The 288,358-nt window shown below is 44.0% G+C and overlaps 4 protein-coding genes across 5 annotated transcripts; 2 read left to right on the top strand and 2 right to left on the bottom strand.

Moving 5' to 3' along the window:
• Positions 1-2,562: 2,562 nt before the first annotated feature.
• LOC106571356 (lethal(3)malignant brain tumor-like protein 3) lies at positions 2,563-50,456 on the bottom strand. Its single transcript, XM_014144345.3, has 22 exons — positions 50,349-50,456; positions 48,614-48,738; positions 46,813-46,924; positions 42,333-42,498; positions 41,157-41,304; positions 40,462-40,546; positions 40,103-40,197; positions 39,696-39,800; positions 39,208-39,343; positions 38,493-38,584; positions 37,641-37,792; positions 35,612-35,688; positions 33,740-33,825; positions 33,476-33,586; positions 29,717-29,831; positions 27,390-27,492; positions 25,485-25,640; positions 25,044-25,145; positions 20,238-20,329; positions 13,870-14,030; positions 13,715-13,777; positions 2,563-10,454 (listed from the first exon to the last, which is right to left on the bottom strand). The coding sequence occupies exons 2-22, from the start codon at positions 48,719-48,721 to the stop codon at positions 10,311-10,313; spliced, it is 2,409 nt and encodes an 802-aa protein (XP_013999820.1). The 5' UTR covers positions 48,722-48,738; positions 50,349-50,456; the 3' UTR covers positions 2,563-10,310.
• A 2,632-nt stretch (positions 50,457-53,088) lies between these two features.
• tmem244 (transmembrane protein 244) lies at positions 53,089-55,687 on the top strand. The gene is made up of 6 exons (XM_014144347.3): positions 53,089-53,381; positions 53,784-53,869; positions 54,164-54,240; positions 54,374-54,499; positions 55,200-55,244; positions 55,419-55,687. The coding sequence occupies exons 1-6, from the start codon at positions 53,277-53,279 to the stop codon at positions 55,514-55,516; spliced, it is 537 nt and encodes a 178-aa protein (XP_013999822.1). The 5' UTR covers positions 53,089-53,276; the 3' UTR covers positions 55,517-55,687.
• A 2,843-nt stretch (positions 55,688-58,530) lies between these two features.
• On the top strand, positions 58,531-125,226 carry LOC106571355 (rho GTPase-activating protein 18). 2 transcript variants are annotated; one of them, XM_014144342.3, is made up of 15 exons: positions 58,531-58,798; positions 105,558-105,760; positions 111,870-112,093; positions 112,448-112,508; positions 114,309-114,475; positions 117,396-117,561; positions 118,272-118,363; positions 118,565-118,642; positions 118,882-119,041; positions 119,411-119,493; positions 119,594-119,800; positions 119,911-120,057; positions 120,543-120,670; positions 120,996-121,051; positions 122,830-125,226. In XM_014144342.3, exons 1-15 carry the CDS (start codon positions 58,659-58,661, stop codon positions 122,922-122,924), a joined length of 2,007 nt encoding a protein of 668 aa, XP_013999817.1. In that variant the 5' UTR covers positions 58,531-58,658; the 3' UTR covers positions 122,925-125,226. The 2 variants fall into 2 exon arrangements, with proteins under 2 accessions (XP_013999817.1, XP_013999818.1); XM_014144343.3 differs by lacking the exon at positions 58,531-58,798 and adding an exon at positions 105,947-105,987.
• A 2,348-nt stretch (positions 125,227-127,574) lies between these two features.
• LOC106571517 (laminin subunit alpha-2) lies at positions 127,575-284,164 on the bottom strand. Its single transcript, XM_082961482.1, is given in 64 exon segments — positions 127,575-128,443; positions 129,083-129,270; positions 129,550-129,689; positions 130,078-130,231; positions 130,455-130,615; positions 130,940-131,127; positions 131,250-131,503; positions 132,798-133,029; positions 134,965-135,133; positions 135,351-135,480; positions 137,073-137,267; positions 137,892-138,012; positions 139,196-139,202; positions 139,514-139,615; positions 143,242-143,386; positions 143,597-143,682; positions 143,685-143,758; positions 145,048-145,172; positions 145,289-145,451; positions 145,638-145,771; positions 146,550-146,694; positions 147,404-147,557; positions 149,155-149,225; positions 149,227-149,329; positions 151,257-151,373; positions 151,512-151,614; positions 152,300-152,432; positions 152,604-152,616; positions 152,619-152,766; positions 153,151-153,267; positions 153,443-153,650; positions 154,594-154,753; positions 159,916-160,052; positions 162,223-162,296; positions 163,165-163,307; positions 174,553-174,746; positions 174,904-174,990; positions 175,071-175,195; positions 176,019-176,119; positions 176,122-176,149; positions 176,799-176,916; positions 177,259-177,368; positions 177,623-177,820; positions 178,040-178,216; positions 179,641-179,784; positions 185,033-185,269; positions 187,561-187,589; positions 187,592-187,684; positions 187,971-188,145; positions 196,514-196,536; positions 213,605-213,816; positions 220,695-220,781; positions 221,437-221,564; positions 228,294-228,407; positions 266,628-266,734; positions 266,835-266,928; positions 267,086-267,105; positions 267,348-267,404; positions 267,407-267,464; positions 267,709-267,798; positions 268,355-268,534; positions 271,014-271,160; positions 271,162-271,257; positions 283,979-284,164. Coding segments are annotated over 64 exon segments (8,205 nt in total). The 3' UTR covers positions 127,575-128,247.
• Between the last annotated feature and the right edge of the window lie 4,194 nt (positions 284,165-288,358).

Raw genomic sequence — 288,358 nt, 5'->3', positions numbered from 1 at the left:
GGCCTAATCTAGGGATTTCACATGACTGGGAATACAGATATGCATCTGTTGGTCACAGATACCTAAAAAAAAGGTAGACGTGTGGATCAGAAAACCAGTGAGTATCTGGTGTGACCATTTGCCTCATGCAGCGCATATATCAGGCTGTTGATTGTGGCCTGTGGAATGTTGTCCCACTCCTCTTCAATGGCTGTGCGAAGATGCGGGATATTGGCGGGAACTGGAACATGCCGTCGTACACGTCGATCCAGTGCATCCCAAACATGCTCAATGGGAGACATGTCTGGTGAGTATGCAGGCCATGTAAGAACTGGGACATGTTCCGCTTCCAGGAATTGTGTACAAATCCTTGCGACATGAGGCCGTACATTATCATGCACTACAATGGCACTACAATGGGCCTCAGGACCTCCTCACGGTATCTCTGTGCATTCAGATTGGCATCAATAAAATGAAAGTGAAATCAGTGAAATCAGTCATTGACACACACATGGTGGCATAGCAGGAACATCGGAATGAGTTCAAATCCCAGGTGAGGACATATTAAATAATAATTACTGTATGCATAAACATACACAATGTAATCATGCATGTCAACTATGTAAGTTGATGCCGGCAGCCTCGTATAGGGATACCTGATCAGAGGATCTCCCCTTGGAGACGAAGCCATTCCCCAAACTATTTAATAAAATATCACAAGCCTGTACTCGATTGAAATGTAAGTTATGAAAGTTCAATCAGGAAGGCTGATCTGAATGCTTGTTTAACTTCATCCAGTAAGCATAACATAATTCACTTTTTTTCCTATTCTACGGGAATAGTGGGAATGAATAGAAACGTATCATCAGCATAGCACCCACCTTGTTTCTTTTCCTCTTTCCTGTTAGCCATGTGTGGAATGTCATTCACCTATTAACCTTATAGCCTATAAGCACGGCACAATAATGCACATTTCTCATGCTTGCTGTTTAAACTATGGGCTCACTCTTGTAATGATCGCCTTCCTCTCTCTCAACCAATGGGTATAAATCTTGGGATGTATTTATATATTAACTTACCCTTGTTCTCTCACTTGCTGTTTTTCAGAAAAAGTTTTTGACAACCATCCAGCTCCCCATCACCAGCAGCTATAATAACCTTAAGGCTCATCGGTGAAACTCCTTACCACCAGTGGGGGTGTTTCGATGCCAGCAGCCCCGCATAGGGCTACCTGCCATCACATCATCTGGCTCCGAGGATCATCCGTCAGAGAACAGGCCATTCCCCTAACTATTTTGTTCATTCAGTTTAAGCCTGTGCTCAATTGAAGTGGGTCTAGGGTGTTGGGCAAGGTGGAGGTGATATGGTCCTTGACTAGCCTCTCAAAGCATTTCATGATGACAGAGGTGAGTGCTATGGGGCGATAGTCATTTAGTTCAGCTTACCTTAGCTTGCTTGGGTACAGGAAGAATGGTGGACATATTGAAGCAAGTGGGGACAACAGACTGGGATAGGGAGATGTTGAATATGTCTATTAACACTCCAGCCAGCTGGTCTGCGCATGCACTGAGTACGCGGCTTGGCTTGCCGTCCAGAGCCAGCAGCCTTGAGAGGGTTAACACGCTTAAAAGTTCTGCTCACGTCAGCAACAGAGACAACATGCGTCTGAGCTATGTTGGTTTATTCATATGCATATGTTTATTCATATTCATTCATAATCTCGTAAGCCTGTGAGCTTGTTATCTTAATTAAGTGGAAAAATAGCAAAAGTCACAATAAATATTCACAAGGTAAAAATAGATGCCAGCTTCAGCCTGAAATGTCCAAAAGATGCCAACAACTGAAATGCTCTGGCTGCAGAGGTACTGGAGACAAGTGACTCACTGTTTTTCTATAGCTAGCTGCCTTTTTTTTAGGGTAATATTACATATTCCCCTTACAGCTAGTCCTCTGAACCCAAGCTAATCTAGACTCCTCCATGCTGTACACTTTCCTTAGCACCACCAAACATTGAATTGAGGTAAATCATGAGAATAATCAGGAACCATATCTGTTGCAATGCGTATTCATATTTCCCAATGCTGTTGAAAACATCTTTATGCTTTGCAGTAAATAATACATTTTATATCTGCAATATTGTGTGAGACAAAACAAATCAAAGACGACGATTCCTTAACAAAGATTTCATCTTAGAGTTGTACTTTGAGGTGATTTAGAAGAATGGAGCAGAGACACAATGATCAAACAACAGTTGTCAGATGTTGTTCATGTAATAACAAATACTAGAAAATAAAAGATTGTGTTGAACCATGCAAAAATTAAAGGTATTTACTTTCACTGCATGACAATAGAACAAGTAAATGATGTTTCCATTCTTAGGCTGATTATTCTGACAATGTGACAGGAGAAAAAAATAACACAGTGTGACAGGATGTGACAATTATTTGAAATTAGCTAAATAACAGATGCATAATATTCTGTTACTGAAGACTTCAACAAATCCAAAGTGGGTTTAGTGTACACTGAAAGTACAACTTGAGACAGCGGTAACACCTGGGACACAAGTAGACAAGGCAGCCTTAGTGTACTTCTCATTGTATTTATTTGTGAATCAATACAGGTGGAATAAAGGTTTCATCATTATTAAGCTGCAAAAATGGCACGCTCTTTTCCCATTTACATTGCATTGCATAATTCTATACACAGCAGTCTCAGTCACTGGTGTGACAAGAAAGAAAAAGCATTATTAAATCAATAAAAGCAAAACATAAACCAACATTTTCTCTTTAGGTTTCAGTAAAGCCCATTGAAAATAGAAATAGCATATTACAGTCAACTTTTTTCAAGGGCACTAAGTATGCTCTTTGAGATGATCAGCAATGTATCCATTCAATTATATTTAGTGATTGCTTTAGATGCAAGTTCTCAGTGCATTCGGAAATTATTCATACCCCTTGACTTTTTCCACATTTTGTTTCGTTACAGCCTTTTTCTATAATGGATTAGATCATTTTTTCCCGTCATCAAAAAAAAAATCTTTTTTTTTTATACATTTCAATCTATTTTTTCAATTTTCGAAATAAATATACATTCCTGCAACCCGCCTCACCCAATGTGGTACGGATCAGCTATTTTTTCAGACCTTATAACTGTAACCTCCATCAAAGGCTAGCCAGCTAATTAGCTACTAGCTATTTAGTCATTGTTAGCCTCTGCAAGCGGTCTTTACCATTAGCCCGGATAATACTTGCCAGTCTGCACAGCGCGATACCAGCCCTGATCATATCGGACTGCTCTTTTCAACTACATCACCGGATTCCTGCCACAAGCTCCGGAGCTATTGTGACTAACGCCCTTGTCCAGAAGCATGCGCCAGTTAGCCCCGAGCTAGGCCCGTCTCCCGACTAGCAAACTAAGTACACCAACTACAACACTTCTCTTGCCAATTGGCCTGGACCCTTTGTCGACACGGAGCCCCGCCGATCCAACATGACTGGACTGCTGGTCTAGTGACGTAACTCGGCCGATGTGCTCTCAACCGGCCTCTGCGTCGTGGATGTTTGGTGATGATCCATATGCTAGCCCCGGCCTGCTAGCTCCCTGAATGCCGTGTCTCCCGCTCACTCAACATAGTAATCGACTACCGAACTGCTCCTTGTCTCATCTAGTGCTGCTCATTGGACCCTATGATCACTCGGCTACACAGCCGATAACTACTGGACTGTCCATTAACACGAACCGGAACCCCCAACAGAAGCTAGCCAGCTAACTAGCCAGCTAACTAGCTACTAGTCAGTTAGCCACTGCTAGCGGTCATCAGCTAACCTTAGCCCGGTCAATTCCTGCCAGTCTGCACAGCACGATTCAACCCAGAGCATACCGGACTGCTTTTTCTCCACCAAAACTCCATATCTCCAGATTCCTACTGCAAGCTCTGAACCTTTTCACCTGGATCAGCGCAGCTAGCTAGCTGCTATCCGAGTGGCTACTCCTGGCTAACGTCTCTGTCCCGAAGCAAGCACCAGTTAGCCGGGAACTAGCCTCGTGCTAGGCCCATCTCCCGGCTAGCTGAAGAGGTCCATCAGCCACTCCTTGGGCTACAATACCTATTTTGCCAATTGGCCTGGACCCCTTTTACTGCCAACACGGAGCCCTGCCGATCCATCATGACTGGTCTGCCGATGTAACTGTCCGAGGGGGCTACAACAGACTCTTCCGCCGCGACGTCCCCCTAAGGCCCTTCTGCTAGCCCTGGACCGCTAGCTATCTGAGTCCCTATGATCACTCGGCTACGCATGCCTCTCCCTAATGTCAATATGCCTTGTCAATTGCTGTTTTGGTTAGTGATTATTATCTTATTTCACTGTAGAGCCTCCAGTCCTGCTCAATATGCCTTAGCTAGCCCTTTTGTTCCACCTCCCACACATGTGGTGACCTCACCTGGTCTAAATGATGTCTCTAGAGACAAAACATCTCTCATCGTCACTCAATGCCAAGGTTTACCTCCACTGTATTCACATCCTACCATACCTTTGTCTGTACATTATGCCTTGAATCTATTCTTCCGCGCCCAGAAACCTGCTCCTTTTACTCTCTATTCCGAACGCACTAGACGACCAGTTCTTATAGCCTTTAGCCGCACCCTTATCCTACTCCTCCTCTGTTCCTCTGGTGATGTAGAGGTTAATCCAGGCCCTGTAGCACCTACCTCCACTCCCATTCCCCAGGCGCTCTCATTTGTTGACTTCTGTAACCGTAAAAGCCTTGGTTTCATGCATGTTAACATTAGAAGCCTCCTCCCTAAGTTTGTTTTATTCACTGCTTTAGCACACTCTGCCAACCTGGATGTCCTAGCCGTGTCTGAATCGTGGCTTAGGAAGGCCACCAAAAATCCAGATATTTTCCGACAAGTTAGAACTGCCAAAGGGGGCGGAGTTGCAATCTACTGCAGTGATAGCCTGCAGAGTTCTGTCATACTATCCAGGTCTGTGCCCAAACAATTCGAGCTTCTACCTTTCCAGAAACAATTCTCTCACCGTTGCCGCTTCAGCCCCCAGCTGTGCCCTGGACACCATATGTGAATTGATTGCCCCCCATCTATCTTCAGAGCTCGTACTGTTAGGTGACCTAAACTAGGACATGCTTAACACGCCGTCCGTCCTACAATCTAAGCTAGATGCCCTCAATCTCACACAAATTATCAATGAACCAACCAGGTACAACCCCAAATCCGTAAACACGGGCACCCTCATAGATATCATCCTGACCAACCTGCCCTCTAAATACACCTCTGCTGTCTTCAACCAAGATCTCAGCGATCACTGCCTCATTGCCTGCGTCCGTAATGGGTCTACGGTCAAACAACCACACCTCATCACTGTCAAACGCTCCCTAAAACGCTTCAGCGAGCAGGCCTTTCTAATCGTCCTGGCCCGAGTATCCTGGAAGGATATTGACCTCATTCCGTCAGTAGAGGATGCCTGGTTATTCTTTAAAAGTGCCTTCCTCACCATCTTAAATAAGCATGCCCCATTCAATTTTCTTTTAAACAGGAACAGATATAGCCCTTGGTTCACTCCAGACCTGACTGCCCTTGACCAGCACAAAAACATCCTGTGGTGTACTGCATTAGCATCGAACAGCCCCCGTGATATGCAACTTTTCAGGGAAGTTAGGAACCAATATACACAGGCAGTTAGGAAAGCTGAGGCTAGCATTTTCAAACAGAAATTTGCATCCTGTAGCACAAATTCCAAAAAGTTCTGGGACACTGTAAAGTCCATGGAGAATAAGAGCACCTCCTCCCAGCTGCCCACTGCACTGAGGCTAGGAAACACTGTCACCACCGATAAATCCAGGATAATTGAGAATTTCAATAAGCATTTTTCTACGGCTGGCCATGCTTTCCACCTGGCTACCCCTACCCCGGTCAACAGCCCTGCACCCCCCACAGTAACTTGCCCAAGCCCCTACAAATCAGCCGGGCTAGACAATCTGGACCCTCTCTTTCTAAAACTATCCGCTGCAATTGTTGCAGCCCATATTACTAGCCTGGTCAACCTCTCCTTCGTATCGTCTGAGATCCCCAAAGATTGGAAAGCTGCCGCCGTCATCCCCCTCTTCAAAGGGGGAGACACTCTAGACCAAAACTGTTACAGACCTATATATACATATTCTACTCTGCCTTTCTAAGGTCTTCGAAAGCCAAGTTAACAAACAGATCACCGACCATTTCGAATCCCACCGTATCTTCTTCGCTATACAATCTGGTTTTCAAAGCTGGTCATGGGTGCACCTCAGCCACGCTCAAGGTCCTAAACGATATCATAACCGCCATCGATAAAAGACAATACTGTGCAGCCGTATTCATCGACCTGGCCAAGGCTTTCGACACTGTAAATCACCACATTCTTATCGGCAGACTCAACAGCCTTGGTTTCTCAAATGACTGCCTCGCCTGGTTCACCAACTACTTCTCAGACAGAGTTCAGTGTGTCAAATCGGAGGGCCTGTTGTTCGGACCTCTGGCAGTCTCTATGGGTGTGCCACAGGGTTAAATTCTCGGGCCGACTCTTTTCTCTGTGTACATAAATGATGTCGCTCTTGCTGCTGGTGATTCTCTGATCCACCTCTACTCAGACGACACCATTCTGTATACTTCTGGCCCTTCTTTGGATACTGTGTTAACTAACTTCCAGACGAGCTTCAATGCCATACAACTCTCCTTCCGTGGCCTCCAACTGCTCTTAAATGCAAGTAAAACTATATGCATGCTCTTCAAACAATCGCTGACCGCACCTGCCCGCCCGTCCAGCATCACTACTCTGGACAGTTCTGACTGAGAATATGTGGACAACTACAAATACCTAGGTGTCTGGTTAGACTGTAAACTCTCCTTCCAGACTCACATTAAGCATCTCCAATCCAAAATTAAATCTAGAATCGGCCTCCTATTTCGCAACAAAGCATCCTTCACTCATGCTGCCAAACATACCCTCGTAAAACTAACTATCCTACTGGTCATTTACAAATTAGCCTCCAACACTCTACTCAGCAAATTGGATGCAGTCTATCACAGTGCCATCCGTTTTGTCACCAAAGCCCCATATATTACCCACCACTGTGACCTGTATGCTCTCGTTGGCTGGCCCTCGCTTCATATTCGTCGCCAAACCCACTGGCTCCAGGTCATCTATAAGTCTTTGCTAGGTAAAGCCCTGCGTTGTCTTGGCTCACTGGTCACCATAGCAGCACCCACCCGCAGCACGCGCTCCAGCAGGTATATTTCACTGGTCACCCCCAAAGCCAATTCCTCCCTTGCTGCCTTTCCTTCCAGTTGTCTGCTGCCAATGACTTGAGTGAATTGCAAAAATCACTGAAGCTGGAGACTCATATCTCCCTCACTAACTTTAAGCATCAGCTGTCAGAGCAGCTCAAAGATCATTGCACCTGTACATAGCCCGTTTGTAAATAGCCCATCTACCCAACTACCTCACCCCCATATTGTTATTTTTTTGTTGTTGCTCCTTTGCACCCCAGTATCTCGACTTGCACATTCATCTTCTGCACACCTGTCACTCTAGTGTTAATTGCTAAATTACTTCGCTACAACGGCCTATTTATTGCCTTACCTCCCTAATCTTACCTCATTTGCACACACTGTATATAGATTTTTGCTATTGTGTTATTGACTGTACATTTGTTTATTCCATGTGTAACTCTGTGTTGTTGTTTGTGTCGCACTGCTTTGTTTTATCCTGGCCAGGTCGCAGTTGTAAATGAGAACATGTTCTCAACTGCCCTACCTGGTTAAGTAAAGGTGAAATAAAAAATAAATCTACGCACAATGCCCCATAATGACAAAGCAAAAACAGGTTTTTAGACATTTTTGCAAATGTATAATAAAACAACAACTGAAATATGACATTTACATAAATATTCAGACCCTTTACTCAGTACTTTGTTAAAGCACCTTTGGCTGTGATTACAGCCAGTCTTATTGGGTATGACGTTACAAGCTTGGCACACTTGTATTTGGGGAGTTTCTCCCATTCTTCTCTGCAGATCCTCTCAAGCGCTGTCAGATTGGATGGGGAGCGTCACTGCATAGCTATTTTCAGGTCTCTCCAGAGATGTTCGATCGGGTTCAAGTCCGGGCTCTGGCTGGGCCACTCAAGGACATTCAGAGACTTGTCCCGAAGCCACTCCTGCGTTGTCTGGGCTGTGTGCTTAGGGTCGTTGTCCTGTTAGAAGGTGAACGTTCGCCCCAGTCTGAGGTCGTGAGCGCTCTAGAGCAGGTTTTCATCAAGGATCTCTCTGTACTTTGCTCTTTTCATCTTTCCCTCGATCCTGACTAGCCTTCCATTCCCTGACGCTGAAAAACATCCCCACAGCATGATGCTGCCACCACCATGCTTCACCGTAGGGATGGTGCCAGGTTTCCTGCAGAATGTGACACTTGGCATTCAGGCCAAAGAGTTCAATCTTAGTTTCATCAGACCAGAGAAGCTTGCTTCTCATTGTCTGAGTATCCTTTAGGTGCCTCCTGGCAATCTCCAAGCGGGCTGTCATGTGCCTTTTACTGAGAAGTGGCTTCCATCTGGCCACTCTACCATAAAGGCCTGATTGGTGGAGTGCTGCAGAGATGGTTGTCTTTCTGGGATGTTCTCCCATCTTCACAGAGGAACTCTGGTGCTCTGTCAGAGTGACCATCGGGTTCTTGGTCACATCCCTGACCAAGGCACTTCTCCCCGTTTGCTCAGTTTGGCCAGGCGGCCAGCTCTAGGAAGAGTCTTGGTGGTTCCAAACTTCTTCCATTTAAGAATGATGGAGGCCACTGTGTTCTTGGGCAACTTCAATTCTGCAGAAATGTTTTGGTAACCTTCTCCAGATCTGTGCCTAGACACAATCCTGTCTCGGAGCTCTATAGACAATTCCTTCGACCTCATGGCTTGATTTTTTGCTCTGACATGCACTGTCAACTGTGGGACCTTATATGGACAGATGTGTGCCTTTCCATATCATGTCCAATCAATTGAATTTACCACAGGTGGACTCCAATCAAGTTGTACAAACATCTCAATGAGAGTCAATGGAAACAGGATGCACCTGAGCTCAATTTCGAGTCTCATAGTAAAGGGTCTGAATACTTATGTAAATAAGGTATTTCTGTTTTTTATACATTTGCAAACATTTGTAAAAACCTGTTTTCAATTTGTCATTATGGGGTATTGTGTGTAGACTGACGAGGAATCTAGACACAATCATACATTTTAGATTAAGGCTGTAACGTAACATAATGTGGAAAACGTCAAGGTGTCTGAATATCACCCGAATGCACTGTAAATAAACAATAGTGAACAACAGTCCACGTAAAGAAATACCATTGTCTATATGGACTTTTAGATTGAATTAATTCAACCAAACCCCTTCCCCGGGGTTAGTACCTTAAAGTAAACAGACACTTGTCACTGCTTCATAGGGCCTGAACAGTACTGATGAGGACATGACTGTACAATACACAGGAGAAAACAGACCAATGTGACCCATGTTGGTCTTTATACAGGTACTGTATATGGCTATCCATAAAGCATAATAGGTGAGTGCATTTACCAAAGGGAAATTAAATGCAAGGCCTGATGGCTTGTTTTACAGTCTGGTGCCTGTTAGTTTGGTGAATTAATAAAAATCCCTTTCTCCTCTCAGTTATACAGCCTTGTCCTCCAGCACCACCACCCCAGCAGTCAGACAGAAGTAACAAGGATAAAAAAGCATGAGGACTTTCTCATGAATGTATTCATTTCTCTGTGCCACTCACCTGGGGAATCACTGAGCTTCCATTCTCAGTTAGAATCTCTCTGACCTGCATGACATCAACATCCCAGAGAAAACGGAACAGCTAAAGCCCTGTGCAGATGGGACTTTCTACACGATGAAAATGTCAGAGTTGCTGATTGTGATGCACTAAAGGAAATCTGACGCATTTGTTCTACATTTCCAGTTGTAGTTTTTAGGTAGAACGAGCATCCTCGTGGCACCACCCCAACACTAATATAAAAAAAGCCTATACTGTACAATAATATTACACATAATAGAGCTGATGATTGAAAATGACATTTCTCCAATGAGTCAATCACATTAGAGATTCGCAGTATGCAATATGGCTGTCTTAAAAAAAAATATAACTTGTGCAATTCACATGTGCATTCAGTTTGCATGAGATACATCCTCTGGGAAGAAGAAGGGTTCTTTGTGCTTCACATCCTTATCTGTAGACCTCCTTCTTCTGGCTCTGCTCTGCTCAGGGTAAAAATAGTGGCCTCCGACCTTTGTTAGAGCTCATTACATGCCGATTCCTCTGCCGTCTTGAACATCAAGATGGAGTTGTAGATTTTTATGGCTGGACCCAGCTTGATGCTCATGATCCTCACTAGGTCAACCTGAGTCAACAGAAGGAAGGCTTCACCATCTATTTGCTGGACAAAAACATATGAGGGAGGGAAGAGTTAGAGAAGTCTCACGTTTGAAAATGTCCACCATCAAAGCGCTTTCCTAATGAACATTTTTGCCCAAGGAATATGTTTCACTTTCAACCTCCAAAAACATGCAGCTTAGACATAGCGGTGCATAAAGAATTAACTTCAAAGCCAAGGGTTTTTAAGGATTCTCCACCATGAGGGTAATACAAATGACCATGGCTCATTAGAGGGGGTGTTATTCAGGGGTTGAGTCATATTCTACATTTAACAAGCGGTCGTAATATCACCCGCTATTAACACTGACAGAATGGCTTAACATGAACATCATTCTATGAGAAGTTAGATTTCTTATGTTTAATTACTTGGATAATCTGTAGAGAATACCTAAATAGACCTAATTGAGTTTTTGCCTTACGCCACAGGCCTCTGGGACAATCCAATTGATCTATTAAAGGGGCAATCAGTAGATGCCTCATCCATTTTTTTACATATACATTGAAGAATATAACTTATAAATGCCTCTTGAGGTTAGTTTAAATGTTGTACCCCACCAGAAGCCAAAATATAACCTTGTTTTACTCTAATATTTGTAAATGTATATAAAGTATGGCCAAGTGAAAAGAAAAATGGTGAGGTGTGGTGGTACTTTGATTTTTGTTTTGCATAGTATAAAAATTGCAATATTTCAAGAATAAAGTTGAAATAAAATGTGGCACTATTTCGAGAATAAAGTGGTAATATTTCACACACACACACACACACACACACACACACACACACACACACACACACACACACACACACACGGTATCCCCAAAGCAATACCATTCTAACGGCCATGGTGCGTTTTCAGACTACGAAGAGACATGGAGTTGCAGGCAGACATGGCGCCCTTCGATTTTCTCTACAATGTTATCCTCAATCCCCTGCGTATGTCAACACCGTGCATAGTACATTTGAGAGAGTAACAGCTAGGTCAGCAGCCTATATGTCGAAACGAAAGGTTAGTTTACAAATGTGTGCGTAATGGCATGGTGTTTTATGTAGGCTACACTTCCAATGAAGTAGCCTCATAGGACTAGGCTTATTATCTTGTGAATGTAGGTCACAGATTGCGTGGAGAGGGATTGTGCATCCTGTCAAGCTCAAGGGCGGCCCCCAAACCCCTGTCAAGGACCTTGCCATAGAGCAGGGGGAAAGCATAAAGCCCCATCTGGATAAAGCCCCATCTGAGACAGTCATTTGACGTTCCATTGTCATAGCTTAACAGCCAACAGGCCTAGGCACTAGCCTCTCCTAGGTGAACAAGTGGTAGCCTATGTTAGCGTTATAACTGAGACAAATAGCCTATAACGGAGACGATGCTCTTGTTGTGGGATAACCTATGCATCCTTCATTCCTCCCATCATATAGGGAGACCGATAGATGAATATATTCAAACAGTGCCTCAGATGAGCTGGTTTGCGCATGTAGGAGTGGTCCTTGTGTTGCCTCTCCTCCCACAGACACTTACGTAAAACCCCTGGTTCATTGTTCATTCTTCCCGCAGCCGTTGGATAGGCACATCATTTACTTTCACTTGCCCACTGTAACATACGATTAGCCTAGGGTACTCAATCTAGTAGGTCGCTATAGTTTTATAATGGGCTGCAAAATAGTGGTTTTGTAGCGAATTTGGAGAGCAGTTTGACATGGGACATACACACGCATAGCCCACAGTCTCCAGGATCCCAAGATAATGTGTTTTATTAGGTATGCTCATGTAGCCAACTAGCGTATAGCCGTTAGAAGGATAGTTGCCATAAGGGGGAAATACTACTGTTAGTAAAGCACCATGGATAAGGTCATTAATAGTTGCCATTATGCAAAAAATGTTTTGCTAAATGTTTGCCTAGGGTACGCAGCAGAACGTTGTAGCGAATTCGGAGGTCAGACTGACATTTTTGTCATAACACTCCATGGTCGTTAGAAGAGTCTATATCTATAGTTTGAAATTGACAGGGGAAACTTGGTGTGTGAGTGTGAGCTAATAGATCATGTGCAGTGACACCTGTTTGAATGAGTGTATTAGAGCATTAGACTGATGGCCATTTGTTTGTTTTGCCCCTACTTTTTAACACACACACACACACACACACACACACACACACACACACACACACACACACACACACACACACACACACACACACACACACACACACACCTCTGTATGTAACAACATTTACATTTTAGTCATTTAGCAGACGCTCTTATCCAGAGTGACTTACAGTAGTGAATGCATACATTTCATTTTTAACTTTTTATTTATTTTTTTACATTTTTTTTCTGTACTGGCCCCCCGTGGGAAACGAACCCACAACCCTGGCGTTGCAAACACCATGCTCTACCAACTGAGCTACAGGGAAGGCCGGTTCCTCCTGAAAATAATCTGTGGCACAACCTTTTCCAGGTCCTAATACTTATAATAATTATGATTATTATGTGCTTCTTACTAAAGCCAATTCTAAAGTATAATGTCACCAGGTAATCTACAGTAACTAAGACATTTCAATGGTGGCGTGCACAGCATTAGGGAGCCAGGGAGACATGCACTTAACCAAATCCCCTACGTTAATCTTGAAATATAACAGAGACTTTATTCTAAAAATGTTTACTTTATTCGCAAAATATTGGCACCTTATTCTCTAAATATTGCCATTTCATTCTCTAAATATTGGCACTTTATTCTCAAAACATTGGCACTTTTTTTAAAGTACTAGCATGCAAAGAATAATAATTCAAGTACCATCACCGTCACTGTTTATTTGATTAATATTGTGATGCTCCAAATGTAATACATTTAAACTCTATATCTGACATGGTACAGGTGTCTTCTTTTTTTAAGTCCATAACCATGGGTGTGAGGTGTGTACTTTTGTTTCAAAGTAGATTTGTTTAGGACTGCCAAGAAACACTCTGTGTGACCCTGATTTAGCCCACTGCAGTAAAAGTTTCAACTCTGATGCAGACACAGATGTGGAGACCACAGAGCGATATTGTGGAGGTAATGCATCTGATGAAACCAAAATGGGATCTTTATAATCCCACAAGCAGACAGTAAATGGGAAGTCCTTTTCCCAGAAGTCAGTGTGTGTGGTGTGTGTGTGTGTGTGTGTGTGTGTGTGTGTGTGTGTGTGTGTGTGTGTGTGTGTGTGTGTGTATGTGTATGTATCAGTGGTCAGTGAGTTAAAAACTGTACTGTACTGAAACCGTACCTCATCTCTGAAAGTGTGCACGTGTTCGTTACAGCCTGGAAGACCTTGGATGAACTCAATCACCTGTAACACATTGAACATCATGGTTAGTACAGTTATCCAAATTACCCAGACAGTTATTTAGACTGCAAGAAACAATGTAAGTTATCCAGTACCTCCTCCACTGTCCACACAGCCACTTTGCTTGAAGTGATGCCAGCCACGGTGGGTAGCAGCTTGCTGTGCTGGTCCCAGCAGAAAGGAGTGCTGCTGGGGGATGGCGAGGTGCATGGCATGAACACTGACTGGTGAAGGGCTTCCTGTAGTGTTAGCTCTACTGTATGGAAGAGAAGAAAATAAACATACAAAACCTTGAATGAATGAACTTAATTTTAAACAGCAAGGGATCTGTTGCTGTGGCTACCTGTAGATGAACTGCTTGATATTAAATCAGCAAAAGCGATCTGATGGAAGTATCTAGAAATGCTAGAAGAAACAGAATGCAGATGCTTGATGCTCACTCCTAACCATATTAGGAACCAGGGGCAACCAGTCTAATCAGATAGTGGGTTAATGCTGACTGTTACTTTGCTCCAGGCATAAACACATCTTTGAGCATCTTCCAACGTTTATTTCCTAAAATGTATAATTGGTAGTGACAATTCAAGTGAAGTAAAATATTTGGATGTTTTGAGAGTAATTCTAAAGTTTGATGGAACATAAAGATAAATGTTGCCTCAGGAGGAACTAATCTACTGTAGCAAGAGAGGGAGGACCACTTAGAAAGGTTTCAGCCAATAGCAAAGGCCACAGTCACAAATGGATGGGTCATAACTCTTTAGTACGAATTGAATGACAGTTGTGACACAGCAACTTCATGTAACTTTACTTTGGCGGATGGATGGAGAAAACTAACAACAAAGCACTCAAGGACATTATTATTCATGTTTCAGGGAAATGGGAAGTATTTTTTGGAAGAGTCTTCACTCGCCATTCTGCTGAGTAAATACCTTTGGGACACGGAGTGTTATATATGAAAATGCATGTTAGAGAATGACCACTACTCATTAAATCTATAATATACAGTGGGGTCCAAAATTAAAATGTAATTAAATTATATTGTATGCTCCAAAAAATTGGGAAATATTTTACATTTTATTTTATATTAATACAATTGCTCAGAGAAAGAGATTCTGTATAACAAGTAATACTTTTTTCTCAAAAGGTAGGGCTCAAAATTATTGACACCCCTGTTTTCAATACCTCACCTTTCGAGGATAACGGAACTAAGCCTTTTTCTAAAATGTTTTATGAGTTGGAGAACACATTGGAAAGGATCTTAGCAGTGGCGCCTCACCCATTAAGGCGTTGGGGACGGCACCCCACTTGTGTTAAATTGTTAACAAATATATTATATATTATATCATTCATGGTTTATATTCTCTTATTTCCTCTTTCAAAAATATATTGTTTAAAACAAGCTGTTCAGTTACCTACTACTCAGCCCCTCAGTAGTGCTGAGTGATTAGTGGTTTTTGAGGTCGGTACGGTGTTGATTCGATTATTGAAAAAATAATCACGGTTTTTGATTTCGGTTTAGATTTTTTTTATACATTAAATGCATTATGAAATCGAGCTTTTTAACAGAAATTTCAAACCCCAAAATAATGAGAATTCAATTTCCAAAACATTGAAAATATTGCATTGTCTCTGTCAGGTCCACATTGGGTAGACATAAATAGGAAATTATTATGAAATACAAAAATATTTCAGTTGTGTATATAACTTAGTTTTTATTTAATAACTTAATTATTTTTCATTCCTTAAAATCATCATCGCATCTCTGCTCATGCAGTAGCAGTCTGCCAGCTAAACCTAATGTTATCTATGTGCTCCCCATACTGTACTGTCTTTAGTCATCCTATTTAGCTAGTGTAATGGTAATGATATGATTTTAATCCCTATTGAGACTTGACAAGCTATCTGCTGAGGTGAGACGTGAAGAGGGGGACTCACAAAATTTGTCTCTGACTTCCGTTTGTTTGTTTTCACTCCCGCTGTGCCGCAGATTGTTCTTTTTTGAGGGGGATTTGTAATAAAGATAATCTAACGTTTTACCTAATGATATATAAGGAGGGCATTTGCACAACATGTTTCACAACAGCACACAACAAAATTCCAGAGACATATTGAGCGACCAACTGATACCAATCACGACCACACCCAGAGACAGATGGCTGACTTAAGCCCTAGCCACACGAACTGACCACTGGTGTAAAGAACAACATTCCATGAATATCGCAAGCACCCAGACACGAATTACCAGAAATACACACACACACACACACACACACTTAGGTGTGTTGGACTCCGAGGACAAAGGACACTGCCAAGGGCCAATGGGAAGTCGACACCACCTGGAGAGTGGACCGTCCCTCCACTCATCGACCAGTCAGGAGAGCGGACCTACTAGACTCAACGTCAACACACTGTTATTTCATTGTATAAATTGGATGTACACTATGTTTCGGGGCTCTCTTCTGCTAGTTCCCTATGCGCTAAACGAAGGAGTCCGTGCACGCTCAGCCAAATATCTTTGTCTCATAATAAACTGCCTTACTATAAACTGAATCCACCTGGTACAGCGTCTTGACTTGGTCTCCTTCTCAAGTAATTGATCATCAACACTAGCCTGCCTAAGTACTGTAGCCTACAGTATGCTGCATGGCTGTCTGATTAAATAATTGTACTCGTTTTTCATAGTAGATAAGGCATACTTTCACGAACTGTCTCTGTCCCTCTCGTTGTTGTGTTCTGTACATTCCTCTATCGTGTGGATATTTAACCTAACTTGGCAGGCGTAAAAGTGTATCCATCCACAGATCTAGAGTACCAGTCAAAAGTTTGCACACACCTACTCATTCAAGGGTTTTCCTTATTTTCACTATTTTCTACATTGTAGAATAATAGTGAAGACATCAAAACTATGAAATAACACATATGGAATCATGTAGTAACCAAAAAAGTGTTAAAAAAATCTAAATCTATTTTATATTTCAGATTCTTCAAAGTAGCCACCCTTTTCCTTGATGACAGCTTTGCACACTTTTGGCATTCTTTCAACCAGCTTCATGAGGTAGTCACCTGGAATGCTTTTCCAACAGTCTTGAAGGAATTCCCACATATGCTGAGCACTTGTTGGCTGCTACAGGAATGAGTAGGTGTGTCTACTTTTGACTGGTACTGTATATATAATGATGAGATGCTCATGTCTCCGGGACCTAACAATGGGAGTCGTTGTCGAACTAAGTTGAATATTTGCTTAAATGAAAACTACAACTCCCTTAAGCCCAGCATCCCACAAAATACTTGCCTTGATTTCAGTCGTAAATTATTTAATTTCTCTCTAGCGAAACGCCGCATTGGGCTCACTAAAACCCCTGAACTAAATGGAATTAAAGAAATTGAACCAACGTCGGTCAATTAGTTGTTTAAAACCAGAAAAAACGAAATGTCGGTTAATCGCTCAGCACTACCCCTGTGATTCTGCCAGCAGCAACAGCTCCGTGTGCGCATAGGCCCGGCGAACATTGTTTGGATTGTTTTACCAGCCATTTGCTATGAGGGGGAACTGCCCCAATGAAATCACAGGACTTCATAGCATAAATTATAACAGCACAAAGTAAATGGATCGTCCTGGGGCCCTCAAATGTGGACTCAGTCAAAACTTCTGGGTCTGCTCTAGTCTCCCTCCCAATGAGTCTCCTGCACCAGACGGCTTGAGATTAGATCTGCTCTATCAGGTACAGATGGTGCTAAAACTAAAAGCAAATTGTAATTAAATAAATAATCATAACAGTCATCGGAGTCTGTCTGGGACCTGATAAACCGGACATCTACATCCAACAAGAGTCAAAGGACAGAGAGATACACTAGCTCGAACCTTCTCATCGTGGATCTGGTAGGACAAAAAAGCATGACAGTGGCTGGCCAATTCCCCCCATGGTATTCAGGTGACAGGGCGACATGTTTTGTGGACTTAAACAGCATAAAACTGGGTGTATCACAAAGCATGATCAAATGAATTAGCATGCTACAATACATTTTTAGAAACATAGAGAAATAGTTTGGTAAATGTTGGGGTCAAATTAACCAGTTATCTACCTTTGATAAGCAGCTAGCTAGCTATAGCTAGCTTGCTAGCTAGTTAGCTCCCATTCCAAATTCAAGTCTTTCTAAACTAATATCTGACTAACTCAGAAATATTAAAGTTGTTTCAGAATGAAACTAGCTAGCGCATCATGCTTTGTGACATGTTAGCTAGCGATCCCCAGTTAGATAATGTATTTTCACTTATTGCATCTGCATTCTTGTTGAGTTCTCCCAGGTGCACCCGTTAGTTCGTGAGCTGGCTGCTCGTTCTAAATAGTATCATCTAATCTGTTCAAAACAGTGGCAGCATATGCAGCATTTGTCATTCGGTTTTTGACATGCAAAAGTGAAATGTATTTATGCTGTTGTTCAAATGCACAAATCACTTATATATCTTCTCAAATAAACAATCGGTAGTTCGAAAACTTGGCATCATATTTTTGTCATGCTGCTTTGTTGACTACTCCAACGACCCCGCGCCCCTGGTATTTAGCCAATCAGCGGCCACCACTGGATCTTAGATCATTCCTCCATACAGAATCATTCCAAAGCCTTGCTATCCTTCGTCTGCGCTTATGGACTGCCCTCTTCAATTTAAATGACAGGTTTTCAATGAGTTTCAAGTCCAGAGACTGATGCAAAATGTTGATTTTCTGTTGAATTAACCATTTCCTTGTGTAATTTGATGTGTGCTCGGGGTTATTTTCTTGCTGGAAGATCCACTTGCAGCCAAGTTTCAGCCTTCTGGCAGAGGCAACCAGGTTTTTGGCTAAAATGTCCTAGTACTGGGTAAAGTTGATGATGCCTTAACCATAACAAGGGCCCCAGGACCAATGGAAGCAAAATAGCCCCATAACATCCACCACCATTTAGTAGGTAGGGGTAGGTATGTGGTATAGGGTTCTTTTCTGCTCATGCATTCTAATTGAGACTGCAAACCCACCACTGGAGCGCGTGGTTAAGGAGCTCTATTTTCATGTCATCTGACCAAAGCACCGGTTCCAATCCATGTGCCAATGCCGCTTACTAAACTCAAAAATAAATATGTTGGATGACATGAAATACAGCTATTTGGCCAAGCACACCAGGGGTGGGTTTGGCGTCGAAATGAGAATGCTGCCTAAATTTGTTTTGTGTGTAAAAAAAAGATTTTGAAAGAAATAGCGCCCCTTGTGTGCACTGCCGGTAATACCATATACCACGGTATGGTACAGTAATGGTATGAAGGTATGAAAATCTGAACCGCCCAACCCTAACGAAAACTAATTCTGTCTGTCTTTGTATTCAAATAATATTTGCTTCCAGCTTGCTAGCCTTTGATGAGTTTTGACTATAAACTTGAAATATTGTTAATTATCAGGTATTCTATTGAAATATTGAGAGCCATAGTCTGGTTTCTACACCAGAAGTTAATGGTTATCTGTAGGAGGAATGTATATGGTGGAGGCAATTAAGCTTGGAATGTATTAAGTAAAGGAAAAGCAATCACGTGTGCAGGCATTGATAAGGGTGGAGAGATGTGGTTTAGTGAGGAATGGGGGGCCGAGGTCAGGGCAGGTAAGTTTATTGCCCGCATCACTTAACTTCCTGCCTAGCAATAAAGATGTCATGTTTAGAGAGAAGGAAGAGATTCCAACCAAATTGGGGTATATATACTAACACTGGTGGAAATATGTCTTTGCCTGTTCAGTTGTTCGATCCTTTGGGTGAATAAACTTGGTTGGAGCTTTTATAGTGTCCGTTAGTTTCTTACTCTGTTATTTAGAACCTAACACCTTCTATCCCTTCAGAAGAGTGAGAACTCACAAAGACACAAAGGACCAGAGCAGAGCCTTTGATGCTCTGAAACAGGGACGTCACACAAATAACCCTGAATCCAGAGACTGTATTGTAGAAGGAGTGAGTCATTCCTATTGCTTTAAGGTTATGTTCACACTACACTTCAAGGACTGCTTTGGTATGCGGTGTAGTTTGGTTTAATTTGGAGAGGATGTGAATATTGGAATTTTGCTCAATAAATGAACTGAAACCAAAGGAGCTAGGACAAGAAACAAGATATATTATCTGTGCCAAAGACATGAACATTTACATAATTACACTGTGTAAAACTGTTTTGATAGCTTGTGCCTAGCTCTGGCAAGAGAGTAAGGGGAGAGAAATCCCAAGAGGTGTACACATTCAGCATAGTAAAAGACAGAGAAAGTGATGTAATTCTGGATTAATCTACATTACTGATTCATACTGTGAAGGAAGGCACGGGGTAAGATGAGTGGGAGGCGATAGATCAGACTATATTGGGGAAACACTGTGCAGTGATGCTCTTGATATCCTTTTAATGATAAGAAAATCTCCAGTGGGAAGAATATAATGTTACTTAGAGACAGTTCAGTACCTTTGGTTTCAATTATGCATGGCACCTCACTCTTCAACTCCTCGTCCTCCACCAGCTCCTCTACCTTCTTCTGCTTGCAAGGCCGCCCAACCCTGGAAGAGAGAAGGGGGTCAGTAGAGACACACAAACAGGTCTTGCAGGAACTGGGATCACACAATTTGGAAAAACATTTTTCATGACATACTGAGTTATTACTTAATTAATTATCACAGTACATTCCAAGATGTTCTAATACCTTCACTACTCCTGGGGTGAAAATGTAATGTAAATTGTAATCACTCCCAAATCCCAAAAATTGTTCGGTCATACTCAATCAACATGCTGCTCTGAAGAGTCTTGATAATTCATAAATAACAGGGTAATGACTTGAGCTTCTCTCTAAATTAAACTTAGCGAACACCTTCGGTCCCCTCTCTTTTCCATGTCTTCAGAAATTGTTTTGTGCATTGGACTGAAAGCAGGTTCCAACTCCTGAATAAAACACAGAGATAAAACTTGGTGCCAGTCCCCAGACAACCACTTTCTCTATGCAAATAACATTACTCAACATTTTAACAATCAACATTTTTTTATGAACATTTTAAGAATAAAGTGAAGTTTTTGGTGAATTTCATGTTAGCCTATATAAATCAAGCTGCCCACATATTCCACATATCAGTTCTCTGAAATGCCAACAGTTCTGTGGCCATGCTTGTGGAGTAGAAATACTGTACATTTATAGTGAAATGGGATTGAGTGCATATTAGTGTAAATACCTGCTGGTAATGACATTAAAGTGTTTTTACAAGAGAAACACAGCATTATGTCATTTATTTATATATTACTTTAAACCTGAGGCAAACAGTGCATGATGGATTTGGTAGTGTATGCTTGAGGAGTAATTTCTACTACTAGGCCTTACATAACCACAATGAAAGGAGGGCAACTGGAGGGCAGGCATTAGTCAGATGACAGTTTGACAAAGGTTGGGGAAGCTGATGTAGAGAGGCTTGGTAAGTAGAGCAATCTTTAATTCTACTACCGTGACTCTGCGGCTCTCTGTGTGGGCTCTCTGTGTGGCTCTGTGTGAAAATAGATAGGTGCTGATCTTAGCCCATGAACATTAAACTCTCAAGTCCAGAAAAAAGCACTTAAAGAAATAACCTAAATTGTGTATCGGTCACTTGAAGGAGGACGTGTACACTCATTATTAGGTACACCACCCCGTTCATGAAAATGGATCACTCCTACACAGTGAGTCACGTGGCCGTGGCTTGCTATATAAAGCAGGCAGACAGGCATCGAGGCATTCAGTTACTGTTCGATTGAACGTTAGAATGGGCAAAATTTGTGACCTAAACAACTTTGAGCATAATATGATCATCGGCGCCAGACACGCCGGATCCAGTTTCTCAGAAAGGTTCGTCCTGGGCTTTTCAAGCACAATAGTGTATAGGGCTGTCCCCAACAAACAAAAAGTTTAAAATCTTGGTCGACCAAGAGTCGTCTGTTCGATTGAGCGGAAAAAAATTAAACATGTATTTTTCCATATATACTGTAGACACACCCTATGTGTTTCAATAAAATCAACTAAATACACTGAACTTGTCTGATACTTTAAGAGCACTACTTGATGAAATAATTAAGACACAAATGACTCAAGAGGGAGCCTGATGGCCACGCTGTGTTAATCTTTTTTACAGCCATTTCGTTTCTTATTTGTTTCTCTGACTGAAAAGTAATGTTACCGAAATCCATTTGTTTAAAAAAAACATTCCCTATTTGCTCAACCCTTGCTCTCTTTATGTGAAACAAGTATGCATCGCATGCATGTGACCAATAGGGCCTGACCTACTGAATAGCCTATCATAATAGCCTATCATAATAGCCTAGTGGTTAGAGTGTTGGGCCAGTAGCCGAAAGGTTGCTGGATCGAATCCCTGAGCTGATGAGGTAAAAATCTGTCATTCTGAACAAGGCAGTTAACCCACTGTTCCCCGGTAGGCCATCATTGTAAATAAGAATTTGTACTTAACTGGCTTGCCTAGTTAAATAAAAAATAATAATCACATCAATAAATTGGTTATAACAAACTCTGAACGCCATAACACATGTGACAGCAAAATTGATGCAGAGGATGGGAAATAGGAACTTGAAATGGGCGAATGTTTACTGGTTGCCCAGGAGGGAAAGGGGAAGTCAGATGTATTTGACTTAGTTGTGGAAAATACTGTAGATCATGCAAGCGTGCTGTGTGAGTATTATGTGTGTGCCAAACAGATGCTGTTAGATTACAATATTATATTGTTTCTGACCATTTGGAACAGTGTAAACAACACTAAATTGTGTACCAGTGTCTGTTCTAACCAAAACACTTTTTGTATAAAGCAAAGACTTAAAACAGTTACATGCATTCGTGAATTGCGGTTTATTTATGTTTAGGCTAATTATTCAGCTCCCTTATTTTATGCTTGATTGCATATCAAAGCATGAATGATTCGTATGCTTCGTGATGACATGAACAATTATTAATTATTGATTGATACATTAGCTCAGCAGTTCCCAAACTAGGAGTTGCGACGCAATGTGGGGTCGCCTGATGTGAAAATGGGGTTGCGGGAGAAAAACATTTATATACAAAAAATACTAATATATTATAAAATCGTCTTTGTATCTCAAAATCATTGCCATATGGTTAACCTTAACAATCTAAACGAAAATTACTCAAATATAAAACATCAAATTCAACCAGAGAGTGCCCTTAGATCATGGGAAAAGGCCGCACTTGACCATTGCACTTGAATTATTCCCACAGTGAATGGCTAGGTTACACAATGAAATCACACACTATTGCAGAGACTTTGATATTACTGGCTTCAATTGATATGGTGAAAACAATGTGTGGGGAGACAGAGGCACACAAACACATCAATACCTTTGTCAGATTACATTGTTAAACAAAGAATTTATGCTATTACGAGCAATCAAGAGGAGACTGACTGAATGACTCAAAAACTGCCCAGCTTATGCTCTTACGTTAGCTGTGAGGACCGAGATGCGCATGCATTGACTTTAGGTCACTATACATGTCGGGGGATGTTATTCACAAGGACATATTTTTCTGTCTCACGATTCCTGAGAATGAAACAGCACAGGGGATGTTCAGTGTGCTGCATGGCTATATTGATGAAAAACTGATTAATCATGTGACCGAATGCATTCACGGATCACTACGGAAGAGTTTTGGTTCTTGACTCAAAGGGAATTCCCTCTGATCATGCAACTCAGAATTCCAACTCGGGAACTCAGGCCTCTTTCTAGAGCCCCAACCTTCTGACCTGAAGATCACTGACATCATGATTTGACCTAGTATTTTCAGTTCCCAGTTGTCTTGAAAGCACCATAAAACTCACAGTACCCTTTGCCAGCTCATATCTGTGTGAAGCTGGATTCGGTACTATCGTTTGCATTAAAACTAAATACCGATCCAGGTTGGATGTGACAGCAGAGATGAGGAGTTTACTGTCGACCACGCCCCCTAACTTTGAGAAGGTCAAGCTCACCCATCTCATTAGTGGTGGTGAGATAAGATAGATTATGTCAGACTAATTTGCAATTGACTGTCATACCATCACATACTTTTAATGTGGGGCTGAGTTGAATAGACCATCAGAAATACTGTTATAATGTTGACTGGCATAGCCCCAAATAAAAAAGTTAATTATAGATTTTTTTTTCACATGGTTGGGGTTTGCGAGAATTTTCAGATATCAAAATGGGGTTGTGGGCAAAAAAAGTTAGGGAACCCCTGCAGTAGCCTATATATTGAAATATAGGCCTAAGAAGGTTACGGTATTAAGACTAAACAGGAAGCGCTCTTAGGCCTACAGCTCGGTGCTGGTTATACAAGGCTGCGTGCATATTATGTGTGACTAACATGTGTTGTTAGATCACAATGTTTGGAACAGTGTAAACAACACTAAATAATTTAAAAGTAATATCAGTCAGTTCTAATGGGGGGAAAGCCTTTATTACAGCATAGCAAAGATTAAAAACAGCCACATTTGTGAAATTGCTTTATCCTACAGTTTGTGGTTGAGTGAGGCTTGGTGTTCTCAACACCAATATGCTGGTTAACTTTGCTATTATGCACATACAGAAGCAACATGCAGTACCAGTCAAAAGTTTGGACACACATTCCAGTTAATTTTTTAAAACTATTTTCTACATTGTAGAATAATAGTGAAGACATCAAAATGCATGTAGTAACCAGACAAGTGAATGAGTAGGTGTGTCCAAACATTTGACTGGTACTGTACAGGGAAAGGCACCAATTCAACGGCAAACTGAAGATTATGTTTCAGAACCGCGGACAGTGACTGCTATCCAACGCGTAATAAATGTTAAAAAATATTATATTTATTATATAAAAAAAAAAATGTGGGGGGGGGGGGGCATTTTTATTTTGTATTATATTTTACTGCCCCTTTCTCCCTAATTCTGTGATATCCAATTGCGATCCAATCACGATCTTGTCTCATCACTGCAACTCCCCAACAGGCTTGGGAGAAGTGAAGATTGAGTCATGTCTCGCAGATTTCACACAAACATCAGAAATTCACAAGCTAGTCACAACCTGTTACGTGACTAGCAAATCAGGTCCTCACAGTCCTATCAAGAGTCCAACACTGGGCCGGCAGGCAGGCAGGCCGGCAGGCAGTAATAACACAGTACAGTCACACACCACTCCACCATCAGATTTAATGCGAGGTCTGGCAGCCATTCCGGAGAGCAGGGCTATTCACATGCATTGTAAGGACCACTCACCTCCTCTTGGGCTCTGTGCCGGCGGGTTTCGCCATGCCGCTGCCAGCCATCTCACACCTGCCAGGCTTTTCCAGGTGATTTGTGTTGGCGCTTAAGTGCTTGCTAAGAAATTGTCAGAGAGAGGAATTGCTTTTAAGTTGTGCAGAAAGAACATCCATAATAAGAGAGACATGGCTGGCGGGGAACTGTTAAGAATGTTGAGTCACTTCAGACAGAAATAGATGAGGGCTGTTCACACTTATTTGGGTGTTAAGCTGCTAAAATGCTTGAAGGAATTTGGAAATTCAGTTATATTTCAAAATATGAAGCTACACAATGATAGCTTCAGCCAAACTCAGGAATGATATATTTTTCCCCCTACAACATCTGTCTCAGTCTGTCTGGGAATGTTGATTAGTTAAGAGCATTCTGAGCGTGTTCTGGTTACTAATTGGTCCTTACTCTGCAGTGAGAGCTAGAGCTGGGTGGTTCTCTGGGTTGGGTTCTGCCCGTCGGGGTCGGCCCAGTCCTCCTGACCCTGGCATCTCACCACTCAGACGGTCTGGCAGCACTGAGTCCTTGTTGATGTTGATGTCAGAGTATGGGCATCCCACCGCACTGCAAATCAGAACACGAACATTATTACAAATGACTGATTTAAGAAAAAGGACTTTGTGTAATAACAACTTCATAATAGGACTTCATTATAACTTAATAAGGTATTAATAACATATGTCACCGTCAGACAAGATATGATTTCACACATCAATGTTCTTGGGGACAGAATCAATAAAAGCAGTAATAAATAATGAGAATAAGGAAGCTGTCTCACAATGACAGCGTGTCACAGACTCTCTTTCCTGTCTAATCGGGCAAAAGATGATGTTGCCATAAAACATGTGAGTTTACACAGTTCCAAGTACTTCTGAATAGTCACTGCAGCAAACCAAAGAATTCTGAGTCGCTGGGGTTGACGTAATTAATTCCAGGGTGATGAATCTCAATTTGGAAGCATTACATTTGCTGCAGACAATAGCAGTGTGCAGACTGTGACTACCTCATTACAGTGCATTATCACCTCCCACCTGTGTAATGTACAACTTCTCATTAACTTTGGGGGAAACATACTTTAACTCCACTAAAAAGGAAATATATAAACAACATCTTTGCATATACATGGGGGTATGGATGGTTGAGTAACTGCGACCACTTACTGACGAGAGGAGAAGAGAAATTGAAGCGTTTCTCTCATTCTCCTCTAATCCCTCTCTCATTCCTCCCTGGCCACTGTCACACATTTTTATTAAAATGAGGATCTTTCCCATTATTTCCGTCCATAGCAAGCTGTGGCGCTACCTGTTTAATATGCCAGGTTAGCCCACAAATACTGATAAAGCGCCCTTCATTCCATAGATACATTTTAATAAACTATATTATGTACTCAGACTCCAAGGTTAATCAGCTTACATTACAGATACTGAACCACGATACAGTGTCCCCATTAAAAAGTGACTCTACAGCAGTATCTATGACCTCAGGTAACTATATAATGTAGGACTTAAATGTCAGAGTCATATTGCCTTTTCTGCAAATATTTTTCTGCTCACATTAGTAGATATACTACACCTGGAGGGGTATATGCTGTAAGAAAGCCAGCTGATGCAGATGCATCATTGTAGGTGTATGGAGAGTGGAGATGTGGTTTCTTAGGAGAAAAGGGAAAGAATGGTGATGAATGCTGATGGGAGAAAGTGACACTCATGCGCTTACACGGCTGTGCTTCTAGCTCCACACAGGCAATTATACAGCCTATATACAGCCTCACCTCAGGGGCATACAGGTACGTGTCGATCATGTGCAATACCAATACTGTTGACATCCAGACCTAACACAGCTGCTGTAGGCATATATTGGGTGTCTTTTGCATTACGGATGTCTATGGTACAATATCCGCTAATACATGTAACCGGTGTATCAATGAGCAAGTCTGACCATTCACCGGCCTGTAGTGATATGAAACCTGTTGGTGTTATTTGTATATATATTTTTTTTTTATTTAACCTTTATTTAACTTGGCAAATCAGTTAAGAACAAATTATTATTTACAATAACGGCCTACCCCGGCCAAACTCTACCCCGGACGACGTTGGGCCAATTGTGCGCCACCCTATGCGACTCCCAATCACGGCCGGTTGTGATACAGCCTGGAATCAAACCAGGGTCTGTAGTGACGCCTCTAGCACTGAGATGCATTGCCTTAGACCGCTCGGGAGCCCTATAAGTGTCAATTTCCAGTAGATGGTAGTTTTAATCCTGGCCAGCCAGATTGAGTGCTGTGAGAGAGAGAGAGAGAGAGAGAGAGAGCACCTGTGGTGGCCAGAGTAGCGGGCTCCTTTGATGTGGCCCACACCTTTACACCCTGGGGTGGGACATCCGCCCTGCCCTGATGACTCAAACAGCTCCTGTGGACCTGGGGATGAGGAGAGGGGGAGATATTACATTCGGATCTACAGCACCAGTCAAAGGTTTTTCTTTATTTTTACTATTTTCTACATTGCAGAATAATAGTGAAGACATCAAAACTATGAAATAACACATATGGAATCACGTAGTAAGCAAAAAAGTGTTAAACAAATCTAAATATATTTTATATTTGAGATACTTCAAAGTAGCAACCTTTTGCCTCAATGACAGCTTTGCACACTCTTGGCATTCTCTCAACCAGTTTCATGAGGCAGTTACCTGGAATGCATTTCAATTAACAGGTGTGCCTTGCTAAAAGTTAATTTGTGGCATTTATTTCCTTCTTAATGCGTTTGAGCCAATCAGTTGTGTTGTGACAAGGTAGGGTTGGTATACAGAAGATAGCCCTATTTGGTAAATAACCAAGTCCATATTATGGCAAGAACAGCTCAAATAAGCAATGAGAAACGACAGTCCATCATTACTTTAAGACATGAAGGTTAGTCAATCCTGAAAATGTCAAGAACTTTGCAGTTGCAAAAACCATCAAGCGCTATGATGAAACTGGCTCTCATGAGGACCGCCACAGGAAAGGAAGACCCAGAGTTACCTCTGCTGCAGAGAATAAGTTAATTAGTTACCAGCCTCAGAAATTGCAGCCCAAATAAATGCTTCACAGAGTTCAAGTGACAAACACATCTCAACATCAACTGTTCAGAGGAGACTGTGTAAATCAGGACACCAATAAGAAGAAGAGATTTGCTTGGGCCATGAAAAACAAGCAATGGACATTAGACCGGTGGAAATCTGTGCTTTGGTCTGATGAGTCCAAATTATAGATTTTTGGTTCCAACCGCTGTGTCTTTGTGAGACGCAAAGTAGGTGAACAGATGATCTCCGCATGTGTACTTCCCACTGTGAAGCATGGAGGAGAAGGTGTGATGTGTGGGGGTGCTTTGCTGGTGACACTGTCAGTGATTTATTTAGATTTCAAAGCACACTTAACCAGCATGGCTACCACATCATTCTGCAGCGATACGCCATCCCATCTGGTTTGCGCTTAGTGGGACTATCACAGGACTTCCAGGCTGTGTAAGGGCTATTTGACCAGGAAGGAGAGTGATGTAGTGCTGCATCAGATGACCTGGTCTCAACAATCACCTGACCTCAACCCAATTGAGATGGTTTGGGATGAGTTGGACTGCAGAGTGAAGGAAAAGCAGCCAACAAGTGCTCATTCATATGTGACAATTTCTTCAAGACTTTGGACAAAACAGGCCAGGTAAAGCTGGTTGAGAGAATGCTAAGAGTGTGCAAAGCTATCATCAAGGCCAAGGGTGGCTACTTTGAAGAATCTAAAATATCAAATATATAGATTTGTTTAACTCTTTTCTGGTTACTAGATGATTCCATGTGTTATTTCATAGTTTTGATGTCTTCACTATTATTCTACAATGTAGAAAATAGTACAAATAAAGAAAAATCATTGAATGAGTAGGTGTGTCCAAACTTTTGATTGGTACTGTACCTAGTGAGACATTATTCACAACATGACTTCAGGCAAACCATCCTAGAATAATGTTACAACATCTATTGGATTCATGTATTGCTAATGTGCAGTACAGTGTCCATATTAGGATAGCCTCAGAGTCACAAGGAGTAGGTGTCACCCTCAACTAATGAGAGCCATACAGGTAGAGAAAAAGCAGATATTTCCCTGGATCTGTCCTTATGACACGAGTGAGCTGCCATGTGATGCAGTAGCTCTCTCTCTGAGAAACCAGCTCTGTACTCTGAAATATGACGGCAGCATCGACTTCTCCACTCCACGTTTCCATGGACACCATTACACAGGGAGAAATGATCAGGAAGGGGAAGGGGAGGCAGAGGGAAGTTCATTGTTCTGCTCCCAGCATCCTCTGGGTAAAATACAGGATATTGACCACAGAGAGAGGCAGGACTCAGGAGCCATCAAACATGAGTTATTTTGAGCAATTCTTTTCACAAACAAGGCTTCAACTACTTCTTAAATATAATGACGGCAGATCAGATTAAAACAATGCAAAGATGGAACCGTCTTTTCAGGGAAAGCATATTACGCCATTTAGGATGGAATGGGATGAGCATCAATGGAGGCCTGGCTCGAAGTGTGTCTGCTAGGAACCGTAGGTCTTGAACTGAGGCAGGGAGCTGGACATGAATAGATTAGGATGAGTCATAAAGCCACTCACTGATCGGGGGCTGGAGGGGGTGGCCAGTCTTAGCACACCAGCCCGCAGGGTGGATGTCTGGACTGTCTGTGTCCACCCAGTAGTCATACTCATCCGTCCAGCCATCAAAATGGATCTAAAGGAACACACAAACCAAGGACAAACAGTCACAGTAAAATAGCTAAATATAGAAATGTGGGGAAAAGAGATTGTCAAAACCATGGTAGACATGATAAAAACATGTCTTGGAGGTAGGAAGCTGAATTAGTGATTGCACCAGTCTACCTGACAAGTATTGTCTCTGACTGAAGCCCCTGGCGCTGCCTCTTACAGCTGGCTAGCCCTGCTATCTATGTGAGGCAGACACACAACCGAGTTGATCACTATCTCTCCCTCAGTTCTGATTCACACTCCTGACAATGAGAGTGTGCTTCACAGTGTGGGGCAAACAAGAGGAGACAGGAGCACACCAGGGAGTTGTGGAAAGGCAGACCCTCCTAGTCTACAGCCTTCTTCCCTCCCTGGCTGAACACCCCTATTACAGTTGAAGACAACATGAAATATGAAGCAAGTGATGGTTTACAGAGGAACTGAGAAGGGGAAGCAGTAAGATAACGCATGTAATTGTTGAAGGACAATGAGAGCATGAAATGCATGTAGTGTTGGTTTGTGTGTGAGTGATAGTGATTGTGGGGATGGAAGGAGATTTAGAGAACACTGCCTTGGAATGGTGGTGGTGGAATGGAAGATAGAAGTCAGGACAGAGGTCCAGATCCCATCTAAAGGCTTGTATATGAATGAAGGAGTGAAAGTAGAGTACAGTTTAGGGGTTAGGATTGATTTAATATATTTGTGTGTGAGTGTGGGGGGAGGTAGATCAGCTTTAATGTTGTTGATAGGTCTTGGGTTCTATCAATTTCATTGTTTGCATAATTTCTAATTCCCCTTACTTATGTATTTTCCCCAACCTTATCGCCCCTCTCTTGACTGGAGTAAACTAACTGATAACAATACTTCAACTAGCAGCTATTTTCGCTCACATGTACGGTACATGTAGTTGAATAATTATACATCTATTCCTAATTTCCTCATTCTGCAAGTTCTGAAAGTTCACCCACAGCGGGTAAATCCACCATTCATTGTGATCTTAACTCCGACCCTCCGATGTCCACAGTCTAGCCCATCTTTCCCAGTATAATACCATTTTGTTATTTCCTTTTGCAATACATCCCTCCATTTGACTGTGATGTGTTATGAGGGTCCTGAACCTCTCTATTTGTAACATTTCTGACGATATTACCCTAAAAATAAATACTTTACAGAAGAGTAATGATATTTCACATTGACTGATCGCGTTTTTTCAGATCCCCTAACAATACAGTTTGCAGGCCCATCTGAACCCTGATATTATGACATGACAACCATTCCTGGCATAACAACCATAACAACTATTCCCCCAAAAGCGAGCTGCCAATGGACAGTACCAGAACACATGTTCTATTGAATCTGTTTCCTTGTGGCAGAGTCTGCACAATGCTGACTGTTCAATGCCCCATATATTGAGCATTCTTTTTGTAGCAAGGATTTTATATAATAGCTTAAATTGAAATGAATGCCTGCTCTTTCCATGACATAGACTGACCAGGTGAATCCAGGGGAAAAGGGGGGGTTAGTTGCTTGTGTGACATAATTTTACCGTCCTTGTTTACAATGTTCTTCATAAATATTATACCCTCCTTGTAAATGTTTTCCAAGAAAATGGTTGTTTTCTCTATCAGTACAGTGGAGTTTAGCCATATTATTTGCTGTAATATTTGATCTGCCTTTCCTGGAGGATGAAATTGAAATTGTAGCCAAATCTTTATGGCTTAATTTAAAAGGGAGGATACTTAAACAGGGATCCATTGTCAATAAACTGAAAATGTATGGTTTTAATCTGCAAAAAGGAAAAGAGCCCACTCTTAAGCATAGGATGGGCCTCTCTTAGTAACCAGTTTGGATTTAGATATCATTTTTGACTAATGGAGGCTTTAAGAGAGAGGTTTAATGCCTTAATATTGAATAGTTTTAACCTTCCAAACTCATGCTTGTTTTATAAATATGCCTGTTTAACTTTATCTGGTTTTCAATTCCAAATAAAAATAAATATTTTGTCTTGCGTGATTTGAAAAAGGATTCTCCTGGAGTCGGTAGATCCATGAATAAATATGTAAACTGAGAATGAATCAGAGAATGAATCAGGGTAATCTTCCAGTAGGTGGACAGGTAGGGGTTAGGACTTTAGAAACCTGAGGGACTGTATAGAGTAGAGATATGCTATGAAGGGTTATTTTTGCTCAATGGACAGAAGGGTTTAGACAGAGATGACTGAACAGTATAGACATAAGTAAGGCTGAGGTAAAGGCATTGACATACTGTAGGGCTGGAGAGCAGGGGAAAGAAAGACTGCTCTATGGCCCATCAGCAGGAGCAGCAGGTTAGAGAAGAGGAGAGAGGGATGAGAGAAGAAGGGGGAGGTGACACTACTGCCCTCTGCGGATAGATACCTGTCCTGCACTAATGTCCCAGCACAATGCAATCCCCTCATGACTCCCCCCAGGCAGCCGGCTGGCCACTGACACTGACCTACTGTTCACTTCAGAGTTCATGGAACGTGAAGCTTATATCTCACGGAGGAAGTCAGGTAGGTGTTCATTTGACACCACTCGGGTTCCCGAGCGGTCTAAGGCACTGCATCTCAGTGCAAGAAGCGTCACTATAGTACCTAGTTCGAATCCAGGCTGTATCACATCTGGCCGTGATTGGGAGTCCCATAGAGCGGCGCACAATTGGCCCAGCATCGTCCGGGTTTGGCCGGAGTAGGGCGTCATTGTAAATGAGAATTTGTTCTTGAATGACTTGCCTAGTTAAATAAAACAAATTACATAAAAAATGTACTGGGACAATGGGATGTGACAATGCCAGGGACTTGAATAATTTTTCGATTCATTCCCAATGCAGTACATCAGTGCATTTCACTTATTTGCCATATACAGGACACTTTCATTTCCTTCCAACTTTCTATGTGAAATTCCTTTACATTTTTTACAGATACATTTTGAAATATAGGCGCTATACAGGGCTCGGATTAGGCATATAATTCTGGAATCTAAGATTATACTCTTTCAAATCTAAAAAGTTACATACTGTAGTTCACAGTGCAGATGAGTGACGTAATGGCTAATCGTCCTGTACAGCTGAACTGAACCACACAAAACACCTGGTGAAACTCATCTCCAGGTCTGAGCTACAAACTAGTGAAGGAAGGGAGCATTCGAAGTTATTGACACAGATAGAAGTGTTGCTACAGCTGAGTGACACTGCCATTCTGAATGAATCCAGTGTGGAGTACAGATACTGTAGATACCGGTAGACACAGGGGTCAGATAGACACAGATAGATAATGATAGACACAGTGACAGGAGTCATATAAACACAGATAGATAATGATAGACACAGTGACAGGAGTCATATAAACACAGATAGATAATGATAGACACAGTGAGAGGAGTCAGATAGATCATTGTGTCTCAAAACTCTCCTTGGGGACCCCCAGACATTTCACTATTTTGTTTTAGCCCTGAACTAGCTCTCCTGATTCACCTACTCATTGGCTTGATGATTAGTTGACAAGTTGAATCAGGTGTGCTAGCTATGGAATAGATCAAACACATGGAAGGGCTGGGTGCGCGTCCTAAGGAGAGGTTTACAGTAGATAGAGACTGATGGATATGTTCTCACTTTGATCCTGTGGTCCTCAGTGTCTACCACGGTGGCCACTCTGACAAGCATGGGGTTCCTCTTGTCCACCGTCTCCAGCTTCATGAGTGGCAGGAAGGTGTGGGGGGGTTTCTGTAGAGGGAGAGGGGGGTGTGAGGCCGCATGTCATATGTCACTCTGCAGCAGGCAGACAGCCAGCTAGGCTACTCTAGTAAATTGTGTTTGGATGTGGATGGGGGGCTGCCACATCATCTTACGGCCGATGATAGAGAGAGACAGCCTCACCCCTTTGAAAGCCCTGGCAGGGGCCGGTGATGAGTTGGTCTCCTCCAGATACTTTCCCCAGGAGAAATCCTTGACACTGGGGTAACCTAGAGCAAGGGAAAAGATTGATCCAGATTGAGCATGTTATGCTATATTATGTAGTGTGTGGGCGGGCGGGTAAAGTCCCTTGTGCTATCTGGTACTCGAAACCATCTGTCTACTCCACAGTGGAATAACATCATTTATAGATCAGATCATCTGTTTGGGAACTTTTCATGTGTTTTTTACTCTAACACGGAACCCAAACCGGCTGGGCGCGAGCTCCATCGTGCGCCATCGTGCATAAATTAATTTTGTCCCCCTACACCAAACGCGATCATGACATGCAGGTTAAAATATCAAAACCAACTCTGAACCAATGACATTAATTTGGGGACAGGTCGAAAAGCATTAAACATGTATGGCAATTTAGCTAGTTAGCTTGCACTTGCTAGCTAATTTGTCCTATTTAGCTAGCTTGCTGTTGCTAGCTAATTTGTCCTGGGATATAAACATTGAGTTGTTATTTTACCTGAAATGCACAAGGTCCTCTACTCCAACAATTAATACACACATAAAACGGCCAACCGAATCATTTATAGTCATCTCTCCTCCTTCCAGGCTTTTTCATCTTTGAACTTATATGGTGATTGGCATGTACACTTTCATAGTATTACCATGACAACCGGCAAAACACTTCGTCTTTCAATCACCCACGTGGGTATAACCAATGAGGAGATGGCACGTGGGTACCTGCTTCTATAAACCAATGAGGAGATGGGAGAGGCAGGACTTGCAGCGCGATCTGCGTCACAAATAGAAAGGAGTTCTATTTTAGCCCTTGGTAACGCAGACGCTCCTTGGCGCGCGCGAGCAGTGTGGGTGCAATAATTGAATAACATACATTTCTAAATGTATTTTGCGACGCTCGCCCACACAACGTGTCCGGTCTGGTCAGCATGTAACTTGCGGTCCGTCTGGTGTTCAACCTTCCCAAGTTCTCTCACGTCACCCCGCTCCTCCGCTCTCTCCACTGGCTTCCAGTTGAAGCTCGCATCCGCTACAAGACCATGGTGATTGCCTACGGAGCTGTGAAGGGAACGGCACCTCCATACCTTCAGGCTCTGATCAGGCCCTACACCCAAACAAGGGCACTGCGTTCATCCACCTCTGGCCTGCTGGCCCCCCTACCTCTGAGGAAGCACAGTTCCCGCTCAGCCCAGTCAAAACTGTTCGCTGCTCTGGCACCCCAATGGTGGAACAAGCTCCCTCACGACGCCAGGACAGCGGAGTCAATCACCACCTTCCGGAGACACCTGAAACCCCACCTCTTTAAGGAATACCTAGGATAGGATAAAGTAATCCTTCTAACCCCCCCCCCCCCCCCCCCCCCCTTAAAAGATTTAGATGCACTATTGTAAAGTGGTTGTTCCACTGGATATCATAAGGTGAATGCACCAATTTGTAAGTCGCTCTGGATAAGAGCGTCTGCTAAATGACTTAACTGTAAAATGTAAATATCCCAGGACAAATTAGCTAGCAACAGCAAGCTAGCTAAATAGGACAAATTAGCTAGCAAGTGCAAGCTAACTAGATAAATTGCCATACATGTTTAATGCTTTTCGACCTGTCCCCAAATGAATGTCATTGGTTCAGAGTTTGTTTTGATATTTTAACCTGCGTGTCGTGATCGCGTTTGGTGTAGGGGGACAAAATACATTTATGTACAATGGCGCACGCGCAGCCAGTTTGGGTTCCGTGTATAACTGTATGGTCAGTCATCATTACACACTATATCCTGGTATCTACAGGACAAATAGTGACAATAATGATTGACAGGAGTTAGTATGTCACCTGGAGGGGTCGTGAGAATCCTGTCGTTGTCTTGACACCAGCCCACTGGGTGGATGTAGGGACTGGTTGCATCACACCTACAGAAGAGCAGGAGAAGGACAGTGGTAAAAATGCCATCAGCTCACCAATGTGAAATTTCCCCCTTTCCTATTGCGGCAGGTAGCCTAGTCATTAAGAGGGAAAGGGAATATTTAGTCAGTTACACAACTGAATGCATTCAAGCGAAATGTGTCTTCCACATTCAACCCAACCCCTCTGAATCAGAGGTGCAGGGGGCCGCCTTAATCAACGTCATCAGCACACGAGGAGCAGTTGTTGGGGGTTAACTACCTTGCTCAAGGGCAGAACAGCAGATTTTTTTATAAACTTGCCAGCTCGGGATTCAAACCAGCAACCTTTTGGTTACTGGCCTAACACTCTTAACCACTAGGCTACCTGCCATTCGGCCAGAAACTGAAAGGTTGGGTTAAATGTGGAACGCATTCAGTTGTGCAACTGACTAGGTATCCCCCTTTCCCTTTCCCCCTGTCTCCATAAACTGTTAAGACATGAAGTTTATGATATGAATCCCCACTGTTATGAGTGATTGAATGAGGATCATGTTAATGACTGAGAATACAGACAGAGGAATAGATCAATTGACAATGTGACAGAGTCTGACCCACTGTGGCGTGCATTTGGCCATGATGGCATGTTATGCAACATACACTTTGATGTATCGGGACAGTCAGGGTGAAAAACTACACTTCTCTCACAGCTTCCTACGAATACCTCTCTGCGCGACAAACATCAGTAGGACAACATTCACCCATCACTGAATGATGGAGGGCACATCATTGACCTGATGAGTAGCATTGTTTAGGTGCAACTACAGGTATTAATACTGTTATGATGCCGTTATTGCATCGGCATTGCTGGATAAATTGCAAGGGGCTTGCAAATCTGTTTAGTATATTGCAACCCTCCTTACTTGTCCAATAGGCTGTTACTGAAATATCTTTGGAGAGTTAAACTGTTTACTATTTCACCATGTACTCAACATACTGTAAAGCCAATCCCTATTGTGGTGTGCCAGTGCGGAATAATCTCAGTAGTGCAATGGGCTTTTACTAGTCCTGTATTAGTAGACCGATTTATAGATATCGTCAGCACAGGAAACCAGAAAAATCTGCATCGCCGCACTCCCCCCAGTGTCCTACTCTCTTGCCAGGCCAGGATTGAGCAGAGTGGAGTGGTTTAGCTGCTCTCTGGCCCGAGCTGTGATGTTGGAGTGGCCTGTGACTGGCTGTGATTGGCTGATGTGATATGTAGTGACACCACGTGTGAGAAAGTCATCTCCCTGGATGAGTCTGCTCCTACCTTAGCCGCTCTGGGCTCTACTCTTTCTCTAACTCCTCTCCTCCTTGACATTTATTGACGATCATCCATAATTCATCCAATACAAGCTCCTGCATCATGCAGATGGAGACTTCCTCCTGGCTGGCAATCTAAATCCACAGCTGGGAGAGGTCAAAGTGGGCACAAATCGACAGTAACGACTGTAACCACACACGCAGTTCTCAGTCAGAATGATGAAAACTGAGGGGGGAAACGGAAGCATTAAGAATTGTGAGAGCCAAACAAATGCAATAAGAAACCAATAAAAGGGGGAAAAAAATAAGACTAAATAATTGTGAGAAAAGTGATGTGCGTGCCAGTGTTAAAATAATAATTCATGGTACAGACATTTTTGTCTTCCAAATCTGAAAGCAATAATGCAGATTCAAGTGATGTAGCATGTTTGCTTGTGTAAAATATGAATAATAAACACTTTGGTAAGAGGCAATGATTTTCTCCTCTGAGACACAAACCTTCTGTTTTAATAATCTAGCACCATCTAGTGCCCAATTCTGCAACAAGCTAAACCAACACAGACTCCAAAGCAATATGATTATGATATGACATCAGTTAACACAAATCACTGCTGATGATGATACAGTGCTTTGATTTTGAGTACTGAAGGAAATGTAATCACAAAGTTAGACATTACCAGAAGTCATAGCTCTCATCCCAGTTATCAAAGTGCACCAGGAATCGACTGTCCACCATGTCTGTTACTGTGGCAACACAGATGAAGGAGGGGTTCTTCTTGTCAATGGCCTCCAGCTTCATCCCAATTCTGAATCCTAAAGGGGTGACAGTCTGGAAAATATACATAGGACAGTTACTCAGAGGCAAAGGTTACTTCATCCATAACCCTACAGATATAGGATCTTAATTTGATCACCCTGTTGCAGGATAACTTTCCTGCAATGCATGACATTTTAAACTTGCAGTGTATTCTGAAGGCTTCTGAAGTTTGTAATTTCCACTTACAAATGTCAGACTTATGAAAAAATGTATAAACCCCTACAAAAAAAGTAAATTAATTATAATCCACATAATAATTCACATTTCCTGTTGCTGCAGGATTATTTTCCTGCTGTAGAAAACTGCACCTGTACTTTAAACCCTTTAAACTGCACATGCATCTGCGTCAAATCTATGTTGAATGGGCTGATGTCAAGTACTGTACGTCAATGATTGATGTGTAGTCTTAACTAAACAGTTTTACCTAGTGGTGGTAAAACATTACTATTAAAGCAATATGAAAGTGGACACATTGAGATTTTGTGTCAGAGAATTTCGGATGGAGCAAATGCTTTTTAAATGGGATTCATCTGTTGCCGGATGAATGACAAGGGAGATGATTGACAAAAAATGAATGCAACTCGTCCGAAAATAGTTTACTTGAGTTGTACTTCTGACGGTCAAAAATGGACAATGATGTATGTCGATTTCATTTGTGTTCATGCATCTGAGTGTGTCCCCGGCCTAATCTAGGTCTGTAGGCTTCTCTTACCGTGTTCTGATTCTCAAACAGGGCCTTGGGAGCTGCCTGGGCTTTGCTCTGTTTGATGTATGACGACCAGCCAAACTCCTCATCCTTCATACCTGTCCATCCATAGAGAAATGACAAGGATTATATTCACGTTTCCATAAAGAACTGGGGGGAAATTATTTTCCTCCTAATTACATTTTGCTGGTTAAATTTCAAGTATGCTAGTAATCATACATAAAAGTCATATAAATAAAATCTTTGTGTTTTCAAAATAGTTTAGAACTGTTTTCCAGTTTTCCTGTTGCCATGGATAACCTGCTTGCACACCTGCTTGTCAAAGTATACCCACTATAACCATCCCTAAATGACATACAGATGTAGGATATTAATTTGATCACCCTGTTGCAGGAGAACTTTCCTGCAATGCAAGACATTTCAAACGTGTAGTGTATTTGAGGTAAAAAATTCTGAAGTTTGTAATTTCTACTTTGAAATGTCAGACTTGATTTTCCCTTAAAAAAATGTATCAACCCCTACAAAAATGGCCACTAATTATAATAATAATAATTCAAATTTCCTGTAATAAATCAAATACAGCAGTAAGGAAATACTAATGAGAAGAAGATGAGGAAGTCCTAAAGTAACAGTTTGAAAATATCCCATCCAAAATGACAAGCAATCCATACATTATTATCTTTTCCAGGTGGATATCTGTCAAAGGTAGCATGTCTCTTACCTTTGGGGGGGTGCAGCTTGTGTCCCGTTTTCTCACACCATCCCACAGGGTGGATGTCTGCAGAGTTGGAATTCACCCAGAAGTCATAGCAGTCCAAGTTCTTGTCAAAGTGAAGCCGTATTCGGTGTCCTGAAACCTAAACATGGAAGAAGCATTAAGCATCTTCATACCTAACATGGTAATCCTGTGTTTGCTACACAGAGATGAAGTAGCAGCATACTGACCAGACGTGCACATGATGCCAAAGTAGAAAAGTGGACATAATTCAAAACCAAACAAGCATTTATGGTCGTATAAATACTGTCATTTGCTAAATGCCATTGCATAGCAACACATACAGTACATGTTAGTGAACACAACTATTGCTATGCACTGGAACAAGAACAATGCAGACTTTGCTTCAGATCTTCCCAAAGCTGAAGATATCCATGCCATGAGTTTAGACTCCTCTGAGAGGGCAGCGATGAGGAGTCAAGGTGAGAGGTTACCTCAGCTACAGTGAGCACACAGTACATGGAGGGATGTTCTGGGTCCACACCCTCCAGCCTCATCCCCACCCGGAATCCATTCTTACTCTGGGGGAAGGCCTGGTGCTGAAAGGAAAATGGGACATATTCGTTTAAAATACATATTCCCAGACTTATGTAGAATAAATAATAAACTTAACAGTGTTGCTGTAGGCAAAGAATAATATGATTAATGAGTTGAATAAATTAACTCTAAACATGCAGGACACAATGTAGGCCTCGATGTGAAATTGCATATAAACGTTGAATGACAAAAAAAGGAGAAATAGGAAAAAACTAGAATGACTCGAAGGAAACAGAGAATGATAATGGGTTAGACCTCAGTTAATAACCAATTCTAGACAGGCCTGGGGGGTATGATAGCTCACCTCTTTGAACAGTTTAGTGGGGGCAGCGATGGCTTTGTCCTGCTCCAGATAGGAAGCCCAACACCAAGACTTCTTCTTCCCTCCATATGGAACAGCTGCCATAAATAATGATTTGATTGTAACGAGTAATACATTAAATTACATACAGTTTGTGTGTGTGCAATGGCAGTGATTATATGAATATAGTGATTTGGAAATAGCGAGAAGATTCTGTCCCAAGAGACAGTCCCAAATGGCACGCGATCCCCTATATAGTGCTCTACCTTTGATCAGGCCCCATAATGCACTACATAGGGAATAGGGTGCCATTTGGGACACAGCCCTCACAGGTATCCCTTCCACTGCCTGTTTCTACTTACTGTGTCTCAGCAGGGCTGCATCCCCCCTCCGCTTCCTCCTGCCTCGCGGAGCTCCACGCGTCGTCTTCCTGCTGTCTTTCTCCTCCTGTTTGATGCACAAACAGCAGGATTTACACACTAGAACACTATAATATTCAGGAACATTCTAATAAGACTAAGAATACTCACAAATACAGTATAGACTAGAGCAATGTGATATGTTGGTGCAGGCAATCAGGACAGTGTTTATGAGGTAGTATGGAAATCATTCTGAATTTGTGTATACATTGAAATGTTTCCATTTTGAAACATTAATGATAAATCAGAGACTATCAGCGAGTTTTCAGCACCAATCAGGTCACAGAATTTTGTGAGAGGTATTCATTTAGTATGAGTTACGACACCTTAGCAGTAAAAGACATGTAAGGCTAATGTATCATCCCTCACAATCTTGTGCAATCTGGAGTGATGCAAAAAATGTACAGACAGAGCTCTGGAACTATTTGTCTATAGCATCTTTAAATCACATAAGCAATATCTACAAAATGTGATGAAATATCAAGCAATATCAGTAAATGTCTTAATGTTGGGAGTGATTTAGTAGGTACCCAATGTCTGTAAAAGTGAGGGGGGAGCATGGATAAGAATTCCGAATAACAACATTGGTAAAAAAAACTAAAAATCCAATATTCCTTGAAGTATAAAGTAATACTGACATAGTCCTCATCATGGTCCTCAGGCAGGACCTCTGTGGTGTCCATCTTGTCAGCTAGGCTCTCCTTGTACTGCTGCAGAGGCCTCTTACAGCTGACCCCCACCACCTCCCCATTGCTCTTAGACACCTCTTTCTTCAGCTTCAGCTCACTGCAGTGGAAAGAACATAGAGTACCAGTGATTTAGAAACTAGAAGGTTTCTAAAAGGTTATGCAAAAAGGATTATCATTGTTAAAAACTTTTGTTTCAGTAATAACTCAACTGGCAAATTCTTCTGTCAAAATATCTAAAGTATGACCAGCACAAAACAGTGTTCATTCACGGCAAATAATTGAAGTCAAAAATGTAAATGAGGACCACATGTATTTCATATTCATAACGCATTGCGCCTACATTGACTTATTCCTGGTGACGGCTGCCTATGAATAATCGTATCATCATCAGCTATAAATGGTCACAATCAAAAAAAAATGTTTTATTGTAATCTAACTCAAAATATTTCTAATTAAGTGTAATTAACTATTTATTATAGGATGCATAGGCAGTATTTTCCTTTCTCTGTTGCCATGGCAGTAGTAAATCCACAGAGGGAATACCTCTTTAAGATGGAACGTTCTGTTGGCAGCTTCTCCTCCTATAAGACAATGGATACATGGGGCCCACGGCAATGCAGCACTGGCTCTCTCTCTCTCCAGCTCAGAGCATGCATTAGCATCACCACCAGTCTTTACATAAACTAACGGATCGATTATTCCTGGCTTCCACTCTGCATAGAATGGCTGGCCACAAAAACATTTTAGGAAGGAGACTCATTGATTTTTTTAAGCATATGAAGGATGTTTATAGTTGTTCATATGAGCAAATTGAGAAAGAGAAAATGTGATACCAGTAAAAACAAAAAAATCTATATTGGTGTTTCAAAATAGTTTGAACATGATAATTTGGCATCAGTGTATATCAACATTGACTATGTGAGTCTCTCACCACTATTATTTCAGTGTACTGTACATAAGGGAAAGTCATTACAAAAGGAATAATGTCAAAAGTGCAATAAACACCAGTTCAACTACCAGAAAGTAGCATAATATTTTCCCACAGCATCAGGCAGAAACTGCAGTTAGGACCAGACCAGACCCCCTGGACCCTAATAAATCTCTAGTCCTCCCCAGCCCACTCACTCCTGCTGGTCCTGCTGCAGACAGCGCTCGCTGCAGTGAAGGCAGTCAGACAGGAAGTCCACGGGGGAGCCCTTCCTCTGGCAGCGCACACACACCAGGCCTCTCTGGGCCCACTGACCCTCCTGCCTCTCCTCTTTCACCGCCACACACGCACTGTCTGAGAGGGCTGGGGAGGAGAGAGAGAGAGAGAGAGAGAGAGAGAGAGTCGCAAAGTCATCCTCACCCATCTCCTGTGTGGCTAATGAAACGTTTCTAAGCTCAGGGTAAATAAGAACAGGGTAATGGAATAATGTCAAAGGATCCTAAAAAATTGTCAAATACTCCAGTCACCCAAGTCATATGCACCGCAAGCGGTACCGGAGCGCCAAGTCTAGGACCAAAAGACAGCTTCTACCCCGAAGCCATAAGACTGCTGAACAACTAATCAAATGGCCACCTGGACTATTTACATTGACCCTCCCCTCCTTTGTTTTTACACTGCTGCTACTTGCTGTTTATTTTCTATGAATAGTCACTTTACAAATTACCTTCACTAACCTGTACCCCCGCACATTGACTCGGTACCAGTACCCCCTGTATATAGCCTCAATATTGTTATGGAAATGTTTTTTGTTACTTTTTGAATGATTTGATTTATTTTTTACTTTAGTTTATTTAGTAAATATTTTATTAACTATATTTCTTGAACTGCATTGTTGGTTAAGGGCTTGTAAGTAAGCATTTCACGGTAAGGTCTACACCTGTATTCAGCGCATGTGACAAATAAAATTTGATTTGATACCCTATTTGATATTTTTTAACAACAATATAGCCACAAGCTAAACTAACACATACACTGCTCAAAAAAATAAAGGGAACACTTAAACAACACAATGTAACTCCAAGTCAATCACACTTCTGTGAAATCAAACTGTCCACTTAGGAAGCAACACTGATTGACAATAAATTTCACATGCTGTTGTGCAAATGGAATAGACAACAGGTGGAAATTATAGGCAATTAGCAAGACACCCCCAATAAAGGAGTGGTTCTGCAGGTGGGGACAACAGACCACTTCTCAGTTCCTATGCTTCCTGGCTGATGTTTTGGTCACTTTTGAATGCTGGCGGTGCTTTCACTCTAGTGGTAGCATGAGACGGAGTCTACAACCCACACAAGTGGCTCAGGTAGTGCAGCTCATCCAGGATGGCACATCAATGCGAGCTATGGCAAGAAGGTTTGCTGTGTCTGTCAGCGTAGTGTCCAGAGCATGGAGGCGCTACCAGGAGACAGGCCAGTACATCAGGAGACGTGGAGGAGGCCGTAGGAGGGCAACAACCCAGCAGCAGGACCGCTACCTCCGCCTTTGTGCAAGGAGGAGCAGGAGAAGCACTGCCAAAGCCCTGCAAAATGACCTCCAGCAGGCCACAAATGTGAATGTGTCTGCTCAAACGGTCAGAAACAGACTCCATGAGGGTGGTATGAGGGCCTGACGTCCACAGGTGGGGGTCGTGCTTACAGCCCAACACCGTGCAGGACGTTTGGCATTTGCCAGACAACACCAATATTGGCAAATTCTCCACTGGCGCCCTGTGCTCTTCACAGATGAAAGCAGATTCACACTGAGCACGAGACAGACGTGACAGAGTCTGGAGACGCCGTGGAGAACGTTCTGCTGCATGCAACATCCTCCAGCATGACCGGTTTGGCGGTGGGTCAGTCATGGTGTGGGGTGGCATTTCTTTGGGGGGCCGCACAGCCCTCCATGTGCTCGCCAGAGGTAGCCTGACTGCCATTAGGTACCGAGATGAGATCCTCAGACCCCTTGTAAGACCATATGCTGGTGCGGTTGGCCCTGGGTTCCTCCTAATGCAAGACAATGCTAGACCTCATGTGGCTGGAGTGTGTCAGCAGTTCCTGCAAGAGGAAGGCATTGATGCTATGGACTGGCTCGCCCGTTCCCCAGACCTGAATCCAATTGAGCACATCTGGGACATCATGTCTCGCTCCATCCACCAAAGTCACGTTGCACCACAGACTGTCCAGGAGTTGGCGGATGCTTTAGTCCAGGTCTGGGAGGAGATCCCTCAGGAGACCATCCGCCACCTCATCAGGAGCATGCACAGGCGTTGTATGGAGGTCATACAGGCACGTGGAGGCCACACACACTACTGAGCCTCATTTTGACTTGTTTTAAGGACATTACATCAAAGTTGGATCAGCCTGTAGTGTGGTTTTCCACTTTAATTTTGAGTGTGACTCCAAATCCAGACCTCCATGGGTTGATAAATTGTATTTCCATTGATTATTTTTGTGTGATTTTGTTGTCAGCACATTCAACTATGTAAAGAAAAAAGTATTTAATAAGATTGTTTCTTTCATTCAGATCTAGGATGTGTTGTTTAAGTGTTCCCTTTATTTTTTTGAGCAGTATACATTAATGGCATTTAAAATGTCATCTAATCAGAAACGCTCAAATAGATAGCTGACAGCTGACCACTTTTAATGATCATGATTCATCACTTTCTTAGCTTTGAGCTCAATTTAACTGATTCTCAAACCTATAAGGTTAGACACAATTATGACAATGTAATATTCTGGAAAATGCATTTATCAGAGGTATCCTAAACTAAAAGATGAAAGCATTTTTCAGACAGCACAGTTACCTGATGTAATTACAGTGAGGGAAAAAAGTATTTGATCCCCTGCTGATTTTGTACGTTTGCCCACTGACAAAGAAATGATCAGTCTATAATTTTAATGGTAGGTTTGTTTGAATAGTGAGAGACAAAATAACAACAAAAACATCCAGAAAAACGCATGTCAAAAATGTTATAAATTGATTTGCATTTTAATGAAGGAAATAAGTATTTGACCCCTCTGCAAAACATGACTTAGTACTTGGTGGCAAAACTCTTGTTGGCAATCACAGAAGTCAGACATTTCTTGCAGATGGCCACCAGGTTTGCACACATCTCAAGAGGGATTTTGTCCCACTCCTCTTTGCAGATCTTCTCCAAGTCATTAAGGTTTCGAGGCTGACGTTTGGCAACTCAAACCTTCAGCTCCCTCCACAGATTTTCTATGGGATTAAGGTCTGGAGACTGGCTAGGCCACTCCAGGACCTTAATGTGCTTCTTCTTGAGCCACTCCTTTGTTGCCTTGGCCGTGTGTTTTGGGTCATTGTCATGCTGGAATACCCATATCCACGACCCATTTTCAATGCCCTGGCTGAGGGAAGGAGGTTCTCACCCAAGATTTGACGGTACATGGCCCCGTCCATCGTCCCTTTGATGCGGTGAAGTTGTCCTGTCCCCTTAGCAGAAAAACACCCCCAAAGCATAATGCCAAAGAGCTCCATTTTGGTCTCATCTGACCACAACACTTTCACCCAGTTGTCCTCTGAATCATTCAGATGTTCATTGGCAAACTTCAGACGGGCATGTATATGTGCTTTCTTGAGCAGGGGGACCTTGCGGGCCCTGCAGGATTTCAGTCCTTCACGGCGTAGTGTGCTACCAATTGTTTTCTTGGTGACTATGGTCCCAGCTGCCTTGAGATCATTGACAAGATCCTCCCGTGTAGTTCTGGGCTGATTCCTCACCGTTCTCATGATCATTGCAACTCCACGAGGTGAGATTTTGCATGGAGCCCCTGGCCGAGGGAGATTGACAGTTCTTTTGTGTTTCTTCCATTTATGAATAATCGCGCCAACTGTTGTCACCTTCTCACCAAGCTGCTTGGCGATGGTCTTGTAGCCCATTCCAGCCTTGTGTAGGTCTACAATCTTGTCCCTGAATCCTTGGAGAGCTCTTTGGTCTTGGCCATGGTGGAGAGTTTGGAATCTGATTGATTGATTGCTTCTGAGGACAGGTATCTTTTATACAGGTAACAAGATGAGATTAGGAGCACTCACTTTAAGAGTGTGCTCCTAATCTCAGCTCGTTACCTGTATGAAAGACACCTGGGAGCCAGAAATCTTTCTAATTGAGAGGGGGTCAAATACTTATTTCCCTCATTAAAATGCAAATCAATTTATAACATTTTTGACATGCGTTTTTCTGGATTTTTTTGTTGTTATTCTGTCTCTCACTATTCAAATAAACCTACCATTAAAATTATAGACTGATAATTTCTTTGTCAGTGGGCAAACATACAACATCAGCAGGGGATCAAATACTTTTTTCCCTCACTGTATCTGGTGTTGTGAATAGTCATAAAAACAAAGCCACCCCTACTGATGTAAAGTCGTTTCTTGAAGACTGTGTATGTGGTACGTGATTAGGTAGTGAAAACCGTCAGTTAAACATGCCTACTTGAAAGAGGAAGATGAAAGAGTAAATATATGCACATCCCACCAGGTCAGGTGCTAGAGAGACAGGTGCATATTATGTAAGATCCCAATGTGGATACAAACACTACATGTGTAGGCTTACATCTCACAAATATATCCCTGTTGGGAGCATATCAAAGTTGTGTACATTGAACCATGCCATCTTACCCTCCTGAGCAGTGGGCACTGCCCATGTAGTGGTGGCATGAGACTTCTTCACCCTCTCATCATCTCCCTCCTCCGTTAGGACCTCCAAGACTCCAAACTCATTCACCTTAAACTGATAAACATAACACACACACACACACACACACACACATACACACACACACACACGTGAGGAGTAATTATATTTATTATATTTAGATGAATACTGTGATTAGGGCAATGCGACATGGTCAGGAAAAACTAAAACGAATTAGGATTTTTACAATTTATGATGTATACAATTATATATAACATTGCATTTGTCATTACAAAAACGGCTAATTTAATTTCCTTATAATGTTTCCTTTTTCTGCTAGGTATAATACAAATATTTACAGTACCAGTCAAAAGTTTGGACACACCTACTAATTTATTTTTTTACATTGTAGAATAATAGTAAAGCCATCAAAACTATGAAATAACACATATGGAATCATGTAGTAACCAAAAAAGTGTTAAACAAATTCTTCAGAATAGCCACTCTTTGCCTTGATGACAGCTTTGCACACTCTTGGCATTCTCTCAACCAGCTTCATGAGGTAATCACCTGGAATATATTTCAATTAACAGGTGTGCCTTGTTTAAAGTTCATTTGTGGAATTTCTTTCCTTCTTAATGCGTTTGAGCCAATAAGTTGTGTTGTGACAAGGTAGGGGTGGAATATAGAAGATAGCCCTGTTTGGTAAAAGACCAAGCCCATATTATGGCAAGAACAGCTCAAATAGGCACAGTGAAATGACAGTCCATCATTATTTTAAGACATGAAGGTCAGTCAACCGGTTTCGAACGAGTTTCTTCAAGTGCAGTCGCAAAAACCATCAACCACTATGATGACTGCCACAGGAAAGGAAGACACAGAATTACCTCTGCTGCAGAGGATAAGTTCATTAGAGTTACCAGCCTCAGAAATTGCAGCCAAAATAAATGTTTCACAGAGGTCAAGAAACAGACACATCTCAACATCAACTGTTCAGAGGAGACTGCGTGAATCAGGCCTTCATGGTCGAATTGCTGCAAAGAAACCACTACTAAAGGACACCAATATGAAGAAAAGACTTGCATGGGCCAAGAAACACAAACAATGGACATTAGACTGGTGGAGTCCAAATTTGAGATTTTTAGTTCCAACCGCTAAGTCTTTGTGAGACGCAGAGTAGATGAACAGATGATCCCTGCATGTGTGGTTCCCACCGTGAAGCATGGAGGAGGAGGTGTGATGGTGTGGGGGTGCTTTGCTGGTGACACAGTCATGATTTATTTCGAATTCAAGGCACACTTAACCAGCATGGCTACTACAGCATTCTGCAGCGATACACAATCCCATCTGGTTTGAGCTTAGTGGGACTATCATTTGTTTTTTAACAGGACAATGACCCAACACACCTTCAGGCTGTGTAAGGGCTATTTGACCAAGAAGGAGAGTGGTGGAGTGCTGCATCAGATGACCTGGCCTCCACAAGCACCCGACCTCAACCCAACTGAGATGGTTTGGGATAAGTTGAACCGCAGAGTGAAGGTAAAGCAGCTAACAAGTGCTCAGCATATGTGGGAACTCCTTCAAGACTGTTGGAAAAGCATTCCAGGTGAAGCTGGTTGAGAGAATGCCAAGAGTGTGCAAAGCTTTCAATGTAGAAAATAGTTCAAATAAAGAAAAACCCTTGAATGAGTAGGTGTGTCCAAACTTTTGACTGGTACTAATATATATATATAATATATATATATATATATATATAACCTTTTTGGCTATTGTGGGGATCTGTACCTTTAGCTCACTCCCAGGTAAGGTTCCAACACCATCACTCCAGTCCATGGCACCATACACATCAAAGTCAGGGGTTACTGCATTTGTGATGTTTGTAGACTCATCCATATTAAAAATAGTGATATCTGAAATAGACAATGATAGATGAAGCCAAGCCAGACAATAAATAATGCACTGCAGAATAAATATGTCATAGGCCTACTAAATCTACATAAACTGACTTTAAAAGGCTTTTTATAACATTAGCTAACTAAAGTGCAACTTAAATGAAATGAAGAAAAACAAAGTGACGTTCCACAGAGCCGATTGGCAACAATGTTTAAAAAACATTTCAGAGCTGCTTTGCAACAATGTTTCACTATTGTCGAAACGTAACAGCGGAAGCCATGTGATTGGAACTAGATGACGTGCATCAACCACTAGAGGTCATTGCTGACAACATTAAGACGACTGCGTTTGAAACTTTCAGACCCTATTCAACAATGAAATCACTGAACAAAAAAATCGAGACGAAAATGTCTAATGTATTTTATAGAAAATATGAATTATTGATAGTTTATGCAATATGATGCATCAATATTGCTGTCTTTCAAATACAATTCCTGACATTGGGGTAGGGCAGAGGCTATCATTTATGTTTTATGTATGCGCCTATAAGCTATAGGCATTCAGGCAGTTACAGTAGCCTATATCAACAGCAAATCGTTTACAGTCATTTATGAAATTGCAATATAAAAGTAACTTCAAATTGACGCAAGCATATAATTTAATTAACAACCAAAACTATTTGAAGGATTACTCCTATCTGCTAAGCGTGAAAATTGCATCGTATGCGGGAATACTTTTTTGAATGATCCAAAAATATTATTACAAAGGAAAATTCCGCATGTTGACTGTGCACATATTATTCTCCATGTGTGTTAGATTTTATCATCAGATGGTCACTACCGGTTATGAGCGTTATTCATATTTATTTCGATCTCTTTGAGTCAAATAGTTTTTATTACGTGTGGGATTAAATTATTCGGTTGGGCGCAACCAGTTCGCATTTCCTTTGTGTTCCAACTAGGAGTGTTACAGGTATGTAGTGATGTCCCTTAGCAAGACGCCCAACATGCATTGTATCAGATCTAAACACTTTTCTTTGCTCTGATACTATTTAATGTGTTTTAAAGGCAGTTTCCCAAAATGGCGGAGCTGGAATATACTCTATATAATTCTCACCGGCAGGCCTGCAGACTCGTTGCACTACAACAAAAATTATATTTAACTGCCTTGACAGGTTTTTGGAAGGAAATGGTGATATAAATATTTTAGTCCAAATCGCTTGTCAAGCGCACAGTTTCTCCTTTCCACATCCATAACCGGGAATTACACCGAAGCGCATTATTCTTGAAAGAGTACAATATACCATTATTATATACGTCTCCAAGAGACAAGAAATGTAGCGCAACATATTTTCTATCGATTGCAGTAATTTTCGACGCAACTTTTGTTACAATTTTAGAACGCAATAGATTGACGCTTTACATTAAACCTCTTCCTGGCTGATATTATTGATGACACGTCCAGTCGTTTTGTACTTTATTGCTAAGTTTTGGTCAAATTCCGTCGCAATGAACCTCTCACGAAAGTATTAGACTACACAATAGATCACTAATTACAATAAGACATAATTTCCTGGATTAACTGTTTTATCCTAAAGTACATTTGTTTTAATTTGTCTGTTTCTTACCCAAATTCTCCCACGAGTACTGACAAATTGCCCAGGCAGCCGTCAATGCGCATGAGCGTGGCTCTGAGCGAGTGCTTGCAGTGAGTGCCCCAGCTAGACTGAAGAACACATGATGGCAATATCGAAAGTTTTAGCTGGTTGAGTAACAAAATATTTATAGATTTAACCATTATTTGTCGCATAACGTTGCAATCGAAATAAAAGCACCAGCAAATGATTATTGATGCGTTGTGGATATTTGGAGAATGAAATATGCGATAATGGGAATACAAGAGCACGAATACCATGTTACTAAAAATACAACCCAGTGTGCTTGTCGACAGTGAAACGGGGTGACTTGCGAAATAGCACAAAGAACGTCAGAAAACGTTTCACTACCGACATTGTGTTGTATCCTAGTACGTAGTGCGCCATCAACACATTTTCAATTTTGTGCTTAGGTTTATAGTACGCAGCAAGCTCGTTTTCGTTGCATTTGATATACTAAAATGAATCTGTGCTTGTGAGTCCTGTGCAAGAAACCATGCAAATATTGATGTACAACGTTTCTTTATGTCATGCTATAGTTCCATTACTATATACAAATTGGCTCAACTTGATGTAGTGACATCAAAATGAAAAACACTAATAGGCTGTATCCATGGCCTACTTTTTTTAATTCAAATACCTTTATTGGACTTCTAGTTAGTTTATCTAGAGTTGTTCCAATAATAGTAGCAGTACATAATAGAATACATAACGTTAGAGTAGAATACATTATGTATGACTTTCATCAGTAATGGCAGTCTAGAGACAAATGTACAGTAACTATCTCTGCAGATTTGTAGTCAATTATGCTTATCATTACCAATGCATGCAGTTATAAAAAAAATTATGATCATGAGTATGACTACTTTTTCTATAAAATCTTTCATGCTTTGTCATCAGATTATTATGGGCTGCTTTGTGAGAGCATGTCTGGCTAATGCATACTGCATTGGGTGTTAATGCTGTTGCATATCACCATAGTGTACATTTCATTTGTTACTTATGGAGCTCAATTTCAATTCATGGAATGTGCATATTGGAATGGCATGCGGGCAAAGATTTCCTTGGGAGCCCTTTCTTGCATATGACTGAGTATTTAACTGAAGACATGCTTTGTGTTGGTGATCTGTCTCTTCTCTAATGCATGATTGGCGTCACCGCACAATCCACTCACTGTATAGAACATTAGTGATTAGTGAGTTACAGTGTCACTAATTCGCTAAAAAAAAAAGAAGCTCAAATGAGGCTGTGCTGATGATGCTGTGCTGAGGGTGATTGTCAAAAGACATACTGAAGACTGGGTTTATGACTGGGATAATGATTTAAGTGCTTAGGACTTGTTTGCTTTCCCTCAAAGTTCTGTCATGGTTTTAACAACTGTGTAGCAGGAGCCTGTTCAATGTCTCAACTCTAAACATTCAAGAATATGTCCAGTTTTACAGAGATCACATGTAGTAGCACACACACACACACACACACACACACACACACACACACACACACACACACACACACACACACACACACACACACACACACACACACACACACACACACACACACACACACACACACACACACACACACACACACACACACACACAGCAGATTCTCCAGTGTTAAATCAACACTGTAGAGTGTTACATTTAACATTGTTCCAGTGTCTATACAGTCCACACTTCTCAGTGTTAAATTAACACATTGCTAAGTGTAAAGTCTTATTGGCATATTTCCCAGTGTGCCTTTCCTATTGAGTGAATTGTAAAGTTACAACCCATGACTGTATTTGTTAGTGACAGTGACATGGTTGTTGCATTCATTCATTTTCAGTCTTATGGACTTCACCAAGTGAGATCCTAAACTAATATGTTATCATTAAATTGTAATTATTTAAGACAATACAATAAATATTTCATAATGCCTTATTTTGAGGGCCTAGTTGTAACCTAATACAGTGACCTGAAACTCATGCTGGCTTGCAAAGTGATCTGTAATTCCTATTGGAATACAGCTAGACTGTGAATATCCAACATTTGGAATGTGTATTCACCTGCAACCTGTATTCAGAATGACTGCCTGGATTGGGAAGACTAAAATATGAGACTACCTAAAGCATCTAAACTAGAACAACCATTTCAGTAACTGGTGTAATAAGTCCAAGTAACAGATTGGATTAGTTTATTTTTTTTACATTTTATATTTGAGTAGCATAAGATTAATAAATCAATCACTATACATGAAAAGCATAGATATTGAATCAAACTGTTCTAAAAACCAACCTGCAATAGAGCTCAACTCTGATTATTAATGTCAACACTCTGGTTATTTTACACCAATGAGTGTTAAATTAACACTTACAGAGTTAACTTCACTCCTGAATCAACCATAGAAAAGTTACACTGAAAAATCTACACTAGGTAACACTGGCCAATTTGCTGTGCAGTATACTGTAGATCAACTAGCCAGAGAAGCAGAGAATTCCACTCTTCTAAAGAAGTGTGTGACCTATTTACATTTAATTTACTCAGAGTCATGTCTGGCTTGCCTCCTGGTGCTCCAGCAGCTGTTACAGTATATACACCCCAACAGGCCTACACCACACATTAATAGCTTAAAAAATTATACCGTCCAGTGAATATGTATGCAGTGACATCACAGTGATGTGAAGAGAGGTTGGTTGTCACCCCACTCAGGTGTATTTCTAGCCACTGTGTGTTGGTGATGCTGTAGAAGTGGCCTGGGCCTTGGGGCGTGCTTTATCCAGCCTGGATTGAGACAGGAAGCTTTTTGCGTGTGTGTAATCCCATTAACCATTAAGACCAGCCCTCATCCCCTGGTGTGTTTGCTCTACTGTAGGCGGCCTTCTAGCGTCTCCACTGATAAAAGAAAAGGCGGCTATTCATGTTGTTGGACTACTGTTGCAGGTGTTGTGGGTATTGTGGGTCTACTCTGAAGCGCTATGGACCAACATCAGTCAAGATCAAGACCAACATCAGTGAAACATGGGTAAAGACCTTGGACTTCAGTTTTGGATACCACAGGAAATGTAGTAGTAGAGAACTACAGGAGGTGTACATGTTTACCAGTGTCTACTTAGTGTGGCACTGTGTACATAGGTCATGTGCTTCTGTAGTTTTGGCAACACAGCTCACTATTCAAGTTAGAGCATTTGGTATAGAATTCTAATACCTTTCATTGAAATGACTGAACCTATCTGAGTTCAGTTTATGTAAGTATTTCAGTCCGAAACTTTCTAAATGGCCTTCCTTTTTTGTAGATTTGTGGCAACAGCAATGATCAAATGAATCCATATTATTATGGATCATATTTGAGGTTTTATTAAGAATGACCATCTGACATTTTGAGGGTCTTGTGTGACGAAGTCTGATGTGATGTTATGTATTACAGATTGTTCTCCAGAACTTGCTGATGTGCATAATATCCTTCTATGCTGTTTACTACATAGTGGTCAGTCTCTGCATTGGTATTCTCAGGTGAGTCTAAAATAATACATCTTTTCCACAATATTAAAATGAAGTATATCCTGTCTTTCATATAGTTTCATTGTCATATGTTGTGGTACATGATTGACGTGTACTTCCTGTCTCATGAACACAGAAACTACCCACAAAAAAATGCACAGTGTCTGCATGGAACCCTCATTCTGGTTTCTGCCAAAAAGCATCACAATATGTCTCCAGTGCAACCTCACACATTTACTGTAACTACAGTTAACAGCAAATATACCATTTATGACCCAAGTTTCTCATTATTCATCATCTCTGCAGGGTACATGAGGTTGACAGCCTTTTAGCACCCTTTGACTACACAACACAGCCATCATGGCAAAGTCCAAAATACCTAGGTGAGTTGATCGAAGACTCGCTTTATTCTTGTTATTCAGTAGTTAGCAACATCACTTTTTACTACCTTGAATTCTGTGTGTTCATGTTGGTAAGCATGTTGGCTGAGGTGTGTAGTTTGTATTTCCTGCATAGTGACAGTGATCTCCATGGAGCTGACCTATCTTTTGGGAGGCCTGATATTTGCGTGGATTGTCGAGGAGTGGGTGTGGGACTACGCCATCACAGTCACACTAATCCACATCGTTCTGACGGTAGCAGGTAAGCAGCAAGAGAATGAGGCAAGGGGACAAGAATCTCATTGTCCAAGGTTTCATAAATGTATGCTTTTCTGAACAAACCTGATATCACTCAAACTATCAACGACTTGTATTTGGCATATTTACTCTTTAGTCGAAAGGTTATTACAAGTATGTACATATGGTCTAATCACTGCCTTGTGTATATGCAGCTGTTTACTTTGTGTTTAAATCTGTGTCAAGCACCATGCTTCAAGAGTCCCTCTTTCTATTGGTTAACATCAATTAATGTCGCTACTGTATAGCAACCAGTCCTATAGTGTGATGGCGTCTGTCTGTCTGGTGCTGCATGTGCTCTACAGTAAAGCCAGGTTTGATAATAGCAAACACATCAATGACTCCACATGAATCTACTTCCCACCTAAGACACACTTTTTAGTAGATGTTTTAGTACCAGTTTCAGTATCTGCTAATGAATTAGATTAAAATAACAAACAATGTCAATGTTAATCCTATCATTGATTTGCTGGGATTTCAATCTACTGTAGGTTATGTTATGCAAGGTTGTAAGGCCACTTTTGTATAAACAGGCTTGTCAGAAGAACATCATGATCATACAGTTTCACAAGCTGACAGAAAGCTTGATTTGATGTATTAGTGTATTTGATATGGTTGAATATGTGTCATATTCAATTACTATCCTGTCTGTTTCTTTCATCCAGTTATGTCTGATTTCCCGTCAACAAAACATTATTGGATTGCCCTTGGTAAGGAATCATACTTGATATCAGGCAATTTGGAGCCAATAAAAACATGATTTGTTGTTATATACACAGTATTTTGATCATCACATTAATTAGTCGTTCTACATTTATTTTGCAAGTGATTCAATACTTGATGCATTCAAATAGGTCTATCCTTTAAATCCACTTGTGTCACAGGTTCTGGATTGGTGATGATGATTTTTGGAGGCCAACTTGTAGCATACAAGCTTTTCAGGAATAATTTTGTGTATCCGGATGAGCTCCAAAATTTCTAAGAAAAACATTTAGCTTTTCTTCTACAAAATGATGGAGGATCAAATATTTTTTTATATTCAGTTTTTTTGTACTACACAACTTTGGTACTCTGTAAATCCACACATTATATTTTGCAATTAAAGGTTGTTTGGAAGGAATTGTTGAGAATATTAAACACTTCTTGCCAACAATGTTCTTGTTTTTGTGTATCTTGTTCATATCCTCCTCCATGCCATTGGAAATAATAAGGAATCATTTACTCTTTTTAGAGATGAAATAAACACAAGTGTTATTGCTGTGTTATTAACAAAGTGATACTACTGTAACAAAGTGTTATTACTGTGTTATTACTGTAACAAAGTGTTATTACTGTAACAAAGTGTTATTATTGTGTTATTACTGTAACAAAGTGTTATTACTGTGCTATTACTTTAACAAAGTGTTATTACTGTATTATTACTGCAACAAAGTGTTATTACATTGACATTTTAGTAATTTAGCAGACACTCTTATCCAGAGCAACTTACAGGAGCAATTAGGGTTAAAACAAAGTGGTATTAGTGTCTTATAACACATTACCTAATTAAAACACTAAGGAACCTTAGGGATAGCACAGTGGTGATTGTTATTAAGCCTGAGCATCTGTTGTCTGTTAAAGCCCTTGGGATTAAGCATGCTTAGAATTACTGAGGCAGTAGCGAGCAGTCAGTCAGTCGCTCCTCCTTACTATTTTGAGTGGTGTCATTTTAGTACTGAAGCGCACATCCACCTCTTGAACGGGTCAGTCTGCTGATCATTACAGTCTGCAATACTGACCCTAGTCACAGTTGTAATCCCAGTGACCCCACATTTACACAGACACACCCCAGACAGTGAAGTAAATCAAAGACTGGAAGTCAACTAAAAGAATTGAAAAGCTACAACAGGAAGTATATCTACCCATAATATGGTTGATCTGCTAAATGTTAGTAATTTAGCAGTCACTCTTATCCATGAGCAATTAGGGTTAAATGAAAGACACAGGCAGATTTTTCACCTAGAGGGATTTGAACCAGCATCCTTTTGATTATTGGCTCAATGCTCTTAACCCCTAGGCTACCTGCCACACCAACTAGTTTCACTCCATTCTTGTACCTGCGGGTGTAGATTTCACCTTGGTAAGAGCTTTGCTCAGATCATAGTGTCCACACCTTTCCAGATGGATTGAGATAGGGCGTTATTAATCTAATATAAAATGTATATAAGGGTTAAAGTCTTAAGTAACATGCCAAGACCATAAATGTTTCTGTTTAGTGAATTGACACAAGGTTTTGTTATATGCCTACTTGTATTTCAAACACTTGATCAGAGTAATAGTAGTATTAGTAGTACTTATTAGGATCCCAGGTTAGCTGCTGCTGAGGCAGCGGATAGTCTTCCTGGGGTCCAAACAGGAATCAAAACATAACAAATAAAATACATAATATACATAATACACAGTACATAGCACTCACTACATGTGCCAGGAGAGATTGAAATGCATGTTATTGACATTCGCCCTCTGTGTACATCACAGTGCAATACGTGCTGCTCTGTCCTGGAAGAACTGCAATTTGCCTATGTCCGTCATTGCCGCACCTGACCACATAACTGGGCAGTAGTCCAGATGCGACAAAACTAGGGCCTGTAGGACCAAAACTAGGCCTGTCTGCTTGACTTAGATGTCAAGAAAGCAGAGCAACGCGTTATAATGGACAGACCTCTTTACCAGCAGTAGATTTAGCAGTAGACTTACCAGGAGATCCATTTTCTAATCTGACTATGACTATGAAGCCACGATAAGCACAAAATACATGGCATAATTCGTAATCCGAAAGGTCAACTGCCTGACCAGTCCTAGCCAAACAGTCCATGTATGATGACTGGTACCAGAGGTATACACAGTCATTACCATGTAAAATTCAATACCAACAGTAACACTTCATTTAACCTACTGTGATATTATTTTAAGTTAGTTTGCTTAGTTTAGTAGCTATTAAGTATTCAATTGCGATTAATACTGCCCACATTTTGTTCTATTCACTCCCACTGATAGCCGTTATCGCAGCAATGAACCCAGATCGTTTTTGAGCATCATTACCAGTGATTTGAAAACAAAGGGATTTCCTCTGCTGCACCCAACAGACACAGAACATGTTGTAACCGAGCACCAGATGGCAGTATAGAGGTAGCCCACTAACTTACTGTATTATGGGAGGACTTTATTGTAATGGCCAATGCTGCTCAGATGTCAAACCTATGAGGCGTGTTGGAGCTGGTCTGATAACTTATCAAACCAGGAGAAAGGTCTTCCGATTCAGCCTGCCAGGCTAATACATATTTACTAATTGATTGGAACAGAATGTAACAGTTTGTAAGTGTATAATGCCTAATGCCTTTTTATAATACATAATGCCTTTTTCTTCTGGCACACACAAGAGCCCCCACATAGTTCCTTAATTAAGATATTCTAATTGGGGATATGGACATTTAAATAAATAACACAAAATACACAAATTAAATAACTGTTGTACTGCAGTTATTACAGCATTATTACACAGCTATAAGAGCAAGATAATGCAGGCTTAAAAGCCATGAATCCATAACACTAGGCAATAGTCACAGAGGACCTCAGATCAATATCAGGATCAGAATGGTGAATTCCAATTCACAAAGTACAGGTGGAATGAAAGGGAATACTTCATTATATAGCATTCTAATGCATCATGAATCATGATTAATATCTATGTAGGCCAAGGATGAGATATAACATACAGTAACTTGGAATATTAGAGCAGTAAAACATGATTGTGCTGTTTTCAGGTCAGTGCCCTGTTACTTGACAAATGAATGCCCCAGGTAGGATATTAGTAGTGCTGGGGCCAATTGCTGGTGGACCATATAAAGTAAGTAGATAAGATAGAAGGCTGGGACAAGAAAAAAAGTGATCTTTCATAGGCTCATAGGAGTGGCTCAGCCCAAATTACACGACTCAGCGGCATTCTGGGCGGTGCTTTCAGGCAGCTGTTGATTATCCATGTTATAGGCAGTGAGTGAGCTCATTGAAACAGCTCCCCTCTCACACACAGCGTTACTACCCCTAGAGCTGTGTACATTCTAAGTTACCTGCGAACTGCAACAATAATGCAGCATGAGTCGCGCAACACGAATCGCCAGCAGGACGCCAAGGGAGTAATCTTGACCGGGTATTTTAGCAATAGTGAAGTTTTACCTCCCGCCTCGGGTGTCAATAATGCCGAAGAGACCGAGTCTTCATCGTTGAGGTGAGCGGATAGTCTTTTATTGAACATAGCGTACAGTATGTAACATTGCCGCTTGAATAGTAACGAGAGGTGCAGTTGCCTAACATCTTCTCTTTTTAGTCAGCTATGGCTACCAGTTGTCCGGCTTGTAATCTGACCTCTAACAGAACACTCAGTAGCCTTCAAGCCACCGCTGACTTTTCCATGTGTTGATACATTGTTTTCTATGATGGATATTTGAAATCGAATGAGTTCATAGACTAAAAAAGCAGTGACGATACACCCGAGTGTATGACAAGGCAAGCAGTATAAATACCAAGTAATTATGCCAAAATTCGACTGTCCATAACCCCACTTTTTTTATTAGACTACAGAAAACTTTAGAGCAAGCCCTTACAGAATATATACTGAACACAAATATAAACGCAATATGAAACAATTTCAACGATTTTACTGAGTTACAGTTCAAATAAGGAAATCAGTTAATTGAAATAAATTCATTAGGCCCTAATCTAGGATTTCACATGACTTGGCAGGGGCACAGCTATGGGTGGGCCTTGAAGGGCAGAGGCCCACCCACTTGGGAGAAAGACCCACCCACTGGGGAGCCAGGCCCAGCCAATCAGAATTAGTTTCCTCTCAGTATAGGGCTTTATTACAGATAGAAATACTCCGGGTGGCTGGTCGCAGATGATCCCGCAGGTGAAGAAGCCAGATGTGGAGGTCCTGGGCTGGCGTGGTGACACGTGGTCTGCGGTTGTGAGCTGGACATACTGCCAAATTATCTAAAACGATGTTGGAGGCAGCTTATGGTAGAGAAATTAACATTACATTCTCTGCAGCTCTGGTGGACATTCCTGCAGTCAGCATGCCAATTGCAAGCTCTCTCAAAACTTCAGATAACAATGGCATTGTGTTGTGTGACAAAACTGCACATTTTAGAGTGCCTTTTATTGTCCCCAGCACAAGGTTCACCTGTGTAATGATCATGTTGTTTAATCAGCTTCTTAATATACCACACCTGTCAGGTGGATGGATTACCTTGGCAAAAGAGAAATGCTCACTAACAGGGATGTAAACAAATTTGTGTGCACAATTTGAGAGAAGTAAGATTTTGTGCGCATGGAACATTTCTGGGATTTTTTATTTCAGCTCATGAAAAATCGGACCAACACTTTACATGTTGCGTTTATATTTTTGTTCAGTATGTATAATTTTTTGTTACACAAACATTGTTTTTTCTGCAAATGTTTAAATGACAATATCAAACTCCACGCATAGCCTACGGAGGACATACACACACAAACCTAAACCTAACCCAAAATTTTTTTGCCATTTTTCTCCCCAATTTCGTGGTAGTTACAGTCTTGTCTCATCGCTGCAACTCCCATACGGACTCAGGAGAGGCAAAGGTCAAGAGCCGTGCATCCTCCGAAACCCAACCAAGCCACACTGCTTCTTGACACAATGCCCACTTAACCCAGAAGCCAGCTGCATTAATGTGTCAGAGGAAACACCGTACACCTGGCAACCGTGTCAGTGTGCACTACGCCTGGCCCTCCACAGGAGGCGCTAGTGTGCGATGGGACAAGGACGTCCCTGCTGGCCAAACCCTCCCCTTACCCGGACGACGCTGGGCCAATTGTGTGCTGCCCCATGGGTCTCCCAGTCGTAGCTGGCTGCGAAAGAGCCTGGACTCGAAAGCAAAGTCTCTAGTGGCACAGGTAGCACTGCGATGCAGTGCCTTAGACCACTGCGCCACTCGGGAGGCCCCTCTAACCCTAATTCTAACCCTAAACCTAACCCCTAAGCTCAAAATAACCTCTGTCCTCGTGGGGACGTGGGAAATGTTTTTTATTTGTCATATGCACATGGTAAACACCATCCAATGAAATGCATACTTGCAGGTTCATTCTCAACAATGCAATAACAATAAGAACTAATAAAATATAAGAATACGAACATAATGGCTCAGTAGAATAGAATAAGCATTTAAGCATAAGAATAATACACGAAAGCACACTTTATAGAACAATATTTACACGTGTCAAAGAATGGGGAGATTGGGGGGACAAGTGTTTACAGGCCCAGTGCAATCAAAAATGTGATTTCCTGGGTTTATACACTGCTCAAAAAAATAAAGGGAACACTTAAACAACACAATGTAACTCCAAGTCAATCACACTTCTGTGAAATCAAACTGTCCACTTAGGAAGCAACACTGATTGACAATAAATTTCACATGCTGTTGTGCAAATGGAATAGACAACAGGTGGAAATTATAGGCAATTAGCAAGACACCCCCAATAAAGGAGTGGTTCTGCAGGTGGGGACCACAGACCACTTCTCAGTTCCTATGCTTCCTGGCTGATGTTTTGGTCACTTTTGAATGCTGGCGGTGCTTTCACTCTAGTGGTAGCATGAGACGGAGTCTACAACCCACACAAGTGGCTCAGGTAGTGCAGCTCATCCAGGATGGCACATCAATGCGAGCTGTGGCAAGAAGGTTTGCTGTGTCTGTCAGCGTAGTGTCCAGAGCATGAAGGTGCTGCCAGGAGACAGGCCAGTATATCAGGAGACGTGTAGGAGGGCAACAACCCAGCAGCAGGACCGCTACCTCTGCCTTTGTGCAAGGAGGAGCAGGAGGAGCACTGCCAGAGCTCTGCAAAATGACCTCCAGCAGGCCACAAATGTGCATGTGTCTGCTCAAACAGTCAGAAACAGACTCCATGAGGGTGGTATGAGGGCCCGACGTCCACAGGTGGGGGTTGTGCTTACAGCCCAACACCGTGCAGGACGTTTGGCATTAGCCAGAGAACACCAAGATTGGCAAATTCGCCACTGGCGCCCTGTGCTCTCCACAGATGAAGCAGGTTCACACTGAGCACATGTGACAGACGTGACAGAGTCTGGAGACGCCGTGGAGAACGTTCTGCTGCCTGCAACATCCTCCAGCATGACCGGTTTGGCGGTGGGTCAGTCATGGTGTGGGGTGGCATTTCTTTGGGGGGCCGCACAGCCCTCCATGGGCTCGCCAGAGGTAGCCTGACTGCCATTAGGTACCGAGATGAGATCCTCAGACCCCTTGTGAGACCATATGCTGGTGCGGTTGGCCCTGGGTTCCTCCTAATGCAAGACAATGCTAGACCTCATGTGGCTGGAGTGTGTCAGCAGTTCCTGCAAGAGGAAGGCATTGATGCTATGGACTGGCCCGCCCGTTCCCCAGACCTGAATCCAATTGAGCACATCTGGGACATCATGTCTCGCTCCATCCACCAACGCCACGTTGCACCACAGACTGTCCAGGAGTTGGCAGATGCTTTAGTCCAGGTCTGGGAGGAGATCCCTCAGGAGACCATCTGCCACCTCATCAGGAGCATACCCAGGCGTTGTAGGGAGGTCATACAGGCACGTGGAGGCCACACACACTACTGAGCCTCATTTTGACTTGTTTTAAGGACATTACATCAAAGTTGGATCAGTCTGTAGTGTGGTTTTCCACTTTAATTTTGAGTGTGACTCCAAATCCAGACCTCCATGGGTTGATAAATTGGATTTCCATTGATTATTTTTGTGTGATTTTGTTGTCAGCACATTCAACTATGTAAAGAAAAAAGTATTTATTAAGATTATTTCATTCATTCAGATCTAGGATGTGTTATTTTAGTGTTCCCTTTATTTTTTTGAGCAGTGTATTTCCACTCTAAGAGGTTGGAATAATACTGGGATTATAAAAATTATGGCGATTTTAGTGTAAGAGCTGTTTTGCTGGGATGGAGTTTTAGCCTGCCTGCTGACATCACTAATAAAAAAGAGAGTTTTAAACCTCTCTGCCAATAACAGCTAGTTTTCATTTTCACTTCCCCACTTACACCACTCCCAGACAGTCCTAACAAAATTCTTGCTTGATAAATTGCTCTTTGCTAAGAAGCAATTTTTTTTACCATTACTTATTATTTTTAAATCACAGTAATGTACTTAATTGTTACCCAGAAATGATTTGATATTGAGATAAAAACGGCTGCATCAAACCTTTAAATTGTGCAGTATTAGCAATAGTAAATATGATTCTGGCAGCAGCAATTGTGATGTGTGTGTGTATATGTGTGCTAAAGTGTGGAGAGTCAGTGCAAAGGGTCAGTCCAGTTCAAGTGTTCAGCAGTCTGATGGCTTGTAGATAGAAACTGTGTCTGAGCCTGTTGGTATCAGACCTCAGTCAGTGTCTACCCAACAGTAAGTGGGTAGATGTTCCCTGTATGTTCCCTGTAATCCATGGCTTCTGGTTGGGAAATGTAAGTACGGTCACTGTGGGGATGATGTCGTCGATGCTCTTATTGATGAAGCCGGTGACTGAGGTGGTATACTCCTCAATGTCATTGGATGAATCCTGGAACATATTCCAGTCTGTGCTAGCAAAACAGTCTTGTAGCGTAGCATCCGTGTCATCTGACCACTTCCGCATTGAGCGTGGCAATTCGAGGATTTAAGTTTGATAGAGGATTTAAGTTTGCCTGCATTAAAGTCCCTGGCCACTAGGAGTGCCGCTTCTGGATGAGCATTTTCTTCTTTGCGTATGGCCTTATACAGCTCGTTGAGTGCTGTCTTAGTGCCAGCATTGGTTTGTGGTGGTAAATAGACGGCTACGAATAATATAGATGAAAACTCTCTTGGTAGGTAGAGTACCTCATGATAAGCTGTAGACCACACTATCTCAGGCGAGCAATACCTCGAGACTTCTTTAATATTAGAAATCGCGCACCAGCTGTTATTTACAAATAGACACATACCCCCACCCCTTGTCTTACTAGACATAGCTTCTCTGTCCTACCAATGCATGGAATACCCAGCCAGCTCTTTAGTATCCATGCCGTCATTCAGCCACGACTCAGTGAAACATAAGATATTACAGTTTTTAATGTCCCATTGGTTAGGATAGTCTTAATTGTAGATCATCCGTTTTATTTTCCAGTGATTGCATGTTGGCCAATAGTACGGATGATGGTGGAGGTTTACTCACTCGCCTGCTCCCTTTTCTCTGTCTTTTCTTCACGCAAATGATGGGGGTTTGGGCCTGGTCTCGAGAAAGCAGTATATCCTTCGCGTCAGACTCGTTTCAGAAAAAATCATCTTTGTCCAGTTTGCGGTGAGTTATCGTTGTTCTTATGTCCAGAAGCTCATTTCAGTCATAGCAGCAACATTATGTACAAAATAAGTTACAAACGACGTGAAAAAAAACAACAAAATAGCACAGTTGGTTAGGAGCCCGTAAAATGCAAGCCATCCCCTCTGGTGCCATTATTATTTTACTGATGTGGACGGAGAGGTTTTTGTCCTGGCAACACAATGCCAATTCACTTATCTCCTCCCTATAGGCTGACTCGTCGTTGTTGGTTATCAGGCCTACAACCGTGATGTCATCAGCAAACGTCATTGAGTTGTTGTCATGCAAAACCATGCAGTTGTCATGGTGTACAGCAGAAGGCTTAGGACTCACCCCTGTGGGGACTCCTGTGTTAAGAGTCAGTATGGAGGAGGTGTTGTTGCCAATCCTTACAACCTGTGGTCTGCCTGTCAGGAAGTCCAGGATCCAGTTGCAGAGGGTAGTGTCGTCCAGTAGTGATGCGCGCGTTGACTCATGGCGGGTTGAATAAAGAGAGAACAATTGCATAAATGTATATTTCTTGTGCAATTTTATATCTATAGGCTACATTGAGGATTTTCTTTCATTATTTTAGGCTATCTGGCATTAGTGCGTTAGCCTAAGCTTTAGGGTTTAACTGTATGCGTGCCAAATAGCCTACATGCCAATCGCCAAAAGCTTTTGGAAATGGGCAGAAAAAGGTAACGTCGATCCAAGGGACAATGTCATAATTTAATTCAATAAGAGAAAAGCTGTGAAATGGAGAGTTGAAAATAAAGAGAATGGAGGGGCAGAGAAGTAATGTTTGGGAAAGATTTGGTGTTATTGCATTTTCTCCCCGGTCCCTAAACATCTTTGCACCACGAAAGAAGCAGAGATGACTGAGTGAACTTTACAGATGTCGACTAAATCAAATCACATTTTATTTGTCACATACACATGTTTAGCAGATTATTGCGGTTGTAGAGAAATGTTTGTGTTTCTAGCTCCAATAGTGCAGTAATATCTAACAATTCACAATACACATAATACACACAATTTAAAAGTAAAAGAATGGAATTAAGGAATGTATAAATAAATAAATATTATGATGAGCAATGTCGGAGTGGCGTAGACTAAATACAGTAGAATCGAATACAGTATATACATATGAGGTGAGTAAAGCAAAAATATGTAAACATTATTGAAGTGACTAGTGATTTCAAGTCTATGTATATGGGGAAGCAGCCTCTAGGGTGCAGGGTTACGTAACCGTGTGGAAGTCGCCTAGTGATGGCTATTAACAATCTGATGGCCTTGAGATAGAAGCTGTTTTTCAGTCTCTCAGTCCCAGCTTTGATGCACCTGTACTGACTTTGCCTTACTCATGGTAGCGGGGTGAACAGGCAGTGGCTCGGGTGTTTTGTTGTCCTTGATAATCTTCTTGGCCTTCCTGTGACATCGGTGTCCTGGAGGGCAGGTAGTTTGCTGCAGGTGATGCGTTGGGCAGACCACACCACCCTCTGGAGACTAGATTAAAGAAATCATTTTATTGATTTATGACATTCTGGTAAGCAAGGGTTTATTTAGTTTTCTGGGGCAACATATAATGACATAAGAGAACCTGCATGTATCTAATTATTTAAAAAAGTTGACTAACAAATAGCCTACCAAAACATAGAAAATTATAAGCAGAAACATATCTAAATCTAGCAAAAAAAACAGGCACCTTCTATCAAAAAAATATTTCAGCTGTTCTGACTGTAGCCTTCAGCACATTTTCTATATTTGCGGGTTAGGGTCAGGTTCGGGCCTCAGATTTTCACTTTATCACTGGCCAGTAGCGGAAGAGTTATTAGCAATTGCGGGCGGCTGCAGGTGAACAAACCGCTGACCGGCACACCTCTAGTGTCCATACCCAGGGCTCTGAGCTTGGAGGGAACAACAGTGTTGAACCGTAGTCAATGAACAGCATTCTCACATAGGTGTTCCTCTTGTCAAGATGTGTTAGGGCCGTGTAAATAGCGATTGAAATGGCATCTTCCGTGGATCGGTTGGAGCAGTAGGAAAATTGGAGTGTGTCCAGTGTGCCTGGCATGCTGTCCTTGATGTGGGCCATGACCAGCCTCTCGACACACTTCATGATGACAGGGGTGAGTGCAGCGGGGCGATAGTCATTTGGGGTGTCACCTTAGTTTTTTTGGGGCACTGGGACGATGGTGGTCTTCTTGACCCAAGTGGGGACTACAGCCTGGGGGCAGGTTGAAGATATCAGAGAAGACACCCACCAGCTGGTCACCGCACACTCTGAGGACGTGGCCAGAGATGCCACCTGGGCCGGTGGCTTTGTGAGTATTCACTCTTTTGAGAGTTTTCCTCACGTCCGCCTCAGAGAGCGAATGCACCTGGTCATCCGGAGCAGTGAGAGCCTTTCTGGAGGGCTCGTTATTATCTGCTTGGATGCGAGCATAGAATGTGTTAAGCTCTTCTGGGAGGGATGCTTCGATGGGCACCACACAGCTAGATTTGCCTTTGTAGTTCGTGATAGCCTGTAGTCCTCGGCACATGCGTTCCGAGTCTGAGTTGTCGAACATCGATTCAATTTTGAGTTTGTATTGTCTTTTTGCATCCATAATATTTTTGGGGCGTAGCTTGTACCTGCTTGGCTTGTATGTGTCACAAGCCACCAAGTATCTAGTGTTCGTTCTGCTGACATTGAATGCCACAGTACAGGCTCCAGCAATGTACGGATTTCTCTGTTTATCCAAGGTTTTTGGTTGCGGCACATTATGTCCGGATTGTTATTGTGGGTACAACATCAACACATTTCCTAATGAAGCCTGTGACTGACAATGTATATTCCTCAATGTTGATGGATGAGTCCTGGTTGGATGAATCTTTGAACATATTCCTATCAGTATTCTCAAAACAGTCCTGCATCATTGAGTCTGCCTCCTCTGTTCAGTGCCTCACTATTCTCTGTGTTGGTGGCTCCCTCTTGAGTTGCTGCTTGTAGGCGAGGAGTAGGAACAGAGATACATGATCTGGTTGGCCAAAGTGGGGGCAGGGGGCGGCTTTGTACGCGTCACGGATGTTTGCGTAGACATGGTCTAGCAACGTGCAGCCACCTGTAGGTAGCTGGTAAGACATGTTTCTATAGATTACCACAGTATGACTCATACCCATAAAACCTTGCCGTCAAACAGGGAAATGGTTCCAATAGTTTTTCCATAAATTTTTCCCATATGGGTTTTTAAAAACACTTACAATAAGGGTAGTGTTCTGTGTAGGCTTACCCTGGCGTGACGTTTTGATAACCGGGTAAATCTCTCTAGGACAAGATTCATTTTATCAATATATATGCTTGTATTTAACCCCCCTAAATTAAATGCTAATTAGCTGCTAATATGGCTATCATAAAGAACTAAAAATGCCATGATGATCTGGACGAGACTGCCAAATCAAGGCAAAGGTAAGAATCTCTGGATTAACTCTTTATTAGCTAAATGTAGAAATTAACAAATTGGCTACATTTTTAAATGGACAATTCTGTGAACTGTCTTGTGCAAGTTTAAAATGTACACAATACCTGTTAGCGAAGGTGTCAGCTAGAGATGACGTGCAGGAGCTTGCAGGGATTTGAAGTCTTGCATGATGTCTACTTTGATGCTAATTAGCATTTTCGAATAGAGCCAAATATATTTATAAAAGTCGCTTTGTCCTAGAGAAACCTCTAGGTTTTATGGGTATTATGACACCTCCACTGTGTGTCTATAGAGAATACCAGAACACTGCAATTTCCTGTAGTGAAAATCCATGACATTCTAGTAGGGATGCACGATATATCGGTGAACATATCGGAATCGGCCGATATTAGCTAAAAATGCCGACATCGGCCCGATGTCTAGTTTAATGCCGATGTGTAAAACCGATGTCAAAGTTGACGTGCATACCTATATAACGTATTTTTTTTGCGCTACACGTGCAACACAGAATTCCTAACCTAGCCTACAATGTCTGCTGTGTGGATCGAGCAGTCAGCAAGTCGAGCAGTCATTTGAAAGAGTAAGAACATTTCAGCGAGACAACTCAAAGGCAAAATCCATTAACGCCAAGACAATGGAATTCATTGCACTTGACAATCAACCGTTCTCTGCTGTGGGTGATGTTGGCTTTCGACGACTGGTCGAGTACCGGTACACACTACCAAGTGCGCTATTTTTTCAGATGTTGCCCTACCGGAGTTACACAGTGATAGCATCACTGCTATTAGCTTCACGACTGACATTTGGACCAGCGATATCAGCCCCATGAGCATGCTGAGTCTGACAGAACAGTGGGTCGTCGAGGATTTTGTACTGAGGAAAGTCGTATTGCATGCTCGTGAATATGCTGGATGTCATACCGCTGCTGCCATTTCAATGGCATTTGAGAACATGTTTGAAACTTGGAAACATGAACACACTAGCTAGCTCCATTCGATCAACTGACTTGAGAAATAAGCTCATCAACTGTGCCTGCAGCAGACGTGATATCCTCTGTCATGGCATTGAAACGCCTGCTCAACATAACTGCCAGCACAGGCTGTGAACAAGCGATTCGGTGGCATTCTCTCTTTACTGTGTCACCATGCTCGATGCTATGTACAAGGACCGCTTCTTCGATGCAGACAAGAAACAGGGTTCACGTGAAATGTTACATACACAGCTGGACGAGATGGAAATGGACACAGTGACAGTGCGCACCGAGGAAGAGAGGCCACAGACAAACAGAAATCCTGGTTGAGAATGAAACGACTAAACAAATGAACAACGAAACAGCACAGCAAGTAAGTGAAAGAAATAGGTTTTGATTATGTTTCAACAAAATAACTTTTTGGTCAGTGTGTGTGTGTGTGTGTGTGTGTGTGTGTGTGTGTAACCTTTATTTAACTAGGCAAGTCAGTTAAGAACAAATTCTTATTTACAATGACGGCCTACCCCGGCCAAACCCGGACGACACTGGGCCAATTGTGCGCCGTCCTATGGAACTCTCAATCACTGTTGGATGTGATACAGCATGGATTCGAACCAGGGACTGTATTGACACCTCTTGCACTGAGATGCAGTGCCTTAGACCGCTGCATCCATGTGTGTGTTAGCTATTTAACTGTACTAGAATGCTTAAAAGGTCGCTAAAATTGTAAATATCAGTTATCGGCATTGGTACGATTTTTTTGGGGGGGGAGGGGCAAGGAAGATATCGGATATCGGTATCGTCCAAAAATGTCATTTCGGTACATCACTACATTCTAGTGATACTTCCCATAATCCAGAAGCAGCTACCTGAGGCTAACTCTCTGGTAATACATGTTGGTTCGAATGACATTAAACAGGGTCGCTCCGAATGCCTGAAACAAGACTTTATGGACCTGATAGGAGCTGCAAAGTATGTAGGCAAGCAGCTACTTATCTCGGGTCTGCTACCCTCAATAGGGGGTGGGTTTAACCACTTCAGCAGACTCCTCCAAATGCACAACTGGCTGAATACTGTGCCACAGTGAAAGTGGCTTTCATTGACAATTAAGACTGGTTTTGGAAGCTAGTGGATTGTTTCAATGAAGACGGAATACACCCAAACGGGAATGGAGCACAGCGGCTCTTTTTGAACATAGCACAGTCGCTGACAGCCCAAGCCCCCAGGTAATTCCCGTTATTACTACTCAGTCCCGTGCATGGTCAGCCAGAAATTCTCTCAATTCTAGGGGTGCTAAAATCTGTAATCTAAATCCTGTTGAGCTACTTCCCCTGATTAGTACCATTTGCTCTGCTAGTCTTCCCCCTCCTTAGACTGTACACTCTCCGGCAGACTTTAAAACATGGCTCGGCCTTGGGCTGATACACATGAATGTACAAAGTATGTTGGACATTTGGGTCCGGGATACAAATCGCAACATTTTAGTGTGCTCTGAAACATGGTTAAAAGCTCTGTTGATCCATTGCACTTCATGATTATAATGTTTACAGATGTGATAGGCCAAAGAAGGGTGGTGGTGTAGCAATTTATGTCAAAAACAACTTTAAGGGGGGCGTTTTCTCGGTGCTCCGATCCAGGGCGAACAATTTACTATTAATACTTGACGAACACCTCCCACGCCGTGTTCATATTGTAACGTTTCATTTGGAATCGAACCCAATTTACTAATGTCTTTTTTTTCTGTTATTTTTGGCCTTTTAATCGTAAAATGTCGAGACAACAATGGCCGCGGGCCACAAAGGAGCAGGCTTCTGCTGAAGCCTTGGGCTCACCTGACACGGACTCTGATCCCCCCCGACCTAGCCATGGTAATGGCGGCTATCATTAAATCTGAACAGAATGGCTAAGGTGGAGTCATTATCTGCTGACCTATCCACACAAATAGCTATTCTCGACACCGAGGTCAACATAAAGATCGACTCCGTTAACGCAGACTTGGCGAGACATGACACCCGTCTGAATAGCCTGGAAGATGGCGCAAATATTTACTCCTACAAAGTGGTGACACTGGAAGAGCAAGTCAACCGGCTATCATCAGATGTCGTTAAACTCACTTAACAAGGTTGAGGACCTCGAGAACAGACAGCCGGGGGAACGGTCTCATTTTCGGCGTGAGAGAGGGACTCGAGACCGTAGGCAGAATGCGGCCTACCCTGTCCATAGCTAAACTCCTACAGGAAATTCTAGGCCTCGAATACGCCCCCACCCTTGACCGTGCGCACAGAAGCATACAGTCCGCACCGAAGAATGAGGAGCCGCCCAGACCCATAGTAGTTAAATTCCACTACCTTCAGGAGGAGGATGTCTTCCGTAAGGCAGCGGGAGCGGCTCCTATCACCCACGGCGGCCGGAATATTCGCATTTACCGGACTACATGGCGACAGTCATGAAGAAGAGGTCAGTCTTCAACGAGGTGAGGGGGCTCCTACACCGCAGTCTGGACACCAAATTCATCATTCTTTACCCAGCTGTAATGAAGATCACTACTCCCTCCGGCGAGCAGAAGACATTCTTAGACCCAACCAAGGCCAAAGAATACATTGTCGCGCATCTACACTACCGTTCAAAGGTTTGGGGTTACTTAGAAATGTCCTTGTTTTTGAAAGAAAAGCAATTTTTTTTGTCCATTAAAATAACATCATATTGATCAGAAATACAGTGGAGACATTGTTAATGTTGTAAATGACTATTGTAGCTGGAAATGGCAGATTTTTTTATGGAATATCTATATAGGCGTACGAGGCCCATTATCAGCAACCATCACTCCTGAGTTCCAATGGCACGTTGTGTTAGCTAATCCAAGTTTATAATTTTAAAAGGCTAATTACAAAACCCTTTTGCAATTATGTTAGCACACCTGAAAACTGTTGTTCTGATTAAAGAAGCAATAAAACTGTCCTTCTTTAGACTAGTTGAGTATCTGGAGCATCAGCATTTGTGAGTTCGATTACAGGCTCAAAATGGCCAGAAACAAATAACTTTCTTCTGAAACTCGTTAGTCTATTCTTGTTCTGAGAAATGAAGGCTATTCCAAGCAAGAAATTGCCAAGAAACTGAAGATCTCGTACACCGCTGTGTTCTTCTCCCTTCACAGAAGGCTCTAACCAGAATAGAAAGAGGAGTGGGAGGCCCTTGTGCACAACTGAGCCAGAGGACAAGTACATAAGAGTGTCTAGATTGAGAAACAGACGCTTCACAAGTCCTCAACTGGCAGCTTCATTAAATAGTACCCGCAAAACACCAGTCTCAAAGTCAACAGTGAAGAGGTGACTCTGGGATGTTGGCCTTCTAGGCAGAGTTGCAAAGAAAAAGCCATATCTCAGACTGGCCAATAAAAATAAAAGATTAAGATGGGCAAAAGAACACAGACACTGGACAGAGGAAGATTGGAAAAAAGGGTTATGGACAGACAAATGTAAGTTTGAGGATCACAAAGAAGAACATTCGGGAGATGCAGAAAAATGAAAAGATGCTGGAGGAGTGCTTGACACCATCTGTCAAGCATGGCGGAGGCAATGTGATGGTCTGGGGGTGCTGGTAAAGTGGGAGATGTGTACAGGATAAAAGGGATCTTGAAGAAGGAAGGCTATCACTCCATTTTGCAACACCATGCCATACCCTGTGGACGGCGCTTAATTGGACCCAATTTCCTCTTTCACCAGGACAATGACCCAAAGCACAGCTCCAAACTATGCAAAAGCAGTCAGCTGGTATTCTGTCTATAATGGAGTGGCCAGCACAGTCACCAGATCTCAACCCTATTGAGCTGTTGTGGGAGCAGCTTGACGGTATGGTATGTAAGAAGTGCCCATCAAGCCAATCCAACTAGAGGGAGGTGCTTCAGGAAGCATGGGATGAAATCTCTTCATCTTTCCTCAACTAATTGTCAACTAGAATACCAAAGGTCTGCAAGGCTGTAATTGCTGCAAATAGAGGATTCTTTGACGAAAGCAAAGTTTGAAGGACACTATTACTTCAATTAAAAATCATTATTTATAACCTTGTCAACGTCTTGACTATATTTCCTGTGCATTTTGCAACTCATTTCATGTATGTCTTCATGGAAAACAAGGACATTTCTAAGTGACCCCAAACCTTTGAAAGGTAGTGTGTGTGTGTGTGTGTGTGTGTGTGTGTGTTTGAGTGTATGTATATGTGTGTATACAGTGAGGGGGAAAAAGTATTTGATCCCCTGCTGATTTTGTAGGTTTGCCCACTGACAAAGAAATGATCAGTCTATCATTTTAAACAGCTTGGAAAATTCCAGAAAATTATGTCATGGCTTTAGAAGCTTCTGATAGACTGACATCATTTGAGTCAATTGGAGGTGTACCTGTGGATGTACAGTGGGGAGAACATGTATTTGATATACTGCCGAGCGTCCCACCTAGCCCAGAGAGGTTAATGGTAGGTTTATTTGAACAGTGCGAGACAGAATAACAACAAAAGAATCCAGAAAACGCATGTCAAAAATGTTATAAAATGATTTGCATTTTAATGAGGGAAATAAGTATTTGACCCCTCTGCAAAACATGACTTAGTACTTGGTGGCAAAACCCTTGCTGGCAATCACAGAAGTCAGACGTTTCTTGTAGTTGGCCACCAGGTTTGCATACGTCTCAGGAGGGATTTTGTCCCACTCCTCTTTGCAGATCTTCTCCAAGTCATTAAGGTTTCGAGGCTGACGTTTGGCAACTCGAACCTTCAGCTTCCTCCACAGATTTTCTACTGGCTAGGCCACTCCAGGACCTTAATGTGCTTCTTCTTGAGCCACTCCTTTGTTGCCTTGGCCGTGTGTTTTGGGTCATTGTCATGCTGGAATACCCATATCCACGACCCATTTTCAATGCCCTGGCTGAGGGAAGGAGGTTCTCACCCAAGATTTGACGGTACATGGCCCCGTCCATCGTCCCTTTGATGCGGTGAAGTTGTCCTGTCCCCTTAGCAGAAAAACACCCCCAAAGCATAATGTTTCCACCTCCATGTTTGACGGTGGGGATGGTGTTCTTGAGGTCATAGGCAGCATTCCTTCTCCTCCAAACACGGCAAGTTGAGTTGATGCCAAAGAGCTCAATTTTGGTCTCATCTGACCACAACACTTTCACCCAGTTGTCCTCTGAATCATTCAGATGTTCATTGGCAAACTTCAGACGGACATGTATATGTGCTTTCTTGAGCAGGGGGACCTTGCGGGCGCTGCAGGATTTCAGTCCTTCACGGCGTAGTGTGTTTCCAATTGTTTTCTTGGTGACTATGGTCCCAGCTGCCTTGAGATCATTGACATCATCCTCCCGTGTAGTTCTGGGCTGATTCCTCACCGTTCTCATGATCATTGCAACTCCACGAGGTGAGATCTTGCATGGAGCCCCAGGCCGAGGGAGATTGACAGTTCTTTTGTGTTTCTTCCATTTGCGAATAATCGCACCAACTGTTGTCACCTTCTCACCAAGCTGCTTGGCGATGGTCTTGTAGCCCATTCCAGCCTTGTGTAGATCTACAATCTTGTCCCTGACATCCTTGGAGAGCTCTTTGATCTTGGCCATGGTGGAGAGTTTGGAATCTGATTGATTGCTTCTGTGGACAGGTGTCTTTTATACAGGTAACAAACTGAGATTAGGAGCACTCTCTTTAAGAGTGTGCTCCTAATCTCAGCTCGTTACCTGTATAAAAGACACCTGGGAGCCAGAAATCTTTCTGATTCAGAGGGGGTCAAATGCTTATTTCCCTCATTATAATGCAAATCAATTTATACCATTTTTGACATGCGTTTTTCTGGATTTTTTTGTTCAAATAAATCTACCATTAAAATTATAGACTGATCATTTCTTTGTCAGTGGGCAAACGTACAAAATCAGCAAGGGATCAAATACTTTTTTCCATCACTGTTGTCGTGTCTTTGGCTATGCCAGATTAAGTGATAGGACATGCTATTCTATAAAATCCTTTCTCTGTAATTAATAGTACCTGATTAGGCTAATCATGTAAATGTAATTAACTAGAAAGTCGGGGCACCACGGAAGAACGTTTATAGAGCCGTTATCTTCCGAATAAACTCTTATAATACTTTGTAATATTTTACATCGATAGCCGTCATCTTAATCATCTTATTTTCAGTCTCATAATGAAAGTTGTAAATTATTGGTAATCTTCACGAACCCTGGCTAACAAGTTGAATCAGCAATACAAAATTGGGTTTAATTATTTATTTACTAAATACCTAAACTAATCACACAGAATTACATGTAATTAGTTTGTTACACAAAGGAAGGGGGTTGGCTTAAATGAAAGAGCGGGAAGACTTAGGAACAAAGAAACAGCAGCTATGCTATCGTAAATACATTATCTTATGCATTCTAAATTACCACCCATTTGGAAAAGGAAAATGCAATAAATATTTACTCTGAGCTGCGCTTCGGTATATTGGTCGTAGATGCTGGCCGGGTTGGCCAACCGATCTTCCTGTCCTCGGAAGAATGTCAATGGTGGTAAAGTGGATACGTGGTGGTATCTTCGTCTGTGGTTGTTAGACTGGATCCGTCGTCCGTCCTTTCCTAGCCCACGTCTACAGCGGCCGCTGCTAACTCAATGGCTAGGAAGTATCACTTCTGTAGTGAATAAGCTCAAAGTTCATACCATTCGCCACCAAACTCACGCCGAGGTTGGCTTAGTTCTGTACTTGACATGTGTGTCCTTCTAACGTAGAGGCTGCAGACCTCATGTACTGGAACATGTGGTTATCATTTCGTCAAAGGCTTATATAGTGGAGAGGGAGAAGGATGTGTTTCATCATTTATAACCCCTGTCTATTCACAGAGGCGGGCCACTGATCAAGCAGGGCACTTTCCTTTTCCCATGTGGCTCAGTTGGTAGAGCATGGTGTTTGCCATGCCAGGGTTGTGGGTTCGATTCCCATGGGGGACCAGTACGGAGGAAAAAAATGTATGAAATGTATGCATTCACTACTGTAAGTCGCTCTGGATAAGAGCGTCTGCTAAATGACTAAAAATGTAAATGTAAAATGTTATGAAAACCCAATTCTCTCATTTGGAAGCTAAAATTACATTTAATCTCCTAACAAACAATTTCAATATCAAACATTTCAATTGCATTACCCTGGCCATGTGATTATACTAACATTCATTTCTGATTGCTATGATTACTATGGCTAATTCACATACTCTAGGCTCCACATGCTTTATCAGCTTGAACGTGAAAGGAATAAACCAGGTGGTCAAGCGTAGCCGAGTGTATGCTCATCTTAAGTATTTAAGTCCGAACATTGTTTTTCTCCAACAGACCTATCTCTGGTCCAGCGACCATGATAAACTAAAGAGAGGATGGGTAGACCAAATATTTCACTCCAACTTTGGTGCTAAGGCCAGAGGGGCAGCCGTCCTTATCAGAAAAGGCACCCCGTTTGTCTCCTCCAAAGTAATTTCAGATACTAATGGAAGATATATTACAGTGATGGTGAAATTGTTTAGCACACAGGTTATTCTGGCTAACCTCTATGGTCCTAATTAGGATGACGCTCAATTTTTCTCTGACCTCATCGCAACACTTCCCGACCTTAATTCTCATCATCTGATATTGGGTGGAGATTTCAATTGTGTATTGCATCGAAGTCTAGACAGATCCAGACCGAAGCCCAACAATGTAATTTCAAAATCAGGCGCAGTAATAAACTCATTTCTAGAATCCTATAATTTGTCTGATCCATGGAGGAGGAGCAATCCCACTGCTAAACAGTACTCCTTTTTTTCTCCAGTCCACCTCTCATACTCTAGAATTGACTTTTTCCTTTTGTAACTGATAACCAATATCACAGCATCGTTATCTCAGACCATAGCCCTGTCCAGCTAGATATCCGCTTTCCGGACAGTACTGTGTCACAACGCGCGTGACGACTTGACCCACTACTACTATCCTGTAGTGCCTTTAAAAAATACATATCAACTGCACCCCTGACGTGTCTCACTCTACTGTGTGGGAGTCGTTAAAAGCATATCTAAGTGTCCAAATTATTTTATACACAGCGTATGACAACAAACAGCGCACAAAACGCTTATCGGAGCTTTCTCAACTCAATCTAAATGTGGACAACAGATATGCCTCTTCTCCGACTCCTGAACTATACAAAGAGAGACTGCTACACCAATCGGAATTTGACAATCTTTCCACCAAACAAATGGAGCAGCTGCTGTTTAAGTCGAGGCAAAAATCCTATGAACACGGAGAGAAAGCTGGCAAGTTGTTATCTCACCAGCTTCGACAATATGCTGCTAGCAGCACCATACCTGAAATCTGTGTTGCAGTTGATTTAACTTCTACCAATCCCAAAGAAATCAATTTAAGCAATTCTATTCTGCTCTTTACTCATCAGAGGCTCTTCCTGACACGTCTCATATGCATGCATTTCTAGACAATCTGGACATCCCCTGTCTCAATTCAGATGAACAAACCAAAATGGATGCCTCAATAAGTGATGATGAAGCTACTCTGGCAATCCAGTCCATGCAGAGTGGTAAAGCCCCTGGGCCTGATGGCTTCCCTATTGAATTTTATAAAGCATTCTCCTCTAAATTATCCCCTATTCTCAGTTCAATGTACAATGAAATCCTTTCTAGTCAGAAACTGCCACAGACACTTACCCAGGCAACTATTTTGGTTTTGCTTAAAAAAGACAAGAATTCCCTAGACTGTGGCTCATACCGCCCTATAAGCCTTTTGTGTTGCGATTCTACAATTCTCACTAAGGTCCTCTCTTGCCGTTTAGAGACAGTGATGCCTAATATAATTAACTCTGCCTACCTGAGATAAATCCGGTTTGGTCAATCTTTCTATAATATGCGCAGGTTATTTAATGTTCTTTATTCTGCCCACTCAACTCTACAGCCAGAGGTTGTCATCTCTCTTGATGCTGAGAAGGATTTCTACCGGGTTGAGTGGGAATATCTATTTACAGTACTAGAGAGATTTGGGTTTGGCCCGTCATTCCTTTCCTGGATTAAGATGTTGTACTCATCCCCAGTGGCTTCTGTTTGCACCAACAATGTTACCTCCAGCTACTTCCCTCTCCACAGGGGGGCCAGGCAGGGTTGCTGTTTATCCCCTTTCCTATTTGATATGGCTATTGAACCTCTTGCTATAACCCTGCGGGCGGAGGAGAGGATTTAGGGAATACAAAGTGGCAACATAACTCACAAGGTGTCCTTATATGCAGAGGATTTTCTTTTATACATCTCTAACCCTGTGGAGTCTATACCCTATCTCTTGGACATGCTACAAGGTTTTGGGACATTCTCTGGTTATAAATTAAACCTAACAAAAAGTGTGCTCCTCCCCGTTAATCATTTAGCAGAAGGAATTGGGTATGCCGATTTCAAATGTAAGGTGGAGCATCAGGTATTTACTTATTTGGAGATAAAGGTCAAACACTCATTTAAGGCTGTTTGAACAAACACTCCTGGAGTGCACTAAGCAGGATTTCATAAGGTGGTCGTCTCTTCCCATTTCATTAACAGGTCGCATTAATTCTGTTAAGATGACTGTACTGCCTTGGTATTTGTACTTGTTCCAAATGATTCCCATTTTTCTGCCAAAGTCGATGTTCAAACAACTGGACAGCTACATTTCCAGCTTCATTTGGAATAAGTCAAATCCACGAATGAGAAATGTATATCTAGAGAGACCTAACCCCGCAGGCGGGCTGGGCCTTCCCAATTTTTTACACTCCTACTGGTCAGCAAATATATCTAAATGTGTTTATTGGGTTTCTATATTTGAAAGCAAGGATGGCCTAACTTGGGCCATCATGGAGTTACAGTCAAGCCTTCCAACTTCTCCGGTCTCGCTCCTGTGCTCCCCAAATGCCCATGAACCTTGGCACCCATGTTTTGAACCCCATTATTAAGAACTCCCTTAAAATCTGGTCCAAATTCCGAAGTCACTTAAGCCTTAAACAAGCAAGTGGCTTCTCTCCATTAACATCTAATCATCTCTTCCCAGCGTCGCAGATTGACACGACATTCCAGTTCTGGCATAGGAACGGTCTGGTGTTTTTTGTGACCTATTTGTTGATAACACATTCATCTCATTCGATACTCTTGAGGGTTGACCATAATATTCTCAATACCCACTTTTTTAGATACCTGCAAAATCGCAGCTTTGCCAAAAAACATAATACAGAACATTAATCTGCCTTCCTTTGCAAATACAATATCTGCATGGGAGCAAGACATAGGTGGCGAACTACAAGATTATATATGCCAACAAACTATTGAGTTTATCCACACATCATAATTTTGCATAAGGCATGGGCTTATACAGTTTATGGTTTTGCACCGTGTCCATTACTCAAATGACGGATTGGCAACAATATAACCAAAGTGTTTGAGATGCCACTAGAGTCCAGTGACTGTGGGACACATGTTTTGGTCATGCCAATCTTTGAGTGGCCTCTGGGACCCCATTTTTGAGGCATTCACACATATGTGTAATACAACTGTTAGCCCCAACATGGTCACTGCCATTTTTGGTGTACTTCCCCTAGACCAGAATGCTCGCCGCCTTGTCCTCTTTCACTGGAAGTCTGCAAAGGCGCCCTTCTTAATGCAGTGGGTTAAGGAGGTGATGTCATCTCTGCCTCTGGAGAAGGTTAGATACACTGTACATGGGTCCCAACAAAAGTTTGACTTAACCTGGTCCTCATAAATAAACTCAGCAAAAAAGAAACATCCCTTTTTCAGGACCCTGTCTTTCAAAGATAATTCTTAAAAATCCAAATAACTTCACAGATCTTCATTGTAAAGGGTTTAAACACTGTTTCCCATGCTTGTTCAATAAACCATAAACAATTAATGAACATGCACCTGTGGAACGGTCGTTAAGACACTAACAGCTTCCAGACGGTAGGCAATTAAGGTCACAGTTATGAAAACTTAGGACACTAAAGAGGCCTTTCTTCTGACTCTGAAAAACACCAAAAGAAAGATGCCCAGGGTCCCTGCTCATCTGCATGATCGTGCCTTAGGCATGCTGCAAGGAGGCACGAGGACTGCAGATGTGGCCAGGGCAATACATTGCAATGTCCGTACTGTGAGACGCCTAAGACAGAGCTACAGGGAGACAGGATGGACAGCTGATTGTCCTCGCAGGGGCAGACCATGTGTGACAACACCTGCACAGGATCAGTACATCCAAACATCACACCTGTGGGACAGGTACAGGATGGCAACAACAACTGCCTGAGTTACACCAGGAACGCACAATCCCTCCATTAGTGCTCAGACTGTCCGCAATAGGTTGAGAGAGGCTGGACTGAGGGCTTGTAGGCCTGTTGTAAGGCAGGTTCTCACCAGACATCACCGGCAACAACGTTGCCTATGGGCACAAACCCACCGTTGCTGGACCAGACAGGACTGGCAAAAAGTGCTCTTCACTGACGAGTTGCGGTTTTGTCTCACCAGGGGTGATGGTCGGATTCGTGTTTATCGTCGAAGGAATGAGCGTTACACCAAGGCCTGTACTCTGGTCTGGGGCGGTGTGTCACAGCATCATTGGACTGAGCCTGTTGTTATTGCAGGCAATCTCAACGCTGTGCGTTACAGGGAAGACATCCTCCTCCCTCATGTGGTACCCTTCCTGCAGGCTCATTCTGACATGACCCTCCAGCATGACAATGCCACCAACCATACTGCTCGTTCTGTGCGTGATTTCGTGCAAGACAGGAATGTCAGTGTTCATCCATGGCCAGCGAAGAGCCCGGATCTCAATCCCATTGAGCACGCCAGGGACCTGTTGGATCGGAGGGTGAGGGCTAGGGCCATTCCCCCCAGAAATGTCTGGGAACTTGCAGGTGCCTTGGTGGAAGAGTGGGGTAACATCTCAGCAAGAACGGGCAAATCTGGTGCAGTCCATGAGGAGGAGATGCATTGCAGTACTTAATGCAGCTGGTGGCAACACCAGATACTGACTGTTACTTTTGATTTTGACCCCCCCCCCCTTTGTTCAGGGACACATTTTTCAATTTATGTTAGTCACATGTCTGTGGAACTTGTTCAGTTTATGTCTCAGTTGTTGAATCTTATGTTCATACAAATATTTACACATGTCCTCTCAACTGCGTTTATTTTTAGCAAACTTAACGTTTCTTTTTTTGCTGAGTTTATAATAAGTGGAGAGCCTGTGTTACTTTGTCTAACTTTATATAGTTTGGTAAGCAGTCTTGTCTGTCTAGTGGCCATTTGTGCTGATAAGAATTTTTATAGAACTTTTTTTCCATTGTTTTTGTTTCTATTACTTTTTGTTTCTGTTTTTCTTTCCTATTTAGCTTACTTTTATAGATGCCTTGACGTGTGGGTGGTTTGGAGGGAGAAAGTGGAGGGAGGGAGGGAGTGAAGGGTTGGAGGGAAAGAGGGAGGTGATGGATGGATGGGAGAATGAGGGTTTGGGGTTGTACTGTTTTTGTTGTTATATCTGAAAATCTATAAATAAAGTAAAAAAATAAAACTTTAAGGCGACCCAATCTCTCAATGTCTCGCTTCCGAAGCATTTTGAGCTACTACACAGTTATACATGTTGTTATTTGCCAGAATGTTAATTTATATGCTGCAGGGACCAATGGCCCCTCTCTGCCACAGGAGGAGCAATCAATACTGTCTCTGAACCACTCGCCCCATTCATAGCCTCTGAAATAGTGATATTGGAGGATCTGAATCTCGATTGGCTTACACCCTCGTCTGATTGTCTTAAACCTTGTGTAGTCATTTGTAACATTCTGTATACTCCCCTTGTCCTAAGGGTAAAAAATGATCCGCCTTCACTAAACCCCTAAAATAAAGCAGCTTAATTGAATTTTAAACCCAAATCTATTTTGCATGAAGAAATAACCTGTCATTCATCACAAACTTTGTGAATATCTTGGTTTTCCCTCTTCACAATGTAGAAAGACTGCATTTAATCAGTGGACATCACTCGTTTTTATTACAACACACCTGTCATGATAGTTTTCTTTACTAAAGTAGAGCTCATCACTAAGCTAAGGAACCTGGGACTAAACACCTCCCTCTGCAACTGGATCCTGAACTTCCTGACGGGCCGCCCCCAGGTGGTGAGGGTATGTAGCAACACATCTGCCATGCTGATCCTCAACACTGGAGCTCCCCAGGGGTGCATGCTCAGTCCCCTGCTGTACTCCCTGTTCACCCACAACTGCATGGCCAGGCACGACTCCATCACCATCATTAAGTTTGCAGACGACACAACAGTGGTAGGCCTGATCACCGACAACGACGAGACAGCCTATAGGGAGGTGGTCAGAGACCTGGCCGGGTGGTGCCAGAATAACAACCTATCGCTCAACGTAACCAAGACTAAGGAGATGATTGTGGACTACAGGAAAAGTAGGACCGAGCACGCCCCCATTCTCATCGACGGGGCTGTAGTGGAGCAGGTTGAGAGCTGCAAGTTCCTTGGTGTCCACATCAACAACAATGGTCCAAACACACCAAGACAGTCATGAAGAGGGCACGACAAAGCCTATTCCCCTCAGGAAACTAAAAAGATTTGGCATGCGTCCTGAGATCCTCAAAAGGTTCTACAGCTGCAACAATATCGAGAGCATCCTGACCAGTTGCATCACTGCCTGTACGGCAATTGCTCGGCCTCCGACCGCAAGGCACTTCAGAGGGTAGTGTGTACGGCCCAGTACATCACTGGGGCAAAGCTGCCTGCCATCCAAGACCTCTACACCAGGCGGTGTCAGAGGAAGGCCCTAAAAATTGTCAAAGACCCCAGCCACCCCAGTCATAGACTGTTCTCTCTACTACCGTATGGTAAGCGTTACCGGAGTGTCAAGTCTAGCACAAAAAGGCTTCTCAACAAGACTCCTGAACAGGTAACCAAATGGTTACCCGGACTATTTGCATTGTGTGCGCCCCCAACCCCTCTTTTACACTGCTGCTTCTCTCTGTTTATCATATATGCATAGTCACTTTAACTATACATTCATGTACATACTACCTCAATTGGCCCGACCAACCAGTGTCTGTATATAGCCTTGCTACTGTTAATTTCAAATGTCTTTTTACTGTTGTTTTATTTCTTTACGTACACACACACACATACCTTTTTCGCACTATTGGTTAGATCCTGTAAGTAAGCATTTCACTGTAAGGTCTACTACACCTGTTGTATTCGGCGCACGTGACAAATAAACTTTGATTTGGTTTATTATTATTGCTAAAGGTACTGCATAGGTGTAAACAATTTTTTTGGCAAGAGATAGCACTTGTATATCCTAAGAAAGTAGCAGAAATGTGCAGAATATAGTTTTGAATGCATTTTATTGAAGGGAAACAATAAGTCTTGAACTTTTTTGGCAACATAGTGATATATTCTTATATACTGTACAATGAGGAATTCAACTACAAAATACTAGTCTTCTATTTTTTTAACCATTGCCCACACCCACAAGGTGTGTAAACAACAACAACAATGAATAAGAATAAGATAATAGATACAAAAATGTGAAGAACATAAATCAATCAACTCTAATTAGCACATGTAGGACAGTATGCAAGTGTGTATGCATAGACTTTGCAGATGTATTTCTCACATGTGCAGCACATAGTATTTGTTTTACAGTCCTTCTTTGGGTGGCAGAATTGGAATCTCCTCCTCTTGCCTGCCCCAGCTGCAGCCTCAGGTGGATCAGGACAAGATTCAGCCCCCTGAACAGCTTTCACAAGCGCTGCAGAGGCTGCTGTGCAGGGAAGGCGCTCCCTTCTCTGAATACGTGGGGTTACAAGTGCCTTTCCCAGCTGCTCCAGGAACACCCTCCTCTTGTTCCGTTTATCAGGCATCCAGGTAGGGTTGATCTTGTTCCATATCATGAAGGCATTGTATGAGGACACATCAATGATGTTATGGAAGATGACCAGGGGCCAGCGGGCAGTCATCCTCCTGCAGCTGTAAGTTCCAATCACTTTGTCCAGGTTGTCCGTGCCTCCTTTGTTGTGGTTGTAGTCCAGGATTATGGCTGGCTTCCTGTCCTCATGATCACTGCTCTCAACCTGTTTTGTGCAGTGTGCTTAGGAGGACCACATTCTTGTTCATCTTTGGAGGTGAGAAACTAGAGTGGTGGTGGGGGTGAAGGCAAACTTTGATGAAGGCCCCTCTCCCCCTTGCGAGGGGTGCAGGGGGGGAGCACAGGCTTGTTCTTTCTAACTGCCAACCATGGTGATCTTCCTCTTCAGGAGCTGCTGGCTGAGTTCATAAGAGGTGAAGAAATTGTCAGACGTGACATTGTGCCCTCTAAGTCCATCTGTCATATGAGGCACAACCCGCATCCCTTGGTTTTTCTCCGGGGCTCCACTGGTCGGCTTCCCTGTGTAGTCTTGCATCTTCCAAGCGTAGCTGAATTGTGTGTTACAGGCCACCCATATCTTGATGCCATACTTTGCTGGCTTGCTGGGCATATACTGCCGGAAAGGACAGGGACCTTTTGACAAAAGAGATTACTATCAGTAATTAGTATCAGTGTCACAGAAAACAATCACATAAATCAATGATATTACATTTACATTTTACATTTACGTCATTTAGCAGACGCTCTTATCCAGAGCGACTTACAAATATTACAGCAATACATAATAAAATTAACAGTGGAATTCACTTATATTACAGATATGAAAATAAAAATGTACCTCTGAATGGAACCAGTTGCTCATCCACTGTTACTTCAGGCCCAGGGTTGTAGAGGTATGGCAGATGCTCCACCCACTTCTCCCAGACCTCTCTTATGGCCGCCAGTTTGTCTCTCACACATCTTGCAGTTCTTGACTCACGGTTATCAAATCGTACCATTCTTGAGAAAGTGGGAAATACTTTCAGTGGCATCATGGCACGGAAAATGCTCTTCCACTCTCTGCATCCCAGAGACTACATGTAGCCTTGCCTCGGGACCTATACTCACCCGCTAAGATTAACAGCCCTATGTAGGCACGCGGGTCAATCTCATCTATCCTTTTCCAGTTGTCTCCATATTTACGGAAACCCTCCAAATTTGTCATCTCCAGGATTATTTTTTTGATGGCTGGTGTGATGAACATGTAGAATGTTGAGGCGATGTTCTGGGCATGGGCAACTGCATGTCTTGTGGGCCCTGGGGTCATCCGTATGACATTTTGTGCTGCCATCCTGCCCTGGTTGTCATATGGTGACAAGGACCACGTTATTTTGCTGTTCTTTGACAAAAATGTCTCTTTCAGCTTGGGGGATTTCTTCTTCATCTGAAGATGATGCATCATGCTCTGGGTTGTATTCTTCCCCATCTTCTTCTTCAGATACCTCCTCCTCTTCTAAATAATTTTTCTCTTGTTCCTCCTGGACATCTGAAAAAAATCATATCTACGACCTGTTGGGCACTGAAACGTGCACTCATGGCTTCACCAAAGAGAGAAATGGGGGGACTGTTATCTGCAGCACCGTTTATAGCCTCTGACTGTATTCCCTATTAGTAAACAATGCTTTCAAGAAATGTTTATTTTATTTTCTGAAATGTTGTTTATTTTGTCTGTGAACTTGAGTCATGTGTGGGGTCATGGAGGGGAGATGCTGCACATGCACAAGAACGTTTTAGTTTTGTCTGAGTTCAATCAGTAGCACACAATCTCTCTGTGTGTGTGTGTGTCTTTGTGGTGTGTAAATTATTTTATAACTGCCGGGTCAAAAATGACCCTAAGACAATCTTTGTACCCTGGTGGTGTATAGCTTTCATTGAAGTATGAACAAAGGCGATGTTTCACTTTTTGTAATGTTGGGGTCACTCTAGGAAAAGTATTCAAATTTCAAGGTGAGAAAATATAATTTAGGGTGTTTTCTCAGCTGTTAAACTTAGTGGCGGGTCATTTCTGACCCTTAAGACAACACAAGGGTTAAATCAGCATGTATTGATCTGAACTGATTTCAGAGCCCACTCATTTGAATGTAAAAAGTCCTGCTAAATCAACTCTGATTGATCTCATACTTACAAATAACCCTCATAAATAGTCAACTAGTAGTGTTTTGATATGGACCTCAGTGATCACTGTCCCATAGTCTATGTCAGAAACACAAGTTGTCTAAAACTAAACCACGCCTTGTTATTAAAATAAACTTTAAACACTTCCATGAGCAAGGGTTCTTACATGACCTTTACCATTCAGGCTTACTTGGTGTTAATGACAGTCTGGATGTGGAACTTGCCCTTTAACAATTCTCTAGTATGTTTATCTCTGTATCTGATTAACATGCTTCTATGAAGAGATTAAGAATTCAAGATAGAGCCAACCCTTGGTCAATGCCTGAACTTGCTGAGTTAATTCAGCTAAGGAAGAAAGCTTGGTCTGAAACAAGACACACTGGTAGCTCTGCTAACTAGCTCACCTTCAGACAACTTTAGCTTCCATAAAAATAACTAAATCAATCTATTTCATTAATTCCATTCCTGACCCTTGTGACTATTCAGCTATGTTTTGGAAGGCTATTAAATTGCTAAAAAGAAGCAGCCACACCTCTCTACCCAATGAGGTTCTTTTTAACTCCAATACTATAACAGACAAAACTGAAATAACTGACGCGTTTAACCAAAATTGTATTGCAGCAGGCCATTTATTTGAAAGGGGAAATAGCAGCAATAAGGACAACTCTGAAAAGACTGTTCATGATACAAGCTCATCTCTGATACACCCCTGTTTAATCAGACTTGCCTGCTACTTTTTTCACTATCCAAGATGGCGTAGCAGTCAGACGTCTTTGTCCTTCGTCTTCTCGTGTCCCATGTATATACACTGCTCAAAAAAATAAAGGGAACACTAAAATAACACATCCTAGATCTGAATGAATGAAATAATCTTATTAAATACATTTTTCTTTACATAGTTGAATGTGCTGACAACAAAATCACACAAAAATAATCAATGGAAATCCAATTTATCAACCCATGGAGGTCTGGATTTGGAGTCACACTCAAAATTAAAGTGGAAAGCCACACTACAGGCTGATCCAACTTTGATGTAATGTCCTTAAAACAAGTCAAAATGAGGCTCAGTAGTGTGTGTGGCCTCCACGTGCCTGTATGACCTCCCTACAACGCCTGGGCATGCTCCTGATGAGGTGGCGGATGGTCTCCTGAGGGATCTCCTCCCAGACCTGGACTAAAGCATCCGCCAACTCTTGGACAGTCTGTGGTGCAACGTGGCATTGGTGGATGGAGCGAGACATGATGTCCCAGATGTGCTCAATTGGATTCAGGTCTGGGGAACGGGCGGGCCAGTCCATAGCATCAATGCCTTCCTCTTGCAGGAACTGCTGACACACTCCAGCCACATGAGGTCTAGCATTGTCTTGCATTAGGAGGAACCCAGGGCCAACCGCACCAGCATATGGTCTCACAAGGGGTCTGAGGATCTCATCTCGGTACCTAATGGCAGTCAGGCTACCTCTGGCGAGCACATGGAGGTTGTGCGGCCCCCCAAAGAAATGCCACCCCACACCATGACTGACCCACCGCCAAACCGGTCATGCTGGAGGATGTTGCAGGCAGCAGAACGTTCTCCACGGCGTCTCCAGACTGTCACGTCTGTCACATGTGCTCAGTGTGAACCTGCTTTTATCTGTGAAGAGCACAGGGTGCCAGTGGCGAATTTGCCAATCTTGGTGTTCTCTGGCAAATGCCAAACGTCCTGCACGGTGTTGGGCTGTAAGCACAACCCCCACCTGGGGACATTGGGCCCTCATACCACCCTCATGGAGTCTGTTTCTGACCGTTTGAGCAGACACATGCACATTTGTGGCCTGCTGGAGGTAATTTTGCAGGGCTCTGGCAGTGCTCCACCTGCTCCTCCTTGCACAAAGGCAGAGGTAGCGGTCCTGCTGCTGGGTTGTTGCCCTCCTACGGCCTCCTCCACGTCTCCTGATGTACTGGCCTGTCTCCTGGTAGCGCCTCCATGCTCTGGACACTATGCTGACAGACACAGCAAACCTCCTTGCCACAGCTCGCATTGATGTACCATCCTGGATGAGCTGCACTACCTGAGCCACTTGTGTGGGTTGTAGACTCCGTCTCATGCTACCACTAGAGTGAAAGCACCGCCAGCATTCAAAAGTGACCAAAACATCAGCCAGGAAGCATAGGAACTGAGAAGTGGTCTGTGGTTACCACCTGCAGAACCACTCCTTTATTGGGGGTGTCTTGCTAATTGCCTATAATTTCCACCTGTTGTCTATTCCATTTGCACAACAGCATGTGACATTTATTGTCAATCAGTGTTGCTTCCTAAGTGGACAGTTTGATTTCACAGAAGTGTGATTGACTTGGAGTTACATTGTGTTGTTTAAGTGTTCCCTTTATTTTTTGAGCAGTATATATATTTACTTTACATCTTTTCTTTGCATATCTTTTTTTTTTTTTCTTCTAAAAACTCAACCTCAAAACACTCTCCTGCAACCTGCCTCACCAATTAAAAAAAAAATATATTATTTACCTAAAATCTGAAATCCTCAACAGAAGCTAGCCAGAGGTTAGCCAGAGGTTGGCCAGTTCACTGGCTAACGTTGGAGTTCAGCTAGCCAAGGTTGGCGGTCATCAGCTATCCCTTAACTCGAAAAGCTATCGCCAGTTTTGTACAGCGCGACTCAGACCAGAGCATACCGGACCTATTTTCTCTCCATATCCCCGGATTTCTACCGCAGGCTCTGGACATTTACACCTGGATCTTGCAGCTAGCTAGCTGCTACCCGAGTGACTATTGGCTAACGTCGGTCCCGGAGCTAACATCAATTATTTCCGGCGCTAGCCAGCTGAAGAGTTCCATCAGCCACTCCTGGGCTACAATCACCTATCCGGACCCGTTTTACTGCCGATGCGGAGCTCCATCGGGCCTTCACGACTGGACTACCGACGTTATCTGCCCGAGGGAGTTATCCAACTGGCCCCTCCGTCGCGACGTAACCTGAACGCCCATCTGTGGCCTGCTAATTGTTAGCTGTCTTATCGGCTGCTATCTGAATAGGTCTATCGGACAATTTTCCTGGGCCACTATAACTATAACTATTTTGCCAATTGGACTGGTTCCCCCTACCACACGGAACCCCACTAATCTACAGACGGAAATGCACGAGGTGGCTAAAAACAGACCTCCCTCCATCTTCTGCCAGCTTGCTACTTATGGCCCTTCTAGCTGTCTGAATCTCACGGGACCCTTATGATCACTCGGCTAAGCATGCCTCTCCTTAATGTCAATATGCCTTGTCCATTGCTGTTCTGGTTAGTGTTTATTGGCTTATTTCACTGTAGAGCCTCTAGCCCTGCTCATTATACCTTATCCAACCTTTCAGTCCCACCACCCACACATGCTATTACATCTTCTGGTTTCAATGATGTTTCTAGAGACAATATCTCTCTCATCATCACTCAATGCCTAGGTTTACCTCCACTGTATTCACATCCTACCATACCTTTGTCTGTACATTATACCTTGAAGCTATTTTATCGCCCCCAGAAACCTGCTCCTTTTACTCTCTATTCTGGATGTCATAGACAACCAATTCTCATAGCTTTTAGCCGTACCCTTATTCTACTCCTCCTCTGTTCCTCTGGTGATGTAGAGGTGAATCCAGGCCCTGCAGTGCCTAGCTCCACTCCTATTCCCCAGGCGCTCTCTTTTGATGACTTCTGTAACCGTAATAGCCTTGGTTTCATGCATGTTAACATTAGAAGCCTTCTATCTAAGTTTGATTTATTCACTGCTTTAGCACACTCTGCCAACCCGGATGTCCTAGCCGTGTCTGAATCCTGGCTTAGGAAGTCCACCAAAAACTCTGAAATCTTCATCCCTAACTACAACATTTTCAGACAAGATAGAACGGCCAAAGGGGGCAGTGTTGCAATCTACTGCAGAGAGAGCCTGCAGAGTTCTGTCCTACTATCCAGGTCTGTACCCAAACAATTTGAACTTCTACTTGTAAAAATCCATCTCTCTAAAAACAAGTCTCACCGTTGCCGCCTGCTATAGACCACCCTCTTCCCCCAGCTGTACTCTGGACACCATATGTGAACTGATTGCCCCCCCATCTATCTTCAGAGCTCTTCCAGCTCCTAAACTGGGACATGCTTAACACCCCAGCCATCCTATAATCTAAGCTTGATGCCCTCAATCTCACACAAATTATCAATGAACCTACCAGGTACCACCCCAAAGCCGTAAACACGGGCACCCTCATAGATATCATCCTAACCAACTTGCCCTCTAAATACATCTCTGCTGTTTTCAACCAAGATCTCAGCGATCACTGCCTCATTGCCTGCATCCTTAATGGGTCAGCGGTCAAACGACCTCCACTCATCACTGTCAAACGCTCCCTGAAACATTTCAGCGAGCAAGCCTTTCTAATCGACCTGGCCCGGGTATCCTGGAAGGATATTGACCTCTTCCGTCAGTAGAGGATGCCTGGTTGTTTAAAAAAAATGCCTTCCTCACCATCTTAAATAAGCATGCCACATTCAAGAAATTTAGAACCAGGAACAGATATAGCCCTTGGTTCTCTCCAGACCTGACTGCCCTTAACCAACACAAAAACATCCTGTGGCGTTCTGCATTAGCATCGAACAGCCCCCGTGATATGCAACTTTTCAGGGAAGTTAGAAACCAATATACACAGGCAGTTAGAAAAGCCAAGGCTAGCTTTTTCAAGCAGAAATTTGCTTCCTGCAACACAAACTCAAAAAAGTTCTGGGACACTGTAAAGTCCATGGAGAATAAGAGCACCTCCTCCCAGCTGCCCACTGCACTGAGGATAGGAAACTCTGTCACCTCTGATAAATCCACTATAATTGAGAATTTCAATAAGCATTTTTCTACGGCTGGCCATGCTTTCCACTTGGCTACCCCTACCGCGGTCAACAGCACTGCACCCCCCCACAGCTACTCACCCAAGCCTTCCCCATTTCTCCTTCTCCCAAATCCAGTCAGCTGATGTTCTGAAAGAGCTGCAAAATCTGGACCCCTACAAATCAGCCGGGCTAGACAATCTGGACCCTTTCTTTCTAAAATGATATGCTGAAATTGTTGCAACCCCTATTACCAGTCTGTTCAACCGCTCTTTCGTGTCATCTGAGATTCCAAAAGATTGGAAAGCAGCTGCTGTCATCCCCCTCTTCAAAGGAGGGGACACTCTTGACCCAAACTGCTACAGACCTATATCTATCATACCCTGCCTTTCTAAGGTCTTCGAAAGCCAAGTCAACAAACAAATTACCGACCATTTTGAATCCCACCGCACCTTCTCCGCTATGCAATCTGGTTTCAGAGCTGGTCATGGGTGCACCTCAGCCACGCTTAAGGTCCTAAACGATATCGTAACCGCCATCGATAAGAAACAATACTGTGCTGCCGTATTCATTGACCTGGTCAAGGCTTTCGACTCTGTCAATCACCACATCCTCATCGGCAGACTCGATATTCTTGGTTTGTCAAATGATTGCCTCGCCTGGTTCACCAACTACTTCTCTGATAGAGTTCAATGTGTCAAATCGGATGGCCTGTTGTCCGGGCCACTTGTAGTCTCTATGGGGGTGCCACAGGGTTCAATTCTTTTGCCAACTCTTTTTTTCTGTATACATCAATGATGTCGCTCTTGCTGCTGGTGAGTCTCTGATCCACCTCTACGCAGACGACACCATTCTGTATACTTCTGGCCCTTCTTTGGACACTGTGTTAACAACCCTCCAGACGAGCTTCAATGCCATTAAAACTCTCCTTCCGTGGCCTCCAACTGGTCTTAAATACAAGTAAAACTAAATGCATGCTCTTCAACCGATCGCTGCCCGCACCTGCCCGCTCGTCCAGCATCACTACTCTGGATGGTTCTTACTTAGAATATGTGGACAACTACAAATACCTAGGTGTCTGGTTAGACTGTAAGCTCTCCTTCCAGACTCACATCAAACATCTCCAATCCAAAGTTAAATCTAGAATTGGCTTCCTATTTCGCAACAAAGCATCCTTCACTAATGCTGCCAAACATACACTCGTAAAACTGACCATCCTACCGATCCTCGACTTCGGCGATGTCATTTACAAAATAGTCTCCAATACCCTACTCAATAAACTGGATGCAGTCTATCACAGTGCCATCCGTTTTGTCACCAAAGCCCCATATACTACCCACCACTGCGACCTGTACGCTCTCGTTGGCTGGCCCTCGCTTCATACTCGTCACCAAACCCACTGGCTCCAGGTCATCTACAAGACCCTGCTAGGTAAAGTCCCCCCTTATCTCAGCTCACTGGTCACCATAGCAGCACCCACCTGTAGCACCCACTCCAGCAGGTATGTCTCTCTGGTCACCCCCAAAGCCAATTCATCCTTTGGCCGTCTCTCCTTCCAGTTCTCTACTGCCAATGACTGGAACGAACTACAAAAATCTCTGAAACTGGAAACACTTATCTCCCTCACTAGCTTTAAGCACCAACTGTCAGAGCAGCTCACAGATCACTGCACCTGTACATAGCCCATCTATAAATAGCCCAAACAACTACCTCTTCCCCTACTGTATTTATTTATTTTGCTCCTTTGCACCAGAGTATTTGTACTTTGCACACTCATCTACTGTCAAATCTACCATTCCAGTGTTTTAATTGCTATATTGTATTTACTTCGCCACCATGGCCTATTTATTGCCTTTACCTCCCTTATCTCACCTCATTTGCTCACATTGTATATAGACTTATGTTTCTACTGTATTATTGACTGTAGGTTTGTTTTACTCCATGTGTAACTCTGTTATGTGTCGAACTGCTTTGCTTTATCTTGGCCAGGTCGCAGTTGTAAATGAGAACTTGTTCTCAACTTGCCTACCTGGTGAAATAAAATAAAAAATAAAATAAAAAATGTCACAACTAGGGAAGTTCTGGATGCTCTCTTAATTATTGATGTAAAAAAATCATCTTGGGCAGACATGCTTGACCTGTGTCTTCTACGGCTTCCTGCACCTCTGATTGTGGAGCCTTAGACACATTTTGTATCTATCCATTCTCTTGGGTATTATTCCTAAGGTGTGGAAGGTGGCCCTTCTTCTCCCACTCCACAAAGGTGGTGAGCCCTGCGATCTTAATAATTATCGCCCAATTTCAAAACGTTCATGTCTAGCGGAAATATTAGAACTCTTGTTACGTTCTCAACTGCGGTCCTTTTTTAGATGGAAAATGTATTCTGAATGCTCACCAGTCAGGCTTTAGGCCAGGACATCAATGTCATAGTTATTCATAAATTACATAGTTGACACACTATACAGGAAACAGCACTGCTCTGCCCTCTGATTCAGAGGTTAAATGCGGAAGACACATTTCAGTTGAATACATTCAGATGGACAACTGACTAGGTATCCCCATTTCCCTTTATATTGATATGTGGAAAACATTCAATACAGTTGATCATGCACTCTTGCTATGGAGACTATCCAACATTTTTCTAGACCAAGCAGCCTGCCGCTGGTTAAAGAAATTACCTGCACGACAGAAGTCAATGTACAGTATATCTGCTGATGGCGTTCTTTTAAAGGTCCCAAACAGTCATTCTGATTACCATGTAAAATAGCCTTTTGAGTGGCTAAAATATCTCCCATAATATTTTATGGGGATAGAAATTCCTTCTTTATCATCGAAAAATTACTTTTTCTCTCATGGCTAACTACCAGGAAGTTTGAAAAGATGGACATTCATCAGGTTTACGTGACTGACAACTGTTTGAAACGCCTATGTCAAGTAACTTGGATGCAGTGTTGCAGCAAAATAATTTCAAGTAAATTTGGTAATGCACAAATCAAATCATCAAATCAAATTTTATTGCATTTTTACATTTTACATTTTAGTCATTTAGCAGACGCTCTTATCCAGAGCGACTTACAGTAGTGAATGCATACATTTCATACAATTATTTATTTATTTTTTTTCTGTGCTGGTCACCCACACATGGTTAGCAGATGTTAATGCGAGTGTAGCGAAATGCTCGTGCTTCTAGTTCCAACCATGCAGTAATATCTAACAAGTAATCTAACAATTTCACAACAACTACCTTTATAGGAATGAATAAGAATATGTACATATAAATATATGGATGAGCGATGGCCGAACGGCATAGGCAAGATGGTATAGAGTACAGTATATACCCTACATTACTCATCTCATATGTATGTAAACATTATATAAAGTGGCATTGTTTAAAGTGACTAGTGATACATTTATTACATCCAATTTGTAATTATTAAAGTGGCTAGAGATTTGAGTCAGTATGTTGGCAGCAGCCACTCAATGTTAGTGATGGCTGTTTAACAGTCTGATGGCCTTGAGATAGAAGCTGTTTTTCACTCTCTCGGTCCCAGCTTTGATGCACCTGTACTGACCTCGCCTTCTGGATGATAGCGGGGGGAACAGGCAGTGGCTCGGGTGGTTGTTGTTCTTGATGATCTTTTTGGCCTTCCTGTGAGATCAGGTGGTGTAGGTGTACTGGAGGGCAGGTAGTTTGCCCCCGGTGATGCGTTGTGCATACCTCAATACCCTCTGAAGAGCCTTGCGGTTGTGGGCGGAGCAGTTGCCGTATCAGGCGGTGATACAGCCCGACAGGATGCTCTCGATTGTGCATCTGTAAAAGTTTGAATGTTTATGCGTGACAAGCCAAATTTCATCAGCCTTCTGAGGTTGATGAGGCGCTGTTGCGCCTTCTTCACCACGCTGTCTGTGTGGGTGGACCATTTCAGTTTGTCCGTGATGTGTACGCCGAGGAACTTAAAACTTTTCACCTCCACTACTGTCCCGTCGATGTGGATAGGGGGGGTGCTCCCTCTGCTGTTTCCCGAAGTCCACAATCATCTCCTTTGTTTTGTTGACGTTGAGTGTGAGGTTATTTTCCTGACACCACACTCCGAGGGCCCTCACCTCCTCCCTGTAGGCCGTCTCATCGTTGTCGGTAATCAAGCCTACCACTGTAGTGTCATCTGCAAACTTGATGATTGAGTTGTAGGCGTGTATGGCCACGCGGTCATGGGTGAACAGGGAGTACAGGAGAGGGCTGAGAACGCACCCTTGTGCTGCCCCAGTGTCGAGGATGGAGATGATGTTTCCTACCCTAGTCCCTCATTATAAGTATCTAGGTATTTGGATTGATGATAAGCGGTCCTTTAAAACACACATTGATAAACTGACTAAAAAGTTGAGAGTAAAGATTGGTTTCTTGAAAATAGGAGGAAGATTTTTCAAGCGACACTTCTCCCAGTAATTGACTATGGCGACTCAATCTACAGTACATGCACAGGTCAGCCTCTGTGTTAAAACCTATAGATTCAGTCTACCACTCCGCATTGATTTTATCACTAGTGATAATTTCCGTATTCATCATTGTCTCTTATATAGTTTTGTTGGCTGGGAGTCTCTGACTACCAGAAGAGAGTATCATTGTCTCTTATATAGTTTTGTTGGCTGGGAGTCTCTGACTACCAGAAGAGAGTATCATTGTCTCTTATATAGTTTTGTTGGCTGGCAGTCTCTGACTACCAGAAGACAGTATCATTGTCTCTTATATAGTTTTGATGACTGGGAGTCTTTGACTACCAGAAGGGCCCAACATTGACTATTATTCGTATCTAAAGCAGTTCTCCAGAATATCCCATACTACCTCACCTCACTTCTAAATTGGAAATCTAGTAATTATAAGACTCAAGACTGGTTGGTACTAGAGGTTCCACAGGTCTCCTCTGAGTTAGGGAAGTTACTATGCCCTTCAGTCCTGGAATGTCCGACTTGCCTGACTTGTTTGTCTCATGTGCCAGTTCAGTTGGTCTTGCATCTGTGCTTCTGCATGGGAACAGAAAGAAAAGACAAAAGGACTGACTGCAAGGGGCGCAGGTAGCAGGTAACCTAGTGGTTAGAGTGTTGGGCCAGTAATCGAAAGGTTGCTGGATCGAATCCCCGAACTGACAAGGTAGAAATCTGTCGTTCTGCCCCTGAACAAGGCAGTTAACCCACTGTTCCCCGGTAGGCCGTCATTGTAAATAAGAATTTGTTCTTAACTGACTTGCCTAGTTAAATAAAGGTTAAATAAAAAGTTGTGGTCAATGAATGTTGTTCAGTTTGTTGGAATAATAGCCTACAGTTAAAAGTTCAACAAGTGACTTTGCCACCAGGTTACTGAGTCATTCTGGTCTTACAGTATGAACAAGTCATGTAGACCAATAGAAACGGCGGAGTACATCACTTTTAATTATTTGATAACATAACAGTTTGTGTACACAAGTACAAAGAATGTGATATACAGATATGTGTTGGCGCTTTGTGTTATGGGGATGTGTGAAACTTACTCCTCAGCCTGAACTGTCCCCATTTGCGCAGCTGAATGTTAACTTTTCAGTGGCACCAACTGGTAAGACCGATGCTTCAGGAGAGCGGTCACATGTGCTAGCAAGGGAGAGGCCTTGGGTTTTGAGCCTTGTGGGAGCTGAATCAGGAGGAAGTGGTAGTCGCTAAGCAAGCAGTGTGATGTCCTTTACATATTTGTTTTTCTTACTGTATACATGTTCTATGGATGATGCATGAATCAATAATTGATCAAGTCCTTTGGAATTCTTTACATAATGTGGTGGGTCAGGTTATTATACCAAATCAAAGCCAGTATTATGTTAGTTGATAACTCCAATTGGAGTTTCTAATGTTCAAAACAGCAGGGTTAGTGGGTTCAAGTCAAGTGCCAATGAACAGCCTGTGTTATGATTATTTCCTTCGAATCAAGTGAGCATCTGAGTTTAATATGAATGAGATATAATATTAACTCAGGGACCACCTGTCTTAAAATACCTCCAGCAATGTAAACATGAGTCAGCGCACAGAATCAGCATGGGTTATCATCATAGTGTTATTGCCGCTGTTTGTGGTTTTATCGTTTTTACATTGACACAGCAGCACTCTCTTTACATTTCCTGTTGTTCCCTGGTGTTGGAGATTAGTAAATATTATTCTTACTTGTGTCTATTTTTACATCCTTTAAAGGGGAAATCTGCAGTTCATCAATAAACCAAGCAGTCGCACCACCACCTTTTTTGGGTAAACTGCTTAGGGATGGGGCTGGAGGAATGTAACTACTCTCAGATTCATAGACGGGGCTATGGATGCAAGGACTGACCATACATGAAATCAAAATGATAGTTTTGACTAGGGTTGCACATTTTGGGGAATATTCAGAGGTGGAAACTTTCCGTGGGAATTGACGGGAACATATGGGAAGTAATGGAAATATATGTAAAATAATATAAATACCATTTAAATGTAGATGTTTGTTGCATTGGATATATTTACCATATCATATGGAGACAGAAACATAAACCTTTTACCTTATCATAAGTAGACATAATTGCAAATGATTAAATCCTTCCAATATAAATTTTAAAAAAACAATTTAGTTACGAATTGAACTTTAACTCTTCACATGGGGTTATTTCACTGAACAACAAAAGAAAGGGAATATTGAATGATCCCCAATGATCCATTGCATCTCCCAAAAATGTTTTCAACATACATCTGTAAAATGATAGTCTAGAAACTAAAGCTTTAGTTGTCTTCCTCTCAGGCTTCCATGTCTTCTCCCTGGACCTCCTCAATGTCCACCTCTTGAACATCAGACTCTGAGGCCTCATCTTCACTGTCGCTTTTCAACCTTGTTGAGAATGCCTCGTTGTCAGGCCCAAAAAGCCTCAAATTTGCCTGGATGGCCACCAATTTTTCAACCCTTGTATTGCTCAGCCTGTTGCGTGCTTTGGTGTGTGTGTTTCCAAACAAGGACTAGTTGTGCTCTGAGGCGGCTGATGTTGGTAGGATTTGGAGAATGATGGTGGCAACAGGGGAAAGAGACTCAGATCCACAAAGTCACTTCCATCAGGTGGCTGATGAGATATGTTGGCACGACTGCCATATTGCATCTCCAACCCAAAGCCCTTGCTTGGAAGTATACATCGCCAGACTGCCAAGAACCTTGCCCTCATCCAGGCCAATGTGGCGAGACACGGTAGTGATGATACCATAGGCCTTGTTGATCTCTGCACCAGACAGGATGCTCTTGCCAGCATACTTGGGGTCCAACATGTACGCTGCGGCGTGTATGGGCTTCAGGCAGAAGTTTTCATGCTTTTTGATGTAATTCAGAACTGCAGTTTCCTCTGTTTGGAGCAACAGTGAAGTGGGCAGGGCAGTACAGATTTATTCTCTTAAATTCTCTTACCTTCTGAACATCAGACAGGATGGCATTGTCTCCCTCAATCCGTGCAATGGATAGTGCTATAGGTTTCAGGAGTTTCAGGCTGCTTACCACTCTCTCCCAAAATACATCATCCAGGAGGATCCTCTTGGAGACTCCTTCCCTTCCAGGAGACTGTCAAACATGATGACAACACCACCCCAACGGGTGTTGCTAGGCAGCTTCAATGTGGTGCTCTTATTCTTCTCACTTTGCTTGGTGAGGTAGATTGTTGCTAAAATGTGATGACCCTTCACATACCTAACCATTTCCTTGGCTCTCTTGTAGAGTATCCATTGTTTTCAGTGCCATGATGTACTTGAGGAGCAGATTCAATGCATGAGCAGCACAGCCAATGGGTGTGATGGGAGGGTTGGACTCCTCCACTTTAGACCAATACCTTCTGGGTTCCAAGGTCATTGATGACTGCCTTCAGCTCATCTGCAATGTAGAGACTGGTGTTTCTGTTGTCCCTTGTGTCTGTGCTCTTGTAGAATACTGTTTGAGGGGTGGAGATGATGTCGTTAATTATTCCTTGCCCACGAATATTCGACCACCCATCAGAGATGATTGCAAAACTTTCTGCTTTCTCTATGATTTGCTTGACATTCACTTCAACTCTGTTGAACTCTGCATCCAGCAAATGAGTAGATAAAGCATGTCTAGTTGGAGGGGTGTATGCTGGTCGAGGGAACATTCAGAAATTTCTTCCATTACACATTGCCTGTGAGCATCAGAGGTGAACCAGTTGCATACACAGCCCGAGCAAGACCTTCATCAGCATTTCTCTGACTACGTTCCTCCATTGAGTCAAAAGAATATATGATTCCAGGAGGACCATGAGCTGTTGCTATCGATAAGGTGCCTGATTCATCATTTTCACCTCAAACAAAAGTAGAGGGACTTTTATCAGCGGTTGCTTGTTGTGAGCGCTGAGGGAACTTTATGCACTTGGCCAGATGATTCTGCATCTTTGTTGCATTCTTCACATATGATTTTGCACAGTATTTGCAAATGTACACAGCTTTTTCTTCTACATTAGCTGCAGTGAAATGTCTCCACACATCAGATAGTGCCCGTGGCATTTTCCTGTAAAGATTAGAAAAAAATGAGTAAAGAAAAACAAGTACAATTCCATGTACAGATAAATTGTTAAGCAGTTAGATTAAACAACTCCTTTGTAAGATGCATGTTTTAAAATGAAACATGTATGGAAACTGTATTTCATATAAAATACACTGCTCAAAGAAATAAAGGGAACACTTAAACAACACAATGTAACTCCAAGTCAATCACACTTCTGTGAAATCAAACTGTCCACTTAGGAAGCAACACTGATTGACAATAAATTTCACATGCTGTTGTGCAAATGGAATAGACAACAGGTGGAAATTATAGGCAATTAGCAAGACACCCCCAATAAAGGAGTGGTTCTGCAGGTGGGGACCACACACCACTTCTCAGTTCCTATGCTTTCTGGCTGATGTTTTGGTCACTTTTGAATGCTGGCAGTGCTTTCACTCTAGTGGTAGCATGAGACGGAGTCTACAACCCACACAAGTGGCTCAGGTAGTGCAGCTCATCCAGGATGGCAAATCAATACGAGCTGTGGCAAGAAGGTTTACTGTGTCTGTCAGCGTAGTGTCCAGAGCATGGAGATGCTACCAGGAGACAGGCCAGTACATCAGGAGACGTGGAGGAGGCCGTAGGAGGGCAACAACCCAGCAGCAGGACCGCTACCTCCGCCTTTGTGCAAGGAGGAGCAGGAGGAGCACTGCCAGAGCCCTGCAAAATGACCTCCAGCAGGCCACAAATGTGCATGTGTCTGCTGAAACGGTCAGAAACAGACTCCATGAGGGTGGTATGAGGGCCCGACGTCCACAGGTGGGGGTTGTACTTACAGCCCAACACCATGCAGGACGTTTGGCATTTGCCAGAGAACACCAAGATTGGCAAATTCGCCACTGGCGCCCTGTGCTCTTCACAGATGAAAGCAGGTTCACACTGAGCACATGTGACAGACTCTGGAGACGCCGTGGAGAACGTTCTGCTGCCTGCAACATCCTCCAGCATGACCGGTTTGGCGGTGGGTCAGTCATGGTGTAGGGTGGCATTTCTTTGGGGGGCCGCACAGCCCTCCACGTGCTCGCCAGAGGTAGCCTGACTGCCATTAGGTACCGAGATGAGATCCTCAGACCCCTTGTGAGACCATATGCTGGTGCGGTTGGCCCTGGGTTCCTCCTAATGCAAGACAATGCTAGACCTCATGTGGCTGGAGTGTGTCAGCAGTTCCTGCAAGAGGAAGGCATTGATGCTATGGACTGGCCCGCCCATTCCCCAGACCTGAATCCAATTGAGCACATTGGGACATCATGTCTCGCTCCATCCACCAACGCCACGTTGACCACAGACTGTCCAGGAGTTGGCGGATGCTTTAGTCCAGGTCTGGGAGGAGATCCCTCAGGAGACCATCCACCACCTCATCAGGAGCATGCCCAGGCGTTGTGGGGAGGTCATACAGGCACGTGGAGGCCACACACCCTACTGAGACTCATTTTGACTTGTTTTAAGGACATTACATCAAAGTTGGATCAGCCTGTAGTGTGGTTTTCCACTTTAATTTTGATTTTGACTCCAAATCCAGACCTCCATGGGTTGATAAATTGGATTTCCATTGATTATTTTTGTGTGATTTTGTTGTCAGCACATTCAACTATGTAAAGAAAAAAGTATTTAATAAGATTATTTCTTTCATTCAGATCTAGGATGTGTTGTTTAAGTGTTCCCTTTATTTTTTTGAGCAGTATATATTCACCCCACCGAGTATTGTAATCAAAACTTACCAGAAAGCATGTAGTCCTTGGCTCAGACAGTATAGTAGTGTGGGCTCAATAGCATCTCATTAGTGTGCAAGATCTTGAGAATCAGCTGTACATGTGATGGAAGAGTGCACTGCACATGGGATGGAAGAATACACTGTGCATGCAGAGGGTTGCAATTCCATTGAATTGGGGATAGTTTAACCAAAATATGCCACAAGACCTAGAATTGCCTTGTATATCCCAGAAAAATTGATTCACTGTTATAAGCTCACTTTTTTGATGACTTTAAGCAAAATTCCCCAAATTCCCGGGCTTAACTTCCCATGGAAAAATTCCGGAAATCTACCGGAAAGTATCCGACCCTTTGCAACCCTAGTTTTAACCATGTTGTGAAGGTGTACAGTGTTTGTTTACAATTTACAAACAATGGAGTTAAACAACATTATATTTTATATTTCTGATGGGGTTAAACAGACTGTAGTTAACCGGTACTGGTAGTGTTTGAGGAATTACAAAGGAATACAATCAAGCAATTATTTTTACACAAAAGTACATACAGTATCTCAAAACCCAACCTCCCAGAACCCATCACTGGGGGCTTTCCCATGCAGTCTGTCCAATACAGCTTTGCCTCAATTCTTTGGAACTGTTTCCATGGTGCATCCATTCACTAGGTACTACAGTATTTTCCCCCACATGTTATCAGTAATAAACCCAGCCAATTCTCCAGTCTTCTGGAAATGAGATGTCCTCTGAGAGTGTACACTACAGAAGAGTGGAGGGCCAGACAGATAGAACCCCAGCAGTAACATTCCATGTCTCTGTTGGGGTTGTCACAGTAACCAACAGGCATAGGCCCTTGTATTAACAGTAGTGGATGTTTGAAATGTGTATTATGAGTTAAGTGAAACTTGATTGCTAGTGCATGTGATTGATAGTACTGTAATTCCCTGTTTCCATGCTAAAGCATGCATTTTCTGTCACTACGTAGAAATACTTTTTTACTACACAGTCTCAGATTTAGTAAGCCTCGGAGGGGACAGTATACCTGTGTGCCTCTAACCTGACCTGTACTGTCAGATCTACAGTATGACTGTATTACTATGGCTCCTCCCATTTGTGTCTGTATGCAAAATGACCAGGCCAAACACTAGAGAAAGACTAAATTGTTTCCCCCTTTGTCCTTCTGCACTGGCAGTTTGTCAATCTTGGAGCCAGCTAAATAGCTGACCTTTCAATGGAATGGGGCTGGCTGTGGGATAACGTTGGTGCTGTTTGCATTGTTGGGATACTTGGTTTCCTTCCTGGTCATCTTGAGAGGTTGTGTTCAAACCTTGCATCATTTCTCTTAATGGGGGAGATGCCATTTATATTTCTGTCTTGGGATGGAATACTGACTAACAGTGAAACCCATTCCTCTTTCTCGCTGCATTTTCTGGTGGTTGTTGTGTTTATTAAAATGCCCCTCTAAACCAAATATGTGTGCTGTGTTTTGGGTTGTTCCCCATAAAAGGTAATTACAGGCTGAACATTTGAATAAAAAACGTTACAGCACTTATTCTTTTAAAATTTAAACATGGTGGAAATATTAAAGAAAACTAGAAAGCAAATAGACAGAGCAATTGCTTTGTGAGAGCATTTCCCCACCACTCTCTGAATTTCAGATTTGTGCAAGTATGTTATTTATCCAGGGCCAGAAATGTCAGGTATTACTGATATCCTGTCCAGTGGCTAGGAGGGAGCTGATATTCATTTGACCACCTCCACAGACCTTTAGGTGAGACCTAACAGCCGTACAGGCCTGCAGCTCATTTGTCTTCCGTCCTGTTTATGACAATTCACTGCAAGAAAGACTGTATACCTCACAGCCGTGACGAACACTAAGCTGGAATTATCTTGGCTAATTTGTATTGAGGTCATCACATATTTCTCCTTGCATGCTGACACCTTGGTAGTGTAAAACAAACCTTACTCCTGACTGCTGCATTTAAGCCAAGGTGTAGCCTGGCATGACCCAGATTGACTGTGTTTAGTATCGAGTGTATAAAGCAGCAGCAGTCATGGGGCGGCAGGGTAGCCTAGTGGTTAGAGCGTTGGACTAGTTACCGAAAGGTTGCAAGTTCGAATCCCCGAGCTGACAAGGTACAAATCTGTCATTCTTCCCCTGAACAAGGCCACTTTTCCTAGGCCATCATGGAAAATAAGAATTTGTTCTTAACTGACTTGCCTAGTTAAATAAAGGGGGGGGAAAAAAGGAATGTAAAACTGCTGAGGTTTGATAAAACATTTGCCACTCTAGGCGTCCCTTTAAGTGCAACCACTAGAGATTATAGGGGGAGGGGAGGTTAGCCGCTCTCTGATGCCCATCAGGAGTCCTCTTCAGTGTTTCCCCTAGGAATTTTTCAGCAGAGGTGGCAAAGTAAGCATGAGGGGCGTGGCCAATGGCGCGGTCTCTGACCAAACATTTTAGAGACCGTCCTCTAGGCCGCAGAGCCAAAAATGTTAGTTTTAAAGCTAGTTTCTTACAATTATACACATTTGCCATGGGGCTGAGAGAAATAATGGCAGTTATAAAGCTAATTTCCGGCAATTCTACAAATTTTGCCATGGTTTATGCTGTGTTCTTATGCTATATGAGTAACTCAATCATTCTAACAAAACCAGCGTTCATCGTGTGGTCATTTGGAAAAAGCCTAGGAGTTAAGAGGAATGGTTTTAGTTTTGCTGATCTTTTTTATATATATATATATATATATATATATATATATATATATATATATATATATATATATATATATATATATATATACTGCTCAGAAAAATAAAGGGAACACTTAAACAACACAATGTAACTCCAAGTCAATCACACTTCTGTGAAATCAAACTGTCCACTTAGGAAGCAACACTGATTGACAATAAATTTCACATGCTGTTGTGCAAATGGAATAGACAGCAGGTGGAAATTATAGGCAATTAGTAAGACACCCCCAATAAAGGAGTGGTTCTGCAGGTGGTGACCACAGACCACTTCTCAGTTCCTATGCTTCCTGGCTGATGTTTTGGTCACTTTTGAATGCTGGCGGTGCTTTCACTCTAGTGGTAGCATGAGACGGAGTCTACAACCCACACATGTGGCTCAGGTAGTGCAGCTCATCCAGGATGGCACATCAATGCGAGCTGTGGCAAGAAGGATTGCTGTGTCTGTCAGCGTAGTGTCCAGAGCATGGAGGCGCTACCAGGAGACAGGCCAGTATATCAGGAGACATGGAGGAGGCCGTAGGAGGGCAAAAACCCAGCAGCAGGACCGCTACCTCCGCCTTTGTGCAAGGAGGAGCAGGAGGAGAACTGGCAGAGCCCTGCAAAATGACCTCCAGCAGGCCACAAATGTGCATGTGTCTGCTCAAACGGTCAGAAACAGACTCCATGAGGGTAGTATGAGGGCCCGACGTCCACAGGTGGGGGTTGTGCTTACAGCCCAACACCATGCAGGACGTTTGGCATTTGCCAGAGAACACCAAGATTGGCAAATTCGCCACTGGCGCCCTGTGCTCTTCACAGATGAAAGCAGGTTCACACTGAGCACATGTGACAGACTCTGGAGACGCCGTGGAGAACGTTCTGCTGCCTGCAACATCCTCCAGCATGACCGGTTTGGCGGTGGGTCAGTCATGGTGTGGGGTGGCATTTCTTTGGGGGGCCGCACAGCCCTCCATGTGCTCGCCAGAGGTAGCCTGACTGCCATTAGGTACCGAGATGAGATCCTCAGACCCCTTGTGAGACCATATTCTGGTGCGGTTGGCCCTGGGTTCCTCCTAATGCAAGACAATGCTAGACCTCGTGGCTGGAGTGTGTCAGCAGTTCCTGCAAGAGGAAGGCATTGATGCTATGGACTGGCCCGCCCGTTCCCCAGACCTGAATCCAATTGAGAACATCTGGGACATCATGTCTCGCTCCATCCACCAACGCCACGTTGCACCACAGACTGTCCAGGAGTTGGCGAATGCTTTAGTCCAGGTCTGGGAGGAGATCCCTCAGGAGACCATCCGCCACCTCATCAGGAGCATGCCCAGGCGTTGTAGGGAGGTCATACAGGCACGTGGAGGCCACACACACTACTGAGCCTCATTTTGACTTGTTTTAAGGACATTACATCAAAGTTGGATCAGCCTGTAGTGTGGTTTTCCACTTTAATTTTGAGTGTGACTCCAAATCCAGACCTCCATGGGTTGATAAATTGGATTTCCATTGATTATTTTTGTGTGATTTTGTTGTCAGCACATTCAACTATGTAAAGAAAAAAGTATTTAATAAGATTATTTCATTCATTCAGATCTAGGATGTGTTATTTTAGTGTTCCCTTAATTTTTTTGAGCAGTATATATATATGAAAAAAACTGTACATACAGTATACTGCTTTTTATTCAAATCAAAGTGTATTTGTCACATGCGCTGAATACAACAGGTGTAGACCTTACAGTGAAATGCTTATTGCATGTGCAATTTAAAACAATACTGTGTTCGTTGTTTGCTGTAACTTTGTTGTTTTAATATCGCAAACGGATGTGGCTGTTTCACCAGTAAGGATTACAGCTTTAGACTACTAACTTGGCATTTTGTAATAGGTTAATATAGGGGCTGGTCCTGGGCCAGCTAACAAGCAGCTAACAAGCAGCTAACAGCAGGGGTGCACAGAACTACGTGTTTTAGTGTGACTCGGTCAGAGGAAAACAGTTCTGCATTGAATGACTGAAATTAGTTAAACCTTCACGTTCATGCTAAACTAACTTCTATGTGGAAAATACAACCATATGTGACAACACTGCATTCATAGAGTTGCAATTCAAAAATATTTACCGGACAACCAGAGTTGGTTTTCTCATTAGAGTTCAGATTGGAAATTCAACACATTGTTGTATGGTATGGCTTGTAGTATTCATAACTCACTTGAACCCTAATAAAATTCACACTGAACTAGTCCTCATACTTTGTCCTTCTTTCTTCCTCAGTCGCAGGACAGGCTGCTACAGTGTCCAGAGCCGGCTCAAAAATGCCTCAGGAAAGCCCCCATACCACCGCTGTAACTCCCAGGACTCGCTGGATGAGCTGTTCATGGATGAATACTGGACGGAGGTGGAGAACATCACCCTTAGCGGCGAGGGAAAGGGGGATGCAGAGCCACAGGAGGAGGTGCAGCTGAAGGTGCCTGATGGTATGGAGCTCTACACTATAGCAGGAGTATTCATTGAAGTAGAGATGAGATGGGGTTGTTATAGTGGAAGGACTATATGCCCTGCTGCTTCAAAGTAACATTTTAGACCAACCTGCTGAAACAAGACCGAATGAGAGTGATGAGCGGAGAAATAATAATAAATACATATTTTTTCATTATGCCCAGCTTACGAGGCCACTTGATGCAATTGCCTCTTCTGCCTAACGGTAAGTCCGCCAGTGAGTATGTACTATGTACATTAGAAATATAATGAATTCATTCTATTTCTATGGTACAGTATATGACTTGTGATTTACCTAGATCACTGTCTGAAAGGATTCCTTTAGTAGAGCACATACAGTACATACTGGTCTGTTGTAATGACATATTGATAACTGTTAGCTGCCTGTAATGATAACTGCCTGTTACACTATGAAACCACACACTATTGCAGAGACTTTCATATTACCAGCCGCAATTGGTATGGTGAAAACAATGTGTGGGGAGACAGATGCACACAAACTCACATCAATACCTTTGTCAGATAACATTGTTAAACAAATAATTGATGCTATTTCTAGCAATCAAGAGGAAAGTCTGACTGAATGACTCAAAATCCCCAGTTTATGATCTCCAAATGGACGTTAGCTGTGAGGGCCGAGATGCCCATGCATTTACCTTTGTTCGCAATAAATGTTGGGGGATTTTTTTGCTTTGAGAGAGGAACTGTCATTCACAATGGATGTAATGAAAATGAAATATCTCCTTGCCTATGTAGCAGACATACAGTATTTGGGAACGAACTGAACGCAAGCATGCAGGGGAAATACAAAAACATTCTACAGATGATCAGTGGATTCAGAGGAAAGAATTCTTATTGGAGAGAGTTTTTTCGAAAGCGAACCATGCCCCCTTCCTCAGCTGTGCATGTTTCTAACAGAAAACAGCATCAGTAAGTGTCCCACACGAGTGAACACTGCTCACCTCCAACCCTTGGAAGACCGCTTTGGGATTACTTCCCAATCCGTTTGAATGGCTCAGTTGACATGCCGTTAAGTGAAGTCGAACAGCTGATCGAGCTGTCATGTGACTCCATGCTGCAGACAACACATTCACGTGTCACTAAGGAAGAATTTTGGTTCCTGTCTCAAAGGGAATATCCTGCTGTCTCCCGTTTAGCATTAAAACTCATGGTACCCTCAGCGTATATGTCACGGGTGTCGTAGGGTAGAGACCAAGACGCAGCGGGAAAATGTACACTCATCTTCTTTTTTATTTAGGTGAAGAAGGAAAACACATAAACGTATTCAAAACAAAACGAACTTGACAGTCTTGTCAGGCAAACAGCTAAACAAGAACAATCTCCCACAAAATCCCATGAAAAACAAACTCCTAATTATAGGACCCTCAATCAGAGGCAACAATAACCAGCTGCCTCCAATTGAAGGTCCAACCCCAATTAACTAAACATAGAACTACAAAAGACTAGATAGTATATTTCTATGTTCTAACATAGAACAATGACTAACAAACCCCGGACTAATAAATCAAATAACCCTCTACCTAAATACATACACAAAACACACCCTGAACCACATAAAACAAACACCCCCTGCCACGTCCTGACCAAACTACAATAACAAATAACCCTTATACTGGCCAGGACGTGACAGTACCCCCACCCCAAAGATGCAGACCCCGGATGCACCTCACACAAATAACCAAAATAAACCCACAAAACAAAATAAATCCCAAAACTGAAGGGAGGGTGGCTGCCGTCACCAACGGCTCCTGTGCTACACCCCCCCCCCCCCCCCCCCCCCCCTCCCCAAACCTCCTACAGTGGAGGTGGCTCAGGCCTTAAAACCCTACCTGACCAAACCACCACCACTGCATACCTTTGCCAGAGGCCAGTTACTGAAGACCCTGGACTGTCCTCTTGGAGCTCCGGACTGTAGGCCGACTCTGGGAGCTCCGGACTGTAGGCCGACTCTGGGAGCTCCGGACTGTAGGCCGACTCTGGGAGCTCCGGACTGTAGGCCGACTCTGGGAGCTCCGGACTGTAGGCCGACTCTGGGAGCTCCGGACTGTAGGCCGACTCTGGGAGCTCCGGACTGTAGGCCGACTCTGGGAGCTCCGGACTGTAGGCCGACTCTGGGAGCTCCGGACTGTAGGCCGACTCTGGGAGCTCCGGACTGTAGGCCGTCTCACTCGGTTCCGGACTGTAGGCCGTCTCACTCGGTTCCGGACTGTAGGCCGTCTCACTCGGTTCCCGACTGTAGGCCGTCTCACTCGGTTCCCGACTTGTAGGCCGTCTCACTCGGTTCCCGACTTGTAGGCCGTCTCACTCGGTTCCCGACTTGTAGGCCGTCTCACTCGGTTCCCGACTGTAGGCCGTCTCACTCGGTTCCCGACTGTAGGCCGTCTCACTCGGTTCCCGACTGTAGGCCGTCTCACTCGGTTCCGGACTGCACACTGTCACCGGACACTCTGGACGGGGCACTGTCGCCGGACACTCTGGACGGGGCACTGTCTCCGGACACTCTGGACGGGGCACTGTCTCCGGACACTCTGGACGGGGCAGTGTCGCCGGACACTCTGGACGGGGCACTGTCGTCGGAAGCTCGGGACTGGGCTGACGGACTGGAAGCCTAATGCGTGGGACTGGTAGTGGAGGTACCAGACTGGGGGCACGCACCTCAAGGCTAGTGCGAGGAGCAGGAACAGGCCGAGTTGGACTGGGCTGACGCACTGAAAGCCTGGTGCGTGGTGCTGGTACCAGATGTGCCAGACTGAAGACATGCACCTCAGGGCTAGTGCGAGGAGCAGGAACAGGACGAGTTGGACTGGGCTGAACCACTGGAAGGCTGGTGCGTGGTGCTGGTTTAGGAGACGCCAGACTATGGATATGCACCTCAGGGTCAGCACGAGAAGCAGGAACTGGATATACCGGGCCATGGGTAAGTACTGGAGGTCTGGAGTGCACCTCTTGCACAACCCGTCCTGGCTGGATGGAAATAGCAGCCCTGCACAAGCGGACTTCTGGTACAGGGCGAACTGGGCTGTGCAGAGGCCTGATGGTTGCCGTGCGTAGAGCAGGCGCAGGGTAGCCTGGGCCTAGGAGGCGCACTGGTGGCCAGATGCGCTGTGCAGGCATCCTCCTTCCAGGCTGGATGCCTACTCTAGCACGGCACTTGCGAGGGGCTGGGATCGTTCGCACCGGACTGTGCGTGCGCATGGGTGAGATTGTGCGCACTTCCGCGTACTCCGGCGCTCTCCCCTCCAGTTGCTTCCCATAATAAGCACGGGGAGTTGGCTTGCGGCTCAATCCTGGCCCCGCCAAACTACCCGTGTGCCCCCCCAAAAAAGTTATTGGGGGTGCCTCTCGTGCTTCCCCATCGGCGCGTATAAAGCCTCATACCAGCGCCGCTCCGCCTTGGCTGCCTCTATCTCCTCCGGTGGGTGACGATATTCCCCAGCCTGGTGCCATGGTCCAGCCCAGTCCAGAATTTCCTCCCATGTCCATGATTCCCGACAGTCCTTCTGTTGCTGCTTCCTCCACTACTTGGTCCATGGTTGGTGGGAGATTCTGTCACGGGTGTCGTAGGGTAGAGACCAAGACGCAGCGGAAAAATGTACACTCATCTTCTTTTTTATTTAGGTGAAGAAGGAAAACACATAAACGTATACAAAACAAAACGAACTTGACAGTCTTGTCAGGCAAACAGCTAAACAAGAACAATCTCCCACAAAATTCCATGAAAAACAAACTCCTAATTATAGGACCCTCAATCAGAGGCAACAATAACCAGCTGCCTCCAATTGAAGGTCCAACCCCAATTAACCTCTCTAGGGTCGGCGGGACGAAATCGTCCCACCTACGTAACAGCCAGCGGAATCCTGTGGCGCGTTATTCAAATACCTTAGAAATGCTATTACTTCAATTTCTCAAACATATGACTATTTTACACCATTTTAAAGACAAGACTCTCGTTAATCTAACCACACTGTCCGATTTCAAAAAGGCTTTACAACGAAAGCAAAATATTAGATTATGTCAGCAGATTACCCAGCCAGAAATAATCAGACACCCATTTTTCAAGCTAGCATATAATGTCACATAAACCCAAACCACAGCTAAATGCAGCACTAACCTTTGATGATCTTCATCAGATGACACACCTAGGACATTATGTTATACAATACATGCATGTTTTGTTCAATCAAGTTCACATTTATATCAACAACCAGCTTTTTACATTAGCATGTGACGTTCAGAACTAGCATACTTCCGGTGAATTTACTAAACATTTACTAAATTACTCACGATAAACGTTCACAAAAAGCATAACAATTATTTTAAGAATTATAGATACAGAACTCATCTATGCACTCGATGTCCGATTTTAAAATAGCTTTTCGGTGAAAGCACATTTTGCAATATTCTAAGTAGATAGCCCGGCATCACAGGGCTAGCTATTTAGACACCCAGCAAGTTTAGCACTCACCAAACTCCGATTTACTATAAGAAAAATGTTATTACCTTTGGTGTTCTTCGTCAGAATGCACTCCCAGGACTTCTACTTCAATAACAAATGTTGGTTTGGTCCCAAATAATCCATAGTTATATCCAAATCGCGGCGTTTTGTTCGTGCGTTCAAGACACTATCCGAAAGGGTAAATAAGGGTTACGCGCACGACGCATTTCGTGACAAAAAAATTCTAAATATTCCATTACCGTACTTCGAAGCATGTCAACCGCTGTTTAAAATCAATTTTTATGCCATTTTTCTCGTAAAAAAGCGATAATATTCCGACCGGGAATCTGTGTTTAGGTTCAAAGACGCTAGAAAATAAAAACATGGGGTCGACTCGTGCACGCGCCTCAGGCCATTGTCCTCTGATAGAGCACTTGCCAAAAGCGCTAATGTATTTCAGCCTGGGGCTGGAATTACATCATTCAGCTTTTTCCCGCCTTCTGAGAGCCTATGGGAGCCGTAGGAAGTGTCACGTTACAGCAAAGATCCTCAGTCTTCTATAAACAGAGTCAAGAAGCTCAAGGAATGGTCAGACAGGCCACTTCCTGTAAGGAATTTTCTCAGGTTTTTGCCTGCCATATGAGTTCTGTTATACTCACAGACACCATTCAAACAGTTTCAGAAACTTTAGGGTGTTTTCTATCCAAAGCCAATAGTTATATGCATATTCTAGTTACTGGGCAGGAGTAGTAACCAGATTAAATCGGGTACGTTTTTTTATCCGGCCGTGCAAATACTGCCCCCTATCCCCAACAGGTTAACTAAACATAGAACATAGAAATATACTAACATAGAACAATGACTAACAAACCACGGACTAATAAATCAAATAACCCTCTACCTAAACACATACACAAAACACCCCCTGCCACGTCCTGACCAAACTACAATAACAAAAAAAACCTATACTGGTCAGGACGTGACAGTATATCTGTGTGAAGCTGGTTTCAGTGCTCTCGTCTGCGTTAAAATGTCGATCCAGGTTGAATGTGACCGCGTTGATGACGTGAGTACTGTCGACCGCGCCCCCAGACTTTGAGAAGCTCCGACAAAACAGTCAAACTATTTCATTAGTGGTGGTGAGATAAGACATATTCCGTCAGAGTAATTTGCAATTGACGGTCATAGCCCCACATTAAAAGTATGTGATGGTGAGTTGAAGACAATCAGAAATACTGTTAGAATGTTTTTTCAATTGACTGTCATAGCCCCCCGCCAAAATTAACATTGGCTGTTAATTACATATGGTTCACATGGGTTGCCAGATTTCTTTTGATCAAAATGGGGTCGTGGGACAAAAAAAGTTTGGGAACCCCTGGAGTAAAGGGTTAGGAGTGAGACATCCTTCCCTGTTTCATGTCCTTGTTTGTTTCTATTCCCACTCCTCGGTACAGAGAAAATGCATAATATAATAGTTATTACACAGAAATAATATATGAATTAGTTTGTTTCTTTATTATTCAGTCTTTAGACCTAGACTTTACCATTAACATACTACAGCTCTTTTGGTGTATCATCAAGTAATAAGACTCAACCTAACTGAACTTGTGCATCCGTCTGTCTGTCTGTAGAGGGGGAACAGGAGAAGGCATGGCTGACTGAGGCAGGGCTGGCCACTCTGTTTGACGAGTCAGCGTCGGACCCCGAGGACATGATGGGGCTGTTGTTCACACTGACGCGCACACAGGCTGCCGCCGTAGAGAAACGTTTTGAAACCATCAGGAAGAGGAACAAGCACCACCACATACCTGACGTCAGAGACATCTTCAAACTCCCAGGCACACTGGAGTCAAAGGTCAGCCTACCACAGGTCCTGTTAACACGCACAAACCTGGTTTTAGAACTCAGTCATGCCTGAGATGCTTCACTGCAGAAAGAACCCATTGACTTGTTTACCACAGTCAGTTAACATCATTACTAATCACATGGAGATTGTCTGTTAATGGACACCAGAATGTGAGGTAATGGGTAACTGGATATCTTATCCTAATGAGAGTCTTGTCTTTAGTCTGTTCACAATTGGTAATAGAAACATATCGACTTTCTACAATATCAGCAGTTACATAAACTTGTTTGATTCATTAATTGTGCAAAATAAGCTATATTGAATTCTGATGAGAGCCTGTTTTTATTCTGTATTATGTTGCAGGAGGATGAAGCAAAGTCAACAGAGAGAAGTGAAAACGGAAAAAGGAATATTACGACAGATGGTATGTACCACAAGTTCTAGTAGGCGCAAGTGTCAATTTCATCATGTAAAAACTGGCACACTGGCAATATTTGAGGTGTGTCCTTAAAAACAAGCGCAAAAGTGAACATTTCATGCAGCACTAAAGGGAAGTTTTAAGACCCCCAAAAAGCAGGTCCTAACGGTAATGCAGTTGATAATGGCATTGATTTTGAGAGAGGCAGCGCAGCCTGTCCAGCCGTGACGCTCAGTGCCCATTGAAAGAGAGTTGTGCCTTTTGTGCTGGTGAATCTCTTATTTTCGAAACATAAAAAACTATTGTTTTCCCCCCATTTCGTTTGAGGCAATAAGGCCCTTCATCTACTTCCCAAGAGTCAGATGAACTCGTGGATACCATTTAGAGGTAGTTTCGCTAGCCAATGCTAACTAGCATTTGCACAATGATTGGAAGTCTATGGGTATCTGCTAGCATGCTAGTAGATACTCATAGACGTCCAGTCATCCACAAGTTCACCTGACTCTGGGGAAGTAGATAAAGGGACTCATTGCCAAAATCCCAAAGTATCCCTTTAATCAAGGCTGGTTTCACATAGGTGCATATTTTTATTATGTTGTATTGTCACATACACCAGATAGGTGCCGTGAAATGTGTTGTTTTACGGGGTCAGTCATAGTTGTTCGGAGCAAATGAAGGTTAAATGCCTTGCTCAAGGACACATAGACAGATTTTTATCCTTGTCGGCTCCGGGTATTCGAACCAGAGACCTTTCAGTTACTGACACAACGGTCTAACTAGGCTACCTGCCACTCCATTAGCCAAGTTTGGAGTAAAGGGGTCTTGAATGGTCTACTGAGAGTGCCTTGAAATATTTTGGAGGTTTTTGCCCTCATGCTTTTTCATGATTCACAATACACATACCTGCATACTTCATTTTGCTTGTTCAAGTAGGCTATCCATCCCCATTTTCAAAGAGCACCTCTCATCCGATTACCAAAGACATGATCCTCCAAACTATTCAGTCCTATAATGCCATATCAACGGCAGATTATTTAGAGAATGTGCCTCGCACATAGGCAACGATACAATTGACAGGAGTGTAGTATTTTGTAAAGTCATGCAAATGTTATGCGTAAAGACATTTAGGCCTACGTGTGCACACAGTGCCATGGAACAAGAGATGCGATTTATGATATCATGCTTCTGACCCCATCCTATTTAGAAATGTTGTTTTAAAAAACAGATGGCTTGTTTTTCATTTGATTAAAAACCAGTTATAGCCTCCCCTCAATGAAGGCTGTTTTTTTGTCCTGCCAAATGCATTCACCAAATAGCAGCATATCAATAAAGGGTTGAAATAAGACTGCTTTGAAATAAAATATGAATCACCAAAGCTTTATTAAAAGATCAAGTTTGGAAGCAGCAAAACAGTGAGCGGACCTCCCCTTTTTATCATTATTTTAGCCTGCACTCGTTATTCATTTGGATGTTCGTAAAAGCCTCCATAGTCTACCTTAATATTATATGCCCACTGGGAGCAATTATGGTGCCTGTAACGGTATTTTGACATAGTCTATATTAAAACAAGTTGTTGTTTCATTGTTTGGGGTTTTAGGCTGGGTTTCTGTACAGCACTTTGAGATATCAGCTGATGTAAGAAGGGTTATATAAATAAATACATTTGATTTGATTGAAATTGTATTAATTATTCGCTCTCTTTTTTTAAGTCTTATAAATAGTGAATTCATTCTAGCTTATTGACAACGTTTGTAATGTCCATGGCTCAGATTCGTGGTGTGTGTGTGTGTGTGTGTGTGTGTACAGGTCAGGTGGTGGGGCAGGGGAATGGGGCTGGCCCTTCTGAGCAGAGTGTGTCTGAACCTGAGACTGACATCAACCTAGAGCTGTCCTTCTCTGATCAGGCCCTCAGCTATAAGGAGGGCTCAAAGGCCAGCAGTGAGGCTCTGACGGACACAGACGATAAGCTACCTGTGAGTAAACATTAACACCACCACACAGATTGACTGAGCCTCTCAGCTGGAGTAAAGTTTACATGTCAAAACAGGAAGTGTCACTCGTCAAAAATATAAACACAACATGTAAAGTGTTGATCCCATGTTTCATGAGCTGAAATAAAAAATCCCAGAAATGTTCCGTATGCACAAAAAGCTTATTTCTCTCATATTTTGTGCACACATTTGTTTACATCCCTGTTAGTGAGCATTTCTCCTTTGCCAGGACAATCCATCCACCTGACAGGTGTGGCATATCAATAAGCTGATTAAACAGCATGATCATTACACCGGTGCACCTTGTAATGGGGACAATAAAAGGCCACTCTAAAATGTGCAGTTTTGTCACACAACACAATGCCAAAGATGTCTCAAGTTGAGGGAACGTGCAATTGGCGTGCTGACTGCAGGAATGTCCACCAGAGCTGTTGCCAGATAATTTAATGTTAATTTCTCTACCATAAGCCGCCTCCAACGTCGTTTTAGAGAATTTGACAGTACGTCCATCCGCCCTCACAACCACAGACCATGTGTGTGGCGTCATGTGGGCGAGTGGTTTGTTGATCTCAATGTTGTGACAAAGTGCCCCATGGTGGTGGCAGGGTTATAGTATGGGCAGGCATAAGCTACGGACAACAAACACAATTGCATTTTATCGAGTGGCAATTTGAATGCACAAAAATACCGTGGCGAGATCCTGAGGCCCATTATGAGGTCCATTTTTTTAAAGGTATCTGTGACCAATAGATGCGTATCTGTATTCCTAGTCATGTGAAATCCATTGATTAGGGCCTAATTTATTTATTTCAATTGACTGATTTCCTCATATGAACTGTAACTCAGTAAAATCTTTGAAATTGTTGCATGTTGCATTTATATTTTTGTTCAGTATAATTAACATAATAAACAATTCCCATTGAAATCCGTCTGTTTAAACTAGAGATATACATTTTTTTGTATGGGCTGTGTCTCAATCCACCCCATTCGCCTACAGTGCCATCAGAAAGTATTCATACTCCTTGACTTATTTCACATTTTGTTGTATACAGCCTGAATTCAAAATTGATTAAATATATTTTTTCTCAACTATCTACACACAGTACCCCATAATCACAAAGTGAAAACAAGTTTATATAAAAAAAATGTTTTTATTGAAAATGAAATACAAAAAGATCTAATTTACCCCGTAGTCAATAATTGATTACACTCGAAGAGCTTTATTCTTTTCAAAATTCTTAAAGCTCTGTCAAATGGTTGTTGATCATTGCTAGACAACCACTTTCAGGTCTTGCCATAGATTTTCAAGTAGATTTAAGTAAAAACTGTAACTCAGCCACTCAGAAACATTCACTGTCTTCTTAGTAAACAACTAGTGTAGATTTGGCCTTGTGTTTTAGGTTATTGTCCTGCTGAAAGGTCAATTCATCTCCCAGTGTCTGGTGGAAAGCAGACTGAACCAGGTTTTCCTCTAGGATTTTGCCAGTACTTACTCCATTCTGTTTTTTTAAATACTGAAACTCCCCAATCCTTAATGATTACAAGCATACACATAACATGATGCAGCCACCACTATGCTTGAAGATATGAAGATATTTATGTGTTTTATTGGATTTTCCCCAAACATAACACTTTGTATTGATACACCATCCAAAGTGTAATTAATAACTTCACCATGCTCAAAGGGATATTCAGTGTCTATTTCTTTTATCTGCCAATAGGTGCCCTTCTTTGTGTCGCATTGCAAAACCTCCCTGGTCTTTGTGGTTGAATCTGTGTTTGAAATTCACTGCTCGAGGGACCTTACAGAAAATTTTATATGTGGGGTACAGAGATGAGGTAGTCATTCAAAAATCATGTTAAGCACTATTATTACACACAGAATGAGTCCATGCAACTTATTATGTGACTTGTTAAGCGAATATTTACTCCTGAACTTATTTAAGGTTGCCATAACAAAAAGGATACATGCTTATTGAATCAAGATATTTGTTTGGATTTTTAATTAATTTGTAATTCATGTAATTTATACATTTTTAATCAATTTGTAAACATTTCTGAACAAAACATAATTTCACTTTAACATTATAGGGTATTGTGTGTAGGCCAGTGACAAAGAAATCTATTTTAAATTCAGGATGTAGCACAACAAAATGTGGAAAAATACTTCCTGAAGGCACAGCCTTACGCATCCGCGGTAGAAAGTGACAGAGCTACAGCGGTGTTTGTCAGACCAGGAGACATCCTGAAAATCGGTCCTCTCACGAAAACGAATGTAGCGTCCCAACTAATATGACCACTGTATGGAAAGATGAGACTCTCATGAACACGATGGTGTTCTCCGTTTAGCCCATGACTCCCATGAGCCCCATGGGACTCATCTGAAGTCTGTACCGCCGATGTGCCAACTTTTGTCTGTAGCATCCGAACCGTTTGGGCTAGAAACGAATGAACTCTCAGCAACACGATGGTGTTCTCCGTTTGTTCTACTACCCTCACAGGCGTCACGGGAATCGTCTGAATGTAACCCGGTATTGGTTTAAAAAATGATTGGAAGTATGGAACTACTTTTTTGCCCAAAGTTTGTCAACAAGAACAACAACAAAAAATCCTGAGCTTTCTTATATCTTGTTTCTTATATCCCCCCTCCGCTTGTGTACTAGTGTAAGTTTTATATGACATTGAATGCTGCCGTTTGCACAGATGATCAATCAGAACCTTTGAGTACTTTTTGTCTAATACATTTCACAGTCCAAACTATTCTAGCCTACTTGTGCATTTTAGTCTCTGGCTCTAGGGACACCTGGTGGTGACATTAAAGTATAACCACAGATACTCAAATTATGTTCGGTTTGCTAACTTGCCTATGTTAACCTCTGCTTCTCTCTTCTCTGTGTGACAGAACTTCAAGCTAAGCAGAGACAAGACTGGGCTGACCAAGATGGGGGACCTGTCCCCTCAGGATATGAAGAAGGTGCACCGCCTGGTACTGATAGAGATGACCGCTCTGTTTGACACGGCAGGCATCGACCTCAAGGCCCACAAAGCAGTCAAACTCAAGGTCAAAGGTGAGCCAGTATGCTACGAATGTTAGCATGGAAGTACTATATAACAGTATATCTAAGTGCCCTAATAACTATCCCATTTTGAGCTATAGTTCGAATCAGAGTTTGATTATTTGTTACATTGTATTTTTTTTCATTTGGTCCGGTTGGTTTCACATTGCCAAATGTCAAACAAACTAAAATGCCTAAACAAAACCATGTGTTCATGCAGGTAATTTGTTTATTGGAGAAAAATGCTCACGTTAAATCCATCTACGATTATCAAGAAGCATAACTTGTGTGTCCCAAACTTCATAGGCCTAGTACTTTCACTTTGGTTTTCCAACAACATGTGGGAGGAAACAGCACAATAGCCATAAATGCGCTGCTACTCACATAATGTTTCAGGTATATGAAGTTATTTAGTCCAATGCTCACATTCAAGCAAGCAATAATACCTGTGGTTCTTTCCCTGTATTTGGTCTGGACTGTGTTCTCACCTGTAGCGAAACGCACCACGATACGAATGGACCCCCCTTTTTGAGCCAACCATGGTGTATTGTTTAGTGCGCTCCCGAGTGTGGATAGAGTGTTCACACCTGTCCAAACAAACCGAACTAAGGGGGGAAACACACCAGGGTTTGGAAAAAAACGCTCCAAACCAATTTGGTGTGAAAGCCCCCTTAGTCTCAGGAAGCTCTGATGAAATGATGTTTGTTGTGTCTGTGTTCTAGAGTCTGGCCTGTTTGGAGTTCCCCTGGCCACCCTATTGGAGCAGGACCAGAGGAGACAGCCAGGGACCAAGGTGCCAATCATACTGCAGAGGGTGAGCAGCACAACCTCTCAGTAACACAGTTAGGGATCCTGGTTCACTTTAATCTGATCCCGGTTCACATTAATCATACAGTATGTCTAAATGTGTGCCCTGCAGTATAACTCTCTGCAGTTTGCTGTAGTGGTGATGGTATTCTCATATGTGCTGTTGATTTGGTGTTTAAAGCTTATAAGAGTGTTCTATTGTTTCCAGCTCATCTTTCACATAGAGGAGGAGGGTCTGGACACAGAGGGGCTTCTACGGATACCCGGATCAGCCACAAGAGTCAAGGTCATTGTTCATCATTGTTGATAGATGTACTCATGGTTTATGCCTATACGGTGTCTGGGAAAGGATTTGCATGCTGTAAAATCAGCATAATGTAGCTATAGAGAAATGAACATTTGGCTAACGGAAGGGCTAGTGTGGTGACAGACTGTGTGGAATTTATGATGAGTGTTGTACTGTAGGCCTATGTGATGAAGCCTATAATGTATGTGTGCATATTAACATATGTGTCCTGCTGGCAGGCGGTGCATGTGGAGCTGGAGGGGAAGTTCTATGAGGGCCTGTTCTCATGGGAGAGTCTGAAGCAGCACGATGCAGCCAGCCTGCTCAAGCTCTTCATCAGGGAGCTGCCCCACCCACTGCTCACTGTGGAGTACCTCAGTGCTTTCATGGCAGTGCTCAGTCAGTCCCATTATATACTGCACTACATTATGCACCAGACTTTCCTTATGCTACACACTTTCTCACAATGGTGCACTATATGTATACTCCACAGGAGGCTGCTGAGGGAAGAACGGCTCATGATAATAGCCGGACCGGCACAAATAGAATGGTATCAAACACCTGCATGTTGGATGTATTTAATACCATTCCACTAATTCCGCTCCAGCAATTACCACGAGCCCGTTCTCCCCAATTAAGGTGCCACCAACCTCCTGTGGTATACTCGTTCACAAATGTAGCTTGATTCGCTTTGAGTTTTATCATATGTTGAGTTATGGGTTAGTAAACCAACCCGTTGTGGTTGTGATTTGCTGGCTTGCCTTACAGAACTGCCCACTAAGAAGCAACAGCTGCAGGCTCTCAACTTAGTGGTTCTGCTACTTCCAGAGTCCAGCCGTGATGTACTGAAGGTAGATAGAACTACTTTCTCTGTGCTAGTACTCCAGCCAATACAGTGTAGACTCATGGTGTCTGTTGGACACATTGTAATGTACCTTATGATGGTTTCAGGCGCTGATGGAGTTCCTTCAGAGGGTCATAGATCGCAAAGAGCAGAACAAGATGACCTTGAACAACGTTGCCGTGGTGATGGCTCCAAACATCTTCATGTTTAAAGGCTTCCGCAACAAGATCAGTATGCAGCAGGAATTATCCATGGCCACAGAGACCGCCAACATTGTTCGACTGCTCATCCGATACCAAAACCTGCTCTGGACGGTACACTCTAATCTTCTACCTTTTTCACATAGATACATTATAGGCCTACTGTAGTTGAAAATGCACTTTGGTACCATATTTGTAATGTTATTATACATTTTTCACTTCAGATTCCTAAATTCATAATGAACCAAGTCAGGAAACAAAACACGGAGAACCAGAAGAAAATTAGCAAAGACCGTGCCATGAGGAAACTCTTAAAGAAGATTGCTTATGACCGAGAGAAACCCGAAAAACAGGAGAAACCCCCCTCAGAGGTGAGAGCAGCAGAAAACAAAGGAGGACGTCTGTCTAGCACCTGTGTATGGTAAATGAAAAGCAGTTATGGCTGAGGGAACACCCATGCTCCTGAGTGAATCAAGAGGATAATATGTGAATGACTCAACTCAAATGCCTTCTGCACTTCCTGGTTCAACTGAGTTAAAAGGGAATGGCTCCCCTGTGACGCCTAGTGGACATATATAGAATTGCAATGTTTTTGTTTGAAAAATTACTTAATAATGAAGAAACTGCATAATGGTTAATATGGATTTATGATGAAATTGAATAATTGAAAATAGAATTTGAATACCTTCAAAGGATATTGATATTGAAGTGCAATTTTCAAGAAACGCTTGATATGTTGTATAATAATATAGCTGGTGTACAGTTTGTATTGGTGTAGTATGAAGTACAGTAGCTACACTATAGTGTGTACACTATTATGATGGTTAGCGGAGACATGTCTGTTGTCTATCCTTAGGTGGACAGTAGCTCTCAGGGCTTCATCAGGGTCCAGGCCCCTCAGTTCTCTAAGGTCTCCATGGCTGTCCAGTTGACTGAAGAGCTGCAGGCATCTGACGTCCTCAGCCACTTCCTCAGCCAGAAGAGGTGAGACCAACACCCCTCCCTCTCCCCTGACCCCGTCCTCCCTGGGGAACTACTGTCACGCCCGTCATACACCAAAGGATTGCATTCTGAGTGCAGCAAAATTACAGTACAGAGACATTTACACCCTGTGTGTGGTATAACTGAGCAGCCAATGGAGACTGTTATTTCTGCTCCAAATCAGTTCAGTGGCACTGCATGGCTCAGATTTCCCACATCTGTTACATAAAACTAAAATGTCATAGCTCTGACATTGTATTGGAATGTCACTCTATATTTGTAACATGGGTTTTTATTTATCCCTCACCATGTCGTCTGTGTGTTCTAGCTCTGTGTCTGTGAAGAGAGAAGCCCTGTGCCTTTATGAAATAGGAGGCAATATCAGTAAGTATTCCATAGTGGTGTGCAAAGTCATTCAACACACAAACCATCTCAAACACACTGAGTGTACAGACTGACCAGGTGAACCCAGGTGAAAGCTATGATCCCTTGTTGATGTCACTTGTTAAATCCACTTCAATCAGTGTAGATTAAGGGGAGGAGACAAGTTAAAGAAGGATTTTTAAGCTTGTAGACAATTGTTTATTTTTACTATTTTCTACATTGTAGAATAATAGTTAAGACATCAAAACTATGGAATAATGTAGTAACCAAAAAAGTGTTAAACAAATCAAAATGTAGTTGATATTTTAGATTATTCAAAGTAGCCACCCTTTGCCTTGATGACAGCTTTGCACAGTCTTGGCATTCTCTCAACCAGCTTCACCTGGAATGCTTTTCCAACAGTCTTGAAGGAGTTCCCACATATGCTGAGCACTTGTTGGCTGCTTTTCCTTCACTCTGCGGTCCAACTCATCCCAAACCCTCTCAATTGGGTTGAGCTTGGGTGTTTGTGGAGGCCAGGTCATCTGATGCAGCACTCCACCATTCTCCTTCTTTGTCAAATAGCCCTTACACAGCCTGGAGGTGTGTTGGGTCATTGTCCTGTTGAAAAACAAATGATAGTCCCACCAAGCTCAAACCAGATGGGATGGCGTATCACTGCAAAAAGCTGTTGTAGCCATGCTGTTTAAGTGTGCCTTGAATTATAAATAAATCACAGACAGTGTCACCAGCAAAGCACCCACACACCATCACACCTCCTCCTCCATGCTTCACGGTGGGAACCACACATGCGGAGATCATCCGTTCACCCGCTCTACTTCTCACACAGACATGGCGGTTGGAACAAGATTTCCACCGGTCTAATGTCCATCGCTTGTGTTTCTTGACCCAAGCAAGTCTCTTCTTCGTTTTGGTGTCATTTAGTAGTGGTTTCTTTGCAGCAATTCGACCATGAAGGCCTGATTCACGCAGCCTCCTCTGAACAATTGATGTTGAGATGCGTCTGTTACTTGAACTCTGTGAAGCATTTATTTGGGCTGTAATTTCTGAGGCTGGTAAGTAATGAACTTATCCTCTGCAGCAGAGGTAACTCTGGGTATTCCTTTCCTGTGGCGGTCCTCATGAGAGCCAGTTTCATCATCCCGCTTCATGGTTTTTGCAACTGTACTTGAAGAAACTTTCAAAGTTCTTGAAATTTTCCGGATTGACTGTCCTTGATGCCTTAAAGTTTCTCTTTGCTCATTTCAGCTGTTCTTGCCAGAATATGGACTTGGTTTTACCAAATAGGGTTATCTTCTGTATACCACCCCTACCTTGTCACAACACAACTGATTGGCTCAAACGCATTAAGGAAAGAAATTCCACATATTAACTTTTAACAAGGCACACCTGTTAATTGAAATGCATTCCAGTTGACTACCTCATGAAGTTGGTTGAGAGAATGCCAAGAGCGTGCAAAGCTGTCATCAGGGCAAAGGGTGGCTACTTTGAAGAATATCAAATGTAAAATATATTTTGACTTGTTTAACACATGATTCCATATGTGTTATTTCATTGTTTTGATGTCTTTGCTATTATTCTGCAATGCAGAAAATAACAAAATAAAGAAAAATCCTGGAATGAGTAGGTGTGTCCAAACTATTGACTGGTACTTAAAAAAATTAAGATATGTCAACATCCTACAGTAGACTGTATTCAGACCATATTCAAAGCGTCACCTTCCCAATATGTCAGAGAGTACCTGATTTAGTTCTTTGCTGTGTGTTGTTCCTGAACAGAGGAGCGCTGTCTGGATGAGGATACCTATATGAAAGACCTGTTGGAGCTGAACCCCAGTGCAAAGTGGGTCATCAAGTGGGTCATCCAGAGATAGGATGCTCACACCCTGCCAGCCATGTCTTAAAGGTCCAATGCAGCCATTTATTATCTCAATATCAAATAATTTCTGGGTAACAAATAAAGTACCTTACTGTGATTGTTTTCCATTAAAATGGTAAAAAAGAAACAAAAATGTGCTTATTTGCAAAGGGCAATTTCTCAAGCATGAATTTTGATAGGACTGTCGGGTCTGAGTGAGTGGCCTGATTGCATGAGCCTAATGGGAGGGATATGTAACCTGATAACTAGCTGTGATTGGCAGAGAGGTTTGAAACTTATACCGCCTGGTGATGTCGCTAGGCAGGCCTCACTCCATCCCACTGAAACAGGCTGAAATTTCAGGCGGTCTTTTCAAACGGCTCTTACACAAAAAGGGCATTATCATAATTTTTTGAATTTCACAGAATTATTCCAACCTCATAGTGTGGAAATATACATTCACGGTCCAGTTTATTAGGTACACCCATCTAGTACCTGGTCGGACCCCCCTTTGCTTCCAGAACAGCCTGAATTATTTGTGGCGCGGTTTCTACAAGGTGTGGCGTTCAAATGTTGCTCAATTGGTATCATGGGTTCTAATGTGTGCCAGGAAAACATTCCCCACACCATTACACCACCGCCACTAGCCTGTACCGTTGACACCAGGCAGGATGGGTCCATGGACTTGTGCTGCTAACGCCAAATCCTGACTCTGCCATCAGCATGATGCAACCGGAACTGGGATTCGTCAGAGCAGGCAATGTTTTTCCACTCCTCAATTGTCCACTGGAGCCGCTTTATATTTTTAGCTGATAGGCGTGGAACCCGATGTGGTCGTCTGCTGCAATAGCCCATCCTTGACAAGGATCGACGAGTTGTGAGTTTCGAGATGCCGTACTGCACACCACTGTTGTACTGCACTGTTATTTGCCTGTTTGTGGCCCGCCTGCTTGCGCGATTCTTGCCATTCTCCTTCAACCTCTCATCAACGAGCTGTTTTCGCCCACAGGACTGCCGCTGACTGAATGTTTTTTTCGCATCATTCTTGGTAAACCCTAGACACTGTCGTGCGTGAAAAGCCCAGGAGGCCGGCCGTTTCTGAGATACTGGAATCGGCGCGCCTGACACCGATGATCATACCATGCTCAAAGTCCCTTAGCTCACAAATTTTTCCCATCCTAACGTTCAATTGAACCGTAACTGAATGCCTCGGTGACTTTCTGCCTGCTTTATATAGCAAGCCACAGCCACGTGTCAAATTGTCTATTGGTGCGATGCATCTTTGTGAACGGGCTATTGTACCTAATAAACTGGCCGGTGAGTGTATATACAACACAGGAAATCACGTTTTTGAGTGCACTGAGCCTTTAAAGGATAACGGATGGGGGTAACGTTAAGGCTGACCACTGGACCCAGCGGGACCGGTATTACAGAAGTGTTAAAGTTGTCTACTGTAGTTTAGAATACAGTTTAAGTAGATGAGGGCTCTTTCTCTGAAATGGATGCCCTGTGGTGTGTTAGGTCCACATGTGTACAGGGTACTTACTGTTTGGGATAAAGCACTCCCCTAATTGACATGTATGCTACTGGAAGTCCAACTGTCAAGAGCTTGAGGAGTTGAGGAGAGCCACTGAACAGTAATCTGTGGTGGTAATGATCAATACAGTAAATGCCCCAAACCAAGAAAACAACAGTTGAGGAAACAGTATATTGTAATGGATTGCTTCTTTACTGTGCAGCTTATTCTCCATTGTAAGATAATTAAAACGTAGCATACAGGCCTCTCCAAACTACCAGGGTCTATTCTATTTCAGTTTCAGTCAATTCCGGAAATACCCTGACAGTCCAATTCTCTTCAAAGCTTTTGAATTGGGAAAAATTGGAATTGGAATTTGGTTTACTTTCTTAATTGGCTAGAATTTAAATGGAATTGACCTCAACCCTGCTAGCTAAAATTGTGTTCATATGAATATGTGTTGGGTAGATGTGTTGGGTAGAACCGGTTCTCAAGCTGTGGTCCTAAGCTAGCATTCCAGGTCGCTTCCTAATAACATTAACATGTGTAGTTGTCAAAAGGTACTTTCGATGGAAGGATCAGTTTTGAATAATGCAATGTCTGTCCGATCATTTCAATTTAGAAAACATGAATAACATTATTTCAGATATGTACTGTATTTTATACACTTTATACACTCTACCTGCCCTTATGTTGTTCTTGATACTGTGAATATGACTTGAAAGATGTCCCATTTGATGTTGTTATACTGCTTCTGAAATGACCACTAAACTTTTTGTAAATAAATGTGTAATTGCTCCTATTTAGTGTGTAATGTTCTCATTTATACACAATAAAATACATTAAAAACAACAATAATAGAAAATCAAAGCGAACACATTTTTCCCAAAGGAGAATATTGTTTTCTGTTTTGCTTGTGCCTACATGAGTAGTCCATGTTTCCTTTGATGGGCCTGTACGGTGGCCTGGAGGGCTTGGCTGTAGTGGTGGAAGGGGACTTGGACAAACTGAGGTGGCTGGTGCTGGTTAGACTTTACTAGGCCACACACAGAGGTCACCATGGCCTGTAGCAGCCTCACATCTGCAGGGGACACACAGAGAGACACGACACCACATGGTCATATTTTGAAAGTCAAAAGAAAATGTGTGCACTTGTGGGTTAGAGTGAGCTTTGTGCAGCATGCTAACCTTTACTGTTGTTCCTTTTCCACGGTGTCATCCAGAATACTTGTAATGTGATGTTCTTAAAAATAAGAGATTTCTGTTGGAGACCCAAAGAAGACAGAAATGTCAAGGGTATACTGTAAGCAAGGTTAGATTTAGTAGTCTACAATTTACAGGACAATTTGTGAATCATTTGAGATTATGTTGAACATGAAAACAAATGTGAACTCTGCCTGGGGGGGGTTCATGCGCAAACATCTGAGGGCACAAAGTACATTGGAGAATGTTGAATTCAAACACCTTTTTCTTGCAATCTAGAGACATTATTCAAAATTTGATGTAAAAAAAGTTTATTTTTCTGCATATCTAAGCATACCTCTTGAGCTATCTGTATCCTCCTGACTGCCTCTGTCCTCCATGTACCTTTAAACAGAACCCCACCTAAACACTGCCACACAATGATGTCCACAACACAAATACAACAAGCAGTTTGAGATGTAAATGCTAATGCCGGGTGGAGATTATAAGAGTACATGGCTATTTAGGCCAGATCGTTCTTCCAGACGTTCAAAGATGACCAGCAGAGTCAACAGTTCAACACCTCAGGAGTAAAATCAATTGGCTTTTCATAGCTGAGCATTCAGAGGTCGAGAGAGGTAGAGAATGAGAGCGGTCAAGAGAGAGATCGAAAGAGAGTTGTTCTTACTTTGAGCTATGTTATCGTGTGCGCTCCAGCTCGAATCCACACACATTTAAGACATCATACCTTACCTGACTGGGTCATGGTGATGTCCATGCTGTCTGTACACCAGTGCTGAGCTGGAGTGGAGCTGCTGTAGAGCTCCAGGGTGGTTCTCCTCTCTCTCTGCCCCTTAATGATCTTCCAGAGCTGCTTGAGTAACAGAGGGCAGTACTTGTAGACCTTGTACGTGACTCCACTTGGTCCAGGAGCTGAGCTAGACCTTGCCCTCTTCACAACTTCCTGTACTTCTTTCAGGAGTAGCTCCCTGTTGTCAAACTCTGTGACTGGTGCTGGTGGGTGTATCAAGATGTTACACTGCCCCAACTCCTGCTCCTTGTCACTGTATGTGCTCTGGATGTGCTGGTCAATCTCCTCTTTGGAACAAGCCAGGTTCGCACTGAGCTTCTGTCCTAGTAGCTGCTTTGTGAAACCAAAGGGATTGGCTATAAAGGCAGTTCGCTTCCTGGCTCATTCTTTCTGCCATCTTCTATGCCATTCAGCCCTACGCATCTTTCTCAAGATGCTCCTCACTGGCCTCCTTGTGCTGTTTCTTTGTTTCTTGAGGACCTTCAGTTCCTGCCTGATCTTGTGGATTTTTGCAGCTCTCTAGTTCATGGTGTACATTGTTCTCGTAGGCTTCTGCTCCACTGCGCCAAACCTTTCTGCTGCTAGGCTGACTAAGATTGTTGTTATAGTTTGTAGCCTCCTGTCTGCATCTCCCTTTGTTGTTGCGTCCAGCACCTTGTCTGTATCCTTGATGAACTGTTACCACACTTGTCTTGCAGGTTTGCGGCCACTTGATGCAAACCTTCTCTGATGATCTTTCAGGAGGGACTTGTTGCAATGCATGGAGGCTCTGGGCTCTGTGGGGTAACTCCGGGCCTGGCTCCTCCTGCTTTTCACCAGGTTTGCTACCTGTGTGTTGTGTTGCTACTTTCCCCTCCAAATATTTAATCCAGAATTAATGAATCTTGGGCCTTGGGCATTCTTGCAGACCTTTCCACATACACATTCCATGCTCGTAGTCGGTTTTCCGTTTCCATGTGTCGTTAGCCTTTGGTCCGTCAGATTGGGGAGCTCACCCCCCCTGGGGTGTTTCTCAATACAGCTCATAAGGATGAAATGAATCAGAAAATATAGTTGTTATAGCGCTGAAGACAATTGTAGAGCTGAATTAAGCATTCATACATCATGGTATTATTACAAGAAAAAAATGCACTTCCCAATAAAATTACAAACATATCTGTTGCTTAGCATTTTATTTTCACAATTCTTCCCGTTTCAGTTCACTGTTTGCTGCATATATATTAGACATAGCCTACTGTAGAATAGACATCAAATAAAGTGTGTGTACCAGATTGACAGTAAGTGTTTCTTGCTTCAGAAGGTTAGGAAGAGCAGCAAACTAAGGCAGTTCCTTGTTGGAGGAAATGTTGCAAGACGAATCTATTGGATATGAAGCAGATGGCAATCCTCCAGATCCCGAGTGTAAGTTAAAGGCCACGGTTTGATATTGTGATAAAGACAATACAATTATTTGATTGCCTTCAAAGCATGTATTTCAAAATGCTGTTTGTTGTTACAGAGTACAAATTCCAACCACAACATACGTGTATTGTATGCTACATCACATGTAGTTTAGACAGACAGACACAGGAGGCTTAGGACATACAGGATAATAGAAGAGGATCTATAGTCCTTTAAATGGACCATGATTTTATACTATGTCTTCCTAAAGGTTCCACTCACTTGTATTGTATACTTCACACTCTAAAAAGCTATCTAAACCCTTGGTATAAAGTTGGTTGGCCCGCTGATCCAGAATGAGGAAGAAGTTACAGTCCTGTAAGTTGTGTTTCCATGTGTTTTGGTGCTGCTGCTGTACGTCTGGCAGTGACAGGCTTTGGTAGTCTGTGTTTAGGCTGCATTGGCTGGGCAGGTGAGGGGTTGAACCCCCTTCAACTCCAGGCCCTTGTTGAATTGAACCTCCAACACTTTGGATGCCTATGTTATCTTCAGGTTGCGCATGCAGCCTTTGAATGAAGTGCTGGTAGTCAGGCCAAACTGCTTGAGCCCCTCTGTAAAAGAGATAAAAGACAACGGTTGATTTATGACTGTAATTTTCTGCACCATTAAACAAATTCATGAATCTATTTCATAAGTCAGGAAGCGGATGACTGCTGGAGGTTATAACTTTGATTATCTACTGCGGTTTAGATAGGAAGTAAATCACAAACATCTTCAACGTTGTAGTGAAGCATGGTTTGGCACAACTTTAATGTCCCACACAGTGTCCAGGGTCATGTTCAGGAGTTAGTATGTAACCTGATTCCAGAGGCATGTCTGTTCTACATTATGTTCTACATGATGTTCTACATGATACAGTTCTAACTGAATGTTTAATCTTCCACAACGCTACCTCTACTGAACATGTCCCAGGTGCCTCTACTGAACATGTCCCAGGTGCCTCTACTGAACATGTCCCAGGTGCCTCTACTGAACATGTCCCAGGTGCCTCTACTGACCATGTCCCAGGTGCCTCTACTGACCATGTCCCAGGTGCCTCTACTGACCATGTCCCAGGTGCCTCTACTGAACATGTCCCAGGTGCCTCTACTGAACATGTCCCAGGTGCCTCTACTGAACATGTCCCAGGTGCCTCTACTGAACATGTCCCAGGTGCCTCTACTGAACACGTCCCAGGGGTGATATGCTTGGTGAGTGCTGTCGTATCATGTACCTGTCCCAGATGTCAGCGGTGTTGGACCTGGTGTTGGGGCTCTCTGCTTCCTCCTTCCTGCCATCCACAATGATCTCCAGCCTATGGTGGAGCTTGTGGGCAGTGACTGAGTGCCACTGACCGTCACAGAGGCCTGCCTCTGCTTCAGGCTGGTACTCGGCTGTGAACCGGCCCACCCAGTTGTCCATGTGGAACAGCAGCTAGGAAAGGGAGAAGACATACTTTACTCAGAATACACCTGACTTGTCCAATAGGCAGTTTGTCACAAAACATGACTGTTATTTATGAACAACCATGATTTTCTTGAAACCCGTTATTGAATTTATACAGTACAATAGCTTTGCACACTCATGATTGTTGTTAGGCTTACAGAAGAGAGTGTATAGTCTGGTTAGAATGAAATGTATGTGGGACAACAAAGCTGGATTGTATAGCATTGCATTTTATTGTATTGTATTGTAGTGCATGTTTGTGTGTACCTTTCCGCCGTGCAGTACGATGCCCAGGCCCTCCATCTTGGTGTCCACCTGGCTGCTGACCGCCAGCGGAACCCCGTTGCTCCAGGGCATACGGAACTCCAGCTCCAGAGACACGTCCAGACCCACCCTGTAGGAACCCACTGGACCAGAGGAAGGGAGATACAGGGGACAGTCAGAACTGATACAACAAATCCCATGAGATTGAATATTAAGTTATCTATTTTTATTTCACTTTTATTTTGACAAGGAGTCATTATACTGTCATAAAACTTAGATCTGTGAAACTTTGGTGTACGAGGAGTTATTATATTTTGTGATTGATAGGATATATTGCATTGTGGGGTCAGGAGTTTTTCCTGACCAGGATCTTATAGTTATGTTACTATAGCCAGGTCAGGAAAACCCCAGCACCTTATAGTTATGTTACTATAGCCTGGTCAGGAAAACCCCAGGATCTTATAGTTATGTTACTACGGCCTGGAGTTCTTCCTATAGTTACGTTCTGACACTCAAAACTTAGAACTATACCTGCTTTAACATATTCAGTGCCATCGAAGTAGGTTCCCTTCTCAGTGCTGATGAAACAGCTGCCCGCTTGGTGGCTGGAGGTGGGCGTGTCCATGTCCAACACAATACCCAGCATCTTAAAGTTCCTGATGCAGCCATTGATACTATACAAGACCTAGAAGAACACAACACACCTTTAACTATGCTATAACATATGACTTTACACTGAGAAGTTTAATTTACAGTTGAATCTATCCCATAAATTGTAAATGATTACTTCCAACATCAACCCTTTCAACTGATCATATGTGAATACATACAATTACAGTAACACAGTGTATAAGGCTTTGTGTTTTACTTCCTACATATTAAATGTGAGGAAGCGCGTATGAACGTACTGGTCCGATCCTCTTGGTAGTGTAGTTGACAGGTAGGCCACCTATGTACAGCATGCCAACCACATCCAGGATGTCAGCCCTCTTGGGGCTGGTGGTGTGCTTGGAGTAGCAGTTGTCTATCACCAGTACACCTCTCAGTTTCTCTCTCCCCACCCGGATCTGAGACAGCAGAAAGGGAAAGATTCAGGGGTAAATAAGGACAATAACAATACATATCTTTAATACATGATGGAAATAAAGAGTTGTAGTTCCTGATTACTTTGTTTGCCTCCTGTTTTGGTCAATGAACTAGTCAAATAGAAAATGTGGTTTTGTAGTTGTGTCATTGTGACACAGTATTTAGCTGTATGCTCTCACTATCTAAACTCACTCAGACAGTGAAATAGAACTGATGGTAACTGCCAACAGACTGTACACCATGCTAAATTACTATTATGATTGTTTCCCCGGCTGGCTCGAGAGGTACATTAGGTGATCCCAGAACTTGTGCCAGTGTCCGTCGTTGATGATGCGTGGCACGCTGACGGAGGTGTTGCCGTGGCCCAGGTCGTAGCCGAGGTGGGCCATGCCCTTCTTCACCTGAATGGTGGCGAAGTCAGCGTGGTTGATCCTCGGCATGTAGAACACCAGGCCTGACTCTACTGTGGTCTGCAGCTCAAACTCTATGATTAGCCTGTTAGCAAACAGATTCACAACAGTCAGTCGGATATGATATTTACAGAACTGACTATTACACATGATCTAGAAAAGAAAGGTCTCAATGGGACTTTTCAAAGCAATGAAAACTCTACATGCCTGTTCTTGACCTTTGTGTCATCAAATGCAACATGGCTGTTTTTGGAGAAGCCAAACTGGTTATTTCCAGAGACCACTGGAGATGCCTCGGCAACACGGGAGGCTTGTAGGGGACAGGGTAGTAGCAGTTGTCTTAAACAATTCATATTAGCTGACATGATCTCCTTCAAAGAGTGCATTAAAAACACAAAGCAAACATTCATTTTAATATGAATATAGTTGACCTGCTTTCTGTTTCTAGATGAAGTGCTATTCTAACATGCCAATAGATGGTGCTATTGAAAAAGACATGGATTTGCTATTGAGGCTATCAGAAAATGTACATTTGTTTTTGCAAGGCCAACATCTGAATCACTTATTTTGTTCTGTTCAGAACATGAAGACGTCTCTATTCCTCTGATCTGGCATTATACAGTACATCTCTCTCAATGTAGAATGGTCCTTTCTTTCTATATTCTTGTTGAGCCACAAAGGCTCCCATTGCTTAAAGGGGCATTTATTTTACAGTGCATACCCTTATTTCACACTGCAAACAGTACAGCATATATCATATATAGCCTGTTTATAAAGCAGAGCTACTACAACCATATTGATTTACTTAAAAATAAATGATCTTCTAAGAAAATCCCTTTGAAAGTCAAATGTCTTCTGGCAATACTACGAATATGGACATGGAAAGTTTGTGCATGTATAGTTCACGAGCAACACATCCTCACACAGAGGGCTTGGTGTTGAAGGTCTATGGCTGAAATCCATTAAAATGAAGGTTCCACAGACACACGTCTGATGTCACTGATGTCATGAATGGCGAAAGTCAGCACAGCAGGTAGCTAGAGGAACAGTGCTAAGAAAAATATTACAGTATGATTACCAAAATGCACATCAGTTCTACAAGAAAATATTGTACTACCAGTGGCACTACCACTGTAGCAATCTATTCATTTGCCTACAATGATACATACCATGGAGATATATCAAGAGAATATTTGAGGAAATACAGCTGGTGTTGGCCAATCCAAGGCAGCTTGGTTAGCAGAGAATGAATGAGTCTGGAAGGATGGATGAGAGAGAGTGAGAGACAAACAGAGAGACATAGCGAAGAGGACAGCAAGATCGAGACGGAGAGAGGACAGAGAGAGAGAGAGAGTGAGGAGGACAGAGACAGAGAGGAGGAAAGGGAGAGAGAGAGGAGGACAGAGAGACAGAAAGAGAGAGAGAGAGAGCAAGAAGGACAGAGCGAGGACAGAGAGAGTGCTGCTACAGTACCTCAGCTGTCAGCCAGAGAGGATAGATGGAGCAGTGGAGCTATGAGAAAGAGCCCTGTCAACACTGCAGCTTTACCTATAAAGCAGACCTAATGGATTGGAAAACGGCCCATTCTTTATTCCAGCCACATCACCTCTCTGATGGTGTATTTAGACTCAGGGCCAACCGGTCTGTCTGGCTGAGCTGTGCTGGGGACAGATGACAGCTCTTTATGGGGATAATATATCACTCCATCATAGGCTGGGAACTTAGTCCTTTAATGTGACTTTTTTTGTCTTTTACTCCCTGGTACCCATAGGAGTGGGACCTACAGTGGGAGATGTGTCTGTCTGGTGTCGGGGTGGGTGGTGGAGCCTCAGGTTGGACAGTCTGGGACACGTCTTCTTCCTTGGCCTTCTCTTCCTCACCAGGCTCTTCCTCTTGGAGGGGAAGCGGGGGAGGGGGAGGGGCCAGGTTGTTACACTGGCCGATCTCTGCGTTCTCAAAGGCCACGGGCTGGGAGAAGTCTGTGAGGCTGTAGGGCATGCACAAGCAAACAAACACACACATGGATGTGCACACACAAATACACACACACACACACACACACACACAGAGAGAGAGAAAGAAAGTGTGTTAATGGGTGATGATGTGTAATCAGTTGAATTATGAACATGGTTATCACAGAGGATAGCCCCATTAAAGCCAACTAAATATGGGTGAACTGTGTTTAGTCCACTGGGAAGCGATAGATAGCCCTGAGCGTAATGATAGGAATGTATTATCATCCATAGAAAAAAACAGTCAAAACAGGTCAAGGTGTCAAATGACTACATTTACAACCTGTTTAACCTGTCTGGGCATGGGGGTAGTATTTTCACGGCCGGATGAAAAACGTACCCAATTTAAACAGGTTACTACTCTGGCCCAGAAACTAGAATATGCATATTATTAGTAGATTTGGATAGAAAACACTCTGAAGTTTCTAAAACGATTTGAATGGTGTCTGTGAGTATAACATAACTCATATGGCAGGCAACAACCTGAGAAAAATCCAAGCTGGAAGTGGAAAGTCTGAGAATTGTAGTTCTTCTTTCGATTCTCTATCGAAACTAGTGTCTGTGGGGGACGTTGCACTTCCTAAGGTTTCCATTGGCTGTCAACAGCCTTCAGAAAGTGGTTTGACCATTCTCCTGTCACTGGGCAGATAATAGGAGCTCAGTTTCTGAGTGGACTGCCTGGCAACAAAGGGATTGGATATGCTCGGGCCCGCGAGCGCGCCCCTCCTTCTTTTTCTTCTTGAATGAATATGCTATAGTCCGGTTGGAATATTATCGCAATTTTACATTAAAAATACCATAAAGATTGATTTTTAACAGCGTTTGACATGCTTCTAAGTACAGTAATGGAACATTTTGACTTTTCGTCTCTGGTTCCGCGCTCGCGCGTTATGCCTTTGGATAAGTGATCTGTACGCACAAACAAAACGGAGGTATTTGTACATAAATATGGATTATTTCGAACAAAAACAACATTTCTTGTGGAAGTAGCAGTCCTGGGAGTGCATTCTGATGAAGATCAGCAAAGGTAAGAGAATATTTCTAATACTAATCCTAAGTTTAGTGTGCCCCGAACTTGGCGGGTGTCTGAATAGCTCGCCGTGATGGCTGAGCTATGTACTCAGAATATTGAAAAATGTGCTTTCTCAGTAAAGCTATTTTAAAATCTGACACAGCGGTTGCATCCAGGAGTAGTCCATCTATAATTCTTTAAATAATTGTTATATATTTTGTCAACGTTTATGATGAGTATTTTTGTAAATTGATGTGCACATTCACCGAACGTTTTGGTGGGAATACATTTTCTGAACATCACGCTCCAATGTAAAATGCTGTTTTTGGATATAAATATGAACCTTATCGAACAAAACATGTATTGTGTAACATAATGTCCTAGGAGTGTCATCTGATGAAGATTGTCAAAGGTTAGTGCTTCATTTAGCTGTGGTTTGGGGTTTATTGACACGTCCTTGCTTGGAAAATGGCTGTGTGATTATTTTTGTCTATGTACTCTCCTAACATAATCTAATGTTTTGCTTTCGCTGTAAAGCCTTTTTGAAATCGGACAATGTGGTTACATCAAGGAGAAGTGTATCTTTAAAATGGTGTAAAATAGTTGTATGTTTGAGAAAGTTGAATTATGACATTTTGTTGTTTTTGAATTTGCCGCCCTGATATTTCACTGGCTGTGTCCCGCGGGTGTCTTGCTAGTGTCCCACGTAGCCCATAGAAGTTAACTGGGAGAAACCAACGCATCATGAAACAGCTCACAAATACTTCACATTTACAACACTTCTCACATAGCCTTCCATTAATAACATCTACTAATAATGAGCCAATATCTATGATCAGGATAATGAATCGTTATATGGAGATAGTAGGGAGATAATAGGCGCTGCTGAGAGATGTACATGGTAATGATCATGAGGTTCCAGATGCAGCCTTCGAAGGGGACGTTGGGTCTCTGGGAGCTGAGCTCTACGTCAGAGGGGATACCCCCGATGAACAGTCTCTTGACGCCTATTAGCTGGTCGTTGGGAAGGGCCTGCTCCCTCTTCCGCTTCTCATCCACCTGGACTGCTAATGACCTGGACAGAGACACGCAGGACAGTGAGACATTTTGAGCCAGCTCTGTGTAGAGACAGCTAAAAACGAATGGCTTGAAACTAGTTCATTAAGACACAAGTTATTGTGCAATGTGAGGCTGTTCAGTGTATAGCAATGTGTGTGTGTGTGTGTGTGTGTGTGTGTGTGTGTGTGTGTGTGTGTGTGTGTGTGTGTATGTGTGTGATCTTACCTGCCGCCCAATCTCTCCCGTCGTGCAGGATGCCCTGGTCAGGCTTGCGGACCACCTTGCGTGGGCTGTGGCTGCCTGTAAACACCAGCACCTCCAGGGCCCCCTTGTTCAGCAACACAGCCAAGAAGGGCTGCAGGGGGCAGGGGAGAAGAGAGGGTGCGTGAGGGGGGACCACCCAATCTAAATGACCAACACCACCTCAGCACAGACTCAGGGACACAGGGTTATACAGAAAATCAATACATAAACACACTCAGTGCATAAAGCCATTGTTTAGAAGACACAATCTGGAGCAAGTCAGGACAGGCTTCATACAATATGGAGCAAGTCAGGGCAGGCTTCATAAAATATGGAGCAAGTCAGGACAGGCTTCATACAATCTGGAGCCTTGAGTGTTCAAAGACAATAAGAACTTTTTGCCCAGAAACATTAAGAAAAATCTGTTCAATAATGATGAAACCTCAGATACTTTGAGAAAGGAAGTCAACTTTATATAATTGCATACCGATATGCTTTTCAACCCTGAGGGCCTGTAGCGTTTATGTAAGTCCTCCATTTCTCTACACGCCTTGATTGGATTCTGTTTGGGCAGAGCTTCAAAGAAAGCACAGCCCTCTCTGAAACATACTACACGAGAAGTAGATAGATTTAAGTGCCTCTTGTTATGATTAAATTCTCTGTAATCAGTCCAGCGAGATGGTGAGCACATCCCACCACAGCGTTGGAACTGCAGCATGCACAGGGGGAGTTTGCCTGGGGAGAGTGAGGGAGAGTGAGGGAGAGTGAGGGGAAGTGCTACTGCTACAATAACTATGGTCTGATTCAGCACGCGTTCCTCCTGTCCCCTGCGCAAATTGACAGAATGAACGACGAGGACACAGAGACAGATGAGGCCGACATGTACTCATTCGAAATGACACTCACTTAATTTACTAGGTCTAATGATTTTTAAAGGTGACGGTCTGGACCTTTACCAAGGGTCATCGTTAAATTGGACGTGATCCATCAGAGGGCTGTTGTATAATGTATTTCTTACTAACGACACTTGCAGGGAGAATGTTAGAGGTTAAACCCACTATCATTTCCTGCAGCCACAGGCACTAATTGATGTGGTGGTCTGCAGATGAAGAGAAGGAGAGATGGAGAGAGAGATGAAGGGTGCCCTAACAGAGACGTAGAAAGTCATATTTTAATCAAAACTGTCATCGCAAATCTACCAGCCTTTAGCCCTCTGTGAAAGATTATCAATTTTTGTTTGCTGTCGGGTGAAAGTATAATCATTAAACCTCACAGGCAATCCATCTCTTTTATAGTTCATTTAATAAGGAGCCTCGCACACAGCAGGAGTTGATTATCAATGTGCTGTTAGTTTTTCAAAGCAAATCAGCCAGACAGCACACTGCTCCTTATTCAATTACAGGAACCAAGAAACACCTCCAACAGCCATTCCAGTTCTACTGGGTAATAGGATCCAATGACTTATAAAGAACAAGGAGGTGACATTATAGAGGACTTGGTGCTGTGTTAGAATGCTTTGATAGCTGTAACACTGAAGTGAGTGTTTATATATGTGTGTGTGTGTGTGTGTGTGTGTGTGTGTGTGTGTGTGTGTGTGTGTGTGTGTGTGTGTGTGTGTGTGTGTGTGTGTGTGTGTGTGTGTGTACAGTATATGTATGCGTGTGTGCACGAGTGTATGTGTGTGTCTCATCCACCTCCTCTTACCTCCCCAGACTGCCTGTGTCTCCTCTTGGGGAGTTGGAACTGGGAGCTGGTCCCATTGGTGCCCCCACTGCCTAACAGGATGATGCCCTTGTCACTCTTGGTTGTGAAGGACAGGCTGATCTCCGTACCAGCGTCAAAGGACATGGACTTCAGTTCCACATGGCCTGGCTTGGAGAAGCTCACTGTATGGAGGTTCTGTTAGCGAGAGAGAGACCAGTCATGATATTCATTCACAGCACAATCAATTGAAAGTCATCAGTAATTGGCAGCGTTCTTTTTATTATCTGAATACTGTATAATAGTACAATATAGTATAACGCTGCGTTGTTTTGTTTATAATGTCCATATCAATTTCAGAGTTATATCGAACATAATAATAAACCTTGTCTGTTAGAGTATAGCACAGTATGCATTTTCAGATGCATCATCAGGCATTGACACAGGGTCCACAACAAATGGATGTAGGCCTACTGAAGTGAGCGTGAAATCTTGCTAACATTTTACAAACACAACTGAACACAACTGAGACGTACAAGCCAGCCGTTGCTAAATTAAAAATGACTTCTCCCACTCAATTCTTTGCTACACTCTTTTACATTCTGTGTCTGTGGTGTGAATGTATGTATAAATATTCTCCCCTAACTAAAATAAAAATTTCAGAAGCAGCGATTTCTCTGTTATTTATATGCCTCACTCGTTTTTACTATTCTTATTTTTCCGTAAAATGTTTGGCCATATTTCATGAGTGTGCCTGTACCTCTGAATAATTAAAGGGGTGATGAAAAGAAGAGTGAGATGAAAGAGGAGTGCTAAACGGACCTCTACAGAGCAGCCTTTGGTCAGGCCGGTGTAGTCGGAGCTGCTCAGCAGGTTATAGGGGGTTCTGGAAACCTCAATGTCTCTCATACAGCCAGCATACCTCTTCTTGGTAAAATCTGACCTGTAAAGAGAAGAGAGAGTTGTCTCAATTGCAATTTGGACTTCCATTCTGTTCATTGTGGAAGCACTGTCCTAGTTTTAGTAGCCAATGACTATGTGAGATAAACACCAAACTAAGACTGCATTCATTCTAAATTAATAAAGTCAGGTTTCTGTTTTAAGAACAATTATTTGGTATACCTTTAATCTGGGGTTATTCAAAAGTTATGAACCTTTATCTGAACAATCAGACACTAGCTTCTGCGAAGCAGATATAAAGCTTCAAATAGGGCCTCATTGTTAAATGTTAATTTGAAAATGTCAGCAATTTACTAGCAAATTCCATAGCATGCAATAGATGTAGTGGGGTGACAGTACAGCAGTAGCTACTGAATGAAAAGGAGTGGAAGCTGTAGCCTATTGGTCCCCAGAATATTGTACATTTGGACAAATATCTAAAACCATTGAGAAATGGAGGGTTGTTTACTGACTCAATTCTGATGACCAGCATATATTGCATTAAAGCATCTACAATAAATATATATATATATATATATATTATTATTATTATTTTTTTATTGTACCTTTATTTAACTAGGCAAGTCAGTTAAGAACAAATTCTTATTTACAATGAGCTAAGTAAGCATACTTTTGTGAAGTAAATGCATGGTAACTTGTATGATAAAGCCAAGGTACCAGGGATGCTTTAGAGAGTAATGGGCTATGCTAAGTACATGCAAAAGGTGATACAGTAAACTTTAACAGTACATATATTACCTTGCTTTAATACTGTAGGAGCAAAAGATACAAGTATATGCATATTAAGACAACTATGACACACGTAGACAGAAACTTAAAAAGTATATTCAGTTCTCCATGTGTGATTTAAAAGGGTTACCACTTCTATAAGACCTATAGAATACACCTCTCATACTGCCGAAGACTGTGAAGGTCATAAATACATAACCTATTGTTACTGTTTATGTGACAGTTCCAAAAGAGTTAACACCAGAGAGGCCAGCGACAATGTGACACTGACTCAAGGTCCAGCAGCAGACAGAGGTGTTCTAATGGAAACTCAAGTCTTTGTCTGTTTGTCTGTCTGTTAATCTGGCTACCTATATGCCTTGACAACCCTCAACTTTTATGGCCAAACGTGACAATATGAGAAGAACAGGAACAAACAGTAGCAGACTATACAGTACTGAGTGTCTGAGCAAAACACAGAGCAGAGGTGTAAAGAAAGGCTATCCATGGTGTACTTTAGTTGAAGAAAGTTCTTACAGACCTTTACACATGTTAACCCAAGTGAGATTGATGATCAAAGGTAGTGTTCAGTATGCAGACCCAGAGTTAAGTGTGTGTGTGTGTGTGTGTGTGTGTGTGTGTGTGTGTGTGTGTGTGTGTGTGTGTGTGTGTGTGTGTGTGTGTGTGTGTGTGTGTGTGTGTGTGTGTGTGTGTGTGTGTGTGTGTGTGTGTGTGTGTGTGTGCATAAAAACTGAATTAGTAGTATTAGGCCCTACTGTGGAGGTGATTAACCGAGGTTGAGCCCAGGGCAGAGCCTTGAGATGACAGAACCAGCTTCTCCTCTTCATTGGAGTATATGTCCACGATGGCCACCGTAGCTGGGGTGGGAGGAAACCAACAAGGGTAAAGGTATTACTTGCTTGTTCAACAATATCCTCCATTTGGCAAATCTGACCATAATTCTATCCTCCTGACTCCTGCTCACAAGCAAAAACTAAAGCAGAAAAAAACAGTGACTCGGTCAATAAAAAAGTGGTCAGATGAAGCAGATGCTAAGCTACAGGACTGTTTGCTAGCACAGACTGGAATATGTTCCGGGATTCTTCCGATGGCATTGTGGAGTACACCACATCAGTCACTGGCATCATCAATAAGTGCATCAATGATGTCGTCCCCACAGTGAGTGTACGTACATACCCCAACCAGAAGCCATGGATTACAGGCAACATCCACACTGAGCTAAAGGATAGAGCTGCCGATTTCAAGGAGCGGGACTCTAACCCGGAAACGAATAACAAATTCCTATGCCCTCCGACGAACCATCAAACAGGCAAAGCGTCAATACAGGGCTAAGATCGAATTGTACTACACCGGTTCCGGAGCATGTCGGATGTGGCAGGGCTTGCAAACTATTACAGACTACAAAGCGAAGCACAGCTGCGAGCTGCCCAGTGACACGAGCCTACCAAACAAGCTAAATTACCTCTATGCTCGCTGAGAGGCAAGTAACACTGAAACATGCATGAGAGCATCAGCTGTTCCGGATGACTGTGTGATCACACTCTCCGTAGCCTATGTGAGTAACCTGTTATGGATTGGGGGCAGTATTTTCACGGCCGGATAAAAAACGTACCCGATTTAATCTGATTATTACTCCTGCCCAGAAACTAGAATATGCATATAATTATTAGCTTTGGATAGAAAACACTCCAAAGTTTCTAAAACTGTTTGAATGGTGTCTGTGAGTATAACAGAACTCATTTGGCAGGCCAAAACCTGAGAAGATTCCTTACAGGAAGTGCCCTCTCTGACCATTTCTTGGCCTTCTACACTCTCTTTATTGAAAACTGAGGATCTCTGCTGTAACGTGACACTTCCTACGGCTCCCATAGGCTCTCAGAAGGCGGCAAAACGGTGAATGATGCCTTTGGAGCCCCTGGCTGAAAAACAGTAGCGCATTTGGATAGTGGTCGATCTGAGAACAATGAGACTGAGGCGCGTGCACGAGGCGACACCATGTTTTTATTCTTTCGTCTTTGAACGAAAACAACGACTCGCTTTTTTACGAGAAAAATCGCATAAAAATTTATTTTAAACAGCGTTTGACATGCTTCGAAGTACGGTAATGGAATATTTTGAAATTTTTTGTCACGAAACGCGTCGGGCGCGTAACCCTTCGTCACCCTTCGGATAGTGTCTTGAACGCACAACAAAACGCCGCTATTTGGATATAACTATGGATTATTTGGAACCAAACCAACATTTGTTATTGAAGTAGAAGTCCCGGGAGTGCATTCTGACGAAGAACAGCAAAAGTAATCCAATTTTTATTATAGTAAATCGGAGTTTGGTGAGGGCTAAACTTGGTGGGTGTCAAAATAGCTAGCCATGATGGCCAGGCTATCTACTCAGAATATTGCAAAATGTGCTTTCACCGAAAAGCTATTTTAAAATGGGACATAGCGATTGCATAAAGGAGTTCTGTATCTATAATTCTTAAATTAATTGTTATGTTTTTTGTGAACGTTTATCGTGAGTAATTTAGTAAATTCACCGGAAGTGTTCGGTGGGAATGCTAGTTCTGAACGTCACATGCTAATGTAAAAATCTGGTTTTTGATATAAATATGAACTTGATTGAACAAAACATGCATGTATTGTATAACATAATGTCCTAGGAGTGTCATCTGATGAAGATCATCAAAGGTTAGTGCTGCATTTAGCTGTGGTTTTGTTTTTTGTGACATTATATGCTTGCTTGAAAAATGGGTGTCTGATTATTTCTGGCTGGGTACTCTGCTGACATAATCTAATGTTTTGCTTTCGCTGTAAAGCCTTTTTGAAATCGGACAGTGTGGTTAGATAAAGGAGAGTCTTGTCTTTAAAATGGTGTAAAATAGTCATATGTTTGAAAAATTGAAGTTTTGGGATTTTTGAGGAATTTGTAATTCGCGCCACGCCTATCATTGGATATTGGAGCAGGTGTTCCGCTAGCGGAACGTCTAGATGTAAGAGGTTTTAAACAGGTCAACATTCACAAGGCCACAGGGCCAGATGGATTACCAGGACGTGTACTTCGAGCACGTGTACTCCCAGGTGGTAAGGGTAGGTAACAACACATCCGCCATGCTGATCCTCAACACGGGGGCCCCTCAGGAGTGCGTGCTCGGTCCCCTCCTGTACTCCCTGTTCACTCATGACTGCAGGGCCAGGCATGACTCCAACACCATCATTAAGTTTGCTGATGACACAACAGTGGTAGGCCTAATCACCAACAATGACGAGACAGCCTATTGGGAGGAGATCAGAGACCTGGCCGTGTGGTGCTAGGACAACAACCTCTCCCTCAATGTGATCAAGACAAGAGATTGATTGTGGACTACAGGAAAAGGAGGACCGAGCATGCCCCACTCTCATCGGCGGGGCTGTAGTGTAGCAGGTTGAGAGCTTCATGTTCCTTAGTGTTCACATCACCAACCGAAGTAACATTGTCCAAGCACACCAAGACAGTCGTGAAGAGAGCACAACAAAACCTATTCCCCCTCAGGAGAGTGAAAAGGTTTGTCATGGGTCCTCAGATCCTCAAAAAGCTCTACAGATGCCCCATCTAGAGCATCTTGACAGGTTGCGTCACTGCCTGGCATGGCAACTGCTCGGCCTCCGACCACAAGGCACTACAGAGGGTAGTGCGTACGGCCCAGTACATCACTGGGGCCAAGCTTCCTCCCATCCAGGACCTCTATACCAGACGGTGTCAGAGGAAGGCCCTAAAAATTGTCAAAGACTCCAGTCACCATAGTCATAGACTGTTCTCTCTGCTACCGCACTCAAGCGGTACCGGTGCACCAAGTCTAGGTCCAAGAGGCTTCTAAACAGCTTCTACGCCCAAGCCATAAGACTCCTGAACATCTAATCAAATGTCTACCCAAACTATTTGCGTTGCCCCCCTTTTACGCCGCTGCTACTCTTTGTTTATTATCTAAGCATAGTCACTTTAATAACTCTACCTACATCTACATATTACCTCAATTACCTCAACTAACCGGTGCCCCCGCACATTGACTCTGTACCGGTACCCCCTGTATATAGCCTCGCTATTGTTATTTTACTGCTGCTCTTAACTTATTTGTTACTTTCATTTCTTATTTTTGGGGTATTTTTCTAAAACTGCATTGTTGGTTAAGGGCTTGTAAGTAATCATTTCACTTGTATTCGGTCTACACCTTGTATGTAGCTGATTTGATGAAGCTACACAGGCTCTAGAAACGTCAACTTGAGGGAAATGTTCTTTAAACTACACAGGCTCTAGAAACATCAACTTGAGGGAAATGTTCTTGAAACTACACAGGCTCTAGAAACGTCAACTTGAGGGAAATGTTCTTTAAACTACACAGGCTCTAGAAACAACAACTTGAGGGAAATGTTCTTTAAACTACACAGGCTCTAGAAACGTCAACTTGAGGGAAATGTTTTACTGTATGTATTATGATGAGTGTGAGTGTCACCTTGTTTCTTCATGCGGGCCACAGTGAAAGATTTCCACCTGCCGTCGTTGTGTCTCTTGATGCTGAAGACCGAGCTGGTGCCTGAGCCCAGGTCAAAACTCACCTTCACACGACCATCACTCAACTCAGCACCCATAAAGTCCTTCTGTCTCAGAGAGCGGGAGAGAGGGGAAGAGAAAGTGAGAGAGCGAGAAAGAGAGAGAGAGAGAGAGAGAGAGAGAGAGAGAGAGTATATTGATTAATATTGATAAATGCTTTATATGTAACACATATTTAATAGTTTTCATTACTACTGAAGTTCAACAATTTGCCAGTCCTTGTTAAGATACAGGTGTGTGTATATGAGTGAGGTTACCGTATCCTTAGTGACAAAGTACATGAGCATGGAGTCGGTGGAGAAGGAGTGGAACTTGAACATGACGGTGGAGACGTTGGGGTTCATCTGGTGGGCTGGCTCACAGCAGAGTAGCCCTCCCCATCAGACTGTACCGTCCCCTCCATGTCTGATGGCTGGGGGCTGTGCAAATACACCCAAACACTCAGCAACAATCAAATCAAAATCAAATCAAATCACATTTTATTTGTCACATGTGCCAAACACAACAGGTGTAGATCACCTTACCATCAAATCAAATCAAATTTATTTATATAGCCCTTCGTACATCAGCTGATATCTCAAAGTACTGTACAGAAACCCAGCCTAAAACCCCAAACAGCAAGCAAAGCATGTGAAAGAAGCACGGTGGCTAGGAAAAACTCCCTAGGAAAAACTCCCTAGAAAAGGCCAATAACCTAGGAAGAAACCTAGAGAGGAACCAGGCTATGAGGGGTGGCCAGTCCTCTTCTGGCTGTGCAGGGTGGATATTATAACAGAACATGGTCAAGATGTTAAAATGTTCATAAATGACCAGCATGGTCAAATAATAATAATCATAGTAGTTGTCGAGGGTGCAACAAGCACGTCCGGTGAACAGGTCAGGGTTCCATAGCCACAGGCAGAGCAGTTGAAACTGGAGCAGCAGCACGGCCAGGTGGACTGGGGACAGCAAGGAGTCATCATACCAGGTAGTCCTGAGGCATGGTCCTAGGGCTCAGGTCCTCCGAGAGAAAGACAGAAAGAGAGAAAGAGAGAATTAGAGAGAGCATATTTAAATTCACACAGGATACCGGATAAGACAAGAGAAATACTCCAGATGTAACAGACTGACCCTAGCCCCCCGACACATAAACTACTGCAGCATAAATACTGGAGGCTGAGACAGGAGGGATCAGAAGACACTGTGGCCCCATCCGATGATACCCCCGGACAGGGCCAAACAGGCAGGATATAACCCCACCCACTTTGCCAAAGCACAGCTCCCACACCACTAGAGGGATGTCTCCAACCACCAACTTACCGTCCTAAGACAAGGCCGAGTATAGCCCACAACGATCTCCGCCATGGCACAACCCAAGGGGGGGGGCGCCAACCCAGAAATCCATGAAATGCTTACTCACAAGCCTTTAGTTTATTTAGTAAATATTTTATTAACTCTATTTCTTGATCTGCATTGTTAGTTAAAGTAAAAAATAAAATAAAGAATAACAATAAAATAACGAGGCTATACACAGGGGGTACCGGTACCGAGTCAATGTGTGGGGGTACAGGTTAGTTGAGGAAGTGAACTTTTAGTACATCAAAGATTGTATAGTGAACTTTAGAGTGAAAGGTTTCTGAAAGTATATGAGATCTTTTAAAAAAGTGAATCAAGCCCATACACTAAAAGAGTGTATTCAATGTGATATGATCATACAGACCAGACCTACTTATCCACACATCCTTTGCAGTCTCCTTCTCTCTCTCTGTAGTTCCACAGGCCGATAGGTTTGTTGTCCAGGTATGTCACTCCCAAACACCCGGAGAAAGTAGTGGTTTTAACCACGTCCGCTTTCTACAAGACAAACAACGAAACACATAGTGAATACCATTGTATCTACCAAAATAGAAATGGGTAAAAATGACTAAATGGCTCCGTGATAAACTACAGTATGACAAAGTGATATCAGCTCCCTTCACACTGCCCAATATGCCACCGACAAACAGGTAGGCATTCTGGTCCACATCCAGGATAGTTTAGCTTTCAGGGGAGGTGCCACTCTTAGAGGTGGGCATGATGCCAGCTCTGGGACCCTCCAGTGCATGGACAGAGATGGTGCCATTAATGCCATTCCTGGGACCAAAACAGAAATTATCAGACGAGAAGTCTGATTTTTGAATAAGAAGCTTACCTGGCACAATCAATGCTAAAATATGAATGAATGAATAAATGAACTGATAGACAAATCTCTCTATCCCTGTATAATCTTTGCTCTGAAAAATATCTGGTATAGAAAATTAAAAAACAATGGTATTCTACCGTGAGGCCTCGATGCGATGCCAGTTGCCGTAGTTTATAGTCGTGTCAGGGTACTCCACCTTACCCACTCCGGAGCCCACATCCCACAGGAAGTTGACCTTACCCTTACGCATCTCAATTGCCAGGAAGTCAATCTAGAGGCAGACAGATGATGAGCCAATAAGATGCAGCACTGCAATCTCCTATCTGATAACATTACAGGTCCATTACTATTCTGTCTCTCTTGGTTGCTGTAGTGTAGTGTAGGTAGCACAGTGCAGGAGAACAGAGCAGGACACATTAGAATAAGATACTGGGGAAGAATCACAGGCAAATCAAGAGATGAACAACAGCAGTGTGATTTCCCCAGGGAAATCAGTGATGAAGACAGATTAAATAGTCCGGTTTGAACTGGCGGCTAATTGCTGTGGTTGCTGTGGTTGCTGTTGCAGTACATAGAGGCAATATCACCTACTCTCTCCTGGGGATCACACAGGGAAACAAATAACCTTTTATTATTTTCTCTCTGACTTTAAGATAATTGGTATTTATCTAGTATGTTGGGAAGTAACCACTGGTGGAATGATTTCAAATGAATTGGCCAACAACACATTACACATCCCAGAATAGAGATGAGCCAAATCTAAACACTAAATGGACCTAATATGTTACGTTTCACACACATTATTTGTTGCCCTGAGGTTTCCCTTATTATGGTTCAGTGATTTACTGGGGGATTGTATCCACACACACACACACACACACACACACACACACACACACACACACACACACACACACACACACACACACACACACACACACACACACACACACACACACACACACACACACACACACACACACACACACACACACACACACACAAAAGGTGACTAACATCCCAGTGTGGTGCTATGTCCTCTGACTCACGCATTTGGCACTGCCCAGGTAGAAGAGTCGGTTATCAGGGGAGGTGGTCTTCACATTCACACTGATGGTGTTGTAGCGACCCTTCTTGATTTCTGGTCCATATGCACAGACACGGTCTCCCCCGGAGGACACAGACACTTTAATCACATAGATCACCAGACAGAGAGCACTTAAAAAGCCCACAGAACGCTCAGGGATCTTCTATTGGATGTGTCTATTTCCACTGAATCCGTAGATGCCCGCTGTTAGTCTGTGAGGTGGACGGAAGCTGAGCTACAGCGGTGTTTGTAACATCTGTAAAGCAATGATTGTATGCTGTAAAGTCTGACCGATTTTAGCTACAAACCGTTATGATCCCATTCTGAAAATGTTAGACTCTCAGGAACACCGATATGTTTTGCTCTACGATGCTCACAAGCTAATAGCAATGAAAAGGCCCAAGGAACACTCAGAAAAACACAATTATGTAGTGACAGAAGTAAAGTACAAGGTCCTTTAAGGCAAGAGAAACAATTTGTTATTTTACACTTTTGTAAAAAAAAAAAAAAAAAGCCTTGACATTGAATTTTTCTTTTTTGAACAGAGCCTTCACTCAAACTGTGGCAATGCATGTGAACCACGGGGTAAAGCTGGGTGGAGGAATTTACAGGGAGGTGACTTCATTTTCATCACTTTAGGAAGAACCAACTGTGTGTGACTGAACTCTCCTAGAACGAGTTGTGAATCGTGATTTCTGTGATGACACAATGGCACAATTAGCAGAATGGCAATCTTAAAAGCCACTGATAACAGCCGTGAGAACAGGGGAAGTTGAGAACGAGAGAGAGGGATGGAGAGGAGGAGTGTGACTCACAGAGTTGGCCTGCTTGCGCGCCTGGTTGATCAACTCTTTAATCTGGGAGATATTTTTCTTCAAGTTGTCCTTCAGCTCCTGGATGGGCTTCAGTTTCTCCAGCAGTCTGTTTGCCTTGTCTTTCAGGTCCTTCACCTTGGGCCTCGCTGCATGGACTGATAGACACACACGGGTACGCACACACGCACACACCACGCATGCAGAAGCAGACACACACACGCAAGCACACACCCACACAGGCAGACAGAAACACACACACAGGCACGAACAAACACACGCGCGTAAGGACACACACACAGGCTCACGTGCGCACGCACACACGCACACACACACCACACCACACACACACACACACACACACACACACACAGGGAAGAGACATCAGTCTAAAAACATCACTCTTCCTTATTAACTACTGTAGCATGTTCACAGCCACTGCTTTCTGTGAGCCAGGCCTATTAATCAGAGATCAGCGGAGAGAAGGCGGCATCTTAATCACTTATTTAGAAGCATCAAAGGTAAAGAGCTGAAAGCTGTTATGAGAAGAAAGATTGCTATGCATTCAAGAAGGCCCTGACAAAGGCCATGCAGCCGAAACACGTCAGATTTTTAAAACTTTGTTTCTATTGAACATGCCATACAAATAAAGGCATTTTAATTAATTATATGAAGAGTGCATTGGTCCTCCTTTCTTTTTGACATACTTATAGCTGTTCGGGTTAAAAAGAAAAGTGGGACAGTGTCACATCCTGACCATAGTAAGATGTGATTTTCTATGGTAGAGTAGGTCAGGGCGTGACAGGGGGTGTTTTGTGTTTTTCTATTTCTATGTTTAAGTTCTAGTTTTTCTATTTCTATGTTGTTTTGGGGGGGGGGGGGGGGTTGATCTCCAATTGGAGGCAGCTGGTCCTCGTTACCTCTGATTGGAAATCATATTTAAGTAGTGGTTTTTCTTCTTGGGTTTTGTGGGTGATTATATTTTGAGTAGTGTTTGTTTCTCTCTGCGGCACGGTTTGTTGTTTTGTAAATTCGGTTGTTTGTGTTTTGCAAAGTTTCACGGATTTAATAAAATGTGGAACTACAACCACGCTGCACTTTGGTCCGATCCTTTCGACAGCCGTGACAGACAGAAAGAAAGAATATGTGAGATACAGAATTATACAATGTCATTGTCACAACGTCCACAGAAGGTGGCGCTCGGCGGTCGTCGTCGCCGGCCTACTAGCTGCCATCGATCCATGTTTCATGTGTTTGTTAGTTATGTCTGTTTTGTGCGCACCTGTTTCTTGTTTGTAATTAGTGGGAGGGTATTTAGTTTGTCAGTTTCTTGTTTGGGGTTGTGCGGGATTGTTTCGTGTCTGCTGTTGTAAGTTGGGGAATTTATTTTTCTGTCCATTTTATGTCTTAGCGTTTAGGCGTTAGGGTTGCTGGGCTGCGTCCCGAATTATTTTAGAAGACTGTGTTAGTCTTCCTTTATTGGTATTTGCCCTGCCTTTTCGGCTTGATATTTTTGGACTGATTTTTCCCTTCATTAAATTACTATGTGTTTCACGCGCCTGACTTCACCCCTTCCTTCAGAACTATTCTATGACAGTCATTGTGTGAGACAAACGGGCCAGAGTAATACAGGTTTGGATTTTTTTTTAAAAAGATGCATTTTGAGTCAGTCAGCTCATGATATGGCACAGATAATAATTTCATATACAGGAGATACTGTAGCTAAGGCTTGACTACCCTTAAGAACTACAACACCCAGAAGATCTTACTGTTTTTCCTCAGGATCCTGGATCATGTTAGCCTTGTTGACGTCATCCTCCAGCTTGCAGGCCCATCAGGTTCATGTCTCTCATTCTGGACAGCACATTGTTGGCTGTGTTTTTGGCACCTCCTGCCTTGGACTTGGTGGCCTGTAGCTTAGCTGCTGTATCTGGATGATACAGTATGTACTCATTTTATCTTGAACGCAATAATCAAAGTCTTACTGTAAATCAGAGAGAGAATGGTAATCCAACATGTTATGGACTATAGAAGGTAGTCAGTCATACATGACTTACAGAAACCTTTCTGTAAACTGCTGCTCACCTTTCAGATGTTTCTACGGCACCCTTTCCTCAGTGACTGATACCTTCCCATATTTAACCTGGATTGTGCTGCTTTGACATCTTTCATGTTGGATCTATAAGCATTTCGCTACACCCGCAATAACATCTGCTAAACAAGTATACAGGTATGTGACCAATAACATCTGCTAAACACGTATACAGGTATGTGACCAATAACATCTGCTACACACGTATACAGGTATGTGACCAATAACATCTGCTCAACACGTATACAGGTATGTGACCAATAACATCTGCTCAACACGTATACAGGTATGTGACCAATAACATCTGCTCAACACGTATACAGGTATGTGACCAATAACATCTGCTCAACACGTATACAGGTATGTGACCAATAACATCTGCTAAACACGTATACAGGTATGTGACCAATAACATCTGCTAAACACGTATACAGGTAGGTGACCAATAACATCTGCTAAACACGTATACAGGTAGGTGACCAATAACATCTGCTAAACACGTATACAGGTAGGTGACCAATAACATCTGCTAAACACGTATACAGGTATGTGACCAATAACATCTGCCAAACACGTATACAGGTATGTGACCAATAACATCTGCTAAACATGTACAGTGGGGCAAAAAAGTATTTAGTCAGCCACCAATTGCGCAAGTTCTCCCACTTAAAAAGATGAGAGAGGCCTGTAATTTTCATCATAGGTACACGTCAACTATGACAGACAAAATGAGGGAAAAAAAATCCAGAAAATCACATAGTAGGATTTTTTATGAATTTATTTGCTAATTACGGTGGAAAATAACTATTTGGTCACCTACAAACAAGCAAGATTTCTGGCTCTCACAGACCTGTAACTTCTTCTTTAAGAGGCTCCTCTGTCCTCCACTCATTAGCTGTATTAATGGCACCTGTTTGAACTTGTTATCAGTATAAAAGACACCTGTCCACAACCTCAAACAGTCACACTCTAAACTCCACTATGGCCAAGACCAAAGAGCTGTCAAAGGACACCAGAAACAAAATTGTAGACCTGCACCAGGCTGGGAAGACTGAATCTGCAATAGGTAAGCAGCTTGGTTTGAAGAAATCAACTGTGGGAGCAATTATTAGGAAATGGAAGACATACAAGACCACTGATAATCTCCCTCGATCTGGGGCTCCACGCAAGATCTCCCCCCGTGGGGTCAAAACGATCGCAAGAATGGTGAGCAAAAATCCCAGAACCACAAGGGGGGACCTAGTGAATGACCTGCAGAGAGCTGGGACCAAAGTAACAAAGCCTACCATCAGTAACACACTACGCCGCCAGGGACTCAAATCCTGCAGTGCCAGACGTGTCCCCCTGCTTAAGCCAGTACATGTCCAGGCCCGTCTGAAGTTTGCTAGAGAGCATTTGGATGATCCAGAACAGGATTGGGAGAATGTCAGATGAAACCAAAATATAACTTTTTGGTAAAAACTCAACTCGTCGTGTTTGGAGGACAAAGAATGCTGAGTTGCATCCAAAGAACACCATACCGACTGTGAAGCATGGGGGAGGAAACATCATATATAAACACGTATACAGATATGTGACCAATAAAATGTGATTTGATTTGAGGATGTCCTCTAACCCAATACCTACACCCCTATACTGCTATCCATCTGCTCTGGTCCCACATCATGGGCTCAGCCTGATACATTTCTCCAGCAACATCAATGATAAATATTTAACTTCTTCCTTTAAAACAAAAGTCATTTTTTAGTGTTGTTTGTGTGCTTACCATTGGGGATTGCATTCAGCTTCCCTAATGTATTGTCGAGATCTTTCAGCAAGCCCTTGTTCTTCAAGCCACCAGCTGTCACCCGGGCCTGGAGACTGCCCACACTCTCAGCATTCTCTGAAACACAAAGACCGCACCCTCCGCTTGGTTAGCAAACAGTCCTCAGAAAACACAGTTCTTTGAAATATTTCTGCCGTTTATCATCACAGTTGGTGGGTGTTGTGTGTGGGGGGGGGGGGGGGGGACTGGGTTTACCGTTCACATCACTCCCTAATTTATTGGCTTCGTTCCACAGTTGAACGCTCCTCTGAACAGAGTTCTTGGCGTTATTCTTCAAAGAGCCTTTAGGTCCTGAGGCCTGTGTGTGTGTGTGCACCAAGAATGTAAGTGTGATTATCAGAATAATGCATTCTACAGTGACGGAAGAAACATACAGTGGTACTACGTACTCCTGGGTACTGCACAATGTACAAACAGTACACATGCTGATTAATATTCCTCATAGAGAGAACCCCAGGTAAATACAGCTCTGTTTCTTAGAGTTTTCATCATAACTGAATATATTAAAGTACATCAGTTAATAAAAAAATACCAACACAGTTTGGAAAACGACCGTAGTCTTTTTCAACATTGTATTAATAATGTGTGGAGTATAAAGTAGTGTTTTTTAACAGAGGACACACGGGCTGAGGAGATTTTCCACAGAGGGGACCAATGTACCCACTCAGACATCTGAGCTTCTCCCTCTCTCCTTTAGAGAGAAGAAGAAAGAGAGGGGGAAAAGGTTTCTCTTCACCTCCGCTGGCTCCTGCTGCAGGAGGGAGAGTCACGATAATAAGGACGACAGCGCTGGGACTTTGATCTCTACTGCGTGACAAATGGAAATGAATAAGGAAATGCAAAAACGTTTGAACGCCAAATCTCTGCTGCTCAGCACATTAGAGACAGAGGTCCTCTTTGAATCCTTACACTCACACACTCTCACACTCTCACACGGTAAAGGGTTGATGTGTGTGTAGGTGTGTGTGTGTGCATGCTCTCACCAGCTGAAGGGCCTCTGTCCCGCGTGCCCTGGCCTGCTTTGCCTCTTTGTCAGCCTCCTCGATGAAGTCCTTGATGTTGCTGTTGAATGCTGCCGTGGCGTTAAAGGACAGGTTCTTGGCTTCCGCCAGGATGCTGTGAGGAGGCAGCAAGAGACTTGGTTAGGACACCATCCAACACATGAACAAAATATTCAAGAACAACAATTACATCCACCATATCATTATAACAGAGGTACAGCAAGCAAAACTACTACCCATCTGATGTATGTGTGTCTGTCTGTGTGTCTGTCTGCCTGTCCCGTACCTGTCCAGGATGCAGAGGACTCGTTGAGCTGGGCAGCATGGTTCTTAGCGTCCTGCAGCAGGTCAGTCAGGGTGTTGTCACTCAGGCCCTTGGTCAGACGGCTCACTCTGTAATCCAGGTGCTCATGGAGAGAACCCAGCTCATGCTCCATCTCCTCCAGATCCTACACAGAAGAGAGAGAAAGAGAAAGAGGAAGAGAAAGAGAAAGAGAAAGAGAAAGAGACAGACAGACAGACAGACAGACAGACAGACAGACAAATAGAGCAGGAGAGCAACACGGACAGACAGAAAAACAAACAGAAAGAGAGAGAAAGAAAGAGGGAGAGAGATGAAGCTGAACCCCTGGCTTGATGCAGGTGGGACATATGTACAAATAAAGGCCTGGGTGGAAAAAGTTCAAGTCCAATAGTGCTCCAGGCAACATCTGTCTGACATCATAAAAGCATTCCAACATAGTAAAAGTGTCTTCCTCTCCCAATGACTGGGGCTTGACAGGTCTGACTGGAGTTTAAGATGTGTGTGAGTGTGTGTGGTGTCTAGAGACTACCTCAATCTCCTTATTGATGTTGTCTGAGAGCCCGTTGGCTTCAGCCAGAATGCGCTCTCCGTCTTCCAGCACGTCTTCAGTTCCTTTCTTCACTGAGCTCAAAGAATCCCTCTTTCTCTGCAAGCAGACCAGACAACACAATCAGCCCAACTAACTTTACAGAAACTACAACACAAAACTGTGTATATACCGTAACTGGGAATAGACACCGCTACCCATTATCAAAAGGGTGAAACGGGAGGTGTATGGTTGTGTGTGTGTGTGTGTGTGTGTGTGTGTACAAGCTGCTGACCTCCAGGGCAGTGAGGTTGCGCTGGTTCTGTCCAGACAGGGCCCCAGCCTCCCTGCTCTTCCCCTGGGCATCCTTCAGCAGGGCCTGGGCCTCGTCCAGCTTGGCCCGGTGGTCACCCATCTCTGTCACCTCAGCCTTCAGGTCCTCCGTAGCCTGGTGAGGGTCCCCAAAGAGACGCTTCACCTTCTGGTACAGGGCCTCTGCCAGTCTGGAGAGCGAGAGTGGAGGGGGGGAATGAGAAGGAGGGAAGAGAGAAAGAGAGAGGGAAGAAGAGAGGGAAAAAGAAGGGGGTGGAGAAAAAGAGACAGAGAGAGATAAAGAGAGAACGATGGGGAAAGAGAAAGGGGAAGATCAGAGTACTGTATAGCGTGAGGAGGAGAGGAACATGTTCTTTCTCTCTCCTTTCTTTCTTCTTCTCCTCCATCTGTGGATCAGACCAGCCACTAGATGTCCCTCTTTCTTTTTGCATGACTCATCCAGGCTTCAGCCAGAAGGAAACATGAGTAAACTGGTTTGATTAGAATTAATAATATTCCTCATACACACACCTCAGGCAACTTTTAATTAGTTCATTAAGGTTTCACATAAGAAAAGTAAACTTCCTTCATTCAGTTGAGATTTGCTTGGCCGCGAAATTATTTGTAGAATATTTTAAAAAACTGTGAATCAATAAATATGCAAATAAAAAAATGACTATAGTACACAAATATGTTTTTAAATAGATCACCTCTTTGTTTACTGTATGAAAGCATTCATTTAGCTGTGATTAAAGTGACCCAGGCAAAGCAGGGGATACCTTCCTAAAAATATGAGGTGTGTGGTGTGACCTGTGTCCTGCATATGTGGTGCGACCTGTGTGCTGCAGTGGAGGCTGTTGAGGGGAGCACGGCTCATAATAATGTCTGGAACGGAGAACATGGAATGATATCTAACACATGAAAACCATGTTTGATACCATTACACTAATTCCGCTCCAGACATTACCACGAGCCCGTCCTCCCCAATTAAGGTGCCACCAACCTCCTGTGGTGTGCTGCTATGCTTGGATACACTAGTCCCATCCCTGTGTGAACCATAATAGACTGACATTATAGTCTGTGATCTGATGTTGACTAGAGGTTGGTATCTGGGGTTGACCAGTCAGGCCTTACCCCAGCTCCTCCTCTGAGATGTGGTTCTTGCCTCCCAGCTGGTGTTTGCGGAGCTCGGCTACCATGGTCTCAATCTCCTGGTGCATCTCATTCAGGCTCTTCTCTGGAGCTCCGTTCCTGCCCAGAGTCTCATTCAGCTCTGTAGCCTTGACTTTCAGAGCTGGAGGTTAGAGGACATGGGGAAGTCATTGTAATTTTTACACGAAAGCAGGAACACGCACACACACTGCCGTAAGGCACAATTTTCTATTTCCTGACACTCTGTCCTATACTGTCACCTCTAGCTGAAAGGCTGAGAACAGAATGTGTTATAAATCAAACAGTGTTTGATACATGTCTCCTCTCATCAAAACCCAGGTTTTTATCCTGCTGCTGCCATGATGACCATGAGAGAGAGAGAGAGAGAGAGAGAGGAGAGAGAGGAGAGAGAGGGGAGAGAGGGGAGAGAGGGGAGAGAGAGAGAGAGAGAGAGAGAGAGAGAGAGAGGAGAGAGAGAGAGGGGAGAGAGAGAGAGGGGAGAGAGAGAGAGAGAGAGAGTGAGAGAGAGGGGAGAGAGAGAGAGAGGAGAGAGAGAGAGAGAGAGTGAGAGAGAGGGGAGAGAGAGAGAGAGAGAGAGGAGAGAGAGAGGGGATCTGAGAGGGCTGTGCGTCTGTTTGCTATGCTGCTAACATCAAAAAAACATGCCAAATCCACACTGGCCTCTAAACAACACAAGGGCCAGTTAGTTAGTACAGGAAGTGTGTATTACTACACTACACTAGACGCCATCATCAGCAAAGAGCTCATCTTCGTATGCGTGTTATTTGCGTACAGCCAAGCCTTTGTGTGTGTGTTCGTAGAGCACAGAGGGATGAGCTACAGAAGCAGCTAGCGAGCGCCCAGATTAGATGAGTTGCTCAAAGGCAAGACAGAACAAAGTGGATCACAACAAAAGCACTTTTTACTTTCCATTCAATGGCGATGGAGGCTTCTTAAAAGTTGATTCAAAGACATTCAAATTCTGCTTGGCAGACCAATGTACTGTAATCAAATGAATGTGGTCTTTGAAATCTAAACCCAATCAGTTCAAAAGAAACGGAGAGAGAAGTTGCTCCAATTGGGTTCTAATTTGAATATAAATCATCAAATTGAAAATGAGGCTTAATTGGATGCATTCCCTACATTCCTGAACAGTTCAAACGTAAACACTTAATGTGATTACAAAGACAAAATATATACCTATTAAAGGCGCGGAATAATTACATAGCATGTTTCAATGGCAATTAAACACTTAAATGTTTGGTGGATTGCATAATCAGATTGTCTCCTTTACGAATACATCAGCATGAAAAACCAGTCCAGTCTCTTCCTTAATGCTTTAACAAGACGCTCTATGTGATCACAAATCTCTGTGAGGAAGTCAAGGGAGACATGCTCTGTGCATCCCACTTTGAGTGTGTTCTTTTTTGGAAATCTTTCAGAAAATACTATTTTTATGTAAACGAGGATGGCATCACTGAAGTCAGTCATTGCCTACAATCAGTAGACATGTAAATATCCCATTTGAACCAGTCCAATCCTCTAATGGGTTAGAGACTGTGTTTGAGGTTCAGTGAAAGTTTGTGTGTGTGTGTGTGTGTTCGCGTTTTGTTTGACAATGTGTGTGTTTGTGTGTGCATGTGGTTTTTGTGTACATTCCTTTGAATGTGTGTGTATGTGTGTCTGTGTATCTGCGCATGCGCGTGTATGTGCCGTATGGTTCTGGCAGTGCCAGTCCCACCTGCTGTAGCATGTACAGTTGAAGTTCAGTAGCATGCACAGTTGAAGTTTACATACACTTAGGTTGCAGTCGTAAAAACTCGTTTTTCAACCACTCCACACATTTCTTGTTAACAAACTATAGTTTTGGTAAGTCGGTTTGTGCACGACACAAGTCATTTTTCCAACAATTGCTTACAGACAGATTAGTTCACTTATAATTCACTGTATCACAATTCCAGTGGGTCAGAAGTTTACATACACTAAGTTGACTGTGCCTTAAAATAGTTTGGAAAATTCCAGAAAATGATGACATGGCTTTGGAAGCTTATGATAGGCTAATTGATATCATTTGAGTCAATTGGAGGTGTACCTGTGGATGTGTTTCAAGGCCTACCTTCAAACTCAGTGCCTCTTTGCTTGACATCATGGGAAAATCAAAAGAAATCAGCCAAGACGTCAGAAAGAAAAATGTAGACCTCCACAAGTCTGGTTCATTCTTGGGAGCAATTTCCAAATACCTGAAGGTACCATGTTCATCTGTACAAACAGTAGTATGCAACTATAAACACCATGTGACCACGCAGCCATCATACCGCTCAGGAAGGAGACGCGTTCTGTCTCCTAGAGATAAACATACATTGGTGCGAAAAGTGCAAATCAATCCCAGAACAACAACAAAGGACCTTGTGAAGATACTGGAGGAAACAGGTACAAAAGTATCTATATCCACAGTAAAACGAGTCCTATATCGACATATCCTGAAAGGCCGCTCAGCAAGGAAGAAGCCACTGCTCCAAAACCGCCATAAAAAAGCCAGACTACGGTTTGCAACTGCACATGGGGACAAAGATCATACTTTTTGGAGAAATTTCCTCTGGTCTGATGAAACAAAAATAGAACTGTTTGGCCATAATGACCATTGTTATGTTTGGAGGAAAAGGGGGAGGCTTGCAAGCCGAAGAACACCATCCCAACTGTGAAGCACGGGGGTGGCAGCATCATGTTGTGGGGGTGCTTTGCTGCAGGAGGGACTGGTGCACTTCACAAAATAGATAGCATCATGAGGAGGATAATTATGTGGATATATTGAAGCAACATATCCTCTTACATCTAGACGTTCCGCTAGCGGAACACCTGCTCCATTTCCAATGATGGGCGTGGCGCGAAATACAAACTCCTCTAAAATACAAAAACTTCCATTTTTCAAACATATGACTATTTCACAGCATTTTAAAGATAAGACTCTCCTTTATCTAACCACACTGTCCGATTTCAAAAAGGCTTTACAACGAAAGCAAAACATTAGATTATGTCAGCAGAGTACCAAGCCAGAAATAATCAGACACCCATTTTTCAAGCTAGCATATAATGTCACAAAAACCTAGAAGACAGCTAAATGCAACACTAACCTTTGATGATCTTCATCAGATGACAACCCTAGGATATTATGTTATACAATACATGCATGTTTTGTTCAATCAAGTTCATATTTATATCAAAAAACAGCTTTTTACATTAGCATGTGACGTTCAGAACTAGCATACCCCCCGCAAACTTCCGGGGAATTTGCTAACAATTTACTAAATTACTCACGATAAACGTTCACAAAAAGCATAACAATTATTTTAAGAATTATAGATACAGACCTCCTCTATGCACTCGATATGTCCGATTTTAAAATAGCTTTTTGGTGAAAGCACATTTTGCAATATTCTAAGTACATAGCCCAGGCATCATGGGCTAGCTATTTAGACACCCGGCAAGTTTAGCACTCACCAATATCAGCTTTACTATTATAAAAGTTTCATAACCTTTTGTTGTCTTCGTCAGAATGCACTCCCAGGACTGCTACTTCAATAACAAATGTTGGTTTGGTCCAAAATAATCCATCGTTATATCCGAATAGCGGCGTTTTGTTCGTGCGTCCCAGACACTATCTGAAATGGTAAATCAGGGTCGCGCGCATGGCGCAATTCGTGACAAAAAAAATCTAAATATTCCATTACCGTACTTCGAAGCATGTCAACCGCTGTTTAAAATCCATTTTTATGCCATTTTTCTCGTAAAAAAGCGATAATATTCCGACCAGGAATCTCCTTTTAGCTAAACTGATGAAAGTAAACAAAGCTTTCGGTCGATGTGGGCACGAGCCTGAGTCTCACAGTACTGTAACCAGCCACTACCCAAACGCGCTACTTTGTTTCAGCCAGAGCCTGCAAAGCCACGATTCAGCTTTTTACCGCCTTCTGAGACCCTATGGCAGCCGTAGGAAGTGTCACGGGACAGCTAAGTGTCACGGGACACACTCTTCAATAAACAGAGACAAGAAGAACGACACCTTGTCAGACAGGCCACTTCCTGCCTGAAACCTTGTCAGGTTTTTGCCTGCCAAATGAGTTCTGTTATACTCACAGACACCATTCAAACAGTTTTAGAAACTTTGGAGTGTTTTCTATCCATATGTAATAAGTATATGCATATTCTAGTTACTGGGTAGGAGTGGTAACCAGATTAAATCGGGTATGTTTTTTATCCAGCCGTGAAAATACTGCCCCCTAGCCATAACAGGATATAAAGACATCAGTCACGAAGTTAAAGCTTGGTCGCAAATGGGTCTTCCAAATGGCCAATGACCCCAAGCATACTTCCAAAGTTGTGGCAAAATGGCTTAAGGACAACAAAGTCAAGGTATTGGAGTGGCCATCACAAAGCCCTGACCTCAATTCTATAGAACATTTGTGGGCAGAACTGAAAAAGCGTGTGCGAGCAAGGAGGCCTACAAACCTGACTCAGTTACACCAGCTCTGTCAGGAGGAATTGGACAAAATTCATCCAACTTATTGTGGGAAGCTTGTGGAAGGCTAACCAAAACATTTGACCCAAGTTAAACAATTTAAAGGCAATGCTACCAAATACTAATTGAGTGCATGTAAACATCTGACCCACTGGGAATGTGATGAAAGAAATACAAGCTGAAATAAATAATTCTCTCTGCTATTATTCTGACATTTCACATTCTTAAAATAAAGTGGTGATCCTAACTGACCTAAGACAGGGCATTTTTACTAGGATTAAATGTCAGGAATTGTGAAAAACTGAGTTTAAATGTATTTGGCTAAGGTGATGTGAACTTCTGACTTCAACTGTAGTAGGGATGGTCCATGCTGGCGAGGCTGGGGGAGAAAGGTTCCCTGCTGACACTAATCATGTCACCCACGGTGAGGAGCCACAACATGCCAGCCCACTCTGATTATACCGCCTTCTCCAGACCCCATCATCCATCCCTATTAATTAGGCCTTTACATGGCAACACCGCTCCAGCGCTCTACACCTACCAGGCCCTTTATTAACAGAATCATCTTCCAATTTCAACCCAGTAGAAAATGTTACAAAACAATGGAGTCTAATCACAGAGCAGAGAACACAGCACTGAGCACAGACACTGATTCCCACAACATCCTGACCCTCTGGCCTTTACGACACTGAATCAGTGCTCTGCAGCATTACAGCAGGAATGTAATTTAGAGATACTAGTTTATGGGAGAATCTTATCTTATATGAATGTAGACAAATGTACTGTACCTTCTGCAGCCAGTAGGTTGTTCTTGACGAATAGTTCCAGGTCTTTGTCTCTTTTGTGGATTCTCTCAGCATCGTTGCCTGTTTGCTCGCCGTCTGCCGACACTTTGGTCACCTGGGAGAGAACACACACACATTCAATCAGTTGGACGGACAAACCAATCCAGGATGGGCCAGTGTTCAGAGTGTTCATTCAAGATGCACAATTCCCACTGGGCACACGCTGGTTGAATCAACGTTTTTTATATTGTCAGTTCAATGAAATTATGTTAAACCAACGTGGAATAGATGTTAAATTGTGTTTATACCGCTGCTACTTTCTGTTGTTATCATCTATGCATAGTCACTTTAATAACTCTACCTACATGTACATATAACCTCAACTAACCGGTGCCCCGCACATTGACTCTGTACCGGTACCCCCCTGTATATAGTCTCGCTACTGTTATTTTACTGCAGCTCTTTAATTACTTGTTTATTTTATTTCTTATTCTTATCCCTATTTTTTTAACTGCATTGTTGATTAGGGGTTCGTAAGTAAGCATTTCACTATAAGGTTAAATGTTGTATTTGGCGCATGTGTCTATTACAACTTGATTTGAAATTGTGCCTAGTGTGTTAACTGCACGTTTCCAATCCGGAATCCTGTGGCCCCCAATGGTCTAAGGAACAGCCTCAGAGTGACTGGTCCAAAAAATCTATTTCATAACCAGCAGTCAGAGTTGATTTAGACCATTCATAAATGCTAAATCAAGGTCAATAGCTAAGTGCTGTTCCTGACTGTGTGTTCGAATCAAAAGAGACAACCTAGGACATACACAAAGAACCAATGTCAATGAAAATATATGTATTTCTTACAATAACCAAGGCTTCAAAAGAAAAGATAAATCTTTGTTTTGCAGCGAGGAACAAAACAACAAGGTCAGGACTATAGAATGAGTGAATCACAAAATGGACTAGCTGTGCTTACGTAACAGACTAGGACTAAATCAAACAACCTAACAGAGTGGTCTTGATTAAATATCAATGTCAGAATGTGTTTTCTTGTCAGAGAAATGAGAAGCAGAGATGTCTTATAGACAGTAGGTTGTTTTGGTAACAGAGTTCTATCCAAAGATCTTTCTGCAACAGAACATTCTACAGTACCAGCCAAAAGTTTGGACACACCTGCTCATTCCAGGGTTTTTCTTTATTTTTACTATTTTCTACATTGTAGAATAATAGTGAAGACTTCAAAACTATGAAATAACACATATGGAATCATGTAATAACCAGAAAAGTGTTAAACAAATCAAAATATATTTTATATTTGAAATTCTTCAAAGTAGCCTTGATGACAGCTTTGCACACTTTTGGCATTCTCTCAACCAGCTTCATGAGGTAGTCACCTGGAATGCATTTCAATTAACAGGTGTGCCTTGTTAAAAGTAAATTTGTGGAATTTCTTTCCTTCTTGATGTGTTTGAACCAATCAGTTGTGTTGTGACAAGGTGGGGGTGGTATACAGAAGATAGCTTTATTTGGTAAAAAACCAAGTCCATATTATGGCAAGAACAGCTCAAAACAAGCAAAGAGGAATGACAGTCCATCATTACTTTAAGACATCAGTCAATACGTAACATTTCAAGAACTTTGAAAGTTTCTTCAAATGCAGTCGCAAAACCCTCAAGCACCATGATGATACTGGCTCTCATGAGGACCGCCACAGGAAAGGAAGACCCAGAGTTACCTCTGCTGCAGAGGATAAATTCATTAGAGTTAACTGCACCTCAGATTGCTGCCCAAATAAATAAATGCTTCATAGAGTTCAAGTAAAAGACACATCTCAAAATCAACTGTTCAGAGGAGACTGCGTGAATCAGGCCTTCATGGTCAAATTGCTGTAAAGGAACCACTACCTAAGGACACCAATAAGAAGAGACTTGCTTGGGCCAAGAAACACAACTAATGGACATTAGACCGGTGGAAATCTGTTCTTTGGTCTGATGAGTCCAAATGTTCGATTTTTGGTGCCAACCGCCGTGTCTTTGTGAGATGCAGAGTAGGTGAACGGATGATCTCTGCATGTGTGGTTCCCACTGTGAAGCACGGAGGAGGAGGTGTGATGGTGTGGGGGTGCTTTGCTGGTGACACTGTCAGTGATTTATTTCAAATTCAAGGCACACTTAACCAGCATCGCTACCACAGCATTCTGCAGCGATACGCCATCCCATCTGGTTTGCGCTTATTGGGACTATCAATAGTTTTTTAACAGGACAATAACCGAAAACACACCTCCAGGCAGTGCAAGGGCTATTTGACCAGTAGGTTGTCACCAGGCTACCTAGGTTACATCCGGCCAGCTGCAGGTGCCTCTCCAGCGAATTCTGTGGCGAGAGCATGTGCTGTGGGGGAGACACACACACATACACACGCAGAGTGGAGAGAGTCAGAGTGGGGCACTGTGCCGAAAGGTCATCTACCATTAAATCACCACAGGTCTGGCAGGCGAGGTGTGTGTGAGCAGACCCTCGATTCCCTGTATTTAACTTTGCACCCCAGCCCAATTCATCAGTGTTATGCCAGTAGGCCCCCTGCCATATATCTCCTCACAGACTTACAAGCAGCAGAGCACCAGCGACTGTAAAAGGGCATCTAGCTCAGTGGACTCTAAAAGCCCAGTCTGAGCCAATGATCTGGCTTTCCACAAGAGGGGAGCAATCAAGTGATGTCTTCATTGGCCCCCCTCAGGATGCCCTTTAGTAATAATCTGCATCTTTGTTGTGTCTTATATCTCCAGTTCCATCTCCTCTGCTTTCCGAGGATTTGGGGAAAATTCACTCTTGTTATCAAAACCGCTTGTTATCAATACGTTTAAAGGCTGCTGTGTGTGTAATATATCACTGCTACAGATTGTGGTGATTGTGTCTTTGTTCTTGCATGAGACGGAGAGGTGGCTAAACGGAGTGGAGCTATGGTGTCGTCTGGAGGGGATTTGAGGCGTGTTTGAAGCCGCGGTGTGTGACGGGCTCTACGTCTCCCACAGAGACACTAACAGCTGAGAGATATTAACACAGCACCTTGTCCAGGTGGGTAACTTAATCACGACTGATTCTGTTCATCTTGGCAAAATCCAAGCTTTTTCTTTTTATATGCCAGCTTACTATCTTTATCTTTAAAATCTAATAATCATATAATTGTTTTATACAGAAATAATGTAGTACTCTCTTTGGAGAGAACACTAAGGGAAGTGTTTGAGTGCCTTCTATTCACCTTGAGTTACTCTGTCATGTTCTCAAACTAGTTGAGGACTTTGTATGGCAGTGGTAGAGAGGTGGTGAGGTTGATACTGGTGATGATTTGATGCAATCTTTGCATATCACTAATGAGGAGCCCAGAACAGTCTATATCGCATGCTATAACACACACACACACACACACACACACACACACACACACACACACACACACACACACACACACACACACACACACACACACACACACACACACACACACACACACACACACACACACACACACACACACACACACACACACACACACACACAGGACATCACACCACCCTACTGGGGGTCAAGGGGTCAACCCCAAGGGCATGGGGGTGCTAATGGTAGCTTGTTGCCTGGCAACATCTCTACCAGGGTGGCATTACTGTATTTACAAGGGCGACTGTGTTGCCACCCGAGGAGGGGGCACAGCCTGAGAGAAGTGCTTTTCAATGTGAGGGACATGATGGAACGGGTTGAGCTCCAGGTCCTTCCTCCTTCACCTTGTTTAGTTTAGTTTCATACCATTCCCCCCCACACACCAGTGCTCCCTCAAAAGACACAATCGCTCTTTGAAAACACTTCAAGATCGCCGTCCTTCGTCCTCTATTCTTTAGGCTTTGGAGAATCCTGGAGTTTTTTTGCTGGTTTGAGATTAAACAGGAGCGGCACCGGGTGAAGGGATCTCGAGCGTGAAATTTAACATAGAGTGTGAAGCGGCTTTTGGCAGCCCATTATGAATGTTCAACATGCCACAAGCAATAGGAAAGCAAAACACACACTTGCGGGCACAGTACACACACACACAAAAAACAAACCATGTGTAGACTTGTCATGTCCTTCCAGTTTCTCCTGAAGAAATGAACATGTTTTTTACAGACCCGCTGTTACATAGGAAGGCCTGACAATCCACACAGAAAGAGGGCACACATCCTGCGAGTGTGAAAGTTTGTGATAAAACAGTCAAATGCACACACTGCATGAAATACATGCACAAGATCACACACCAGTCCAATTCCTGTTACCATCCTCAAAGGCAAGACAACGTGCAGCCAATCAGTTTCACTTGAATCATTTAACATGCAGTCTCAAACAAATTACAGTAATTAAAGAGCAAACAATGTTCAGTGAAACAAGGCTGCTACTTCTTTTTTCCAAATGAAGGTTTGACAGTGTCCTTTACTTCATCTTATTTTTTTACAGAAATAGTGTGGCTGCCATCTTTGTTTACTTTGTGGATTGGAGCTTCTTCGCATGCAGTTGGGGTATAATGATTTGTCTGCCATGTTTTGGCCTTCTCCAGTGGCAAATGATCAGGGTAATTACAAGGGCTTTCCACAGATGGAAGGAGGAGTTGGTTAAAAGTATCTTTCATCTTTCCTTTTCTCCCGATTCACCGCAGTCTTATTTTTGCAATGCTATCGAAATGTCGAATTTCCTGCGTCTCTTTTCCAGGGTCGTATTCATTAGTCGCATTACTCCAAAAAGAAAACATTTTGTAACAAAAACTACAGTTTCTATTGGACGAATAGGTCCCTTCGTATTTTGTTCCGTTTGCTTCCTAGAGTAAACGGTATACGGGTTATTTTAGCATTTTTGCATGTTTTGCAACGGAATCCGACTAATGAATACACCCCAGGTTGAGAATCCTAAAGTGGAGGAAGAATGGCGCCAAGCAAGCTCAAACCTGCATCTCTCGAATATAGACCTACGTCTTCCAAATATAAACTTGGTCCTCGCAAATATAAAAAAACAACTGATGCTGAGTACTTTTTTTCTCTTGTTAATAGTGACCATGGAGGGATTGACACGGAGTTTGAAGGAGTTGAAGAGAATGAGGATGAAGTATTAAATGAAGGAGCGGCTTCGGTGTCTGAAGAGTGGGAAGACCTGTCCACGATGATTCTTTGTTGACTGGAGTACGGTTGAAGGTTAAAAAAAAAGTAAATCATTGGGTTGTCTGACCCGTATGATGTTTTGATTTGGAGTTTCTCCCTTCTCGGGCAATGTTATGATATGTTAGCTACCCATTTAAAGCATTCATGCCTACTGTGCTGCAGGGATTTCGCTGCCAGATATTTGGTCATGTAGCATCAGTTCGTAGGAAGGAGCAGCCTAGATGTGCCAGATGTGAGGGTTTTCATTTTGTGGAGACATGCCTGGAGGACAAACCCAGTCAGTGTAGTAACTCCTAAGGTAATCATGAAGCCAGGTCTTCAGAGTGCCCGGTAAAAGTGAAACAGATACAGGTAACTAAAGTCAGAATAGGACATGGTGTTACAATAGGTATGTAGTGCAGTGAAAATGGTTGGGGTGGACTGGGAGGGAATGCACTCCCCGCCGCTGTTACAGAATGACCAATGGCAACAGTGAATGTTCCCATTACAACTTGAGGTCCCCAGAAAATGTGCTTTGACAAATCTTCCTGGCTTCATCACGATGGTTGTGACTTGTGCTGTGCAAGTAGAACACAGGAAATGTTTATGGAATTTTTTTGGGAAGTTCGAGACATATCTGTGAACCTACAGGAAATGTTGCCAGTAGAAGTGCTGGTCTCCCAGGCCCGGGGAAGGATCTATCTGTATTATGGATAGTGGGATTGGTGGTGGGTACTGATTATGTAGTTTAGGGTGGGTTTTAGTTTTTGGGGTTTCTTCCAATATATATTTATGTTCATCTGAGTGAGTCTTGCACTCATACAGTACCTGTGAGAGGCATCAATACACTTAAAAATCCACTAGAAGAAGAAGACTACTTTCACCCGCTATTGCGCCGCCGCCCTAACAAGCAACACACTTTTTGCGGCTTGCCTTGCACCAATCAAGGAAGGGAATGAGGCCTACCAAGCTAGCTAATTTCCTGCCATTTGACGATGAACTCTTCACGACAAATTACGGTAATATAATGTTCAGTAAAATGTTGCCATTAAAAATGATTTATTTATTTTTCTCACCAATTTTAATCTTGACTCATCCCTGCAACTGCCCAAAGGGTAGGCGAAGGTCGAGTCATGCGTCCCCCAAAACATGACCCATCAAACCGTGCTTCTTAACACCCACCCGCTTGACCCAGAAGCCAGCCGCACCAATGTGTCGGAGGAAACAGCGTTCAACTGACGACCGAGGTCAGCCTGCAGGTGCCTGCCTGCCACAAGAGAGCGATGTGCGAAGTAAAGCCCCCCAGCCAAACTCTCCCCTAACCCGGACGACGCTGGGCCAATTGTGTGCTGCCCTAGGGTCTCCCGATCACGGCCGGTTGTGACACTCGGGAGGCCTGCCATTACATTTGGATAAACGGAAGGAGTTCCTGAGCAGCAATGTCGATTATCGACTTTAATTACGGTCCAAGAGTGTTGTTGTGGAGCACCATACAATCTGCATCCACCTCCAAAAGATGAGGCATGATCATTGAGGTATAAAAGAACTGGAGACTGCTTCCAAGATGGACGCCCGTTGTTTTTTAACGTAATCTACTCACGTTCACATACGCAGTTTCGTGGTCGCTGGCATCTGCTTTACAGAGCCGATAACTCCTGCGAACTAGCGCTCAGTGCGCACTGTAGCAAGCGTGAGCAGCGATGACATCATCACGTCATCCAGAAGCATGGCAGACATTGGATGAATACTAAATGTTCATATCTTCGGCTGTGAGTGATGGAAAAAACGGCCTTGAAGACACTTACTGGAATAATTCAATGGATATTTTTGTCACAAAGGTGATATCGAAAGTGTCTTTTTAGGAATTTTTAAATTGTACTTCTCTGTGGGGCCATCGATGGGATTGTCCTTTTAGCCTCGGCTTCAGCTAAATTGCAGTACCAAAAGTGAGCACAGTGGAAAGCGTACTTCCAGGCCAGAACCCTGGCCCCCTGGGCATGATCCCTTCGGCTTTGGCTCAAAGGAAACATTTGGAGGAAATGCACAAAACAACTGTCATGACTGCACGGATGACAATGGCTGACAATCACCAGACCCTCTCCCACCCACAAAGGGGGAGAGGAGGGAACTGTGGGGGTTTTGACATCTTCACACACTGGTCGTAAATTCTATGCAGCAGAGAACTCTTGCGCCTTAGTATCAACCAAAGGAATGTCTTCATCTCCAGAAGACTTTTGCAGCCCAAAAACTCTAACGTTCAAAAAGTGGATAATGAAACAATAGTTCTATCATAAAGAATGTGGGAAATGGTCAGTGGGGAGATGTAGAAAACAAATGTCATATTGCTTTTCATTTTGTGATGTTATTAAAAACTGCATGGACCAAATACTGTAACTTGGAATGGATACCCCCTTTATATGTCACGTTTCCATCCAATACGTTGTGCATAGGATATGAAACATTATGAAGATATTTCTGTTAAGATAGGAATGTGATTTTAGGAGTCATAAGAGATAAGAGAACTTCTAATCATATCCTTTGCACATTAAGTAGCCACGCCCCGAGTGAGGTCAGAAGAGCGTGTCAGACGGACGGAGCCATCCCCTTTGGCCAGAGTGCTTAAAAGGACTGGCTAAGAATTAACATATTAGACCAGAAAGACGTGAGACCGTGGTCCACATGTTGAAATGGTTAGAAACTCGGAAACTCTCAACACGAGGTGAAGAAAATGAAATTACCAGACCAGGACACCGCCAGTCTGCAAATGCGTGTGTAAAGTGGTTTGGAACTTTGACTATCTACCCATGGAAGAGGAGAAGAAAACTCCCCTCTCAGACAATCACTGGTACGGCTGTTCTTAGGAAACAGCCCATTGGACACTGGACAACTAAGAAGGACATTGTGACCTCTGGTGGACAATCAGAGCATGTACTGTACAAGTGGCCCACAGGAAAGGCTCACCAAAACAACTTTCCAAGAGGGCTTGGTTCCGACCGAGATAAACGACGAACGAACGGCATTCAACGTGTAAATACATTAATTATTTTCTTATTCCAAACAGGTGGCGGTTCGCGTATAAGGTATATGATTAATGTGAGGACAGTCCTAGAATGTATCCACGATAAATGTCCCTTTTTCTCTATTCTCACCACCCCCTTCTCCATCGCTGTGTAATAAGCCGTCATATCTTGTCAGTACACTAAGGACCTTTGTCTCATGTAAGTGTGTATGTGTATTCTGTGTTATTATTTAGTTAGCTACTAAATAAATCATTAAACACATTTTGTGTAGTGCTGAATCAAAAGTAAAGCTGGGGTTCTTGCGGATCCAAGGAGTATGCAACGTTCAGAATGAGACTGATATGAGGTACTGATTAATAAGTGACTGTAACCAATATATAACTTATATACCTTTGTAACGGCCATCGTCAGATTGAGACCAAGGTGCAGCGGAGGATGTGTTCATATTAAGGATTTTAATAAACGAATGAACACTATACAAAAAGAAAACACGACAAGGAATGACAGCCAAACAGTCCTGTCAGGATTAACAAACCTAGACAGAAAACATTCACCCACAAACCCCAAAGGAAAAACAGGCTGCCTATGTATGACTCTCAATCAGCAACAACGATCTACAGCTGTTCCTGATTGAGAGCCATACACGGCCGAAACAAATTAAACCACCAACATAGAAAATGAACATAGATCGCCCACCCATGTCACACCCTGGCCTAACCAAAAATAGAGGAAAAAACCCTCTCTATGGCCAGGGCGTTACAGTACCCCCCCCCAAAGGTGCGGACTCCGGCCACAAAACCTGACTCTAAAGGGGAGGGTCCGGGTGGGCCTTCCTACGGCGGCGGCTCTGGTGCGGGACGTGGACCCCGCTCCACCCTCGGCTTGGCCCACTTAGGTGGCGCCCCTGGCTGCGCCGGTGGACTGGCGGGCGACCCTGGCTGCGCCCGGATGGCGGGCGACTCTGGCTGTGCCCGGCTGGCGGGTGACTCTGGCTGCGCCTGGCTGGCGGGCGACTCTGGCTGCGCCCGGCTGGCGGGCGACTCTGGCGGCTCCGGACAGGCGGGCGGCTCTGGCGGCTCCGGACAGGCGGCGGGGCGGGCGGCTCCGGACAGGCGGGCGGGCGGCTCTGGCGGCTCCGGACTGGCTCTGGGCGCAGGCACAGGATTCACCAGGCTGGGGAGACATGCAGGAGGCCTGGCTCTGGGCGCAGGCCCAGGACTCACCAGGCTGGGGAGACATGCAATGAGGCCTGGCTCTGGGCGCAGGCACAGGACTCACCAGGCTGCGGAGACATGCAGGAGGCCTGGTTCTGTTTAATTCGGGAGATGGTAACTCGTTAAACAACTTCCTCCGTGGTGCCCCAAATCCTAATGTGAGGGAGACTGGAGGGGGGGGAACCATTCCATGCACCAGAGGTGACCGCAGAGGGCACACTACTGGTCGGTGCTGGGGAGGTTTTCCAGGTAGTCGAGGTGGTAGGCGGAACACTGGAGGTACATCTCAGGTGAGTAGGCACACGACTCACCCAGACCCCCCTGTTGCTCACATGTGGTTATCTATAGGATTTCCGGGGTTTTCCCCGCATTCCCAGCATAAGGCGCTAGTAGATTCAGGCGCAGCTGGGAACTTTATTGATCGGTCCTTGGCCCATAGATTAGGGATTCCTATTGTTCCCGTTGATGTTCCCTTCCCTGTACAAGCCCTAGATAGTCGTCCGTTGGGGTCGGGGCTGATTAGGGAGGTCACAGCTCCCATTGCTATGGTAACGCAGGGGAGTCATGAAGAGAGTATTAGTCTCTTTCTGATTGACGCTCCTGCGTTTCCCGTGTGTTGGGTCTTCCCTGGTTGGCTTCTCATGATCTTATTATTTCGTGGCAACAGAGGGTTCTCAAGGGATGGTCCTGTCAGTGTTCAGGGAGGTGTTTAGGTGTTTCCTTAGGTGCCACTACGGTGGAAAGTCCAAACCAGGTTTCCACCATGCACATTCCTCCCGAATATGCCGATTTGGCAATCGCTTCTGTAAAAGGAAGGCGACTCAATTACCACCCCATCGACCGGGGGACTGTGCGATAAATCTCCTGGAGGGTGCTGCACTTCCCAGGAGTCACGTGTATCCTCTGTCACAGGAGGAGACGGCGGCTATGGAAACATATGTCGCTGAATCTCTGGGACAGGGATACATTCGGCCCTCCATTTCACCCGTCTCCTCGAGTTTCTTTTTTGTGAAGAAGAAGGATGGAGGTTTACGCCCGTGCATTGACTTTCGAGGTTTGAACCAGATTACTGTTAAATACAGTTACCCGCTGCCTCTGATCGCCAGTATGACAGAGTCATTGCTCGGGGCGCGCTTCTTCACAAAATTGGACCTCAGGAGCGCGTACAACCTGGTGCGTGTCAAGGGAGGGGATGAGTGGAAGACGGCATTTAGCACTACTTCTGGGCACTATGAGTACCTCGTCATGCCGTATGGGTTAATGAATGCTCCATCCGTCTTCCAATCATTTGTGGATGAGATCTTCAGGGACCTGCACGGGCGGGGTGTAGTGGTGTATATAGATGATATTCTAATATACTCCACTACCCGCGCTGAGCATGTGTCCCTTGTACGAATGGTGCTTGGTCGACTGTTGGAGCATGACCTTTACGTCAAGGTGGAGAAATGTCTGTTCTTTCAACAGTCCGTCTCCTTCCTTGGGTACCGTTTGTCGTGCGTAATTGCCGTGCGTAATTGCACAACTCCAACCACGGTAAAGGAGGTGCAGCAGTTTTTAGGGTTTGCCAACTACTACCGGAGGTTTATCCGGGGTTTTGGCTCCCATTACCTCCTTACTGAAGGGGGGACCGGTGCGATTGCGGTGGTCGGCTGAAGCGGACAGAGCTTTTGGTAACCTGAAGGCTCTGTTTACCACGGCTCCAGTGCTGGCGCATCCTGATCCCTCCTTAGCGTTCATAGTTGAGGTGGACGCATCCAAGGCTGGAATAGGGGCTGTGCTATCTCAGCGCTTGGGTAAACCACCAAAACTCCACCCCTGTGCTTTCTTTTCGAAGAAGCTCAGCCCGGCGGAGCGAAACTATGATGTGGGGGATAGGGAGTTGTTAGCTGTTGTCGGGGCTCTGAAAGCGTGGAGACATTGGCTTGGGGGGGTTAGACACCCTTTACTCATTTGGACTGACCACCGAAATCTGGAGTATATTCGGGCAGCGAGGAGACTGAACCCTCGCCAGGCTAGGTGGGCCATGTTTTTCACACGCTTTGTTTTCACTCTTTCCTACAAACCAGGTTCCCAGAACGTCAAGGCAGACGCACTGTTCCGGCTGTATGATACAGAGGAGCGGTCCACAGAGCCCACTCCCATAATTCCAGCTTCATGCCTGGTGGCACCGGTGGTATGGGAGGTGGACCCGGACATCGAACAGGCATCACGTGCAGAACCCACTCCCTCCCAGTGTCCCGTTGGGCTCATGTATGTGCCGTTTGATGTTCGCGATCGTTTGATCTGTTGGGCCCACACGTCACCCTCCTCTGGTCATCCTGGCATCGGTCGGACGGTGCGCTGCCTTACGGGAAAGTACTGGTGGCCCACGTTAGCCAAGGATGTGAGGGTTTATGTCTCCTCCTGTTCGGTATGCGCACAGTGCAAGGCACCTAGACATCTGCCCAGAGGGAAATTACAACCCCTTCCCATTCCGCAACGGTGGATTTCGTGACGGATCTCCCCCCGTCATGGGGTAACACCACGATCCTGGTCGTTGTGGATCGGTTTTCTAAGTCCTGCCGTCTCCTTCCTTTGTCCGGTCTCCCTACGGCTCTACAGACTGCGGAGGCCCTATTCACCCATGTATTACGGCACTACAGGGTGCCTGAGGATATAGTGTCTGATCGGGGTCCCCAATTTACGTCTAGAGTATGGAGGGCATTTATGGAACGCCTGGGGGTCTCGGTCAGCCTTACCTCAGGGTTCCACCCCGAAAGTAACGGGCAGGTGGAAAGAGTCAACCAAGAGGTGGGTAGGTTTCTGCGGTCCTATTGCCAGGACCGGCCGGGAGAGTGGGCATCGTTTATCCCCTGGGCAGAGATGACCCAAAATCCCCTACGCCACTCTTCCACTAACCTTACCCCTTTTCAGTGTGTGCTAGGGTATCAGCCGGTCCTGGCACCATGGCATCAGAGCCAGATCGAGGCTCCTGCGGTGGATGAATGGTTTCGGCACTCGGAGGAGACATGGAACGCTGCCCATGTACGTCTTCAACGAGACATCAGGCGGCAAAAGGCGAGTGCCCACAGCCACCGCAGTGAGGCCCCGGTTTATGCACCGGGGGATCGGGTCTGGCTCTCGACCCTTCACCTGCCCCTTCACCTGCCCTGCCGGAAGCTGGGTCCGCGGTTTGTGGGGCCATTTAAAGTCCTGAGGAGATTGAACGAGGTTTGTTATAGGTTACAACTCCCCCCTGTTTATCATATTAACCCCTCGTTCCATGTGTCTCTCCTCGGGCCGGTGGTGGCTGGTCCGCTCCAGCAGTCTGAGGTACGGGAGGTTCCTCCGCTCCCTCTGGACATCGAGGGGGCCCCGGCGTATACAGTACGAGCCATTATGGACTCCAGATGTCGGGCGAGGGACCTTCAGTACCTCGTGGAGTGGGAGGGGTACGGCCCGGAGGAGCGAAGCTGGGTACCGGCGGAAGACATCCTGGACCCGTCGTTAATCCAGGATTTTCACCGCTTCCGTCCGGATCGCCCTGCTCCCCGTCCTCCGGGTCGACCCCGAGGCCGGTGTTGGCGCGCTGCTGGAGCCGCGCGTCAGGAGGGGGGTACTGTCACGACTCCCGCCGAAGTCGGCCCCTCTCCTTGTTCGGGCGGCGTTCGGCGGTCGACGTCACTGGTTTACTAGTTGCCACGATCGATGTTTCACTGTTCGTTTGGTTTTGTCTTTATTGTGTACACCTGTTTTTAATTTGATTATTTAAACCTCTGCATTTCCTTTTTTGTCTTGTCGGTGATTGTTTCCTGTTTTGTTTGGTTGGAGGTGTTTCCCGAACTATGTATTTTTCTATGAGAAGATTTGTTGATATTTTGAGTAAACACGTTTGTTTACATTTATCCCTGTGTCCTGCGCCTGACTCCTCTACTTCTCCAAAGAAAACCATTACATAATGAGTTAATTGTTACATAAATATTGTTAAATAAATAACAGTCATCAGATTAACAAAAGTCAAGTCACGACACAGCTAAACATGAAAAAACAATGATACGCAACATGCAACAATTTAAACGATTTTACTGAGCTACAGTTCATATAAGGAAATCAGCCAACTTAAATAAATAAATGAGGCCCTAATCTATGGATTTCATATGACTGGGAATACAAATATGCATCTGTTGATTACAGATACCTTAAAAAAAAATTACCTCACAATGGGCCTCAGGATCTCGTCATGGTATCTCTGTGCATTCAAATTGCACTCTGTTTACAACATTGACATCAGCAAACCGCTCGCCCACACAACGCCATATATGTGGTCTGCGGTTGTGAGGCTGGTTGGATGTATTGCCAAATTCTCTAAAATGACGTTGGAGGTGGCTTATGGTAGAGAAATTAACATTAAATTATCTAGCTCTGGTGGACATTCCTGCAGTCAGCATGCCAATTGCACGCTCCCTCAAAACTTGAGACATCTGTGGCATTGTGTTGTGTGACAAAACTGCACATTCTAGTGGCTTTTTATTGTCCCCAGCACAAGGTGCACCTATGTAATGATATCTGCTTATTGATATGCCACACCTGTCAGGTGGATGGATTGTCTTGGCAATGAAGAAAAATGCTCACTAACAGGGATGTTAACAAATTCGTGCACAACATTTGCAAGAAATAAGCATTTTGTGGAACAGTTCTGGGAGCTTTTATTTCAGCTCATGAAACATGGAATCAACACTTTACATGTAACGTTTAATAGACACAACCTAGAGGAGCACCCGATTCCTGAAAGGTGGCTTGACTATGACGTAAAGAATAGAAGGCAACGCTCGGTAGCTAGGCAAGTCGGGTATGGAGATAACATGTAAACACAGAGCTAGCTAGGTAGCTAGGTAGCTAGCAGTCAAGTGGGATATGTAGGCTTATAAATACATAATACAGCCTATAGTACCGTCTCCAATATTAACCATGAAATCACTACAAAGTTGTTTGAATTCAATAAACCTAAATGTCAAGAGCAAGGAAAGGGCAATTATGTTATTCCTCAAGTAGATAGGCAGTTTTACAACCGTGCCCAAAGCAATTTTCTTCCACTTAAGACTCACAACAAAGGTGATATAGGGGTCTAAAATCTAAAATAGGATTAGTCTATAATATTGAACGAACATAAAAAACAACAAAGAGAGCTCTACTCAGAAACCTTGATGATTTTCTGTACTAGTAGTTTTGTGTGTGTGTGTATTGAATACAGTGCATTAGTAAGTTATATTAGTGTACGTACACATGATCCCAGAGGGCCCACATACATGCCTCTCCATGCACTGAATACAGGTGCGTCCAGTGGCCCAGGGGTGGCAGCGGCACTGGCCAGAGCGGAGGTCACACGGTTGGGGCCATGCCCCGTACATGTCACACTTACACTGCTCACACTTCCCGCCTGGGGCACGGGGGTCGCTGTGGTAACCCGTGGCACATCTAGAGGAGCGGAAACCATGTTTAAAGTAGATAACTAACAGGAAGTGATGTTCTGTTAGCAATGTGGGATCGCAAGGTCACTGATGAGGTGAGTTCAGTTACAAAACGATTCACAAAGACCCTCGTGGGTTTTGTATGTTCAGTAGAGAGTTCTTACCTCTCACAGTACTTTCCCACATGGCCCTCAGGGCAGGCAGCACAGTGGTAGTCATTCAATCCCTCTGTCACACTGGAAGGGCTGAAACTAAGAGAAAGACAGCTCCATATGATAACTGATTTTATTTTACAGTAGTAGAGCCATTCAACTGTGCCTCTGTGACTTACTTGTTCTCATGGTTGGTGAGGGGGCAGGCACAGGGCTTGCAGTCGCCGGGTCTGCCCCTCACTACACCATAGTATTCTGGGGCACAGCGCTCACACCTGTCCCCCTCTGTGTTGTGCTGGCAGTTCTGTAGAGAAGACACACTAATATCATATCCACATTCACAACCATTCACTCTGATGGATGATTCACTTAAAATGAATTCACACCTTCAGAATCTAACTAAACTAAACCCAGTGGTTGTCGGGGTGGAGGGTGGATGTGACTTAACTGTTGTTTTGAAGTGAGGGCCCTTCCAGAGCCTGAGCTTGGGGCCCTCCCTGTCAGCCCAGGGCCGTTTTCCTTTCCTCTCCTCTATCCACCGCTCTGCTCTGAGAAAAACTGCCAAACTGCCAATTCAGAGCAGCAACACTAATCAGTCAGCAGAAGTTGCGGCCTACTGAGCCGGGGTATTCAAAAGACTTTCATTAACTTCCTGTGTACCTCAATTACCCAAATTACGCTGTACAAACCCATTTAACATTTTCAATTTGCCGGCTCCGTAAAAATGCAAATTATATTGTTATTAGCACAAATGCAAATGAAAGCTGGGATTGAGTTTCAGTTCCAGCCTATAACATGCTCTAGGGGATGATTTGGGAAGCAGAGAAAAAGGTTGGTTTTATCTTGACCAAAGGACCAAAGGACCTTATGGGCACATTATGCTCTGTATTAAACGACATGGACTGCTCTCTAGCACAACATTCTTGTTAGTATTTACCAGTCAAATCTATTCCAGACACTACACTATGTTCTACTTCCTGGTGTCACTGGACTATGTAGCCTATCAACTGGCTTCTGAACAAATGTGCTGATCCTCTACTCTTATGGGTGCAGTCACAGGGCAGCCTGCCAACTATTGCCAACGGCACCGTCCTCCTCAGATCACAGAGACGTTGTAAAGCACTTACCTGGCAGATGGATGTCTCCGGGTCACAGGCCTCACTGTGCCCGTTGCACTGGCACTGCACACAGCTCCCGATGTCCGCTCTGGAGGCCGCGCCACCGCTGCGGGCAGACGGTACAACCCAGCCACACATTCCTGCCGATGGGCGAAACACAGACAGACGGTTACCGGTTGGGCTGTTACACAACCCCCCCCTCCCCCCCCCCCGCTGCCGCCCCCCTGCTCGTGGGAGTCCCGGGCTCCTATGGAGCTCCAACGAGACATCCTCACTGAGAATTAATCGGGTCAATTTGAGGCGCCATCTGTTCCCCGCAAACACGTTAAACGCCTGTTTAAAAATACTTTATTAACTATGTGGCAGCTTCAAATTATTGCCATCTGTCTGGTTTTCTTACAGCCACCTTTATGAGGGATCCAGTAGGAGACACATCAGTAACACTCAGGTCTGGATGGAGGTTGTCGTAGTAACACAACAAAGTTCATTAGGAGTGGAGTAGAGACGCACTAAAGAATGGGGGAGCATTCAAGGTGTCTGGGCGGAGGTGTGAGAAAGAGGGGGAGAGCTAGGAGTTTTGATGAGAAGGATGTGATCTGTTTCTAACAGGTGTTTCAGCCTGACTCCACGGCTGTTGCTCTGATTGGACCGTGACACACACACACACACACACACACACACACACACACACACACACACAGCCCTGTCTGATGGATGACCCTGTCGCCAGGGCTGATGGTCTGATGGGAGACACAGACACACAGCAGGTGGTGTGGCTAGCTAGCCTACCTCGCAGGACAGGCCGGAGTAGCCCAGGGGGCAGTCACACTTCTCTATCTGGTGAGCCCACTCCCTCTCCACGGACGGCCTTCCCTCCTCTGCCACCTCCATAGAAATCTCAGAGATCCTGGGTATAGTGGAGAGAGAGAGGGAGAGAGAGAAAGGAAGAGAAAGGGAGAAAGAGACAGCCATGTGAGCCAATGGCAACAATCCAAAGCTTTTCCATGGACATTCTGCATTCTCTTCTCTATGCTTGAAATATGCTATTATGCTTTAGCCCCTAGTTCATTACATGGATTGAACAGGTCAGTGTTGAAGGCAGAGGGTGATCCATGATAACATGACATGATTAAGCTTACAGTGATACTGAAATGAAGAGTGTAGAGTAAACAGTCAATGCCTGAGCTCTCTATCAGTGGTTGTCTCAGTTTAGCCCATTATGTGTTCAGAGACAGAGAGGAGAGCTCACCTGCTATGTCTCATCATGTTCCCATGGGAAGTCTTAATGAGGACATAGTCAACATAAAACAGCACGTCCATGAAGTCCTCGCATGTCATGGTCTTCTTGTCTTCGTACTTCTACTCGTTTTGAAAAACAAAACATGTTCATAACATCACTTCATTGTCAATTTATCATTACTGTATCTTTAGAGGTTAAAATCTAGCTTTGAAAAGCTATTAGGAAAAAGACAAAAGATGCATTGGCATGGCATCCATCACAAAGGCCCATAATTGTTTTAACAACACAAGCGAGTTTCAGTGTCAAATGGATAATAACTGCATTTTCAGAGGTTAGGAAACAGTAATGACAACAATAGATCCAGCATGTAAGCCCAGGTCCTTACCTCTGTCATGTTGATCTCATGGCGGGTGAGTTGTCCAATCTGCAGTCCCTGCATGTGGCGGACCATCACCTTGTCTCTGTTGGACACTCCCTTTATGATGACCTGGGGTTCGTAGGAGGTGCGGCCTGTCTCGTCACGCCCCTCAAAGTAGATGGCGTACTTCAGCTTGCCGCCGTAGGCTGTGATCTAAAGAGGAGAAACCATCCAAATAACTTGTTAGTACAATACCCATCTCTGAACTCCTGATAAGTGCAAGTTGGATAGTGTTTTAAAGCAGCAATGTGCACCAGTTCTCAATTCAAACACATTAATCAGTCCCAAGCAATTATACAGTATATGTCAGCGGTCGATTGTACACTTTTTTTATCAACTTCTTAAATCATTTTGAGAGGAGGGTGCCCTCACCATGGACGCCTGGAACTGTTCAGGCAGTCTCCAGTAGTAGGGTTCGGTCAACTTCTGGGTGACCAGGTCAGCGTTAGCGATGATCTCTGGGTGCTGGAAGGTCACTCCACGTGTTGTCTCCTGCTGGTTGTCATTGTCCACTAGGGGCAGCTTGGTCTGCTCTGGCTTCAGGGACAACTGTAGCAACACAGAGACAACAAAGAAACAGCATCACTTATGTCACACAAAATACACAGATAATGGGTTGTATTTGAGAAGGTCTTTTCCAAGGATTTGAAGTGGATTATGCAAGGGTATTTCAAAAGAAAAACAGCCTCTGTGACATTGGACAACTCTATTCTCCAATACCACACCAGGACTCAGCCTCTCATATAGTTGTAGATTAAAATGCATTTCACATCCTGAGGCCAGAGAAATGTTTCACTGGGCAAATAGAGCATGAATATCTTGAAGAAGCCACTCCTGTACAGTAGGCTATGCCTCTGAGGCCCCTGTTTTAAAGACGTCCTCCAGCGATTTGCGAACTTTTACTGTTAAAAAGCCATATCCCAAGTATAAATACAGTCAAGTAAACACACTAAAGGGTAAAAAATAAATGTTTTGAGCAAAATAGTGTTTTTAGACTTTCTCCTCTCCACTCCCATCTAAATATCTAGCGTAGGGCTCACTAAAGGCTCCAGAGAGGCCGGGCTGTGCCCCTCACCTCACCATGCAATCACACGACTCACTGAAAATCTCCTGCCTTCCAATAAATGAGGGAGAGGATTCTCAACTGGCTTTCTTTTTACTCTTAGTCTTATAGCAAACAAACTTAGATTAACTTTGGGATGGCAACCTTTATTTAATTTGTTTGTCGTTTCCATTTATATGAAAGAAGGGTCCCTCTGCCAATGTCCTCAGCCACGGTCTCCATGGATACAGCGGGCGGAGAGTTATCAGGTCTGTGGCGCTCTGGCAGGAAATCCTTATTAAAACAAACATGGAAGCTGCAGCTCCCAGACTCTGCTTGCTTTCAAGCCCCCTATACCTCCCTGGTACCAGGCTAGCCTCCTGTTTGTGCCTGGTCCGCCTGGTTCTCTCGACGTCCCTTAAATTACAGCAAAATAAGATGAGGAATAAATACCTGGCCGGGAATGAAGAATGGAGGAGAACCACTCTCATGTAAATATAAATACAAACTGTTGCTTGAAAAGAAATGTTGTTTTATCATTACATTTTTGTCATTTAGCAGACACTCTTATCCAGAGTGAGTGAATACATTTTTGTACTGGTCCCTCTTGGGAATCAAACACACAACCCTGACATTGCAAGCACCATGCTCTACCAACTGAGCCACACAGTACACATATTTCAAGATATGTGTGTGTGTGTGTGTGTGTGTGTGTGTGTGTGTGTGTGTGTGTGTGTGTGCATGTGCGTGTTGCGTGTTGTGTGATGTATTTGAGTGCACACACAGTAACTGTATGCTTGTGTACGAATACTGTACCTCAGTCTGTGCCTGTGAGTGGGTGGACTTGCATGTGATGGGGGATGCATGTGCCCACACGGTACATGTGTGCTCTGTGTGCATTTCTGTCACATTTCTTCATGACTCGACTTACCCACATGCGGATGAGGCCCTGTGCCTCAGTGCAGTTGCTGGTCAAACCGAAGCAGTAACACTGACTGCAGCCCAGTGGGTTCCTGGTGCTCAGGCCAAACGTCCCCAACGTACACTTGTCACACTTCAAACCCTGTATATTTGCCTGGGACACAACACACAAACACTCAGCAATAAGACTGCTATTTGCAGTCCTAAATGGCTGGTCATTATTGTCAAATACATAGCAGGTACAGTATTATTGCAGTTTGCAGTAGAGTACACATAAGACCTGAATACAAAACAGTCTGAATACATTTGCAAACATATTACAGGCCTAGGGAGATATCTGATTTAAGACAGAGCCAAGCTATAAATAACCGTGACAGTAATTTCTTGTTCTCTTCACCTTACCCTGCTCTATATTGATCAAAGAAGATTCTATTCAGAAGAATACCAAGGCAGCCATTTTAATAGGTACAGTAGGTGCATTTCAAAGGGGCTCACATGTCACTGAGGAGGAATGATAAGGGGCATACCCCCACATACAGCAGACACAAACAGTGACAGTCCTGATAAGGTTGTATTTTATATGAAACGTTTCCCTTCGATCTTATCTGATGCTTCCCTAGTTAGTACACTCCTAAAGCAGGGAGAACTGAGAAGCCACATTCATAACAGACATTAAATGTAAAGATGTTTTGTTTACACACCAGTCTGTAAAGAGGATGCTATGGCAGGGGTGTAGAAATCCGTTGATGGCAGGCCAGCAAAAATGTAGGTGGGCCAAAATTTGGCCACTCAAATTATCATTAAAACAAAGCCTACCATATAACCTACTGTAATCGATCGCACACAACAAACCATCTAACGTGTGATTTCGCATTACAGACCAAATAGTCTTGTAAGCATACGTAAATCCATTACTCTTTAACATGCGACTCACATAGACCTACAATAATAATAAACCATACCCCTATAGTTAATAGACTAGAACATAATGCCCTGATATATCATTAATGATCAAAGTAGACAACACTGGTCACCAACCTTTTCTTAGTCAAGATCACTTTGAGTCAAAATGCAAGCAGAGTGCAATTCTCTGCTGGGCGCGGGAGATCAAGTCCGCCTACAATGTATTGTGTGATATCAATTAAATGATCAATGGCATACAGGGCAAAGTGCTATTTCCAATTAGCACTTTCATTCCTAAAAATGATAGGCTATTTACATTGACTTGATTCTTCTCCATGTAGGCTTACTCCTTATTATTAATAACGTAGAGCCTTATATTTCAAAACTCGAGTCTCAAGTTTGGCTATATTAAAACACTGGTAATAGGTCAGTTGTTGTAGCCTATTACTTGCGAGGCACGTCAGAGCATAAATTGACATTTTAATTTGAACTGATGGACTGATAATCATGTCTCAGTGGAGGGACCGAGAGAGTGCGAGTCGAAGTGGAGAAGCGTGTTTCATGATTTCTAAAAGTGTTGAATAAAAACAGCGTTGTGGTGCTGGTCCTTGTCTCTGAATGTACTGAAACATTTCTTTAAGGCCCTCCATTAGAGCAATATAATCACAGATTGAGGGCGAAATCTCTGATTTCAAATAACTCTTTCTTCTACACACAAAGAAAAAAGTATCTTAAAATAATTTAACAGTGAGCTTTGTTTGGCCATTTTACTTATTTTTGCTAGCCAAGTTGGCTAATGACTCTTAGCTAGCTAGCTATCAATGAGTAGCCTACAGCTTGGAGCCTAGCCTATGCCTACTGTTTAATGCACATGGTATCAGTGCATGTGCCAGAACCAGCCCATGATTTTGATATTGCTAAGTTATTTTTTTACATTTGTTTTTGGGGGGGGGGGGGGGGGGGTTTAATAATCAAATATAATTCAAATTCATTACATAGGCCTATTAGGAAATATCTTTTAAAAACAGCACTAGATTGTATGTATGGTGTCCTTAAGTATCCTGAAAGACATTTGCCAAATAAAATGTGTGTACAAACATTAAGAACACCTTCCTAATATTGAGTTGCACCTCCTGCTTTTTCCCTCAGAACAGCCTCAATTTGCTGGGAAAACGACTCTACAAGGTGTTGAAGCCTTCCACAGGGATGCTGGCCCATGTTGACCCCAATGCTTCCCATAGTTGTGTCAAGTTGGCTGGATGTCCTCGTTCAAAGGCACTTAAATCTTTTGTTCCCCATTCAAAGGAACTTAAATATTTTGTTTTGCCCATTCACTCTCTGAATGGCACATAGTCGGAAGTTTACATACACTTAGGTTGCAGTCATTAAAACTCGTTTTTCAACTACTCCACAAATTTCTTGTTAACAAACTATAGTTTTGGCAAGTAGGGTAGGATATCTACTTTGTGCATGACACAAGTCATTTTCCCAACAATAGTTCACAGACAGATAATTTAACTTACAATTCACTGTATCACAATTCCAGTGGGTCAGAAGTTTACATACACTAAGTTGACTGTGCCTTTAAACAGCTTGGAAAATTCCAGAAAATGATGTCATGGCTTTAGAAGCTTCTGAAAGGCTAATTGACATCATTTGAGTCAATTGGAGGTGTACCTGTGGATGTATTTCAAGGCCTACCTTCAAACTTAGTGCCTCTTTGCTTGACATCATGGGAACATCAAAATAAATCAGCCAAGACCTCAGAAAAAGAATTGTAGACCTCGACAAGTCTGGTTCATCCTTGGGAGCAATTTCCAAATGCCTGAAGGTACCACGTTCATCTGTACAAACAATAGTACGCAAGTATAAACACCATGGGACCATGCAGCCTTCATACCGCTCAAGAAGAAAACGCGTTCTGTCTCCTAGAGATGAACGTACTTTGGTGCGAAAAGTGTAAATCAATCCCAGAACAACAGCAAAGGACCTTGTGAAGATGCTGGAGGAAACAGGTACAAAAGTATCTATATCCACAGTTAAACAAGTCCTATATCGACATAACCTAAAAGGCCGCTCAGTAAGGAAGAAGCCACTGCTCCAAAACTGCCATAAAAAAGCCAGACTAGGGTTGGCAACTGCACATGGGGACAAAGATCGTACTTTTTTGGAGAAATTTCCTCTGGTCTGATGAAACAAAAATAGAACTGTTTGGCCAGAATGACCATCGTTATGTTTGGAGGAAAAAGGGGGAGGCTTGCAAGCCGAAGAACACCATCCCAACCGTGATGCACGGGGTGGCAGCATCATGTTGTGGGGGTGCTTTGCTGCACTGGAGCACTTCACAAAATAGATGGCATCATTAGGAGGGAAAATTATGTGGATATATTGAAGCAACATCTCAAGACATCAGTTAGGAAGTTAAAGCTTCGTCGCAAATGGGTCTTCCAAATGGCCAATGACCCCAAGCATACTTCCAAAGTTGTGGCAAAATGGCTTAAGGACAACAAAGTCAAGGTATTGTAGTGGCCATCACAAAGCCCTGACCTCAATCCTATAGAACATTTGTGGGCAGAACTGAAAAAGTGTGTGCAAGCAAGGAGGCCTACAAACCTGACTCAGTTACACCAGCTCTGTCAGGAGGAATTGGCCAAAACGTACCTAACTTGTGGGAAGCTTGTGGAAGGCTACCCGAAACATTTGACCCAAGTTAAACAATTTAAAGGCAATGCTACCAAATACTAATTGAGTGTATGTAAACCTCTGACCCACTCGGAATGTGGTGAAAGAAATAAAAGCTGAAAAAAATAATTTCACATTCTTAAAATAAAGTGGTGATACTAACTGACCTAAGACAGATAATTTTTACTCGGATTAAATGCCAGGAATTGTGAAAAACTGAGTTTAAATGTATTTGGCTAAGGTGTATGTAAACTTCCGACTTCAACTGTATACACAATCTATGTCTCAATTGTCTCAAGGCTTAAAAATCCTTCTTTAACCTGTCTCCTCCCCTTCATCTACACTGATTGAAGTGGATTTAACAAGTGACATCAATAAGGGATCATAGCCTTCACCTAGATTCACCTGGTCAGTCTATGTCATGGAAGGATGTACACTTAGTGTGTATCCCTTTAGTTGTCCCACCCCTTTCTTACTGCTTGCTATGAATTCTATCTGATGGTGTATGCATGATTAGGCCAGTGCTTGACTTGGACTGAAATAGGTGCCGGTACTCATTTTGGCTGCCGGTACCATTTACATTTAGGTCCAGGAACTCCTCAATACTTTTGAGTTAATATTCTATAGGAGATGTAGGAACTCAAGCAGAAGAACATTTGAGGTGCCTGTACTCAGTTCCTGTGAGCTCCTGCCCAAGTCAAGTACTGTGCTAAGGTAAAAAGACAAATAATGTCCCGTTTGAAACACTGACAAGTACAGCAAAACAAATAAATATATATTATATTTTTGGGCCTCAATCTGATTAGGTGAGCCTGGTTCCCAAGTGGGTGGACATGCGCCCACCTAGGCCCAACCGTGCCTACGCCCCTGTGCTAAGGATGCCAGCAATTCTATTGCTATGGCTTCATGTAACACACTGAGCCATGCCACCCCTCCAGCCGCAGTTGTCCATCTATCCGTCCATCACCGTGACCTTCACTAACGTCCCCCAGACCCCATCAACCTCTTCCCTCTATCCCTCCATCCCTCCATCCCAGTAGTCTAAAATAAACAGTCAGCAAGGAAAGACACACACACACTCACACACACACACTAAACAGCACAACAAGAGACCCAACAACACACAGTCTTCTCCTCTTCAAATGTCACTTTTACTTCAGAGTCGAAAGTACCTTTTTAAATCTCTCTGTCTGTCTCTCTCTCTCTCTCTCTCCCTGTTAATGAGGGTCATCACCTCCCATCGCTGGCACTGCGTGACAGCCTGTCACTGCACTGTCACCCTGAGGCAGGGAGCTGGGATGGAAACGCCTGCCTGCCTGGCGCTAGCTGATCTGAATGCCCCCCCCACGTCAGGTCTATTTCCATCTCACACTCCCTCCCACACACAGACGCTGCGCTGCCTGCCAAAACCTGGCGACAGGCCCCGTGCTGAGCCCAGATAGGGAAGGTACTAGGTAGATGCGGAGAGCTAGAGTGCTGCTGTTCAGATATAGGCTATATGGAGAAATCTGCTATAGTCACGCTAATGTGTCATTAACAGGTAATTGCAGTTAGAGGCTTAAAATCACGCCTTGTAACGCTATATAACTCCAACTTCAAAAACAGATAATATTATTTCAGTGCTGGCTAGACATCAGGGAGATGCCAGGAGACTTGGCTTTGGTTTCTTTTGGGATAATTTCATTGTAGGTGATTGCTGTCACTTATTTGGAAAACTCTGATGCAATCACCTGACACAGCATCCTGTGATGACTATTCTAAGTGATCGATAGATAGAAAATAGAGTAGACTACAATCAACTGATGGTAGTCGGTTACCTTGCAGCTGCATTGTCCAGTCCTGTCTACAGAGGCGCAAACATCCTGGTCTGCATCACAGGTTTGGATGTCCGAACCAGCCACGTTGCAGTTGCAGGAAATACATTGAGGGAAGTCCCGGTAGCCCAGCCTACACTCACTGCACTTCTTTCCGTGACACTGTTCCCTGCACAAGGAGCAACCTGTGTTGGGGTTACACTGCTGGGTCATTGAGCCCACCTGGTTACAGCCACAGGCCTGTGGAGGAGAGTGTCAGGTATTCACAATCAATATACCATTAGATGAATCAATACCCAGTCACAAAGTGTTAATCCATCAGCTAAACATTCGACAAACTTTGCACAAGCCAGACCGAACCAGTGTGGAGGCGGGCAGGTGAGATAAGATGAGGTAAATTTAGGGCTGTGGCGGTCATGACATTTTGTCAGCCAGTTATTGTCATACAAAATGCTGCCGGTCTCATTGTAATTGACCGTTAATTAACATAAACACGTTTAGCATCTCCAGGCCTCCACACGTACAAGCCGCTGATTCGTCCCTTTGGAACATCGACATTTTAAAAAGTCTAATAAATCAATTTAATATACACCATCACAGTAAATCCATTACTTATTTTAGTCAGGTCTAAAGAAACATATGAAGAAAATGTATTTCAGAAGATCAGAATACGTGCCATAGGCTGCAGATTTGTTCATTTAGCTGACAAGATATGCTTATAAGTCCTGTGCCATTCTTTAATTTTATATGATTTTATAATAAGAAGAATATAATTGAACGATAAAATAGGAAGGATAGTTTTCCCATTATGGAGAGAGTGCTCATATGAAGTGGCTATGTTGAGAGTAAAAGTAATCATTTGAAACACTAGATTTAGAGTTATTTGGCAACTTTAGTTGTGAATGATACAAACCTTATAATGTCTTAGAAATCGATACATATATGGTCTTCCCTGTAGCTCAGTTGGTAGAGCATGCTGTTTGCAACGCCAGGGTTGTGGGTTCAATTCCCACTGGGGGCCAGTACGAAAAAAGAAATGTATGCATTCACTACTGTAAGTCGCTCTGGATAAGAGCGTCTGCTAAATGACTTAAATGTAATGTCTGCATGATGCGACTGTAGGGTATTGATGATTTGAGAAAGTACCAAAAAAAGCTTGTGCTCTGTTCCTTGCCTCAGGCTGCATAGCTGTTGCCTCATCAAGTGATCATATTTTCACCCATCAGACTATTCTCAATTTAATCTCCTCTTTACTAATATGTAAACTTAGTTTAGATTTAGAATGGCCCATTAATCAAATGGACAGGGACAGGGGAAGAAGACATGTCATCTGTATGCACTGGAACAGCTAATGGAGGCCACACGTTTTGTAGGCTATTTCGGTTTTATAGCGGAGCATGTGCTTAATATGAGCAGCTGAGAAATAAATATAAGGACACTTTTTTCAATCCATGCATCAACCACTGTTTGAGGAGCATGCTCTCACTGCCCCGAAAGGTGATATTCTGCCCAAACTCTGTATGCCATGGGCTCTCCAGCCTTGTTCCTGCAGTTACCCAATGCTTAATTTGGGAAACCAAGTGAAATCTGTTCGGGAACATGGATAGTAACATGTTTTCATTAAACTGATGACAGCCCTTCTGTGTGCTGGAGAAAGGAACAAAGGAGAGAGAGGAGGAGATGGAAACACATGGTGGTGAGATATTCTGTATAGCTAAAGATAACAGGTCACACAATGAATTCTGAAAATATAATATAGGCCCTATTACTAGGCAATTCAAAAGCAAATTCACTAACTGTAGGCTAACTGTAAGCTACACTGCACAATCAATGAACCAACAGCATCGCCTAGGGCTATACATTCTCTCCCAGACTCATGGATGTACATTTTGGAGCGTAGCATAAGGTAACCAGTTCATCGAGTATGCATAATAATGCAGTCCACGATTACTGAAATTTGTTTAATTTTGGAGTATAGGCTAGACCAATTATGTACCAAAGACATTTTAAATCAGGTTTGTGTTTTCCTGCCATGCCTAAAATGTGGTAGGCTACGTGTTGTCAGGCTTGGGCTCATAAAACTACTGCATATGCTTAAGATCTAATATGCAAATGGTTTATTTTTAATTAAAGCGCTGTCCATTTTGTTGATAGGCTTTGAAACAACATCCACAATAACCATGTTTTACAGTGTTTCAACCTGCTGTTGAAGTTCTTTCTTCAAATTGATCATCACAGTGAGGTGAGTTTTAAAAGTAGTATAGGTCTACAGTTTACGATATGTGTTTGATGTAATTTCCGATGGCATTTGCATTGATGTCAGAGTGGTTAGTGGGATAATAGAGCCCTGAGTACAAGGTCATTAGGACCTGATATTCATTAGCAAGTTGTGTACTATCTAAGCATGTCCAGAGAGCTTATAAGGAGAATACCATGACTCAACAGTCACGTGGAATTTTACTGCGGTCATGACTCATGACTGCCAATGTGGCGGGAATATGGTCACCGCAACAGCCCTAGGTAAGGTGTACCTTGCAGCCTGCCATGATGTCATGGGCACACATTTGTCACATCTCTCCCACACGGTGTTTGGAGGGCAGGTGCCCTTTCCCGTGTTGCCATCGGAATTATTTCCCACACGGGCACACTGGCATGCTGGGAAGGGGGCAGGAAAAACAGACTCCGGTCAAAACAGAACAGGCTCAGTAGTCCTACTGAAAAACCTTTCTACAAAACTTTCCATTTAAACTGTACAAGAGAAAATACCTTTTTGGTCTGAAGTCATTCAGCATTTATCATCAAGGAAAGCAGTAGTCAAACCCAAAGAAGATGTATTACTTTATTGTATTGACTGTACATCTGTTCTATCTTTACTCAGAGACAATTCTGACAGGAAAGTTATTCATAGACATCAATCAGTAAGATGGCAGTCATTTATTACGTGTGCAGCCACCCTCCTGGAAGTTGAAGTGTCCTGGAGCGCATTGGTCACACTTGGGCCCAGTGACACCAGGCTGGCACCGGTACTGGGCCGACTTGTTACAGTCAAAGGACTTGGACCTAAAGGAGTCACATTTGCTGGGGACACAGCCTCCACGGTACTGAATGTCATAGGTCTAGGGCTGGGGACAGCACAGAGATACAGAGGACATTCAGGGACTACATAGAACTGCCATAGACTGACATACAGATGTCCCACAGGAACAGGAAATTTAAATTATTGGACATTTTTGTAGGAGTTGATACAAGAACAATCATTTCAAAGTGTAAATTAGAAACTTCAGAAGCCTTTTAAACACTCAAATACACTACAAGTTTAAAATTTCCTGCATTGAAGCAACAATTCATACCTTGAAGCAACCTTGAAGCAACAATTCAATTGATGGTGGTGACATACAAAATATTAATATTTTGCCGTGGAACGGGCATAGGAAATATCCATGTCTCACCATCAATGCAGAAACATGTGGTGAATAAGTAAATGGGCATTTTAGATGTGCAAGGTGAAGCAGCCTTGTACAGCTAATGAGGAGCCAACAGCTCATGCCTGGCTGGTAAATCTTCATTATTCTCCCTTCAACAGGAGTCAATCACCACCTTCCGGAGACATCTGAAACCCCACCTCTTTAAGGAATACCTGGGATAGGATAAAGTAATCCTTCTAACTGCCCCCCCCCCCCCCTCACCCTCCCCCCCAAAAAATATATAGATGTACTATTGTAAAGTGGTTGTTCCACTGGATATCATAAGGTGAATGCACCAATTTGTAAGTCGCTCTGGATAAGAGTGTCTGCTAAATGACGTAAATGTAAAATGGAAATGGAAAGAGTGGGGACAGCGGTAGGTAGCACATATCCCTGGGCCCCTTCCGGGGGTGTCATATGGGAGCTCTCTCTGGGGGTGCTGGGAGTCCTGGCGGGTATGTGTCCACCGCCCATGTGGATACAGTCGTCTCAGAGGTGGGAGCGGACATGGACGGCTGACTGATTGACAGAAAACATTAGCCCCTGAGCAGCAACCAGTTATTGTGTTGGGATGACCGATATGTGTGTGTCTGCGTGGTAGAAGTGTCAGCTTACTCTTGTTAGCGCAGCTAAATAATAGCCCTACTGTGTATGTAGAGTGGTTGTGTGTAGTGTGGTTAGCGTTGCATGCAATCTCACCAATCTCACTCAACATGCAGGGATTTTTTAAAACAGAGCCGCATCCATTGTAGCTTTTTACACCACCTCTAGATCAAAGAAGTTCAAAGGTATGTCATTGACTTTAATGGCGTCTGCTTAAAAGCCTTTTCTCCACATGGCTAAAGCCAGAAAGTGATGCTCAAAAGCCATGGATGACTTGTTACCAGTCATGGATATAAATCAAATCAAATCAAATTGTGTCACATACACATATTTAGCAGATGTTATTGCGGGTGTAGCAAAATGCTTGTGTTCCTAGCTCCAACAGTGCAGGAGTATCTAACAATTCACAACAACACACACAAATCTAAAAGTAAAACAATGGAATTAAGAAATATATAAATATTAGCAATGTCAGAGTGGCATTGACTAAAATACAGTAGAATAGAATACAGTATATACATATGAAATGAGTAAAGCAGTATGCAAACATTATTCAAGTGACTAGTGTTCCATTGATATATTTCATATTATACATATTACCATCCGAATGGCCACAGGTCAAGATAAAAGCATATTTATTCAATCTCTTAATCACATTATAGTCTTAACTCTATGGAATTACACGCTGGATAAATATCTGAGACATAGACCTACTTCATAATAGCAACCACAGACCAAGCAGTGGATGCTCCTCAGAGGAGGAATGGGGCCTCCTCAGTGAAATTTCATGAAAATAAAGTGAAACACTACATTTTTTTTTTTTTTACATAAAACTATACTAAATATATTGACGTCACCAAATAATTAATTAAAACACACTGTTTTGCAATGAAGGTCTACAGTAACTTCAACAGCACTCTCTGGGGTAGCACCATGGTGTAGCCGGAGGACAGCTAGCTGTCCTCCTCTGGTTACATTGACTTTAATACAAAACCTAGGAGGCTCGTAGGCCTCACCCGCTTCCATAGACCTACATGGTAATTATGATCACTTCCGGAGGACAACCTCCAACCAATCAAAGCTTTGCAGTATGAACTGTCATGACGTGGCCCTCTTTGGGTATAGCGAGCACTATCCCCCTCTCTCTCACCACCTCTTTCTTCCCCCTACACCCAGGCTCTGTTATCGCAGGTCATAAATTCCTAGAGGAGTCTCTCTCATGGCCAGGCAGTATAGAGAGAAGGTTTCACAGGAGAACAAAGAAACCTCTTCTCCATCATAGAACTTGAGAACTCAACAATGTCCATGTTTTGGAGAATGTGTACACGGTCGGTGGAGATTCCAGCTACGACCGGTCCATTTAGTTTAATGTTTGTGAAACTCATGAGAGACAATACAGCCACATTACCATAACTCTGTGTATACAAGAGTCTCAGTTGTGAGGCTTGCATCTAATTGTTGTATAAAATGAATGAGTAAAGATTTGTGAAATTATGTAATGTGATTTAAACTGTTTAACCTTTCTGGCGCAGGCGTTTTGCTAGCGACCCACCTCGACAACATCCGGTGAAATTGCAGAGAATGAAATTCAAATGACAGAAATAGAAATATTTAACATTCATGAAAATACAAGTGTAATACATCAAAATAAAGCTTAACTTCTTGTTAATCCAGCCGCTTTGTCAGATTTCAAAAAGGCTTTACGGTGAAAGCACACCATACGATTATCTGAGGACAGCGCCCTGCATACAAAAGCATGAAAAACATTTTTCAACCAGGCAGGTGCGCCACGAAAGTCAGAAATAGCAATATAATAAAAGCCTTACCTTTGAAGATCTTCTTCTGTTGGCACTCCAAAAGGTCCCAGCTACATCACAAATTGTCCTTTTGTTCGATAAAGTCCTTCTTTATAACCCCAAAAACTCAGTTTAGCTGGCGCGCTTCATTCACTAATCCACCGGTTTCCCTCCTTCAAAATGCATACAAAATGAATCCCAAATGTTAACAATAAACTTCTCCAAACAAGTCAAACAACGTTTATAATTAAACCTCAGCTACCCTAATACGTAAATAAACAATACAATTTAAGACGGAGAATCGTTAAACAACAAAGAACGCGCTCTCATCCACGCTCATGAAAACACTACAGCCAAAATGGGAGCCACTTAAAAAAACTACAAATTCTAGCTCATTTTTCCAAAAACAAGCCTGAAACTCTTTCTAAAGACTGTTGACATCTAGTGGAAGCTCTAGGAACTGCAATCTGGGAGGATTTCGCCTCATAATAAACATGACAGCCATTGAAAAGAGTGGTAGGCTGAAAATTATTTTTTGGGGGATGGTTTGTCCTCGGGGTTTTGCCTGCCATATCAGTTCTGTTATACTCACAGACATTATTTTAACATTTTTAGAAACTTTAGAGTGTTTTATATCCATATCTACCAATTATATGCAAATTCTAGCCTCTGGGCCTGAGTAACAGGCAGTTTACTTTGGGCACGCTTTTCATCCAGATGCCAAAATACTGCCCCCTAGCCCAAAGAGGTTAATGAAGGAAACTCCACAGACATTGATCTGGCATCATGGGACAGCCCTATCCTACTGTTCTGGATATAACCCCCACCTTGGGAATTTCCCAGGAGACCAAGCTTACCTCGATTACCGAGAGGGCTAAGGTTTGAGTAGAGACCATAAAACCTGAGTATAAGCTAAGGTTGTAATGGTTGTTGAAACTCTGAGACTATCGATACCGACAGAATAAGAGCAAATCTTCGATACTAATTACTAGTCTGCAGCTAGGAATTATGTACAATTGAATGCGAAGGCCGACAACCGCCGACACATCTATTCTCTGAAGTATCCATTCTAACCACGAAAGACGGGCGGATGAACTTCCAACAGAAAGAAGGACGATTCCAACAGAAATCACGACGACACACTGAGCGTAAATATATATACTGCTCAAGAAAATAAAGGGAACACTTAAACAACACTTCCTAGATCTGAATGAAAGAAATAATCTTATTAAATACTTTTTCCTTTACATAGTTGAATGTGCTGACAACAAAATCACACAAAAATAATCAATGGAAATCCAATTTATCAACCCAGAGGTCTGACAGAGGTCTGGATTTGGAGTCACACTCAAAATTAAAGTGGAAAACCACACTACAGGCTGATCCAACTTTGATGTAATGTCCTTAAAACAGTAGTGTGTGTGGCCTCCACGTGCCTGTATGACCTCCCTACAACGCCTGGGCATGCTTCTGATGAGGTGGCGGATGGTCTCCTGAGGGATCTCCTCCCAGACCTGGACTAAAGCATCCGCCAACTCCTGGACAGTCTGTGGTGCAATGTGGCGTTGGTGGATGGAGCGAGACATGATGTCCCAGATGTGCTCAATTGGATTCAGGTCTGGGGAACGGGCGGGCCAGTCCATAGCATCAATGCCTTCCTCTTGCAGGAACTGCTGACACACTCCAACCACATGAGGTCTAGCATTGTCTTGCATTAGGAGGAACCCAGGGCCAACCGCACCAGCATATGGTCTCACAAGGGGTCTGAGGATCTCATCTCGGTACCTAATGGCAGTCAGGCTACCTCTGGCGAGCACATGGAGGGCTGTGCGGCCCCCAAAGAAATGCCACCCCACACCATGACTGACCCACCGCCAAACCGGTGATGCTGGAGGATGTTGCAGGCAGCAGAACGTTCTCCACGGCGTCTCCAGACTCTGTCACGTCTGTCATGTGCTCAGTGTGAACCTGCTTTCATCTGTGAAGAGCACAGGGCGCCAGTGGCGAATTTGCCAATCTTGGTGTTCTCTGGCAAATGCCAAACGTCCTGCACGGTGTTGGGCTGTAAGCACAACCCCCACCTGTGGACGTCGGGCCCTCATACCACCCTCATGGAGTCTGTTTCTGACCGTTTGAGCAGACACATGCACATTTGTGGCCTGCTGGAGGTCATTTTGCAGGGCTCTGTCAGTGCTTCTCCTGCTCCTCCTTGCACTAAGGCGGAGGTAGCGGTCCTGCTGCTGGGTTGTTTCCCTCCTACGGCCTCCTCCACGTCTCCTGATGTACTGGCCTGTCTCCTGGTAGCGCCTCCATGCTCTGGACACTACGCTGACAGACACAGCAAACCTTCTTGCCACAGCTCGCATTGATGTGCCATCCTGGATGAGCTGCACTACCTGAGCCACTTGTGTGGGTTGTAGACTCCGTCTCATGCTACCACTAGAGTGAAAGCACCGCCAGCATTCAAAAGTGACCAAAACATCAGCCAGGAAGCATAGGAACTGAAAAGTGGTCTGTGGTCCCCACCTGGAGAACCACTCCTTTATTGGGGGTATCTTGCTAATTGCCTATAATTTCCACCTGTTGTCTATTCCATTTGCACAACAGCATGTGAAATTTATTGTCAATCAGTGTTGCTTCCTAAGTGGACAGTTTGATTTCACAGAAGTGTGATTGACTTGGAGTTACATTGTGTTGTTTAAGTGTTCCCTTTATTTTTTTGAGCAGTGTATATTGATTGCAAATTTTCCCGAATGAGTGAGCGTTCATGTGCAAAGGCTTAGCATTTCAATTTTTATAATTATCAACTGTGTAGTGTCTTTTGTCTTTCGCCCGCGTCCCAGTCCCTTTGTCTACCAAGCCGCCATACCGGTTTAGCCCACTAGGGCACATCCCCTATCATTTCCTTGTAACCATATCTACTTTGTTTGTTTGTGCATTTCTGTGATTATTTAGTTAGTTAATAAATAAATGACTGAAACAATTGATACATGGATGAATCATAGTGAAGACTGGGTTCATGCAAATAACCAACAATGTATGACGTTTGGAATGAGACTAACGTGAGGTAAAGAATAATTCACTAATTAGAAGACTAATTGATCAGATATTAACATATTTGAAAGTTATATTAGTAAAATTATAACTTTGTAATCTGAAGATTTTCCTTGGTGCCCCGACTTCCTAGTTAATTACATTTACATGATTAGTTTAATCACGTAACAATAATTACAGAAAATGTATTTGATAAAATAACAGTCTTCAGTTTAATGATGCCAAAGATACAACAGAACTGACCTATTGTCACGTCCTGACCAGTAAAGGGGTTATTTGTTATTGTAGTTTGGTCAGGACGTGGCAGGGGTGTGTTTGTTTAGAGTGTTTCGGGGTTTGTTGGGCTATGTTCTGTTTTAAGAGGGGTGTTTGTTTAGAGTGTTTCGGGGTTTGTTGGGCTATGTTCTGTTTTGAGAGGGGTGTTTGTTTAGAGTGTTTCGGGGTTTGTTGGGTTATGTTCTAGTATGTCTATTTCTATGTGGTGTTTGTTGGGTTGACCTTCAATTGGAAGCAGCTGCTCCTAGTTGCTTCTAATTGAAGGTCCTATTTAAGAGGGGTGTTTGCTATGGGATTTTATGGGTAGTTGTTTCGTGTATAGCTGTATGCCTTACAAGACTGTTATCGTCTGTGTTTTTGTATACATGTGTTTTTTGTTTCGGTTTTCCTTCTTTCTGCCTATTAAAAAGAAGATGAGTATACACATTCCCGCTGCGTTTTGGTCTAATCTCTACGACACCCGTGACACCTATGATTGGATGTTGTCCATCCAATCATAGGATTAGGATCAGAGAATGAACCTACTGTGTTGTATTGGGGTTTTATGTGTTGAGAAGCTTGGTGAGTTGGTGACATTATTGGTTAGAGATTGAAAAGGAATAGTTTTTTGGATATTACTCAATTCAAATTAGTTTATTCAAATTACAGGAGACAGAGGAGGTATATTATAAATAATTTTCTTGGTTTTAGAACTTTATTTTTGTGCCTAGTTAGTGCAATTTAGTTCAATTTGCCTTGCTAATTTCAGTAGCCAGTAGCTAGCTACATGCTCGAGTGTGTAGTTTTCGTCGTTGAAGAACCCCTTTCATTCTCTGGGGTACACGGAAAAGGTGCGAATTAAATCCCGAGGGTCGACCTCTGCCTGAGATCAGTTTCATGAAGAAGGATGAAAAAGTGCGGGCGTTCAATACCAATGGGTATCAAATGTATAGCTGGTTAACAGGGAGCCTTTCATCAAGCCGCCTGTATTGCTGGCCTTGCCTGCTTTTTGGAATATCTGAGCCTTGGGCGAAAGGGGAGTACAGTGGCTTGAAGAACATCTATCGTTCAGCTAAACGTCAAAACAAAAGCAGGGAGCATGTAAATGCCCACATCAGATTTAAGCTTCTGGGAAAAATCTGCATCGATCATGACAAAGGTCTGTGTATTCAAACTGTGCAACACAACAAGAAAGTAAGAAGAAACAGGGATGTTCTCAAGCGGCTTATCAACACCACTGCGTTTTTGGGCATGCAAGAATAGGCTTTTAGAGGACAAGACGAGAGGGAAAGTTTCGCTAACAAGGGCAACTACAAGGAGCTTGCAGAGGTAGTTGCATGTTACGATGCTTTACTTGCTGAACATATGGAACTTTCGACTCTTTTCTGGAATGTCGAAATCAATTCAGAATGATTTAATAGTTTCCATCGCATCATCCATTAAAAGTTTCATTAAAGAGAGAGGTTGACGCAGCGCATTCTTTCACGTGCGCTCAAGTAGGCTTTCCACATTCCTCCAGTACATATTTAGCAAAGATGTTAACACATAAACACTCCTGACAGACACAAGCATAAAACAAATTACATAATTGTTGCAGCAGCCCAGGCTACACCTAAACATTAGAAATCTGACATGCTGTATGGAATGAAAACAAGACAATTTTTCAGTCTGATCAACTGAAGACTGCTAATAAGAGCAGCTGCATACAGCCTATGTGCTCTGTCCATCTGGTCAGGGTATCTAATTGGTAACGTTATGTATTTATAGTGTTTGTGTGTCAGGAGAAAATGTGAATGTGATAAAATGTTGTTTATATTCTAAATTGGGCTGGCTAGGCTGCCTATATGTTTTCAATTCAAAATGATTAACTGGAATGAATCAAGCAACATAATAGTGAGGACAGTTGTGAGTACATGTTTTATGGCCTACAGTTGCATAGGCCTGCGTGATGCAAGCATGCATAAAGCAAGCTCAGCTCTGTGAGTTCTATTGTCTATCAGCTGTTGTGTCTGTGTCTGGGTAGAGGAAATCTGGTCTACATTTAATTAATATTGTTGGAATCGGCTAAACTTTGATCATTGAGGTGGTAAATGAATGATAGGAAATGAAAGAGACTGGGTGTTATGTCAGAAGTTAATGGTTCTCTGAAGAAAAACAGAAGGCTTTGGAATGTGTTTGATGGAGGAGAAGAGAGCGATGTGTCTATATAGGGACGACAGATGGATATCTGTGGATTAGGTGAAGGAGGGGTTGAGGTCAGGAGGTGAGGTCAGTTCGTCTTAAGGGAGTAATCAGGGTTAGTATCTGGTTACCTTCTTTTCTGTGGAGCCATAAACTGTAAGGAGGAGGAGTGTCTTAAGTAGGATGTATATAAACTGTGATGTCTGAAATGTTTTGCTGTCTGATTACAGCTGTACAGAACCTTTGGGAATGATTAAACTTGGTTAAAGCTTCTCTAGTGTCCGTAAGTTATTTACTCTGAAAAATAAGAACCTAATAGTATGAACAAGTATAAGGTTGATGCAGTTTGACAGGGTGATTAGAAAAAACTGGTCCCATCACAGCCCTTATAAAAAAACTTTTTACAACTGATTAATCACTGTCATTCCTATAGGGTCCAGAGTTTTCCTGGTTAGGTTAACAGATAAGGAAAAACTCTGGGCCCCTGGGGGTAAAAATTGCCCCACCAGACTGCTTGCAGTTGTCAGTTATCATCAGGTATGTGGATGATCAGGGCTTTATTCAGGAACGTTCCTTGAGTTACTTTGATGTGTCAAGTGGGCGAGATGCGCAGTCTGTGTTTGACTTTATGCATTTTGAGATGTCTGAGTTTAACATCATGGAGAATCTTTATTGTTCAAACCTACGATGGCGCAGCTATAATGAAATGTATCTGCTATCCTGTTCCCTGATTAAGAGGTGATGACCACTCCACTGCACTATCATTGTCAACTCTCTCCTGACATGAACTGAAGCCACGTCTCATGTGCCCTCTCATCAACTGGCAAATTGAATGTTTCCTCTTCAAGCACTGTGAGTACCTCTATCAATTTTATTTAATTACTGTATGTAGAGTCAATCACATACACAATCACATTATTACACATCAATGATTTTACTTCTTGCTTGGACTAACTCCTTTTTGTAGCTCTTTTGTCTAACTGTGTAGTGTGTTATGTTATTGTTTGTCTTCCCAGTCAAATCCTGTACTGCACTGAAGTCAAGCCTCTGAACACCTCAACTCATGCCTCATACCCTCTTTCAATTACTGCTGTGATCCCTTCCCAACACTGTGTAAGTAGCCCTCTCATTCCCATTCCCCATAATATTGTACTATAAATGCCTTTATTAACTGCTTTAGGTTAAAATAATTTGTCGTTGACGATTTTTGAAACACACTTTGTCGTCTCCGTGCATTCCATGCCTATACCGTGGGTCTCCCATCCTCCACCATTTTTCAAGTTACCAGCCTCCACTGAGACTAAGGTGAAATAACTGAACTTTTAAATACAAGTTAAATTAAGATGAAGCCTGTAAGGTAGACTGAATTATTAATTATCACAGCGTAAAGGGCAAGTCTTGATTAGAGGGCAATTAAATAATAATTTGCTTTTGAAGATCCAAATGCCATGCTAAGGTCTTATTTGTTGATTTCGCCTCAGCTTTTATTAATACAATCCAGCCCTCCAACTTGGCTCAGAGACTGATATACACTTTCTCATTAGATGGATGCCTGGTGCTGTGGATCCTTGATTTCCTTAGCAAAGGGACACAGCAGGTCAAGATGGGATAGTGGATGTTGGACAAGTGCACCACTAGTGTGGGATCTCCTCAAGACTGTGCACTTTCTCTGCTGTTGTACATTTACATTTACATTTACATTTACATTTAAGTCATTTAGCAGACGCTCTTATCCAGAGCGACTTACAAATTGGGAACATCTTGTACACTAATGACTGTAAAACCTCCTACCCTGGTAAACACCTGGTAACGTTTGCAGACGACACAGCACTGGTCATCCTCCAGGGTGATGAAGAGGAGCACGGGCCAGTCTTGTAGGACTTTTTGACGTGGTGTGACAACTCTCACTTAGTGCTCAATACAAAAAAGACCAAAGAGATGCTCATCGACTTTAGGAAAAAACTTCCCCACAGAATGTTGTCAAGGGGCAAGACATAAAGGTAGTGGAGGAGCAAGGGTGCAACTTTCACTGTTGAGCACCTTCAATTCTGACATAGCATTTTTGGCCCCCTTAGTTTTATTTTTGGAATCTGATACAAAACGAGGCAACGGTGTGCTTTAGGACCATACGGACGCCTCCGGGCGGTCGGTTAGGCTGTTTGGAGTGTTTATCCGACTGAAAAAATATAATAATAATAACAATGATTATGTCCCTCCCACTTCTGAAACCGAAGTTGCGTTGAGTATAAATATCTGGGTGTTGTACTTGACCACAAGCTACAATGGGGAATGTGTACTAAGAAAGAACAGCAAAAACTCTTTTAATGTTGATCGTTTTCTATTGTCACTGTTTTACAAGTCATTAATTGAAAGTATCTTAACATATTCAATCATCTTCTGGTACGGAAATGCTAATGTCTCTCTGAGAAATATGTTAAGATTTTTTTTAGCTCTGCTAGTAGGGTGCTAGGGGTCAAGCAGATGGGTCTGGAGGTCATTTATGATATAAGAGCCTTCACAATATCCCACAGTACCCACAAGGTACTGATGGACCCCAGACATCCTCTTTACCAGGAATTTGAGCTTCTCCCCTCGGGGCGACGTTACAGCGTACAAGGGCACAAAACAATAGGGCCAAACTATCCTTTGTGCCAGTGGCGGGCTGGCCTACAGCTAACATTGTAGTTGACAGAGTGTTCTGTTGTTTATAGTGTATAGTGTACAGATGATCATTGATCGGTCATGAACATAACTTTTTCTACCAGTATTTACTGTCTGTATATGTCCTATGTCTGTCTTCCATTATGTGTTATGTATGCACAGATCCACAACAAATTTCCCCATTGGGATAATAAAGTCATTGTCTATTATCACATCGATTGAAGGGTCTTGTGGGGGCTGGATATTTCCAAGAATCCTCTATCACCTCTCTAGAATGTAGATTACAGTATGACTGTGTTTATACAGGCAGCCCAATTCTGATCTTTTCTTCAACTAATTGGTCTTTTGACCAATTAGATCAGAAAAATATGTGATGTGAAAAGATCTGATGTGATTGGTCAAAATACCAATTAGTGGAAAAAATATCAGAATTTGGCTGCCTGTGTAAACGCAGCCTAAGTGAATGGGTCACATTGTGCATTCAAGTGTTTGTTTAGATGTACAGTCTAAAGAATGCTGTTGTACATTCATACCTAACTGCATCTACAGTTGTGGCCAAAAGTTTTGAGAATGACACAAATACTAATTTCCACAAAGTTTGCTGCTTCAGTGTCTTTAGATATTTTTGTCAGATGTTACTATGGAATACTGAAGTATAATTACAAGCATTTCATAAGTGTCAAAGGCTTTTATTGACAATTACATGAAGTTGATGCAAAGAGTCAATATTTGCAGTGTTGACCTTTCTTTTTCAAGACCTCTGCAATCCGCCCTGGCAAGCTGTCAATTAACTTCTGGGCCACATCCTGACTGATGGCAGCCCATTCTTGCATAATCAATGCTTGGAGTTTGTCAGAATTTATAGGTTTTTGTTTGTCCACCCGCCTCTTGAGGATTGACCACAAGTTCTCAATGGGATTAAGGTCTGGGGAGTTTCCTGGCCATGGACCCAAAATATTTATGTTTTGTTCCTCGAGCCACTTAGTTATCACTTTTGTCTTATGGCAAGGGGCTCCATCATGCTGGAAAAGGCATTGTTCGTCACCAAACTGTTCCTGGATGTTTGGGAGAAGTTGCTCTTGGAGGATGTGTTGATACCATTCTTTATTCATGGCTGTGTTCTTAGACAAAATTGTGAGTGAGCCCACTCCCTTGGCTGAGAAACAACCCCACACATGAATGGTCTCAGGATGCTTTACTGTTGGCATGACACAGGACTGACGGTAGCGCTCACCTTGTCTTCTCCAGACAAGCATTTTTCCGGATGCCCCAAACAATCGGAAAGAGGATTCATCAGAGAAAATGACTTTACCCCAGTCCTCAGCAGTCCAATCCCTGTACCTTTTGCAGAATATCAGTCTGTCGCTGATGTTTTTCCTGGAGAGAAGTGGCTTCTTTGCTGCCCTTCTTGACACCAGGCCATCCTCCAGAAGTCTTCGCCTCACTGTGCGTGCAGATGCACTCACACCTGCCTGCTGCCATTCCTGAGCAAGCTCTGTACTGGTGGTGCCCCGATCCCGCAGCTGAATCAACTTTAGGAGAGTGTCCTGGCGCTTGCTGGACTTTATTGGGTGCCCTGAAGCCTTCTTCACAACAATTGAACCGCTCTCCTTTATTTTCTTGATGATCTGATAAATGGTTGATTTAGGTGCAATCTTACTGGCAGCGATATCCTTGCCTGTGAAGCCCTTTTTGTGCAAAGCAATGATGATGGCACATGTTTCCTTGCAGGTAACCATGGTTGACAGAGGAAGAACAATGATTCTTAAGCACCACCATCCTTTTGAAGCTTCCAGTCTGTTATTCGAACTCAATCAGCATGACAGAGCGTTATCTCCAGCCTTGTCCTTGTCAACACTCACACCTGTGTTAATGAGAGAATCACTGACATGATGTCTGCTGTCCTTTTGTGGCAGGGCTGAAATGCAGTGGAACTGCTTTTTTGGGATTCAGTTCATTTGCATGGCAAAGAGGGCCTTTGCAATTAATTGCAATTCATCTGATCACTCTTAATTACATTCTGGAGTATATGCAAATTGCCATCATACAAACTGAGGCATCAGACTTTGTTAAAATTAATATTTGTGTCATTCTCAACTTTTGGCCACGACTGTATATGTACAGGTCAGTTGAGGCTGATGAGGGAGGACGGTTCATAATAATGGCAGGAACGGCGCGAATGGAATGGCATCAAACACGTGTTTGATGTATTTGATACCATTCAACCTATTCCGCTCCAGCCGTTACCATGTGCCTGTCCTCCCCAATTAAGGTGCCACCAACATCCTGTGGAACAGGTAACTGCCAAAATAAAGAATACAAAGTATATTGAAAGCAGCTGCTTCGACACAGGTGTGGTTCCTGAGTTAATTAAGCAATTAGCATCCCATCATGCATAGGGTCATGTATAAAAATGATGGGCAGGGCATTATTTTGGTTACCATGGCTATGCCCCCATAGGATGACAATGCCCCCATCCACAGGGCATGAGTGGTCACTCATTGTTTTGATTATGTAACCCATATGCCAGTCACCAGATCTCAACCCAATTGATCTCTTATGGGAGATTCTGTAGCGGTGCCTGAAACAGCGTTTTCCACCACCATCAATAAAACAACAAATTATGCTTCAGGATATCTACTTCCCCAGAGACGGATGAACTCGTGGATACCATTTTTATGTCTCTGCGTGAAGTTTGAAGGAAGTTTCTAACTAGCGCAAATGCTAACTAGCGTTAGTGCAATGACTGGAAATGAATAGGTATATGGTAGCATGCTAGCAGATACCTGTAGACTTCACATCAAATCAAATGTTATTGGTCACATACACGTGTTTAGCAGATGTTATTGTGGGTGTAGCGAAATGCTTGTTTCTAGCTCTAACAGTGCAGTAATATCTAACAAGTAATATCTAACAATTTCACAACAATACACACAATACACACAAATCTTATTAAAGGAATGGAATTAAGAAAATATTAATATTTGGACGAGCAATGTCAGAGAGACATAGACTAAGATACTGTACAGTAGAACAGAATACAGTATATATACTGCTCAAAAAAATAAAGGGAACACAAACAACACATCCTAGATCTGAATGAAAGAAATCATCTTTTAAAATACTTTTTTCTTTACATAGTTGAATGTGCTGACAACAAAATCACACAAAAATCATCAATGGAAATCCAATATATCAACCCATGGAGGTCTAGGTTGATAAATTAAAGTGGAAAACCACACTACAGGCTGATCCAACTTTGATGTAATGTCCTTAAAACAAGTCAAAATGAGGCTCAGTAGTGTGTGTGGCTTCCACGTGCCTGTATCAAATCAAATTCAAATCAAATTTATTTATATAGCCCTTCGTACATCAGCTGATATCTCAAAGTGCTGTACAGAAACCCAGTCTAAAACCCCAAACAGCAAGCAATGCATGTGAAAGAAGCACGGTGGCTAGGAAAAACTCCCTAGGAAAAACTCCCTAGAAATATGTATGACCTCCCTACAACGCCTGGGCATGCTCCTGATGAGGTGGCGGATGGTCTCCTGAGGGATCTCCTCCCAGACCTGGACTAAAGCATCCGCCAACTCCTGGACAGTCTGTGGTGCAACGTGGCGTTGGTGGATGGAGCGAGACATGATGTCCCAGATGTGCTCAATTGGATTCAGGTCTGCGGAATGGGCGGGCCAGTCCATAGCATCAATGCCTTCCTCTTGCAGGAACTGCTGACACACTCCAGCCACATGAGGTCTAGCATTGTCTTGCATTAGGAGGAACCCAGGGCCAACCGCACCAGCATATGGTCTCACAAGGGGTCTGAGGATCTCATCTCGGTACCTAATGGCAGTCAGGCTACCTCTGGCGAGCACATGGAGGGCTGTGCGGCCCCCCAAAGAAATGCCACCCCACACCATGACTGACCCACCGCCAAACCGGTCATGCTGGAGGATGTTGCAGGCAGCAGAACATTCTCCACGGCGTCTCCAGACTCTATCACGTCTGTCACGTGCTCAGTGTGAACCTGCTTTCATCTGTGAAGAGCACAGGGCGCCAGTGGCGAATTTGCCAATCTTGGTGTTCTCTGGCAAATGCCAAACGTCCTGCACGGTGTTGGGCTGTAAGCACAACCCCCACCTGTGGACGTCGGGCCCTCATACCACCCTCATGGAGTCTGTTTCTGACCGTTTGAGAACACACATGCACATTTGTGGCCTGCTGGAGGTCATTTTGCAGGGCTCTGGCAGTACTTCTCCTGCTCCTCCTTGCACAAAGGCGGAGGTAGCGGTCCTGCTGCTGGGTTGTTGCCCTCCTACGGCCTCCTCCACGTCTCCTGATGTACTGGCCCTTCTCCTGGTAGCGCCTCCATGCTCTGGACACTACGCTGACAGGCACAGCAAACCTTCTTGCCACAGCTCGCATTGATGTGCCATCCTGGATGAGCTGCACTACCTGAGCCACTTGTGTGGGTTGTAGACTCCGTCTCATGCTACCACTAGAGTTAAAGCACCGCCAGCATTCAAAAGTGACCAAAACATCAGCCAGGAAGCATAGGAACTGAGAAGTGGTCTGTGGTCCCCACCTGCAGAACCCCTCCTTTATTTGGGGTGCCTTGCTAATTGCCTATAATTTCCACCTGTTGTCTATTCCATTTGCACAACAGCATGTGAAATTTATTGTCAATCAGTGTTGCTTCCTAAGTGGACAGTTTGATTTCACAGAAGTGTGATTGACTTGGAGTTACATTGTGCTGTTTAAGTGTTCCCTTTATTTTTTTGAGCAGTGTATTTATATGTAAGATGAGTAATGCAAAATATGTAAAAATTATTAAAGTGACTAGTGCTCCAATTATTAAAGTGTCCAGTGATTTCAAGTCTATGTATATAGGGCAGCAGCCTCTAATGTGCTAGTGATGGCTATTTAACAGTCTGATGGTCCTGAGATAGAAGCTGTTTATCAGTCTCTCGGTCCCAGCTTTGATGCACCTGTACTGACATCGCCTCCTGGATGTTAACGGGGTGAACAGGCAGTGGCTCTGGTGGTTGTTGTCCTTGATGATCTTTTTGGCCTTCCTGTAACATCGGATGCTGTAGGTGTCCTGGAGGGCAGGTAGTTTGCCCCCGGTGATGCGTTCAGCAGACTGCACCACCCTCTGGAGAGCCCTGCGGTTGTGGGCGGTGCAGTTGCCATACCAGGCGGTGATACAGCTCGACAGGATGCTCTTAATTGTGCATCTGTAAAAGTTTGTGATGATTTTAGGTGCGCTGTTGCACCTTCTTCACCACACTGTCTCTTTAGACCATTTCAGTTTGTCATTGATGTATACGCTGAGGAACTTGAAGCTTTCCACCGTCTCCACTGCGGTCCATAGATGTAGATGGGGGGTGCTCCCTCTGCTGTTTCCTGAAGTCCACGATCAGCTCCTTTGTTTTGTTGACGTTGAGTGAGAGGTTACTTTCCTGGCACCACACTCCCAGGGCCCTCACCTCTTCCCTGTAGGCTTTCTCGTCATTGTTGGTAATCAGGCCTACTACTGTCGTGTCGTCTGCAATCGTGATGATTGAGTTGGAAGCGTACGTGGCCAGGCAGTCATGGGTGAACAGGGAGTACAGGAGGGGGCTGAGCACGCACCCTTGTGTGGCTCCAGTGTTGAGTATCAGCGAAGTGGAGGTGTTGTTTCCTACCTTCACCACCTGGGGGTGGCTCAGTCAGGGTTCAGACCCAGGGCTTCAAGCTTAATGATGAGCTTGGAGTATACTATGGTGTTGAAGGCTGAGCTATAGTCAATGAACAGCATTCTTACAGAGGTATTCCTCTTGTCCAGACGGGATAGGGCAGTGTGCAGTGCGATCGCGATTGCATCGTCTGTGGATCTATTGGGGCGGTAAGCAAATTGAAGTGGGTCTAGGGTGTCAGGTAAGGTAGTGGTGATATGATCCTTGACTAGTTTCTCAAAGCACTTCATGATGACAGAAGTGAGTGCTATGGGGCCATAGTCATTTAGTTCAGTTACCTTTGCTTTCTTGGGTGCAGGAACAATGGTGGCCATCTTGAAGCTTGTGGGGACAGAAGACTAGGATAGGGAGAGATTGAATATGTCCGTAAGCACTCCAGCCAGCTGGTCTGCGCATGCTCCGAGGATGCGGCTAGGGATGCTGTCTGGGCCGGCAGCCTTACGAGGGTTAACATGCTTAAATGTCTTACTCATGTCGGCTACGGAGAAGGAGAGCCCACAGTCCTTGGTAGCGAGCCACGTCGGTGGCACTGTGTTCTCCTCAAAGTGGGCGAAGAAGGTGTTTATCTTGTCTGGAAGCAAGACGCCGGTGTCCGCGATGTGGCTGGTTTTCCCTTTGTAGTCCGTGATTGTCTGTAGACCCTGCCACATATGTGTTGTGTCTGAGCCATTGGATTTTGACTCCACTTTGTTTCTATACTGACATTTTGCCTGTTTGATTGCCTCAAGGAGGGAATAACTACACTGTTTGTGTTCGGCCATATTCCCAGTCGCCTTGCCATGGCTAAATGCGGTGGTTCGCCCTTTCAGTTTTGCACGAATGCTGCCATCTATCCATGGTTTGCGCTAATGCTAGTTAGCATTGGCTCACAAAACTACCTCTACCTTCCTTCATACTGGACACAGAGACATAAAATGGTATCCACAAATTCATCTGACTCTGGGGAAGAAGATAAAGGGCCTCATTGCCAAAATCCCAAAGTATCCCCTTAAGAGCTTTGGGCCACTAACCAAAAGGTCGCTGGTTCGAATCACCGAGCCGACTAGGTAAAGAATATGTCGATGTAACCTTGAGCAAAGACCTTAATCCTAACTGCTCCTGTAAGTCTGCTAAATGATGTAAATATAAAATGTAGATTCTGGAGTGGTTCCTGAGACAGCATTTTCAATCAACAAAACACCAAAAGATGGAATTTCTTGTTGAAGAATGGTGTTGCATACCTTCGATAGAGTTCCAGACACAGAATCTATTCAAAGGCACATTGAAGCTGTTCTGGCGGCACGTGATGGCCCAATGTTCTATTAAGACACTTTATGTTCGCGGTTCTTTTATGTTGGCAGTTACCTGTACATATTGTACATAATAGTTAAAATACATTCATACAGTAGCCTTATAGCTAGATCATATATGTATATAGAACTAGCTCATTTCAAATATCTATTATTATGTACTGGCAGTCTCTATGGGGTGCCACAGGGTTCAATTCTCGGGCCGACTCTTTTCTCTGTATACATCAATGATGTCGCTCTTGCTGCTGGTGATTCTTTGATCCACCTCTACGCAGACAACACCATTCTGTATACTTCTGGCCCTTCTTTGGACATTGTGTTAACAAACCTCCAAACGAGCTTCAATGCCATACAACTCTCCTTCTGTGGCCTCCAACTGCTCTTAAATGCAAATAAAACTAAATGCATGCTCTTTAACCGATCGCTGCCTGCACCAGCCCGTCCGTCTAGCATCACTACTCTGGACGGTTCTGACTGAGAATATGTGGACAACTACAAATACCTAGGTGTCTGGTTAGACTGTAAACTCTCCTTCCAGACTCACATTAAGTATCTCCAATCCAAAATTAAATGTAGAATCAGCTTCCTATTTCACAACAAAGCATCCTTCTCTCATGCTGCCAAACATACCCTCGTAAAACTGACTATCCTACCGATCCTTGACTTTGGCGATGTCATTTACAAAATAGCCTCCGACACTCTCCTCAACAAATTGGATGCAGTCTATCACAGTGCCCTCCGTTTTGTCACCAAAGCCCCATATACTACCCACCACTGCAACCTGTATGCTCTCGTTGGCTGGCACTTGCTTCATATTTGTCGCCAAACCCACTGGCTCCAGGTCATCTATAAGTCTTTGCTAGGTAAACTGGTCACCATAGCAGCACCCATCCCTCCAGCAGGTATAATTCACTGGTCACCCCAAAGCCAACTCCTCCTTTGTCCGCCTTTCCTTCCAGTTCTCTGCTGCCAATGACTGGAACGAAGTGCAAAAATCACTGAAGCTGGAGACTCATATCTCCCTCACTAACTTTAAGCATCAGCTGTCAGAGCAGCTTACAGATCATTGCACCTGTACATAGCCCATCTGTAAATAGCCCACCCAACTACCTCACCCCTATATTGTTTTTTATTTTTTTGCTCCTTTGCACCCCAGTATCTCTACTTGCACATTCATCTTCTGCACATCTATCACTCCAGTGTTTAATTGCTAAATTGTAATTATTTCGCCACTATGGTCTATTTATTGCCTTACCTCCCTAATCTTACTTCATTTGCACACATTGGATATAGCCTTTTCTATTGTGTCATTGACTGTACGTTTGTTTATTCCATGTGTAACTCTGTGTTTGTGTCGCACTGCTTTGCTTTTATCTTGGCCAAGTCGCAGTTGTAAATGAGAACTTGTTCTCAACTGGCCTACTTGGTTACATAAAGGTTAAATAAAAATAAATAAATAAATGTACAGTCTATCACATATGGCTATTCAGTAACAGGCGCAGGTAAAACCTAGTCTTGCTAACACCGGCCTCTCTACGTCCTTGACTTGAGACACAGCTCTCTGTAAAATCAGGTTAGGCAAAATCAAGGCAGAAAGCAAGTCTATGGATATCTGCTAGCACAATCCCCAGCTGCTTCAAGATGTCCGCTATCATCCCAGTGCCCAAGTAAGGGAAAGTAACTGAACTGAATGACTACCGACCCGTAGCACTCAGCTCCGTCATCATGAAGTGCTTCGAGAGGCTAGTCAAAGATCCCATCACCTCCTGCCTCCCCGACACACTCAACCCTCTCCAATTCGCCTACCGCCCTGACAGATCCACTGATGACACAATTGCCATTGTACACTGCACACTGCCCTCAGCCATCTGGACAAAAGGAATGCACATGTGAGGATGCTGTTCATCGACTACAGCTCAGCCTTCAATACTATAGTGCCCTCTAAGCTCAACACAAAGCTCACGGCCCTGGGTCTGAACTCACGGCCCTGGGTCCTGGACTTCCTGTGCAAGGATGACATGGGTCCCATTATGCCTGTCAAAAACCAAACACTGCATTCCACAGTAAGAACCTTAAACCAACGGTCAAGCATGGTGGTGGTAGTGTGATGTTTGAGGATGCTTTGCTGCCTCAGGACCTGGACGACTTACCTTAATAGAAGGAACCATGAATTCTGCTCTGTATCAGAGAATTCTACAGAAGAATGTCAGGCCATCTGTCAGTGAGCTGAAGCTGAAGTGCTGCTGGGTCATGCAGCAAGACAATGATCAAAAACACACAATCAAGTCTACATGAAAATGGTTAAAAAGCAACACATTTCAAGTTTTAGAATGGCCTAGTCAAAGTCCAGATCTAATCCCAATTGAGATGTTGTGGCAAGACTTGAAAGAGCAGTTCATGCTTGAAAACCCACAAATATCACTGAGTTAAAGGAGTTCTGCATTGTGACACTGGCACCCTGCAGACAGACGAGAGGAGGAGGGGAGGAGATGGGTTGGATATTATCAGATTTAAAAAGGAACAGTCTAAATGCAGCCCCAGCCAAGTCCTCTTAGATAAAGGTATGTGCTGTACAGTACAACCATGTCCTCTTCTGTCCTATTCCTGTGTTGTACTACTGTCTACTATCATCAACTCATACAGAGTACACAAATCCAACAGCTTGCAGATTGCTAGACATAGGAACACATTTGCATTGCATAACTGGCTCATTATTTACTTTAAAAAGTCCTAGTGATCTGCAGAGAAAACACAGGCACAGATGGTTTCCTATAGGACTGGTTGGAGGGGACATCACAGATGGTTTCCTATAGGACTAGTTGGAGGGGACATCACAGATGGTTTCCTATAGGACTGGTTGGAGGGGACATCACAGATGGTTTCCTATAGGACTGGTTGGAGGGGACATCACAGATGGTTTCCTATAGGACTGGTTGGAGGGGACATCACAGATGGTTTCCTATAGGACTGGTTGGAGGGGACATCACAGATGGTTTCCTATAGGACTGGTTGGTGGGGACATCAGATGGTTTCCTATAGGACTGGTTGGCGGGGATATCAGATGGTTTCCTATAGGACTGGTTGGAGGGGACATCACAGATGGTTTCCTATAGGACTGGTTGGAGGGGACATCACAGATGGTTTCCTATAGGACTGGTTGGCGGGGACATCACAGATGGTTTCCTACAGGACTGGTTAGCGGGGACATCACAGATGGTTTCCTATAGGACTGGTTAGCGGGGACATCACAGATGGTTTCCTATAGGACTGGTTGGTGGGGACATCAGATGGTTTCATATAGGACTGGTTGGAGGGGACATCAGATGGTTTCCTATAGGACTGGTTGGCGGGGACATCACAGATGGTTTCCTACAGGACTGGTTAGCGGGGACATCACAGATGGTTTCCTATAGGACTGGTTGGTGGGGACATCACAGATGGTTTCCTATAGGACTGGTTGGTGGGGACATCACAGATGGTTTCCTACAGGACTGGTTAGCGGGGACATCACAGATGGTTTCCTATAGGACTGGTTGGAGGGGACATCACAGATGGTTTCCTATAGGACTGGTTGGAGGGGACATCACAGATGGTTTCCTATAGGACTGGTTGGAGGGGACATCACAGATGGTTTCCTATAGGACTGGTTGGAGGGGACATCACAGATGGTTTCCTATAGGACTGGTTAGCGGGGACATCACAGATGGTTTCCTATAGGACTGGTTGGCGGGGACATCAGATAGTTTCCTATAGGACTGGTTGGAGGGGACATCACAGATGGTTTCCTATAGGACTGTCTGGAGGGGACATCACAGATGGTTTCCTATAGTACTGGTTAGCGGGGACATCAGATGGTTTCCTATAGGACTGGTTGGTGGGGATATCAGATGGTTTCCTATAGGACTGGTTGGAGGGGACATCACAGATGGTTTCCTATAGGACTGGTTGGCGGGGACATCACAGATGGTTTCCTATAGGACTGGTTGGAGGGGACATCACAGATGGTTTCCTATAGGACTGGTTGGAGGGGACATCACAGATGGTTTCCTATAGGACTGGTTGGTGGGGACATCAGATGGTTTCCTATAGGACTGGTTGGCGGGGACATCACAGATGGTTTCCTATAGGACTGTCTGGAGGGGACATCACAGATGGTTTTCTATAGGACTTGTTAGCGGGGACATCAGATGGTTTCCTATAGGACTGGTTGGTGGGGATATCAGATGGTTTCCTATAGGACTGGTTGGAGGGGACATCACAGATGGTTTCCTATAGGACTGGTTGGCGGGGACATCACAGATGGTTTCCTATAGGACTGGTTGGAGGGGACATCACAGATGGTTTCCTATAGGACTGGTTGGAGGGGACATCACAGATGGTTTCCTATAGGACTGGTTGGTGGGGACATCAGATGGTTTCCTATAGGACTGGTTGGCGGGGACATCACAGATGGTTTCCTACAGGACTGGTTAGCGGGGAAATCACAGATGGTTTCCTATAGGACTGGTTAGCGGGGACATCACAGATGGTTTCCTATAGGACTGGTTGGTGGGGACATCAGATGGTTTCATATAGGACTGGTTGGAGGGGACATCAGATGGTTTCCTATAGGACTGGTTGGCGGGGACATCACAGATGGTTTCCTACAGGACTGGTTAGCGGGGACATCACAGATGGTTTCCTATAGGACTGGTTGGTGGGGACATCACAGATGGTTTCCTATAGGACTGGTTGGTGGGGACATCACAGATGGTTTCCTACAGGACTGGTTAGCGGGGACATCACAGATGGTTTCCTATAGGACTGGTTAGCGGGGACATCACAGATGGTTTCCTATAGGACTGGTTGGTGGGGACATCAGATGGTTTCCTATAGGACTGGTTGGCGGGGACATCACAGATGGTGTCCTATAGGACTGGTTGGCGTGGACATCACAGATGGTTTGCTATAGGACTGGTTGGTGGGGACATCACAGATGGTTTCCTAGAGGACTGGTTGGTGGGGACATCAGATGGTTTTCTAGAGGACTGGTTGGCGGGAACATCACAGATGGTTTCCTATAGGACTGGTTGGCGGGGTCATCAGATGATTTCCTATAGGACTGGTTAGTGTGGACATCACAGATGGTTTCCTATAGGACTGGTTGGTGGGGACATCACAGATGGTTTCCTATAGGACTGGTTGGCGGGACATCACAGATGGTTTCCTATAGGACTGGTTGGAGGGGACATCACAGATGGTTTCCTATAGGACTGGTTGGTGGGGACATCAGATGGTTTCCTATAGGACTGGTTGGAGGGGACATCACAGATGGTTTCCTATAGGACTGGTTGGTGGGGACATCAGATGGTTTCCTATAGGACTGGTTGGCGGGGACATCACAGATGGTTTCCTATAGGACTGGTTGGTGGGGACATCAGATGGTTTCCTATAGGACTGGTTGGTGGGGACATCACAGATGGTTTCCTATAGGACTGGTTGGAGGGGACATCACAGATGGTTTCCTATAGGACTGGTTGGTGGGGACATCACAGATGGTTTCCTATAGGACTGGTTGGAGGGGACATCACAGATGGTTTCCTATAGGACTGGTTGGTGGGGACATCACAGATGGTTTCCTATAGGACTGGTTGGCGGGACATCACAGATGGTTTCCTATAGGACTGGTTGGAGGGGACATCACAGATGGTTTCCTATAGGACTGGTTGGTGGGGACATCAGATGGTTTCCTATAGGACTGGTTGGCGGGGACATCACAGATGGTTTCCTATAGGACTGGTTGGTGGGGACATCACAGATGGTTTCCTATAGGACTGGTTGGAGGGGACATCACAGATGGTTTCCTATAGGACTGGCTGGAGGGGACATCACAGATGTTTTCCTATAGGATTGGTTGGAGGGGACATCACAGATGGTTTCCTATAGGACTGGTTGGCGGGGACATCACAGATGGCTTCCTATAGGACTGGTTGGCGGGGACATCACAGATGGTTTCCTAGAGGACTGGTTGGTGGGGACATCAGATGATTTTCTAGAGGACTGGTTGGCGGGGACATCACAGATGGTTTCCTATAGGACTGGTTGGCGGGGTCATCAGATGATTTCTTATAGGACTCGTTAGTGTGGACATCACAGATGGTTTCCTATAGGACTGGTTGGCGGGGACATCAGATGGTTTCCTATAGGACTGGTTGGTGTGGACATCACAGATGGTTTGCTATAGGACTGGTTGGAGTGGACATCACAGATGGTTTCCTATAGGACTTGTTTGCAGGGACATCACAGATGGTTTCCTATAGGACTGGTTGGAGGGGACAGCTGCTTTTGTTCAGTCTTTGTACTAGACTCAGTCGCCCTAGCCCACGAAAGGTTTGCCAAAATGCCTGCATTTATTCAATGTTTACAGGTTGGAATTAGTATGAGTTGTAAGATTCCTTTCTCCTTTCTCCTGACAGCATGGAGTCCAGATGGGATCTAGGATGGGTCAAGTTTTTAATTGTGGCTGTCAGAGAGAGAGAGAGAGAGAGAGAACGGGTCAGGTTGATGGTTTCATCACACACTGAAATCGACATCAAGATCACACTGTGCGTCAGCCACATTATGTCGCAGTGATCTGTGACAATGATCATCAACTTGTTTTTAATGAAACACTACGAGCAGTTTCCCTGCCACCATTATAGTGTCGGCAATTTGCATCAACTGCGGCCCTGTTTCTGCATTCCTAATGTTGATTACTCCATCTCCGCCCCATGCCTCACAACCACCACTTGAATCAGTTAGGACTGCCACACTATTTCCGAGAAAATGTACTTCTTCTCACCAACCTCGATAGATTTCATTCAAATGGAAGTAGTGTGTTTTGCTGCAGAGCTTTTAACCATGCAGATGATGGCAGCCATTCCATTCTCTTGTAGAATTCCTTTAGGCATTGGCCTAACTGCATGTTTAGCTATTGAGCTCTACCTTGTCTCTAGTTTTCATATACTATCAATAACTATCAATACCTCTATTTTCTCTATATGAACCATCTTATTGTATTGCATGTGTATTTCAAGAGTTATATATCAATAATCCATTTGGCTATAAGCTGTAATGTATTTTTAATTAACTTGGCATTATAGTCAAATGGGTTATTTTGGTAAACGGAGACTTATTAGTTATCTTCAGACATAATCAACAGAGCAGACTACACTGCAGAGAATGGAGAGGCAGATGAATGATAAACTATTATGGGCCAGGCATTGAAGTTTGTGATTCAACACAGGTTGTTTATGTGGATTTACACAGACAGTCACCACCTGCACATCTCAGTCTTCTCTCTCTCTCTCGCTCTCTCTCTCCATCCTAATATATCTTCTCAAAGCCAAACATTCTCAAACACACTGCTACATCTGGCAGACAGGCTGTCTGGCAGGCAGGCAGCGCTCCACTACATTAAAGCAACACCCCGCTCTTCACAGGAGACTCAGACAGTCAGACAGGAACAGGGGCTTTAACGCACTGCAGGCTCTGATACTCATGTACTTCTTATATTCACGTTGGCAGTGTTTGGCCTCAATGGCGTCCCCGTAGAACCCCTCGGAGCAGGTGTCGCAGTTGGTTCCCCCGTATCCATCCCTACACCTCAGACAGGAGCCGGTGATGGTGTCGCAGCTCCGCCGTGAGGCCAGGTCCAGGTTACCGTTACACTGGCAGGGCTGGCACAATCCCCCCTTAACCACCGGCTGACCAAAGTAGCCATTGATGCATCTACAGTGACCAGAGATGGAGCGGGAAATCAAGAATGGTGGCTAGGGCCCTGAGTGTTTCCTTACCATACTGTATGAGATGACAAGGAGAAACTCTGGGACCTAGTTCTAGGTAAGGTAAGGTGAGGTTTTTCTTCTGACCTTGTGTCCTGACCAGGAATAACCGCAGACCGTAGTTATAGTATAGCCCATTCATGACTAATTTGAGCAGGAAGGAGTGATTGCACTGTACAGCAGTGGACTGAATGATCACTGCTCAGGTATGGGGAGAATGTGTTTCCCATAAGTAGAGTTAAAGTATAACAACAGAAATCAACATATGACCACAATGCCTCTGCTCCTTTTCAAGTCTGTAGTGAAACTGGATAATTAGCAACCACACCAAGCACGTACAGCTTTGTATGACTGCCGCTCAGTGTTTCACTTAGATGGCTTCAATAATGAAACAGTAGGCAGTTTCATTGGCAGTCAAAACACAGAGAAACAATCTGAAAAGGCAAACGTGTGAAGCCACAGACAATATCAATATTCCCCCTACCAACTCTTATCTGCACTGTCCTGCTTTTCCCGCCATATATCTCCTCAGAAGTCAGTCGTGTTCTGCACTGATAAAGATATACATTCCATCTATTGCCTCCTTGTTAAATGGTTTCTACAACTCTTATCTCCACACCGCCGTTCTATCTGCATGATACCAAATGGGAAAAGTAATCATTCCATATCATGCGCAGCGGATTCCTTTAGTCGCGGAAGACTTATTAATTGAATATGTTATTGCTTCCGAATGTCTTATGTGAGAAGGAGCCATTGGCGTGGAACAGTGAGTACGTGTCTGTAATTTCATTTGAACCATCATGCGGGTGTCTTGGGGAGTAGACAGCACTAATGCAGATATCATGGCCAAACATGGGTCCGGACTAAATGGGATATCAGGCACTTTTAGTGTCCTGCTGACTGGGCAATGGACTGCTGTAAACTATACAGCACTACCTGTTGAATATGAAGACACCTAGGTCAAAGCTAGGATAACTCTGTTCTCTGTATGGGGAAGCACACACTTTAAAGGAAACCTGTCCTCATACAGAGTGAGTCCTGATCAACATATTTCATGTATCATAGTCTGGGTGGCGAGATTCTATGCATGCAAAAGGTACACTACACATATAACCTCAGAAAAAAAAGAAACGTCCCTTTTTCAGGACCCTGTCTTTCAAAGATAATTTGTAAAAATCCAAATAACTTCACAGATCTTCATTGTAAAGGGTTTAAACACTGTTTCCCATGTTTGTTCAATGAACCATAAACAATTAATGAATATGCACCTGTGGAATGGTTAAGACACTAACAGCTTACAGACGGTAGGCAATTAAGGTCACAGTTATGAAAACTTAGGACACTAAAGAGGCCTTTCTACTGACTCTGAAAAACAACAAAAGAAAGATGCCCAGGGACCCTGCTCATCTGTGTGAACGTGCCTTAGGCATGCTGCAAGGAAGCATGAGGACTGCAGATGTGGCCAGGGCAATAAATTGCAATGTCTGTACTGTGAGACGCCTAACACAGCGCTACAGGGAGACAGGACAGACAGCTGATCGTCCTCAGTGGCAGACCACGTGTAACAACACCTGCACAGGATCGGTACATCTGAACATCACACCTGCGGGACAGGTACAGGATGGCAACAACAACTGCCCGAGTTACACCAGGAACGCACAATCCCTCCATCAGTGCTGACTGTCCGCAATTCAAAAAAAAGAAATACAAATTATTTCACATTTATTTAACCAGGTAGGCCAGTTGAGAACAAGTTCTCATTTACAACTGCGACCTGGCCAAGATAAAGCAAAGTAGTGCAACAAAAACAACAACACAGAGTTGGGATAAACAAACGTACAGTCAATAACACAATAGAAAAATCTGTATACAGTGTGTGCAAATGAAGTAAGGAGTTAAGGCAATAAATAGGCCAATAGTGGTGAAGTAAATACAATTTAGCAATTTACACTAGAGTGATATATGTGCAGATGAGGATGTGCAAGTAGAAATACTGGTGTGCAAAAGAGCAGAAAAACAAAAAGAACTATGGGGATGAGGTAGGTAGTTGGTTGGATGGGCTATTTACAGATGGGCTGTGTACAGCTGCAGCGATCGTTAAGCTGTTCTGACAGCTGACCCTTAAAGTGGAGATATAAGTCTCCAACTTCAGTGATTTTTGCAATACGTTCCAGTCATTGGCAGCAGAGAACTGTAAGGAAAGGCGGCCAAAGGAGGTGTTGGCTTTGGGGATGACCAGTGAAATATAACTGCTGGAGCGTGTGTTACGGGTGGGTGTTGCTATGGTGACCAGTGTGCTGAGATAAGATGGAGCTATACTTAGCAAAGACTTATAGATGACCTGGAGCCAGTGGGTTTGGCGACGAATAAGTAGCGAGGACCAGGTAATGAGAACATACAGGTCGCAGTGCGGGTAGTATATGGGGCTTTGGTGACAAAACAGATGGCACTGTGATAGACTGCATCCAATTTGCTGAGTAGAGTGTTGGAGGCTAATTTGTAAATTACATCGCCGAAGTCAAGGATCGGTAGGATAGTCAGTTTTACGAGGGTAAGTTTGGCAGCATGAGAGAAGGAGGCTTTGTTTTTGCAAAATAGGAAGCCGATTCTAGATTTAACTTTGGATTGAAGATGCTTAATGTGAGTCTGGAAGGAGAGTTTACAGTCTAGCCAGACACCTAGATATTTATAGTTGTCCACAAGTCAGAACCGTCCAGAGTAGTGATGCTAGTGGGCGGTTGCAGCAATCGGTTGAAGAGCATGCATTTAGTTTTACTAGAATTAGAGAGCAGTTGGAGGCCACGGAAGGAGTGTTGTATGTTGAAGCTCGTTTGGAGGTTTGTTAACATAGTGTCCAAAGAAGGGCCAGATGTATACAGAATGGTGTCGTCTGCATAGAGGTGAATCAAAGAATCACCCGCAGCAAGAGTGACATCATTGATATATACAGAGAAAAGAGTCAGCCCAAGAATTGAACCCTGTGGCACCCCCATAGAGACTGCCAGAGGTCCGGACAACAGGCCCTCCGATTTGACACACTGAACTCTATCTGAGAAGTAGTTAGTGAACCAGGCGAGGCAGTCATTAGAGAAACCTGTTGAGAAAGGCTGTTGAGTCTGCTGATAAGAATACGTTGAATGACAGAGTCGAAAGCCTTGGCCAGGTCGATGAAGATGGCTGTACGGTGGTTATGATATCGTTTAGGACCTTGAGCGTCCACAATAGGCTGAGACTGTCCACAATAGGCTGAGAGAGGCTGGACTGATGGCTTGTAGGCCTGTTGTAAGGCAGGTCCTCACCAGACATCACCGGCAACAACGTCGCCTATGGGCACAAACCCACCGTTGCTGGACCAGACAGGACTGGCAAAAAGTGCTCTTCACTGACGAGTCGTGGTTTTGTCTCACCAGGGGTGATGTTCAGATTCGCGTTTATTGTCATAGGAATGTGTGTAATTTCCTTGGTGGAAGAGTGGGGTAACATCTCACAGCAATAACTGGCAAGTCTGGTGCAGTCCATGAGGAAGAGATGCACTGCAGTACTTAATGCAGCTGGTGGCCACACCAGATACGGACTGTAATTTTTGATTTTGACTCCCCCTTTGTTCAGGTACACATTATTCCATTTCTGTTAGTCACATGTCTGTGGAACTTGTACAGTTTGTTTCAGTTGTTGAATCTTGTTATGTTCATAGAAATATTTACACATGCTAAGTTTACTGAAAATAAACGCAGTTGACAGTGAGAAGATGTTTCTTTTTTTCCGAGTTTATATCCCTGCATGCTTGTAACTTCAGGCAAACATGGAGCAAGATGGCTGGGACGCTACACCACATGGCTTGATAGGTACTTTGGATAGGGGAAGGGCCTGTTTCGTTTCTGAGCAGTGAGTTATGGAGCCTTCTTGTTTATAGAAATCTATGGAAATATGAAACAGAACATTTTGATTTCTTAATATATACTGTACATTGAATATGGTTTCACCTATAATTCATATTTTGACAAAGATCTATCAAATAGAACTGTATATCTAACTTTATCTCATGATCTAGGTAGGCTTAATATCCACTAAGAATGAGGCTGTGGTTCCTGGGAGCTGTGGGGCTGTGGTTCCTGGGAGAGGGTACACTCTTAGAAAAATGGTTCCAAAAGGGTGGAACCCTTTTTGGTTGCAGGTAGAACCCTTTTGGGTTTTTGTAGAACCACCTGTGGAAAGGGTTTTACATTGAACCCAAACGGGTTCTACCTGGAACCAAAAAGGATTATTGAAAGGGTTCTCCTATGGGGACAGCCAAAGAACCCTTTTAGGTTCTAGATAGTACCTTTTTTTCAGAGTGTATGGTCGAGGGTGAGGGGTCCACATGGCACCGTCTGACACCCATTAACTCTCCCAGGCAGCCTGGCAGCCTTGCTCTCTCAGACAAACAAGAAGAGTATGTCTTAAACACTGATGTTTCCCGCCAGGTGTCTGTCTTGCCCATCTATAAATACCTCCTCAGCTCTTTTTCTTGGCAGCCCCCTTTAAAAAAGGAAACATTCTCACCCCAACCTGGCAACACACACTGCTCTATCTGACAGATCCTGGTGGATCAGGTGCCCATGCCCACCCGCAGACAAGCTATACATAAACTCTAATGTCTCCGAGAGCTCAGAGACTCAGACAGAGAAGAGGCACAGGTTTGGAGGTCTGTGTCTATGTATCGAAAGCAGTGTCTATATATCTTTCCAACTGCCAAGATACTGTTGTGTATTCTCATCGACAGCTTCCATGTGTTCTCCTACCCACTCAGATCAGCTTCCCAAAAATTTGAAGTGAAACTTCTTTCCCTGCTCTCTGGATAGACTTTTCCCCCCAAAATCAATAACCTTATTACTGGCAACTCTGCACTTGACTGAATGTACTCCTGGCCCCTGCAGTATTGCTTCCCATCGGGGTAGAGACCTCTTCACACGCCTCTTTTAGCTCCGACTGCCAATTTGTTTTCAGGGGTTGCAGTAGTTTGACAGTGCTGAGGTGATAGCTATTATTACCAACTAACCCTCCTTGGTCCTGCAGCAGAGCGTCCCTTGTTATCAGGCAGACAGTGCTCCACTTCCAGGGTTCAGTTCACTCTCACTATACTAGAGAGAGGTACTGTAGGTCCAGATGTGAAGAGGGACATTCTGAGAGCACACCTCTGTAACGTCCTTCACTTCACCGGCTCTCTCAGAGACCTGGGCCCCAGGCCCCCTGTTTTAGGCAGCCATGATAGATGAGGCCCCATCCTGTCTGTCAGCAGCCTAAATGGGCTTGTGTCCCCACATATGACCCACAGAACCCAAATCCCTCCTTGTCCCACCTGGACTCTCTCGCTTTATAGTTCAAGAGCAGAGCAGTGCAGGCATCTCCCAGGCAGCGTGGCACAGGGATGGCAAGCATGCCCACAGCAGCCTGTCTCCATCTGTCAGAGAGCATGGGTCATAGAGAGGGGTGCCGCCTCACCCCCATCTCAGCCCTGCAGCAGCAAACCCACACCCACCACACAGCAATTATAAATACTGCTCCAACCATCCATCCCTCTGTCCCCACAGAGCATGAGATGGAGAGAGAGAAAAATAGAGAAAGAGAGGCAGCGAAATGTATGTATTTATGATGCAAATGAAATCAAGAGACCTCAGAAGAGATATGTGGGCATCGACTGCAAAGTGATCAATCTTCCCGCTGCTCCAGAGAGGATGGTCCTTTGTCTACTGACGCCTCTGGGAAAGATCCCAGCGCTTTGAAACATCAACTGAACCCCTCTGCAGCCTCTACACTTTTATGAGTGGCTTTCATAGCCACACAGTACCATATGGCAACTGAAATCAACAGACAAACCAGAAAAGACCACAGTGGCATATGGGTCTGCTATTGACATGCATGTGTAATGAATAACTATAAAATCCACTAGCCACCGGTGACAGACCAATACATCATCTAAAACTGCCAATAGTCATGAGCATAATCAACTCAGAAGTGATCCATATATAATTACATTAAATATGATTTAGACTAATTTAGGTCTATCTATAACCTATTGACATGGCTTCCTGTTTGGTTTTGATTTAGCAGAGCATAAAATAGGCCTACATACAGGTAACTGCCAAAATAAAGGAAACACTTTAATGCAACTTGGCATAGATTCTACAAGTGTCTGGAACTCTATTGGGATGCAACTCCATTCTTTCACTAGAAATAAATTCCATAATTTGGTGTTTTGTAGGTATTGGAAAACGCGGTCTCAGGCACCGTTCCAGAATCACCCATCAGCATTCCATTGGGTTGAGATCTGGTGACTAAGACGGCCATGGCATATGGTTTACATCGTTTTCATGCTCATCAAACCATTCAGTGACCACTCGTGCCCTGTGGATGGGGGCATTGTCATTCTATGGGGGCATAGCAATGGTAGCCACAATAATGTCTTGCCCAGCATTTTTATACAGTACATGACTCTAAACATGATGGGATGTTAATTGACTCAGGAACTTAATTAACACAGGAACCACACCTGTGTGGATGCACCTGCTTTAAATATACTTTGTATCCCTCATTTACTCAAGTGTTTTCCTTTATAACCTATATACAGACATACAAAAAGATGCTTAGACATTCCCATTTCATTTCTAAGTGAGAAACGATTACAACCCATTGGAAAAGCAGGTCATCTACCAATACCAAACAGCAGCACAAAGCTAACAAAAGGTCCCTGAACAGCTCAAGTCAACTGGATTAAGGCTGTGATATAATTGTGTCTACAAAGGTTAACCCCCTCTGTCTGTGGGTACAGAGGCCTGGGCCACTCACCTATCACAGCGTGTTCCCGTGTACCCCGGCTGCCATCGGTCACATATCAGCTCCCCTCGCAGGTCCACATGGCAGGTGGGGCTGAAACGACAATGTTTTTCAGCAATAGAAACAGGGAGTACAAGAAAAAGAAAAGAAGCTCGTATCAACAACCCCATCGTTCCACCCCCACAAACACAACAACATCACTGAGTTGAAAAAGAGGGAGAGTCCAGCTCCTGTCCTCCTCCTGATCCCAAAGATAGAGAGATGAGTTGAGCTGGCTGGGCTGGCTGGGCTGGCTGTTGGGTCAGGTTCCAGGTTCCTGACTGAGGTCTGACTGAATGAGTGGTCTATTTCAGACAGCACTGGATCCCAGGACCAGGAACAATGGAGGGGCTAGTTCTACCGCTATGGTCTAGTGTAGAGGAATGCTAAGCTGCTCCAGTTCTGGCACCGGGGTGCGCCACCCCACATTGACCACCAGGGGATTACCACCCATTACCAGTGCTTGACTAAAGCGATTGTCTCTGGCCCTGTTCGCAAGTCAGCGACCTCAACTTTGTGGAAAAACAACAGAGCTAGTCGACAGCACCATCAGCCCTAAATAAAACATTAAAGTGACTAAGGATTAGAGTCATGATGAGAAAATAAAAGCTATTATAAGACGATAATGCATTACAGATAGAGGTCAGTGTGGCTAGATAAAGGTTCTGATTAAGTGCTGTATTAACCTATTTCCACATGACAAGTGATGACACACTTGTTTGATGAAATGTTGAAGGGGCAGGCGCAGGGCTGGCGTTCTTTCAGCGTTCCCTTGTTAGCTTCCCCATAGAATCCAGGGATACATTCATCACAGTGGAATCCGGTGGTGTGGTCAGTACAGCCCTGGGAATGTACAGTAGGTTATTTAGGTTTATAGGGTTAAATTACAGCAAATTAATGAATCCATTCTTTAAAGGGCCAATCCGCAGTTGCTACATACATTTTCTGATGTATAAATTAATGATATGTACCCATTGGTTCTTGAAGAATATATCTTATAAAAGCCTCATGAGCTCAGTTTAACTGTTGTACCCCATCAGAACCCAAAATATAAACTTGTTTTACTCCAATATTTGTAAAGAACATAAATGTGTAACAAACCCTATATAGCCACAAATAAATCTCTGTGATATCATGGAGTCCTTGTATCCATAGATCTGGCTAGGAATTTGAGAGCGGTTGGAACCTGGATGAACAATTAACAAAATGTGAGTAAAATCTACAAAGAAACCCAAAGTTTCTCTCCATAGTGTCTGTCTGACAGGGATGGTCCGGTGAATAACTGACCGAGACTTTGTGAGCCTGATGTTGCCAAATTAAACGTAATGCATTTCCCCACAGATTGGCATTAACCCAAACTCCGGTAATGCACCGCTAATAAAATAAGAGCTGTTTTTTTCAGCTCCACGCCTCGTCAGCCCCAATAAAGACTAAACGCTCTTGAGTCAATTGCAGATGTCTACTCAGCATAATCACCAGAATAGAGAAGATTTCTTGATTACGGGGGGAGGGATGGGCACGCAGTTTAGTGTATGCGCACGCACAAGTGTGTGTGTGTGTTTTAGTGTGTAAATGTGTGAGTTTGTGTATTGGCTCTACCTATAAACCCCAGACGTGCTTGGCACAGAGCCGTAGAGCCTATCTCCGTTAAAATGACCAATCTCTTGTGGGATAAATCCTGAGAGCCTTTATAGATGCCAGTCAGAAAGGCACACTCTACCTAGCAGGAGAAAGCACACTCTACCTAGCAGGAGAAAGCACACTCTACCCAGCAGAAGGAGGGCACACTCTACCTAGCAGGAGGAGGGCAAACTCAACCTAGCAGGAGGAGGGCAAACTCAACCTAGCAGGAGGAGGGCAAACTCAACCTAGCAGGAGGAGGGCAAACTCAACCTACAGTAGCAGGAGGAGGGTACACTCTACCCGCAGTAGCAGGAGGAGGGCACACTCTACCTACAGTAGCAGGAGGAGGGCACACTCTACCTGCAGTAGCAGGAGGAGGGCACACTCTACCTACAGTAGCAGGAGGAGGGCACACTCTACCTACAGTAGCAGGAGGAGGGCACACTCTACCTGCAGTAGCAGGAGGAGGGCACACTCTACCTACAGTAGCAGGAGGAGGGCACACTCTACCTGCAGTAGCAGGAGGAGGGCACACTCTACCTGCAGTAGCAGGAGGAGGGCACACTACCTACAGTAGCAGGAGGAGGGCACACTCTACCTACAGTAGCAGGAGGAGGGCACACTCTACGTGCAGTAGCAGGAGGAGGGCACACTCTACCTACAGTAGCAGGAGGAGGCCACACTCTACCTACAGTAGCAGGAGGAGGGCACACTCTACCTGCAGTAGCAGGAGGAGGGCACACTCTACCTACAGTAGCAGGAGGAGGGCACACTCTACCTACAGTAGCAGGAGGAGGGCACACTCTACCTACAGTAGCAGGAGGAGGGCACACTCTACCTACAGTAGCAGGAGGAGGGCACACTCTACCTACAGTAGCAGGAGGAGGGCACACTCTACCTACAGTAGCAGGAGGAGGACACACTCTACCTACAGTAGCAGGAGGAGGACACACTCTACCTACAGTAGCAGGAGGAGGGCACACTCTACCTACAGTAGCAGGAGGAGGACACACTCTACCTACAGTAGCAGGAGGAGGGCACACTCTACCTACAGTAGCAGGAGGAGGACACACTCTACCTACAGTAGCAGGAGGAGGGCACACTCTACCTACAGTAGCAGGAGGAGGACACACTCTACCTACAGTAGCAGGAGGAGGGCACACTCTACCTACAGTAGCAGGAGGAGGACACACTCTACCTACAGTAGCAGGAGGAGGGCACACTCTACCTACAGTAGCAGGAGGAGGACACACTCTACCTACAGTAGCAGGAGGAGGGCACACTCTACCTGCAGTAGCAGGAGGAGGGCACACTCTACCTACAGTAGCAGGAGGAGGGCACACTCTACCTACAGTAGCAGGAGGAGGGCACACTCTACCTGCAGTAGCAGGAGGAGGGCACACTCTACCTACAGTAGCAGGAGGAGGGCACACTCTACCTACAGTAGCAGGAGGAGGGCACACTCTACCTACAGTAGCAGGAGGAGGGCACACTCTACCTACAGTAGCAGGAGGAGGGCACACTCTACCTGCAGTAGCAGGAGGAGGGCACACTCTACCTTCAGTAGCAGGAGGAGGACACACTACCTACAGTAGCAGGAGGAGGACACACTCTACCTACAGTAGCAGGAGGAGGGCACACTCTACCTACAGTAGCAGGAGGAGAACACACTCTACCTACAGTAGCAGGAGGAGGACACACTCTACCTACAGTAGCAGGAGGAGGACACACTCTACCTACATTAGCAGGAGGAGGGCACACTCTAACTACAGTAGCAGGAGGAGGGCACACTCTACCTACAGTAGCAGGAGGAGGACACACTCTACCTACAGTAGCAGGAGGAGGGCACACTACCTACAGTAGCAGGAGGAGAGCACACTCTACCTACAGTAGCAGGAGGAGGGTACACTCTACCTACAGTAGCAGGAGGAGGGCACACTCTACCTACAGTAGCAGGAGGAGGACACACTCTACCTACAGTAGCAGGAGGAGGGCACACTCTACCTACAGTAGCAGGAGGAGGGCACACTCTACCTACAGTAGCAGGAGGAGGACACACTCTACCTACAGTAGCAGGAGGAGGGCACACTCTACCTACAGTAGCAGGAGGAGGACACACTCTACCTACACTAGCAGGAGGAGGGCACACTCTACCTACAGTAGCAGGAGGAGGACACACTCTACCTACAGTAGCAGGAGGAGGGCACACTCTACCTACAGTAGCAATAGGGGGGCACACTCTACCTACAGTAGCAGGAGCAGGGCACACTCTACCTACAGTAGCAGGAGGAGGACACACTCTACCTACAGTAGCAGGAGGAGGGCACACTCTACCTACAGTAGCAGGAGCAGGGCACACTCTACCTAGCAGGAGGAGGGCACCCTCTACCTAGCAGGAGGAGGGCACACTCTACCTAGCAGGAGGAGGGCACCCTCTACCTAGCAGGAGGAGGGCACACTCTACCTCGCAGGAGGAGGGCACTCTACCTAGGGCACTCTACCTAGGGCACACTCTACCTAGGAGGAGGAGGGCACCCTCTACCTAGCAGGAGGTGGGCACTCTACCTAGCTGGAAGAGGGCACTCTACCTGGGAGGAGCAGGGCACTCTACCTAGGAGGAGGAGGGCACACTCAACCAGGGTTTAACTCAACATCATGGCATCATTCACAGGCACCAACCGGCCTTGGAGGAGACAGCTGTAGGTCTCAGGAGAGTAGTCGATCGTAGACACCACACCTGACACAGGAACGCTCCTAACCTACAGAAGTACCAAATACCTTACGCATTCACAGGAATGGTGTAACGCCCTGGCCATAGAGAGGGGTTTTTGTTCTTTATTTTGGTTAGGCCAGGGTGTTACATTGGGTGGGCGTTCTAAGTTCCTTTTTCTATGTTTTTGTATTTCTTTGTTTTGGGCTGAGTAGGGTTCCTAATCAGAGGCAGCTGTCTATCGTTGTCTCTGATTAGGAATCGTACTTAGGCAGCCTGTTTTCCTTTGGGGTTTTGTGGGTAGTTGTTTTCTGTCTTGTGTGTGTTCACCTGGCAGAACTGTTGGCTTTCGTTTTCCCTGTTTGTTTTTGAAGTGTCTCATTAAAAATGATTATGACCACTTACCACGCTGCATCTTTGTCCCCTCTTCCAGACGATCGTTACAGAACTACCCACCACAACTGGATCAAGCAGCATGCTCGGGAGGAGATGGACACCTGGTCTCGTCAGGAGTGGCTGGGGAGGAAAGGCTGGACATGGGGCCAGGTGATCGAAAGATATCGGAGCCTACCCGGGAAGAACGAGAGGCAGCCCCAAAACATTTTTTTTGGGGGGGGCACACGGGTAGTTTGGCTGGACCAGGGGTGAGGCCTGAGTCAACTACCCATGCTTTTCAGGTGCCTGCCTCTCGCACTCTCTCTCCAGTACGTCCTGTTCCTGCTCCCCGCACTAGCCTGAAGGTGTGTGTTACTAGTCTGGCATCTCCAAAGCCAGTCCCACGCATCAGGCCTACAGTGCGCATTCCCTGTCCAGAGCCGCCCGCCAGTCCAGAGCCGCCAGAGCCGCCCGCCAGTCCGGAGCTGTCAGAGCCGCCCGCCAGTCCGGAGCCGTCAGAGTCGCCCGCCAGTCCGGAGCCGCCAGAGCCGCCCGCCAGTCCGGAGCCGCCAGAGCCGCCCGCCAGTCCCGAGCCGTCAGAGCCGCCCGCCTGTCCGGAGCCGCCAGAGCCGCCCGCCTGTCCGGAGCCGCCAGAGCCGCCCGCCTGTCCGGAGCCGCCAGAGCCGCCCGCCTGTCCGGAGCCGCCAGAGCCGCCCGCCTGTCCGGAGCCGCCAGAGCCGCCCGCCAGTCCGGAGCCGTCAGAGCCGCCCGCCAGTCCGGAGCCGCCAGAGCCGCCCGCCAGTCCCGAGCCGCCAGAGCCGCCCGCCTGTCCGGAGCCGCCAGAGCCGCCCGCCTGTCCGGAGCCGCCAGAGCCGCCCGCCTGTCCGGAGCCGCCAGAGCCGCCCGCCTGTCCGGAGCCGCCAGAGCCGCCCGCCTGTCCGGAGCCGCCAGAGCCGCCCGCCAGCCTGGTGAGTCCTGTGCCTGCGCCCAGGGCCAGGCCTCCTTCATGTCTCCCCAGCCTGGTGAGTCCTGGGCCAGAGCAGCCAGAGCCGCCCGCCAGCCCGGAGCCGCCGGAGCCGCCAGAGCCGCCCGCCAGCCTGGTGAGTCCTGTGCCTGCGCCCAGGACCAGGCCTCCTTCATGTCTCCCCAGCCTGGTGAGTCCTGTGCCTGCGCCCAGGGCCAGGCCTCCTTCATGTCTCCCCAGCCTGGTGAATCCTGGGCCAGAGCCGCCAGAGCCGCCCGCCAGCCCGGAGCCGCCAGCCAGCCCGGAGCCGCCCGCCAGCCCGGAGCCGCCGGAGCCGCCAGAGTCGCCCGCCAGCCGGGCGCAGCCAGGGTCGCCCGCCAGTCCTCTGGCGCAGCTAGGGTCGCCACCTAAGTGGCCGAATCCAAGGGTGGAGCGGGGTCCACGTCCCGCACCCGAGCCGCCGCCGTAGGAAGGCCCACCCGGACCCTCCCCTTCAGAGTCAGGTTTTGCGGCCGGAGTCCGCACCTTTGGGGGGGGGGGGTACTGTAACACCCTGGCCATAGAGAGGGGTTTTTGTTCTTTATTTTGGTTAGGCCAGGGTGTTACATTGGGTGGGCGTTCTATGTTCCTTTTTCTATGTTTTTGTATTTCTTTGTTTTGGGCTGAGTAGGGTTCCTAATCAGAGGCAGCTGTCTATCGTTGTCTCTGATTAGGAATCATACTTAGGCAGCCTGTTTTCCTTTGGGGTTTTGTGGGTAGTTGTTTTCTGTCTCGTTCGTGTTTGCACCTGACAGTACTGTTTGGCTGTCGGTTTTCTTGTTTTTTGTATAGTGTTCTTTCGTCATTAATAAATTCCTGAAGATGAACACTAACTCCGCTGCACCTTGGTCTACTGTCTCTTCAGACAGCCGTTACAAATGACTAACTATTGAAATTCCTTCTGTCCTACCGGTTTAGGTAAAACAGCTTTTAGTTTTTATGCACTGCATACTTTGTAGTACATTTCTGAATATCCTATGATTGGACTAGTGCCTTTCTGTATTTTAGGGCATTGGTAAATCTTTTCAGGTTTGTGTTTTTTATCGTTTGTATTTTTGTATTGTTGTATTTCTCATGTTCATGCCTTTATTTGTGTATCACTGCTTCCTTATCATTTATGTATTTTGTATTTGGTGCATTTTTGTGAAATACAGACTTTGGTCTCAATAGGACTTCCCTGCTTAAATAATGGTTTAAATAAATACAAATAAATAAATAAACATCCCATCAACATCTCCCCTCCAATTGCTCATAGCCTATATATAATAAAACATCCCATCACTATTCTAGCAGACTGTCTGTTTTATACTGAAGCAGGTCTAGTCTGATGTCTGAAGGTAGCGTTGAGGCAGTGTGGGGCATCTGCCAGGGGAAGCTGAGAGAGGTGAGGGTGTACAGAGGTCAGAGAGCGCTAGCTAGCTGTCAGAATGTGGACAGACAGACAGCTGAGGCTGTCCTCCAGCCCCGTGGACACAGCCATCCACACAACTCAAGTCTATCTGAGCACAGAGTCATGAAAAAACTGCACAGGCTACAGGCTGAGATCTGTCTCTACCTCTAAAGCCCTGATCATAACACAGGCTGAGATGAAAAGAGGGAGCAGAAAGTCAATACGATAGCAAAGTTGATCCTGGTTAGGTGGAATGCAGTTCTGAGATCTCAAACCCCTGTGACTGACAGGAACTAGTCCCTGTGTGTTAGATAGTCAATGTAATATCAGAAAAAAAATGTGTGTGTTATAAGAGGATTATTCTAGCCAATTGAAATGTGAAAATACAGTGTAGAAGGTCCGGTTTAGTGTTCATGTGAACTCTCAACATCTTTCCTCATCATCCCCCCCCCCCCCCCCACCCCTACTTACTAAGCATTGTCGAGTGATGTCATCACATTGTGTGGCATGGCCGTGGCAGTCGCAGGGTTCACAAACTCCTTGGAAAACACTGCTATTAACCCTGCGATGCCCAGACGAACACATCTGCAACACAAACAGTCACCAAGGCATATCATTATTAGACAATGAAAATACGAGTACAGAATCTTGACAGTTTAAAGATACCAATTTGTAGATCAATAAAAAGCCAACAATGTAAAAACAAATCAACTGTCTCCAAGCTACAGGGGAAAAAACAAAATAAATAAATGAAAAAAAAATTGCCAGTGAAATTTGGAGTATAATTGTCTCGCCTCATAAGTTGTTTACGGTTTGTAATTAGTCCTACAAAGAAGTAATGCATCAATGTTTCTGAACCAAGTGCTTTGGAGAGAAAACTGTAACATCATTCTGTCAGTTTAGAAATGCATCAGGAAAAGTAAGACTACATTTGAATTTGAAATGCTACATTCAGATCTTCATCCCAACTAATTTAAACACATCTTCAGTGAATTTTAAATGAATAGCATTAATTGGGGTAAGCAACTTGAGGTAAAACAATGACTGTTTTTATCTGAGTAGGTACACACACAAATCCAAAAGCAAAACATTCATTTGAATTTCAAGTAGGAGAACGGGGCATTGCACAAGCGTCACAATAGCATTGAAAATAAATGCCTTTCACTGTCATTTTGTCAACTCTCCGTTGATACTGTGTTGTTCAATGCTCTCGTGGACACAGATCGGACACAACACACTGTCAGGCATCGCTCCACAAATGCTCTCATAAGGCTAAGAACAACAAGACAGAATGACAACAATAACAAACATGCTCTGTGTTTCGTCTCGCTATGCACTTTCCCTCTATACTGACTTTGTTGTTATCAAGAAGTGCTACCCTGTTATACCTCTGCAGAGAGGAAGAAAGAGAAGGGCCAATGTAGGAGAAGGTGAAAACACTCACGATAATTAACGAAAGACTTGTTTAGTTGAAGCAATGCCTACATACAGGAAGAGCATAATGGTGAGCATAGAACAGCCAGGATGTTTTTCTCAAGGGATAAGGACAGAGACAAAGCACAAGAGAAAAGCACGAAGGACCTAAAAACCAACACATACTATACTGTATAAATAGATAGATAGATATTAGACCCCTTGGCATTGGGTGAAGAGAGTATAAAACAATCACCAATACACATACTATGAGGATTTACCTCCGCTTTACCCTTTCTAGAAAGGTTATGCTGTTGGATTTGGGGATATGAAACCTCAGATAGCATTTTTCTTAGTTCTCTGGGCGTTTAATGGTTTTGCTGAGGGAGAAAGGATTAGTACTGAGCCGGGAGCCCTGCACACTTCACAGAATGCCACCGCTGTTATTCATTGAGGTCACATCTAGCGCTCCCTCCCTCTCCATCACCTATAAAGACTTGATGATAACCGTACATTCTATTTCATTCCCCCTCTCCCTCCCCCGCACACACACATTTGCTTGAGTCAGCACAAAATGCCACATGCCGAAATCAATACCCATCGCTTTTTTTAATAGAAAAGACCGTTTTTAACCGAGAGTACAGATTGCTGCAATAGCAAAAACTTCTTTGTATTTGTACCTGTACGCCAGCTTCTCTTTACACTTACAAGTCACCTACGGACACACTCGCGTAAGCATGCACACACACACACACACACACACATCCAAACTGACAAACACTTTACAATTAGCGGAAGTGACAACGACACACCAGCAGATCCACTCTCACACAACCACTTTTCTCTTCATTTTTTGCTGCCCTGAGGAAAACGTTAAAAAAAACAAGTGAAATGAAAACTGTGATTTACTTCACAAGACCATATCCTGGAGGACAGTGAACATTGGCCATCTTCTGGAAAACTCACTGGCCACCTCCAGACTGACAGAATGGAGGCTGGTCAGGACAGGATAGACACACCAACAGCACAAGAGCATTATTAGAAAAGTGGTGGTTTATGGCAACATAAAAATTATCCAGTTCACACTAAATCAACTGTTGTAAAACATGACCACAGAACACAAAAACAAAGATTTAATAATGCCAAGAATCTCTCCAATATGTCCTGCCAGACCTCATAACGATGCCCTCTTTAACATACAGATAACATCAACCACAGAAAACCCCAGCTGATTTTGGTTTCTTGTGCCAAAGAGCAGATGCAGATGCATTGTGGAACAGATCAGAACAGAACAGAACAGAACAGATCAGAACAGGATCAGATGCATTGTGGAACAGAACAGAACAGAACAGATCAGAACAGGATCAGATGCAGTGTGGAACAAAACAGAGGAGGGTGCAGTGTGTATGGTTACCTGTAGATGGCGACCCGCTCATTGCTGTGTGAGGCTCTGATGAGGAGGCTGCTCACATTAGTTAGAGCCATCATGAAGTCCCTCATGCTGACAGGCAGGCCTGTCTCCTGATTCTCAAAGTGGTCAGGGTAGAGCACAATCATCTTTGTGCTCTCCGAAAAAGGGTACACCGACAGACTGAATCGACTGTCAATCATTTTTATCCCGCTGCCCTGCAAGGAATGAAAATGGTGGTCTTGTTGCTGAAATGTTTTTTATTGAACACACACAAGAAGGGTGTATAGGTACTGTCCCTTGTAGAAAATACCAGTATGTAATTATTTTATAAACATAAAAGAACAGACAGATACAAAAAGACCCAGAGTTACAGGTAAAAAAAATAAATGATACAATGATTCAGTTTTCTATCTTTTTCCGCCCCTCGTTTGAGAGACAGCATCCAAGTTGGTGCATGTATTTTGTCGCCACATGCCAGACTGCTAAGTCTTGGCTCTGGCTGTCAATATTGGCCATAAATGGAGCATGTGTGTCACATATGAATAATACTCTATTCTGAGACACCATGAATAGCTAAATTGTATAAAGAGTGACATTTCCTAATATGAAACTTGTCTTTGTCCAGATTGTCCATCGACTCGATAAGTGTGTGAGTTATTGTCAATGTAAGCAGAGTAATTTATGTGTAGGTGTGAGCTCGAAGGAAATAGAGAAATCTGTGTGTGTGTGTGTGTGTGTGTGTGTGTGTGTGTGTGTGTGTGTGTGTGTGTGTGTGTGTGTGTGTGTGTGTGTGTGTGTGTGTGTGTGTGTGTGTGTGTGTGTGTGTGTGTGTGTGTGTGTGTGGGGGAGAGAGAGAGGGAAAGAGAGAGAGAGAGAGAGAGAGAGAGAGAGAGAGAGAGAGAGAGAGAGAGAAAGATGGAGTAGAGGGGGAGTCAGTGACTGCTGATAGAGTACAGCTAATGGAAGCATTGCCAGGTAAACTTTAAGGGTAAAGTCTTTAAACACACTGGTGGGAATCATCAGGGAGGAGTATCAGATGTTATTATTCCCGCCTGCTTATTTACTATTCCAGTGGCTGTTGGGAAATGACAATTTATGGGCAACGGCCACTTTGGAGTCTACATGCAAAGCAGGGTTTAACTATCAATAATGACCTGTCATACATCCAGTCTCCTCCCCTATCTCACATAGGACAAGTGCTCTCCTCTCTGCAATATATGAATAAAACCCAGTGACTGAGTTTAGGTGTCTGTCATCTGACACTAATGTGGCTGGCAATCTCTCCCTCAGACTCATAATTCAAACAGTCATGTACGAACACCAGTATAACAAATACACACTGAAGCTGAAGAGGGATCTCTCTGACCAACCTCCTCAAAAATCATCCACCAAATCAGTAAACATAGCATATTTTGGATTGAAAAAGGTTGACATTGAGTTGTTAGAAGAGCATTTGATCACTGATTGCACTAGAGACCAGGCTCTCTTGCTGGTTTTCAGATCCTCTGGATAAACTCATTATTCAGGATAAACTCAAAGGATTTAATCATGATCTGAGTTCTCCAGCTTTTGTGAAGAGGGCAAGAGGACATACATATCAATGTCACATCGCATTTGTGTGGCTGCGTCTGGGTTTTGAATGCCATCATCTGTATGTGTGTGCGTGACTGTGTGTGTGTCCATGAATTTGTGTGTGTGTGTGTGTGTGTGTGTGTGTGTGTGTGTGTGTGTGTGTGTGTGTGTGTGTGTGTGTGTGTGTGTGTGTGTGTGTGTGTGTGTGTGTGTGTGTGTGTGTGTGTGGTGTGTGTGTGTGTGTATCCCTTCATTCAGAGCACAGGGAGAAAACCTCAACACATTCCTCATGGATCACACACAGAAATAAAAGACAGCGAATGAATCCTATCACGGCACTCGGCTGACTGAAGATGAAAACGACGACAGATGAACCGCTGGTCCACGATGGAGGGTCAATAAAAGGACACCTCGCTAGCGTAATAGCCCAAGACAACAGAGAGAACGGACGACAGAGAAAGAGTGTGTGTTGCGCATCACTCCCAAGGTCACCGCCGGTCATCTCCTCCATGTCACGATTGATTAAGCAACACTAAAATAAATAATGTAATTGCTTCGCACACCGCTTCGGCAAAGTTGTGTGAGTGACAATAAAACACAGTGGGGAGCAGATAATGAAGCAGGCCTTTTGTCAGAGCAGCGTGCGATTGGGACCCACATACCTATATTAATCAAACGAAACAAATCCTTTTTTTGTGACAATCGGATAGGCATCAGAAAGATAGAGATTATGTGAGATACACTATATATACACAAAGTATGTGGACACCCCTTCAAATTAGTGGATTTGGCTATTTCAGCCACACCCGTTGCTGACAGGTGTATAAAACTGAGCACACAGCCATGCAATCTCCATAGACAATCATTGGCAGTAGAATGGCCTTACTGAAGAGCTCAGTGACTTTCAACGTGGCACCGTCATAGAATGCCACCTTTCCAACAGGTCAGTTCGTCATATTTCTGCCCTGCTAGAGCTGCCCCGGTCAACTGTAAGTGCTCTTATTGTGAAGTGGAAACGTCTAGCAGCAACAAAGACTTAGCCATGAAGTGGTAGTCCACACAAGCACACAGAACGGGACAGCCGAGTGCTAAAAATAGTCTGTAACACTCACTACCGAGTTCCAAACTGCCTCTGGAAGCAACGTCAGCACAAGAACTGTTTCCATGGCCGAGCAGCCGCACAAAAGCCTAAGGTCACCATGTGCAATGCCAAGCGTCTGCTGGAGTGGTGTAAAGCTTGTCGCCATTGGACTCTGCAGCAGTGGAAACGCATTCTCTGGAGTGATGAATCAAGCTTCACCATCTGGTTTGCCCCAATGCTAGGCCCCTTAGTTCCAGTGAAGGTAAATCTTAACGCTACAGCGTACAATGACATTCTAGACGATTCTGTGCTTCCAACTTTGTGGCACCAGTTTGGGGAAGGCCCTTTCCTGTTTCAGCATGACAATGCCCCCGTGCACAAAGTGAAGTCCATATAGAAATGGTTTGTCAAGATCGGTGTAGAAGAACTTGACTTGCCTGCACAGAACCCTGACCTCAACCCCATTGAACACCTTTGGGATGAATTGGAACGCCGACTGTGAGCCAGGCCTAACCTCCCAACATCAGTGGCCCAACCTCACTTGAATGAATGGAAGCAAGTCCCTGCAGCAATGTTTCAACATCTAGTGGAAAGCCTTCCCAGAAGAGTGGAGGCTGTTATAGCAGCAAATGGGGGACCAAATCCATATTAATGCCCATGATTTTGGAATTAGATTTTCGATGAGCAGATGTCCATATACTTTTCGTCATGTAGTGTATCTTCTGAGCACTGCACAAACGAATGCAGAGGCATGTTAAAGTATGGAGAAAAAAAAAATATATACATGCATCCATTGCTGTGATGTTGGATGATACAGCTTCGTCAACAGAGCGCTTGTAAAAAGCATTAAAGTCTACTGAGTAACATCCTCCATGATTCATTTGATGAAGAATCCTCACTTCGAAGAACTCATTCTTGTCTTATTCTCAAGCTTGTATCGATTTCGGTAAACAACTCTGTAGATATCCAAATATACATTTTGTCTCGCACTATTCCACCCTAGCCTTCTTCTCTGAGTAACCTCTTCATAAGTTACCCTGTGTGAAAAAGATAGAGCTCTGCCATGGGGACCAGCAGGAACGTGTAAGACAACTGCATATAGGACACAAAAAGAATGCAGCACTACTAAGCTGAGCTCATTTTTGGAGTATCAGCTAATGACAGACAGATGCTGTCTAATACCTAGGAGCACATACAGACACAGAGATGTGTACGCACACACTGAACACACACACACACACACACACACACACACACAATTCACAACACATAGTTTTGTGCCAAACCTTTTTTTCTTGAAACCAGACATATGTTTTAGACATGTCTGGCTTTGAACTTCAACAAAAGATAAAAGGATCTTTAGAACTACAGAGGGACATGTCTCATGATCAGTCTGGGCCAATCAGGTTGAACATTACTTGGACCAACATTCTCTATTTTAGCACTTGCTCTATGAATGAGTTCTTGTTGGCACCTAACCTAATGTACAGTGCCTTCGGGAAGTATTCAGATCCCTTGACTTTTCCACATTTAGTTACGTTACAGCCTTATTCTAAAATGGATTAAATTGTTTTTTCCCTCATCAAGACAATAATGACAAAACAAAAACATTTTTTTTTAAATGTTTGCTATTTCATAAATGAACTAAAATGTCACATTTACATAAGTACTCAGACCCTTTACTCAGTACTTTGTTGAAGCACCTTTGGCAGCGATGACAGTCTTGATGTCACGTCCTGACCAATGAAAAGGGTAATTTGCCATAGTAGAATGGTCAGGGCGTGGCAGGGGGGTTGTTTTCTGGCAGGGGGGTTGTTTTGGGGTTTGGGGTTTGGGGTTTGTTTCCAGGGGAATGTGTTCTAGTTTTAATTTTCTATGTTTCATTTTCCAGGTTTGGCCGAGTATGGTTTCCAATCAGAGGCAGGTGTCTTTCGTTGTCTCTGATTGGAAGTCATACTTAGGCAGCCTGTTTTCCTTTGGGTTTTGTGGGTGGTAGTTTTTTCGTATAGTTAGTACCTTGCGGAACTGTCGCTTGTTTATTTTGTTTAAGTGTTCTCTCATAAATAAAAGAAGATGAGCACTCAACACGCTGCGCCTTGGTCTGTCCCTTTCGACGCTCGTGACACTTGAGTCTTCTTGGGTATGACGCTACAAGCTTGGCACACATTGCTCATGGCTTGGTTTCATTTTCAACCTCTCCCTGTCTGAGTGTGTAATACCAACATGTTTAAAGCAAACCACCATAGTCCCTGTGCCCTAGAACACTAAGGTAACCTGCCTAAATGACTACCGACCCGTAGTACTCACGTCTGTAGCCATGAAATGCTTTGAAAGGCTGGTCATGGCTCACATCAACACCATTATCCCAGAAAACCTAGACCCACTGCAATTTGCATACCCCACCAACAGATCCACAGATGCACCCTCCCCCATGCTGCTGCTACTACTCTTTGTTATTATCTATGCATAGCCCCTTTAATAACCCTACCTGCATGTACATATTTACCTCAATTACCTCGACACCGGTGCCCCCGCACATTGACACATTGAGTCTGTACAAGTACCCCCTATATATAGCCCCACTATTGTTATTTACTGCTGCTCTTTAATTATCGTTTTTCTTATCTCATACTTTTTTGGGGGGGGGGGGGGGGATTTTCTTAAAACTGCATTGTTGGTTAAGGGCTTGTAAGTAAGCATTTCACTGTAAGGTCCACACCTGTTATATTTGGCACATGTGACAAATATAATTTGATTTGATTTGACACCAGTATTTGGGGACTTTCTCTAATTCTTCTCTGAAGATCCTCTCAAGCTCTGTCAGGTTGAATTGGAAGCGTTGCTACACAGCTATTTTCAGGTCTCTTCAGAGATGTTCGATCGGGTTCAAGTCCGGGCTCTGGCTGGGCCACTCAATGACATTCAGAGACATGTCCCGAAGCCACTCCTGCATTGTCTTGGCTGTGTGCTTAGGGTCATTGTCCTGTTGGAAGGTGAACGTTCGCCCAAGTATGAGGTCCTGAGCGCTCTGGAGCAGGTTTTCATCAAGTATCTCTCTGTACTTTGCTCCGTTCATCTTTCGCTCGATCCTGACCAGTCTCCCAGGCCCTGCCACTGAAAAACATCCCGCACAGCATGATGCTGCCACCACCATGCTTCACTGTAGGGATGGTGCCAGGTTTCTTCCAGACATGACGCTTGGCATTAAGGCCAAAGAAGCTTGTTTCTCATTGTCTGAGTGTCCTTTAGGTGCCTTTTGGCCAACTCCAAGCGGGCTGTCATGTGCCTTTTACTGAGGAGTGGCTTCCATCTGGCCACTCTACCATAAAGGCCTGATTGATGGAGTGCTGCAGAGAGGGTTGTCCTTCTGGAAGGTTCTCCCATCTCCACAGAGGAACTCTAGAGTTCTGTCAGAGTGACCGTCAGGTTCTTGGTCACCTCCCTGACCAAGGCCCTTCTCCCCCGACTGCTCAGTTTGACCAAGCGGCCAGCTCTAGGAAGAGTCTTGGTGGTTCCAAGCTTCTTCCATTTAAGAATTATGGAGGCCACTGTGTTCTTAAGCACCTTCAATACTGCAGACATTTTTTCCCCAGATCTGTGCCCCGACACAATCCTGTATCGGAGCACTACGGACAATTCCTTCAACCTCATGGCTTCGTTTCTGCTCTGACATGCACTGTCAACTGTGGGACCTTTCCTAATCATGTTCATTCAAGTGAATTTACCAAGTTGTAGAAACATCTCAAGGATGATCAATGGAACAGGATACACATGAGCTCAATTTCGAATCTCATAGAAAAGGGTCTGAATGCTTGTAAATAATTATGTAAATAAGTTATGTTTTTTATTTTTAATACATTTGCAAAAAAACAATGCCACAGATGTCTCAAGCAGTTGGCTTGCTGACTGCAGGATTGTCCACCAGACCTGTTGCCAGATAATTTAATGATAATTTCTCTACGATAAGCCGCTAACATCGTTTTAGAGAATTTACGAGAATTAACATCCAACTGCAGACCACATGTAACCACGCCAGCCCAGGACTCCACATCCGGCTTCTTCACCTGCAGGATCATCTGAGACCAGCCACCCAGACAGCTGATGAAACTTTGAGTTTGCACAACCAAATAATTTCTGCACAAACTGTCAGAAACCGTCTTAGGGAAGTTCATCTGCATGCTCGATGTCCTCACAAGGGTCTTGACCTGACTGCATTTCGACGTCGTAACCAACTTCAGTGGGCAAATGCTTACCTCCGGTGGCCAATGGCACGCCCAGTGATACCGTGACGAGATCCTGAGGCCCATTGTCGTGCCATTCATCCGCTGCCATCACCTTGTGTTTCAGCATGATAATGCACGGCCCCATGTTTCAAGGATCCGTCCTGGAATCTGAAAATGTCCCAGTTCTTCCATGGCCTGCATACTCACTAGTCATTTCACCCATTGAGCATGTTTGGGATGCTCTGGATCGACATTTACGACCGCACGTTCCAGTTCCCGTCAATATCCAGCAACTTCGCACAGCCGTTGAAGAGGAGTGGGACAACATTCCACAGACTACAATGAGCAGCCTGATCAACTCTATGCGAAGGAGATGTGTATTGCTACTTGAGACAATTGGTGGTCACACCAGATAGTGACTGGTTTTCTGATCCACGCCCTACCTTTTTTTAAGGTATCTGTGACCAACAGACGCATATATCTGTATTCCCAATCATGTGAAATCCATAGATTAGGGCCTAATGAATTCATTTCAACTGACTTATTTTCTTATATGAACTGTAACTAAGTACCATTTTTTAAATTGTTGCATGTTGCATTTATATTTTTGTTCAGTGTAGTTGTATGTCCATGCTTATGAGGCTATGTACACTTACCCCTATGATGACATTAGGAGCAGAGTTAACCCTGATGTCCTGGTCTTTCTCCCCTGCGTCATATGAAACTCAAATCATATGAGACTTCCTCCAAAGGCGGAGAGCTGTAAACAAACACAAGTCAACATTTTAAATAACCTGTCACATTACAATATGCTAACTTGCACTGCATAGAAGAAAAAGGTTTACTTCCATCAAAGGAACTTTTACAATGTAATAGCATGTAAAGACAAGGACTGACAATAGGCATGCAGTACATGTATAGTGAGGGTTATAGGAGTTATTGTATTAGTAAACCGGGATATAAAGTTGAAAATGATCAAGAGTCCCCTTTAAATCCCAGTGGAGTATGAAATGACCCAACACCACCAACAAATCTCCACACCTCTTCGGTGACATTACGAGCGTTGTGTAATGAGCGTTAAGGGACAGGTTTTATAGTGACACACTTCCATGCCTGGGAGTAATACTGAAGAGGCTGTACTAGCCAGATGCATTACAAACAGCTTTTAAACAAAGATCCTTAAAGATGGACACAGTTTTACAGGCACTGGGCTCTTGAAGATTAGGATGTCTAGTTGCCACAACTAGGAGTGTGTGATTGTTCGAATGATGACTGCATTCCCAAAATGTCTGTCTGGAACAGTTGAGCACACATTCTCAGATCTAGGACAGCCTATCCTCCCCCGCCTCCTTTGGATTTTTCTATCTGTCTTTGTTCTCTCTCTATGTTTCCTATGTTCTCCTCTGGCTGCTCCAGCTCCCCAAACAAAGCAGACATGTGTGTTGTGTTTTTCCTGCTAGAAAGGGGCCCTCTCATCTTGTTGCTATTGAGCTGCTCTATCTCCTGGCCCCCTGCTGAGGCTATAACAGGGAGCTCTGGGGGTGCTGATGTGTTCAATGAAAAGGCTCTGTTGTTTTCAGACCATGGAGAACCTTTGACTAAGACCTGGAGGGCAAATCACTTCTCACATATCAGAGGGGCCCCGAGTTTTCACTGACCATGTGACCTGCCTGGTCTGTAATAGTTTGTCCAGGTCAGATCATGTGACCTACCTAGTCTGTAACAGTTTGTCCAAGTCAGATCATGTGACCTACCTAGTCTGTAACAGTTTGTCCAAGTCAGATCATGTGGCCTGCCTAGTCTGTAACAGTTTGTCTAGGTCAGATCATGTGGCCTACCTAGTCTGTAACAGTTTGTCCAAGTCAGATCATGTGACCTGCCTAGTCTGTAACAGTTTGTCCAAGTCAGATCATGTGGCCTGCCTAGTCTGTAACAGTTTGTCCAAGTCAGATCATGTGGCCTGCCTAGTCTGTAACAGTTTGTCCAGGTCAGAGCATGTGACCTACCTAGGCTGTAACTCTGTCCATAACAGTTTGTCCAGGACAGATCATGTGGTCAGGGAAAACTCAGGGCCTTACCAGCACCTTCATCCCCCTGGTTAGGAGACCAGCAACAGCAGTGTGCCACATGCACCAGAGCCAGAGCTCTTTTAATGTGTGTTTTGGCATCATTTGTTTTGGCATCGTTGATGTCTATGCATGTATTATTGTGATATGACTCACGCACAGCTGTGCAGACAACCAACATAGATTAATAAAAATGTTCCCGTTGTAACCAATCATGGTTCACTGGCAAAATTAATGCAGAGAAGCGTTGAAATACAGCATTATTTGTTTGTATACAGGAAGCGAGATAAACAAGGGCTAAAGTGAGTCATGTACAGACTGCAGGTTCTAATATAATGTCATGACAACCTCTTAACTCACAGAAATCCAGTTCACACTGAGAACACCTCAACCTTTGTGGAACAAAGGGGCTGGTCTATGAAGGTGAAGTGCATTGTGGGTGGGAGGAGCAGGGAAAATCTAACCTTTCGTTAAGGAGCAACAACAAGCGTCAGACACACCACTAATGAGACAGATCTAATCCTCTTGTTAGTAGCATCAAAAACACTCCTATCAGGACACTCACATCAATAAACCATCTACATCGCAGTAGGATCTCTTTGTCCAGGATAAAATTGTATATCTCACAATCCTACTGGACCACCATGGCTGATTCTGAACAATGATAAAAATGTGTATTTTGCTACATGAGGACACATTGAGTTATTGGACAAATAAAGAGAGGCCTGTGAAGAGAGGACTCTGGAGTTAGGATCCACTTTTATAGATCACAGGGGAGGCCGTGTTAGGACAGAGACAGAAAGCTAGAGCGGCTAGCCATCCCACACCAAATATGCCCAGAGAGACAGAGAGATAGAGAGTGGTAGAGAGAGCAAGAAGGGGGTGATCAAGGCCCACATTTCAGAAAATAAACAACAGACCTTCGATCCATCCACTGGGTTCTTAAAACAAGTCTCATCATGACACCGGGATCCTCACATCTTCTCCCCTATTACGAGCCCTGGGCCTTAGCTCTGTTGACTTTAATATCCAGGAAGCATCAATGTGTGTTTTCCCACCGGCCACTCACAGGACAGCTACAAAGAGGGGGCTCTGCTCAGAGCCTCTGACTGCCTCCAAAATGGGGTCCTGTTTTGTTTGTGCATAGTGGGTGATGGTGGCGATCCAAAAATAGGGCTTGGAAACACTCACATCTGAGTAACACTTTTACTGGCCCGAATGAGACGGTACAAAGTGAACACATCTGGGGCAAAGGCTAATGCTGCCTCAAAAGCTGCAAGAATTTCCCTGCTTGTTTGTCCATCTGTAACCATGTGTTTGTGTTGCTGTGCTGTATGGAAACATTTCCACCATGTTTTTGGGAAGTATTTGGGATAAATCATAAGAACTAAGAAATGTACTAAAACGGTTGGAGTATCATTCAAGTATTTGGCAAGTACTATATAAGCAAACACACAGCATCTGTCAATTACATTTTTGTCATTTAGCAGACCCTCTTATCCAGAGCGACTTGAGTGCATACATTTTTGTCCTGGTCCCCCGTGGGAATAAAACCTACAACCCTGGCATGGCAAGCGCCATGCTCTACCAACTAAGTTGTTTCTAAGCAACCAATATGTTTATAATAGAGCTCTATCAAAGCCAAAAATGTAATATTTGTATCAACAAAAGATGATCTACTCCAGTATCCGCTGAATGAGGAGGAAACTTTGGAGGCTTCCTTGTTGCACTTCATTGGGCATTTACGTAAGTGGCATAGCCTGGGAGTAAGGCTGTGTGTGCCCTGCAGCCTCTCCCCCTGCAGTGTGGAGGGAATAGAGGCCCGATCACAGAGTGTTAACTACAGCATGCAGTCTGGAGCTGCAGTCTGGGACAGGCTGGGAGTGGCTAAATATCCTCCTTTCTACTTTCAAGTGGGACAGAGGAGCACTGTGTCTACTCAGAGCTTTGATAGCATCCTATAAGTGGCACTCTCTCAGTCTCTAGTCTATAGGTCCCCAGAAAAGACTACCTCATACAACCAAGGAAGCCAAACACACATAGTAAATAAATACGTTCATATGGGTAAAACAATCACTGGCACCCACCCATGCATATTCTCCTGTGCGCTGGTTCTCTCTGCGCAGGCTGCTCTGTCGGCCTTGTCAATCTGAAGACGAGTGGTAATGGCTCCGTTCCTCACTGGGAGAAAGTGCTGAAGTGTGTACTCAGGCAAGCGCTGTCGAGATGGGTTCATTTATCATCATAATAGTCTATTACCCGTGATAGGGCACAACTCAGTGAAGAGGCAGCTTCAGTAATTGGTGCTATTCCTTTCACTTTGCTCGGCCAGGGAAGGCAAGGAGGCAGCCCTCGGCACCGGGGCAATAGTCAATCAACACGTGGAGATTTCTGAAGAGAAAAGTTCATCTACGATTTTTATGCAGGTTTATGGGTTATACTGTCTCCTGTAAATCTGTCACCATCAGAGGTGGACGTGGTCAGGAAGTACTTACAAAATTTGGCAACAATTAAGATGCAACTTTTTTGCTGATTGTCGAACAAGTGAATGTATACAGTGCCTTCAGAAAAGTATTCATACATGTAGCCCTTGATTTATTCCACATTTTGTTGTGTTACAGCCTGAATTCAAAATGGATTACATCGATTTTTTTCTCAACCATCTACACAGTATACCCCATAATAACAAAGTATACATACAGAAATATCTCATTTACATAAGTACATAAGTATTGCTAGACAGCCATGTTCAAGTCTTGCCATAGATTTGTAAGCCGATTTAAGTCAAAACTGTAACTAGGCCACTCAGTAACATTCAATGTCGTCTTGGTAAGCAACTGCAGTGTACATTTGACCTTGTGTTTTAGGATTTTGCCTGTGCTTAGCTCTGTTCCATTTCTTTTATCCTGAAAAACTCCCTAGTCCTAGCCAATGACAAGCATACCCATAACATGATGCAGCCACCTCCATGCTTGAACATATTGAAGAGTGGTACTCAGTGATGTGTTGTGTTGGATTTGCCCCTAAAATAACGCTTTGTTATCAGGACACCAAGTTAATTACTTTGCCACATTTTTGCAGGTTACTTTAGTGCCTTATTGCAAACAGGATACATGTTTTGGAATATTTTTTATTCTGCACAGGCTTCCTTCTTTTCACTATCTAATTTAGGTTAGTATTGTGGAGTAACTACAATGTTGTTGATCCATCGTCCATTTACTCCTATCACAGCCATTAAACTCTGTAACTGTGTTAAAGTCACAACTGGCCTCATGGTGAAATCTCTGAGCGGTTTCCTTCCTCTTCAGCAATGCCTGTATCTTTGTAGTGACTGGGCCTATTGATACACAATCCAAAGTGTAAGTAATAACTTCACCATGCTCAAAGGGATATTCAGATAATTGAATATGTGAGGTACAGTTATGAAGTAGTTGTTGAAAAATCATGTTAAACACTATTATTGCATACAGAGTCCAAGAACTTATTACGTGACTTGTTAAGCACATTTTTACTCCTGAACTTATTTAGGCTTGCCATAACAAAGAGGTTGAATACTTATTGACAAGACATTTCAGCTTTTAATTTTGTATTAATTTATACAAATTTTGAAAAAAATAATTCCACTTTAACATTATGGGGTATTGTGTGACTTTCTGAAGGCACTGTAGCTGTAATTTTCTTTTGAGGGGGACTAGATTGTATTCATTTAATTCTAATCATTGTGTGGTGGTACTCTGATCGGTGTTACCTCAATCTCCAGAACTCTAACTCAACAATGATACAAACTCTATTGGGAGAGGTAAGGACATAGTAAATCGCAACAAGCCTCCCCCACATATATACCAAACATAAAGCCCAAAACTGTCAGTCATCCTTTGCCATGTCATACAGAATTCGACTCATGAGCAGTCATAGACGTTGGTAGGAACTGGAACGAAATTCAACAATTTCTCTTTTTCATTAGAAATGAGTCACTTTTAATGTACTTTTACAATTCTGATAATTCATGGGATGAAACATGGCACCACGGATGTACAGGAGTAATTGTGTTGGGCTTTGAGTGCCACGCTAGCATGAGATAATTCTCTGCTTCAGTGTCTGATTCTTTCACTGAAATCCTGCTCGACTGCCACACATACACACGTTAGTTCGCTACTGTGGACCCCTATATAAAGCTCGTAATGACGTGCCTTTTTGACATTAGGGAGAGCAGAGTAAACCCTGATGCCTGAAGACTTTTGTTAGAGAAAAATACATTATTACAGAGTTCATGGAGCGAAGCATTGTTTTCCCCCAGAATGCACTGCGGGGGAATAGAATGTGTTAGAGACAATGGGATGGGAAGACATGCAAAGCCTATGAGGAGAAAAGATAAGAAACTAATATTCAAACAATATACAAAAAGCCCTTGCATAAACTCCATAAATAAATAGTACAACTTCAGAGTACAAAAGTACATAATCTGTCAAAAGACACAATGAATGCAACAGAAGACCACAACAGTTGTGTTATACTTCAGTACAGCAGAGCCCAGAGCATCCTTGTATATTGACAATGTAAAACTGCACAATACAGTTGTGTGTGTGCACGTTTGAGTGTATGTGAGAGAGAAAGAGGGCTGTTGTGTGCGGACCTTGTTGCCCAGGCACGCTTCAGTAGTAGACAGCAGGAAGGTGTCTCCTGGCCTCCTGGTTATTAATGCTGAGTGTCTGGGGCCAGTCTCTGTCTCTGCTTGGGGCGGGCCACACCTTCCCCTCCCCATCCGCCGCTGTCAGGGACCAGCCAGCCATGGATGTCTCCTGAACAGAATCACACACAGATAGGATTGAAATATTCATCAATGAACACAGAGCGCTTGTGACTGGTTATGACATATGTTATGTCCTTGTTATGACAGTGTTATGTAGCCCTTACTCTATTTATTTCACCTTTATTTAACCAGGAAAAGCCCATTAAGACACAGAGTCTCTTTTGCACAGGAGAGCTGGCCAAGAGGGCAGCAGCATATAATAGAGGATGACTTGTAGCATAGTATCCCTCACAAGGTTACGGAATTGTCCCTTCAAATACTGAAACATTCTGCTTCTAGTTTTACAATGCAGTAGGACTGCATTGTCTACAGATTGCCATCAACTGTTCTTAAAACAATGACAATCCCAAAACACTCATTTGCCATTTTTTCCCCTCCAATGAACACAGAGATGACTCTTCCTGGGTCGAGACAAATATAGAAAAATAAATTCCACAGTCAGATTTTGGTTGAGATATTTTTCTGTGATTTATATTCTATGTGCGAGGCAGAGGGAAATACATCATGGTTTGACACCCCTCGTGTTCCCTCTTCCTTAAATCACCATGAACACTCCTGTCTGGCAGCCTGCGATTTATACAAGACATTTCCCCTTGCCAGCCTATGATCATGTCATTTTTTTTTACATGTTTTTTCTCTTCCCTCTCATTTTTTTTTCTAGATCTGCCAAGTGAATATCCTAAACCATAGAATGTAGTACATTTGCTGCCTAGTTGCCTTGTTTTCTAGATTAACCTTGTAATTGTTTAGAAAGTGGATTATGTGGTCCTGATGATTATCTCTGTGTGTGTGTGTGTGTGTGTGTGTGTGTGTGTATGTGTGTGTGTGTGTGTGTGTGTGTGTGTGTGTGTGTGTGTGTGTGTGTGTGTGTGTGTGTGTGTGTGTGTGTGTGTGTGTGTGTGTGTGTGTGTGTGTGTGTGTGTGTATGTGTGTGTATGTGTGTAGCAGGCTGAAATAGCAGTTAGGATGGAGAGGTACAGGTTCATTAGAGGACAAAGAGGTACAGCTTCATTAGGATGTAGAGGTACAGGTTCATTAGGATGTGGAGGTACAGGTTCATTAGGATGTAGAGGTACAGGTTCATTAGGATGTGGAGGTACAGGTTCATTAGGATGTAGAGGTACAGGTTCATTAGGATGGAGAGGTACAGGTTCATTAGAGGATAAAGAGGTACAGGTTCATTAGGATGGAGAGGTACAGGTTCATTAGGATAAAGAGGTACAGGTTCATTAGGATGGAGAGGTACAGGTTCATTAGGATAAAGAGGTACAGGTTCATTAGGATGGAGAGGTACAGGTTCATTAGGATGGAGAGGTACAGGTTCATTAGGATAAAGAGGTACAGGTTCATTAGAGGATAAAGAGGTACAGGTTCATTAGAGGATAAAGATGTACAGGTTCATTAGGATGGAGAGGTACAGGTTCATTAGGATGGAGAGGTACATGTTCATTAGGATAAATAGGTACAGTTTCATTAGAGGACAAAGAGGTACAGGTTCATTAGGACAAAGAGGTACAGGTTCATTAGGATGGAGAGGTACAGATTCATTAGGATGGAGAGGTACAGATTCATTAGGATGGAGAGGTACATGTTCATTAGGATAAATAGGTACAGTTTCATTAGAGGACAAAGAGGTACAGGTTCATTAGGATAAAGAGGTACAGGTTCATTGAGGTCCCAGGCTGATTAACTGTTCCATTGATAATGACAACGGCTGATTCCTTTGTGTCATTACAGGTTGAAAATGGTCTTCTCCACAAACAGATTAAATTTACACCCTTATACACACCTCCCCCACCCCACATATACACACAGTGATTAAAGCGAACGGTGGATTGAAGGGAGAACTCAAGGTCAGGTTAATTGCAGAGACAGATGCCTAGCTGTCTGTCACATGCAGTATTACACAGTAAATCAGGCCCTGTAATCCAGTGACAGGCCTGTCTTTACTGCCCTCCCCCAATTTTTTTTACATTTTAGTAATTTAGCAGACACTCTTATCCAGAGAGACTTACAGGAGCAACTAGGGTTAAATGCCTTGCTCAAGGGCACATCAACATATTTTTTTCACCTTGTCGGGGGATTCGAACCGGAGACATTTAGATTACTGTCCCAACACTCTAACTGCTAGGCTACATGCCGCCCCCTTGCTTGTCTACACCCATACACCCCCCAGCAACCCCTGTTTATCCTCAATCACCCTCTGCAGATCATCAACCTCTGACCCTTGCCCACCTAATCCTGTCAACGTGTCAGTGTGTTGTGCGCTATAAATCAGCCTGTATTTATTACCAAATCAAATCAAATGTATTTATATAGCCCTTCTTACATCAGCTGATATCACAAAGTGCTGTACAGAAACCCAGCCTAAAACCCCAAACAGCAAGCAATGCAGGTGTAGAAGCACGGTGGCTAGGAAAAACTCCCTAGAAAGGCCAAAACCTAGGAAGAAACCTAGAGAGGAACCAGGCTATGAAGGGTGGCCAGTCCTCTTCTGGCTGTGCCGGGTGGAGATTATAACAGCACATGGCCTAGATGTTCAAATGTTCATAAATGACCAGCATTGTCAAATAATAATAATCATAGTAGTTGTCGAGGGTGCAACAAGTCAGTAACACAAGAGTAAGTGTCAGTTGGCTTTTTCATAGCCGATCTTTGAGAGTATCTCTACCGCTCCTGCTGTCTCTAGAGAGTTGAAAACAGCAGGTCTGGGACAGGTAGCACGTCCGGTGAACAGGTCAGGGTTCCATAGCTGCAGGCAGAACAGTTGGAACTGTTCTGCCTGGATGTGTGTGTGTGTGTGTGGGGGGGGGGGGCTATGCCTCGTTCCTCCACCTGCACTCCACCTTGTCATCAGCCCAGCCCTCAGCACCCTGATTTAATAAGGCCGGCTAGGAGAGACTTAACTCGGCAGGCAGCGCAACACCAGGCAGGAGGCACTAATGAGTTGCGTTAGTGGGGGGAAATGAGAGAGTGAGGCCTGGCGTAGTCTTTTACATTACTGTAGGTCCAGTGGGAGTCGGAGCAGTTGCTAGCTACGCCGGAACAGTAGCACTTCTCTCAGCCGCGGAGACGCTCGCCCAGGAGATGGTAGAAACCCAGCTTGCAGTGGTCACAGTTTTCCCCCTCCACGTTTTCATGGAAGATGTACACACACACACACACACACACACACACACACACACACACACACACACACACACACACACACACACACACACACACACACACACACACACACACACACACACACACAGAGCATCTGGATGAGGAGGATGTGCTATACAGGCACTCACACACTGTGACAGCCCACACACCCCTGGGACAGACGTTCCCTCTCTCCCAATATCACATAGTAGATAAAAGCAATTAAATGACTAACTAATGTGAAAACATTGAGCTGATGGAGTTAACATTTTATAAAGTATGACTACCACACATTGAGAGAAACTCTCCTAACAAACATAATCTGTAAACTGGTGGTGATAGTTGTTTTCTGGTTGAATCTTAGATTATTAATCATTGCATGCACTGACAGATAAACACTTGGCAAAATCAACACTTTTATATGCCATCATCCCTGAGTTTCTGTCAACAAATCGCAACGGACATTCATTTTGCATGCCCACACAGCCAAAGCCAGGTTTCTGCAGCTTTGAGTGGCTAGATACTTTATCTCACCTGGGGAAAAGAAAGAGGACATGAAAGCATTACCCGTTACATGGCCAATTCAAATCCCCTGTGGATTGCATTTTTTTCTTACCATGTTTGTGTATTGTAAATAGTGTCTTCATGTGTCATAGTCAGTCTTTTATTGCAGTGGTTCCCAAACTGTGGGGCCGCGAGGGGTCAGCTTTCAACTTGGACTCCTTGTCATGGTAGTTATTGCATACCTTACAGAGCTTGTCAAAAATGTCCATGATAGCTATTGTTGTAATTTCTTTGTCACTCAAATATCACATGATAATGCCGCCGATGGATAGGGCTGCCGTGCTTCAAGCTCTTAGGAAACTTTGCAGTATTTTGTTTTTTTGTGTTATTTCTTACATTATTAGCCTAGGAAATTGTTTGTGTTATTACATACAGCCGGGAAGAACTTCTAGATATCAGATATCAGAACGGCGATAACACACCAGGATTACCAGCATTACGACCAGGAATACGACTTTCCCAAACCAGATCCTTTGTTCGTATCCCCCAGGGCAATTGAACTGATTCCAGAGGCTGTTCCAAAACTCATCCGAAGGAAAAGAGGCACTCGGAACGGACTTTTAGTCCGACTCAAGAGGTGCGCACACCACCCACTGCTTGTTCTGTCTCTGGATAATAAAGTTGACGAGTTCAGGGAAAAGATTTCCATCCAGAGAGACATCAGGGATTGTAACATCCTCTGTTTCACGGAAACATGGCTTTCTCGGGATATACTGTCTGAGTCCGTTCAGCCAGTTGGGTTCTCAGTTCATCGCGCAGACAGGAATAAATATCTCTCTGGGAAGAAGAAGGGCGGAGGTGTATGTTTCATGATTAACTACCCATGGTCTGATTGTGATAACATACAGGAACTCAAGTCCTTTTGTTCACCTGAAGAAAAATAAAATAAAATGCCGACCGTATTACCTCCCAAGAGAATTCTCTTTGGTTATAGTCACAGCTGTATATATTTCCCCTCAAGCCAATACCACAACAGCCCTTAAAGAACTTCACTGAATTTTATGCAAACTGGAAACCACATATCCTGAGGCCGCATTTATTTTAGCTGTGGATTTTTACAAAGTAAATTTGAAGAAAACATTAGTGAAGTTTATCAACAAATATACTGTCGTACTCATGCTGCTAAAACACACGACCACTGCTATTCCAACTTCCAGGATGCCTACAAGGCCCTCCCCCGCCCTCCCTTTGGCAAATCTGATCTAACCTCGATTTTGCTCCTCCCTTCCTATAGGCAGAAAGTCAAACAGGAAGTACCCGTGCTAAGGACTATGCAACGCTGGTTTGACCAATCGGAATCCACGCTTCAAGATTGTTTTGATCACGTGGACTGGGATATGTGCCGGGTAGCCTCCAAGAACAAAATAGACAAATATACTGATATGGTGACAGAGTATATCAGGAAGTGTATAGGAGAAATTGTACCCACTGTAACTATTAAAACCTACCCTAACCAGAAACCGTAAATAGACGGCAGCATTCGCGCAAAATTGAAAGCGTGAACCATCGCATTTAATCATGGCAAGGTGACTTATTGACGAATACAAACAGTGTAGTTATTCCCTCAGTAAGGCAATCAAACAGGCAAAACGTCAGTATACAGACAAAGTGGAGTCGCAATTTATCGGCTCAGACATGAGACGTATGTGGCAGGGTCTACAGACAATCACAGACTACAAAGGGAAAACCAGCCACGTCGCGGACACCGACGTCTTGCTTCCGGACAAGCTAAACACCTTCTTCGCTTTGAGGATAACACAGTGCCACCGACGCGGCCCGCTACCAAGGACTATGGGCTCTCCTTCTGTGTGGCCGGCTTGAGTAAGACATTTAAGCGTGTTAACCCTCGCAAGGCTGCCAGCGCAGACAGCAACCTAGCCTCGTCCTTAGAGCATGCACAGACCAGCTGGTTGGAGTGTATACGGACATATTCAATCTCTCCCTATCCCAGTCTGTTGTCCCCACATGCTTCAAGATGTCCACCATTGTTCCTGTACACAAGAAAACAAATGTAACTGAACTAAATGACTATCGCCCCATAGCACTCACTTCTGTCATCATGAAGTGCTTTGAGAGACTAGTCAAGGATCATATCACCTCTACCTTACCAGACACCCTAGACCCACTTCAATTTGCTTACCGCCCCAACAGATCCATAGACGAAGCAATTGCCATCGCACTGCACACTGTCCTATCCCATCTGGACAAGAGGAATACCTAAATAAGAAGTACCCCCCAAGCTCGTCATTAAGCTCGAGGCCCTGGGTCTGTACCCCGCCCTGTGCAACTGGGTCCTGGACTTCCTTACGGCTGCCCCATGGTGCTGAAGTTAGAAAAAAACACCACTTCGCTGATCCTCAACACTGGGGCCCCACAAGGATGCGGGCTCAGCCCCCTCCTGTACTCCCTGTTCACCCATGAGTGCATGGCCACGCACACCTCAAACTCAATCATCAAATTTGCAGACGATACAACAGTAGTAGGCCTGATTACCCACAATGACGAGACAGCCTACAGGGAGGAGGTGAGGGCCCTGGGAGTGTGGTGCCAGGAAAATAACCTCTCACCCAACGTCAACAAAACAAAAGGAGCTGATCGTGGACTTCAGGAAACAGCAGAGGGAGCACCCCGCTATCCACATTGACGGACTGCAGTGGAGAAGGTGGAAAACTTCAAGTTTGGCGTACACATCACTGACAAACTGAAATGGTCCACCCACACAGACAGTGTGGTGAAGAAGGCGCAACAGCGCCTCTTCAACCTCAAGAGGCTGAAGAAATTTGGCTTGTCACCTAAAACCCTCACAAAATTTTACAGATGCACAATTGAGAGCATCCTGTCGGGCTGTATCACCGCCAGGTATGGCAACTGCACCGCCCGCAAGCGCAGGGCTCTCCAGAGGGTGGTGCGGTCTGCACAACGCATCATTGGAAGCAAACTATCTGCCCTCCAGGACACCTACAGTACCCAATGTCACAGGAAGGCCAAAAAGATCACAAAGGAAAACAACCACCCAAGCCACTGCCTGTTCACCCCGCTATCATCAAGAAGCCGAGGTCAGTACAGGTGTATCTAAGCTGGGAATGAGAGAATGAAAAACAGCTTCTGTCTCAAGGCCATCAGACTGTTAAATAGCCATCGCTAGCACATTAGAGGCTGCTGCCCTATAGATAGACTTGAAATCACTGGCCACTTTAATAATTGGAACACTAGTCACTTTAATAATGTTTACATATTTTGCATTACTCATCTCATACTGTATACTGTATTCTGTCCTATTCTACTATATCTTAGTCTATGCCACTCTTGAAATATAATTTCCTTTAATTTCCAAATGTTTTATTCCATTTGTTTAAATGTGGAAGACACATTTCAGTTGAATGCATTCAGTTGTACAACTGACTAGATATCCCCCTTTCCCTTTCCTTTCACTTTAACAGGTCTGGGAGATAAACAGCTTTCATCAGTCTCTCTGTCCCAGCTTTGAGACACCGGTACTGTCTCCTCCTAGATGGTAACAGGGTGAACAGGCTGTGACTCGGGTTGCTGAGGTCCTTGATTATCTTCTTGGCCTTCCTGTGACACCAGGTGCTGTAGATGTCCTGAAGGGCAGGCCGTGTGCCCCCGATGATACGTTGGGCTGACAGCACCACCTTCTGGAGAGCCCTGCGGTTGCGGACGGTGCAATGGCCGTTCCAAGCAGTGATACCGCCCAACAGGATGCTCTCAATGGTGCATCTGTAGAAGTTTCTGAGGATCTTCAGCCTCCTGAGATTGAAGAGGCGCTGTCACTTCCTCTTCACCACACTGTCTGTGTGAAGGGACCTACTTTTGATCTCTCCACTGTGGCCCCGTCGATGTGGATGGGGGCGTGCTCTCTCTGCTGTCTCCTGTAGTTCATGATCAGTTCCTTCGTTTTGTTGACGTTGAGGGAGAGGTTATTTTCCAGGCACCACTCCGCCAAAGCTCTCACCTCCTCCCTGTAGGCCGTCTCGTCATTGTTGGTAATCAAGATGTTAGAGTTTGTCAAAGATAAATACACAATGCAGAGACAGAGGACGAGTGGTAAAGAGGACGAGAGTCAATAGAGTACTAACGATCAATGGAAATAATGTTTTTTCTGTAATAGGGAATTATGGATCAATGGTTCGGAGACATGGGAGGAATATGTCTTCTGAAATAGGATACTTGTTATTTGGCCATTGGCTCGTTTTATTGCAAGGAATTCTAATTGGTCAACCACAGGCTAGGGCTGGGTTATAAAACTACATGCTGTTCCTTTGTTCTGTGGAGAGAGAACCATTGAGAGAATCACTAAGAGAGCATCACTGAGGACAGTGGAGAATGACCATCTACCTCCCTGTATGATTTGTCTTCTTCGAATTAACCTATTTTCCTCCCCCTGACTTTCTTTGGGGTTTGTGTTATTGAAGAGTAACATAATCAATCAGTACGTTATTCTCCAGCTCCGCTTTGTCATCAAAATCGACAACCTTGTAATGAGTGACATGTATCCATCGTGATTTTACCTGGACTTTTACTGCTGACCTTGTTATAAGCAAACCTGATAAGGACCTTCCCATTTTGGCCCTAATGTGTCTCTATAAACCCATCAGAGAGCTGATCCAAAACAACTCTCAACAGTCGTGTTCAAGTAATGTGGTATCTGTAGGATACATCAGAGTTGCTGGATTACATGGTGTCTTTTCAACTATACCCATGTCCCATAGATCTTTAATCACTACTTTAGAGCGTCCTTAGCTTCCTTGCTAATGGGATATTGTTTTGTGCAAGGTGAGGCAACACCTGTCAAGCATACTGGTTTCATATCCAAAGATCCACACTCATTTTTCTTCGTGGTCCAAAGAGGATAGTTCTGAACTGTAGATCCTTGCAGTTACCTAGTTTGCCACGTCACCTATTGGGCCAATTGAAATTGATAATGGTTTGGTTTGTTTCATATCTGTCTCCCCCCCACTCCTGTTGCTCTCATCATCTTGCACGTGTACTGAGGACATATATGTTTTGCATAAGATATGGGTAATACAGTGACTTCAGCACCCATATCTACAAAGAAATCTACTGCAAAGTTGTTAACATTTCATGTTCACATATAGTCCATCCGATTTCATATGTACACTAGCTGAGATGGGACGTAAGAGGGGGTCTATTAGTTTCCCTCAACAGCATCCAGCAAACTCTGCTGCTGAGCCGGAGAGAGCTTCTTATATTTCTGCATCAGTATTGTGTCGTTGGGGCTGTTGTCTTGATTCCATTTCCCTTAGACGGACCCTGCTTCTCCTGGCCATTCCTCATAACAACACATTTTCTTTTCCGAAATTCTCGTTGCCAGGGACTCGAAATCCCGCCATAATGACATACACCAGGTTTCTACTCTGCTGAACAAATAATGTTGTTGGTTTCACTCGGAACCTGCACATCTCTGATAACAGCCGGTTTATTATGTTGATTGATGTCTCTGTCCAGTAGTGACAACCTGTTGAGGATGTCACCGTAGTTTTGTTCTTCCCAGTCATTAGTTGTGGAAACATACGTTTTTTGCAAATCACCATTTATGGATTGCGTCAGCTGATGAGTGATTGCCCCATTTTTGGAGGAATTGAGTGTATCTTCATCTTCCATGTCAGGTAACCCACTGTGTTTAACCACCTCTGCTCTAAATCTTTCTTCAAATTCAACAAATGGTTATTTCGGTTTTTGAACACATTTGGTTATCTCTCCCGAGTTGGTGGTTGCATTGGTCAGACCCTTAATAAGGAAAACATGTATGGATCTCCAACCATCGGCCACATCTTGCTCTTCACCACCCATAGCTCTATAAACCTTTTCTTCAAGTGCACCATGTTGTCACGGCCCCTCTGCAGTGCAGGGGCGATTCCTCCTGCAGGCAGAGGAGGGTCGTTAGTGATTGGAGCTGGTGTGATTGGAGCCACCTGGGCTCAGGGTATTTAAACTGCTTCACTAACCACTCTTCTCTCTCTCTCTGCTCCTCCAGGTATGATCCTGTTTTGTTTGTTCCTTTGTAGGTTTACTTAGTTTCCACTCAGTCATGTTCACACACACAGATTCATGCATCCATGCACTTTACATACACCCTACATTATGACATTTCCACACCTCATTCCTTTTTCTTTGTTTAAAGTTAATAGTTTTTGGTTTACAATAAAGAACCTTGATTGGCCTATACCTGTTGTTCATGTCCCCTCATGTTTGCCACAGGCTATGAGCCGGCCTGGGACAATGTTCACTGATGTTCAAAACAAAGTCTAATAACTGTAACCCATCATAAGGACGTAAATTGTAGAGTTTCTTATAACATTTCAAATGGTCCATTTTCATACCCACATCTCTGGGATGTTTCAAAGTTTTCGACCATTCATCCAACTGTTTTGGAGATGCTGTGTAACGGGTGTCTTAAGGATTGGACCAAGGTGCAGCGGGAACGTGTATACCCATCTTCTCTTTAATGTGAAGAAGGAAAAACAAACAAATCACGTATACAAAACAAATGATCGACACTAACAGTCCTATCAGGTGCTCAGACACTAAACAGGAGACAACTACCCACAAAATCCCACAGAAAAACACCTCTCTTAAATAGGACCTTCAATTAGAAGCAACTAGGAGCAGCTGCTTCTAATTGAAGGTCAACCCCATTAACTAAACATAGAACTAGACATACTAGATAAAAATAGAAATATACTAACATAGAACATAGCCCAACAAACCCCGAAACACTCTAAACAAACACCCCTCTTACATAATAACATAACCCAACAAACCCCAAACCACATAAAACAAAAACCCCTGCCACGTCCTGACCAAACTACAATAACAAATAACCCCTTTACTGGTCAGAACGTGACAGTACCCCCCCAACAACAAAACAAAAACCTACTCCAATAATTCTAAACATAAACAAAAAAATAATCACCAACTAGAGGGAGGGAAGGGAGGGTGGCCACCGTCACCGACGGTTCTTGTGCTACACCCCCCCTCCCCAACCCACCTACTGGCCCCCGTGTTGATAATCACGTGGCGGAGGTGTTGTTGCTGTCCTTTACCACTTGGGGTAAGCCCATCAGGAAGTCCAGGACCCAGTTGCACAGGGAGGGGTTCAGACCCAGGGCCCCGAGCTTAGTGATGAGCTTGGAGGGCACTATGGTTTTGAAGGCTGCGCTATAGTTGATGAACAGCATTCTTACATAGGTATTTCTCTTGTCCAGGTTGGATAATGCAGTGTGCAGTGCAATGGCAATTGTGTCATCCATGGATCTGTTGGGGTGGTATGCAAATTGTAGTGGGTCTAGTTTGTCGGTTAAGGTGGAGATGATATGGTCCTTAACTAGCCTCTCAAAGCACTTCATGATGACAGAAGTGAGTGTTACGGGGCAATAGTAATTTAGTTCAGTTACCTTTGCTTTCTTGGGTACAGGAACAATGGTGGACAAATTGATGCAAGTGGGGACAACATACTGGGATAGGGAGAGATTGAATATGTCCGTATACACTCCAGCCACCTGGTCTGCACATGTTCTGAGGACACGGCTTGGGATGGCGTCTGGGCCGGCGGCCTAACGAGGGTTAACACACTTAAATTCCTTAATCATGTCAGCCACAGAGAACGAGAGCACACAGACCTCGTGAGTGGAGGGGGCCCGCTTCGGCGGCTCAATGTTGTTTTCCTTGAAGCGGGCGACGAAAGTGTTCAGCTGATTCGGGAGTGAGGTGTCGGTGTCCGCGACGTGGCTGGCTTTCTCTTTGTAATCGGTGATTGTTTGGAGTCCCAGCCACAGAAATCAATTTACTATACACCATCAAAATAAATAAATAATTTATTTTAGCCATGTCTAAAGAAACATGATATGATTTTATTTTTCTTCAGAAGAATATGATTTAACCTACTGTATGTTATCTGGCTATGTGCCATGTCATTGGCTGTAGGCTTGTTCATTTAGCAGACAAGTACTGGTACTGGTACTCCCTGTATATACAGTGCATTCGGAAAGTATTCAGACCCCTTGACTTTTTCCACATTTTGTAACGTTACAGCCTTATTCTAAAATTGATTAAATAGTTTTTTCCCCCTCACCAATCTACACACAATACCCCATAATGTCGAAGCAAAGACAGGTTTTTATATTTTGTTGCAAATTTATTTAAAAAAACAACAGAAATATCACATATAAAAAAGTTTGTTTTATTATTAACCCTTATTTTACCGGGTAAGTTGACTGAGAACACATTCTCATTTACAGCAACAACCTGGGGAATAGTTACAGGGGAGAGGAGGCAGATGAATGAGCCAATTGGAAGCTGGGGATGATTAGGTGGCCCTGATGGTATGGGGGCCAGATTGGGAATTTATCCAGGACACTTACACCCCTATTCTTACAATAAGTGCCATGGGATATTTAGTGACCACAGAGAGTCAGGACACCCATTTAACATCCCATCCGAAAGACAGCACCCTACACAGGGCAATGTCCCCAATCATTGCCCTGGGGCATTGGGATATTTAGACCAGAGGAAAGGATGCCTCCTACTGGTCCTCCAACACCACCTCCAGTAGTATCTTGTCTCCCATCCAGGGACCAACCAGGACCAACCCTGCTTAGCTTCAGAAGCAAGCAAGCAGTGGGTGGTATGCTGCTGGCGCCATAAGAATTCAGACCCTTTACTCAGTACTTTGTTGAAGCACCTTTGGCAGTGATTACAGCCTCGAGTCTTCTTGGGTACGATGCTACAAGCTTGGCACACCTGTATTTGGGGAGTTTCTCCAATTCTTCTCTGCAGATCCTCTCAAGCTCTGTCTGGTTAGATGGGGAGCGTCGCTGCACAGCTATTTTCAGATCTCTCTGGAGAGGTTCGATCGGGTTCAAGTCCTGGCTTTGGCTGGGCCACTCAATGAATTTTCAGAGACTAGTCCCGAAACCACTCCTGTGTTGTCTTGGCTGTGTGCTTAGAGTCGTTGTCCTGATGGAAGGTAAACCTTCTGTTATGAGAGATTTCTGCTTGAGTGTAAATGATTAAATAATTCTACCCTGAATTTAGGGATATGGTCTACATAGCCTGGAGAATGAGTAACTAAAGGGTTAAGCATAAATCTCATGAGGTTGAGGAAGGATAGGAGAGAAATGGGGGTCTGTGTGTTTGAGTAAACATTAAGAACTCTTAAACTGTGGTTGACCTGACCTAGCTTGAACCTTCCAGGTTTCCCTGATCTCAGAGTACTAAAAATGTCGGCAGGATCAGGAGTTACGGTGTTGAGAGTTCTGAGGTTGAGGACAATTAACTCTTGATGTTAGTGTGTAATGTGTGTGCATAAATGAGGAGCCTGGTATATAAGGATGTTCTGTAAAATGGACGGCAGAACGTTCTCTGAATAAACTGTACAGATCTTTTGCAGAAAGCTGAGTCCTTGACAAATTATTATTAACCCAGGGTCTTACAAACCTTGGGGATTAGTCATGGCTTATTGATTGGTAATTAATAGCATTGGGATTCGAAAATTCCCATATCACCTTCGCCCCAGTCTGAGGTCCTGAGTGGTCTTGAGTAGGTTATCATCAAGGACCTCTCTGTACTTTGCTCCGTTCATCTTTCTCTCAATCCTGACTAGTCTCCCAGTCGCTGCCACTGAAAAGCATCCCCACAGCATGATGCTGCCATCACCATGCTTCATCATAGGGATGGTGCCAAGTTTCCTCCAGATGTGATGCTTGGCATTCAGGCGAGAGTTCAATCTCGGATTCATCAGACCAGAGAATCTTGTTTCAATGGGCCCAGTCCTTTAGGTGTCTTTTGGTAAACTCCAAGTGGGCTGTCATGTGCCTTTTACTGAGGAGTGTCTTCCGTCTTGCCACTCTACCATAAATGCCTGATTGGTGGAGTGCTGCAGAGATAGTTGTCCTTCTGGAAGGTTCTCCCATCTCCACAGAGGAACTCTCAACACCCGTTGAATATGGCCGGTGTCAGTAAACGTTGGAAATAAAAGCGTAAATTGTTGCCAGCAGCACAGTTGCAGTCACCAACACTCTGGATAACATAAAAACAGCATAACCAGCTCTGCTAGGGCGAGTAAAATGGTCAGTGTGCTGTTCTCTCATTTGTGTCTGGAAGTAGCTAGCCAAAGTTAGCCAGTTAGCTTGGGTGCTTGACTGCTGTTGTTGTTAGGACAGAACGCTCGGATCAACCCTTAACCTGTTATGGCTAGGGGGCAGTATATTCACGGCTGGATAAAAAACGTACCCGATTTAATCTGGTTACTACTCCTGCCCAGTAACTAGAATATGCATATAATTATTGGCTCTGGATAGAAAACACTCCAAAGTTTCTAAAACTGTTTGAATGGTGTCTGTGAGTATAACAGAACTCAAATGGCAGGTCAAAACCTGAGAGATTCCTTTACAGGAAGTGGCCTGTCTGACCATTTCTTGAACTTCTTTGCCATCTCTATCTTTTACAAAGGATCTCTGCTCTAACGTGACACATCCTACGTCTTCCATGGGCGCTCAGAGCCCGGGAAAAAACAGAATGTCGTCATCCCAGCCCCAGGCTGAAACACATTATTGCCTTTCTCAAGTGGCCGATCAAGGGACTGTGGGCTTAGGCGCGTGCCCTGGCCGCCCCCGTCTTTGTGATTTTTCCTCTGTTTGCCAAAAAGGAGATTCCCGGTCGGAATATTATCGCTTTTTTACGAGATAAATTGCATAAAAATTGATTTTAAACAGCGGTTGACATGCTTCGAAGTACGGTAATGGAATATTTAGAATTTTTTTGTCACGAATTGCGCCATGCGCGCGACCCTTCTTTACCATTCGGATAGTGTCTGGGACACACGAACAAAACGCCGCTATTCGGATATAACGATGGATTATTTTGGACCAAACCAACATTTGTTATTGAAGTAGCAGTCCTGGGAGTGCATTCTGACAAAGACAACAAAAGGTAATCAAACTTTTATAATAGTAAATCTGATATTGGTGGGTGCTAAACTTGCCGGGTGTCTAAATAGCTAGCCCGTGATGGCTGGGCTATGTACTTAGAATATTGGAAAATGTGCTGTCACCAAAAAGCTATTTTAAAATCGGACATATCGAGTGCATAGAGGAGTTCTGTATCTATAATTCTTAAAATAATTGTTATGCTTTTTGTGAACGTTTATCGTGAGTAATTTAGTAAATTGTTAGCAAATTCCCCGGAAGTTTGCTAGTTCTGAACGTCACATGCTAATGTAAAAAGCTGTTTTTTGATATAAATATGAACTTGATTGAACAAAACATGCATGTATTGTATAACATAATGTCCTAGGTGTGTCATCTGATGAAGATCATCAAAGGTTAGTGCTGCATTTAGCTGTCTTCTGGGTTTTTGTGACATTATATGCTAGCTTGAAAAATGGGTGTCTGATTATTTCTGGCTTGGTACTCTGCTGACATAATCTAATGTTTTGCTTTCGCTGTAAAGCCTTTTTGAAATCGGACAGTGTGGTTAGATAAAGGAGAGTCTTGTCTTTAAAATGCTGTGAAATAGTCATATGTTTGAAATATTTAACCTGTTGGGTCTAGGGGGCAGCATTTGCACGTCTGGATAAAAAAAATGTACCCGATTTAATCTGGTTACTAATCCTACCCAGTAACTAGAATATGCATATACTTATTATATATGGATAGAAAACACTCTAAAGTTTCCAAAACTGTTTGAATGGTGTCTGTGAGTATAACAGAACTCATTTGGCAGGCAAAACCCTGAGACATTTTCTGACAGGAAGTGGATACCTGATGTGTTGTATTGACTTTAAACCTATCCCATTGAAAAACACAGGGGTTTAGGAATATTTTGGCACTTCCTATTGCTTCCACTAGATGTCACCAGCCTTTACAAAGTGTTTTGAGTCTTCTGGAGGGAGATCTGACCGAACAAGAGCCATGGAACGGTGATGTCCCATTAGACACCTGGCGCGCTACTTCATGTTGGGTACCCTCGTTCCAATACGTTATAAAAGACTATGCATTCGTCCACCTTGAATATTATTCATGTTCTGGTTAAAAAAGGCCCTAATGATTTATGCTATACAACGTTTGACATGTTTGAACGAACGGAAATATATTTTTTCCCCTCGTTCATGACGAGAAGTCCGGCTGGCTTACATCATGTGCTAACGAGACGGAGATTTTTGGACATAAATGATGAGCTTTTTTGAACAAAACTACATTCGTTATGGACCTGTGATACCTGGAAGTGACATCTGATGAAGAGAATCAAAGGTAATGGATTATTTACATAGTATTTTCGATTTTAGATCTCCCCAACATGACGTCTAGTCTGTATCGCAACGCGTATTTTTCTGGGCACAGTGCTCAGATTATTGCAAAGTGTGATTTCCCAGTAAGGTTATTTTTAAATCTGGCAAGTTGATTGCGTTCAAAAGATGTAAATCTATAATTCTTTAAATGACAATATAATATTTTACCAATGTTTTCTAATTTTAATTATTTAATTTGTGACGCTGACTTGACTGCCGGTTATTGGAGGGAAACGATTTCCTCAACATCAATGCCATAGTAAAACGCTGTTTTTGGATATAAAAATGAACTTGATAGAACTAAAAATGCATGCATTGTCTAACATAATGTCCTAGGAGTGTCATCTGATGGAGATTGTAAAAGGTTAGTGTATCATTTTAGCTGGTTTTATGGTTTTGGTGACCCTGTCTTTGACTTGACAAAACATTACACACAACTCTTGTAAATGTACTGTCCTAACATACTCTAAATTTATGCTTTCGCCGTAAAACCTTTTTGAAATCGTAAAACGTGGTTAGATTAAGGAGATGTTTATCTTTCAAATGGTGTAACATAGTTGTATTTTTGAAAAATTTGAATTTTGACATTTATTTGGATTCAAATTTGCCGCTCTTGAAATGCACCTTCTGTTGATGGAGTGCACCACGGGTGGCACGCTAGCGTCCCACCTAGCCCCAAGAGGTTAAGTTTTTGTATTTTTGAGAAATGTGTAATTCGCGCCACGCCTATCATTGGATATTGGAGCAGGTGTTCCGCTAGCGGAACGTCTAGATGTAAGAGGTTAAAGAGATGGGTGGGGCTAAAGCTTAAGAGGGTGTGAACGATGCTGAATAGGTGTAGACAAAGAAGAGCTCTCCAGTAGGTACCAAAACATTCAAAGGCCATTTTCTCAAAAGTGAGGTTACAAGTTTATCAACTTTCAAAGCAGAATTACTTCCCCATTGTTTTGCCAGAAGTTGTTTGTGTTCATGGACTCCTCAATTAGTGTCAGCTGCTTGCTGTTGTACTGTGCTTTTTGGTTCTGAGTGTACATTTATAGAGTTTTAAAGTCTCACTGTAACGAAGGCGTAATTCACCATTATTTGGGTCTCTGTGCTTTTGGTTGGATAGTGTTTTAAGTTTTTTCCTTATAATTTTACAATCTGCATCAAACCAGTTGTCATCTGTGGTCTTTTTTTTTATCAATTTCAGTTGTGCTTCTTTTGCTGTTTGCCTGAATATATAGTTGATGTTTTTATGGTGAGATTGATGCCTTCTTTACTGTGAGTGAATGTGGTGTCCAGAAAGTTATCTAAGAGCGTTTGGATATTTTGGTTACCGGTTGCGTTCAAATCAAATCAAATTTTATTTGTCACATACACATGGTTAGCAGGTGTTAATGCAAGTGTAGCAAAATGCTTGTGCTTCTAGTTCCTAGTTCCGACCATGCAGTAATATCTAACAAGTAATCTACCAATTCCACAACAACTACCTTTTACACACAAGTGTAAAGGAATGAATACGAATATGTACATAAAAATATATAAATGAGTGATGGCCGAACGGCATAGGCAAGATGTAATAGATGGTATGGAGTACAGTATATACATATGAGATGAGTATTGTAGGGTATGAAAACATATAAAGCAGCATTGTTTAAGGTGGCTAGTGATACATTACATCAGGATGGCAAGATGCAGTAGTAGGTATAGAGTACAGTATATACATATGAGATGAGTAATGTAGGTTATGAAAACATTATATAAAGTGGCATTGTTTAAAGTGGCTAGTGATACATCAAGACGGCAAGATGCAGTACATGGTATGGCGTACAGTATATACATATGAGATGAATAATGTAGGTTATGTAAACATTATCTAATATAAATAATATAAAGTGGCAAGTGATAAACTGATTACATCAATTTTCCCATTATTAAAGTGGCTTGAGTTGAGTCAGTATGTTGGCAGCAGCCACTCAATGTTAGTGATGGCTGTTTAACAGTCTGATGGCCTTGAGATAGAAGCTGTTTTTCAGTCTCTCGGTTCCAGCTTTGATGCACCTGTACTGACCTCGCCTTCTGGATGTTAGCGGGGTGAACAGGCAGTGGCTCGGGTGGTTGCTGTCCTTGATGATCTTTTTGGCCTCCCTGTGACATCGGGTGGTGTAGGTGTCCTGGAGGGCAGGTAGTTTGCACCCGGTGATGCGTTGTGCAGACCTCACTACCCTCTGGAGAGCCTTCCGGTTATGGGCGAAGCAGCTGCCGTACCAGGCGGTGATACAGCCCGAAAGGATGCTCTCGATTGTGCATCTGTAAATGTTTGTGAATGTTTTTGGTGACAAGCCAAATTTCTTCAGCCTCCTGAGATTGAAGAGGCGCTGCTGCGCCTTCTTCACCACGCTGTCTGTGTGGGTGGACCATTTCAGTTCGTCCATGATGTGTACGCCGAGGAACTTAAAACTCTCCACCCTCTCCACTACTGTCCCGTCAATGTAGATAGGGGGCTGCTCCCTCTGCTGTTTCCTGAAGTCCACGATCATCTCTTTTGTTTTGTTGAGATTGAGTGCGAGGTTATATTCCTGACACCACACTCCGAGGGCCCTCAACTCCTCCCTGTAGGCCGTCTCGTCGTTGTTGGTAATCAAGCCTACCACTGTAGTGTCGTCTGAAAACTTGATGATTGAGTTGGATGTGTGCATGGTATTCTTCTGTGCTGTTTGGGGCCATCTGTATGAATTCCTGATGTTGTACAGCTTACTGGGCTGTGAATGTGTGGTTGTTTCCATGTCTGTTCTTTTTGAGGAACTGTCACGACTTCCGCCAAACTCGGTGCCTCTCCTTGTTCGGGCGGTGCTTGGCGGTTGACATCGCCGATCTTCTAGCATTCGCCGATCCACTTTTCATTTTCCATTGGTTTTGTCTTTGTTTCTCACACACCTGGTTTTCATTTCCCAATTACTGGTCATGTATTTAACCCTCTGTTTATTTAACCCCATGTCTTTGTGTGTGATTGTTTATTGTTGAGGTGGGTACGTTTCCGGCAGTTTTTTTCCAGGTGCTGTTTTCACCCGTGTTTTGTGGCAACCGTTATTGTTCGCACATTGGTATTGTTACTTTGTGCTGTTTTCTCAAGTAAAGTGCGTTGTTCACTCATCTCTGCTCTCCTGCGCCTGACTTCATGCACCAGCTACACCCACCACCTGACAGAATCACACACCCCAGTCGTCATGGAGTCAGCAGGAGCAGGTACCCCTGTTATTGGGGTCGAGGAGCGTGTCCAGGAGCAAGCGGCAATGCTCCATCATCTCGGCGCCACCATGGATCGTGTCCTACAGACTATGGATCGCTGGGAGAGAAAAGGAGGTCCTCCAGCACCTCCGCCAGTGCAACCAAGGTCTCCACTACTTGCCCCTCTTTCACCCGGTCCCAGTGGGATTTGTCTGGCCCTCCCTAGGGAGTATTATGGGACGGCTGCACAATGTCAGGGTTTCCTATTACAACTAGAGCTCTACCTAGCAACCGTTCACCCGGAGCCTTCGGACCGAGAGAGGATGTCCTCCCTTGTCTCATGCCTCTCAGGGAGAGCCCTGGAGTGGGCCAACGCCGTGTGGGGAGAAGGAGATGCGGCACTGGACCACTTCGTACATCTGAGGAAGGGGACGAGGAGCGCCCAGGAGTTTGCTCTGGACTTGCGCTGGCGTGGGATGGAACGATAGGGCCCTGATCGATCACTATCATTGCAGTTTGCGCGAGGACGTCCGTCGGGAGTTGGCCTGCAGGGACACCACCCTCACTTTCGATCAGCTGGTGGACCTGTCCATTCGGTTGGATAACCTGCTGCCTACCCGCGGACGTCCAGATCGGGATCTGTCGGTTCCATCCCCCAGCCCCACCGCTCCGACGCCCATGGAGCTGGGAGGTGCTGCGCTTAGGGAGACCGGAGGAGGTTCTGTTTCCTGCACCATTTGTGGCCGCAGAGGGTACACTGCTGGTCGGTGCTGGGGAGGTTCCTCTTGGAGTCGAGGCAGCAGGCAGGGCACTCTCGCGTCACCCCAGGTGTGCCGGCACCATGCTCAATGCTCACCCAGAGCTCTCTGTTGCCCACATGTTTTTGAACGTTACTTTTCCTGAGTTTTCCCCGCATTCCCAGCATAAGGCGCTCATCAATTCCCGTGCTGGCCCATCCGGATCCTTCTTTGGCATTCATAGTGGAGGTAGACGTGTCCGAGGCTGGGATAAGAGCCGTGCTCTCTCAGCGCTCAGTCACGCCACCGAAGCTCCACCCCTGTGCTTTCTTCTCGAAGAAACTCAGCCCAGCGGAGCGGAACTATGATGTGGGGGACCGGGAGCTGTTGGCTGTGGTTAAAGCTTTGAAGGCGTGCAGACATTGGCTTGAGGGGGCTAAACACCCTTTTCTCACCTGGACTGACCACTGCAACCTGGAGTACATCCGGGCAGTGAGGAGAGTGAATCCTCGTCAGGCAAGGTTGGCCATGTTTTTTACCCGTTTTGTGTTTACATTTTGGGAACCTGGTCTGTAGGACAGTGTAAAGGCAGACGCATTGTCCTGGCTGTATGATACAGAGGATCATACTCCCATACTCCCGGCCTCCAGCCTGGTAGCGCCGGTCGTGTAGGAGCTGAACGCAGACATTGAGCAGGCGTTACGTACAGAGCCCGCTCCCCTCCAGTGTCCAGCTGGGCGTCTGTACGTTCCGTCTGATCTATTGGGCCCACGCGTCACCCTCCTCTGGTCATCCTGGTATCGGTCGGACAGTGCGCTGTCTTAGTGGGAAGTACTGGTGGCCCACTTTGGCTAAGGACGTGAGGGTTTATGTTTCCTCCTGCTTGGTGTGCGCCCAGTGCAAGGCTCCTAGGCACCTGCCCAGAGGTAAGTTACAACCCTTACCCGTTCGCACCCATTGGTAGATTTCCTGATCGATCTTCCTCCGTCACGTGTGCGCGTTTAGTGCAGTTTAGTGCAGATGTATTGGAGGAGCTGTTTAATCTCACTCAATCCTACAGGGTTGTCCTGTCCTCCGACGACCTCTGCGTAGCTGTGCTGGTCCTGCTGTTGGGCCCTGTGGAGTGGAGGGGGGCCAGGTCTGGGCCGGGGGGCTTCCTCTCTGGTCTGGTAGAGGTGGTGGTCTGGGGTAGTAGGCTGGGTGGGGCCTTGAGGGTGCTTGTGGGTCTTTGGTGGTGCAGTGGTCTCTGGGTGGTCCTCTGTCCAGTTTGGCATGGGGTGTTTGTCTACCAAGTCCTTTAGAGACTTGGCAAACATCCCTACTGTCTGCTTCCTCAGGTGGGAGTGGTTGTGCAGATGCTCTGGGGTGATGAGCAACGTGCACGTTTGGGAGTAGGCTACACCCCCCCCCCCTCTCTCTCTCTCTCTCTCTCTCCCTCTCTCTCTCTCTCTCTCTCTCTCATATTAAGTGGGAGAAAAGTTTCAGTAGCATCTGACTCAGCTGGAGACACAACGAAATGCAATATTTGACTGCACATCCTCCCCCCAGCTCAATAATTAGACCAATAGAGAGCAAAGTTCACCGGTGCTCCTTGACATCCCTGCGGTGAGATGGTATAATTGGCTAGTGAAAGAGTGAAACTTGCCCAGGGTATGACATGTGTATGACATGAGTGTGCACAATAGCAGTGGAGGAAGTAGCCGGCCAACTTGAACACAAAATTATAAGTCAAATTCTATGCTGGAGCAATTAGTGAGAAGAACTTGAGGGGATTTGGAGCTGTTGGCCCTACGAAGGCATAAAGCATCGCGCTGATGTGTCCACCCCTGACACTGAATGGATTGGTTCTGGTAGTGTGGGCAGATAGGAAGAAGGGAGGATTATTATTGTTTTTAAACATGTGCATGCTTTTTCCTCAGACAAAACAAAAACTGATTCAAAAGGGGTGTGGCAGAGTTTTAACTGTTCCGCGAGGGACTCAAGTAGGATACGGAAGACTATCCTCGGTGAAAGGTGGCTATCGAGGAGGGGAAGACACTGTTCCGTTCGCCTACATACAAATTGACATTTCCTCGACCACTCATCGGTTTCCGGGTAACAGAGAAGTGAAGACAGAGGAGAGAGTTGCCCTAATGAGAAAAGGCCAGAGAGATGGGGGTGGAAGAGGAGAGAGTGGCCTACCTTGCAGACACAGGGCAGCTGGCAGGGGTCCTTGTTTAGGCTTCCATCTAGACTGCAGTTACAGCGGAGTTACAGTTACAGTTGGGGTAGCCACTGTAGCCGAAAGCACACCTGTCACACTGTTGTCCCCAGTAACCCTGCTTACAGTGGCAGGATCCAGCCGTGAGGTCTGTGGGACCAGACAGGGGGAGAGGCTTCAGCAATAAACATATGGCAGCTAGATCAGTGTATAGAGGAGAACTGTGGTGGGTGGTTAAGTAGTAGCATACCTCCTTCAGCCTGGGACTGGTCTGGGACACATGCTGGGGAGCCTGCTGGGTCACAGGAGCAGGGCTGACACGGGTCTAAGCTCTCTGGACTCACCTGGAGGGAACAGGGGAGCAGGAGACTCAGGCCAGGAAAAACTCTTAAACCTAGTCACGATACAAAGCTATAGATACAAAGTGAGATTGCTATTTAGTATTCACTAATATGCGCTTCAGTCATTGCTTGGATCCTAGTCAACTGGGATCAACAGTACCAGTACATACACCAGTGGTTCTGTAGTAGCCATCAGCACAGGTCTGGCATATACCACGGCTATGACAAAAATGTATTTTTACTGCTCTAATTAGGTTGGAAACCTGTTTATAATAGCAGTAAGGCATCTCAGGGGTTTGTGGTATATGGCCAATATACCACAGCTAAGGCCTGCATCGAGAACAGCCCTTAGCTGTGGTATGTTGGCCATATACCACACCCGTCGGGCCTTATTGCTTAAGTTTATCACTGTGTGGTCTTACTCTCACAGGCGTGATGATTTAGGAAGGTCCCAGCCATCCAGGGTTTCTGCTTGTAGCGGGGCAACAGGGGTCACAGTTCTCTCCACACGTGTTGTGTTCACACTCACAACTGAATTTCTGACAGTGGATCAAATGACGCCATGTTGCAGTGTCACCATCACTGAAGGAGAGACTCAGATCTTTTCACCCAAGAGACAACTGGAGCACACTTCACACGAGGGCTGCAGGTTAAAAAGCATTGTTTCCCTTTGATATTACTGTCAAACGGTACATGAACTGTGCCCATGGAGAGAAAATATTGCTCACTGTATGATTACAGTGTAGAGAAGGGGCCATAGAGAATGTAAGTTGACTGACATACCTTGGTCTGGTTGTTCAGGGGACAGGCTTTAGCATGATCATAGCAGCTACACATCCCTCCAACTGAAATGTCTTTGATAGAGTAGTAATACTGGAAATACAAACAACAACAAAAAACAAGTTGAGAAAAATGGAGATCACTGGCATGAATATTTCTATCATATACTGGCTACTTCTACAAAGCTACAGCACAGTCTAGTTTATTCAAAGACACTCATTGGTATTCAGTGTTTATTTCTGAGAGAGTGAGAGATAATTTCATCCACAATTTCATAATTTATGTCCCTTTGGTATGACTAAATTGAACAGTATTTTGTAAATGATAAATTCCTCGCTCAATATAAGCCCTGCAATCTGTCCGGTAATTATGTGTCACACAGGAGCTCACTGGGTGACTGATTGTGTAGGCCAAAGTCAACACATGATGAGGTGGATGTTGCTCAGAAAGGAACAGATTTCTTAATTATAGCCATTTTTAATTAAGACCCATCTGTCTGGTGAGCACAATGTAATCAACATGCCGCCATGGCCATTTCACCACTGGTGCTGGGTAGAAAGGAATACAGTAGCGGCTCACAGATAGAATACATGATGCTATATGAAAGTGATCGTGATGCGTGGTCATCAACACGTTGCTTCGTTCTAACCCGCCTGGTCACGATTGGATCGACATCGCGGGGATCGTTTAAGGCCAGGGTCATGAGGTTGACGTTGAGGGTTCTGATTCGCTGGAACTGTAGGCGGATGTAGCGTGCAGAGGTGAAGTTCAGTAAGGTTGGGGAGGGGTCATCGGCACTCGGCCTTCCATTGATCAGAGAGGTGTGGATCTATGCCCCAGGTGCAAATTGTGAGAGACAAAGCACCGAATGGTATGGATTCTTAGTAAGTTATACAGGAAAAGGGAGATCTTTAGTGACCTCTATTCAAGCTTTTCCTACACATATTTAACAAATACTGAATTCAATCTCTACTCAGCAAATCCATAAAACAGCCCCATAACAACATTTACAGCACTCTATTGCTGTGGTAAGAAAAAAATACATTATTAATGGATCTAGTAAGAAAAAAAGTGATTTGGTTGCAGCTATGAAGGGTTAACCGTGTCTGGTTGCTAATTAAGGCTGTGTGGTTAGCTTGGTTGTTTTTGAAGAAGTCGGGGAGAGTGACATTTCAATATAAGATCTGCGATGCTTTGACACCCGCCTACGACTCATTAGGATTTCGCTGTGATCACGCTTTACGCTTTCTGTCACTATCTAAAAGGAGCTGGCTGACAGGAGCTCCTGATTGTATGAGCAGAGCTGGGGGGGGGGGGGGGGGGGGGGAGTTTGGTGGCATTATGGACTGCACTGCTTCAATACTGTCAGTGAGAGCAGACTGTGCGATCAGTTATCACAATTAAAAGGAGTTGCTCTGATACACAGCTGATCAAGGCAGTGTTGCTGTTTGTGGAGTGAGCGTGTGTTGATGTGTGTGTATGCATTTCTGTATTCTTATTTGTGTGAGGTAGGCTTTCCTTATCCAAATCCTCAATGAAAACAAATATGGAAACCAGCACACCAGGTAATAAAATGTGCCATGTGCCTAGACTGTATGCCTAACTTGTAAACAAGATGTATAATGTTAAAACCTCTTAGAGATCCCTTATATCCCATTCCTGCTCGAATCCCGTTAACGGGATTGATTTGACAACATCCAGTGAAATTGCAGCGCGCCAAATTCAAGAACAGAAATACTCATAATAAGAATTCATATAACACACAAGTGTTATACATCAAAATACAGCTTCACTTCTTGTTAATCCTGCCGCAGTGTCAGATTTCAAAAAGGCTTTACGGCGAAAGCAGACCATGCGATTTTCTGAGGACAGCACCCCGCATACAAACACATGAAAATTATATTTCAACCAGCCAGGTGCGACACAAAAGTCAGAAATAACTATATAATTCATGCCTTACCTTTGAAGATTTTCTTCTGTTGGCACTTCAAAATGTCACAGAAACATCACAAATGGTCCTTTTGTTCGATAAATTCCTTCTTTATATCCCCAAAATGTCCATTTATTTGGCGCGTTTGATTCAGAAATACACCGGTTTCAACTCGCCCAACATGACTACAAAGTATCTAATAAGTTAACTGTTAACCTGGTCCAAACATTTCAAACAACGTTCCTCATCCAAACTTAGGTATCCTAAAACGTAAATAATCGATAAAATTTAAGACAGGATATACTATTTTCAATACAGGTTGAAAACAAAGTGAAGCGCGTTCCAGGTCGCGCGCACCAGAAGACTTGAGTCCCTTTGAGTGACACATGGAAAGGAAAGGAATACTTCTTCATTTCTCAAAGGAAAAACATCAACCATGTTCTAAAGACTGTTGCCATCTAGTGGAGGCCATAGGAACTGCAAGCATATTTCTATTAAAAAGGGATTACCATAGAAAACAAATGGAAAACACATTGAGCTCAAAAACTAATTTCCCTGGATGGATTGTGCTCGGGGTTTCGCCTGCCAAATCAGTTATGTTATACTCACAGACATTATTCAGACAGTTGTAGAAACTTCAGAGTGTTTTCTATCCAAATCTACTAATAATATGCATATCCTAGCTTCTGTGCCTGAGTTGCAGGCAGTTTACTTTGGGCACACTTTTCATCCGGATGTGAAAATACTGCCCCCTAGCCCAAAGAGGCAACTGTGTTGATCACAACTTAAATCACAAAATGTGAGAAGCTGGTGAGTGACTTCAAAGCTGACTGATGTAATTTCATTAAACCCCAACACAGCACTTAAATACTAATGTAGTTGGCAATCAAATGTTAGCAGCAAATGGCTTCCATTGAAGCAAGTGAATAAATGTGCTGGTGGTCTTATTTCATGTGGGCCATGGGTGAATCTAATATATTACAGTTAAATGTAATAAAAGTTGTATGTTGTGCATTTGAATTGAAATTGGATTGCAATTGGAAGTGTTTAACAAACATAATCATATCTACTTTAAAAATGAGTCCCTGTAACTCCCAAGTGGCGCAGCGGTCTAAGGCATTGCATCTAGAGGCGTCACTACAGACCCTTGTTCGATTCCGGGCTGTATCACAACCGACCTTGATTGGGAGTCCAATATGGCAGCGCACAATTAGCCCAGCGTCGTCCGGTTTAGGATTTGGCAGGGATAGGCTCTCATTGTAAATAAGAATTTGTTCTTAACTGACTTGCCTAGTTAAATAAAGGATAGATAAGAGTAGCTGTTATGCCACTGCTGACCCCTATGCCCTTTCAGTGATGCTATATGCTGACCCTTGACCTCTCCATTCTCTAGGGGTTGGATTTTGGAGTAGAAAGAGGTGCAGATGACCTCATCGTCGCGGGTGTAAGATGGCAGTCCGGTGCGGGGCAGAATGTTGAAGCGAGTGAGGCACTCGGTGTCCGTGATGGTGTAGTACTGCCAGGGGGGAAAAGGTCACCCCGTCCAGAGAACGCTCCAGCGCCCAGTTACCTGGCCTGGGGGAGTTGGCAGCCTTCAGGATCCTATATGCTATCTGGTACACCTTAGAGGGAAGTAGAATTCACATATAACTCAGAAGCTTAGCTTAAATAATTAATTGAATCTTGAAAGCCCATCCATTTTTTTATGTGTTCTTTTTTGTAACTTTTTTTTGTAAATATTTATATCTTATTTTAAATATATTAATATATTTTTATTGTTTATTATTTTCTTTGAAAGTCCTTCCTTTGTGTCCTGTGAATGTATTGGCCCCGAGATTCATATGAGAAGTTTCATATTCAGGTTAAGAAAACACATCTGCTCGTTCAATACGATACTGACACATTCATAGACAAGTGTAAGTCAGCTCAGTCATGTTTGATAGGAAAACCAGAGACAGTAAAATAAATAATCCTGTCAGGGAGCATGGTCAAGATTATCCTTATGAAGTCTCCACTCCTGTACAGTATTCTCTACAATATGGAGTCCTTCCTTTTACGTTTCCAATGGAAACACTTATGTACATGCTTTATCTCCGTCCTGGTACATTCAGAGACAGCCAAAGCTGATCTGCCCTCAGGTACTCCACCACTGAATAGCTGAAAAGACTAGATCATGGAAATAAAAGACTGGATCATGGGAATACATACAGTACTGTACCCTCGAAGGACACGCGAATTTCATCAAGCAGTAAATGACAGCTCCTCTAGAAAAACGAGAAGCACAGGGGAAAGGCGACATTCCACCTTATTTGACAAAACACACAGCTCTTTTGTCTCTGACTTCTTCTTGTTAATATGTCTCCCAACGACTCAGAAAAATAAACGACCATGGCACAATCAACATAAAAAATGACTCACGGTTTGCCTCTCATCTACAGTAGATAACTGTGTAGCGTTTCGGTGTTTACAATAGAGAGAGCGCCACTCAACCCAGTACTCATCCCCTGCACTGAAACCCAATAGGATTCTGTCCAGGTAGCAGGGGAAATCTCACAAAGCCTCATTGTTTCCTTGATTCAGATGGAGCAGGAAAGCAGGAAGGCTGGCTGATGGTGTCCTCACACAGCGTAAGGGGTAGGTGGGGGGGATGTTTTCCTTAATGTGCGTCCTACCTGACAGGTCGCTCCTACCAGGTGGCGTGGCGAGAATCCGTCTCTGCACCACGTGCTCTCACCACTGGTGTCCCCCAGGGCTCAGTTCTAGGCCCTCTCCTATTCTCGCTATACACCAAGTCACTTGGCTCTGTCATATCCTCACATGGTCTCTCCTATCATTGCTACGCAGACGACACACAATTAATCTTCTCCTTTCCCCCTTCTGATAACCAGGTGGCGAATCGCATCTCTGCATGTCTGGCAGACATATCAGTGTGGATGACGGATCACCACTTCAAGCTGAACCTTGGCAAGACGGAGCTGCTCTTCCTCCCGGGGAAGGACTGCCCGTTCCATGATCTCGCCATCACGGTTGACAACTCCATTGTGTCCTCCTCCCAGAGTGCTAAGAGCCTTGGACAACACCCTGTCGTTCTCCGCTAACATCAAGGCAGTGACCCAATCCTGTAGGTTCATGCTCTACCAACATTCGCAGAGTACGACCCTGCCTTACACAGGAAGCGGCGCAGGTCCTAATCCAGGCACTTGTCATCTCCCGTCTGGATTACTGCAACTCGCTGTTGGCGGGGCTCCCTGCCTGTGCCATTAAACCCCTACAACTCATCCAGAACGCCGCAGCTCGTCTGGTGTTCAACCTTCCCAAGTTCTCTCACGTCACCCCGCTCCTCCGCACACTCCACTGGCTTCCAGTTGAAGCTCGCATCTGCTACAAGACCATGGTGCTTGCCTACGGAGCTGTGAGGGGACCGGCACTTCCGTACCTTCAGGCTCTGATCAGTCCCTACACCCAAAGAAGGGCACTGCGTTCATCCACCTCTGGCCTGCTCGCCTCCCTACCTCTGCGGAAGCACAGTTCCCGCTCAGCCCAGTCAAAACTGTTCGCTGCTCTGGCACCCCAATGGTGGAACCATCTCCCTCATGACGCCAGGACAGTGGAGTCAATCACCACCTTCCGGAGACACCTGAAACCCCACCTCTTTAAGAAATACCTGGGATAGGATAAAGTAATCCTTCTAACCCCCCCCCCACCATCCCCCCCCCCAAAAAATATATAGATGTAGTATTGTAAAGTGGTTGTTCCACTGGATATCATAAGGTGATTGCACCAATTTGTAAGTCGCTCTGGATAAGAGCGTCTGCTAAATGATGTAAATGTAATGATTAAAGCGGAGTAGTGGAGTCTGGGGAGAAGGAGAAACGAGAGCTCTTAAGTTTGCAGGGCAGAGCGTGACTTGTTAACCACGGTCAAAACAAAAGTGTTGGAGTCACAACATGACCGTGTGGATTCCAAGCCAGGACTAGTTTCGAGCTACCAGCCCGGATACATCAGTGACAATAGAGTCAACGCCTGCTTTGCTGTAATTCTTTGCTCCTACTTACTAATCTCTAAGCATTAGTCACATTGACAGCCTTTGAAATAGTTGTGGGTAATTTTAAACATAACAACAACAAAAATCAGCCGATTTGGGAGATATTTGTTTGTTTGCACATATTCTTTGTTTTGATCAAAAATTAAGTCAGAGGAGGTTTGCTGTTCCTAAAAATCTGCAGTCGCTATAAAGAATCTGAATCTAGAGCATACATGACAAGGGAATAGCAGTAGTGTGTAAAGTAAAGTAGAAGTAAAACTTGGAAAACAGCAAAATAGAAAGGTCAGGTCTTGGTTCTGTGATAGATAACCTGCAAACGTCAACCATTTAAATTACTCTGCCCGAGCTAAAGAATAGAATGAAGATAACTGAGCGTAGGGAGACTATTTTCCAACTATCACAGAAGTGATAAAGAATATCCATTAAACCATCTCTTTAATTACTTTGAAATGAGGCCTATGATGCCAGAGAATTTTGAGGCGATATCTATACTATAGGTCCATTTTTATTTAAATCCACAAAGATGTAGGCTAGCTTTAGCTACAGATAAAGCTAGGTCGCGTCACTGTCATTCTCAACAGGAGGTTGAGGTGCCAGAGGTCCATGGTGTGGGTTTGTTCTGTGTGCCCAAAGGTGCAAAGAATAATCCCTACAATACGTAGCTAACACCTGATTTGTATTTCAAACTAAGTCCAGAGCCACTCACTGACAAAACACCTCCATGTCTACAAATAGCATACCAACTATCTGTCATGTAGAGTATGTGATTAGTTAGCTGTCATATATAATATAATTCAAACATGACCTCTGTGCTCACGTCCTGTGTATGAATAACACGTTTTTTCTCTGACTTAGACATACAGCATGATCGAAGGATGTCTATGTGGATTTCATATTTTTTATTTGGGTTTTTTCATATTATCAGACACAAAAACATACCAAAATGTTCCATAGTATTTATGCTCCTGATCAGATCTCCATCGGAGAGTCTGCGCTAAAGCCTTTGGAACATCAACTAATAACTGATTGGACCACGTCAGTCAAACTGGGCAAAAATACAGGGCATAATGACTACAATTCACAGTCTAATCGAAAAGTGGCCCAGACGCCAAGACACACACACACACACACACACACACACACACACACACACACACACACACACACACACACACACACACACACACACACACACACACACACACACACACACACACACACACACACACACACACACACACACACACACACACCTCCAACAGTGTCTGTCATTATTCAGATTTCCACTCCAGCAGGGGCTCCTGGATAACGAGGGGGAAATGAGAGCGCTGATGTCACGGGCGATAACGATACGTTCACACACATCACCAACAGCGCCAGTAGCACAAACTCATTTACCGCAGGAGATGACAGCAAGCACAGTGACTGGCCGCCGGGGAAATGTGCCTGAATGGAGCACAAATAGGATTACATTTTACAGGACACTGATGGCGAAAACACTTTGCATACAGGCCCATGGACAAAACTAGCCCAGCCATGAGGGAGGGAGTGACAGAACTTAATAGGGAGTTGTTCCTTGCCACTGTGCTTCTGCTTGCTTGCCCTTTGGGCTCTAGGCCGTGGTTACTGTAAATACCTTTGTGACAAATGTTGTTGTAAAAAGGGCCATAAAGGCAAAACACAAATTGGATGTTGGGTGTTTACTGTTGGAATCAGTGGATATCAATTAAATTATTCTCAATCAATGTCTACTGCATGCAACTACTGATTAATCCATATTCATGGTGAAATAGTAGAACCTTGGTAAATAACCCTCATTATAAACTGGGTGGTTCGAGCCCTGACTGCTGATTGGCTAAATGCTGTGGTATATCAGACCATATACCATGTGTATGACAAAAAAAATATATATTTACTGGTCTAATTATGTTGGTAACCAGTTTATAATAGCAATAAGACACCTCGAGGGTTTGTGGTACAGTATATGGTCAATATACCAATATACCAGGTACTCCGCGTTGCGTTGTGCCTTTAGTCATGGTATATTGGCCATATATCACATCTCCTCAGGCCTTATTGCTTAAATATGCCATTATATTAAAAAAATGTTGAACAGATGGATTTGCTGAGGGGGAAAGCTATTTCCAAAAAGTAGGCCTATTATCTCAGCAATTGTTTACTCTTAATGTCATATGGGACATTACATAATTGTTTTACTTAAATCTAATCTCCTTGAAACTCCCTAATCTGCCAAACAGTTTGAGCTGGGACAATGTGTATAGTTAAAGTGATTCCATCACCGTGGTGACAGGCCAGACAGAGATGAGCATGGCAAAATTAGAATTGCAAAATTGCTGCCTCGACACTACTTGTGTCAGATTTCAATCGCTAATTAAACATGGGCAGGTATGATTTATGGATGCTTGATGCCCTCAGTGAGACTGTACCGCTCAGATGCAGTATTTGGGTCAATTCCACATGTTTATTACAGTTGAAGTCGGAAGTTTACATACACTTATGTTGGAGTCAATAAACTTGTTTTTCAACCACTCCACACATTTCTTGTTAAGAATAGTTTTGGCAAGTCGGTTAGGATATCTACTTTGTGCATGACACAAGTAATTTTTCCAACAATTGTTTACAGACAGATTATTTCACTTATAATTCACTGCATTACAATTTCAGTGGGTCAGAAAATTCCAGAAAATGATATCATGGCTTTATAAGCTTCTGATACGCTAATTGACATAATTTGAGTCAAATGGAGGTGTACCTGTGGATGTATTTCAAGGCCTACCTTCAAACTCAGTGCCTCTTTGCTTGACGTCATGGGAAAATCAAAAGAAATCAGACCTCCACAAGTCTGGTTCATCCTTGGGAGCAATTTCCCAACGCCTGAAGGTACCACGTTCATCTGTACAAACAATAGTACACAAGTATAAACACCATGGGATGACGCAGTCATACCGTTCAGGATGGAGACGCGTTCTGCCTCCTCGAGATAAACGTACTTTGGTGCGAAAAGTGCAAATCAATCCCAGAACAACAGCAAAGGACCTTGTGAAGATGCAAAAGTATCTGTATCCACAGTAAAACGAGTCCTATATCGACATAACCTGAAAGGCCGCTCAGCAAGGAAGAAACCACTGTTCCAAAACCGCCATAAAAAGCCAGACTACGGTTTGCAACTGCACATGGGGACAAAGATCGTACTTTTTGGAGAAATGTCCTCTGGTCTGATGAAACAAAAATAGAACTGTTTGGCCATAATGACCATCGTTATGTTTGGAGGAAAAAGGGGGAGGCTTGCAAGTCGAAGAACATCATCCCAACCGTGAAGAACGGGGGTGGCAGCATCATGTTGTGGGGGTGCTTTGCTGCAGGAGGAACAGGTGCACTTCACAAAATAGATGGCATCATGAGGTAGGAAATTTTGTGGATATATTGAAGCAACATCTCAAGACATCAGTCAGGAAGTTAAAGCTTGGTCGCAAATGAGTCTTCCAAATGGACAATGACCCCAAGCATACTTCCAAAGTTGTGGCAAAAGTTAAGGTATTGGAGTGGCCATCACAAAGCCCTGACCTCAATTCTATAGAAAATTTGTGGGCAGAACTGAAAAAGCGTGTGCGTGCAAGGAGGCCTAGAAACCTGACTCAGTTACACCAGCTCTGTCAGGAGGAATGGGACAAAATTCACCCAACTTATTGTGGGAAGCTTGTGGAAGGCTACCCGAAACGTTTGACCCAAGTTAAACAATTTAAAGGCAATGCTACATGTAAACTTCTGACCCACTGGGAATGTGATGAAAGAAACAAAAGCTGAAATAAATAATGCTCTCTGCTATTATTCTGACATTTCACATTCTTAAAATAAAGTGGTGATCCTAATTGACCTAAAACAGGGAATTTTTACTATGATTAAATGTCAGGAATTGTGAAAAACGGAGTTTAAATGTAGTTGGCTAAGTTGTATGTACACTTCCGACTTCAACTGTACATCCATAATTTGAGGTGTGTCCCAAATAGGGGTTGACTGTGTCCCAAATAGCTCCCTATTCCTTTTATGGTGCACTACTTTTGAACATGACCCATAGGGCTCTGGTCAAATGTAGAGCACTATGTAGGGAATAAGGTGCCATTTGGGACGCATTTCAGGCCTCCATGAACCAACTAAGCAGTGTAGGCTAGAGTCCAGGGAGCAGGCAGCACAGATATCAGAGAGACTGACGGGCCAGACAGACAGACAGACCTTGTTCAGTGATTACACAAGTCTCTCAGAAAGGTCATTGCTCTGTAAATGCTTTTAGACAATAATTATCGGCGAAGAGGTCTTCTTGTCTGGAAGAAAAGAGAAGAAATGGACTCGTCATCATTTATCTTATCTCCGTTCCATAATGAGACTTTCATTTTTCTGGTAATTTCAGGTCTGACTGAAAGGACATTTTTGTTAATTTACATTTAGCTTGTCATTGTGGGCACTCCTGATATGAAATACTATACATTCCCACCATATTAGTACACCATTAGGGAGAGACAATGTTTGAGTCCACATTTTCCTCATCCACATCTTACAACTGCATGCCTGATGAGTAATTAGCCATGTAAGAATAGGCCTGAACATGACCATGTTATAAGCAGATTCATACTCCTTATTGTGAATCAATTGGAAATGCTTTAAATTAATGATTTCCATCATAAATGGTAGAAAAACTATTAAACTGCGTAATCAAGAGGGCAACTTTAATCATTTAATGCTCTATAAGCAACGTTTCTTCATTAGCAGGCTCCTTACAGTTTCCATGGTTTCTAACTAGCAATGAAATGTCAGAAATAAGTAGCCTATGATTGAGAGTGTTCAATCATCTGATATCCAGCAGCTCTTAAGTGACAAGTCACACGCTAACTCATTGCTCCTATCTTCAAACACTGTCTCCTTAATTATAATGCTTTGTTTCATCTCATTGTTATTCCTAGAGCACCACCCGATTGAATATGCCATCGATGGGACTAACAGATGATGGCAGAGCCCCAGCATTAAGAACGGCATGGACTACCATTACGTCACTGTCACTCTGGATTTACAGCAGGTAGGCCCAGATCTGTTAGTGCTGTATAGCTAACTCCTCTGGTCGTTGTCTGGCATGACAATAACCATAGGAGTTGGCAAGATGGCACCAACAGATCTGGGACCAGGCTCACTGTAAATCCTATTGAAACTGTAAAGCCACTTGTCAGCCAACTTCCCAGACCCGGTCCACAGTGTAGCCTAATTTACTTGGCAGCCTTATGTGACACATACACGTTTGTTTAGTCTGGTTTGGATAGAGTGTTTGTAAAGATGCTGGCTGTAGACTTTGAAATGCTATGAGATATTATGTGTAACTCATCATGTGAGATGCACAAGTGGCTGAGAAGAGGGTTGTTGTAGTTGAACTCTGTGTAACCCCCATGGCTGTGTGACTATCTGAAAAAAACTGTTTTGGATTTCAAGCTCTCTCAGGAGAGGAACAGTACCACTGAATCACACCAACATTAGTTTTGTTTCCATATTCCCTCTGTCAATTACTTGACATGAAAAATAAATGAAAAGTTCCATACAAATATTTTCTTGGACACTGACACTACAGCTATCACTTTCTAAAATGGATCATTTTTTCTTACCAGCAACTCGCCCACTTCTTTGCACTCTTGCTCAACACAATATCTCAGTTGCAGTGAAAATGGCCTTTAGACTAAGAGTGCAGCCATCCTTAGAACAGTTTGAGATGAACCCTAGCGGAAACATAGCATGAAAGTAGTTGTCACGGGTATGTAGGGCAGGAGGAAGGAGCAGAGTCAAATGCAGGATGTGATAGTTCAGTAGGCCAAAGTTTAATGGCACTCAACACGCTAGGTGTATCAACAACACAGAGATCGCAGAAAACCCCAAAAGGGAAACAGGTAATCCAGATGAAGAGGCGAAAATACGCACGGGGCGCAACCCCGCTTAAATCGATACTCCAAATAATAAAATGCTGGAGCAACATACAAAGTACAACCACACTGCCCGCTGACAATCAAAAATAATCCCGCACAACACACAACACCCACAGGAACAAACTAAATACCCCCCCCCCCCCCCCCACTAATGACAGAAATGAAAACAGGTGCGGACTTAGACAGACAAAACACAACGAACACAGAAACATAGATCGGACCATTTTCTGTGGATACTGTGACAGTACCCCTCCCCTGACGCGCGGCTCCCGCAGCGCGCCGGCCTCGGGGTCGACCCGGAGGGCGAGGCGCCGGCCGGTCCGGACGGAGACGATGGAACTCCTGGAGCATAGTGGGATCCAAAATGTCCCTCACCGGAACCCAGCACCTCTCCTCCGGGCCGTACCCCTCCCAGTCCACGAGGTACTGCAGGCCCCCTACTTGACGCCGGGAGTCCAGGATGGCCCGGACTGTGTACGCCGGGGCCCCCCCGATGTCCAGGGGGGTGGAGGGACCTCCCGCACCTCAGCGTCCTGCAGTGGACCAGCTACCACCGGCCTGAGGAGAGACACATGAAACGAGGGGTTAATACGGTAATGTGAAGGGAGTTGTAACCTATAACACACCTCGTTTATTCTCCTCAGGACTTTGAACGGCCCCACAAATCGCGGACCCAGCTTCCGGCAGGGCAGGCGGAGGGGCAGGTTCCGGGTCGAGAGCCAGACTCTATCCCCCGGATGATACACGGGGGCCTCACTGCGGCGGCGGTCAGCGCTCTCCTTCTGTCGCCTGATAGCCCGCTTCAGGCACTCCTGGACAGCACTCTAGGTCTCCTGAGAGCGCTGTACCCATTCCTCCACCACAGGAGCTTCCGTCTGGCTCTGCTGCCAGGGCACCAGGACCGGCTGATAACCTAATACGATTTGAAAAGGTGACAGGTTAGTGGAGGAGTGGCGTTGAGAGTTCTGGGCCATTTCGGCCCATGGCACAAACCTCGCCCACTCCCCTGGCCGGTCCTGGCAGTACGACCGCAGAAACCTGCCCACATCCTGGTTGATGCGTTCTACCTGCCCATTACTTTCGGGTGGAAACCCGAGGTCAGGCTAACCGAGACCCCCAGCCTCTCCATAAACGACTTCCACACTCTGGAAGTGAACTGGGGACCCCGATCAGATACGATGTCCTCGGGCACCCCGTAGTGCCGGAAGACATGGGTGTATAGGGCCTCCGCGGTCTGTAGGGCCGTAGGAAGACCGGGCAACGGGAGCAGACGGCAGGACTTCGAGAACCGATCCACAACAACCAGGATCGTCGTGTTCCCCTGAGATGGCGGGAGATCCGTTAGGAAATCCACCGAGAGGTGAGACCAAGGTCGCTGTGGAACGGGGAGGGGCTGTAATTTCCCTCGAGGCAGGTGCCTAGGAGCCTTGCACTGGGCGCACACCGAACAGGAAGAGACATAGTGTCTTACATCCTCAGCCAAGGTGGGCCACCAGTACTTCCCTTTCAGGCCTCGCACTGTCCGTTCCACCCCAGGATGACCCGAGGAGGGTAAGGTGTGGGCCCATCGGATCAGGCGATCGCGAACACCAAGCAGAACGAACTTCAGACCCGCGGGACATTGGGGCGGAGTGGGTTCTGACTGAACCGCCCGCTCGATGTCCACATCCACCTCCCATACTACCGGCGCCACTAGACAGGACGCAGGGAGTATGGGAGCGGGATCGATGGTCCTCTCCTCGGTGTCATAGAGACGTGACAGTGCGTCGGCCTTCCGGTTCCGAGAACCCGGAATGTATGAAAGGGTGAACTGGAACCTAGTAAAGAACATAGCCCACCTGGCTTGACGAGGATTCAGTCTCCTCGCTACCCGGATGTACTCCAGGTTACAGTGGTCGGTCCAGATGAGAAAAGGGTGATGTGCCCCCTCAGCCACACTGTCAAAGCCTTGACCACGGCAAACAACTCCCTGTCCCCCACATCGTAGTTGCGCTCCGCCGGGCTTAGCTTCCTAGAAAAGAAAGCGCAGGGGCGGAGCTTCAGAGGAGCACCCGAATGCTGCGACAGAACTGCTCCTACCCCAGCCTCGGACGCGTCCATCTCCACTACGAATGGCAAAAAGGGATCCGGATGCGCCAGCACCGGAGCGTCAGTAAACAGAACCTTCAGATGACGGAAGGCCCTGTCCGCCTCCGCCGACCACCGCAGCCGCACCGGACCCCCTTTCAGCAGTGAGGTAATGGGAGCTGCCACCTGACCAAAACCCCAGATAAACCTCCGGTAATAATTGGCGAACCCCAAAAACTGTTGCACCTCCTTCACCGTGGTAGGGGTAGGCCAATTACGCACAGCCGTAACGCGGTCACATTCCATCACCACCCCTGTGGTGGAAATGCGATATCCTAGGAAAGAGACGGCTTGTTTGGAGAACTCACATTTCTCAGCCTTGACGTATAGGTTATGCTCCAGCAGCCGCCCAAGCACTCTGCGCACCAAAGCCACATGCTCGGCGCGGGTGGCGGAGTAAATCAAGATGTCATCGATGTACACCACCACACCCTGTCCGAGCATGTCTCGGAGAACCTCGTCCACAAAGGATTGGAAGACAGTGGGAGCATTTTTTAACCCATACGGCATGACGAGGTACTCATAATGGCCAGATGTGGTACTAAATGCGGTTTTCCACTCATCTCCCCCTCGGATACGCACCAGATTATACACGCTCCTGAGATCTAGTTTGGTGATGAAGCACGCCCCGTGGAATGACTCCACTGCCGTAGCAATGAGAGGTAGTGGGTAACTGAACCCCACTGTGATGGAATTCAGACCTCTATAGTCAATGCACGGGCGCAGGCCTCCCTCCTTCTTCTTCACAAAAAAGAAACTCGAGGAGACGGGTGATTTAGATGGCCGAATGTATCCCTGTCTCAAGGACTCAGTGACGTATGTTTCCATAGCCACCGTCTCCTCCTGAGACAGAGGATACACATGGCTCTTAGGAAGGACCGTGTCAGCTTGGAGGTTTATAGCACAATCCCCCTGTCGATGGGGTGGTAATTGAGTCGCCTTCATTTTACTGAAGGCGATAGCCAAATCGGCATATTCAGAAGGAATGTGCATGGTAGAGACTTGGTCTGGACTCTCCACCGTAGTTGCACCGATGGAAACTCCTACACACCTACGTGAGCACTCCCTCGACCACCCCTTAAGAGCCCTCTGTCTCCACGAAATCTGAGGGTTGTGAGTGGCTAGCCAGGGGATTCCCAGTACCACTGGAAACGCCGGGGAGTCGATGGGGTATAGGCTGATACGTTCCACATGACCCCAACGTCGTCATAACCAGTGGCACAGTAACCTCCCCCACTTCGCCGGAGCCTAGCGGTCGACTATCTAGGGCGTGCACAGGGAAGGGGTGGTCCAGCTGAACCAGGGGAATCCCTAACCTATTAGCGACCCCACTGTCCATAAAACTCCCAGCTGCACCTGAATCGACTAGTGCCTTATACTGGGAGTGAGGGGGAAAAAAATCGGGAAAACAAACGGAAGTGTACATGTGGTCGACAGGGGGCTCTGGGTGTGTATGGTGCTGACTCACCTGGGGGGGTCGATGTAGTGCTCTGCCTGCCCTCCGGACTCCTGGGTGGACCCCTCCAGCACCGGTCCGCAGTGTGTCCTCTGCGTCCACAGTGGGTGCAGGAGAGGCCCCCCCCCCCCCTCCGGTCTTCCTCGGAGCAGCTCCTCCTATCTCCATGGGCAGTGGAGCAGGAGGGCTGGGAGGTGGAATGAACAGACCCCGACTAGAACGTCCCCGGGTAGCCAGCAGGTGGTCCAGTCTGATGGACAAATCCACCAGCTGGTCGAGGGTGATGGCGTGGTCCCTACAAGCCAGCTCCCGGCGGACATCCTCATTGAGACTGCAGAGATAGTGATCCATCAGGGCCCCTCATTCCACCCCGATCCCGCGGTGAGAGTCCGGAACTCCAGGGCGAAGTCCTGAGCGCTCCTCGTCCCCTGTCTCAAATGGAACAGCCGTTCACCCGCCGCCTTGCCCTCCGGGGGATGATCGAATACCGCCCGGAAGCGATGGGTGAATTCCGGGTAGTCACCCCGAGCCGAGTCTGGGCCCTCCCAGACCGCGTTGGCCCATTCCAGGGCTCTACCCGTAAGACAGGAGACGAGGACGCTCACTCTCTCCTCGTCGGAGGGAGAGGGGCGGACGGTCGCCAGGTACAGTTCTATCTGGAGCAAAAACCCCTTACACCCAGCGGCCGTCCTATCAAACTCCCTCGGTGGCGTAATCCGAATCCCGATCGAGCCCACTTCAGGGGGTGTCGGTAGGGGCACCGGCTGAGCAACCGGAGCTGGTCTGGTAGGGGAGGTATCTCTCTCCCAGCTCTCCAGTCGGGCCAGTACTTGGTCCATCGCCGAGCCCAGGCGGTGGAGGAGGCTGGCGTGCTGCGACACCTGCTCAGCTACTGAAGGCGCTTCAGCTCCTGCTGACTCCATAATAGTTTCTGTGGTGCTGGATTCTGTCACGGGTATGTAGGGCAGGAGGAAGGAGCAGAGTCAAATGCAGGATGTGATAGTTCAGTAGGCCGAAGTTTAATGGCACTCAACACGCTAGGTGTATCAACAACACAGAGATCGCAGAAAACCCCAAAAGGGAAACAGGTAATCCAGATGAAGAGGCGAAAATACGCACGGGGGCAACCCCGCTTAAATCGATACTCCAAATAATAAAATGCTGGAGCAACATACAAAGTACAACCACACTGCCCGCTGACAATCAAAAATAATCCCGCACAACACACAACACCCACAGGAACAAACTAAATACCCCCCCCCCACTAATGACAGAAACGAAAACAGGTGCGGACTTAGACAGACAAAACACAATGAACACAGAAACATAGATCGGTGGCAGCTAGTAGACCGGCGACGACGACCGCCGAGCGCCGCCCGGCAGAGGAGGGGCACCATTTTCTGTGGATACTAAAACAGTAGTTGTGTTTATGCCCACAATCATTATTTAAATTGGCACACTTGACAGGGTGTCTGGACTGCTGATTTCTTCCTTGTGTACCCTTCAAGCATGTGTGTTCCGTAAGAGACTGTACTTCCTCATATCAGCATGATATACCTGATATCTCTGTAATGACTCCCCAACTATTGACCTACAACAGGAAATTATTCAAACTCTGGAGACTCTCTGAATACAATACAGTAGTGTGCTGGATCTCTGTGACTTCTGGGTTCAAGGGCTGGTAGTGTGTGTGTGTGTGTGTGTGTGTGTGTGTGTGTGTGTGTGTGTGTGTGTGTGTGTGTGTGTGTGTGTGTGTGTGTGTGTGTGTGTGTGTGTGTGTGTGTGTGTGTGTGTGTGTGTGTGTGTGTGTGTGTGTGTGTGTGCTTGCATGTGAGAGAGCAAGAGAGAGAGAGGAACAAAAAGAGGGGGGATCCTGAGGCTAGACTGTGATTAGTTTGGTAGGGGGTATGGTAACTCAGCCTTGGGACATCCATACCACAAACCCTAACCTTAACCCTTACCCTAACCTTAACCCTTAAATAACCCTAACCTTAACCATTTAAATGTCCACGTCAAATGGGGAGTTGCATGAGTTGGACGTCCCAAAGATACTGGACAGCAAGGACCCAGGCCAGTGTGACAGGTCTGACTCAGAGTTCACCGAGAGGAAAATGAGACTCAGCCGGTATGAGAATACATAGTAGAGCCATGTTCTATAAGGTTTATACCCACAGTCTCCCCTAGCTCATGGTACTGTAGAGGGAGGGAGGGAGGGAGGGAGGGAGGGAGGGAGGGAGGGAGGGAGGGAGGGAGGGAGGGAGGGAGGGAGGGAGGGACAGCATCCTTCATACATACAGAACTGTTGATGTCAAGCATTGGCAGAAATACGACCCCAACGGTAGAGATTTCCAATCTGGCAATGGTAGGAATAGCTGAGACATCATGTCACAATCAAGGCCGGTGTTTGATGCATCTCTGCCACTCCATAAAAAAAAACAGACATAAACCGCCACAACGGTTTCTGCTTTCAAATTAAATACAGTATGGGGCCGTTAGTTCAGAGGAGTTTCAATGGGAACGTAGATGAAAAATATCCAAGGGGGAGTGGATAGAAGGGAGCCGTACTTGGTTCTGAGATAGTGAGAGCGAGAGGAGGAGCGAGAGTGTGAGAGAGAGAGAGAGAGAGAGAGAGAGAGAGATTCATGTTGTCCCCTGTTCTGTTATGCATCTGTATGGAAAGCGAACACTGACTGAGTCTATATCAAAGACTGGGCCCATTGCTCCAAAATGGCTCCCAGCTGTTCCTCCAGATGTCCAGGCCAAATGAACTGTGAAGAACATCTGAAATCCAAGTCAAGCTGCAGAAAATAAAGTTTTACGGATGCCTATGAGGAACTCTATGGCGCGAGTAACGCTGACATTCACCGACCGATGAAGATCTAGGTCTAATAACACTGGCCTAACTGTTATAGATCAGATTATAAAGTATTATGGTACCGTACAACCTCAAAAAAATACACCGTATCCCATGACTTCTTGAACTGGAAGCAATATTTGGTTAATGTCCGTCTGCATCTTTATACTGTGAGTTTCTCCTCACTCACCAAGCCAATAACCCAGCCTGTTTAATATACAGTGTCTAGCTCCATTTGCAGAACCACATTCAACACAGCAGGGACTATTTGCTGTTAATTAGAGTGGAGCAGTTGTCTAAAAGCGTAGGAGTGAATATCAGTAAAGAAGCAAGGCATTTGACTAGGATTAAAGAGACATGAAATCATTGCTTTCATGAGGCTGATACTTACATGGGGACCTTAGAATACAACAGAGCTCTGAATATGGAAGGTTAATACAGAAAGACCCTCCTACATTCTATTTTTAATTTTTTTATTTGATCTGTACTGGGGTCAAGATTTCAAATTCTCATCAGAGGCACAGAGGGAGGAACAATCAAGGAATAAGAAAGTACTATCATCAGCTATTATCATACTTTACATTATTACTGGATAATGACCCAACTTTAGAAACCCCAAAATGAGTGTTACGAAAATGTCAATGTAAGGCTAAGTACCTCACACTGGTATCACACTGGCCTTTTTAACTGACACAAGGTGTATTTGAGGCATAAATGTTCAGACAATTGTGTCCCAAATACAGATGTTGGGTCTCAATTTGATCGCTCTTTTGTTGCTGAGAATTTTCTTGCAACTTTGTAGTATATTTGAGTTTTAAAAAGGCTTCTAAAGATTGTAATTTACATTTAGAAATTTCAGACTGTGTTTGCCTTAACAAAAAAATAGATCAACCCCTACAAAAATGTCCATAAATTATAATCCACATAATAATTCACATTTCCTGTTGCTGCAGGAATATTTTCCTGCTGTAGCAAACTAGCTCAAATTAAGATCCTACATCTGTACTGCTTCTCTATTTATTTCTAATATTGCTAAGCCAAACAGGCTGTGTGTACTACAAGGATATTTGCTGCTGCTATTGTATACACATATTTTATTGAATAAGGAGGGGGTGGGTTTTGATTGTGGGCCTGTGTTTGGTATGTGAAGTATGGATGACAAGGCTGGGTTCATTCTTTCCCTCCGTGCTTTCTCCAGCCTCCAATCAATACTACTGTGGATGGCGCTCCCATTCATATCATGCTTCTGCTGATTGTTCATTCAAGTTGATAAAACTAATTCATGTCAACTCCTCAGCCAGGGTTGTCTGCAGTCATGCCCCAGATTCTTAGAAAGAGATGGATCTTTGGCTCCTATCAGCTAACAGTTTTCCCAGTGTGGTTCCTTTCCCTGCATTCAAAATGAATGTCTGTCTGGCCTACATGTTCAAAACTCTGACAGCCCCAATGTCAAAAATAAACAAGCATACAGCACTATCGGTGTATTTGAAAGATTCCAGTTTGTTTTGAAACATCTGCTTCACATTTAGAATACTTAGTTGATATATGCAACATTACTTGCTTATAATGCCTCATAAACATAGTTCATGTCATCCAGTCATTTCATCCAGTATACAAGGAAAATACACAGTTTATAACAACATATAAGCTTAGGCCTATAGGCTACTTCGGGACTCCTGCTCTCCAAGATAGTGAGCAGTTAAAACTCATGGAACAGTGATGAAGGCCCTGCTCTGACATATGCCAGTAGACAGTTTAGTTGTCCTTGAGATCCGTGTTCACATTAGAGACTTTAATCCTGATGCTTAATGTGTCTGGCAAAATAAATTGACAGAGTGCATCTTAAAGGGGTCACGCAGCAGCCCATTGAATGATACAGCAACATTTATTTTTCATCTTGCCTGTATTCATCATCATGGCAGGGTGCACCTTTACACGCTACATTATATCTGCTCAATGCCAAAGCCCAGTGGCGTGGCACTCAATCACTCCTCTAGGTGGGTCACCTGTCCAGCCCTGCAACAGCTAGTCTCAAACGTGTGTGTGTGTGTGTGTGTGTGTGTGTGTGTGTGTGTGTGTGTGTGTGTGTGTGTGGTGTGTGTGTGTGTGTGTGTGTACTCTCCAACACGCATCAGTCTCACACTGCACGCATACTGCAGGAGATCGATACAGGCCTGACACCAGGACAGCATCACCACGACAACCCCAAAGATGGATACATATTCTCAAATAGGAATCCAACTAAAACAGCCATCCTTAACAT

Source organism: Salmo salar, chromosome 15, assembly GCF_965601325.2.
Source record: "Salmo salar chromosome 15, fSalSal1, whole genome shotgun sequence".
NCBI classification, from domain to species: Eukaryota; Metazoa; Chordata; class Actinopteri; order Salmoniformes; family Salmonidae; genus Salmo; species Salmo salar.
This window is presented reverse-complemented; position numbering and strand designations above follow the sequence as displayed.

Excerpts from the sequence above, each read along its gene's own strand:
- LOC106571356 (XM_014144345.3), bottom strand. The coding sequence starts at position 48,721 with ATGGATGAGTCTACAAACATCACAAATGCAGTAACCCCTGACTTTGAT. Across the intron at positions 41,305-42,332 it reads CTGCAGCAGGACCAGCAGGA|TGAGCTGAAGCTGAAGAAAG; the intron begins GTGAGTGGGCTG and ends TTTCCACTGCAG. Across the intron at positions 13,778-13,869 it reads CTGTGTGGACAGTGGAGGAG|GTGATTGAGTTCATCCAAGG; the intron begins GTACTGGATAAC and ends AATGTGTTACAG.
- tmem244 (XM_014144347.3), top strand. The coding sequence starts at position 53,277 with ATGTTGTTGGACTACTGTTGCAGGTGTTGTGGGTATTGTGGGTCTACT. Across the intron at positions 53,870-54,163 it reads CTCTGCATTGGTATTCTCAG|GGTACATGAGGTTGACAGCC; the intron begins GTGAGTCTAAAA and ends TCATCTCTGCAG. Across the intron at positions 54,500-55,199 it reads CATCGTTCTGACGGTAGCAG|TTATGTCTGATTTCCCGTCA; the intron begins GTAAGCAGCAAG and ends TCTTTCATCCAG.
- LOC106571355 (XM_014144342.3), top strand. The coding sequence starts at position 58,659 with ATGCAGCATGAGTCGCGCAACACGAATCGCCAGCAGGACGCCAAGGGA. Across the intron at positions 58,799-105,557 it reads ACCGAGTCTTCATCGTTGAG|TCGCAGGACAGGCTGCTACA; the intron begins GTGAGCGGATAG and ends TTTCTTCCTCAG. Across the intron at positions 119,801-119,910 it reads ACCAAAACCTGCTCTGGACG|ATTCCTAAATTCATAATGAA; the intron begins GTACACTCTAAT and ends TTTTCACTTCAG.